Here is a 288,358-nt window from a genome sequence, read left to right as displayed (position 1 = left end):
TATGAGGTATCTCAACACTAAAGTCATTAACTCAGACTAAGTGATAGACACACCCCTTAGAAACTAACTTCCTTTCCTTAAGGTACGAAATGAAACGACCCTTAAGCACTGTTGAACTACTTTTCCACTCTAAGATTGGCTGATTTGGAAACTGGAACTTGACAACTCGAGTTCTACAATCAAGTGAGGCATAATAGGCATGAAGCCAGTCTATACCAAGAATGATATATAAATCTACCATGTCTAACTCAACTAAATCAGCCATGGTACTCTTGTGATGGAAGGAAATGGGACAATCACGATAAACTCGTTCTACTAGAATAGACTCACCAACAAGTGTAGTAACACTGAAGGGCTCACTAAGTTGCTCAGGAAGAACATCAAAATTCATCGCAACATACGGAGTTACAAAGGATAAACTCGCTCCTGCATTTAGCAAAGCATAAACATTAAAGTAAATGACTTGGATCATACCAGTGACAACATCTAGAGAATCATCTTACTCTTGACTAGTAGTGATAGGATATAAACAGTTTGCTCCTCTGCCAGTACCCAAAGTAGCTCCTCCAGGTGAAGCCCTGTTTGGTGGAGCAACTGAAGAAGACTAGGCTCTATTTCCCCCGTTACCATTGCCCTGCTTGTTCTTTGGACACTCTCGCATGAAATGACCGTTCTGGCCATAATTGAAGCAACCAGTGGAGCCATCACAACACGTCCCTGAGTGGTTCCTACCACACTTAGCACATACATGAGGATTACTACCCCTTTGAGCCATACTACCCTGAGAATAGGCAGGTTTGGTTCTGAAATTCTGAATATTGTACTCACATTTATTCTTTGGTGCAGACGCACTAGCAGATGATGAAGCAGGTACCTTCTGTTTTTGTTGGAAAGATAGCCGGTTGGCATTACTCTTCTGTTGCCCGAACTCATTCCCTATCTTTGCTCTCAGATTCTTAAACTCTTCTCTATCCCTTAGTTTGTCCTCATCAACTTGTTGCACATTGATCATCAGCCTTGTTATGTTCATATCCCCTATCAGCATAGCTGCCTTGTCTTCCTTACGTGACAGACAAGGCAATACAACAATGAATAAACTTATCCTTCTTCTCATGTCGGCAACCATCTCTTTGCTTCTCTTAGCTCACGGGGAAAGAAACACACCATGAAAGCACTCTCAAAACAGTCCAACTCACAATCGATTACACACAAGCACGATTTAGAAAGAAACTTTTTAGAGATAAAACTCTGACGCAGAAAATGAGTATGAAAGAAGTGAAGGAATTTCCTAAATGTTGCAGCCTCCTAATTATAGATGTGCCGCACTTCACACCGATAACTAGGACTCTACAGACACAACTTCATAGACTCCCTAGGAATTTTTAAGTATGTTCTCTGATACCAAGTTTGTAACGCCCCTAGCCTACACCTTGGGAGGGACTGGCACTCGAGAACTATTGCTGGCCCCAAGCAAACTCTGGCCTGGCTTACTTACTCAGCGGAAGACTTAACTTAACAAGATAAACCCAAACAAAACTTAGAATGTCATAAAGAAAACATTTAACAAGCCAATAAGGCAAACTCAAGTCTCAAAATAAGATAATGAAAATGAGAAGACTAAAAAACTAATATCTGACTGTCCATGAAGCCTCTAAAATGACCGAGATGGATGCTGGGACAAGACCCACAACATCCGAATGAACTATAACTACTGAAAGCAATAAAAGGATCCTCCGGAAGCAAAGAGGCTCACCAACAAGTCTGGAGCTCAACTAGAATAAACGATGCACTGGATGTTGATCCTGGTTACCTGTATCTGCATCATTAAAAGATGCATGTCAAATGGCATAAGTACATTAAATGTATGAGTATGCTAGGGGAATTCTAAAACAATACATAAGCTTGAAAGGAACTGAAAGAATTTACCTGGCTTAACTCAACTCAACTTAATTGAACTCATTTCAATATAAAGCAATAATGTAAATGCAATATAAAGAAAAGCTTTTAAAACATGGATATCAACTCTGTGTATTTAGAAATACAATAGTAACTCAGATGTGTAAGCAAAGGTACAATAAAACTCTGAGATTTATATAAAAATACAAATTAATATTACTGTGGGAGTTTCTCTAACTGACAACCATCACTTAAGAACTATTGTGATGATACATCATTTTGCCTCACGCTGCCACAGTCGTCCAATACCTTGCCGAGGGTATAGAACATGAACTACTAAGTGGATCCACTAGTATATGCTACAAAGCACTAAAGGAATCATCTAGAAAGTATGATACTTTTCTACCCATGATGGCTACATAGTTTATGGGGGCTATGAGTTGTCTGAGCTCTCCCCTATAACGGTGCTCAATACTACTCCCAAAATATGATACTAGCTCCTATGTTTAAAAACATACTTCTTTCTGTGATTTGAGATAATTGCTCAAAAACTTAGCTTAAAGGCTATCCTGGAAATCAAAGTTTCGTCTCTTGCTTAATTGTGAATGCATTTACTCTTTTCTAAAAACTAGCTCAAAGTCTCTTTTGAAATCACGGTTTTCTTACCTGTCTAAATGTGAAAACATTTTAAAATCTTTGGGAATACATAGTCCCTATTTACTCTTGAAGAAATGAACTTCAATCTTTATTCCTTACTCTTTACTCAACTTGAACTTTAAGTCTTAAAACAAAGTTAAAATATTTGGAAAAGACTTTTGGAAAACTATAAGAACTTTTCTTGACTTGACTCTTACTTCTCTTGACTTTGATCTTAACTTTCCTTGAATATGATTATGGATTCAAAGTTCATGATCTCATATTGATGGATGATTTCATGATGTTTAGACGTACCTTAGAGTTTTAAAATCAACTAGAAAACATAGGTGCGTTGCTAAGGATCTAGTACGGAAAGAAGGGGATAAATAGGAAGAACTGGCGTCCCTGGCGCTTTGAGAGGCGCGGGGCGCCAGCCCTTAAACTTCTGGGACTGGGTTGGGGCACACTGGCTGGCGCGGTGCCTCGGGGCCTAAAAAATTGAGGCCCCTTCTTGGTGCTCTGAGAGGGGCGGCACCCCAGGCCCCTGCACAGGTGCACTCCGACATTTCTTCTTCATTTTCAATTCTAAACCCCCTATTTTAACTTAGTTCTTTCCCCAAACACTTAGAATTGATTATACCCTCAATATATACAAGATTCAAATCGAAATTCATACCCAAATACATGAATAACTCTCAAGAAATTTCAACAACACAAACCCACAAGAATTCAAATGAATTTCACCAAGAACTCGTAGGATTTACTTTCAAATCAAATATACTTCGCTAAATTGAATCATGATTGGGGCGTGGGTGAACTAACTCTATGCTATTTGATCTCACATACCTCGTAGGATTGAATCCTTGGTGAAATCCACAACCAAATTGTACGATCTTGACGAATCTTGCCTTTCCTTCTTCTTTCTCCTCTTTTCTCCTTTCTCCTTTTTCCAAGCCCTAGCATAAATTTCCAATTTTCTAAACTGACCAAATTCTGATTTCACCCCAATTAAACTCCTAAAAACGGATTAAAATAATTGGGAAAGGAAAAGACTAAAATACCCTTCCAAAATCTAGTTTAGACTTTCCTTAATTGAGCAACGCAACTTCAAATGGGCATATCTCACTCATACAAACTTGGAATTGAGTAAACTTTGAGGCGTTGGAAATCTAATTCTAAGATCTTTCCTACGATATCTGAAAGCACACCTAACTCATTCTGAGCTAGTAGTTATGGTCATCTAAAGTTGACCAAAAACTCAAACTTAGCATAACTTAACAAAATTTCTAGATTTTCATTCTTTCCTAAAACAACTCTTTGTAATTCTAGCTCTTTCTATTTCTTTCAAATTGCGAGGTGTTACAACATTACACAGTTTGTTGCTAAGTGTCTGAATTGTCAGTAAGTTAAAGTAGAGCACCAAAGATCCGCTGGTATGTCTCAGAATATAGAACTTTCAGAATGGAAGTGTGAAGTGATCAATATGGATTTCATTATTGGGTTGCCACGGTTTCACTAACAGTATGATTCTATTTGGGTGATTATTGATAGAATGACAAAAATCAGCCCACTTTTTACCGGTAAAGACTACCCATATAGCAGAAGACTATGCCAAGTTGTATCTTCGAAAGGTACTTAGACTTCATGGGGTGCCAATTTTGATTATTTCATATAGTGGAGCACAATTTACTGCATAGTTCTGGAAATCTTTTCAGAAAGGCTTGTGTTCAAAGGTGAACTTAAGTACTACTTTTCATCCTCAGACAAATGGTCAACCAGAGCGCACTATTCAGACGTTAGAAGATATGTTGAGGGCCTGCGTGATCGATTTCAAGGGTAGTTGGGATGATCACCTACCCCTCATCGAGTTTACTTACAACGATAGTTACCATTCTAGCATCCAGATGGCTCCGTCTGAAGTTATTTATGGGAGGAGATGCAGATCTCCTATTGGATGATTTGAAGTTGGTGAAGATGGGTTGATAGGACCAGACTTAGTTCATCAAGCTATGGAGAAAGTGAAAGTCATTCAAGAGAGGTTGAAAACAGCACAGAGTCGTCAAAAATCCTACACTTATGTAGGAGAAGGGAGTTAGAGTTTGAATTAGATGATCGGGTATACTTGAAAGTTTCACCCATGAAGGGTGTTATGAGATTTGGTAAGAAGGGGAAACTTAGTCCTCGGTATATTGTCCCTTACAGAAGATATTAGTATCAAGAATAGTTTGTCTTATAAGGAGGTCCCGGTTCAAATTCTAGATCGCCAAGTTCTCAAATTGAGGACTAAAGTGGTAGCATCAATCAAAGTTCTTCGGAGAAACTAGTTTGTTGAGGGAGCTACTTGAGAAGCGGAGGAGGATATGAAGAAGATATATCCACATCTCTTTGAGCATGGAGAAATTCCAGACCAAGGTACCAATTTTCTTCTTTGTACTCTTTGATTTATATACTTGATGTGTTAGATTTGCTTGTTGGGTGTTTGAGCTGAATGTTAGATATTACACCCTTAGCCTACTAAGAATAATCTCATTCAAGGATGAATGTTCCTAAGGGGGAGATATAGTAACACCTCTCAATTTGAAAGAAATAGCAAAAACTAGAATTAGAAATAGTCATATTTTTGGAAACAATGAAAATCTAGAAAATTGGTTAAGTTATGTTTAATTTGAGTTTTTGGTCAACTTCAACCAACCATAACTCCTAGCTCAAGATGATTTACGTGAGCTACAAGATACCGTAGGAAAGATATTTGTATTAACTTTCTAACGCCGCCAAGTTTTCTCAATTCCGAATTCGTATGAAAGAGATATGTCCATTTTAAGTTGGGCCATCTAGATAAGGAAAGTCAAAACCGATTTTAGAAGGGAATTATGGTCTTTTCCATACCCAATTAATTAATTTCGTTTTTGCTAATTAAGATGGGGTCTAAACTGATTGGAATCAATTTACTCTTTTGAAATTTGAGTTAGGGTTTAGAGAGAAGAGAAAAGAAGCTAAGAAAGAGGAGTAGAAACAAGGAATCATCAAGTTCTTGAAGCTAAGATCCTAGATTTCGTAAACGGGTGATCCCTATGAGGTATGTGAGATCACATAGCATTGTGTTAGTTTACCCACGCACCAATCATGAATCAATTCGGCGTAATTGTGTTCTTGAAAGAAAAAATTATGAGATCGTGAGTTTGTTTATGTTCTTGTGGGTTCTAGTTTTTGGAATTGTTGAGAAGTTTCTTGAGTTTGATTCATGAAATTAGGTGTGATTTTGAGTAGATTCTTACATATATTGGTGATATAATTGAATCTAAGTATTTGGAAAAAGAACTAATCGAATCTAGAAGATTTAGAGTTGAAAAACGAGCAAGAAAATTCATCAAAAACCTAGGGAGGGGGCTGGGTGACGTGCCAGCCAAAGCAACCCAAGGTACCTAAGTTTTCTAGTTGATTTCTACACTCTAAGGTACGTCTAAACATCATGAAGTCATCCATAAACATGAGATCATGAGCCTTGAATCCATAATTCAATTCAAGGAAAGTTAAGAGTCAAGTCAAGAGAAGTTCACGAGTCTTCCAAAAGTCTTTTACAAATGTTTTAGCTTTGTTTTAAGGCTTGAGTTTTGAGTTGAGTAAAGAGTAAGAGTAAAGTTAATTTCTTCAAAAGATTATACGGGAACTAAGTATTCCCAAGAGTTGAAATGTTTAAACATTTAAAAAAGAAGGGAAACACCGATTTCCAAGAGAACTTTTAAGCTAGTTTTTGAGTAATTACCTCAAATCACAAAAAGAGTTTTATTTTTAAAACAAATGAGCTGAGTATATTTTGGGAGTAGTATTGAGAACCGATATGGGGATGAGTTCATAATAACTCAAGTCTCCATAAACCATGTAGCCATCGTGGGTAGAAAGGGTCATACTTTTTAGATGACACCTTAGTGCTTTTTAGCATAGACTAGCAGATCCACTTAGTTGAGGCGTTCTATATCACAACAAGGTATAGGAGAGTTCTGGCAGCATGGGTGAGATGTTGTAGCATCACTTTAGCTCATAGTGATTTTTGTCGATTAGAGAAATTCCCACAATATTATAATACTTTATATGTAAACTGAGTTGTTATTGTATTTCTTTAATACATAGAGTTGTCATCTATTGTTTTAAATGCTCTGTATAAACTGAACCTTTATTGTTATTTTGACTTTGCATTTGAGTTGAGTATTCATGAGTTGAGTAAAGCTAAGGTTAATGTGCTTTCAGATTCCTTTGAAGCATGTCATGTTAGTTTTCCCCTCGCATGCTCGTACATTCAATATATTGATGTCATTTGTCCTATATCATTTTATGATGCAGATACAGGTAACCAGGATCTAACGCCACGTTGATCCAGTTGAGCACTCAGAGTTAGTTAGTGAGCCTCCTTGCTTTCGGAGGATTTTCTTTTTATTTCGTTGTTACTCAATTGTTAGGATGATCGGGGATCCTGTCCCGATATCCCTTTTAATATTTATAGACTTCATAGACAGTTAGATATGAGTTCTTTAGTCTTGAATTTCAGATGTTTTGTTATGACTCTTAAGTTGCGATTTCGGCTAGTCTAATATTTCTTTAAGACTGTTTTCTTGTTATTTAACTCTTCCGCTATAAGTTAAGCCAGTCCAAGGGTTCTTTTGGGGCCAACAATGGTTCTCGAGTGCCAGTATCACCCAGGGTGTAGGCTTGGGGTATATTCATTCTCTTACTATAAAGACGTCAAACTCAATAGAGCGATGATTTTATAGTGACAACTTACCTTGTGATAGAGGTCTGAGAACTGCTATAGCAAGAGGTCATCTGCTATAGTGAGATCGATGAAAGTTTAGCAGCTCCACATTCAAAAATACACCATTTTTACAACACAAATAATTTCCTAAATATCTTGGATATAAGTATACATCAATTATATCTCCACAAAATACCTCACCCTTTACCATATGGACCTAGACCTCACAAATCCCAGATCCTATAGGGTGTATTTGTAGTTTAAAGGGACAAACTGGTTCTTCTTTCATAAAATCACGTGTTGCTGCTTGTACAGTTGTCTTCCCAATACTTAACTCATTCCCACCTTCTCCATATCACAATCTAGACTATTCTTTATGAAGTGTCTAATGAAGATCTTGAAATTGTAGAGAAACTACCATCAAAATTGTGTTTTATCATTCTTAATTTCCTTGGTGTTTTATTTTTTTTGTTTCTTTATTTATAGAAAATTGATAAATTTATTCTTTGCCATTGTTGCAATTTTCCGTCATAATTTAAAATTTTACAACATGGAGAAAGAGTAAATACAATTTACTTAACAATCTCTTTTCGATGTTCAAATTTTAGTTGTATCATGTATTTGTGATTATTTCTCTGTTTTATCGTTTCCTTGGGTTGTATCATACGTGTGTGATTGTGTGTTGTTTTCTTCTTCTTTTTCTTGAATCCTTTCTAATTTGTTTTATTCATTCTTAGTTATCATCTTATTTTTAGTAATTTGGTTCACAAAAGATTTATAAGTTGCTAAATCGGATGAATTTTATTAGAAGCTCACTGATATGATTAAGCAATTAAGTATCTTTTGTAATCAATATGTTTTGGTCCAATATGATATAAACTGAAAGTTCATGAAATTAGTTATCTGGATTATCAACTTATGTGATTGTGACAGACATGAATAGTGAAATTGTTTATCTCCATTATGATTGTGATAGACATGAATAGAAAAATATTTTAAAATAATTCACATATAACTGGTCCTTTTCCACAAATTGAATGATATGTCATTTCCATCATAGTTTGGTATGTGCACAGACATCAACATTTTGTGCAGAATGGTTTCTTGATTGTCCTATGTTGAATCAAATATAAATTGGATTAGTAATCCTACCGTGAACAACTATTACCTTCTAATTTTATCCATTATCCGATGCTTCAAATACGTTTGGTGTGAGAGATAGAAATAAACAGTCATGAGATAAAAAAGAATAATCTAGGGATAAACTTAACTTATCCCACCATTTATACTATAGTGATAGGTTAAATCATCCCATTTATATGGAGAAATAACTAATCCCGACATAATTTGTTCTCAATCAAACGGCCCATTACTGTATGCCTTGATGCAGGATACAAAGACATTTTACAGTAGCAATGATCATTCTTTAAGAAGTAAGGTGGTAGTCATGTGGATTTTGGATGTTTTTGATCGCCTCAATATTCTAGATTTACACGTAATAAAGCAATGTGTCATTTTTCTTTTAAGTTGTTTCAAATAATTTTTTCAGTTTTACCATATGATCAATTATTAAGTATGACACAACTCTAGAGATCAATCCAGAAAAAGTACTATCTAACTATGAGAACAATTCATTGAAACTCAACATGTTGGACCCGTGCTCAAGCATTGGTCATCACCCATCTAGTGTATATATATATATATATATATATATACATTAGCAACATGAACTCCCTATAGTAAATTACTATAATACCCCAAATAAAATTACTCAATTTAGTATATTTTCTATATATATATATATATATATATATATAGAAAGAGAGAGAGAGAGAGAGAACCAATAAATAATATACTAATTTTGATACATGTGTCTTGCACATGAATATCAAATCATGTAGTACACTATTTTTAAAAATATTTTAAATATTATTAAACAAACAATTTAAGTACATGATTATAAATTAAATAATAAAGTATAAGTTTGTATTAATAATGAATGGCAACATTCTTACGATTACTAACTGTGTGCATATTGAAAGCTATGAAATTAATATTCCAAAACATTTATATTTATTTGTAATACAAAGCTTAGATATTTATTTTTATGCAGTCATTTCTTGTCAGCTATATTACTTACTCGTACATTCAATGTACTAATGTTATTCTACTTACATCTTTTTATGATGAAGATATAGGTGTTTAGGATCATCAATAGGTGCTTCGTTGAGATTACTTTGCACTTCCCATTTGAGAGTCTTGGTGATTCCTCCTTGCATTTCGGTGGGCCCTATTTTTCATTTTAGTATTTACTTTGGGCCTTCGACGGTCTTATCCCATTGTCCATATTGAACTTAAGGGATTTATAGATAGCTATAGTTGAATTGTTTCAGAAATTCTTAGCGAATATTATATTTTGCTAAAATGAGCATTTGAGACAGTTGAGTTGTATTTATTTCTTTCAAGCATTTAATTTGATTGAGTCAAATCTCCCGCTAAGTAGTCAGTTTGACCGATGATTCTCTTGAGAGCCAGCAATGGGTCTCAAATTTTGGTCACGTCTAGGGTGTAGTCTATGTGCATGATAGTAACATTTGATCCACTAGTACAAACTCACCCACAGTGGTTGAAACACGCAACGGCACTGCCAAGGGCTCCTAACTCATACGCAATCGAGAAGCAAAATGCATATATACAGATGAAAAAAATAGAGCCTGGATCAAATAAAGTCCAGGCAAGCTAATGGCATAAATAATCGTACCTATTATATAACACCCCGGATTCGAGAAAGACCAAAATGAAGAATTTATTTTCTGAACTTACTGGTGCCACCGACAGAAGCCAAACCACAGCCCATGGTTTGTGCCACGGACCATAGGTATGGTCTGTGGTTGGCTACCCAGAACCCTAGGAAAAATGATGGCCCACGATAGGACCTACAGATCGTAGGTGGGACCACGGTCCATGGATCGTGATCCCCATCACCAAGTCTCAAATGCCAACCGACGCCTTACCAGGAGGGACCGTCGGTCAGTCCATGGGTCATGGGCCGTCGATGGTCTTGTCAGTTGTTAAGTCGGGGTCGTTTTTTCATTTTTCCCTATGCATTGGACATTTAAACTACATCATTTTACACCTAAACTACGTCGTTTTACTCAATTTAAGCCTAATAATCTAGTCAGAACCTAAACCAAAACCTTTATTCAGCTAAATTCATCAAAATTAGAGCCAAAAAGAAGAGGAGAGTCGACCAGACTCTCAAGAACAAGCAAAAGGTTTTCTTGAAGTTTCTGCCCCAAAATCGAAGGATTTCTCCGTAGATTTCATCACCAAGTATATAGTATTTCACTAGTGGGTTCCTTTCATCCACTAGGTCTCTAGAATTCAGTTAGTTCCTTGATTCTCCTTATATTGTTTAGACCTAGGGTTTCTAAATGCTTAAATATTTGTTGTGATTTAACTATTGTAGAATCCTAAACCGAAATAGTATGTTTTCTTGGGACTTTGTATAATTCCTTGTATAAAACTCAAAACCCTATTTTGTGTAGACTCTCTTAGTTCATGAATTACAATTTCTAGGTCAGTTAAACAGATAATCATTCTTCAGATTTTGAACGTTACATTATCAATATATAAATGTTGCTTTTCCAGTTAGCAAGTCAGTATTTTGAGCTATTGAGTATTTCAGTTACATTTCAGTCATATACATATTTAGATGAGAGTGAACTAGGGTTCAGTGTACCGTCATAGTCCCAGGACTACGTGCCCCCGTAGGATTATAAGTCCCCTTGTTGGGGATCAAATTTAGGGATCACGCCAGTCATGCCTTTATACCCTTGGCAAGGTATATTGGGTCCTCTCGATGGGGAGTATACATCGGACTCCACGTTTAGTTCATGTGGTTTTATGTCGGTTAATAATAGCTCCCACAGTCAGACTATTAGTGCATTTGACCAGATTTTCAGTACATACTTCAGTATTAAGTTCAACATGTTATTTTCATGATTAGCATTTGGTCAGTTTAGCTTTTCAGTTATGTCATTGCTCAATTATGCTTTGTTCAGCTTTTGTATATAGATTTGTTCATCTTAGTATCTATATCCTACATGCTTAGTACATTCTATGTACTGACGCATACTCTGCGCTACATCCTTCCATGATATAGGTTTAGGTACTCAGCTTTCAGACCGTGCTCAGTGGTGAGTCCTCATATTCTGAGGACAATAGACATGCTTTCATTTTAGTCTTTACATTTCAGTTTCAGTTTTGTGAGAGTTAGCTAAGGGTATGTCCAACAACTCAGCTCACTTAGAGGCTTTTTAGACATAGCAGTAGAATCAACTTCAATTGTGAGTTTAATCTTTCAGTTGTTATTAAACTCTTAGTATGGTTTATACATTCAGACTAGTTGGGTATTCCTTATTTTTCCAGCTACTTAAAAGTTTTAGCTTCCGCATAGTATTGTTTTATCTTTATCCTCAGTATGCTTATGATATGCCAGACACACGAATATCGTGGGGTCACTCGTGATCCTAGGTCCCGTGTTACGTCAAGGGGGTAACCTCAGGGTGTGACAAACTTTGTATCAGAGCCTTCGGCTCAAGGGTCTTAGGATGTCTGAAAGTCGAACTAAGTAGAATTTTTTTCATGGGTGTGAAGTGCACCACATCGATGAGAGGGAGGCTATAAAGTGTTTTAAGAAAAACATCACTTTCTTTGTTATTCCTCGTAGAGTTAACGCACAAAATACTAATGCACGCAATGCTAACATAGTTCCTCCAGTCCTAAATCATGAGGTTACATATGCAAAATTTCGGAGTGCGGTTCATTTCTTGGCTCAGAGTGTAGCAGACAATCAGCAGGCCACAGTTCCTACTAACAGTAATGGTGGATCAGCTGCAGCTAGGGTTTGTGATTTTGTTCGGATGAATCCGCCTGAGTTTCTAGGGTTGAAGGTTGGTGAGGAACCACAGAACTTCATTGATGAGGTTAAGAAAATTCTTGGAGTAATGCAAGTGATTGGAACTGAGAGTGTTGAGTTGGTATCCTACCAACTTAAGGATGTGGCTCATATCTGGTTCACTCAGTGGAAAGAAAACATGGGTGTAGATGCAGCTCCCGTGACTTAGGATTGTTTTACTTGAGATTTCCTAGATAGGTTCTTCCCAAGAGTGTTGAGAGAAGCTAAGGCACAAGAGTTTATGAACTTGAAGTAGGGTTCAATATTGATCCAAGATTACGGCCTTAACTTTACCCAACTCTCCAGGTATGTTCCACACATGGTTGCCGATTCAAGGGCTCAAATGAGTAAGTTCTTAGTTGGGGTATCTGATTTGGTGAAGAGTGAGTGCATGAATGTTATGCTTCTAGGGGATATGGATATCTCCATACTAATTACTTTTGCTCAACAGGTTAATGGAGATAAGCTTAGGGAATCGGCTAAGGATAATAAAAAGACTAGAGAAGGAAACTATGAATACTCACAACAAAAGTCAGACAGTGGGAATTTCTCATAGTTTCAACAAAGTTCTACAACCCCAGCACCTTCATCATCCAGTGCCCCATCTCCCAGGTTTCTACAGGATAAAAAAGGTAGGGCATCAGGTTGTAAGTCTCAAATGAGTGCTTTCTGTAATAGGACTTACTTAACTTGTCCAAAGTGTGGTAAGAACCATCCATGCGAGTGTCTTGTAGGAAAGGAAAGGTGCTTTGGGTGTGGTCAGTCTGGCAATAGGTTGAAGGATTGCCCTTCTACCAGGTAGAGGCAAGGAGATAACAACAATAGGGCTCAGTCTATAGCTCCAGCAGCACCAATAGATCGCCCAACTCTGCAAGGTACTTCATCTGGTATAAGTGGTGGTCAACGCCATGACATGTTGTATGCTCTCCAGGCTCGCCAGGACCATGAAGATTCTCTTGATGTGGTAACTGGTATGTTAGGAGTCTTTCATTTAAATGTTTATACATTGTAAGATCCAGGGGCTGCATTGTCTTTTGTAACTCCCTATATAGCCGTAAACTTGGGTATCAATCCAGAAACACTTTCAGAACCCTTCTCAGTCTCTACTCTAGTTGGTGACCCAGTTATAGCTAGACAGGTATACAAAAATTGCCCTATCACGATTTCTCAGAAAGTCACCTCAGCAGATCTTGTAGAGTTAGAAATGGTACATTTTGATATCATTCTAGGCATGGATTGGCTACATTCCTGTTATGCCTCAGTCGATTATAGAACTACGATAATTTGGTTTCAGTTTCCAAACGAGTCAGTCTTAGAGTGGAAGGGTAGTAGCTCAGTGCTTATGGGTCGATTCAACTCTTACCTTAAGGCTAGAAAAATGATTTCCAAAGGGTATGTCTATCATCTTATTCGGGTTAAGGAGTCAAACTCTAAAACCCCAACTCTTGAGTCAGTCCCGGTAGTGAATGAGTTTCCAGAAGTGTACCTAGAAGATCTTCCAAGAATTCCTCCCAGAAGGGAAATCAACTTCCGAATAAATCTCCTCCTAAATACCCAGCCCATTTCTATTTCTCCTTACATAATGGCTCTTGCCAAGCTTAAGGATTTGAAAGAGAAATTGAAAGACCTTCCAGATAAGGGCTTTATCAGACCTAGTATCTCTCGATGGGGTGCTCCAGTGTTGTGCATGAAAAAGAAAGATGGTTCTCTCAAAATCTGCATTAACTATCAGCAGTTGAACAAAGTCACAATCAAGAATAAGTATCCCATTCCTGGGATTGATGACTTGTTCGACCAACTGCAGTGTGCTAGTTACTTTTCTAAGATGGATCTCAGATCCGGCTATCATCATCTCAGAATCAGAGATAGTAACATTCCGAAGACAACTTTCAGAACTCGGTATGATCATTATGAATTTGTAGTTATGTCTTTTGGACTAACAAATTCTCCTGTAGCTTTAATGGACTTAATGAATAGGGTGTTTAAACAATATTTGGACTTGTTCGTCATCGTCTTTATTGATGATATCATCATTTATTCTTGAGTAAGGAGGAGCATGCGACTGATCTGAGAATTGTCCTGCAAACTCTCAAAGATCACCAGTTATTCGCTAAGTTCACAAATATGAATTCTAGTTACAGTATGTTGCTTTCCTTGGTCATGTAGTATCCAGCGAAAGGATCCGAGTGGATTCTCATAAAATTGAGGCAGTACAGCACTGGCTCAGACCCACCTCCCTAATAGACATCAGAAGTTTCTTGGGTTTAGTTGGTTAATACAGGATATTTGTTGAAGGATTTTCATCCATAGCTTCCCCATTGACCAAGTTGACTCACAAGATGGTCAAATTTCAATGGTCAGATGAGTGTGAGAAAAGTTTCTCAGAACTGAAGATTAGGTTAACTACAGCTCCGGTCTTGACTCTAGCAGATGGTACAGACGGTTATGTGATTTATTATGATTCATCTTGTCACGCCCCAAGACTATACCCCGGACATGCCTAGCACTCAAGTACCATTTCTAGTCCCAAGCGAACCCTTGGTCTAGCTTACTTACTTAACAAAAGACTTAAAAGCATAAATATATGGATTCAATACATCTCTACTCAATTGTTTAATAAAATACTTAGAACGTTCAAAGGTCAAAATTTCAACTTAGCAAAAATGGCAACTCAAGTCTTCACATATGAAATAATAATGTAAAGACAACTGAATGTTAACTGTCTATGAAGCCTCTAAAACAAAGAGGGATGTCGCGACAGGACCCCCGATCATCCTAATAACTGAAAAGCTAAACAATTATGAAAAGGACCCTCCGAAAAGCAAGGAGGCTCACCAATTGACTCTGAGTGCTCAACCTGATCAACGAGGCACATGACGCTGATCCTGGTTACCTGCGTCTTCATCATAAGACGATGCATGCACACTAGCATCAGTACATTAAATGTATGAGTATGAGATTTAGAATTCTAAACATAACATAGGCTTGAAAAGAATCTGAAAGGAACACTTACCTTTTCTTTACTCAATTCAAGAACAACTTAACTCAGTATAAAGCAATAAAACACATGCAATATATAGAAAGCTTTTAAAATAGTAGAAAGAAACTTAGTTTGTTAAATAAATGTCCTATACTTGAGCCTTATACAACGTCTTGCCCAAGTTGCCAAAATTGTCCTATACTTTGCCGTCATATAGAATGCCTTAACTAAGTGGATCCACTAGTCTATGCTAAAAAGCACTTAAGGAGTCATCTAAAAAGTATGATCATTTACTACCCATGATGGATACATGGTTTATGGAGACTTAATTTAATATGAACTCGCATCCCCATATCGGTGCTCAACACTACTCCCAAAATATACTTAGCTCATATGTTTTAAAACAAAACTTGTTTCTTTGGTCTGAGATAATTACTCAAAACTTTAGTTTAAAAGCTCTCTTGGAGATTGGTGTTTCCCTATCTTGTTCAAATGTGAACATATTTTCAACTCTTGGGAATACTTAGTTCCCTTAGAGCTTTTGGAGAAACAAACTCAACTCTTTTACTCTTTGCTTAACTCAAAAATTAAGTCTTAAAACAAAGTTAAAACGTTTGTGAAAGACTTTTGAAAACTTTACAAACTTTTCTTGACTTGCTTCTTAACTTCTAGACTTGACTCTTAACTTTCCTTCAATTTAATTATGGATTCAAGGTTCATGATCTCATGTTTATGGATGGTTTCATGATGTTTAAACGTACCTTAGAGTGTTGGAATCAACTAGAAAACATAGGTATGTTGCTAAGGAACTAGTACAGAAAGATGGGGGAAGAATGGGAAGAATTAGCGTCCCTGGCGCTCTGAGAGGCGCGGGGCGCCAGCCCTTGAAATTCAGAGACCAAGTTGGAGCTCTCTGGCTGGTGTGGTGCCCTAGATCCCGACATTCAGAGACTTTTTTCGGGAGCGCTGAGAGGCGCGGCGCCCCATCCCCTTCCCTAGAAAATCTCAAACTTACTTCTTCATTTTTCAACTCTAAAACCTCTAATTTTATTTGGTTCTTTCCCCAAACACTTAGAATCAACTAAAACCTCAATACATGAAAGATTCAACTTGAATTCACACCTAAATACATGAATCAATCTCAAGAAACTTCAACAACAAGAACCCAGAAGATTTCAAATAATTTCATCAAGAACTCATAGGATTTACTTACAAATCAGTATAACTTTACAAAATTGAATCATTATTGGTGCGTGGGTGAACTAACACAATGTTATGTGATCTCATATACCTTGTAGGATTGAATCCTTGGGGAAATCCACAATTAAACTCTAATGTACTTGACAATTCTTGATTTTCCTTCTCCTTTCTCCTATTTTCTCTTTTCTCCAAGCCCTAGCGTGAACTTCAACTTTTCTAAACTGACTAAAATCTGATTTTACCCCAATTAAACTCATAAAAACAAATTAAAACAATTGGGTAAAGAAAAGACTAAAATACCCTTCCAAAATTCGGATTAGACTTTCCTTATTTAAACAACCCAAGTTCCAAAGGGTGTATCCCACTCATACAAACTCAGGATCGCACAAATTTGGCGGCGTTGGAAAGATAACTCAATAATCTTTCCTACGGTATCTGGAAACACACCTAATTCATCTTGAGCTAGGAGTTATAGTCGTTTGAAGTTGACCAAAACTCAACTTATCTTAACTTAACAAAATTTTCCATATTTTCATTCTTTCCAAAAACGACTATTTCCAATTCTTAACTTCTTCCTAGTTATTTCAATTTGCGAGATGTTACAATATCTCCCCCTTGGGAATATTTGTCCTCAAATGAGATTACTCTTAGTAGACTAAGGGTTTAACACTCAAAATTCAGCTCAAACACCCAACAAGCAATGCAAATACAACATGCCAACTCATAAATTAAAGAGTACTAAGAAGAGATGTGTATATATCTTCTTCATATCTTCCTCAGCTTCCCAAGTAGCTCCCTCAACAAATTGGTTCCTCCAAAGAACTTTGACTGATGCTACCTCTTTTGTTCTCAACTTGCGAATTTGGCGATCTAGAATTTGAACAGGAATCTCCTCATAAGACAAGCTATCCTTGATCCCAATATATTTAGTGGGTATGATCAATGAAGGATCTCCTATGCACTTCTTCAACATGGAGATGTGAAATACCGGATGAACTGCGGCTAACTCTTGTGGTAGCTCTAACTCATAAGCTACATTATCTACCCTTTTCGATATTTTGTAAGGGCCAATATACCGAGAACTAAGTTTCCCCTTCTTACTAAATCTCATAACACCTTTCATGGGTAAAACTTTCAAGTACACCCAATCATCTGCTTCAAACTATAACTCCCTTCTCCTAACATCAGTGTAGGATTTCTAACGACTCTGCGTTGTTTTCAACCTCTCTTGAATTACTTTCACCATCTCCATAGCTTGGTGAACTAAATTTGGTCCTATCAACCCAGCTTCACCAACTTCAAATTATCCAACAGGAGATTTGCATCTTCTCCCAAAAAGAGCTTCATAAGGATCCATTTGGATGCTAGAGTGGTAATTATTTTTGTAAGCAAATTCAATAAGGGGTAGGTGATCATCCCAATTACCTTTGAAATCAATCACACAGGCCGTCAACATGTCTTCTAAGGTTTGAATAGTGCCCTCTGCTTGCCCATCTGTCTGAGGATGAAATGCAGTACTTAGGTTCACCTTTGAACGCAAGACTTTTTGGAATGACTTCCAAAACTGTGCACTAAATTGCTCACCTCTGTCTGAAATAATGGAGACCGGAACTCCATGAAGTATAACCAATTCTTAAAGATACAGTTTGGCATAATCCTCTGCTATGTGGGTAGTCTTTACAGGTAAAAAGTGGTCTAATTTTGTCATTGTATCGACAATCACCTAAATAGAATTGTGTTGCATACGAGACATTGGTAAACTTGTGATGAAGTCCATATTAATCATCTCCCACCTCCATTCCGGAAATTCTATATTTTGAGCTAAACCACCAGGCCTTTGATGTTCTACTTTAACTTGTAGGCAATTCGGACACTTAGCAACAAACTCTGCATTGCCCTTCTTCATACTACTCCACCAATAAACCTCTCTCTAATCGCGATAAATCTTTGTATAACCTGAATGAATGGAATATGTGGAGCTATGAGCTTCCTCCATGATCCTCTCTTGGAATTCATCCACCCTTGGTACACACAATCTGTCTTGATACCTCAATACACCATCTCCCTCTTGTTCAAAAGCCATAACTTTCAGCTTATGAACATTTTCCTTTAATTCCAGCAAAATTGGGTCTTGGTTTTGTTTCTCTTTAACTTCAGACATTAAAGACGATGTAGCCCCATTCATCACCACTACTCCTCCTTCTGTGGAATCCATTAGTCGAACTCCTAAGCGTGCAAGTGTATGCACATCTTTCGCTAACTCTCTCCTTTCTTCCTAAACATGGGCGGTACTACCATAGACAACCTGCTTAAAGCATCAACAACAACATTAGCCTTACCTGGGTGATAAAGAATACTCATGTCATAATCCTTGAGTAATGCTAACCACCACCTTTGTCTGAGATTAAGCTCTTTCTAATAAACACATACTAAAGACTCTTGTGATCACTGAATACATCAACATGAACACCATACATATAATGACGCCATATCTTCAAAGCAAATACTACGACAGCTAACTCTAAGTCATGGGTTGGGTAGTTCTTCTCATGAACTTTCAACTATCTAGAGGCATAAGCTATAACTTTGTCATTCTGCATTAACACACAACCCAAACCCACTCTAGACGCATCAAAATACACCACAAAGCCTTGTGTACCTTTTGGTAACGTCAAAACTGGGACAGTACTCAACCTCTTTTTCAATTCCTGAAAGTTTTTCTCACAAGCTTCATACCATTGAAACTTCACTGCTTTCTGAGTTAACTTGGCAAAGGGGATGAAATAGATGAGAACCCCTCTACAAACCTTTTATAATATCCAGGCAAACCTAATAAACTCCAAATATCAATTGGAGATGTGGGTCTAGGCCAATTATGCACTGCCTCTATCTTTTTGGTCAACTTTAATTCCCTCTCCAGACACAATGTGGCCTAAGAATGCCACAGACTCAAGCCAAAACTCACATTTAAAGAACTTAGCATATCACTTCTTATCTTTCAAAGTCTGAAGAACTATTCTAAGATGGCTAGCAAGATCTTCCTCATTCCTCGAATAGATTAGAATGTAATGAATGAAAACGATAACAAACATATCTAAATAAGGCTTGAATACTATATTCATAAGGTCTATGAACGATGCGGGTGCATTGGTTAAACCAAACGACATGACCAGAAACTCATAATGACCATAACGGGTCCTGAATGTTGTCTTGGGAATATCACACTCCCTTACTTTCAACTGATGGTAGCCAGATCTAAGGTCAATATTAGAAAAATAAGAAGCACCCTGAAGCTAATAAAAAAGATCATCAATTCTCGGAAGAGGATACTTGTTCTTGATGGTAACCTTGTTCAACTGACGGTAATCAATACACATCCTAAGGGAACCATCTTTCTTTCTCACAAATAATATCGGAGCTCCCCAAGGTGAGACACTTGGTCGAATGAAACTCTTATCAAGGAGATCTTTCAAGTGTTCTTTAAGCTCTTTCAACTCTGCTGGTGCCATTCTATATGGCAGAATAGATATAGGATGAGTATAGGGAAGAATATCTATGTCGAAGTCTATTTCTCTCTTAAGAGGGACTCCGGGTAGATCATCTGGAAAGACTTCTGGAAACCCTTTTACTATTGGAACTGAATAAATGGGAGGAATCTCAACACTAGAGTCATTAAGTTGGACTAAGTGATAGATACAACCATTAGAAACTAACTTTCTCTCCTTAAGGTATGAAATAAAACGACCCTTAGGCACTGCTGAACTACTACTCCACTCTATGACTGGCTCATTATGAATTTGGAACTTGACAACTCGAGTTCTACAATCTATTGACGCATAACAGGCATGAAGCCAGACCATGCCTAGAATGACATAAAAATCTACCATGTCTAACCCAATTAAATTAGTCATGGTGTCCTTGTGATTGATGGAAATAACACAATCATGATATACTAGCTCCACTAGAATAGACTCCTCAACAGGTGCAGAAACACAAAAAGGTTCACAAATCTTCTCAGGAAGAACATCAAAATTATTTGCAACATAAGGGGTTAAAAAAGATAAACTTGCGCCTGTGTCTAGCAAAGCATAAACATCAAGAGTAAAGACTTTGATCATACCAGTGACAACATCTGGAGAGTTCTCTTGCTCTTGACGATTAGTGATTGCATAAAGACGGTTTGCTCCTCCACTAGTACCGGGAGTAGCTCCTCTAGGTGCAGCCCTGTTTGGTGGAGCAACTGATGAAGATTGGGCCCTATTGCCCTGATTTCCACTGCCTTTTTGATTCATAGGGCACTCTTTCATGAAGTGTCCCTATTGTCCACACTTGAAGCAACATGTGGAACTATCACAACACTTACCTAGGTATGTTCTACCACACTTAGCATATGCAGGAGCCTAGTTACCTCATTGTGCCACACTACCCTCAGATTGGGCAGGTCTAGCCCTGAAGTGTTGGGAATTTTGACTATTATACTCACATTTGTCTCTAGGTGCTGGTGCACTAGCAGATGATGGAGAATGCTTCTTTTGCTTTTGCTTTTTCTGAAAGGACGAACGGTTCACATTACTGTTTTGTTGCTCGTACTCATTCCATGTCTTAGCCTTTTTATTTCTAAACTCCTTTCTATCCCTCAACTTCTCTTCCTCAATCTGCTGCACATATACCATTAACCTCGATATATCCATGTCCCCAATTAGCATCGTTACCCTTCCCTCTTTTCTTGATAGACGGGACAACCCAGCAACAAACAGACTTATTCTACTCCTCATATCCACAACCATCTCCGGAGCATAACGGGATAATTGGGTGAACTTCAACCCATACTCATGAACACTCAGTGACTCTTGCTTAAGGATAAGAAACTCTCGTACCTTAGCCTCTTTCAGTTCTTGGGGAAAGAAACACCCCAAGAAAGCTTCCTCAAAACAAGCCCAACTCGCAGGTGGTGCTCCCTCAGCTCTACCCTTCTTCCACTAGTTAAACCAAGTCCTAGCAACATCCTTCAATTGATATGCAGCTAGTTCTACTCACTCAACATCCACAACGTGCATAACATCAAAATCTGTTTGGTTCTTTTAACAAACTTCATCATTGGTTCCGTATTAGTTATCACATATTTGTTGTTGTGTTCTATCAAATATAGCACAACACACAAGCAATTTTCCCAAAAAGTATATCAAAAAACCTGTAGTAAGGGACAAAAGAGAAGATAAATTTTCAATCATCCTCACTAGAATTTTTAACAGAGTTAAAAAAAAGTCACCAAAATAGCAATTAGAAATTAAAATAGATACATGAATCACTATGACTTACGGTAAAAGATTAAGCTTCATGAAAATATAGGAAGAACACTTTGAGAAATGAAACACACTTCATAAGTAGTTTAATTAATGTATTTGAATTTGACTCCCCTATACCAAAAAAATGTACAAATAATAGTGGCAGAAATAAAAGTTTGTTTACTAAAGAACCAAATGTAATGAATTTAACCATTCAACAACGTTATGAGTTGTGGAATGAGAGGTCCAAGAGTGGTAATGTCGCATTCCAATCAAAAAAACAAATTTCTTTGTTTATATGAAGAAACCTGTAAAAATGGACAAAAGAAGCTTAAACTTTTAACAGAGTAAAAGAAAAGTCACAAAAAATAGCAAAAAGAAATTGTCATAATTACATGAATCACTATGACTTATAGTAAAGATTAAGCTCCATGAAATAAGAGGAAGAAAACTTTGAGGAATGAAACAAACTTCATAAGAAACTTAATTAATGTATTTGAATTCAACTACCCTACAACGAAAAATCACCTACAAATAATAGTGGCAGAGAATCCCTCTATTTATAGAAAACAAAGGGTAGTGTGAACAAATGCTTATTGTGCCTTATCGGAATGGTCACAACTATTTGGAAAAGTTACAACCTTCGCAAAGGTCACAACCTTTATTAAAAGTCACAATATTTCATAAAAGTCGCAACTCTTCATAAAAGTCACAACTTTTCATAGAAGTTACAACTTTTGATATAAAAGTCACAATTATTCATAAAAGTCACAACTTATCATAAAAGTTACAGCTTTTCATAAAAGTCACAACTTTTCATGAAAGGGGAAGGATAGTTTTGGAAATAAATAAATTAACAGGAAATTCTAATTTCTGGTGGCGCCACGTAGGCGGGCCTAGGGTTCTCTTATATATATATATATATATATGATATATGATATTATGGTCCATGGACAAAAAAATCATTATAAAAAAGGTGTGCGGCCTTGAATTTTTGTCTACGTGATTTTTTTTAGTTTGCACTTCTTTATTATTTTATATATTCAATTAATTTATAAAAGCCTAAACTCCTCCCTTCTTCTTTGTCATTTTTCTTCACCTCTATTGCATATTTTTTCCAACCTTCTTTCTCTTCCTCTTCCTCTTCCTCTTGCTTTGTCTTCTACTTCTTGTATATTTTTCATAATCCTTTTCATTTTATTCTTTTATAGGCTAATTTTATTTGTTATTCATTTTAATTTTTAACTTTTTTCTATGGTAGAATTATTTTCCACATGACAATTTTTGTTTTAAACTTTACTTTAAATAAAAGGATAAACCGTTTGAACGACCAAGGATTCTCCTTTTTTTATCCTCTCACCTTATTATGCAATAATGAGACTACTATAATTTACCAACAATTTAGCAATTTAATGGTTAGAAATTCAATAGATTTGTCAAAAATTGAGAGAGCCTTCTCAAAATTATGGAGTACATACATGATATTGTGGTAATGCATGAAAGCAAATGTGTTATATACAAATATTTATTCTAGTATCTTTTGGTTAATGTAGATTCACCATCCACGACCTCTACAGTTAAGATCTCAATTGGGAAATCACAGTCCGGAGTTGAAGGATTATTTGTGGTGATGGTTGCTCCTAGTAAGTTGCATATCCTTTGATCTTGATTACTCATTTGGTATAACATATTATATCCATAAGAGACCTTCTCTATGAAACTATGGTTATCACATGTTGCCCCAGTGCCAAAGGCAATGCAGTCTGATTCACCACATGCATAATCGTAATCTTGCAATACTAGGGTCTCGTTGTGATCCGTTTTACCATCAAACACACACCATATGTTTGCCATTCGCACTGTACCTTTTCAACACATATATAGCTAATAATTACAATTCATGATGTGGTTAAATGAAAGAGAATTAGAATACACGCACAAAGAAGAATTCCAGCACTCAAGTGCGACACATAGCTAATGTTAAATATAGGCACATACTTTGTATCAAATAGTTGTTTTTCATTTCTACTTTTGATGATTAATGAAAAGGTAAAATTTCCCCTGAAAAAGGTTACATTATAGACGTGGCGCGCTTCAAACTGATAAATAGGACTCTACAAAAACGGCTTCATAGACTCCCTAGGACTCTTGAACTCTATGTTCTGATACCAAGTTTGTCACGCTCCGAGCCTACACCTCAGACGTGGCTGGCACTTGAGAACCATTTATGGTCCCAAGCGAACCATTGGCCTGGCTTACTTACTCATTGGAAGACTTAAAAGCATAAATACAAGGATTCAATGCATCTATACTCAATGGTTTAATAAAATACTTAGAACGTTCAAAGGTCAAACATTCAACTTGGCCAAAATGGCAACTCAAGTCTTAACATATGAAAGAATAATGTAACGACAACTGACTGCTAACTGTCTATAAAGCCTCTAAAACAAAGAGGTATGTCGGGACAGGACCCCAGATCATCTTAATAACTTAAAAGCTAAAAGATTATGAAAAGAACTCTCTGGAAAGCAAGGAGGCTCACAAACTGACTCTGAGTGCTCAAACTGATCAACGAGGCACTGGATGTTAATCCTAGTTGCCTGCGTCTACATCATAAGATGATGTAGGCGAACTGGCATCAGTACATTGAATGTACGAGTATGCGAGTTGGAATGATAGACATAACATAGGCTTGAAAAGAACCTTGACTTTACTCAATTCAAGAACAATGTAACTCAATATAAAGCAATAAAACACATGCAATATATAGAAAGATTTTAAAATAGTAGAGAGTAACTCAGCTCGTTAAAGAAATGCAATAACAAACTCAGCTTTACTCATGTAATACAGTAATATAGTTTATGTGGGAGTTTCTCTAACCGACAACCAGCACTGTGAGCCTAAGTGGTGATACACCGACTTGCCCACGCTTCCAGAACTTTCCTATACTTTGCCTTCATATAGAATTCCTTAACTAAGTGTAACATCTCGCAACTAGAAAGAACTAGAAAGAAGTTTAAAATCTAGAAATAGTCGATTTTGGAAAGTATATGGAAATCTGGAAAATTTTAAGTAAGCTCGGGATGAGTTAGGAGTAGTTCCAGATATGGTTGTAAAGCTCATGGAATGATCTTTCCAACGCCGCCAAAATTGCGCAATTCTGAGTTCGTACGAGTAAGTTATGTTCTTTGGAAGTTGGGATGTTGGATTAAGGAAAGTCTAATCTGGGTTTTGGAAGGGTAAATTAGTCTTTTGCTTACCTAATTATTCTAATTCATTTTTAGGAGTTAATTGAGGTAAAACAAGATTTTTGGTGAGTTTAGAAATGTTAGAGTTCATGCTAGGGCTTGGAGAAAAGAGAAAGGAGGAGAAAAGACGAGAAATTAAGAATCGCCAAGAAACGTTTGAGCTTTTCGTGTGGATTTCGTCGGGGGTGATTCCTACAGGGTATGTGAGACTACATAGTGTTGGGTTAGTTCACCCACGCGCCAAACATGATTCAATTCAGCGAATTTAAGTCTTTGAATGATTAGAAATTGAGTTCTTGATGAACATTGTTGAAAGTTTCGTTGAATTCTTGGGGGTTGTGTTGTTGAGGTTTCTTGATGATTTGATTCATGTTTCCGGGTGAAATTTCGTGTTGAATCTGTTGTATATTGAGGGTACTAATGATTCTAAGTGTTTGCGGGAAATAACCATTGAAGTTTAGAGGGTTTAGAGATGAAAAACGAAGGAGAAAAATTGGAGATTTTCTGGGAAAGGGTTTTGGGGGCCGCGCCTGCCAGAGCGGCACAAAAGTTCCTATGAACTTTGGCCTCTAGCACGTCATGCCAGCCAGAGCACCACAGAAAGTTCTCTGAACTTTGAGGGCTGGCGCCCCGCACCTCTCAGAGCGCTAGGGACGCCAGTTCTCTCCATTCGTTCCCCACCTTTTCGCACTTGTTCCCTGGCAAAGTACCTATGTTTCTAAGTTGATTCCATAATCCAATTCAAGGAAAGTTAGGATCAAAGTCAAGAGAGGTTAAGAGTCAAGTCTAAAAGTTAAGAGCAAGTCAAAGCAAAGTTTTTAAAGTTTTCAAAAGTCTTTAACAAACGTTTTAACTTTGTTTTAAGACTTAAGTTTCAAGTTAAGCAAAGAGTAAAGAGTTGAGTTCATTTCTCAAAAAGCTATAAGGGAACTAAGTATTCCCAAAGAGTTTATAAATGTTTTCATATTTGAGCAAGAAAAGGGAACATCGATTCCAAGAGAGCTTTTAAGCTAAGTTTTGAGTAATTATCTCAAACCAAAGAAAGAAGTTTTTTTAAAACATATGAGTTAAGTATATTTTTGGGAGTAGTATTGAGCACCGATATGGGGATGTGAGTTCGTATTAACTCAAGTCTCCATAAACCATGTAGCCATCATGGGTGTTAATGGGTCATACTTTTTTGATGATCACATAAGTTAAGCTAGTGGATCCACTAAGTTAATCGTTCTATATGACGACAAAGTATAGGACAGTTCTGGCAGCGTGGGCAAGACGTTGTATCACTACTTAGGATCATAGTGGTAGTTGTCAGTTAGAGAATCTCCCACAGAAACTATCTTATTTAATTATATGAGTAAAGTTGAGTTTGTTACTGCATTTCCTTTAACGAACTAAGTTATTTTCACTGTTTTATGAAGCTTTTCATATCTTGTATGTGTTCATTGCTTTATTTTGAGTTAAGTTATTCAGAAGTTGAGAAGACCCAAGGTAAGTGTTTCTTTCAGAATCTTTTCAAGCCTATGTATTGTTTAGCATTCCATCTCGCATACGCGTACATTCAATGTACTGATGCCAGTTGGCCTGCATCTTATTATGATGCAGACGCAGGTAACCAGGATCAGCATCCAGCACCTTATTGATCCAACTTGAGCATTCAGAGTCTGTTGGTGAGCCTCCTTGCATTCCGGAGTACTCCTTTATTTACATTCTAGTCTTTTAGATGTTAGGATGATCAGAGGTCATGTCCCGACATCCCTCTTTGTTTTAGGGGCTTCATAGACAGTTAGTAGTAAGGTGTCTTTACATTGTCATTTCATATGTTAAGACATGAGTTGCCAGTTTGGCCAAGTTGAATGTTGACTTTTAAACATTCTAAGCTATTTGACTAAGTTATTTGAGTAAGTTCATTTCATCGTTGTATTCATGTTTTGAGTCTTCCGCTGAGTCAGTAAGCCAGGCCAAGGGTTCGCTGGAGGCCAACAATGGTCTTCGAGTGCCTGCCACGTCTAGGGTGTAGGCTTTAGGAGTGACACTAAGTGGATCCACTAGTCTATGCTAAAATTCACTTAAGGAGTCAACTAAAAAGTATGATCCTTTATTACCCATGATGACTACATGGTTTATGGAAACTTAAGTTAATATGAACTCGCATCCCCATATCGGTGCTCAATACTACTCCCAAAATATACTTAGATCATATGTTTTAAAACAAAACTTCTTTCTTTGGTTTGAGATAACTACTCAAAATTTTAGCTTAAAAGCTCTGTTGGAAATTGGTGTTTCCCTGTCTTGTTCAAATGTGAAAACACTTTAAACTCTTGGGAATACTTAGTTCCCTTATAGATTTTGGATAAATAAACTCAACTCTCTTACTCTTTGCTTAACTCGAAACTTAAGTCTTAAAACAAAGTTAAAACGTTTGTGAAAGACTTTTGAAAACTTTATAAACTTCTCTTGACTTGTTTCTTAACTTCTAGACTCGACTCTTAACTTTACTTGAATTGAATTATGGATTGAAGGTTCATGATCTCATGTTAATGGATGATTTCATGATGTTTATACGTACCTTAGAGTGTTGGAATCAACTAGAAAACATAGGTACGTTGCTAAGGAACTAGTGCTGAAAGATGGGGGAAGAATGGGAAGACCTAGCATCCCTGGAGCTCTGAGAGGCGCGGGGCACCAGGCCTTGAAATTCAGAGACCAAATTGGGGTGCTCTAGCTGGCGCGGCGCCCTTGAGCCCAACATTCAGAGACTATTTTGGGGGGCGCTGAGAGTTGCGGCGCCCCAGCCGCTTCCCTAGAAAATCCCAAATTTTCTTATTTACTTTGCAACTCTAAACCCTCTAAGTTCACTTGGTTCTTTCCCCCAAAAACATAGAATCGACTAAACCCTCAATATATGAAAGATTCAACTCAAATTCACACCTAAATACATGAATCAATCTCAAGAAACTTCAACAACAAGAACCCACAAGATTTCGAACGAATTTCATCATGAACTCATAGGATTTACTTTCAAATCAATATAACTTTACTTAATTGAATTATGATTGTGTGTGGGTGAACTAACCCAATGCTATGTGATCTCACATACCTCGTAGGATTGAATCCTTGGCGAAATCCACAATCAAACTCGAACGTTCTTGACAATTCTTGATTTTCCTTCTTCTTTCTCCTCTTTTCTCTTTTCTCCAATCCCTAGCGTGAACTTCAACTTTTATAAACTGATTAAAATCTGATTTTACCCCAATTAAACTCCTAAAAACGAATTAAAACAATTGGCTAAGGAAAAGACTAAAATACCCTTCCAAAATCCGGATTAGACTTTCCTTATCCAAATAGCCCAACTTCCAAAGAGTGTATCTCACTCATACAAACTCGGAATTGTGCAAACTTGGCGGCGTTGGAAAGATAACTCAACGATATTTCCTAAGGTATCTTGAAATACACCTAAATCATCCTGAGCTAGGAGTTATGGTCGTTTGAAGTTGACCAAAACTCAATTTAACCTAACTTAACAAAATTTTCCAGATTTTCATTCTTTCCAAGAATGACTATTTCCAATTCTTAACTTCTCCCTAGTTATTTCAACTTGCGATATGCTACACATCCAGGGTCGGCCAAGGCTGTGTGCTGATGCAGCGAGGTAAGGTCATAGCTTATGCTTCTAGATAGATTAAGGTCTATGAGTAGAACTACCCAACTCATGACCTCGAACTTGCAGCCGTAGTATTTCCCTAAAGATTTTGTAACACCCCGGAAATATAATGACCTAAGCTAGAGCCTAACGTGTAGTCTAGTAGCCTAATGGAGTTAAAATGTAAGGTTAGAGTCCTAAAATAACTTCCCTAATAGAGTACTAGGGTTATAGTACCTAAACGTCAAGGCACGACCTCCTAGGACCCTCCCAAGGGTCCATGAGGAAGACCCAAGGGAAGGTCCAAAAGCTGTAAAAAAAATAGCATGGAACCACGATTGGGTACCCACACCACGTGGGTGGACCCACGCCACGTGGGTAGACCCACGATTCGTGGTTTGGAGTCGTGGGTTGAGATTTAGTCTCCCCAAGATTTTCCTCCAAACTTCCCTCTCTGAGCCAAGCGATGCCCATGCAGGATGGGCCATGGTCCCATCCACGATCCGTGGATGAGGTTCGTGGATCCTAACCTACAAAAGTTGGTTTGGGGTTCCGCCATCGGGGCTGTTTTCGTAAATTACTAATTAAATTAATTAAGTAGTAGGGAAGGTTGTTATTAGTTATTTTAATTATATTAAAGTATTTTTAACTATTAAACAACCCTTTTAACTCTCATAACTCACAAACTCAAAACTCAACCAACTTCCCTCCCAAAAATATTCTCTCTCTAAACTCCATTGAAGAACAAAGAAAAAGGTCAAGATTAGGGTACAAGCTCCAAGATTTTCACTCCAATTTCTTGGGAAAACATCAATTAAGGTATGGGAACCTTGATTCATGGAACACTTTTCTCCATGAAGCCCTTCAACTCTTGATTTCGAAATTGGTAACTTGTTCAAAAACTAGGGTTTTCATTCTAGCCATGGGTTCTTCCTAAAATCGATTTTATTATGTTAATTGCATTATATTATGGATGATTTGATGTTTAATGGTGATTTTCATTGTAAAATTCCCCATGAACACCCCCATGACCCCAATTTCATGAATTGTGATGGGTGTATTGATGCAAGATGATTACTATGAATTGTATCAATATTAATATAGTTATCGAATCTTGTTTTATTCATGCCTATTGTAGTATATTTAGGTGTAATTGTGAGACATGATTTATGACCTTGAAAGGGGTAAATTTCTAAGGTTTGTACATATTGATGAAAGTTGAGTATAACCTATTGATTCACCTACAAAGTAAATCTCCTATGACTAATGTGTAAAATATGGTATTGTTGAAAGGTTGTTCTTCCCTTACCCTTACACTTGATGATGCATGAATAGTCTAGGATAATGATGATGTTATTGTGTTGATTGAAAGTCTATTCTCATGAAAACACTATGAATGTAATGTGAAAGTTCTACTCACATACTAATGTTGATTCTACGGTTGAAAGTACATTCTCACCTTTAATGAATCTATGAGCTATTTTGATGAATTGTATTGAATGAGGGATAGAGCATTCCTTCACACATGTAAATTTAATTCAAGACTAATTATGTATAAATTGGTAAATAATGCATAGTACCGAGTGGATATGGACAATGAGGTAAAGGCCCTTCTGTCAATGCAATAGGTCGGGTCATCTAAAGTAAGCTCATGAGATGGAAGCTCCTCCGACAATGCAAGAGGTAGGGTTTTCTAGATGCAATCTCCCTATCCCATAACTATGTGCCAACATAGGACCTTAGCTAGTGAATCCACCTTATAGCTATACATTTAGTTCTACCTTAGGCAAGTAGGACACCTTCTTTTGGTGTGGGGTTACATGACACCGGATTCCATGTAGCTCACATGGTCTATGTCGGTTATGGCTACTTTTCCTATATAATGAAGATAATGAATGAGACATGAACTATACTATGACTTCTTGGTAAGTTTACTTAGTAGGAGTGGGGGTATGGGACTTCACTTCCACATTGCACAAGTGGACTTAGTAGGATGTTGTGGGATGGTTCCTTTATATTATGATGAGATACAAATGTATGCATGTGTGTTGAATGGATAGTTGTTATGAATGACTTTCCTTATAGTCAAGTAATGTACATGACTATTTCCTTATTTGTGACTAATGATTATAATGAGATCTAAAGATGATATGCATGACCAAGGTAGCTTCAAGGGGGTGCTTAGTAGGGTTGGTATTATGGGATGCCAACCATACATTGCACAAGTGTTCCTTAGGGGTTGCTAAGGTGTTGATATTACTATGTAATGAGTATAAATGTGATTATGGCTTGTGTTGTACATTGTAAATGCATGTTGGTTTCTAAACTTCACAAAGGCATACTTTTCAAATAAAATGTCCTTTTTATCATACTTAAAGGATTTTATGCATGTTTCCATACTTAGTACATATTTGTGCTAACCTCTTCTTCTTCTACATTTTTATAAGTGTAGGTTCCGGCTAGGTGACATACACTCTCCTTTGTTGAAGAAGACATGGATTGCTTATCTCCAAGTTGTAGTGAGTCCTCAAGTTTGAGGACGGATTATCCATTTCTTAGTTTCTATTGCACTTCTCATGTTAAGACTTTTATTGATGTAAAGGGATAAGTCCCAAACTTTGTATTCATATGTCCTAGATGGTGTATGAGACAAAGTCTAGATTCCTATGATTTTCCTTTATTAAAAAAATGAAGTTTGACTTCTATTGTAAAAGTTTTAAATGTTTCCGCATTATTCCTATGTCTTATGTAATAATGATACTAGAGGCATGTATGAGACCTCTTCGGGGTCAAATACGTCGTGTTACGTCTAGGAGGTACTCCCGCGTCGTGACAGATTTGGAGACACTACTTGTATGGAGTTCATGTTGATGTATTCACATATCATAAGATCTCCAGTATGTTTCACCTAGAAAGAGTTGATTCCTAGTTGGAGGAGATGGCTTGAATTCATCAAGGACTATGACATGAATGTGCTTTACCATCCGCGTAAGGCCAATGTAAAGGTTGATGCTCTCAGCAGGCTATCAATGGGCAGTGTAGCACATGTTAAGGAAGAAAGGAAAGAGCCCGCCAAAAATGTTCACCGACTTGCTCGCTTAGGAGTTTGCCTTACAGACACATCAAATAGTGGGGTGATAGGTCAGAATGGATCAGAATCTTCATTGATAGCAGAGGTTAAAGAAAAATAGGATAGTGATCTTATATTACTTCAGTTGAAAGGCGTAGTTCATCAACAAAAAGTTGAGGTTTTCTCCCAAGGGGAAGATGGTGTACTTCGTTACCAGGGTCGCTTATGTGTTCCTAATGTAGGTGAGTTGAGGCAGCAAATCCTTACAGAAGCTCATAGCTCCAGATATTCCATTAATCTAGGTGCCACTAACATGTACCGTGATCTAAGGGACGTCTTTTAGTGGAACGGCTTAAAGAGGGACATAGCAGACTGTGGCTAGGTGTCCTAATTGTCAACAGGTGAATGTGGAACATCAAAAACCAAGAGGTATGACTTAGGAGATTAACATTCCTACATGGAAGTGGGAAGTGATAAATATGGATTTCATTATGGGTTTACCTCGTACTCGCAGACATCATGACTCCATTTGGGTGATAGTGGACAGAGTTACTAAGTCCTCTCACTTCTTGGCTGTCAAGACTACAGATTCAGCGGAGGACTACTCCAAACTCTACATCCATGAGATAGTCAAGTTACATGGGGTTCCCTTTTCTATCATATCAGATAGAGGTCCTCAATTTACCTCTCATTTCTAGAAATCATTTCAGAAAGGTCTTGGTACCCAAGTAAATCTCAGTACAACATTTTATCCACAGATGGATGGTCAGGCAGAGCGTACCATTCAGACCTTAGAGGATATATTGAGATCTTGCGTGATCAATTCCAAGGGTTATTAGGATGACCACCTACCTTTCATAGAGTTCACCTATAATAATAGCTTTCATTCCAGCATTCAGATGGCCCCGTATGAGGCACTATAGGGGCGTAGATGTAGGTCCCCGATTGGTTGGCTTGAAGTAGGTGAAGCAGCCTTTATAGGGCCAGATTCAGTTTATGAAGCTATAGAAAAGGTTCAGCACATTAGGGATAGACTTAAGGTAGCTCAAAGTCGTCAGAAGGCCTATGCAGATGTGAGGAGAAGGGACTTAGGGTTTGAAATCGATGATTGGGTTTTTGTGAAGGTGTCACATATGAAGGGGGCGATGAGATTTGGCAAGAAAGTAAAGCTCAGTCCTAGGTATGTAGGTCCTTACAAAATCCTGAAAAGGGTTGGTAATGTGGCTTACGAGTTAGAATTTCCAACAGAACTAGCAGCGGTTTATCCAGTCTTTCACATTTCCTTGTTGAAGAAGTGTGTGGGTGATCCAACATTACTAGTACCATTAGAGAGTGTGGTTGTGAAAGATAGTCTCACTTATAAAGAGGTGCAAGTAGATATTCTTGACCGTAAGGTTCGTAAATTGAGAAATAAAGAAGTCACTTCAGTAAAGGTTTTGTGGAGGAGTCAATCTGTAAAGGAAGCTACTTGGAAAGCAGAATCAGTCATAAAGGCCAAGTATCATCACATCTTTCCTTCTAATTCTGTTTCAGCTTGAGGTAATAGTCAGTCTTTCAGTTTACTCTTGCGTAAATTCAGTCTCAGCATCTTGTTCACTCAGTTACTCTTGCATTTCAGCATATTTGCATGTTCTTGGAACTCAGTTTAATTAGATATCAATTTCTAGTACTTAGTGGTAGGGATTGCAGCTCCTTCCCTCCATACTCAGCTAGTTTAGACTTCATTCAAGGATGAATTTTTCCAAGGGGAAGATAATGTAACACCTTAGATTCGAGAAAGACCAAAATGCAGAATTGTTTTTCAGAACTTGCATGTGCCACTGATGGAGGCCAAACCATGGCATGTGGTTTAGGCCACGGACCGTAGGTATGGTCCGTGGTTGGCCACCCTGAACCCTAGGAAAAATCTTGACCAACGGTAGGACCTCCAAACCATAGGTGGGACCACGATCTGTGGTTTATGGTCCATGGATCGTGATCACCATCACCAAGTCTCAGACGCCAACCGACGCCCTGCCAGGACGGACCGTCAGTCAGTCCACGGTCCATCAGTCAGGGGCCATCGATGGTCTCGTCAGCGTTAGGTCAAGGTTATTTTTGTCTTTTCCCCTATGCATTGGACATTTAAATAACGTCATTTTAAACCTAAATTACATTGCTTTTACTCAGTTTAAGCCTAATAATCAAGTCAGAACCTAACCAAAACCTTTATTCACCTAAATTCATCAAAATTAGAGCAAAAAAGAAGAGGAAAGTCGACCAGTCTCTCAAGAACAAGAAAAAGGTTTTCTTCAAGTTTAATCCCCGAAATCGAAGGATTTCTCTGTAGATTTCGTCACTAGGTATGTGGGATTTCACTAGTGAGTGCATTTGACCAGGTTTTTAGTACATACTTCAGTATTCAGTTCATTATGTTATTTTCATGATTAGCACTTGGTCATTGCATCCAGTTTAGTTTTTCAGTTATGTTTCAGTACTTACATTCATACTCAGTTAAGTCATTGCTCAATTATGCATTGTTCAAATTTTGTCTATTGATTTGTTTAGCTTAGTATCTATATCATGCATGCTCGGTACATTCCAAGTACTGACACATACTCTGCGCTACATCCTTTCATGATGTAGGTTCAGGTACTCAGCATTCAGACCGTGCTTAGATTGATTCTCAGTCAGCATTCACCAGCGTCAGCGGTGAGTCCTCATATTTTGAGGACAATAGACATGCTTTCATTTTAGTCTTTACATTTCAGTTTCAGTTTTGTAAGAATTACTTAGGGTCCATGTCCTAGTAACTCAACTCAGTTACAGGCTTTTCACACATAGTAGTAGAATCAACTTCAATTGTAAGTTTTTAGTTGTTATTACACTCTTAGTATGGTTTACACATTCAGACTAGTTGGGTATTCCCCATTTTCCATTCACTTATTGTTTTAGCTTCCGCATAGTATTTTTTTATCAGTTATCTTCAGTATGCTTATGATATGCCAGACATGAGGTTAGCTTGGGGTCACTCGTGATCCTAGGTCCCGTGTTACGTCAAGGGGTAGCCTCGAGGAGTGACATATTATAATAACCTTTGATGCCTCAGGATTCCCCCCTCCCTAGAGTTGCATACAGATAGGCCTTTCCGCCTCTACCTTGAGCATCAATCCTATCTCTAGACCTGCCTCCCTAGCGTCCACCCTATGTTTCCTGATAACCGTCTCATTGTTCCTGACCCTGGGCACCGCCTGTCATGCCCCGAGCATACCTCCTCAACATGACTGGCATTCGAGAACCATTATTGCCCCCAAGTGAACCCTTGGCCTGGATAAATACTCAGCAGAAGACTTACTCAACAATAGAAATCTCAAAACAAGCTTAACTCATAAGATATCATAAAAAAAATAGTTTACTCAGTACTCAAATAAGCATAAGTGTTCACCTCACAGTCTTTAAAATATTAACAAGGGAATGAGAAAAAAAGACTCCTCAACTACTATAGTCTATCTATGAAGCCTCTAAATGACAAAGATGGAAGTCGGGATAAGACCTACGACATCCTAACAAAACTTAAAGTAAATGGAATCCTCCGGAATCAAGGAGGCTCACCAAAGCTAACTCAAACTTCAAGTGGTATCAACGAAGCGCCTATTGATGATCCCGGTTACCTGTATCTGCATTATGAAATATGCAGGCCAAATGGTGTTAGTACATGGCTTGAACTAATAAAAGGAAGAACATACTCAGCTTATCTTAACTCAACTCAAGGATACTCAAAGGTATACAAAAATACTCAAAGATACTCAAACTCAGAATTACTCAACTCAGTTTAATATAAAAGCAATAATAAATATGCATTATAAAGAAAGTTTTTAAAATAGTAGATAATAACTCAATGTATTTAAAAATACAATAATAAACTCTTTTACTATTATTTTGGAGATTCTCTAACCGACAACCATCACTATGAGCTATATGATGATACAGTGTCTCGTCCACGCTGCCAGAACTGTCCTATACCTTATCGGAGTATAAGAAATCCACAACTAAGTGGATCCACTAAGATATTCTAAAAAATCAATAAGGAATCATCTAAAAAGTATGATCATTTACCTATGTTGTCATGCGTGGTTTATGAGGACTTTGAGTTGTCTAAACTCATCCCCATATCGGTGCTCAATACTACTCCCAATAATATAACTCATGATCATATGTTTAAAAACATTTACTCATCCTCAAACTTTGAGATTATTACTCAAAAGGGTTCTCTTAAAAGAGATAGTGCTCAAAACTCCTCGTAAACTCATTTGGAAAATAAAGCCTCCTCTTAGTTTAAATGTAAACATTTACTCTTGGGAATACTTAGTTCCCATATATTCATTTTGAAAAATTAAACTCAACTATCCTCATCATCATACTCAAGTACTCAAATCTTAAAACAAGTTTTAAAAGCTTTGCAAAAAGACTTCTCAAATGACTCAAAGAACTTTCTCGAACTTTACTCTTAACTCTATATTGAATTTAAATTATGAAATCAAGAGTTATGACTTGGATATTCATTATCTCTCAAGAATTAATGAAGAATTTTATGTGTGGCTATCAAGTAGAGAACATAGGTACGATTCGAAGGAACTCACACAGAAAGAAGATCGGGAGGGTAGGGGACCTACGACCCTGGCGTACTGAGTGGCGCAGGGCGCCAGCCCCTAAACTACAGAAGGTGGCTTGAGGTGCACTGAGTGGTACAGCTCCCCACCCCTATACTCAGATTTTTGATGAATTTTCTCGCTTCAATTTCATGTCTAACTCTCGTAGACTTGAACGATTTTCCTCAAACTCTTTTGAATTCTTAGATCCAATATAATTACAACGAAATCCACTCTAAATTACTCAAGAACAATACTCAAGCACAAGATCCTCATCGCAAAAACTCAACGAAACCTCATGTTAAAGAATGAAACACAAACTTCAAGAACTCAATATACCCAATCCTATGGATAAAATTCGTGAAAGAAACTCATGATTGACATGTGGGGAACCCATTACTATGAAAACTTACATACCTAAGTAGGATAGAACTGTTGGCGAAATCCCTCGACGATTGCAAGAAAATCTTTAACGCTTGAATCTTTTCTCCCTTTTTCTCTTCTTGAACTTCTCTCTAAAACCATAAGCGTGTTTTAAAATTGAGAAAACTGATCTTAGTCAGTTTGGACCCCTAAAAATATTAATAAAAATGAGTTAGGCTAGTGGGGTAAGGAAAAAACCAAAATACCCCTCCTTAATTCGGATGAATTTCCTTAATCAGACAAGTTGAACTCAAATGGGCATATATCCTCTCATCCGAACACAAAATTTAGCAAACTCGGTGGCGTCGGAAAGAGGATTCAACGATCTTTAATTTGATACCTTAGGATGTTAAGCATTGGTTCCCTTATAAATGTATTATTGTGGGTGGTATTCATAGTGGTTTGGATTGTAACAACATCAGTTTAGCACATTATTATTATTATTATTATTATTAGCTTTCACATTATTTAGTGTTTAGTTTTATAGTATGTTAGACAAAGAGTTTTTTGGATCATAAATGATTTTGATTGTCGGCCACATCTACGATGTAGATCAAAGGTACAACATATTTAGTATATTAAGATTTGTAACACGAATTTAGAGGTGAACCTAGAAATATAAAGTTTATGATTTCCATTGATATGCTAATATAAGTCTTCATGATAATAATTGTATTCATAGACAAATAAAATATTCACAAATAATTAGTGGATTTCTTAAATTCACATATGTTCATACCTATCACAATAGATTTATTCTAGTATGAATTGGAGGAAGGAAGTGAAAATATCAAATTGGCAGACTATGCTTTTATCAAAATAAGATAAAACATTCTCTAAGCTTTCATTATAATAAGATAAATATTCTCTTAACCTCAAACATGTCTTAGTTTTTGCTTTCAACAACAAGGACATGTGCAAAATCCTAGGACACAATGTGGTTTACATCCACAAGAACATTTACCCAAATAAATATTGTCTTTCTTAAAAGAAACACTCCTTCTTATTCCCTCAATACATCCACAAATTCTGTCAGAACAAGACGGAATTCCAAGTTGACAAGAAGGAGCACAATCTTGTGCTCTTTGACACTTTTGATCTTTTCCGAGTACTATAAATGATTGTGAACCTATATCAAATATAAAAATAAATATTAATGTCATTATTTCAAGTAAATTCATTGACAATACATAGAAATCAAACATATATAATTTTTTCAAGTTACTACCACTATTTTAATAATGAAGGACAATCAATTAATATCGATATGATCTCTTGATCATAGTTTATTTTGCAAACTTCAAATGAATAGAAAATGAAGAAATATATATTTCTTATATTATGCTTTGTACGTTAGAATTTAGTTAGGAACTAAGTTTAACGAAAAAAAGTTTTAAAATATTTCATAATATTTGTATGATTATACTATGTTTGGCTACGATAATTGCCTCAGTGAAGCCATATAGTCAATTAAAATATCTAAGTTTACCTTAAACTATCAAATTATTATTTATGTATTGTCTGTAATAATTTGATGCGTACCCTATTGAGGAATCAAATAGATCTAAATATACCTTTAGATAATTAATAAATATCCAAAAATACTTTTACTTGGGTTCCACCAAATCAATCAAATTAGACTCATTCTTTTATGATTAAAAAAATTGTTATAGGGAGAAAATATATTTGAAACAGACGATAATAATATGGGTCAATAAGTAAACATATAAAATATATAATACAAATCCCAAATGTTAATCTTTATATATATGTGTGTGTGTGTTTGTGTAAAGAAGAAAAATTATTGACATACCATATAAGAAGAGATGATGAGAGGGATAGAGGGAGAGGGAGAAGGAGAGAGAAGAGGAGGGGAAAAGAAGAAGAAACTTTACCGAGAAAAATGAACACCCAAAGAAGAGTGAATACAATGGTTGATTTCTTCTTCATCTTTTATACAAAGTCACTATATCTCAAATATCAATGATGATCTTTTTATTTTTGTATATTGATTCAAAGTAAATGTCTTCATATTTATAAGACATAAGTGGTACACCAACTTGCCAAGTGAATTCAATCATTAAATTTTAAATCTAAAAGAAGTGGGTAAATTAAAAATTCAATGGAACTAGTCAACTATTCTTTGAAAGTTGGAAAGGAATATTAATTAGTTTTTGCACTTATATTTAGAGTTTAAATAAAAATTATATTTATGTAATCTATATTGTTGACACTCAATTTTGACCGACTTATATCTCATTTTGATAACTATTTGGTTAAATAAATATTTTTAAAACTAATTTCCTTTATTTATATATGTAAACTATTATATAATTTTTATCTAATCTATTTGTACCTGTCACAACCCCGACTGTTATGAGTGGCACTAACACTAAACAAATTGGTGGGAGAACCAGCTAAACCTAAAACCAACCCAACACCATTTAATCAAAACCAAGTATATTATATAAAATAAGATAATAGTGTAGACATAAATGAATTGAGTCCCCATAAACGCAACTCAATCGTCTAAAAACAACCAATGCGGAAATACCCCTAAGAACTGAAAGTCACCATACAGAAACTCTAAAACAATCCAACTAGGATACACCCCTAAAGCTAAACATAACTAAAGTCAATAGTCCATGTATGAACAAATGGACAAGAAAATGTAGATAAATCCATGGAGGCCTGAAATACAAAGCTCACCCTTAAACTTGAAATCAGATATCTCTCAATTGAGGTCTCAGATCGGCCGCTTGAAGATTTGTTGTACTCAACAATACAAGAAATAAATGCAATATCAGTACACAACCACCATGTACATGTAAGATCATGTGACCGATCCAAGCAATACAATATATAGAAATAGTTACCAACCACCTTAGACTATCAATCACATGACATGAAACAACAACACAAGAACAAACCAATGCATAAATAGGTCCTACATGATCATAATACAAATATTGATCCTCTCATGGAACCTCAATCTTATACCAGGTCCTCTTACAAAACTTAAACCCAACTCTAGTATCATATCAGTCGTAGTATTCAAGCCAACTGTATATAATCATACCAGGCCTAGTATCTGAGCCAACCAACAAGCACATCAAGAATGTATAATCACATAAAGCAAGAAACATGCATAATCAAATAGTACAATGAATAAGGCCACTTAAACTCACAAATTACAATAATAAATTCATTGCATATGCTTGCTAGGATACATTGGAAAATATGACACTACAAGCAATAAACATTCATATATACATAATCTGGGAGCATACAACCATCACTTACCTCAAATCAATCCCCTTGCAAACTATAAATAGCCCGAGTTTTCCCCTTGCGAAGGGCTTTGGCTTGTTCTTGGTTTAGAATAAACAATGAATCGGAAATGTCCTATTAATTTACCCAGATTACTAACGAATCCCAACTTCGACCAACATGTGATCACCTTCCCCAACTTAAGGTCCTTCCCACCATGAAATCATGGTCAAAACCTTTCCCCAATATTAACCACCTAGTTTTTAAGGCTTAAGAAATAATTAACAAGGTCAATGAGTTAAATTGTGACCTTTACCCAAGATTTTGGTGGAAAAACTTATGTAAGCTGCCCAAATTACACTTATTTGTGTGTCAAGAACATAAGTACAGTAAATAGAAATTTTGGGTAGGTTTTTGGGTAAAATATTCATTTCCTTGCTATAGAGACGTCAAAATCACTATAGCGTTGAGGCTATAGTGACAACTTACCTTGCAATAGAGGTCTGAGAACTACTATAGCGAGAGGTCATCTGCTTTAGCGAGATCTATGAAAGTTTAGCATCTCAACATTCAAAAATAGGCCATTTTTACAACACAAATCATTTCCTTAATATCTTGGATATAAGTATACACCAGTTATATCTCCATAAAATACCTCACCCTTTACCATATGGATCTAGACCTCACATATCCCGGATCCTATAGGGTGCATTTGTAGTTTGAAGGGACAAACTGATTCTTTTTTCATAAAATCACATGATTTTACTTGTATAGTTGTCTGCCCAATAGTTAACTCATTCCCACCTTCTCCATATCACAATCTAGACCATTCTTTATGAAGTTATCTAATGAAGATCTTGAAATTGTAGAGAAACTACCATCAAAATTGTGTTTTGTCATTCTTAATTTGAGTCTCTACTTAATTTCCTTGTTGTTTTCTTTATTTTGTTTCTTTATTTATAGAAAAATTAAAAATTTACTCTTTGCCATTGTTGCAATTTCCCGCCATAATTTAAAAACTTACAACACAGAGAAAGAGTAAATACAATTCACTTAACAATCTCTTTTTGAAGTTCAAATTTTAGTTGTATCATACATGTGTGATTGTGTGTTGCTTTCTTCTTCTTTTACTTGAATCCTTTCTAATTTGTTTTACCCATTCTTAGTTGTCATCTTATTTTTAGTATTTTGGTTCACAAAAGATTTATAATTTGCTAAATTGGATGAATTTTATTAGAAGCTCATTGATATGATTAAGCAATTAAGTATCTTTTGTAATTACTATGTTTTGGTCCAAATATGATATAAACTGAAAGTTCATTGTAACGACCGGGTTTCGTCATTATAGAAAAGCCAACGGAGAAAATTTTGGGTCGAAAACTTTCTCGTAGTAACTTGGAATTTCTCAACCTAGTCCAGATTTGGATGGAATTGAAGTCATTAAAGTCTAGAGAAATTTGGTAGCAATTGGGTGATCTAATTATGATTTTGATCACATGAGTAGATACATAAGTCGTTAAGGAATCCGTATAACTTTACGGAATTGAATTCAGGTGAGTAGAACTCCCGAAATTGACCTTAGCATGAATGGGTAGTTTCTGAGTACGGTTGGTTAAAGGTGTGTTGTAAAATGGGGGTGTTGGAATTATTAAAATAGCTTACTGTTTCGTGCAAGCCACTTTGACGGTTATTTCGGTTGTCAGGGCGGGGCTGCTATAGCGGGGTGAGGACCGTCATAGAGGGCCAGAGGTGAATTAAAGTCGTAAATAAACCCCAAAAATGTTATATTCTGCAATTTTCAAATTTGAGACCAAAGGAACGAATCCATGTCTTTTCTTGAGGGTTTTCCACCATTCTTAAGGCTAAAGGTAAGATTTTAACTCCCCGAATCCATTTTTCGATTCGTAGAACGTAATCTAATGAGTAATTATCAATGATGGAGGGTTTTGATCTGGAATCTATGGTGGAAACAACCCTAATTTGGGTACTAGGGATCATGGGTATGATCTAGGTTTGATAGAATTGTTAGTAATCTAGGTAATTTGTGATTGTTTATTGATTCTTGTATTATATTGATAGTTTGAAGACCAAGAACAAGCGAAATGAATTCGAAAATGCAAGGATAAAGTTTCTTAGGGCATTCAAGCTTGTTTTGAGGTAGGTGATGGTTGTGATTCTATGATTGTGTGATGTATGTTTGTTCTTGCTTTATTATGATACATGTATGTATATGAATGTTGCATTATTGATCACATTAATTGTAAAGGAGGATATATGAAAGATAAATGCCATGAATCATGACTTGATTGTGTGATTATGAGAATGTACTTGGTGATTGTGATTTTGGCTTGTTGAATGGATGGGGCATTGCATTTCGACACTCTAACTTGGATCGGTTGCCACATTCCGACATAATTATAGGATCGGTTGCCACGTTCCGCCATAAACATTGGATCGGGTACCACTTTTTGGTATGCTAACTGTTTGGGTTTGGGTTTCATGAGAGGACCAATGAGTTGACATTATTGTGTATTTGAGAATTGTGAAATTGTTTGTTGTTAGTAAATGTTGATGATATTGTATATATTCGATATATGCATGTGATTTTATAGTTGTATTGACTTATGTATGTTACACTTAGTGGGATAGCCGTGTGATCCTACCAGTATATAGTGGTTGTGTACTGATATTGGACTTGCTCTTTATTTGTTGAGTACAGGGCATCTTCAGGCGGCTATTGACAGACCTCGCTTAGAAGATCAATGAGCGCCGAATAAACTCAAGGGTGAGCTAGTTTCCAAGATGCCATGAGTTCTCCTTTCGTCTATGTCCACATTTCCGACTTAGACTTTTCTAGTTAGTTGTTAGTTCATTAGTTGAGGTTGTAACCCTCCAAGTTTAGACTTTGGTTCATTGTTAGATGTTTTGGTACATTGACTTTCAGGCTCTAGGTGTATTTTTCCTCTTTGTTTAGTTGTTAGATCTTTTGGAAGTTTATAGGAACTTCAGTTTTAGCTATTTAACTTGCTTCTGTAACTTAAATGTTTTAGTTTTTGGTTTAGTTGCTTGGTTTAGGGTTGTAGTAGTAGTTCTCCCACCGGAGGGTTAGTGTGGGTGCAAATCACGACTGTCTGTGTCGTGACAAATTTCATATCAGAGACTAGGTTTGTTGATCTCAATGTACCAAGACGAGTCTAGTAGAGTCTTGTGGAACGATACGGAGATGTCTGTACTTTTCTTCGAGAGGCTATATGACTTTAGGAAATCTCTCTGTCTTCTCTTGTCTCCTTTCGTGCTATAACTTGATTCCAATTGGTATCTTGCGATTCAAATTGGTATCTAACCTCCTTCACTCTTCTGTCCACACATGATTAACACTAGATTCAACGATGCCAGGCCCGTAGCTCCCGTCAATGCTCTAACTGAGGAATCTGCAGAGAGAGGTCACGGTTGAGGCAAGGGTAGAGAAAGAGCTAGGGGTAGAGGCCACAGAAGAGTGGCGCCTACTAGAGATGGGGTACCGGTCGAAAATGCTCCCTAAAATGAGGCCCCTCCCGTACATCGTAATGAGATAGAGGAGAATGTTGAGGTTTAAAATGTTGAGGAGGTTGGACAAGAGGAAGAGGTGCAGGCTGAGACTACTGGTGTTCCTTCCATAGACCTAGTGTTAGCTCAACAGATCATGTCATTCTTAAAAGGGTTGGTTGGTCTTAGAGTGCTTCCTTCTGTTCAAGCGACTCAAGCCCCGGCCAATCCTCCTATTGCTATCACTGTCCCCAAGATGGGAGGGAATGTAGGTATTGATGCTTTCTTCCGTCCTTTGTTGGGTTCTATTATGACTGGTAATGATCATGAAATGTTGATTAAGTTTTTGAAGCTAAAGCCTCATGTATTTCTTGGTTCTGAGAGTGAGGCTGGTTATGAGTTTATCTTAAACTGCTATGAGAGGCTGCATAAGTTGGGAATTATCCATCAGCATAGGATTGAGTTCGTGACTTTTCAACCTCAAGGTGAGGCTAAGCAGTGATGGAGAGCTTATATGGAATGCAGATCTTCAGTTTTACCTCCACTTACTTGGACCTAGTTTCATGCTCTGTTTTTGGAGAAATATGCGTCTAGGACTTTGAGGGACCGTAAGAAGGATAAGTTTATGGCTTTGGAACAAGGTGGTATGACTGTGGCTGCTTATGAGGCCAAGTTCCATGATTTGTCTAGATATGCTACTCAATTGGTGACTACTAAGGAGGAGAGGATCCGCTTATTTATTAGACGGCTAAACTGTGAGTTGCAGGTATTATCTGTTCACACGACCTCTACAGGGAGGAGCTTTAATGAGGTAGCAGACTTTGTTAAGAAAGTGAAGGAGGTGAGGCGAGACGGTCAGGGTAAGGCATTGGCAAAAAGGGCCAAGAACTCGGGTAACTTTCAAGGTTCTTATTCCAGGGGTCCAGAAGGCCAACGCTTACAGCCAAGCCAATTCAGTTCACTATGCCCACCTCTACAGGTATTTACTCAGGAACACCACCTCACAATTTGATTCAGGATAGCCAGGGATTCGCACCTTCAGCGAGCAGCATGCCATCTTTTGATCATACATGTACAACTGTGGGGAACCTAGGCATATGAGGAGAGATTGTCCCCACCCGCGCATGATGGATTCCGTGCAGCAGAGTAGTGCTACCCGCAGGAAATGGTAATATGGTCGAGGGCATCCACAAAGTGGGTGAGGAAGTAATCAACAAGGTCGTGGAGGTAGAGGAAACAGTAGCGTAAGCAAGGGTAACATGCGACCAGGCAGGGAAGTATCTCGTCAAGATGATAGGGCTCAATTTTATGCCTTTTCAGGCAAGAATGAGGCAGAGGCGTCTGACGCAGTGATCACTGGTACTATTCTTGTCTGTGACCGGATGGGTAATGTGATATTGATCCGAGTTCTACTTATTCATATGTATCTGTGAGATTTGCCTCAGAATTTTCAATGATTTGTGACATACTTGATGCCCCCCATCTATTCTTCTTCCCCAGTTGGAGAGTCTATCATAGTCACCGATATCTATCGTACTTGTCCTATTTTGTTTATGGATTTTCAGACTTGGGTTGATTTGGTGATTTTGGATATGACTGATTTTGATATAATCTTAGGCATGACTTGGTTGTCCCCCATATTATGTTGTGCTTAATTGTAATACTAAGTCTGTAACTCTAGAAATCCCAGGAAGGGAAAAATTAAAGTGGGAAGGGGTGTACAAGCCTAAGCAAGCTAAGATCATATCCTCCATTTGGGCTAGAAAATTGGTAGGGCAAGGCTTTTTGGCTTATTTGGCTCATATTATGGATGTTGAGGTTGAGACTCCATCTACTGAGTTTATTCATATGGTGTCAGAATTTAGAAAAGTCTTTCGTAATGACTTGCCTGGTATGCCTCCGGATAGAGATATAGACTTCTGCATTGATTTAGAACCTGGTACTTATCCCATTTCTATCCCTTCATATCGCATGGCTCCAGCAGAATTAAGAGAGCCTAAGGCTTAAATCCAAGAGCTTCTTGATAAGGGATTTATTCGTCCTAGTGCTTCCCCATGGGGTGCTCCATTTTTGTTTGTTAATAAAAAGGATGGTAGTATGAGAATGTGTATAGATTATCAGTAATTGAATAGGGTCACTATTCAAAACAAGTATCATTTGCCTCGAATAGATGATCTTTTTGATCAATTGCAAGGTGCATCAGTTTTCTCCAAGATTGATCTAAGGTCTGGCTACCACTAGTTGAAAATTAGGCTTGAGGATGTGCCCAAGACGGCGTTTAGAACCCTCTATGGGCACTACGAGTTTCTAGTTATGTCATTTGGTTTGACTAATGCGCCTGCAGCTTTTATGAGTTTGATGAATGGGGTGTTCAAGCCATTTCTTGATTCATTCGTCATAGGCTTTATTCATTATATTTTGGTCTATTCAAAAAGTGAGGAAGAGCATGCCGACCATCTTCATATAGTTCCGGGTGTTCTTGGGAAACAAAGGTTGTATGCTAAATTCTCTAAGTGTGAATTTTGGTTGACTTCGATTGCATTTTTAGGACATGTAGTTTCAAAAGAAGGGGTAATGGTAGATCCTCAAAAGATTGAGGCGGCGAAGAATTAGGTTCGGCCTAGCTCTGTGACTGAAGTTAGAAGTTTTGTGGGGCTCGCTAGCTATTATCGTTGATTAGTGAAGAACTTTGCTTTTATTGCCACTCACTTGACTAATTTGACCAAAAAGGAGATACCATTTGAATGGACTAAAAAATGTGAGGAGAGCTTCCAAAAGCTCAAGACTCTTTTGACCACCGAACCCATCTGAGCATTACCACTTGAAGGTAAAGATTTTATTGTTTATTGTGATGCTTCACATTCTGGCTTGGGTGCTATGTTGATGCAGGATAAGAATGTTATAGATTATGCCTCGCGTCAATTGAAGGTGCGTGAGAGGAAATATCCAACACATGATTTGGAGTTGGCAGCGGTAGTGTTTGCTCTTAAGATCTGGTGGCATTACCTCTATGGGGTGAAGTGTGAAGTGTTTATTGATCATCATAGTTTGCAGCATGTGTTCACTCAAAAGGATCTCAATTTGAGACAGTGAAGGTGGACGGATTTACTTAAAGATTATGATGTCACCATTCAATACCATCAGGGTAAGGCTAATGTAGTAGCAGACACTTTGAGTCAAAAAGTGTTGAGTATGGGTCGTTTAGCTTGTTTAAATGTAACCAAGCGACCTTTGGCTAAGGAAATTCAGACCTCAGAGTCTAAGTTCATATAGTTGGGAATCTCAGAGAGAGGTAGGGTATTAGTTAGCATTGAAGTGAAGGCCACATTCATTGAGGAGATCAAGGCCAAGCAATTTAAGGATGAAAATTTGAATGAACTTAAGAAGACTACTATTATTGGTAAGGCACAAGAGACCACTCTTGATGCAGAAGGTGTGCTCAGTTTTTAAGGAAGAATTTACGTTCCTCGAGTTGATGACTTGATTCAGAAATTATTGGCATAATCACATAGCTCGCAATATTCCATTCATCTGGGAGTGACCAAGATGTACTGAGATTTGAAGCAAATTTATTGGTGGCCGGGCATGAAGAAGGATATAGCGGAGTTTGTGTCTAAGTGTTAAAATTGTCAGCAAGTGAAGTATGAACACCGAAGTATGAACACCAAAGGCCCATAGGTTTGCTTCAAAGAATGCCAATTTCTGAATGGAAATGGGAAAGGATAGCCATGGGATAGCCATGGATTTCATGGTTGGTCTTCCCAAGACTTTAGGGAAGTTTGATTCCATTTGGGTAGTGGTTGATAGATTGACTAAGTCAACCCATTTCATTCCGGTAAGAATAGATTATAATGTTGAGCAATTGGCTAAAGTTATGTAAAAGAGATAGTACGGTTGCATGGGGTTCCCCTCTCTATCATCTCAGACTGTGGTACCCAATTCACATCCAAGTTTTGGAGGAAATTACATGATGAATTGGGCACACAACTCAGTTTTAGTACAGCCTTCCATCCACAGACAGAGCAGTCAGAGAGGACTATTCAAGTGTTAGAAGACATGTTAAGGGCATGTGATTGATTTTTGAGTGCAATGGGATAAGTTCCTACCTTTGCGTGAGTTCTCCTATAATAATAGTTATCACTCCAGCATAGATATGGCACCATTTGAGGCACTCTATGGGAGGGGATGTATATCACCCATAGGATGGTTTGAGGCTAGAAATGTGAAACCTTTGGGGGTTGATTTGGTGAAGGATGCTCAAGATTAGGTTAGTATTCAAACTAAGCTTCTAGCACCCTAGAGTAGACAGAAGAAGTATGTGTATCATAAGGTAAGAGACATGGTGTTTCAAATCGGTGAGAATGTTCTTCTTAAGGTATCACCCATGAAAGGGGTGATGAGATTTGGCAAGAAGGATAAGCTAAGTCTGTGATACATTGGTCCCTTTGAGGTTCTTGAATGTGTATGACCAGTAGCGTATAGATTGGCTTTACCTCCTAATATATCGAGTGTTCATCAGTATTTCATATGTCCATGTTCAAGAGATATCATGGTGATGGGGATTACATCATTGAATGGGACTCAATTGTGTTAGACAAAGACCTCCAATATGACGAGGAACCGATTGCGATTCTTGATCGTGATGTTTGTAAGATGAGGACCAAGGACATTAAGTCCGTGAAAATTTAATGGAAGCATCGTCCAGTTGAGGAAGCTACTTGGGAAACCGAGAGGGACATGCGAGACAAGTATCCCCAATTGTTCATCGATTCAGGTACTACTTCATTCCTTCTTTAGCTTATTTTTCCTAAGTTTGTCACTCGGGGACAGGTGATGGGTAAATTGGTATCTATTGTAACGACCGGGTTCTGTCGTTATAGAAAAGCCAATGGAAAAAAAATTTGGGTCGGAAAACCTCTTTGTAGTAACTTGAAATTTCTAAACCTAGTCTAGATTTGGACAAAATCGGAGTCACTAAAGTCTAGAGAAATCTGGTAGCAATTGGTTGATATAATTATGATTTTGATGACATGAGTAGATAGATAAGTCGTTAAGGAATCCGTACGACTTTACGAAATTGAATTCGGATGAGTAGAACTCTCAAAATTGACCTTAGCGTGAATGGGTAGTTTCGGAGTGTCGTTGGTTAAAGGTGTCTTGTGAAATGGAGGTGTTAGAATTATTAAAATAGCTCATAAAGTCGTAAATAAACCCCAAAAATGGTGATTTCGGTCGCTAGGGCGGGGCCGTTATAGCGGGGTGAGAACCGTTGTGGTGGGCCAAACGTGACTTAAAGTCATAAATAAACCCCAAAAATATTTTATTCTGTAATTTTCGTATTTGAGAGCTAAGGAACGAACCCAGTATTTTGTTGATGGTTTTCTACCATTCTTGAGGCTAAAGATAAGATTTTAACTCCCCAAATCCATTTTTCGATTCTTAGAATGTAATCTAATGAGTAATTATCGATGAGGGAGGGTTTTGATCTGGAATCTATGGTGGAAACAACCCTAATTTGGGTACTTGGGATTATGGGTATGATCTAGGGTTGATAGAATTGTTAGTAATTCGGGTTATTAGTGATTGTTTATTGATTCCCGTATTATATTAATTGTTTGTAGACCAAGAACAAGCAGAACGAATCCGTAAAGGGAAGGATCAAGTTTCTTAGGGCATTCAAGCTTGTTTCAAGGTAGGTGATGGTTGTGAATCTATGATTGTGTGATGTATATTTGTTCTTGCTTCATTATGATATATGTATGTATGTGAATGTTGTATTATTGATCCCATTAATTGTAAATGAGGATATATGAATGATGAATGCCATGAATCAATGACTTGATTGTATGGTTATGAGAATGTTGCACAATGGTTTCTTCATTTTCCTATGTTGAATCATTTATTTATTGGATATGTAATCCTACAATGAACAACTATTACCTTCTAATTTTATCCATTATCTGATGCTTCAAATACTTAGGGGTCATTTGGTGTGAGAGATAGAAATAAATATTCCTGAGATAAAAAAGAATAGTCTAGGGATAAACTTAACGTATCTCACCATTTATACTATAGTGATAGGATAACTCATAGCTTGTATATGGAGTTATAACTAATTCTAGGATAATTAATCCCGGCATAATTTGTTCTCAATGAAACGGCCCATTATTGTATGCCTTGATGCATGATACAAAGACATTTTACAGTAGCAGCGATCATTCTTTAAGAAGTAAGGTGGCTAGTCATGCCGATTTTGGATATTTTTTATCGCCTCAATATTCTAGATTCACAAGTAATAAAGCAATGTGTCATTTTTCTTTTAAGTTGTTTCAAATAATTTTTTTAGTTTTACCACAAGATCAATTATTAAGTATGACACAGCTCTAGAGATCAACGCAGAAAAAATACTATCTAAAAGTAACTATGAAAATAATTCATTGAAACTCAACATGTCGATCTCATGCTCAAGCACGGGCCATCACCCATCTAGTGTATATATATATATATATATATATATATATATATATATACATACATACATACATATACACACTACTTGTAGAACACAGTCTTTCTACGTATATCTCAAATTAATTATTATTAATGTTTTCAACCTATATAAATAATATTAAAGTATTTATGTAATGAAAATCGTAAAAGGTAAATAAAAGTGTGAATTGATGAATGATTACTCAATTGGATTGATACTTATTATCAACGCAAAGCACTATCAATTAAAAATTAATTTCAAATTATGAATGTTAAAATTATTTTCAAATATAAATTGGGGGAGGAGAAGGATTTCGTTTTGTACCTTCTTCTAATATTGTTGGATCAAGATATTGAGTGGATGAATAAGCATAAGCTACAGTTTGAGTTTAGCTCATGAATAGTTCAAACAAAAAGTAAATCAAAATATTACAAGGATAGCAATAAATAAAGAAGATAAAGAAAATAAAATTAACTTATGTGAAAAATATAGTTGGGGAAAAATCATTATCATTCTCTTAAAAATATATTAAAAATTACAGACAAAATTAACTAAATTATGATTTGCAACTTTCGAATACATGAAAATATATAACACCTCATCATATTCACATTTGGTAATCTTTTTAACCATGCTTGCATCCTAGTGTGCTTAGATAAAAAAATGATAGCTACGATTTGTTCACTAACTCTTGGTTGTGTGATACCAATGGTTGTAAATCACACTTGAGGTTCTTTATGAAGAAAGAGGGTAGAAAGCTTAAATTATTCATAGTTTAAAAATAAAAGAAAATCTCTCTACTTATATTCATCAAATTTTAATGAATAGGTGCAAATTGTAGCTTATCAGAAAAGTCACAACCGTTGAAAAAATTCACAACTCTTCAGAAAAGCTACAAACCTTTGGAAAGGTGGAAAAGTCACAACTCATCAAAAAAGTAACGACCCTTCAGAAAAGTAACAACTCATTAGAAAAGTCATAACCTTTCGATATGAACATGTGTACTTTTAATATAATATAGAAAATAAACTAAATTGAGTAATTTTAGTTGGGGTATTATAGTAATTTAATATAGGGAGTTCATGTTGTTCATGTATATATATATATATATATATATATATATATATAAATAGAGAGAGAGAGAGAGAGAGAGAATGAAGAAATAAATCATATACTAATTTTGATACATGTGTCTTGCACGTGAATATCAAATTATGTAGTACACTATTTTTAAAAATATTTTCAATATTATTAAACCAATAATTTAAGTAGATGATTATCTATATATATATATAATAAGTGGAAATATCTACTAGTTAGCACATGACAAGCGTTGGATGATATGTGCTTCATAGTGTTGTACATTCTTCTTTTATGGTTGTATCTTTAAAATTTATATTATTGGACAATTTAACACCATTAATTACCTACTACTTTATTAGCCAAAAAGTTTGACCTCATTTGGGCCCATTTATTATTTATATGTTTTCAATTTTCAATATATGTTGTTTATCTAATTCCTTTTTTCAACTTTGTATTTTAAACTTCTTGAAATTTAATTACTTATTTATTACTCTCTCTATGCACTTTTAATTGTTATGATTTCCTTTAGAGTCAAACTAAAAGAATTTTAACTAATATTTTACAATGTGTTTTTTTATCATATTCATAGGCAAAAAATAACAATTTATAATACCTTTTGTATAGATTTTGCATATTTAATTTTTTTTTAAAATATCGAATTTATACAATCTGATTTAACTTTGAAAATTAGTCAAATGGACTTTCAAAAAGCGCAACATGACAACTACAAGTGAACGGAGAGAGTATATTTTAGCTACAAAATATATTAGAGGTACAACTTTTTTAAAAATTTAAATTTTTATTGCGTTAACTCTTGAAATCTTATCATTGTCATTTGAATTTGAAAAAATTATATATTATTAAAAGTTACATAAAAGATGCTATAAATCACAATAATTAGCAATTAAAAATATTTTTAAATCATATAAGAAATTTGGTTGACTAATTGGAATAGAATAAGTAACATGTACTATTTGAAAATAACGTCAAAATTTCTAGAATTCACAATAAATTAACAACTGAAAATATTTATGATTATTCACGTGAATTGAAACATGAGTAACCTATATTATTCAAAACTAACGCAAAAACACCATAAATCACAATAATTTAATAACTTCAAATATATTTTTAAGAAAACATATAAAAAATCAACTGATCTCTAATTTTCACATTTAAATAATCAACTAATTAAATAGAATTAATTTAATATTTTAATAAAAGAAAAAAAAGTTGCTTTTTTAAAAGAAAAGTTACAGTTTTTTTAGCCAATTAAAATTGTTAGTTTTTTTTTTTAAAGAAAAACGACAGTTTTTTTAGCCAAACAAATGTAGATAATAATAGTAATAGTAATAATAGTAATAATAATAATAGTAATAGTAATAATATTAATAATAATAATAATAATAATAATAATAATATTAATACTATGAATAGTAATAATAGCAATAATAGTAATAATAGTAATAATAATAATAATAATAGTAATAATAGTAATACTAGTAGTAGTAGTAATAATAATAATAATAATAATAATAATAATAATAATAATAATAATAATAATAATAATAATATTAATAATAATAATAATAGTAATAGTAATAATAATAATAATAATAATAATAATAATAAAAGGAAATTGATAATTTATTACAAAAAGGTTTGATAAAGCCTTCCAAATCACCATGGTCGTGTACTGCTTTTTATGTTAATAACGCAGTAAAAAAAGAACGAGGTGTTCCCAGGTTAGTTATAAATTATAAACCTTTAAATAAATTTTTAAAATGGATGAGGTATCCTATTACTCCTTATTTCATCCAAATACTCCTTTATCATTTCTTCTTTATTTCCATCTTGAATGGAAATTCTTCTGGCAATATGTTTGACGGAGTTGTCAGCAATTATTCCTTTGTGAAGAATAGTACCGTAATCTTGGATTCTTTGAGAAATAGAGTCCAATAATTCTTGGCCATATAATGATTTAGTCCTGGGATCCTTCTTCATTAATTTATCCCAGAAATTATTATAATAAATCCGATATAAGCATGGAATTTGTTCTTCAGTAAAACCTACTTTCGGGGTCCATTTATGGATCCATGGAATCGAGAACTCTATGAAGAAATAAATTTGTTCAATTTGTTCTATATAACAAGCATGATCTGAGTGGTATAAATCATTAAGGTCTGGTGAAACCTTAACCCAGTTTTTGTATAACTTTAAAAAAGGATCATGTAAAATCTTTACCGTCGATCCGTGGTATGACCACCAGTTCAAGAACCAGTGAGGAATTGGGTCAACAAATATCTTTGCACACACCTTGATCAACCAAGTATGTTTATTCCTTTCATTGTTATAGTAAAGGACTTTGCTGAAAGCGTTAATGTAATTCCAATAAGTGAAATTGGTAGGGATTTTATTGAGGTTGATCTGCCTTTCTTTCATCGAGGATATACCCCAATTTTCAATTGATATAATCTGTTTTATGATCATTTTGGAGAAGTTATAAACGTTCTCGCTGGTGTTATAACCTGAGAAGTGCTGAAATTCAACACTATTTGTATTCGTTAAAATGGTCTCGTAATATAAGCGGGTTTTGTATGACTCTTTTGGGAAGTATAATCCGTTAAGTAAATATCACTGGAATATCTTCCAGGGTTCTTCTTTTCTCTGTATCTCAGAGTTTTCAATAAGAAATATCATTTCTTTCTTTAGTACCCTTTCAGAGGATCTAATATCCTCAACCTCTTCTTTCGCCACCGATGCAAAAGCATCACTTTGCTTTTGAGATAAATATGCTCTCAGTTGGGCGTATAATGGATTATTTTCTGGAATATCATCCAGATGTATCAAAGAAGTAGCTTCTTTTGAAGAGCTTGTTAGTTTTACCAAGCTCATTCCTTTCCTTTGTATAATTGGAGAGCTGGATGAGGATCTGTATGACGATCCTGTTGTTTTTGAGGAGAAGGATTTTTCCCTTCCCCGAGTATAACTGCCTCTTCCTCTAGCCTTGGTTACCCAAGGAGGATCCATCCTGCAAACATAGCATTTAGTTTTAATCATCTAAAAGGTCATAAACTTCAGAACAATAAAATCTTTCATAAAGTTCTTGTTCAATCATGTAATTAGCGACGATATCCATCACCATTCCGTCTATAATTCTCCATAAAATACGTTCCTGTAAAACTCTATTAAGAGGAACTGCCTTCAAAATTGTAACCAAAGTAATATCAGTAAAGAAGTCAAGAAAACCCATTTTTTTAAGAAGAAAGATATTCTCTAGATAAGAAGTCTGGGAGGGAATTATCACTTCCCTTTTTATAATGAATTTCGAAATCAAAAGGAGCTAATTGTGCCTGCCACCTAGCAAATATTAATTTTGATGCATCATGTTTAAAATCTTTATCAAATATATATTTGACTGATTGAGTATCTGTTTTTATCACAAATTTTTTATTGTAAAGATCATCCGGAAATTTTAAAACACATTTAACGATAGTTAACATTTTGTGAGCTACCGTTGCATATTTTTTCTGAGCATCGCTCCATTTTCCTGAATGAAACCGAATAAGGTATTCATTTTTATCATGCGGGTTAATCTGTTTTAATATTCCACCATAACCTATATTGGACGCATCTGTCTCAACGATCTTTGGCCAAGCAGGATTAGCAAGGGTTAAACAAGGCAAAGAGTGAACTCTTTCTTTAATAGTCTTTACAAGATCTGTGAGACTATTAGTCCAAGGCTTCTTATGATCTTTTTTTAGCCTGTCGTATAATGAAGCTAAATCTCGAGACAATATTTTGTAGAAGGGGGAAATATAATTTAAACTTCCCAGAAACCGCTGCAATTGCGTCCTATCTGTAATAATATCAGGGAATTTTGGTGCGAATTCAATAGATCGCTGAATAGGAGTCATTTTTTCTTGACAAATCAAATGACCCAAAAATCTAACTTCTGTTTGAAAAAGACTCATTTTAGGTTTAGCTATGACCAAACCATTTTGAATAACTATTTTCTTAAAAATGTCTAGATGCTTAATATGCATTTCTAGAGTCTTTGAGTAAACCAAAATATCATCAATATAAACTATGATGAAATCCAAATAAGGATTAAAAATATCATTCATAATCTTTTGAAATTCCGAGGGAGCATTTTTTAAACCAAAGGGCATTACATTCCATTCATATTGTCCAAATGGAACATTAAATGTCGTTCTATAAGAATGGTCTTTAAATATTTGAATTTGCCAATATCCAGATTTTAAATCAAATTTTGAAAAAAGATATTAGCATCATATAATCTTGATAATAAATCCCTTTTGCTTGGAATAGGATACCTAATCCATTTTAAAAATTTATTTAAAGGTTTATAATTTATAACTAACCTGGGAACACCTTGTTCTTTTTCTGCTGCGTTATTGACATAAAAAGCAGTACACGACCAAGGTTATTTGGAAGGCTTTATCAAACCTTTTTGTAATAAATAATAATAATGATAATAATAATAATAATAACAATAAAGACATCTTTGTAGAATCTGAAATATGTGAGAGTCTTGCATCTAAGGTTTTGGAGCTAGGTTCTTATGGTCTCGCTATTATCTGACCATCTTCCTGAGAAATATTCTATAATATTAAAAATAAGGGCATAGACAACATTTTGGGTAAAATCCTGTTTTCCTTCTTGTTTAACTGCCTAGAGGATTTTATCCCTTTGGTCTTGGTTGAGATAGTTATCCCACCAGCCTTTTAATAGGTATAAGCATCATAGTTAATACTATGGCTTTCTCCTCTAAGAGTTTTCCCAACTCTTTCTGCAAAAAGAGATGGTAATCCATCTATAAATTTGGATTTCCAATGGGTGCTATTATAAGTACTGGAGAAGTTACGAAATTTGTTTTTCCTCTTTTACAGTGCTTTCAAATTCAAAAAGATGATAAGATTGTTCATTTTAATGCTTTTTCAAAATTATTTGAAGATAATATTGCTTTAGTGACTACCCAGCATATTAATGTTATGATTAAGCAGCAAAATTATGCTAACATTTTTATGAGTATTTTGGGAGAACAGATTAGTTCTCTTCATGATAATATTGACAAACTACTTTCTAAACTCAATTCCAATAATAAAGGAAAAGAGAAAGTAGCCAACACCAGTATTAAACTTCACCCAAAAATCGAGGATTTCAATATTAAAGACTTTTCATATCTTGATAAGTTCTTAGAAAAGAGGTTTAAAGGAGGAAATTTAAACCCTTTAAAGGTTAATAACCTTTTCAATGTAGAAAGCAGTAATAAACAAGAATTTTCTGACAGGATTAGTAAAATCTAAGAAAAATATGCAAGTAAACCGGTCCAAAGGATGTACTACTATCCTAGACCTACTTCTCAGGATGTGCTCTTGGAAGAGAATGAACATATTATAACTAATAGTTATAATGGGAGAGATTTCTTTATGCAATGAAATCAAGTTGAATCAACAGATTAAAAGACACCGTCTTAATGAAAGACAACCTTTGGGAGAATTCTATGAACAATTCTCTTTGGATATACCTGAAGCAAGTTCCAAAGATAAGAAGCATTACTCCAAGAAAAAGATTATAAGGAATGGAAGAAAAGGAGAATTGAAAAGAAAGAAAGAAAGAAGAGCTAAGACTCATAAGGAAAAGAAAAGATTTTATAAATCTAAACGAAAATTTGACAAGTATGATACTTGCCACAAGTGTGGAAGATTTGGTCATTATTCTAAGGATTGCAGAGTCAAGGAAAATATCAAAACCCTTGATATTGATGATAATATCAAAGAATCTCTCTGCAAAATAATGCTAAATTCTGATTCTGGAAAATTAGAAACTGATGATAGTAGTCATGAGGAGTCCTCTACTAGTGAAGATCTTAAAGCTATTCACCAAGAAGATTACCTGACTTCGGATGATCATTGTCTACTTGCCAACAAGGATTAAAATGTGAAAAGGATAAGGAGGAAGATGCTCTTTATAAGATCTATTCGTAGTTCAAAGAATTTAGCATTAATATCATTGATAATGACAAAATCATAGAGCTCTTACAAATTGTAAAAGATCAGGAAATAAGAGCTCAGATTATCGATAAAATCAGTAGTACCTCCACATCTAAGAATCATATCACGAAAGAGGTACCTACCAAAGATGGTTCATACACCATGGCAGAAGTGAAGAATCTTTTGTTAGAAAGAAGGAAACTTATAAGTTCTCCTACTACTATCAGTGATCTAAAACAAGAGATTAATAATTTCAAAAAAGACATTCAATGGTTAAAAGAAAAGAATGTCACTATGGAGATTAGAATTGATAATATCGAAAGTCTAAAAGAGTCGGGTAATAGCTCTGAATCATCTTCTTATGAAGAAGATAGTAATGATCTTGATTTTTTAAAAACTCTTAATTTTGGTAATAAAAAAGAAGATTTTTTACAAAGCCTGAAAGCTTTTTCTTCCCAAAAATTTTATACAAAAATTACTCTTCTCATAGATTATAATTACAAAAAAGAATTTACTGCTCTTATAGACAATGCTGCTGATTTAAATTGCATTCAGGAAGGGCTTATTCCTTCCAGGTATTTTCATAAAACTACTCATAGCCTCAGATCTGCAAATGGTAGCAAAATGGGAATTGAATATAAATTGCCCAAAGCTTTTATATGTAAAGAAAAAAATTGTATTCCTCAAAGTTTTGTTATAGTAAAAGATATTACTAACCAAATCATTTTGGGAGTACCTTTTATAAATGAGATTTTTTCCCTTACTTATTGGGATAATAAAAAAATTATTGGTACTTGTAATGAAAAATCTTTTATATTAGAATTCATTACAAGACCTTTTACAAGAATGATAAATGAACTTTCATCAAATTTGATTTTAAAAAATAATCAAGTCAGTTTTATCAAAGGCGAAATTAATAGTATTGAGATTGATAATATTCTTCAAAATCCTAAATTACAGGATAACATTGCTATCTTAAAGAATAAGTTCTCCCTTAATATATGTGGAGATCATCCTAATGCTTTCTGGAACAGGAAAAAACATGTTGTTAGATTCCCATATGAGGAACACTTTAGTGAGGATAATATTCATACGAAGGCTAGACCATGCCAGATGAATTCCAATTATCTGGAATTATGCAAAAAGAAAATTGACCCCTTACTTTAGAAAGGCCTTATAAGGCATTCTAAGTCTCCATGGTCTTGTACAACCTTTTATGTTAATAAGCATGCTGAATAAGAAAGAGGTGCGCCCAGGTTGGTAATTAATTATAAACCTCTTAACAAAGCTTTAAAATGGATCAGATACCCTATCCCTAATAAAAAGGATCTCTTGGATAGAGTATATGATGCGATTATATTTTTAAAATTTGATTTGAAATAAGGTTATTGGCATATTCAGATAGCCGAGTCAGACAAGTTTAAAACTGCTTTTAATGTCCCAATGGGTCAATATGAATGGAACGTTATGCCTTTTGGTTTAAAAAACGCTCCATCAGAATTTCAAAAGATTATGAATGATATTTTCCTGCTTTACAACAATTTCATAATCATTTACATAGATGATATCCTTGAATTTTCCATGAATGTGGAAACTCATTTTAAACATCTTGGTTTGTTTAAAAAGATTATTATCCAAAATGGCTTGGTAATATCCAGCTCCAAAATGGCTTTGTTCCAAACAAATGTTAGATTCTTGGGTCATAATATTGAAAGAGGTAATATTAGCCCTATTAGTAGAAGTATTGAATTTGCATCCAAATACCCTGATATTATGACTAATAAGACTCAGCTACAAAGATTTCTTGGAACTCTTAACTATGTTGCTCCTTTTATAAAGGATTTAGCCAACGATACAACTATATTGTATGACAAGCTAAAGAATAATCCTAAAGCCAGGTCTGATGATCATACAGAAGTTGTTAAGCGAATTAAGACAAAGGTTAAAACCTTCCTTGTCTCACTCTTGCCAATCCAAATTGGGAGAAGACGGTAGAGACAAATGCCTCAGATATAGGATATGGTGGTATATCTACACAATATTTTCCTGATAATAAACAACATTATATTATTCAATTTTATTCAGGTAAATGGAATGATGCTCAGAAAAATGTTTCCACTGTTGCAAAAGAAATTTTAGCCATAGTCAAAATTGTTTTAAAGTTCAAGGTGATCTTTATAAAAAAAAAGTTTTTAATAAAAACAGATTGTCCAGTGGCTAAATTTATGTTTAATAAGGATTCTAAGCATGATGTTTCTAAGCAGATGTTTTCTAGATGGCAAGCTTTATTAACGCCACTTGATTTCGGCATTCATTATAAAAAAGGTTTAGATAATACTCTTCCTGATTTTCTTACAAGAGAATACTAGGACTAATCTTTTATTTTCTTTCAGGATGAGACCTTCATGGCCTCCGCCCTCAAGGAGGGGAAGAGGAAGGACATGAGCTGGACGAGGTCATATCTTCACTCAAATAGGAAACCAAAGATTGGTGGCAAAAAATATTGCTTCTACAAGTGGTCTTAATATAGACCATCCAATGTACAAGAAATTCTTGGATTTTATGCAATCCAAGCAAGAAAAGGATAATATTCCTCCATCATATTTCACAATTCTCACAGATGAAGAGAGCACATAAATATTCGATCAAAATGATAAAAAGAAGTCATACTTCTTCTAGAACCTAGTGACTTGCGATGGAAAAATGACCCATGGCAATTAATGTCCAGGTATCTGAATTCAATTTATTATACTACACCTACTTATAAATACAAGATGCATTATGAGATGATTCTCTCAGCAACTGGGTCTGGTGAATTCCAGCACTTTTACCCAGCTAATACAAGAAAAGCTTATAACGTTTCCAAGATCATTATAAAAAAAGTTATGGCTCCAGAAGAATGGGGAATGAGCCCGTTAAAGGAAAGAGATTATATCCATCCAAAACAAAAGATATCAGTAAAATATAATTACTGGGATTGTGTGAATAGCTTTAATAAAGCTTTATTAGATGAAAATGCTAATAAAAAGCATTCTTGGTTCATAAAAATATGCTGTCATGTTTTCAACCAACCTATTCCAAATTGGTTTTGTAAATGGTAGACTTTATATGGTCCCTCAGTGAAAAATTTACAAGAACCTTACAAAAGATTATATTCTGAATGAGTGGACATTTCCCCTAAACTTATAAGTTTAGAACAAGTTAATATATTCTTTGAAGGTATGTCCTTGATGCATTTTTTTTTATAGAATTCTCAATCCCGTGGATTATGAAATGGTCTATAGAGGTTGATAATACCTCTGAAGGATTTTCATGTTTACAGAGAAATTTTTACACAAAGTTTTGGAACAAACTAATACAAAAAGACCCTAAAGGAAAAATTCATGGTCAAGAAATCATTGATTTAATAAATGAAACAATGGACAAATACCAAAATACAAACAGATCAAAACCACAGGTGAATAATCTCAGTCCATTCAAGCAAATTACAAGGAATCTTCATATGAAGAAAGGGCTAATATCCAAATCGAAAGCAATAGCCATATATATGGAAGAAGTAAAAAGAGATTTAATGAAAAATCTCAATATAGATATAAGAGATGATATATCCATAGCATCAGCAAGCCACACCAACGATGATGATGAATCATGCATCGCAGGAGAGGCCCAGAGTGCTAATAGAAACAAAGAGATTGACATCGATGCTCTTCTCAAAAGAATCCAAGAACAAGTGGAAGAATCCTCCTGCAACACCGCTTGCAAACTAAAAGGAAAGGTGTAAAGCAAGAAGGCCCCACAAATTAAATAATTGGGGTAATAAGCCAAAATATTTTAATAAAGTAGGCCAGGATAATATGTCAGCCATATTTCGTAGTGGAAAGACCATGTTTGTTTGTCAGTCTTATCCTTTTCTTATTGGCCATTGTAAATTATGTGGGCCACCTGATCTTATCGTTTTAGATTTCTCGACCTTTATATAAAGAGGCGAAACTTTCTTTAGTGAGGCAAGTCTTAGAACCCCCCCCCCCCATCTCTCTCTAGTGTTGTAATATTTTCTTCTGGAAATCTTTGAGTTTGAATAATAAAAAGCCTTCAGTTTGGTTAGTACATCATCTCGTGAGGAATTCTAATCCAGGTACTTTTAATCTTAATTTTTTCTTTATGTGCTTAGCCTAAATGATACGCTAAACTATTTGTGTTGAACTATAACATACTAATTTACTATAAGAAATGGCGATTATGTCAATTGTTGAGACATATTGAACAGTAATACTAAGGTCAAGTCTAAGTGGTCCAGGCAGGTTCTTGGAAGGCTGTCGAAGGAATCCATTGGATTACCCGCTAGCCAAGTGGGCGTGTAGGGTGGACCCGAATAGTAGAAGCTTTCATTAACTATTGCCAGCATTGTTTATACTTGTAAAGACACCTTGAATAAAACTGGATGATCTATTGAAACTTTGGTATCAAAGCCATGGACTTGTAGTAGTTGTAGGTGGTATAGTGCAACACAACTTTACTTATGAATATCCAAAGAAAAGATATATTGTTAAGAACAGTAGAAAAGAAGAATATCATATACCACAACATCTAGATATACTTAATAAGTGGACTATTCCTAAATTCATCCCAGGATTATATTCCAGATGGGAACTTTTGAGAAACTCAGTCTCAAACAAGTGGTTAAAACCACTGAAGAAACTATCACTATTGATAGTGATCATCAAACTTTTAGATTATTATCTGAAAATGATCTGCCCCTTATAGGGAAATTTACAGATTCATGCATATTGATTTGGTTCAAGTGGCATTTAGATCCCTTCACCAGGAAGATTATATGTCTTCAGATGATGATTGTTTGCCTTGTTAACAAGGGCTAAATTGCGAAAATGAAGGGGAAGAGGATGATCTTTATAAGATCTATTCCAAGTTCAAGGAATTGAGTATCAATGTCATTGATAATGACAAAGTTATAGAGCTCTTACAAATTGTAAAAGATTCGGAAAAAAGAGCTCAGATTATTTATAAAATCAGTAATACTTCCACCTCTAAGAATCATATTACAGAGGATATCCCTACCAAAGAAGATTCATACACAATGGAGGAAGTCAAGAATCTCCTGTTAGAATGAAGGAAACTTATAAGTTCTCCAACTACTATCAGTGATCTAAAGCAAGAGATTAATAATCTCAAATAAGACATTCATCATTTAAATGAAAAGAATGTCACTACAACAATTAGACTTGATATATCGAAAGTCTAAAAGAGTTGGGTAATAACTCAGAATCATCTTCTTATGAAGAGCATAGTAAAGATCTTGATTTTCTAAAAACCCTTAATTTTGGTAATAATAAAGAAGATTTTTGACAAAGCTTAAAAGCTTTCACTTCCCAAAAATTTTATACTAAGATTACTCTTCTTATAGATTATAACTACGCAAAAGAATTTACTTCTCTTATAGACAGTGCTTCTGATTTAAATTGCATTCAAAAAGGACATAGTCTTTCAAGATATTTTCATAAAACTACTCATAGTCTCAGATCAACAAACGGTAGCAAAGTGGGAATTGAATATAAACTGCCCAAGGAGGGGAAGAGGAAGAACATGAGCTGGACGAGGTAATATCCTCGCTCAAATAGGAAACCAAAGATTGGTGGCAACAAATATTGCTTCTACAAGTGGCCCAAAATGATGTGTATACCCTTGTTCTTAATATTATGGAACATTTCTCAGGAAGATGGTCAAATAATAGTGAGACCATAAGAACTTTGCTCCATAATCTTAGGTGCAAAACTCTCACATCTTTTAGATTCTATAAAGATGTTTTCCTTAGCAGAGTTATGGAGTTGCCAGAGTGTAATAACACTCATTGGAAATCCGAGTATATAGATGGATTACCTAAACCAAACCAATATGCATGAATCTGTAAATTTCCCTATAAGGGGTCAGATCATTTTCAGATAATAATCTAAAATGTTGATGATCACTATCAATAGTGATAGTTTCTTCTATCGTTTTAACCGCATGTTTGAGATCGAATTTCTCAAAAGTTCCCATCTGGTATATAATCCTGGGAGGAATTTTAGGAATAGTCCACTTATTAAGTAGATCTAGATGTTATGGTATATCATATTCTTTTTTTCTATTGTTTTTAACAGTAGATCTTTTCTTTATTATGCAACATATAGCTACTACAAGTCCATGACTCTGATACCAAAGTTTTAACGGATCGTCCAGTTTTACTCATGGTGTCTTTACAAGTATAACCAATCCTGGCAATAGTTAATGAAAGCTTCTACTATCCGGGTCCGCCCTACACGCTCACATGGCTAACGGGTAATCCAACAGATTCCTTCAACAACCTTTCAAGAACCTGCCTGGATCAATTAGACTTGACCTTAGTATTACTGTTCAATATGTCTCAACAATTGATATAATCGGCATTTCTTATAGTAACTTGGTATGTTATAGTTCAACACAAATAGTTTAGCCTATCATTTAGGTTAAGCACATAAAGAAAAACTTAAAATTAAAAGTACCTGTGGTAGAACTCCACACGAGATGATGTACCAACCAAAATGAAGGCTTTTTATTTTTCAAAGTCAAAGATTTACAGAAGAAAATATTACAACACTAGAGAGAGATGGGGGGTTCTAAGACATGCCTCACTAAAGAAAGTTTCATCTCTTTATATAGAGGTCGAGAAATCTAAAACGGTAAGAAAAGGTGGCCGACACAATTTACAGTGGCCAATAAGAAAAGGTTAAGAACGACAAACAACCTCTCTCACCCCACCAAGTAGTCATAAAAAAGAGTTTTCTGATGATATTAATAAAATCTTAGAAAAATAGACTAGAAAACCGGTCCAAAGGATGTACTACTATCCTAGACCTACTCCTCAGGATGTTCTCTTGGAAGAGCATGAACATATTCTAACTAATAGTTATAAAGGAAAGGAAATCTATGAATGGGTCCTTCTTGTATGCAATTTAAATCAGCAACACTGTCTATAAGAGAAGTAAATTCATTTTTGTAGTTATAATCTATAAGAAGAGTAATCTTAGTATAAAATTTTAGGAAGTGAAAGCTTTTAAGCTTTGTAAAAAATCTTCTTTATTATTACCAAAATTAAGGGTTTTTATAAAATCAAGATCTTTACTATCCTCTTCATAAGAAGATGATTCTGAGCTATTACCCAACTCTTTTAGACTTTCGACATTATCAAGTCTAATTTTTATAGTGACATCTTTTCTTTTAAATGATGAATGTCTTCTTTGAGATTATTAATCTCTTGCTTCAGATCACTGATAGTAGTAGGAGAACTTATATGTTTCCTTCTTTCTAACAGGAGATTCTTGACTTCGGCAATGGTGTATAAACCTTCACGATAGAAGTTTCACTTTCTTCATTAATCTTGTGTCGTGCCATAGAGCTTAAATCCCTATGATCTCTCTCTCTTATTTTCCCTTGTCCGATGGTCTTCTAGATGTGATTACTTGGAAGGGGTGATGTTGCAAGGATCGAGGGAAGAAAAGGTGAGTTTTAATGCTTATTATGATGTGGTGACTATATGAGTATATATATGAAGATAGATTTGGAAATCATATTGTGATGCCTATCATGGCTATATGTGACCTATGAGGTTGTTGGCATTACATTGAAAATGTTGTATGGTGGTGTACTTCTCGTATGGTAAGAGTCGTTATGGTAAGAATGAAATCTTTTTTAGCATGATGAGTTACTTTATGGTGATGGGTAATGATAGTAGAAAGTCATGGTGAAGATTTGAGGAGTTTTGAAGGAATGTGGTAACTAGTGTGAGTTGAAAGTTGCCTTTTTCTTATGAGTGATGCTTCATGGTTGTCCTTGTGTGAATCAGAGTTCTTGTGTAGGCTTTCCCTAAGAGTTGAAAAGGGGGCTTTGTTCCATGAGTTGGGATAGTGTTTTGCTGTAAGGTTAACTTGGAGAGTTGCATGTACCCCTTAGTTCATAGGAAGGACAAGAGAATAGATGTTGACCAACTCTAAAGAGGATAGTTGTCTTGTAAGGGTGATCTTAAGTATGGTCATTCAAAGAGGGTGTTTAGATAATACCTAGGCATGGTTGAGCGGAAAGTTACACCAAAGGTGATGATAGGGATATGATGTGATAAAGAGTTGGTTAAGCTCACCTCAAGTAAGGGATAATGTGCCTAGATGGGAAGGTTTTGAGTGCCCTTAATATTTCTACATTGATCTTCCTTGAGTTCTCCATGTTGAGAACCACTTTGGGTGATAGATATGAAGCGGAGTGGTATAGATACTCATTTTGTTTGGATTCTTGAAATCCTCACCTAAGGGAGTATTGTGAAGATTTAGTGGAGAATGGTTCCTACCTTAGAGATGAAGGAGGTAATGATTAAAGGAGTTATCATAACTTGATCCAAGAGGGGGACATTGTGCTTAATTTGTAAGCAATAGTTCTCTTGGTTACTTTAATGTGCTCTTAGATGGATTTACCCTAAGTGGGGGATGATGAGTGAGTAGTAAGGTTGTTGATATCCTTATTTTTTCCTTCTATTCTTATTCAAGCTTGAGACCAAAGAGTTCCTAGTAGTTTGTTCATGTTTTGAAGTCTTGCATATGATTATGAGTTGTATGATCTCTATATGTTATGCATGTCTTAGAAGGCACTATGTTATGCATGTTTTGAAGGATTCTTACTACATAAAAAAATGGAATTTTAGTAATAAAATTCATGTTTCTCATGTCAATATGCATCTTTCTATGGTGAATGCACTCTTGACTTCATGAGGAAGAGAGTATGAGCATGCTTAGGTTAGAAGTTGGAATTTATCCTTAAAGGAATTGACCTTTGTGTAATGCTTGCTTATGAGTTTTATGATGCCATGTGTGTATGTTGTGACTAGGAGAAGGTAGTCCCTTCTTGAACATAACTAAACATGGTAATGTCATGCATGTTCTTGATAATATGATGATTAAATGATAAGACTAGTAGATGATCTATAATCCTCATGTTAGGGTGCAACTAGTATGAGTTTCTTAATTGCCTCATGAGTGGAAATGTTGATCATGTCTATGTGTGCACTTGAAAGCCATTGCATAATGGACCCTATGATGATATAAAAGGGGTAAATATCATGTCATGCTTAGGAGAAGGTAGTTCCTCCTATGAACATGAGAAAGGCCAATGTGGTTGATGCATTATGAGTTGGTGGATAAAGTTTCAACTTGCTGGCAGTGCATGAGTTGATTTGGAGTGCATTCTTAAATGATTTCTTATGATAAAGTTGCATAACGTGCTTTAATAAGATAGTTGCATATTGTGTTTCTTTTGTGTTTGAAATGAGAATGATGATTATGACATGATTTCCTTGTATGTGCATATTTTTGTGAAAATTCATGCTTAAGTTGTATTTTGAGTTTTCACGAACTTTATTTCTCATGGTTGAAATTGCACCCATAGATGTTGTGTGATCTTGACTTCATGAGAGTTGTAATGAGCATGCTTGATGTTGTCTTGTTAAAGAAATGTCTTGTTGATTGCTTAATATATATGTTGATGCTCATTGAATATCGAGAAGGTAGTTCCTCCTATACTTATGAGAAGTAAAGAGTTTTAAGCATAGTGATGATTTGGAGAAGGAAGTTTCTCTAATGAAATAGGAAGTAATAAAGTTGATGCATAAGGAGTTGGTAGATGTGTTGCTACTTTCTTGAATTGCACAAAGTTGTTTTGAGCCTTTTATGTGGAGTTGATGTTCCTCCTTGATGTGTGCACTTATGTTAATGTTGTATGTTCTGTATTGTGAGCTGCTAGTTGGGTCATTGAGTCCTCAGAAGTGTTTTAAGTGTCATTCGAGGACGAATGTTCCTAATTGGGGGATATTGTAACAACCCTCAAAATAAAGTAAGATAAAGTAGAGCCTCACATGGGTTTTATGCATTTATAACTTGTTAAAATAATGAAGAATAGCCTTTTTAGTCAGCTTTAAAGAGTTTGGAAGTCCAACGTCAAGGGATGACCAAGACGTTCGAAAACTAGTATTTTACGTATTGGTGTGTTCTAGTATGTTGTTGATGTTTTTATGTGTTGTTTGGAGTCTAAAATCAGTGGAGGTGACCCTAGTGTCTTAATAAATGTTTTTAGGGTCAAAACGTTCGGATACGACACCCCGGGTGCCACCCTAAGGGTCCCTGAGGAGGACCCCAACCTTGGCCAAGCAAGCTGCCAAGGCAGCTTGAAGTTGTGCTTAGAGGGAGCATGTCCGTGTCGCGGACTAGCTCCACCAAGGGCCAAAAGTTTGGTCTGCGTCGCGGACATGTCGCGGACTCAACTGTCTCGAATTTAATTTCCAAAAAATATAAGGGAACACATCCGCATCGCGAACTTGTTTCCCGACGAAATCTGCGAAAATAAAACTCGAGTTTGACTTATTTAAAAGGTCCAACTAAGTGAGGGTTGTTTGGGTACTTTGGGGAATTATTATAAACGGTTATTCTACCTATTTTAGGATATTTTAAGTTGGTTAAAACCCAAAACCTAAAATTAGACCCCATTCTTAAAATTGACCCCTCCCTCTCAAAATATATTCTCTCAAAAACTCCATTGAAGACCTTGATGAAGCTCAAGCTAGAAGATGGGTTTTCAACGGATTTCTTCTTCAGTTTCATGGGCCTTCAATAATTAAGGTATGGTGACTCTTGATTCTTGAATAACCTCTCATTCAAGGAGTTCTATCAAAGATTTTCAAAAGTGATTCAAAGACCAAAATTCCCAATTTTCAATCTCAACATGGGTTCCTTGTCAAACGATTTTCTAAATCATTCTATTGACGAATTAATGTCGAATTAATGTTTCGACGACAACTTTCAAGGGAATTCTTGAAGAACCCATGATCTCCAAATTCTCAAAATTGGCCTATGATGTGGGTCTTTGTGAATATGATCTCTATTGGTGAAATTATGTTTAGATTAGATTGTATTGATGTTTCCTATGATTATCTATACTTATTCCTATTGAATTGTTGGTATATTGATGAGTTGAGAATTATGGCCTTATGGGCAAAGTTATGGGTTGATCCCTTTGTTTATAGAATTTTACTAGATTGTGTTTATGTTATTGAATTACATTATTGGTTCCTATTACTATCTATGTCAATTGATTATGAATTGTACAGGATTGATCCATGGTGATCATGGATTGGAGAATTGGTTAGTTGACCTAACTTCTAGTCTATAGTATGAGAATTGATATTGTGTGGTTTGATCCACTTATAGTGGAGGTGTTCACTTCTTGTCTATCTATGCATGTTGAGAGCATGGCCTTGAAGGCAATAGATGTGAAATGAATTAATGATTATGATGCGTATGTTTATAAAGTTATGCTATGAAGGTTATGTATGAAATCCTCAATGCTAGCATGGTGTTTAAAGTGTGTTGATGATGAGGAGTATAATGTGAATGATAATGTTAGGGATAAGGTGTGGTCTACATGATTGATTATGTTAGGTACTATTGTGGAATGACCCCTACCTATATGACCCCTATATGAATGTTTGATCATATACATGTTAGGAGTACATATTCAATATTGAATGTGTCCTTGTCTCCTATTATGGAGTATGGGTGTGTGGTCTAGAATCCCAAAGGGTTTTATATGTGAATTGCTCGTGAATTGGGGACATTGTGAATGTGTTGTGATCCCTTTAAGGGAAGAACACTCAATATCAATGTTGTTGCTAATATGTCACTATGAGGACCAATATGCGCGCGCACACACTCTACATGTATAGCTATGAATATGATGTGTTATGATATCTATTGAAAAGTGAACTCTTATATGCACCCTTACATCTTATTATGCATGCAAAGTGTATGATTAGCAAGGTATGAATATAGGTTGTATAAAGGTGTTTATGTGAAAGGCTTTCTCACATATGTACACACACATGAATGAATGAATATGGTTTATGATTATATAGTGAAAGTGAGTCTCTTGAAAGGTTTCCTCAATTGTACTCTAAACTAGACTATGTTATGAATATGGTATGATTATGTGAAAGGTCATTCTCACATAATGTAGGTTCTATGATGAAAGGTCATTCTCATCTTAAAAACCTTTGAACTATATTATATGAGGGATTAAGTCCATAAAGCCTACTTTATGAACTAATGTTAAATAAAGGCTTAAAGATGTTTAAAAAGGGAGTTGGAGCTTAGCACCGAGTGAACATGAAAAATGAGAGTGGGGGCTTCACGTTTAGCAAGTCCGGCTTCCCACAAGAGAACCTTCACGTTTAGCAAGTTCGGGTTCCCAACATAGATGTTGTCTCATGAGATGGAAACCTCCACGTCTAGTAAGTCAAGGTTTTCTAGTAGCAATCTCCTTGTTCCATAACTACGTACCCCCGTAGGTATTAGCTTAATGGATCCACTAGATAGCTATTATGTATGTAGGTCCTACTTTGGCAAGTAGTACCCTCTCTTTTCGGTGTGGGAGTAGAACACCGGATTCCATGTAGCTCGCATGGTCTATGTGGGGTATGGCAATGTCTCCCGAAAGTTAAGAAATGAACTAAGATAAGAATATGAACTCTAGTCATTATTTCTTCAAGAGTTACTTAGTATAGGTAGGACTATGGACCCTACTTATGCATTGCACAAGTGTACTCTAAGGGAGGTTATGATTAGGCTCTTTATGTAATGAAGACTGTGGTCTATGTATGTTAATAAGAAAGCATGTTAAGGTTGACTTTACTTATGTCAAGACATGAAGTATGCTCATGCATGTGAATTACACTTATGACTTCTTAATGGGTTTGCTTAGTATATGTGGGGGTATGGGACTCCATGTGTACATTGCACAAGTGAGCTTGTGAAGGGGTTGTGAGGGTGGTTTACCTATGATATGAACTAAATGGGTTATGACTAATGATGTAGTAAAGGAATGAGTCCTTACATGATGTTATGAAGTATGTTGTTCTTATGTCTAATGCTAAATGAAGATGTTATGACTTGTTGAATATGATGTGCCTAGTCTATGGTGGCTTCCTAGAAACACTAAGTGTGAGTAGTACTATGGGATGCTACTTGCACATTGCACTAGTGTGAGTTGGGAGATGTCTTAGGTGATGGTTCCTATGTGAAGACTATGTCTTATGGTGTACTTATGACTCTATGAATATATGTGGTTGGATTGATGAAGGCTATATGTAAGTTCACCTTTGGTAACCTTAAGGCAATACATTGCACCGAGTATTCCTTAAGGGTTGCTTGAGGAAAGGAGTTAAGATAAAGAAGAAGGTAATGTATTGTATGCATTCAATGTGCCTAAAATGTTATAAGTGGCTCTATGAGCTATAATGAATGGTTTCCGTGTGTATGATGATGTATGTGGTTTATATTGTCCCTATGTACTAAATGTTCTTGAAGTTTCTCTAAAAAGGCATGATGCATAGTTTCCAACTAAATGTCCTTTTAAAAACATGTTTTGCATGGTTATCATACTTAGTGCATTCTTGTACATACTTAGTGCATTCTTGTACTAACACCATTCTTCTTCATCTTTTACACCAAGTGTAGGTGGTGGTGGCTAAAGGTTCTTTCCTAGAAGTGATAAGCTTGGCTTACTATTTCCAAGTTCGGGTGTGTCCTTAAAGATTCAAGGACCTTTATGTTAAAGAGTTTCCTTAAGTTCTATGTACTAGATAGTAGTTTCTTTTGTATTGTAAGGGTTGTGTCCCTCTTGTGTTGTAGTCACGTTTTAAGATGGCTACCTTGAGACGTAGTACTCCAGTTTTTGTATTAAAGGTTTAATGAGGTGACTTTTATGTCTTGTGTTATATTATGAAAAAGTTTTAAATTTTTCGCTATTTTTCTATAATAAATGCTATGACGAATGCTAAGGGCTTGTATAAGACCTCCGAGAGGTCGAATACGCCGGTAACGTCTAGGGGGTGATCTCGGGTAGTTACAACAAACTACTTTCTAGACTAAATTCCAATTCTAAAGGAAAAGAGAAAGTAGCCAATATCAGTATCCAACCTCCCTCAGAGATCGGTGATTTCAAGATTAAAGACTTTTCAGATCTCCTAGAAAAGAAATTTAAAAGTTGCAGTTTGAAGCCTTTGGGGGTTGACAATCTTTCAGGAGGAGAAAGTAGTCATAAAAAAGAGTTTTCTGATGATATTAATAAAATCTCAGAAAAATTTGCTAGAAAACTGGTCCAAAGGATGTACTACTATCCTGGACCTACTCCTCAGAATGTGCTCTTGGAAGAGCATGAACATATTATAACTAATAGTTATAATGGAAAGGAAATATATGAATGGAACATAGATTGTTATACAGATAGACAGATTTATACAACTGTACATAGAATGCTCATGTACAACATTATCTGTAAGGCTAACAAAAATAGTGATAAAACTATTGTTGATATGATAACAGCAGGTTTCACTGGCCAACTAAAAGGCTGGTGGGATAACTATTTAAACCAAGAGCAGTGGGGTAAGATCCTCCAAGCTGTAAAACAAGAAGGAGAACAGCAGCTGGGCGAGGATATTACCTCATCCAGCTCATGTTCTTCCTCTTCCCCTCTTTGAGGGCGGAGGCCATGAAGGTCTCATCCTGAAAGAAAGACAAAGATTAGTTTAAGTATTCTTTCGTAAGGAAATCAGCCAAACTATTATCTGAACCTTTTTTATAATAAATATTGAAATCGAATGGTGCTAATAAAGTTTTCCATCTTGCAAACATTTGTTTAGAAATATCATGCTTACAATCTTTATTAAACATGAATTTATCCGCTTGGCAATCAGTTTTTATCAAAAACTTTTGGTTGTAAAGATCAACTTGGAACTTTAAAGCACCCTTAACGATTGCCAAAATTTCTTTTGCTATAGTGGCGTAATTTTTCTGGGCATCGTTCCATTTGCCAGAATAAAACTAAATAATATAATGACGTTTATTATCCGGACAATATTGTGTCAGGATAGCACCATATCCTATGTCTGAAGCGTCTGTCTCCACCATCTTTTCCCAATTTGGGTTGACCAAAGTAAGACAAGGAAGGTTTTCAAACTTTATCTAAACCCTTTTAACTACTTTAGTATGATTATCGGACCAGGGTTTAGGATTATTTTTTAGCTTGTCATATAGAATAGCAGTATCCTTGGCTAAATCCTTTATAAAAGGAGAAACATAGTTAAGACTTCCAAGAAATCTCTGTAACTGAGTTTTATTAGTCATAATATCAGGGAATTTGGATGCAAATTCAATACTTCTATTAATGGGGCTGATGTTACCCCTTTCAATACTATGACCTAAAAATCTAACCTTTGTTTGAAACAAAGCCATTTTGGGGCTGGATATTATCAAGCCGTTTTGGATAATAATTATTTTAAACATATCAAGGTGTTTAAAATGAGTTTCCACATTTTTAGAAAATACCAGAATATCATCTATATAAACTATTATGAAATTACTGTAAGGCATGAAATTATCATTTATAATCTTTTAAAATTCAGAGGGAGCATTTTTTAAACCAAATGGCATAACGTTCTACTCATATTGACCCATAGAGACATTAAAAGTTATTTTTAATTTATCTGACTCAGCTATCTGAATCTTCCAATAACCTGATTTTAAATCAAATTTTGAAAATATAATTGCATCATAGACTCTATCCAATAAATCTTTTTTATTGGGGATAGGGTACCTAATCCATTTTAAGGATATATTAAGAGGTTTATAATTAATTACCAACCTGGGCGCACCTCTTTCTTGTTCAGCATGTTTATTAACATAAAAAGTTGTACAAGACCATGGATATTTAGAATGCCTTATAAGGCCTTTTTGAAGCAAGGAATCAATCTCTTTCATGCATAATTTCAGATAATCTGAGTTCATCTGGCAAGGTCTTGGTTTTGTAGGAATATTATCTTCAATGAAGTTATCCTCATGTGGAAGACTAACAACATGCTTTTCTCTATTCGGAAAAGCATTTGGGTGATTTCCACAAATATTAAAGGGAGAACTGATTTTTTAAAATGGCAATCTTATCATGTAATTTAGGATTTTGAAAAATATTATCAATCTCAATGCTATTAAGTTCTCCTTTTATAAAACTAACTTGATTATTTTTTAAAATCAATTTTGAAAATAATTCATTTATCATTCTTGTAAAAGGTTTTCTAATAAACTCTAATATAAAAGGTTTTTCAATCCATGTACCAATGATTTTTTTATTATCCCAATAAGTAAGGGGAAAAATATCATTTATAAAAGGAACTCCCAAAATAATTTGGTTGGTAATATCTTTTACCAAGACAAAACTCTGAGGAATACAATTTTTTCCTTTACATATAAAAGCTTTAGGCAGTTTATATTCAATTCCTATTTTGCTACCATTATTTGATCTGAGACTATGAGTAGTTTTATGAAAATATCTTGAAGGAATAAGTCCTTCTTGAATGCAATTTAAATCAACAGCAATGTCTATAAGAGCAGTAGATTATTTTTTGTAGTTATAATCTATAAGAAGAGTAATCTTAGTATAAAATTTTTGGGAAGTGAAAGTTTTTAAGATTTATAAAAAATCTTCTTTATTATTACCAAAATAAAGGGTTTTTAGAAAATCAAGATCTTTACTATTCTTCATAAAAAGATGATTCTGAGCTATCACCCAACTCTTTTAGACTTTCGATATTATCAAGCCTAATTTCTATAGTGACATTCTTTTCTATTAAACGATGAATGTCTTCTTTGAGATTATTAATCTCTTGCTTCAGATTACTGATAGTAGTAGGAGAACTTATAAGTTTCCTTCTTTCTAACAGGACATTCTTGACTTCCGCCATGGTGTATAGACCTTCTTTGGTAGGGATATCCTCTGTAATATGATTCTTAGAGGTGAAAGTATTACTAATTTATCAATAATCTGAGCTCTTATTTTCGGATCTTTTATAATTTCTAAGAGCTTTATAACTTTGTCATTATCAATGACATTAATACTCAATTCCTTGAACTGGAATAGATCTTATAAAGATCATCCTCTTCCCCTTAATTTTTGCAATTTAGCCCTTGTTGACAAGGCAAACAATCATCATCTAAAGATATATAATCTTCCTGGTGAAGGGCTTTAAGATCTTCACTTGTAGAGGATTTCTCATGACTGCTATATCGTGTTTCTGATTTTCCTGAATTAGAATTAAGCATGATTTTGCAAAGAGATTCTTTGATATTATCATCAATATCAAAGTTTTTGATTTTTTCCTTGAGTCTGCAATATTTAGAATAATGACCAAATTTACCACATTTGTGGCAAGTATCAGACTTGTCAAATTTTCGTTTAGATTTATAAAATCTTTTCTTCTCCTTATAAGGTTTAGCTCTTCTTTCTTTCTTTTCAATTCTCCTTTTCTTCCATTTTTTATAATCCTTTATACAAAATTTGTTCTTGGAAGAATGCTTCTTATCTTTGGAATTTGCTTTAGGGATGTCTAAAGCGAATTGTTCACAAAATTCTCCCAATTGTTGTCTTTCATTGAGACGATGCCTTTTAATCTGTTGATTCGACTTGATTTCATTGAATAAAGAAAGTCTTTCTTGTACGCAGGCACTTATGAGTTTTCCATAGGTATAATCATCATAGTTAATACTATGACCCTCTCCTCTAAGAGTTTTCCTAACTCCCTTGGAAAATAGAGCTAGTAATTCATCTATAAACTTGGATTTCCAATGAGTGTTATTACACTTTGGCAACTCCATAACTCTATTAAGGAAAACATCTTTATAGAATCTAAAGATGTGAGAGTTTTGCACCTAAGATTTTGGAGCAAAGATCTTATGGTCTCGCTATTATCCGATCATCTTCGTGAGAAATGTTCTATAATATTAAGAACAAGGGTATACATAACATTTTAGGTGAAATCCTGTTCTCATTCCTGTTTTACAGCTTGGAGGATCTTATTCAGTTGCTCCTGGTTTAAATAGTTATCCCAACAACCTTTTAGTTGGCCAGTGAAACCTGCTGTTATCATATCAACAATAGTTTTATCACTATTCTTGTTAGCCTTACAGATAGTGATGTACATGAGCACTCTATGTACAGTTGTATAAATCTGTCTATCTGTATAACCATTTATGTTCCATTCATAGATTTCCTTTCCATTATACCTATTAGTTATAATATGTCCATACTCTTCCAAGAGCACATTCTAAGGAGTAGGTCTAGGATAGTATTACATCCTTTGGACCGGTTTTCTAGCATATTTTTCTGAGATTTTATTAATATCATCAGAAAACTCTTTTTTATGACAACTTTCTCCTCCAGAGAGATTATCAAGCCCCAATGGCTTCAAACTCAACCTTTAAAACTCTCATATCTTTTAGTGATACCATACACAATCATCCTATGGGGGAAAATAGGTATGGGATAAGGAGATTCTACTAAAAACCCGACCTCAAGCTACGGGAGAGCTTCCATCTCAATATCCTCTTGGTGCTAAGCATAAATCCCACGGAATAGTCATTATCTTAAGTTTTCTCATTATCCATTGAAAGGCACATCAAATAGCCAATTCAAGCTAAAGTCATATTATCACACATGGAAAGGTACAGTTAAGCAACCAATCCAAGCTAGAGACATCATTAGAATAGCTCCTAAATCTTGATTCAAAGTTTAGTTGAGAAATCCTTTCAACTCTAAAAATACTTTATGTGAGAGACCTCTTTCAAAATCATGTTTTCATGTGTATGTGAGAAATCCTTTCACAACAACAACAACGTGGATACTTTACTCTCAAAGCAACTTAAATTCTTTTTCATAAAGAACGTGCATATCTTCATAAACTCATCTTTTAGGATTCAAAAGCTTTATCATATGATCAATTCTAGAAAACATCAATTTTACATGGGTTCATGGGAATTCAACTTAGAAACATGCAATTTCTTCAATTCATGCATAAAAATACATAAAACAATCAATTTGATAAACATTGAAAGGAACACATGTCAATTGAATAAAACCCTAACTCAGTTGGGGAATCTAACTTTACAAAATTGGAGAATTTAGGAACCCTATGGAGGAAAGGACTGCATAGGTGAATACAATCATACCTTGATGCCAAAATCTTGAAATCAAAGGTGAAATTGGAGGCTTGACTTGAAACCCTAGCCTTCTTCTTAAAACTTTATAGAGAGAAATATTTGAGAGGACGAGTTGATTTTTTTTGGAATTCGAGAGAATGAATTGATTTGGATTATTTTGGGGGTAAAAATCATTATATAGGCCATAGGATAGAAGGCAAAAGGACATAGTATTGAGTTAAAATAATTATGAAAAGACCCAAAAGCCCGTAACTGAAAAGCTAGCAAAACTATTCAAGGAGGCCTAAATAGACCATCTAAGACCACCACAGTCCGTTTAACGGGTCGTGAAGAAACTTTGCCTGATAGGGCTTCACTATTTTGGGCATAAATTTGTACTCTAAGCTTGGAATTAAGCAAATTAGGTGGCGTTGGAAACAAGACTCATTGGGTTCTGATTTAGTAGATGTTGTGGAGCAGATGCAGGGTGATGAGTCTGCCCCTCCAGCCCACACAGATAATGCCCCGGCCTCCTCCTCTCAAGCCGCTAGTCAAGCCCCCATCGCATCTAGAGCCACCCCGCCTTTTAGAACCTCTTTTGTGCCGTTAGCTCGATTTTAGAAATTGGAGGCACAGATGGCCACACTGCTTCACCATGTGAAGCCATGGATGCAGAAGTCCATTGCAAAGTCCTAGGCTAGGATGGAGAAGAGGATGGAAACCATAGTGGATCAGAAGGTTCAGGCCATTCATAAGCACATGGATGCCTTCGAGTTGAGAGTACTCGCACTGCCAGCCCCCTTCACAGAATTTTCCTCCATCTAGTCTGAGTTGGACAGTCTCCGGGCCGACATTGATTCCATCCTTGCTATGCCCACAGATGAGCCAGAGTCTGCACCCACTGCATTGGAGGATGATACCATACTCGATGCTCTATTCAGAGAGGATACAAATGCACATCCCGAGCCTACCTGTGCTCGTGGGAAGAGAAGCCGCTCCAGCCACAATCCTGACACTACTGAAGAGGCCCGAGCAAAGAATCGAGAGTGCCAACAGACTGAACAGGTTCGCAAAGCCTCCATTACAGATGAGGAGATGCGCCAGCAAAGGGTTCGTGAGAATGCGCTTGGGGCATCAAGTTCTGTGCCTATTTCGGAGGCAGTTGCTATGGTGGGAGATGATGTGAGCACCACTGATGGTGCGGTGAGAGTGATTGATAGCACTACTGAGACTGTTAGGCTAGTTGATGTGGGCACTATTGAGGGTGACCCAAGTGTTGTTCTAGCGGGCTCCGGGAAATCGGACCCACCCGCTTATTGATAGTTCATTGGCGCTACGCACTACAGTTTTGCTTCACCAAATCCGTTACTTTTTACTATTTTTGTGTTCATTGGGGACAATTGAACCTATTTTTTGTTGGGGGTGGGGTAAATGGATTGTGAGTGATAGGGTGAAGTCTGAGTAGCCAAATTCATAATCCTCTCTTAGGGTTTTCTTGCCTATGTTCTTTTCCCCCAAGAGACTTCTTAATTTCCGTTGAATCGGCATGTGTTAGGATTGTATGTGTAGAAGCATGAGAAAGAATGAAGCATGATGGCAAAAGCTTTTTGAAAAAAATGATACCCGTCCAAAATTTGTGATATGTGCTAAAATCTGTAGACTAGAATAAGTTGAATATGTTGGCTCTGAGTATGACATGATAATGAACCAACTTGGTAGCATGACTTAAGCTAAAACTTGAACTAGGTAATCTGATAATCTGATAATGAAACTATGTTCCAAGAGTGTGAGAATAGTGATTGTTCAAACAGTCTTTGTGCTAATATAGAACTTGCTCGGTTAATCCTGCTAAGATAATCTACTCTAGAGGCTAGGAAATGATCATAGGCTCTTGTTCTGATAAGTCCACAAATTGCCTAAAAAGAATCTAACCAAATGAAAATTAATGCTCCCTTTGATCCAAATGCTTTGAGCCTAAAGTAGACCATTTCTTTCTAAACCCCTAACTTACCTTCCCATAATCTACTGTATTGGCCCTGTTGACACTCAATTTTGATCCTCCCCGATAATAATTAGTTTTGAACCTCTTAATTTTCAAACGATTTAAAATAATTAGCTTTACAAAATTCAAATAGTTTCAAAGTTATTTTAAGTATTTTCAATCTGTTTTATAGTATTTCGAATAATAAATATATATATTTCATATAATTATATAAGTAATTAGTATATTTTATAAATGTTTGAAAATTATGGCGAAGATTTTTACTTCGTTGAAATAAATATCTTCTAGTTTGAATTACGACTTTAATATTCGGATTAATAAGTTTATATGTAAATCAAATAGTTTATGGTTAAGTTAAATATCTTACATGAACTCTAGTTGAATCTTCTAAAATTATTTCTTTCGGCTACTTCTTAATTTGTTGGCCAAATTCTTAATTTATTTTACTACTAATTTTTGGCCAAAATCTAACGTTTCCTTTAACCTTTTAGGACACCCTAGTATTGGACCTTTTTTTTAGATTTCTCAAACCCAATTCTTATTCAATTAACCCCGGCCCAATTAGCTGATAAACAGCAAGACCCATCAGCATACAACCCATTCCCAACAATACTACCATCTCAAACATTCCAAACCCACAAAATCAACATACCCGACCGACCCCACCACGTTTCTTCTTCTTCTCCAAATGTTAACAGTGATACACGGCATCCAACTCCTTCTCCCCAATGTTCACAATCCTAGGCAGCAACAACTAAATGGAAAGCAATGCCAATACACACCGTCTTCACGGAAAGCAAATAGTTTTTCCGCGCCTTCCACCTCCGCCAGAGAAGACGAACAGCAGTCCTGTTCCTATCCTGAGCCTCTGCGATTTTCATCCTTGTGGCCTTGAGATGGAGCAGCGTTGACGTCCAAGGACAAGCCTTCGATCCCAAGCGTCGAATTTCCCTTTCCTCTTACGGAATGAGGCGAAAATTTCAGAAAAGGATGTTTGTCCAAAATGGTGAAAGATTTTAATTTTTGAATTTGGAATTGGGCCTTGGCTTGCCGGGTTTTTTGTCCATTCCCTCTCCTTTCCCGAGCCCTAATCTCATTTTTATATATACTCGCTCGATGTTCACTTTAAGGGGGGGATTTTTTTGGGAGTTAAATTTTTTCTTTTGAACTAAGGCAGAGAGTTGAAAAAGGGGAAGATTTTTGTGAAATTTTTTGGAGTGAAAAATACCAAGATAGCTTGAGCAAAAATATTTCAAAGAGGTACTAAAACACATTTCGAAAGAGAGGATGTATATGTTTCGATGTTGGGTTTAAGTTTCTGCCCAGGTTTCTAGTTGGCAGTTTGAGTTTTGAATCCGGGTGTTGGAAGAGTTGTTGCTCGCCTGCTCGTTTTGTCTTAGTGTCGCTGCCCAGAAAGAGGTAACAATGCCTTCCTCCCTTCTTTTTTTTTTTCACAGCTCTCATTCTAATGCTATAGAAGTTTTGGTTTATGACAGCTAGTTTTTTGTTTGAAGCATGATTATGTCAAGTTGGAAAATCTCTCTATGTGTCGATTTATTTTTTTTTCATTAGCTTTAAATTTGGCATGTTTTAATAGATTATATAATTTTCTTGTCATTCAAGTTTGGTTGAATAGATATGGCTTAGTTCTTGCTTCACGTTTGAATTATGTGGCAGATTCATGTATTGTTTTTTGATCGCACAAACTTGGTCATTCAAATCTTACCCTATGCTTGTACGATTTGCATCAGATTCTGTCCAGTTTGAGTTTTTGTTTAAACTTTCATGCTTTGAAATTTGCGATTTTCGGTTAAATTGTCTCATTTATTGGTAGTATGGTCTAAACTTGTCCTATATTAGGTTTAAATCATCGAATCGAGATTCACGTCAAGTTAAAGGATGCTTGTGTTTCCCAATTACTCACTTGAGCTTCGATTTATCCTTTTCGTGATAGTGGCATGTTTTTCTTTTCTGGTTTTAGTTTGAATCCTCTTAACATGGCAACTCGGGTTTCCAATAAATTTCTTGTTGTTTTGGTTGTCATATTTGAGCCATTTTTATGCCTTTGTTCGGCTTATTCCAAGTGAAAATAATTGCTTACCCCTTGTAGTTTGAACTTATAAAATGTCCACTTCTAGTTCTTGTTTCTTTCCAAATTGCTAGCATTATCTTTATGTCTTGTTACGTCTATATTTGTAACTTGTTGTGTGCTAAAGAAAAAAAATTTGTTCATCAATATTATTCTGTTCTGCACCATAGTGGCATGTCTCAGATTTTTAGTCACCTGATTATTGAAGATGCTTAGTCGGTCAATGGTTGTTTCTTTTAACGTTTCATTATTCCTTTCTCTCCTCTTTTGAAAGTTAGAATTTATTAATTCTTAAGTTTGCACGACCTTCATATTTTTTGAGTGCTATGATAGGACTATGCCAATCAGTGAATTAGATTTTCATTTGTTTACTGTCTCCGGGGAATTTTGAGGCATAATTTAATGGTGGTCATGGTTCCGTTTACTTTATGAATTTGATTACCAATATACGCAGCTTCTTACTATTTGTGCTCCTCGTTTTGCATGAAGCCCGTGCTAGTTCTTTCACTATCAAGAATGCATAGCCATATTTCTTTCATTATTTGCGGTCACAAGACAGTAGAAAAAGAAATGCTAATACTTTCATTATATTATTTCATTCCCTCTTTTTATGATAAAATAATTATCTAACTACACAAGATTTTAATATATTAACTCGGTGTGATTCTTTTCTATGTTTGGGTTTACTTATTTGATTGAGTTGGTGTTAAAATTCTTTAAATATGCTCTTTTCTCAAGTCATTGTAAAAATTAAATTCGCTAATATGTTTTCCCTTTCTTTTTCTTGTCGGATGTGAACCCCTCTTGAGTCCATGGGGACTCCACTTCCTATCCTTGCATTTCGGGAATTGTGCTTCTCTTTATCGAGTCAGCCGGCTATAAAAATCGACGAACAGGTCCCGGAGCCTGAAAATATGCATTGACTCAGAGAGTTGAAGAAATTGGGCCAACAAGCCCACTTTTATTTTAAAAGTTGTATTTTGTTACTTTTGATCCTAAGCCCTTTGCATTTTAATTATCATTATTTGATAGTTGTTAGGACAGGTACCAAGAGAGAAATTGGGTCACAAACCCAATATTATTAGTCTAGGACAGGTGTGAAAATGGGTGTAAGGCCCAAACTAAAAATTAGGCCCAAATACTAGCCCGGACGGACAAGAAAACCAAATTTGGGCCCAAATCTCTTTCCCTCTTTGTTTTATTACGTTTATTTACTTGTTAATATTTGTCATTAATCTTAAGATCAACAATTCAAATCTCCGAAAGACGTCCATTTCGATTTAAAAAATTAACTAAGCCAGTATGTTATTAACAAGACTTAAAGAAATAAATTTTGCAAGATAGCTCACTTAGATAACATTTAAATATTCCCCCTTTTTTCTCTTTAAAATAGTTCTAACTATAAAATAGTTAAATTCTGCAATTCCAGTTAAATTAAATTATTTTAGCCGAATAATTTATTATCGGATAACCGCGTATTAGCGGGTGTTTCGGGTGCTTTCAAACCCTTCCCGAAATGCTAATATGAACCTCGAACCCCCTTAATTATATTTCATTAGATTTTCTGTTTTTAATCTTTTGAAAAAAATCAGTTTTCTTAATTTCCCTTTAAGAAATTAAGTGGCAACTCTTAAATCAGTCTGAAATATTTTTTTAAATAAAACAGAATGGCGACTCTACTGGAAAATTGAATGGTTCTAACATTAAGATTAATTTGTTTGGCTACATGTTTTGGCTGTCTACTTGTTTTATTTATCGCATATATTGAACTGTGGCATTCATGGCACCCGATTCCGCCAAACGACAAATAGATTGCATTAGGAAAAAGGCGGTTACGTGGCTTACCACGGCTATCCTTCAGAAAAAAAAACAAGTTGAATTCTTTGGAAGTAATAAATGAATAGTTAGTTTGCGGTCATCCAATGTCGTTTATTAATCTTCACCCCGTTGTTCGTCCGACTCGGGTAACCGTCATTTCTAAACCAATTCTAGTCAGCCTACAGTAGAGGGAAACCAAATCCAAATTTAATCATTAGCCTAAGACAGCTTAATACCCAAGGTATATTAAGTCCATTAGTAAAACCGCCAAAAATCATGTCCAAGGTCCATGACTTAACGACATATCATATTATTTGACATTTGAAAGATGTATGTGTGGAAACCTAATTGTTGCCTATTTGGGGGAGGGAATCTTAACCATGCTTTAGTTTGTAGGTATGGATCGATTTCCCAAATTCGACATGGTAGTGGAAGCCCCAGTTCTGCTCAAGATGTGGTACAACGACCTCAATGCATTTCACAAAAGGAACCTAGGGGCCTTAACAGAACTCATTAATATAGTTGGGTGGCCCGAACTGATTGAAGTCCTCACGGGTTATTGGGACAACAAGAAAATGGTGTTCTGATTTGGAACCATGGAAATCACTCCGACAATTGAGCAAATTAGGGATGGAATAGACACAGTCGGTACAGGGCTTGAAAGAAGAGTGAGAAAACAAGAACACAACTTAATCCCTAACAAGCCTACTCTCGAGGATATTACAAATTGGCTTGGATTAAGAAAGGATTACGCCTTCTAGGCCGAAGGTTCTAGCGTTCCTTTTATGGATCTCTATGCTAGATTTGGGAATGCAAGCTTTTATGCGAATTGCAACCAAGAGTTCAGGGTTACCTTCAGAGAATGAGACGAGATCAGATCTTTGGCATTCACTATCGCGCTATTAGGTACTATGGTTTTGCCCTAAGGCCCGAGCCTCATCATCAACACCCAAATAATAATGCTTGCACACAGTCTATTCCACGGACATATGAACCAAGGGCAAGTAAAGTATTATCCTATCGCACCTGCCATCCTTTCTGACATGTACCGTGCTTTGGGAAAATGCAAGGAAGGGCATCGTTGCTTTCAGGGTTGCAACCTTTTCCTCCAATGGTGAATAATGAGTCACTTGGTGAAGAAACACGAAACTCAAGAACTCCATACCCTCGATGAGCATAATGCTCTTAAGAGTTTGAATGACATGTTGTTTAGGGCAGACTTAGAAAAAAAGAGAACCAGAGAAAGATGGGCTCAAATTTTCTCTGAGTTGAGAGAAGAAAATATCTGGTGGATGTTCGACCGTTTCATCTCAAAAGATGCCATAGTACGGGGCGACAGAAAACTTGTGCTTTCTCTACTAGGTATTCGAGGTATCCGCCCGTATACGCCCATCTGGGTCTAGAGGCAGTTCAGAAGAAGACAAACTACACCCCAATAAGCATACTACCGTATATATGTATTCGACATAAGGGATGATAGAGTGCATGAGGCTTCAGAGATGCTAAGAGAATCGAAAAGAGCAGTGCGAATGAACAAGGACACTATTGCCATAGATTGATTTAATGCGGGGTACGATGAAACTTACAAAGCTTGGTTGAAACGCAATATACAGGATATCTCCTTCTCAATTCTAAACATTTATCGCAGTGTATAGGACAAAGAGTCCAAAGCTTTGATAGAACTAAGAAAGGTAAGAAGAGAAGCCCAGGAAATGCACGAGAAATTTCTCCAAGAGAAAGAGGAGGATAAGTATGCCCTCGAGAGCGTAACTCAAGAATTAAAAAGCTTGAGAAGAGATTTGGGAGAACTTAACTTATGGATTGGAGATAAGAAAAGCGGAATGTGTCTCGAGGACTGGGAAGAGCAAGGCCGCCGGAGTGAAGGATACTTGCTAATGATTCAATATATGTTTCAACATCTCATGGCACAGAATAAGAGGAGCAGATCAGAGGCGGGTCCATCGGGAGCATCTTAGCGGATTTCGCCCCTGCGTGGGTTTTTTCTAGATGTACCTATTGTTATTTGTCTCTGCGTGGGCTTGCCTTTCTTGTATTTTGGTACTCTTTTCAAATGACCTCTGTGTGGGCCTTTCCTTTGTGTTTTTTCGTTTATTCCCTACTTCCCCTGCTTATTTTTGCTTCTTGAACATCATTTTATATGCGAAATTTGTTTTGGGGTAACAAAATGGTTCAATTCTACACATACATCTTTCAAATACGCTAGGCCTACCCTTGGCGCAAAAGGGCCCCCCTACTTGTTTAGGACACCCGATATATGTTTGTGTGCTTTATACTGTTTATGTGGTATTGTTGTTTTGAATGAGGACATTTTTAGTCCATTCCTTTTCAAAAAAAATTTGAAAATTTCCCCAATACCAAATACAAGTCACTACAAAAATTCCGACCAAAATTCCATGAGTCTTGAGTTTCTCAGCCAAAAAATAAAATCCTACCACCAAATCCTAAAATATTACTCTATCATCTCATGAAAGGTGAAATTGCCGCTAAGATGGAAAAATGCAAAGGTATCGACATAGAGCTAACCAAGAAGGATTTGAGGATGGAATTGCAGCGGCTCAGGCAAGAGATCCAAGAAACCAGAGAAAGGAGAATAAAAGTGGAGTTTGCCACCGCAGTCATATGAGCAGCAAATGCGGCACTAGATGCGGAATTGACAGCAAATATGACCAAATGCGATGTTATAAGTAAAATGAAAGTTGCTATGCGGAAGGAACATGACGTCTTCAAGAATGATATAACTATGAGACTTCAGAAGATACGTGGTAAATGCTCTTTTTTCAATCAAGAAGCCAATAGTGGTCCCGAAGACACTCACCCTGGAGCTACTGAAGAAGATGCCGATGAGGAAATCATCTATATACCTCCCTTCCTGGGACGTCTTAAAGGAGGAGATAAAAAGATCACTCTCCCGTCTTATGAGTGGACACATAGCGTGGGGGAAAGAGTCGTGTCGTGTGCTCTTTTTACGAGTACCTTAAGGCGTCAGGTACGCTGAAGCCTCTCGAAGGAACCACTTTTGGGTTTGGGCATGAAATCTCTCAAAAGACATGTGTCTACCACCTGAACCAAAGAGGACACACTATAGAGGAATGTGTGGAGCTTAAGGCAGCAATCCGCAACCTGATCAACATTGGGGAGATCCTGTATATGTGGGGTGAGAACATAGTCCTTACCTGTGACCAACCGGAGCCCAGTATGCCGGTCACTAAGCACAGTTTGTTTTATACTACTTCACGCCTTTCAAGAAAACGTTGTTGAATATCTACAGTCTGTTAGTTCGAAAAGGAGTCTTGGCCCTTATCAAAAAGGATGACGAAGCAATCGACCCCGTTGGAATTGAGATCTAGAAACCCTGCCCTTATCATGATGCCATAGATCACAACATTGGAAGGTGCCTCAGGAATGGGTCATAACAACGAAGAAACCAGCCTTACTGATGTCGTGGTGGCTCAGCCCGCCCTTGTCGATCAGAATGAATTGATCCTACAGTTGATGCAACAAATTGTTGAGATGAGGGTCGAGATACAGAAAAAACAAGATTTGCCTCCTCCGATTTTTACTGTCAACACTCAACCAGATGGAAGACCTCCAGCTCAAATTCCCCCTCCTAATGTGGAACAAGCTCAAAACCCATCTTCAAGTCCTGCTCGTAATCCCTTCATCATTCACCTTACCACCCAAAACCCTTATTACACCTCAGCCTCTTATCAAACACCACCCCCTCCTCAAAATACCAACCTTCAAGCACCACTCTCTCCCCCTAATGCAAACCACCAAACTGGCCTACCCCCTCACAGCCAAAATGCTAATAACACACGCACTTCCCAACTTCACCAAAACCAGTATACCAGCCCCCAGAATTTTCCTCAAAACTATCGCGCCCCTTTAAATGGCAAGAGTCCCTCTATTGCTCCACCACTAACACAAAAAGCCACTTTCCAAATATCAATCCCCAACGAGCATGACGCCCATGGTTCGGAGCTCGACCACTATGAGGAGAGGGAGAGAGAGTGGAGCTCAAAGGAAGAGACCGCCAAGATAGATATGAAAGAGTAAATTAGAAAAGTCATAAAAGAGTTGAACTGCATTCCTGAGGTCGCCGGGTTGAGTTACGAAGACTTGTGCATTCATTCAAATTTGGACCTCCCGAAAGGGTTCAAGGTGCCAAAATTTGACATCGTCGGAGGAACCGGGAACCTCTTAGCACACCTGAGGGACTACTGTGACCAACTCGTGGGAGTTGGGAGAGATGAAACCTTGTTAATGCAGCTTTTTAGCCGAAGTCTGAGTGGAGAGGCTCTAGAATGGTTTACGTCACATGAAACGACACAGTGGTCTAGCTGGAACTTTTTGGCTAAGGACTTCATCGAACGATATGCCTATAATGTGGAGATCGTTCCTGATCGTTACTCCTTGGAGAAGATGAAGCAGAAGTCAACCAAAAGTTCCAGAGAATTCGCATATAGATGGCGAAAGGAGGCAGCTAGAGTTAGACCTCCTATGTCAGAAAAGGAAATTGTTGAAGTGTTTATGCCGGTGCAAAAGCCCGAATATTATGACAGAATCATGTTGCTCGGTGGAGCAAAATTTGTTGAGATAGTCAAGGTAGGTGAGACTATCGAAGATGGATTGAGAACCAGGAAGATTGCCCGTGTTGCTGCCTCGCCCGAATATTCGGGCTTGTTGAAGAGAAAAGAGAGAATGTGTCCTCTATCTCTTGTGAGGGAAAGAAGACCCCAAGGAAATCCTTATCATACCAAGGTCGTTTTCAACCTTCACAGAGATCATACCCGGCTTGTTATCCGCAGGCTGATTACCAAAGTACCCCTCCCCCCAGTTATCAAAATACTCCCCCTTCTAGCTACCAAACTCCCCCTACTATCTACCAAACTCCCCCTTTAGTTTACCAGACTCTATCTCATCACTACCAAAACGTCGCCCCCAACTGTGCTAACGTTCAAGCAAATTACCAAACTCCTCCCCCAATGTACCAAACCACAGCTCCACTTTTCCAAAATACCCCCCTCGAACCACCAAGCTCCACAGCCAAATTATCAAACCAACTCATATCCCAGATAACAAGCCCCCGTCCAAATGCTCCAAATTATCGCCAAACGCCTCCCCTTCAACAAGGAAATTACGATCCCTCATGTCCTAGATTTGAGAAGAAGCCTGCTAGAATTTTCACTCCACTTATTGAAAGCCAGATAAAGTTGTTTGAGCGATTAACTGCGACAGGATATATTCATCCAATGGGTCCCAAGCCGATTGACACTAGCTCAAAGTTTTACAGACCTGATCAGAGGTGCGCGTATCACTCCAACAGTGTTGGACATGATACCGAGGACTGCATCAACCTGAAGCATAAGATCCAACACCTGATTGACCAGAATGTGGTCTCTCTTAAGACAGTAGCACCCAATGTCAATAGTAATCCTTTGCCAAATCATGGAGGCGTCACTATCAATATGATAGAGACAAATGATGATTGGTGCGTGATAAAGGCAATAGTTTTGATTGCTCCTGATGAACTGGAAAGGGCTATAGCTTCGTTGAGCATCAAAGAGAAGAAAGAGTTTGTGATTCTGACACCCGAGAAGGTTGTTGCCTTGGTGCCGAGAGAAACTCCTACCCGACCAAAATTTGTGATTGAAACAGTTGTTACTCAAGGCATGATCAGATCTGGCAGGTGCTACACACCGGAAAAATTGGCCCAAGGGGGCCAGAAAAGGATCAGACTAAAAGGCCGATTAGTGAAGCTAAAGCCGAAGATTTCTGGAGGAAAATGTAGTAGAAAGATTATTCAATTGTGAAGCATTTGGAGAAGACACCAGCTCAGATTTCTGTATGGGCTTTGTTAATTAGTTCACAACTGCATAGGCAAGCTCTGATGAGGGCTTTGAATGATACTTATGTGCCTGTGGGTACTAACAGTGTCAATTTAGCAGCAATGATAAATCAGGTCATCCGAGGACACGGAATCAGTTTTTGCGACGAAGAGTTGCCTTTTTAAGGGAAGATGCACAACAAAGCTTTGCACGTCTCCATCAAATACCGAAACAAAGTTATAAATCATGTTTTGGTCGACGATGGGTCCGGTCTCAACACATGTCTGCTTTCGATTCTCAAGCAGCTAAAATTTGACTTGGTAAAGGTTCAACAAAACCAGGTCAATGTGAGAGCTTTCGATGGAGTGTAAAGAGACACGATAAGGGCAGTAAATTTGGATGTTCAGATGGGGCCTGTAGAATTCAATGTGGAGTTTCAAGTGTTGGACATCAATACCAGCTACAATTTGCTTGTGGGAAGATCGTTTATCCACATGGCTGGGGCTGTGTCGTCTACCCTTCACCAACTAATGAAGTTTGTTTGGAAGGACCAGGAATTGGTCATTTATGGTGAAGGGAGCCATTCCAATGGGTATGCACCGATCGTTGATGATGTCTCTCGAGGTTGTGATTTCTACACGGTGGAGCTAGTAAATGCCACCGGTGATGACTTGGCTCCACAGCCTCCTATGCCCTTCGTGTACATGATAATTATTATTGTCATGCTCCAGAGCGGTTTCGAACCAGGTTTCGGAATGGGGAAGCACTTTCAAGGAATTGTCGAGCCTATTCAGATCCCAACCAAAGGAGCAAAGTTTGGTTTCGGGTATGTCCCCACAGATGCTGACGAAGCAGAGATGAAGAACAAGGGTATTGATCAAGCATTGACCAGGCTAATTCCTCATATGTACCAGTCATTTCTGGTACGAGAAAATGTCAACGATGGTGGTCTCGGGGAAGGAATCTGGGGCCTTTTTTAGGAGATTGATGCGATCATCGAGGAAGAGGCTGGGACATCAGACATCCGTGATACAGAACCTGATGAGCAATTGCAGAACTGGACCTTCACACCACTCCTGATTTCCCGCTCATCTGGGTAGAAAGGACATGTATTTTGTTTGTTTTAAAATTGGTGGTAGTTCGGAAGAGGCCTGAGACCCACCTTTTATGCAATTGTTATTTGTTTGAAGCTTTTAAATTCACTTGTGATGTTTAAAAAGGCAAAATGGCCCTCGACATTGCCAAAGTTTTTGCTTGTCTTTCAATTTAAATGAAAAGCCTTTTTTTATCGAAATTTGTTTGTTTAATTATCAGTTTATATTTTACTTTCCTAACTTTGTTTGTTTATGATTTCAGTAATATTAATTTAAAACCTGTCAATGTCATGTCATGTCATGAACCGAGTGAACGAACTTAGGCAGGTGATAATGAATGCGAGGAATATGAAGAAGAAAATGAGGTACCTGAACATGTTGCTGAGGAGTTTCGACAATTCGAGAATCAACACAAGCCAAATTGGAAGAAACCAAAACTGTGAATCTCGGAGATAAGAAATGTGTTAAGGAAGTAAGAATTAGTGTCCATCTCACTGAAGCTCAAAGGAGAGACCTGATCCGTTTGCTCAGAGAGTACATTAACGTGATTGCCTGGTCTTACAGAGATATGCCAAGATTGACTACGAATATGGTGTCTCACAAGTTGCAGATTAACCCAGATTTCAGTCCAGTAAAACAAAAGATTCGGAACTTCAAGCCTGAGTTGAGTTTGAAGATCAAAGAGGAGATTACAAAGAAAATCGAGTCCCAAGTAATGGAAGTGACGCAGTATTCGACTTTGTTAGTTAATGTTGTTCCGATTGCCAAGAAAGACGGAAAAATCAGAATTTGTGTTGACTACAGAGATCTCAACCAACCTAGCCCGAAAGATAATTTTCCATTGTCATACATTCACATCCTCATTGATAACTATGCTAAGAATGAGATGCAGTCATTTGTGGATTGTTATGCGGGTTACCACCAGATCCAGATGGACGAAGAAGATGCAGAAAAGACAGCTTTCAATACGCCTTGGGGCGTGTATCATTATCGGGTGATGCTGTTTGGTCTATAAAAAGTCAGTGCTACTTACATGAGGGCTATGATGACCATGTTTCACGATATGATTCACAAGGAGATCGAGGTGTATGTAGATGATGTCATAATCAAGTCCCACGAGAGTTCAGATCACTTAACTCACTTAAGGAAATTCTTTGATCGCTTGCGTCGATACAATTTGAAGTTAAATTCTGCCAAGTGCGCTTTGGAGTGCCAGCTGGCAAGTTGTTGGGATTTATAGTCAGCAGGAGGGGCATTGAGCTTGACCCTTCAAAGATCAAGGCGATCCAGGAATTACCTCCTCCGAACACCAAGAAAGAGGTGATGAGTTTTTTAGGAAGGTTGAACTACATCAGCCGGTTCATAACTCAATCCACCGTGGTGTGTGAGCCCATTTTTAAGTTATTGAAAAAAGATGGCTTGACCAAGTGGACCGGGGAATGTCAAACTACTTTTGACGCCATCAAGAACTATTTGTCCAATCCACCAGTGTTGGTCCCTTCGCGAGAAGGGAGTCCGTTATTGCTATATTTGTCTGTCTCAGATAATGCATTGGGATGCGTGCTTGGTCAACATGACAAAACTAGGAAGAAAGAGCGAGCCATTTATTACTTGAGCAAAAGTTCACTCCCTATGAGGCTCGTTACACTCTTTTGGAGAGAACATGTTGTGCTTTGACTTGGATCACTCAAAAGTTGAGACATTATTTGTCTTCTTATACCATATACCTTATTTCCAGAATGGACCCGTTGAAGTATATTTTCCAGAAAGCAATGCCGACCGGGAAGTTGGCTAAATGGCAAATGTTTTTGAGTGAGTTTGACATTGTGTATGTGACTTAGAAGGCGATAAAGGCATAAGCCTTGGCTGATCATCTTGCAGAGAATCCAATTGATGAAGAGTATGAATTGCTCAAGACTTATTTTCCCGATGAAGAAATAGCATTTGTGGGTGAGGATATTTCTGAAGCGTACCCTGGTTGGNGTGACTTAGAAGGCGATAAAGGCATAAGCCTTGGCTGATCATCTTGCAGAGAATCCAATTGATGAAGAGTATGAATTGCTCAAGACTTATTTTCCCGATGAAGAAATAGCATGTGTGGGTGAGGATATTTCTGAAGCGTACCCTGGTTGGAAAGTGTTCTTTGATGGAGCGGCGAATCATCAAGGGAAAGGAATCAGAGCGGTCTTAGTGTCAAAAACCGGTCACCACTATCCTATGGCGTCTAAACTCCAATTTGAATGCACGAACAACATTGCTGAGTATGAAGCTTGCATCCTCGATCTGAAGATGGCAATTGATCTGAATGTTCACGAGTTGTTGGTTATTGGAGATTCAGATTTGCTGATTCATCAGGTTCAAGGAGAATGGGTCGTAAAGAACCCAAAGATCACACCGTACGTGCAGTATATACAGAAGTTGTGCAAAAGATTTCTCAAGATTGAGTTCAGACACACTCCTAGGACACAGAATGATTTGGCTGATGCTCTTGCCACTATCGCCTCAATGATAAAACATCCAGATACAAGTTATATTGATCCAGTGGATATAGAGGTAAAAGAGCAGTATGTCCATTGTTCGCATGTTGAAGCGGAACCAGATGGCCTGCCTTGGTATTTTGACATCAAGAAATATTTAGAGGACAAGACTTATCCTGAGAATACAACGTTCAACCAGAAGAAGTTGATATGTAGCATGGCCCTCAATTTCTTTGCAAGTGGGGAAATCCTTTACAGAAGGACTCCAGATTTAGGCCTTCTCAGATGCGTTGATGCTAATGAAGCTGCAAAGCTTCTGGACCAAATACATGTTGGAATTTGTGGTACTCACATGAATGAGCTCAATTTGGCGAGGAAGATCTTTCGCACCAGTTATTTTTTGATGACTATGGAGCATGACTGTTGCAAGTTTGTGCAGAAGTGTCATAAATGTCAAGTGCATGGAGATTTGATTCGTGTCCCACCCTATGAACTCAATGCTATGAGTTCACCTTGGCAATTTGTAGCTTGGGCATGGATGTCATTAGTCCGATAGAGCAAGCCGCCTCTAACGGACACAGATTTATTTTGGTTACCATTGACTACTTTACCAAGTGGGTGGAAGCAGCTTCGTATAAGTCGGTGACCAAAAAGGTTATAGCTGATTTTGTTCGCAACAATTTGATATGTAGGTTTGGAGTGCCAGAATCCTTTATTACTGATAATGGAGTGAATCTCAATAGTCACTTGATGAGAGAGATATGTGAAGAATTCAGGATAACTCATCGGAACATCGTCCCCAAATGAATGGAGCCGTAGAAGCTGCCAACAAGAACATAAAGAAGATTTTGAGGAAAATGATTGATAATCGCAGAGGTTGGCACGAAATGCTGTCATATGCTTTGTTGGGTTACCGAACGACTGTTAGAACATCAGTTGGAGCTACTCCGTATCTGTTGGTATATGGAACAGAAGCAGTTATACATGCAGAAGTTGAAATACCTTCATTGAGAATCATTCAAGAAGCTGAATTGAACGATACCGAGTGGGTCCACAAACGGATTGATCAGTTAACGTTGATTGATGAGAAGAGAATGGTTGTTGTTTGTCATGGACAAATGTATCGACAGAGAATGATCTGTGCTTTCCACAAGAAAGTAAAAGCTAGAATGTTTGAGATTGGTCAGTTGGTTCGCAAACGCATTTTCCCTCATCAGGATGAGTACAAAGGGAAATTCACAACAAATTAGCAAGGACCCTACATGGTTCGCAAAGTGTTATCCGGAGGTGCCTTGATCCTGTCGGAGATGGATAGCACCGAATGGCCAAAACTGATCAACTCAGATGCTGTCAAGAGATATTATGTGTGAAGCTTCAGTTTGTACTTCGGTTATTTCCTTGTAATCGCTCTATTTGCTTGTAATTGCTTTGTTTAAAATTTATCCCTATGTAATGAACTACGTCTGACCTGAATTCTCAGAAATGAGATACGTAGGCGGTCTATGTCGGCCTCGGTCACCCCTTATCCCCTTTTAATATTTTTCCTTATATTTGAACTTCATTCGACCTGAATTCTCAAGAATGAGATACGTAGGCGGCATATGTCGGCCTCGATCAGTTTTTATGAACTTTTCTTATTTTTGTTAATCCTCGAGAGGGGGAACTACTTTTGACCTGATTCCTGCCTCAATGGATACATAGGTGCCATAACGGCTCGGTCATATCTCTAGTAAGATTTCTTTTTCCTTTACAATAGAAATTGGGACAGAATTTTTGAGAGGGAATCAAAAATTCTCAAGAAGAAGATCTCTCCAACAAAGTCGAGACTGAAGCTACTTTGAAATTTGCAACTGGGATAGAATTTTTGAGGGGATCTCAAAAATTCCGTGATTTGATCACCAACGATTAAAGATACACGAAGACAGTTAACTGGGACATAAATTTTTGATAATGACCTCAAAAATTTCAACTGGGTTTATCGGCAGTTTAAAACAACTTTGAATACTTCCCAACAAGTAATTAGATAGACCTCGAGGCACCAACGTCAAAAATATTCATTAAGCTTGCCGTGGCATGACACTTGGCAGTGACCTTTTCCAAACATTATTTTTCAAAATCTTTTTTTAAAAAAATAAAATTCCCTCACCTTTCAATTATTCTTGCAAAAAAATGTTGTCTTATCTATCAAGAAGCGGGAGATCGGAGAAATCAACCGGAGATAGCAAGAGAAGGAGCAGACAACCGAAGAGATCGACACAGATCAGTTCATTCTTTAAACTAACAATTTTTCTATGGGTGCAGGAAATATCTTATGTTGCATATATCAAAGATTTTGGAATATGAATAACATTATTCCATTCAATTCCCAATAAGGCGGAGTCCATAATGAACGTACAACTATGTTCAGAGATGGAACGAACGAAAGCCGCAAAGAGATCAGTATTATTATTATTTTCCAGCGACTAAAGATACCTGAAAGACGTGTATCTGCATTATATTATCAAATATGATAATATTCTTACCCGAAGAGTCATTTATATCGTATTGTCAAAGGAGATGATACCACTACTCCGAGGGTCATTTTTATTTACATTGTCGGTTGAGACGATACCTCCATCCAAAGGATAATCAGAAGATCACCTAAGTTGCTCGATGAAGCATTATCTTCGTTCGGTATCAGGGAGGCATCATCAAAACACTCATGCATCGCGAGAAAAGATTCACGCATCGCGAAAAAAGAGATTCATGCACTGCAAGAGAAGATTCATGCATCGCGAAAAAAAAAATCATGCATTGCCAGAAAAGAAATCCATGTCTTGCAAGAGAAGAGTTATGCATAGCGAGAGAAAGAAATCATGCATAGTAAGAAGAAAACCATGCATAGCAAGAGAAAAAATCATGCATAGCGGGAAAGAGATTCATGTATCGCGAAAAAAAATTCATGCATCGCGAGAAAAGAAATTCATGCGTTGCAAGAGAAGAGTCATGCATAGCGAGAGAAAGAAATCATGCATAGCAAGAAGAAAACCATGCATAGCAAGAGAAAAAGTCATGCATAGCAGGAAAGAGATTCATGCATTGCAAGAGAAAAAGTCATGCATCGCAGGAAAGAGATTCATGCATGGCAAGAGAAGGATTCATGCATCGCGGAAAAGAAGTCATGCATCGCGGGAAAGAGATTTATGCATAGAAAGAATAAGAAACCATGCATAGCAAGATAAAAAGTCATGCATAGCGGGAAAGAGATCTATGCATAGCAAGAGAAGGATTTATGCATCACGGAAAAGAAGTCATGTATCGCAGGAAGAGATTTATTCATAGCAAGAAGAAGAAACCATGCATAGCAAGGGAAAAAGTCATGCATTGCAAGAGAAAGATTTACCCATCACAAGAGAAATGAACGTCGACTACATAATTTTTTTTCTTTACAAAAATGACATCAAAAGAATCATCAACAACGACATCAAGAAAACTGTCAATATATTACATCAACCTATTTTATTACTTTGACATCAAAGGAAGAGTACATTGAAGATTATATTGTAAACATGAGACACAAGTTTTATTTTCTTTACGTCAAACCTGATGGAGTTGACGTCAAACGTTCAAGGAGAGAAATTAAGTGTCAACACGGTAAAAGGCATTATCTCTCCATTTGAATTGCATTTTTTATGCTAATGAGTTTTATCTCAGTCTTTGTCGAGGGTATCAGAAAGGATGAATTCTCCAAAACAAACCACATGTGGGGACGTCATCATAAAGGATGCAGCACAATGTGAACTTTTTCTTAGTAGCAAACTGGGACATAGTCCAAAGAGGAGTGACAAACTCTTAGGGCGCAAGCAGAAGAGTGACTTCCACCGTAATCAAACCATATCCTTGTTAAAAGGCAGGTGGGTTTTTCATTGGGTTTGTCGATTTCGGCTTCGCATCCGGAAATTTTTTGGTCTCTACCAGAAGCAACTTTCCATTCTGAGTGACAATGCACCAAGAGCTTTGGAAATCATGTTCGTGTAAGTTCTTAATTATGGGTGTGAAGCGCGCCACATTCATAAATAAGAAGTTTCAAGCCTCTTTTTCATACTCGACTTACTTTGTCATTTTCCAGAACCAAAGGTTATCTTGCAAAATAGACTTCCTTTTCAACCGATTGAGTCGAACTACAGGAAGCCTGATTTCCTAAGTTGAGGGATATGTAGGCAGCATCAGTGTTGAAACTCGACTGTATTCCATCATTCTCTCTTAAATCCCATTTTCTAGCATTCTGATACCTCCATAATTTAATATCGAGATGACTTATGAATTCTTTCAAATCGTGCGTCAATCAAGCGTATCGAACTACAAGTGGCCTAAATCCTCATATAGCCTGAGATATGTAGGAAACCCAGTTCCAGGGTTCGGCCATAACTCCTAGAGTCTGTACCAAATCCCTTTTCCAAAAGATGAAGGTGTGGTTGGTCAAAATTGGATTAGTCAACTTCATTTTCCTCAAATTTCTTGCATCAATCCGAGTAAAACGAGGGACAATTGTCGACACTCAATTTTGATCCTCCCCAATAATAATTAGTTTTGAGCCTCTTAATTTTCAAACGATTTAAAATACTTAGCTTTACAAAATTCAAATAGTTTCAAGGTTATTTTAAGTATTTTCAGTCGGTTTTATAGTATTTCAAATAATAAATATATATATTTCATATATTTATTTACGTAATTAGTATATTTTATAAATGTTTGAAAACTATGGCGAAGATTTTTACTTTGTTGAAATAAATATCTTCTAGTTTGAATTACGGCTTTAATTTTCGGATTAATAAGTTTATATGTAAATCGAATAGTTTATGGTTAAGTTAATTATTTTATTTCGTTAGGATTAAAGAGCTCACAAATTAGTTATATCAATTTGTCTTACATGAACTCTTGCCGAATCTTCTAAAATTAATTCTTTCGGCTACTTCTTAATTTGTTGGCCAAATTGTTAATTGATTTTACTACTAATTTTGGCCAAAATCTAACGTTTTCTTTAACCTTTTAGGACACCCTAGTATTGGGCCTTTTTTCAGATATCTCAGGCCCAATTCTTATTCAATTAACCCCAGCCCAATTAGTAGATAAACAACAAGACCCATAAGCAAACAACCCATTCCCAACAATACTACCATCTCAAACATTCCAAACCTACAAAATCAACATACCCGACCGACCGCACCACGTTTCTTCTTCTTCTCCAAACGTTAACAGCGATACACGACAGCCAACTCCTTCTCCCCAACTTTCACAATCCAAGGCATCAGCAACCAAATGGAAAGCAACGCCAATACACGTCGTCTTCACAGAAAGCAAATAGCTTTTACACGTCTTCCGCCTCCGCCAGAGCAGACGAACAACAGTCATGTTCCTGTCCTAAGCCTTTGTGATTTTCGTCCTTGTGGCCTTGAGATGGAGCCACGTTGACATCCAAGGACAAGCCTTCGATCCCAAGCGTCGAATTCCCCTTTCCTCTTTCGGAATAAGGCAAAACTTTCAGAAAAGGATGTTTGTCCAAAATGGAGAAAGATTTTAATTTTTAGAATTTGGAATTGGGCCTTGGTTTTTTGGGTTTTTCGTCCATTCCCTCTCCTTTCCTGAGCCCTAATCTCATTTCTATATATACTAGCTTGTTGTTCACTGTAAGGGGGGGATATTTTCGGGAGTTAAATTTTTTCTTTTGAACTAAGGCAGAGAGTTGAAAAAGGGGAAGATTTTTGTGAAATTTTTTGGAGTGAAAAATACCAAGATAGCTTGAGCAGAAATATTTCAATGAGGTACTAAAACACTTTTCGAAAGAGAGGAGGTATATGTTTCGGTGTTGGGTTTAAGTTTCTGCACAGGTTTCTAGTTGGTTGTTCGAGTTTCAAATCCGGGTGTTGGAAGAGTCGTTGCTCGCCTGCTCGTTTTGTCTTAGTGTCGCTGCCCAGAAAGAGGTAACAATGCCTTCCTCCCTTCTTCTTTTTTTTTAAAGCTCTCATTCTAATGCTATAGAAGTTTTGGTTTATGACAGCTAATTTTTTGTTTGAAGCATGATTATGTCAAGTTGGAAAATCTCTCTATGTGTCGATTTATTTTTTTCATTAGCTTTAAATTTGGCATGTTTTAATAGATTATATAATTTTCTTGTCATTCAAGTTTGGTTGAATAGATATGGCTTAGTTCTTGCTTCACGTTTGAATTATGTGGCAGATTCATGTATTGTTTTTTGATCTCACAAACTTGGTCATTCAAGTCTTACCCTATGCTTGTACGATTTGCATCAGATTCTGTCCAGTTTGAGTTTTTGTTTAAACTTTCATGCTTTGAAATTTGCGATTTTCGGTTAAATTGTCTCATTTATTGGTAGTATGGTCTAAACTTGTCCTATATGAGATTTAAATCATCGAATCGAAATTCACGTCAAGTTAAAGGATGCTTGTGTTTCCCAATTACTCACTTGAGCTTCGATTTAGCCTTTTCGTAATAGTGACATATTTTTCATTTCTGGTTTTAGTTTGAATCCTCTTAACATGGCAACTCGGGTTTTCAATAAATTTCTTGTTGTTTTGGTTGTCATATTTGAGCCATTTTTATGCCTTTGTTCGGCTTATTCCAAGTGAAAATAATTGCTTACCCCTTGTAGTTTGAACTTATAAAATGTCCACTTCTAGTTCTTGTTTCATTCCAAATTGCTAGCATTATCTTTATGTCTTGTTACATCTATATTTGTAACCCGTTGTGTGCTAAAAAAAAAATTGTTCATCAATATTGTTCTGTTCTGCACCATAGTGGCATGTCTCAGATTTTTAGTCACCTGATTATTGAAGATGCTTAGTCGGTCAATGGTTGTTTCTTTTAACGTTTCATTGTTCCTTTCTCTCCTCTTTTGAAAGTTAGAATTTATTAATTCTTAAGTTTGCACGACCTTCATATTTTTTGAGTGCTATGATAGGACTATGCCAATCAGTGAATTAGGATCTCATTCGTTTACTGTCTCCGGAGAATTTTGAGGCATAATTTAATGGTGGTCATGGTTCTGTTTACTTCATGAATTTGATTACCAGTATACGCTGCTTCTTACTATTTGTGCTCTTCTCGTTTTGCATGAAGCCCGTGCTTGTTCTTTCACTATCAAGAATGCATATCCATATTTCCTTCATTATTTGTGGTCACCAGGCAGTAGAAAAAGGAATGCTAATACTTTCATTATATTATTTCATTCCCTCTTTTTATGATAAAATAATTATTTGACTACACAAGATTTTAATATATTAACTCGGTATGATTCTTTTCTATGCTTGGGTTTACTTATTTGATTGAGTTGGTGTTAAAGTTCTTTAAATATGCTCTTTTCTCAAGTCATTGAAAAAATTAAATTCGCTAATATGTTTTCCCTTTCTTTTTCTTGTCGGATGTGAACCCCTCTTGAGTCCATGGGGACTCCACTTCCTATCCTTGCATTTCGGGGATTGTGCTTCTCTTTATTGAGTCAGCCGGCTATAAAAATCGATGAACAGGTCCTGGAGCCTGAAAATATGCATCGAATCAGAGAGTTGAAAAAATTGGGCCAACAAGCCCACTTTTATTTTAAAAGTTATATTTTGTTACTTTTGGGCCTAAGCCCTTTGCATTTTAATTATCATTATTTGATAATTGTTAGGACAGGTACCAAGAGAGAAATTGGGCCACAAACACAATATTATTAGTCTAGGACAGGTGTGGAAATGGGTGTAAGGCCCAAAGTAGAAATTAGGCCCAAATACTGGCCCAGACGGACAGGAAAACCAAATTTGGGCCCAAATCTCTTTCCCTCTTTGTTTTATTACATTTATTTACCTGTTAATATTTGTCATTAATCTTAAGATCAACAATTCAAATCCCCGAAAGACGTCCATTTTGATTTTAAAAATTAACTAAGCCAGTCTGCTATTAACAAGACTTAAAGAAATAAATTTTGCAAGATAGCTCATTTAGATAACATTTAAATATTCCCTCTTTTTCCCTTTAAAATAGTTTTAACTATAAAATAGTTAAATTCTGCAATTCTAGTCAAATTAAATTATTTTAGCCATATAATTAATTATCGGATAACTGCGTATTAGCGGGTGTTTCGGGTGCTTTCAAACTCTTCCCGAAATGCTAATATGAACCTCGAAACCCCTTAATTATTTTTCATTAGATTTTCTGTTTCAATCTTTTGAAAAAATCAGTTTTCATAATTTCCCTTTAAAAAATTAAGTGGCGACTCTTAAACCAGTCTGAAATATCTTTTTAAATAAAACAGGCCCCGATCCGTCCCTCGACATGTGTACCTCAACTTAGGCCAAAAGCCTGTGTTTAGGGAGGCTAATGTAAAAAGTGACCTCATTCTTGGCCCTGGTCTGATATCGGGTATTGTGCACCTCAACCAATGGAAAACCCTTAAGTTGAGGGTGTCTATGAAAGAGGAAACCGAAATAAAAATGGATATGAAAAGAGTTTGGTGTTGAAGAAGAGAATACAATGCAAGAAAAAGAAGAAAGGGAAAAGGAAAGAGCTAAAAAAAATTGAAAGCCACATCCATGATTGAAAAGAATCGAGGGAAAGAAGAAAAAATGGTAGGGTTTCAAAAATAGGGAAAAAATAGGTAAAAAGCCTAATGTAGTGTCAAGGAGGGGAGAAAGTTACTAAAAAGCACCCAAATGTACCACACCTGACCCTGAGCCTACGTTACAAGCCAAGAAAGTCCTATAGCGATCCTACAACCTAGTTTGGAGAGTTTAAGCAGTGAAAATAAGGGCAAGTCTATGGTATTGAGCACTGACTGTACTGGAAATTACTTCTGAGCGTGAGTGTTGAATGAATCCTTGTACTTGAATCATATTCATTGTGTGAAAAAAAAGGGATTTCGTTTGAAATAAGGGTACTAGTTACATTGTCGGAAAGTAGGTACCTTGGTGATAGTAAAACAGTGTATGTTGTGTGTTTAGTTGTCGATCTTTGTCATGTTTTGAACCGCATGAGTTAGCTTGTTGAGTCTGAGAGAAAAGATTTGCACTCAAGAAGAAAGTCGGGGTAGAGAGCCATGTGATTGTTTGTGCTTGAAATGCTTGATTCTATACAAGTGTCGTTTAGAGTCTTAGTGCGTTGCTTGAGGACAAACAACGAATTTAAGTTGAGGGTGTTGATATACTGTGTTTTTACGATATTTTTAATACATTTCACTTAAGAGTTGTGTGTGTCTAGGGCTATTTTGTATTGGTTTTTATGTATTCTTATCATGTTTGCAGGAAATATGTTTAGACGTGGATACTGAGAGACACATCTGAAGGATGTGCAGAAAAGGGAATCTATGGAGATGATCTACAGACTGTAGGTCCATTCACGCTCCGTAAATGGGTGTTGTAGATGGGCAGGCAAGGCATTAAAGGAGATCAAGGAATTCTTGACCAAGTGTGGAACCACGATTGTAATCGAAGGACCATAGATTGATCTACGGACCGTACTATCGCTTTGTCAAATGCTTCAGAGAAGGGGTTCCAGTACCTGATTTGGAAGATTCTAAGTGTGAAGCTACGAAGGAGGATCTACGAACCGTGGATTAAACCACGGTCCGTACTGTTGATCTGTGGTTTTGTCCAGAGATGACGATGTTTTGGAAGCTAAAAATCTACCTAAGTCCTGAGTCACGGAAGGGACCTATGGACCGTAGGTCAATCAACGGTCCATAGGTCAGTGTCGTAGATCGAAGACGCGTCCTGAAACATTATTTCCTTATTTCATTTCCTTTTTAGTTAGGATTTATTTTTCTATATATAGGGCATGTAAACCTCATTTTTGGGGGTTAGACTTTATTACTTTTATTTTAGTTCTTGACTTTGGAGATTAACTTGCAACTTTAGCAATTCTTAATTTACTAAGTTCGTTTCGAAGATTTTGACTTTCCAATTCAAGTTGAAATTCTAGGTTTCTTCTACTTATTACGTAAGTTCATGATTTCTTCATCTAAAAATATGAATTGTGTTCTTGCTATTATGGGTAACTAAATCTACAACTAGGGTTATGGGAACCATGAGCGATTAACAACGTATGAATAGTAACTAAGTAATTATTGAATAGTGTTATTGCAAGCATTGATAATTCTTTCACCTAGAAATCTTTTTAATGGTGGCCAACGATAGAACTTGCCTCTTTACTACTTGCCTGATACTTATCGTGACCAACGACACTAACCTACGATATGAGTGTCTACGATCGTCAATCGTATAGTAACCCAACTAAAGGTTGGGGTCGTGTCCCAAGGGAGTGGTTTTGAGAATTGATAGAAAAATAAAATTTAGCTCTAACTAGTCGTAGCTAAAGACATTAATGAACAAAAACATAGTAAATTAAAGGGGGTGACACAAAAGTGTCAAATATCAAATGGGGGTTTTGACACAAGTAGTAAAAATAGATAAAATTAACAAGAAAATCAAGTATGATGAGAAGTTCTTGGGGTGTGACCACAATACAAGCTGAGATAAATCGTTGGGTACATGCTTTCGATAGGAAATTTGCAAAATAATAGTGACTAATAAGTTCCCTCTCAAGCAACTTACCCCATTTCAAATGGTTTCCTCTCGGACACCCATTTGTCGCATGAAGACCAGCCTACGCCTTACCCCACTCACTCTCTCGAGCTGAGTGTTAGGATATGGGACTAGGGCTCACCCTTTCGGGCTAAACCTCATGTCGACCCACTCCTTAGGCCATCAGTCTAGTGGTCTTGGTTTCGCGACCTCCCTCTCGGGCAAGCCGAAAACACATGAGTGTCTTTGTATTTGCAACTACAAACCCTTTAGATTAAACCACAACCACTACCACTAGGTGAAATCACCATTAAAATAAATCTAGCCTATCAGCAAGCAAGACCCAACAACAATATCAACATATATTTGCTAAATCACACCCCAAGAATGGGGTTTTTAGCCATACATCAAGAAATACCAAAATACACCTAAAATAATAGTAAAATCAAATGGGTATAAGAAATTAAACCTTAATTTAAGCAAAGGAAGAAGAATAGAGAAGACCCACTTCCAAATTGGGGAAGATGAACTCCTTTCTTCAAGTTCCCAAAATCCCTTTCCAAACTTGAGAGAAAATATCTAAAAAGTACTATTCTATTCTGGAAATTAAAATAAAAATTTGACACTTAAAAATAATAATAAGTTCAATATTTATAGACTTTAGAAAATAGCGCTGGCGGATCTTTCGGCGAAGTTAGTCGATGTCGCCGAATGGCTTTGGGGACTCGCCTTTCTTCTGTCTCATCGCCGTTTCGTGCTTGCCTTTAGAACCTTCATGGTTTGGACCATTGGGCGGTATAATACTGTTTCGCGAAACTATTCGGCAAAGCGCCGACTACTCCTTTCATCGCTTTTTTGATCTTTCTCCTCCAGGGCTTCGAATATAATTGTGAGTTAAGTTTAAGTCTTAACCATATTCCTCGTGGGATCGACCCCAATCTACAAGTTGGGTTCGTTATTTGACAACAATCGTTTATACTTCTTTAGGGAGGTGTAATTTGAGTGTATCAATGGTCTACAATCAAGGCCCTGAACCTTGCATTCACGAAGAAGTAAGAGGTCTGGCCTGTAAAAGGACAATGTACGATCATCTTTTTCATCAAAGTTTAGAATTTCATATCTTGAACTACAAATCTCCACATCGAGTGATTTCAAATCGTAAGTGTCCAGAAATCTCTTGGGTATGCGTTGGGGGTGATTGGGGATTGTCTGGGACCTCTATTTTGAGGTAAATTATATCCCGAAGGGGCTTCCCAACCTTTAATAGTAAACTTAATTTTAGATTTACATGCATGTGGTTGATTCACTACTTTCTTAGCCCCAAATTATGTTCAATCTTCGGACACTAGTTTGAGGAGCTTAAATGGACCATTTGACAGAGTCAAATCTAAGAATTGAAGTGTGGATACTACATTCCTAATTTATCTTGAATTTTGTTTCATCTCTGATTAATGTGTTTTTGGTGTCTAAATGATCGTGTTGATGTAGTGATCCCATTTTTGATAGTATAGCAGCATTCAGAGGCCATATAGAAGGGGAAAACTATAAAAATATGAATTAGAAGCTTGCATAGTCTACTTTGAGAAAGGTTGCGGCTTTCTGATTTTTATATTGAGCTTGAGAATATAAATACATGTTGATTTGTGTAATAGAGTTAGGTACATGGTGGATCATGCTTAATTACATGGAAATCATGTTTTGAGTTTATTTCAGGACATGTTGGGAAGTTGGTTTCCTTTATTTTGATCATTCTTACCTTGTGGTATGTGTTGAGCTTGTTTTGGATATTGTTGGAAACATGTTTGGCCTTAGTCTAGGTATTGACCATTGCTTGCGTTAGACTTGCTGAGTTTAGATTTGATAGGCCTTTGTGTTGCTCTGACATCATTTTGGATAACTTATCTCCTTTTAGATTGATGTACCAGACTTGGGTCTGGTAGAATGGACTTTAGATTAGATGATAACTCAGGTCCAATGTCCTTTGATCGATTACTCCCTTTTCTACTGCCCTAGTGATACACAGTTGAGACATCACGCTTTGTTCGATAGTTTCAGATTCGATTCGATTTAATTCAAGCTGCGAGTATGGTATTGGTTACCTTGGTATGGACGTCATTCCACAATGGTGTCGTGATGATGATTAGGCATGGTATTTTTCAACACCTTATTATAGTCATAGATTGAAGGTCTAGTCCATGATCTACTGCCATAGTCCATGATTCAGGCTCTGTCACCTCTACGTAGTTGATGCCTATCGGCTTGATAATATTTGCTACTTTTAAAAGCCTGTCCATGATAGTCATGGGGTTGGCTACCCACTATTTGGTTCTTTTGGAGTCCAATCTATGGTCTGAGGTTTGGGCTACATACTCTTTGGCTTTTGATGAACTTATTGGTTACTTTCAGAGGTTATCTATGGTTCAAGGTCCGGGATACACACTCTCCGACTCTTGACTCAGCGGGTTCAGTTCTTAGTAGTTATTGCTATTTTATGTACCTATCGGGCTTTTGGGGGTCTATTCAAATTCTTATTTAAACTTGCACATGTGTGTGCCTTTTGGGCTTATGGGTCTAGTAAGGTTTTAGTTCTCTAGTTACTTACTTCATATCAGTTCTTTAAAACACTCGTGTGCATTTATATTAGAGTTCTAATTTTTATCTCTTTTTGTGTTTAATTCCTACTTTTCATATAGTCTTTACTTTTCTTGCTTAGTTGGGCTATGATGCCTACTGATTATATATTGTTTTGGTACTCATGTTACACTATGCATCTATTTCGTGATGCAGGTCTGGACACCAGCTATCAACCTTGAGTTTGAGCCAGTAATTGTTGTATGTGGAGGCCAGGGTGAGCACATGGAATTCTGGATCTTACTTGTCTCCATAAGTATTTTTTAACTAGTCTTTTGTATTTTGGGATAAGTCTATTGTTTTCGTCCACTTTTGGGACTTGTAATCTTCTTATTTAGTAGCTTTGTACTCGTGACTTCCAAGTTCTTGGAGGGATCATTTAGATTTTTGTATATTTATGTTTTGGTTCCTCTTATTTCTCTTGTTAATTATGTTAAATTGCTTACTCTTATTTCGTTTCTACCCTTATACCCATTATTTGACGTTCTGAGTTATAGGGTTGCTATTGCTCTAGTGAGATTTATCGTTGGTCTAGCGATTATCCCTGATGTGGGATGATTGCACCTAATCCACATCTAGCTAGGCTAGTGGCAGTGGTAGCAACCCCAGCTACAGGTGGTGCCCAGGGTCAGTAATGGTGAGGCAGTTATCAGTAAACACGGGGTGGACCCTAGGGAGCCAGGTCTAGTAATAGGAATGATGCTCAAGGTAGATGCAGAAAGGCCTATCTGTATGCAGCTCTAGGGAGGGCGGAGCCTGAGGCATCAAAGGTTGTTATAATAAGTACCATTATTTTATGCCATTAGCTTGCCTGGACTTTATTTGATCCAGGCTCTATTTTTTTATATGTATATGTGCATTCTGCTTCTCGGTTGAGTATGAGTTCGGATCCCTTGGCAGTGTTGTTGCGTGTTTCAACAACCGTGGGTGAGTTTGTACTAGTGGATCAGGTGTTGCTATCATGCCCCGAGACTACATCCTAGACGTGGCCGACATTTGAGAATCATTGCTAGCTCTCAAGAGAATCATCGGTCTGACTACTTGGTGGAAGATTTGACTCAAGCAATTTAAAAGCTTTAAAGAGAAAAATACAATTCAACTATCTCAAATGCTCATTTTAGCAAAATATAATATTCGCTAAACATTTAAAGAAAGAATTTCTGAAATAACTCAACTCTAGCTATCTATGAAGCCTCTAAGTTCAACATGGACGTTAGGATAAGACCCTCAATGCCCCAAATAAAATACTAAATGAAAAATGGGGTCCATCGAAATTCAAGGATGAATCACCAAGACTCTCAAATGGGAAGTGCAAAGTGATCTCAACGAAGCGCATATTGATGATCCTGAATATGTGTATCTTCATCATAAAAAGATGCAAGTAGAATAACATTAGTACATTGAATGTACGAGTATGTAATATAGCAAACACGAAATGACTGAATAAAAATAAGCTTTATATTACAAATAAATATAATTGTTTTGGGATATTTATTTCACAACTTTCAATATGCACACAATTAGTAATCGTAAGAATGTTGACATCCATTATTGATACAAACTTATACTTTATTATTTAATTTAGGGAAAAGGGTCTGAAAAATACTCCAACTTTGGCTGAAATTGTTGTTATGATACAAAACTTTATGGAGGACCTTTTACCCCCTGCACTATTTAATAGTGTATTTTAAAGGTATATATGTGCCCACGTGGACACATTACTTTTATAATGATGCAATATTTATGATGTCCACGTGGTCACATATATACCTTTAAAATACACTATTAAATAGTGCATGGGGTAAAAGGTCCTTTCCAAAGTTTGGTAGTGTTACAACAATTTTGGTCAAAGTTTAGATATATTTCAGACCTTTTTCCCTTTAATCTATAATCGTTTACTTAAATTTTTGGTTTAATAATGTTGAATATATTTTTTAAAATAGTGTACTACATGATTTGATATCCACATGCAAGGCACATCTATCAAAATTAGTATATTATTAATTTCTTCTCTCTCTCTCTTTATATATATACACACACATTAAAAACATGAACTCCCTATATTAAATTACTATAATACCCCAACTAAAATCACTCAATTTAGTATATTTCTATATTATACTAAAAGTAGACACATTTTCATATTGAAATGTTGTGACTTTTCTAATGAGTTGTTACTTTTCCGAAGGGTTGTTACTTTTTTGATGAGTTGTAACTTTTCCACCTTTTCAAAGAGTTCTGACTTTTCTGAAGAGTTGTGACTTTTTTGAATGGTTGTGACTTTTCTGATAAATCACAATTAGCACCTATTCGCACTAACATTTGTTGAATATAAGTAGACAAATATTCTCTCATTTTTAAACTACAAATAATTTAAGCTTGCTACGCTCTTTCTTCGTAAAGAACCTCAAGTGTGATTTACAACCATTGGTATCACACAACCAAGGGTTAGTGAACAAATTGTAGCAATCCTTTTTTTCTCTAAGAACAGTAGGCTGCAAGCATGGTTAAAAAGATTATCAAATGTGAAGATGATGAGGTGTTATATATTTTCATGTATTGGAAAGTTTCAAATCATAGTTGAGTTAATTTTGTCTGCAATTTTTAGTATATTTTCAAGAGAATGCTAATGATTTTTCCCCAACTGTATTTTTCACGTAAGTTAATTTTATTTGTTTTTCTTCTTTATTAATTGCTATCCTTGTAATATTTTGATTTACTTTTTTTAGAAGTTGTTTATGCTTATTCATCCACTCACTATCTTGATCCATTGATATTAGAAGAAGGTACAAAACAAAATCTTTCTTCTCCCCAAATTTATATTTGAAAATAATTTTAACATTCATAATTTGAAAATAATTTTTAATTGATAGTGCTTTGCGTTAATAATAAATATCAATCCAATTGAGTGGTCATTCATCAATTCACACTTGTAATTACCTTTTACAATTTTCATCACATAAATACTTTAATATTGTATATATAATTTTAAAACATTAATTTGAGATATACGTACAAAGCCTGTGTTCTACAACTAACTAGTCGCGCACACACACACGCACACACAAACACACCCACACACAGATATACAACTATGAATTGTTTTCATAGTTACTTTTAGATAGTATTTTTTATGCATTCATCTCTAGAGCTATGTCATACTCAATAATTGATCATGTGATAAAACTATAAAAAAATATTTGAAACAACTTAAAAGAAAAATGACCCATTGCTTTATTACTTGAGAATCTAGAATATTGAGGCGATCAAAAACATCCAAAATCGGCATGACTACCCACCTTACTTCTTAAAGACTGATCACTGCTACTGTAAAATGTCTTTGTATCCTGTATCAAGACATATGATAAGGGGCCATTTGATTGAGAGCAAATTATGTTGGTATTAATTATCTTGTGATTAGTTACCCCTCCATTTATAAGGGATGATTTATCCTATCACTATACTATAAATGGTGGGATAAGATAAGTTTATCCCTAGACTATTATTTTAATCTCAGGACTATTTATTTCTATCTCTCACACCAATCGACGCCTAAGTATTCTATGCATCGGATAATGGATTAAATTAGAAGGTAATAGTTGTTCACCGTAGGATTACATTTCCAATTTATAGATGATTCAACATAGGACAATGAAGAAACCATTCTGCACAAAATGTTGATGTTTGTGCACATACCAAACTATGATGGAAATGCCATATCATTCAATTTGTGGAAAAGGACTAGTTATATGTGAATAATTTTTAAATATTTTTCTATTCATGTCTATCACAATCATAATGGAGATAACCAATTTCACTATTCATGTCTATCACAATCACATAAGTAGGTAATTGAGATAGCCAATTTCATAAACTTTCAGTTTATATCATATTTGGACCAAAACGTATTAATTGCAAAAGATACTTAATTGCTTAGTCATATCAATGAGCTTTTAATAAAATTCATTCTATTTAGCATATTATAAATCTTTTGTGAACCAAAATACTAAAAATAAGAAGATAACCAAGAATGGGTATGATAAATTAGAAAGTATTCAAGAGAAAGAAGAAGAAAACAACACACAATCACACATGTATGATACAACCCAAGGAAAAGTTAAAACAAAGAAATAATCAAACATACATGATACAACTAAAAGTTGAACTTCAAAAAGATATTGTTACTTGAATTGTATTTACTCATTCTCCGTATTGTAAAATTTTAAATTATGGTAGGAAATTGGAACAATGACAAAGAGTAAATTTATTAATTTTCTATAAATAAAGAAATAAAATAAAGAAAACACCAAGGAAAATAAGAAGAGACTCAAATTAAGAACGACAAAACACAATTTTGATGGTAGTTTCTCTATAATTTCAAGAGCTTCATTAGACAACTTCATAAGGAATCGTCTACATTGTGATATGGAGAAGGTGGGAATGATTTAAGTATTGGGAAGACAACTATACTAAGTAGCATCACGCGATTTAATTAAAAAAGAATCAGTTTGTCCCTTGAAACTACAAATACACCCTATAGGATTCGGGATATGTTAGGTCTAGGTCCATATGGTAAAGGGTGAGATATTTTATAGAGATATAGCTGATGTATAGTTATATCCAAGATATTAAGGAAATAATTTGTGTTGTAAAAATTGCCTATTTTAAATGTTGAGCTGCTGAACTTTCCTCGATCTCGCTATAGCAGTTCTCAGGCCTCTATAGCAAGGTTAGTTGTCACTATAGCATTGTCACCATAGCGAGGTTGATGTCTCTATAGTAAGGGAATGCATAGTTTACACAAAAAACTACCCAAAATTCTATTTTCTATATTTATGTTCTTGAGACACAAATAAGTGTGATTTTGGGCAGCTTGCATTAGTTTTTCCCACGAAAGTCACGGGTAAAGGTCACAATTAACTCCTCAATCTAGTTAATTATTTCTTAAGCTTTAAAAACTAGGTGGTTAACATTGGGTAAAGGGTTTGAGCATTATTTCATGATCGGAAGGACCTTAGTTTGGGAAAGGTGATCACATGTTGGTCGAAGTTGGGATTCATTAGTAATTTGGGTAAATTAATAGGCCATTTCTGATTCGTTGTTTATTCTAGACCAAGAACAAGCCAAGGCCCTTCGCAAGGGGAAAACTCAAGCTATTTACAGTTTTCAAGGTGCTTGATTCGAGGTAAGTGATGGTTATATGCTCCAGGATTATGTATGTATGAATGTTTATTGCTTGTAGTGTCATATTGTCCAATGTATGCTAGCAAGCATATGAAATGAACTTGTTATTGTAATTTGGGAGTTTAAGTGGCCTTGTTCATTGTACTATTTGATTATTCACGTTTGTTGTGTTATGTCATTATACATTTTTGATGTGCTTGTTGGTTGGCTCAGGTACCGCGTCGGTAGAAGATATTGTTGATTGTCTCGGATACCATGCCTGGTATGATTATATATGATTGGCTCAGATACTACGACTAGTATGATACTAGAGTTAAGTTTAAGTTTTGTGAGAGGACCAGGTATGAGATTGAGGTTCCATGAGAGGACCGGTATTTGTATTATGATCATGTGGGACATTCTTATTCATTGGTTTGTTCTTGTATTGTTTCTTCATGTCATGTGATTGATAGTCTAAGTGGGGTTGGTAATTGTTTCTATATAGTGCATTGCCTGTGATTACTATTTGGTAATTAACTGCTTATACACATATGTTGGACCGGTCGCGTGATCCTACATGTACATGGTGGTTGTGTACTGATATTGCACTTGTTTCTTATATTATTGAGTGCAACAAGTCTTCTAGTGGCCGATCCGAGACCTCAGTTGAGAGACATCTGATTTCGAGTCTAAGGGTGAGCTTTGTCTTTCAGGCTTCCATGGATTTATCTAGATTTTCTTGTCCATTTGTTCGGACATGGACTATTGACCTTATTTAAGTTTATCTTTAGGGGTGTATCTCAATTGGATTGATTTAGAGTTTTTTTATGGTGACTTTTAGTTCTTAGGAGTATTTTCGCATTGGTTGTTTTTAGACGATTGAGTTGCATTTGACGGGACTCAATTCATTTATGTCTAAACTATTCTCTTACTTAATATAATATACTTGGTTTTGATTAAATGGTGTTGGGTTGGTTTCAGCTTTAGCTGGTTCTCCCACCAATTTGTTTAGTATTAGTGCCACTCATAACAGTTGAGGTTGTGACGAGTACAAATAATTTAGACAAAAATTATCTAATAGTTTACATATATAAATAAAGGAAATTAATTTAAAAAATATTTATTTAACCAAATATTTATCAAAATGAGATATAAGTCGGTCAAAATTGAGTGTCAACAATATGGATTACATAAATCTAATTTTTATTTAAACTCTAAACAAAAGTGCAAAAATTAATTAATATTCTTTTCCAACTTTCAAAGAATAGTTGACTAGTTGCATTGAATTTTTAATTTACCCACTTCTTTTAGATTTAAATTTTAATGATTGAATTCACTTGGCAAGTTGGTATACCACTTATGTCTTATAAATATGAAGACTTTTACTTTGAATCAATATACAAAAATAAAAAGATATTCATTGAGATTTGAGATAGAGTAACTTTGTATAAAAGATGAAGAAGGAATCAACCATTGTATTCACTCTTCTTTGGGTGTTCATTTTTCTCGGTAAAGTTTCTTCTCCTTTTCCCCTCCTCTTCTCTCTCCTTCTCCCTCTCCCTCTATCCCTCTCATTACCTCTTCTTATATGGTTGTCAATAAACTTTCTTCATTATACACACACAGACACACACACATATTAGAGTTTTTATATGTTATCCTATTGACCCATATTATTATCGTCTATTTCAAATATATTTTCTCCCAATAAAAAAGAACTTGTTATAGAAGAATGAGTCTGATTTGATTGATTTTGAGGAACCCAAGTAAGAATATATTTGGATATTTATTAATTATCTAAGGGTATATTTAGATCTATTTAATTCCTCAATCGGGTATGCATCAAATTATTATAGAGAATACATAAATAATAATTTGATAGTTTAAGGTAAGCTTAGATATTTTAATTGATTATATGGATTCACTAAGGCAATTATCATACCCAAACATAGTATAATCATAGAAATATTATGAAATATTTTAAAACTTTTTTTTCCTTAAACTTAGTTCCTAACTAAATTCTAACGTACAAAGCATAATATAGGAAATATATATTTCTTCATTTGCTATTCATTTGAAGTTTGCAAAATAAACTATGATCAAGAGATCATATCAATATTAATTGATTTTCCTTCATTATTAAAATAGTGGTAGTAACTTGAAGAAATTATATATGTTTGATTTCTTATTATCAATGAATTTACTTGAAATAATGACATTAACTATATAGGTTCACAATCATGTATAGTACTCAGAAAAGATTAAAAGTGTCAAAGAGCACAAGATTGTGCTCCTTCTTGTCAACTTGGAATTTCGACTTGTTCTGACGGAATTTGTGGATGTATTGAGAGAATAAGGAGTGTTTCTTTTAAGAAAGACAATATTAATTTGGGTAAATGTTCTTGTGGATGTAAACCACATTGTGTCCTAGGATTATGCACATGTCCTTGTTGTTGAAAACAAAAGTTAAGACATGTTTGAGGTTAAGAGAATACTTATCTTATTATAATGAAAACTTGGATAATATTTTATCTTATTTTAATAAAAGCATAGTCTATCAATTTGATGTTTTCACTTCCTTCCTCCAATTCATACTAGGATAAATCTATTGTGATAGTTATGAGCATATGTGAATTTAAGAAATCCACTAATTATTTGTGAATATTTATTTGACTATGAATACATTTATTATCATGAAGAATTATATTAGCATATCAGTGGGAATCATAAACTTTATATATCTAGGTTCACCTCTAAATTCGTGTTACAAATCTTAATATACTAAAAGTGTTGTGACTTTGATCTACAACGTAGGTGTGGCCGACAATCAAAAGCACTTATGATCCAAGAAACCCTTGGTCAACATACTATAAAACTGAACCCTAAATAATGTGAAAGCTAATATTAATAATAATAATAATAATAATTTGTTCGGATCGACCCAGTATACTTTGGAGCCTTTACAAATGTAAGTAATCCTGGCAATGGTTATAGGAAGCTTCTATTATCCTGGTCCGCCCAGGTCCGCCCACATCCACGGGGTAATTTAACGGATCTCTTCGACTGCCTTCTATTAACCTGCTTGGGTTACTTACACTAGACCTCAGTACTACTGTTTCACAACGTCCTTAAAATAGACACAAATGTCATTTACTAATAGTAACTTAGTATGATACAGTTCAACACAAGGAGTTTAGCCTATCATTTAGGCTAAATACATAAAAGGTAAATTAAGGGAATAGTACCTGAAGACAAGCTCCAAACCAGCCGAAGTACAATGTACACACCAAATTCAACTTTTATTCAAACTTATCAAAACTTTAAAAAGAAATATTACAAGGGAGAGAAAAATCTAGAGAGAGAGAGAGAGAGAGGGGTTTCTAAAAGCTCCCTCTTCTATAAAACTTACATCCTCTTGCATAGAGGTTCCAAAATAAAAAAAAATGGCCGACACTTTTACATTGGCCAATAATAAAAATGATAAGGCCGACAAACAGGAGTGGCCTTCTTTATTTAACACATGGCCGACATTAGTTTCGGTACCCACTTATCTTTATTAAAGATGATTCTTTTATTAAAGTAGTTTGGCATATTACCCCTATTATTGAATTTTGTGGGGTCTTCATTCACGTTTTCCCCTTGCCTTTGCACATGGCTTTGTCAGAAGATTCCTCCACTTGCTCTTGGAATTTTTTGAAAAGAGCATGAATATCAATTTCTTCTATGTTATTATCACTTTGTGCTTCTCCAGCCATACACGCCTCATCATCTTGGTTGGTGTGACTTGCTGAGGTCATGAAAATATCATCTCCGATGTCTATATCAAGATTCTTTAGTAAATCTTTCTTAACTTCTTCCATGTACAAGGCCAATAGCCTCTGATCTGGATATTACTCCTTTCTTCATGTGAAGTTTCCTTGCAATTTGTTTAAACGGACTAAGGATATCTTCTTGTGGTTTTGATAGCTCCTGGACATGATATTTATTAATTGAATCATTTATTAAATCCAGAATTCCTTGGCCATGAACCTTGCCTTCAAGATATTTGTTAATCAACTTGCTCCAAAACTTTGTATAAAAAGTCTGTTGTAGGCATGGGAATCCTTCAGAAGTATTATGAACTTCTACATTCCATTTCATAATCCATGGAATAGAAAATTCTATAAAAAAAAAGTACATTACAGACATTCCCTCTAAAAAGATATTATCTTGCTCCATGCTTATAAGCTTGGGGGATATGTCTATCCATTCTAAATATAGATTCTTGTATTGTTCAGGTAGAATCTTTATGGACGGACCATATAAAGTCCACCATTTACAAAACCAATTTGGGATTGGCTATGTAAAAACATTAGAACAAATCTTTATAAACCATGAATGCTTTCTATTAGCATTCTCATATAACAATGCTTTATTAAAGCTGTCAACGTAGTCCCAATAATTATATTTTACAGCGACCTTTTGTTCAGGGTGGATATAATCCCTTTCTTTTAGGGGGCTCATTCCCCATTCTTTTGGAGTAAAAACTCTCTTTATAATAAACTTTGAAAAGTTATAAACTTTTCTAGTATTAGTAGGGTAAAAATGTTGGAATTCTCCCGACCCTATTGCTGAGAGTATTATCTCATAGTGCATTATGTATTTATACACAGTTGTAGTATAACAAACTGAATCTAAATACCTTGTCATTAATTGCCATGGCTCATGTTTCCATCGTAAATCATTATTTTCTAAAAGAAGTATAACTTCCTTTTTATCATTTTGATCAAACACTTCTGTTGACTCTTCATCCACTAGAATGGTGGAATAAGTTGGAGGAGTATTATCCTTACTTTGTTTGGATTGCATGAAATCCATAAATTCCTTATACATCGGATGATATGTTTTAAGACCTGCTCCACTTGTAGAAGCAATATTTGCCGCTACTAACTGTTTATTTCCTAGTTGAGCGAGGATATGACCCCTTCTTCCTCCTCCTGTTGTGCCACATCCTCTTCCCCTGCGTGAAGGGCGCCATGAAGGTCTCATCCTGAAAAGAGAAACAATTATTAGTCAAGATATTCTCTAGTAAGAAAATCAGCCAGATTATTATCTTCTCCTTTTTTATAATGAATATCAAAATCAAATGGAGCTAATAAAGCTTGCCACCTTGCAAACATCCTTTTAGAAACGTCATGTTTACAATCTTTATTAAACATAAATTTTGCCGCTTGGCAATCAGTTTTTATGAGAAACTTTTGATTATAGAGATCTCCTTGGAATTTAAGAACACTATTTACTATAGCCAAGATTTCTTTAGCTACAGTAGCGTAGTTTTTTTGAGCTTCATTCCATTTCCCATAATAGAATTGAACAATATAATATCTCTTATTATCCAGACAATATTGTGTAAGGATACCACCATATTCTAAGTCTGAGGCATTTGTTTCGACCGTCTTCTCCCAATTTGGGTTTGCTAAAGTAAGACATGGAAGGTTTTTAACCTTTGTCTTAATTCTCTTAACAACTTATGTATGATCATTCGACCAGGCTTTGGGATTGTTCATATGCCTGTCATATAAAATGGTTGTATCAATGGCTAAGTCCTTTATAAACGGAGCAACATAGTTCAAGCTTCCAAGAAACCTCTACAGTTGCATGTTATTAGTAATAACATCAGGAAATTTGGAGGCAAATTCAATACTCCTATTAATAGGACTAATACTTTATTGTTCATTATTATGACCCAAAAATTTGACCTTTGTTTCAAATAAAGCCATTTTTGGAGCAGATAAAACCAACCCATTTTGGATAATAATTTTCTTAAATAAATCAAGATCTTTAAAATGAGTTTCTATATTTTTTGAAAATACTAGAATATCATATATGTATACAATGATGAAATTACTGAATGGCATGAAAATATCATTCATGATTTTTTGAAATTCTGATGGAGCGTTCTTTAAACCAAAAGGCATAACGTTCCATTCAAATTGACCCATAGGGACATTGAAAGTTGTTTTAAACCTGTCAGACTCATTTATTTGAATCTGCCAATAACTTGATTTTAAATAAAATTTAAAAAATATGATGGCATCATAAACTCTGTCTAATAAATCTTTCTTATTAGGAATAGGATACATGATCCAACGTAATGCTTTATTAAGTGGTTTATAATTGATGACCAACCTAAGGGCACCCCTTTCTTGCTCAGCATGTTTATTAACATAGAAAGTTGTACAAGACCATGGACACTTGGAATGTCTTATAAGACCTTTCTGAAGCAAAGACTCAATTTCCTTTTTGCAAAGTTCCAGATAATCCGAGTTCATCTGGCAAGGTCTTGCTTTTGTAGGAATATTATCCTCGATGAAGTTGTCCTCATATGGAAGGATGACCACATGTTTCTTTCTATTCCAAAATGCATTTAGATGATCTCCACATATATCAAGGGAAAATTGATTTTGTAGAATAGCAATCTTATCCTGTAATTTAGGATTTTGAAGGATATTATCAACCTCAATACAATTAATCTCACCTTTTAAAAAACTCATCTAGTTATTGTTAAAAATTATTTTCGAGGTTAATTCATTAATCATCCTCGTAAAAAGTTTTGTAATAAACTCTAACTTAAAAGGTTTATTATTCCAAGTACTAATAATTTTTTCATTATCCCAATAAGTAAGTGGGAAAATATCATTTATAAAAGGTACACCTAAAACAATTTGATTAGTAATATCTTTTACTAAAACAAAGCTTTGAGGAACATAATGGTTTCCCTTGCAAATAAAACCATTAGGCAATTTAAATTCAATATACATTTTACTACCATTCGCTGAACAAAGACTATGGGTAGTTTTAAGAAAATACCTTGAAGGGATAAGTCCTTCTTAGATGCAATTTAAATCTGTTGCACTATCAATAAGAGCAATGAATTCTTTCTTATAATTATAATCTATCAAAAGAGTGATTTTCGTATAAAACTTTTGAGAATTAAATGCTTTCAAACTTTGCAAAACATCACCTTTGGTATTACAAAAATTCAGATTTTTAAGAAAATCAAGGTTATTACTTTCTCATTCATAAGAAGATGAGGAAGCTGAGTTATTACTCAAATTCTTCCGAGTCTCGAAACTATCAAGTCGAACCTCTATGATGACATTCTTTTCCTTGAGATGTCTAATGTCTTCCTTGGGATTATCAATCTCTTGTTTTAGATCATTGATCGTAGTAGGAGAACTTATAAGTTTTCTCCTTTTTAGAAGAAGATTCTTCACTTCCGCCATGGTATATGAACCATCTTTGGTTGGAATTTCCTCAATAATATGATTCTTAGAGGTAGATGTCGTATTACTAATCTTATCAATAATCTGGGATCTTATTTTCGGATCATTTACCGTTTATAAGAGTTCTATGATCTTGTCATTATCAATGACATTGATACTCAGTTCTTTAAACTGGGTATAGATCTTATAAAGATCATCTTCTACTTCTCCTTCCTTGTCACATTCTAATCCTTGTTGGCAAGGTAAGCAATCTTCTTCTGAAGACATATAATCTTCTTGGTGAAGAGCTTTGAGATCTTCACTTGTAGAGGATTCTTCCTGGCTGCTATATCCTAAATCTGATTTCCTTGAATCAGAGTTAAGCATTATCTTATAAAGAGAATTTTTAAGATTATCCTCTATATCAAGGCTTTTTATTTTTTCCTTGACTCTGCAATCCCTTGCATAATGGCCAAATCTTCCACATTTGTGGTAAGTATCTGACTTGTCATATTTGCATTTAGATTTATAAAACCTTTTCTCGATCTTCCTTCCTTCAACCCTTCTTTCTTTTCTTTCAATTTTCTTCCTTTTCCATTCTTTATAATCTTTCTTGGAAGAATGCTTTTCTTTCTGATTCTCTTTTCTATCTTTGGAAGCAGGTTTGGGAATATCAAGAGTAAATTGTTCACAAAATTCTCCCAATGGTTGTCTTTCATTAAGACGATGTCTTTTAATCTGTTGATTCAACTTGATTTCATTGCCTAAGAAAAGTCATTCTTGTACGCACGCACTTATTAGTTTCCCATATGTATAGTCATCATAATTGATGTTATGTCCATCTCCTCTTAGGATTTTTCTAACTCTTTCAGCAAAAAGAGTCGGCAATCCATCAATAAATTTGGATTTTCAATGAGTGCTATTACACTCTGGAAGTTCCATTACTCTACAAAGAAAGACATCCTTGTAGAACCTGAATGACGTAAGAGTCTTACATCTGAGATTCTGGAGTAAGGTCCTAATGGTTTCGCTATTATCAGACCATCTTCCAAAAAAATATTCTATAATATTAAGAACCAAAGTATAACCAGCATTTTGAGTCAATCCTTGATCTTCTTGTTTGACTACTAAGAGAATTTTATCTCTTTTCTCCTGATTGAGATAATTATCCCACCAACCCTTTAATTGGCCGGTAAATCATGTTGTTATCATGTCAGCAATAGTTTTATCACTATTTGTGTTCGTCTTACATATAGTATTGTACATAAGCATTCTATGTACAGTTGTATAGATCTATCGATCTATATACCCATCTATGTTTCATTCATAGATTTCTTTCCCATTATAACTAGTAGTTATAATATGTTCATGCTCTTCTAGCAAGACATCTTGGGGAGTAGGTCTAGGATAGTAGTACATCCTTTGAACCGATTTTCTTGCATACTTTTCTGAGATCTTATTAATCTCATCAGAAAACTCCATATTACGACTACTTTCTCCTCCTGACAGGTTATTAACCTTTAGAGGTTTCAGGTTATTACCTTTGAAAGTCTTCTCCAAGAAATTCTCCAAATCTGAGAAATCTTTTAACTTGATATCCCCAATATCTGGGGGAGGCTGGATGCTGGGTTGAGAAAATTTACCTTTGCCTTTAGAATCGGTACTAAGCTGAGAAAGAAGTTTATCAACTTTATCATGAAGCGAAATAATATGTTCTCCTAGCATACTCGTATAAATGTTTGCATAATTATGCTGCTTAATCATAACATTGATATGTTGGGTAGTAACTAAAGCAGTATTATCTTAAAATAATTTAGAAAAGGCATTAAAATGCACAGTATTATCATCTCTATTAATCTGAAAAGATTGTAATGGGGAAAAACTGATTTAGTGATTTCTCCATTACTCAAAGTGAAATCTCTTTCAATCATAGAACTATAATTATAAACATGCTTATTCATACACCAAGGAACAAAAGCAATTAAAACATTTTGTCTTGATTCAATAAGGTCTTTATAAAATTCTTCTTGGAAACTAATTTGTTCTTTTTCATTAAAACTCATGAAGAACCATTTTCGGAAAGGTTTCCATCTGGATTTCTGAAATTCTTTAGAAATCTTTTCTCTTGCTGGTGATCTCGGACTAAAGTCAATAGGTTTGTCAGACATCATAAAAGCATTTTATGTTGTTAACCCATCTAGAAAATTCATTTCAGATCCAGTTATATCTAAATCTAAGTTGGGTCTAGGAATAGGTCTAGCAATATTATCTCCATCAATTTTTATATTATCACATCTAGGGGTGTTCACGGTTTGGATAAAAACTGATACAAACCGAAAAACTGAACCAAACCGATAAAATAAAATCGATTTTATTTGGATTTTGTTTGGTTTGGTTTGGTTTTAGATTTTTAAAAATCGATAGTATTTGGTTTGGTTATGGTTTTATTAAAAAAAAACCGAAGAAATAACCGAACCAAACCGATGAATTATATACATATATTTTATTAATACACATACTTAATAGATTGTTTTTATAAACAATTTTAAAGATCTTATACATATTTTCATTAAAAATTCTTTATAATTTACTTATTGAAAACAAAAATGCCTAAGATGAAATATTTATCTTATTGATTTCATGTATATGAGTGTCTATGACAATTCTTGTGGTACTGAAAATGTTATTGTCTCTTCCTTCTAGGCTAATATATTGAATTTTAAAGCTTTATTGATAGTAAATTTAGTGATTGAAAGTTCAGTAATAATTTAAGTCATTCTAACTATTTTTCATTTTAAATGGATTGTTGTCACTTTTTTCACATTTTGAATGAATTGTTTCTTTATTTTTGTGTATGGTTAATAACCGAATAACCGAACCAAACCAAACCGAAACTGATAATCACCAAACTGATAAATGTATATTATATTTGGTTTGGTTTTGATAATTTAAAAACCGATTAAGTTTGGTTTGGTTTTGGTTTTAACCAATAACCGATCCAAACCAACCCATGAACACCCCTAATCACATATATAATTTTCTCTAATTTGAGAAGTAGACGCTCTAGAAGGAACCTGTACGATATAATCAACAGGAGATATATAAGAAGAGTTGGATTTGGTAATTCTAGAAGACATTCTTTGGTTATCAACACTGTTAGGATCAAAACATCTGATTTTAACAGTTCCATCATTCAACTATTCAATTTCTGAAATTTATTCATTAGTATTATTCTTAGGTTGGGTAGCACCTTCAATAACCCACTCTTGTGGGAAATCAATCTCTTCCCACCTAATAGGTCTTCGCGTAACAACCTTGGATTTACCAAAATTAGTTTATATAAGAATAGTCTCATTTTTTAAATCAATGACTTTGCACATAGGATTTAAAGTATGCAAAAGCTTATAAATTCTATAGTAATTACAGACACCTTCAGTGCCAGGCATATAATCATAACCGTGAAGTTTAACATTTAACATAAGAGAACTTAATGAATTCTCATCTTGCAAAGATATCTGCAAATTAGGATAAGCATTAAAGTAAATTGGTCCATAAGCTAGACTAGTTTGAATAGTCCCTATAAGGGACTTCTTCCAATTATGACTTCTACCATCTCGCAAAGCTGCTATAAAACTTTCAGGTAGACCCCGTAAGGTGAGGGGATTAAATACCACTTGTACTAAACCAATATGCATAAAGCGATAGATATCCATATAAGGGGCGAAATCATTTTCAGATAATAATCTAAAAGTCTGATGATCACTATCAATAGTAATGGTTTCTTCTGATAATAGTGAAACCATCAGGACCTTACTCCAGAATCTCAGATGTAAGACTCTTACGTTATTTAGGTTTTACAAGGATGTCTTTCTTTGTAGAGTAATGGAACTGCTAGAGTGTAATAGCACTCATTGGAAATCCAAATTTATTGGTGGACTGCCGACTCTTTTTGCTGAAAGAGTTAGAAAAATCCTAAAAGGAGATGGACATAGCATCAATTATGATGACTATACATATGGGAAACTAATAAGTGTGTGCGTATAGGAAGGACTTTCCTTATGCAATGAAATCAAGTTGAATCAATAGATTAAGAGACATCGTCTTAATGAAATACAACAATTGGGAGAATTTTGTGAACAATTTGCTCTTGATATTCCCAAACCTGCTTCCAAAGATAGAAAAGAGAAGCAGAAAGAAAAGCATTCTTCCAAGAATAGATCTTCCAAGAAAGATTATAAAGAATGGAAAAGGAAGAAATTTGAAAGAAAAGAAAGAAGGGCTGAAGAAAGGAAAAGCGAGAAAAGGTTTTATAAATCTAAACACAAATATGACATGTCAGATACTTGCCACAAATGTGGAAGATTTGGCCATTATGCAAGTGATTGTAGAGTCAAGGAAAAAATAAAAAGCCTTGATATAGAGGATAATCTTAAAAATTCTCTTTATAAGATAATGCTTAACACTGATTCAGGGAAATCAGATTCAGGATATAGCAGCCAGGAAAAATCCTCTATAAGTTAAGATGTCAAAGCTCTTCACCAAGAAGATTATATGTCTTCAGAAGAAGATTGCTTACTTTGCCAACAAAGATTAGAATGTGACAAGGAAGGTGAAGAAGATGATGATCTTTATAAGATCTATTCCCAGTTTAAAGAACGGAGTATCAATGTCATTGATAATGACAAGATCATAGAACTCTTACAAACAGTAAAAGATCCAAAAATAAGAGCCCAGATTATTGATAAGATCAGTAATACGACATCTACCTCTAAGAATCTTATTATTGAGGAAATTCCAACCAAAGATGGTTCATACACCATGGAGAAAGTGAAGAATCTTCTTCTAGAAAGGAGAAAACTTCTAAGTTCTCCTACTACCATCAATGATCTAAAACAAGAGATTGATAATCTCAAGGAAGACATTAGACATCTCAAGGAAAAGAATGTCTTCATAGAGGTTCAACTTGATATTTTCGAGACTCGGAAGAATTTGATTAATAACTCAGCTTCCTCATCTTCTTATGAAGGAGAAAGTAATAACCTTGATTTTCTTAAAAATATGAATTTTGGTAATACCAAAGGTGATTTTTTGTAAAGTTTGAAAGCATTTACTTCTCAAAAGTTTTATACGAAATCACTCTTTTGATAGATTACAATTATAAGAAAGAATTCATTGCTCTTATTGATAGTGCATCAGATTTAAATTGCATCAAAGAAGGACTTATCCCTTCAAGGTATTTTCATAAAACTACCCATAGTCTTCGTTCAGCGAATGGTAGTAAAATTAATATTGAATTTAAATTGCCTAAGCTTTTATTTGCAAGGGAAAAAATTGTGTTTCTCAAAGCTTTGTTTTAGTAAAAGATATTACTAATCAAATTATTATAGGTGTACCTTTTATAAATGATATTTTCCCACTTATTTATTGGGATAATGAAAAAATTATTGGTACTTGGAATAATAAACCTTTAATATTTGAGTTTATTACTAAACCTTTTACGAGGATGATTAATGAATTAACCTCGAAAATGATTTTAAAAAATAACCAAATGAGTTTTTTAAAAGGTGAGATTAGTAGTACTGAGGTCTAGTGCAAGTAACCCAAGCAGGTTAATAGAAGGCAGTCGAAGAGATCCATTGGATTACCCCGTGGATGAGGGCGGACCCGGATAGTACATGCTTCCTATAACCATTGTCAAGATTACTTACATTTGTAAAGGCTCCAAAGTATACTGGGTCAATCCGAACTAAATTGGTATCAGAGCCATGGACTTTTAGTAGTTATAGGTGATATAGTTCAACACATTATTTAAATATGAATATCATAAGAGGAAGAGCTATTGTTAAAAACAGTAGAAAAGAGGAATATGATATACCGCAGCATCTAGATCTACTTAATTAAGTAAACTATTCCTAAGGTACCTCCCAGGTTCATTTATTAGATGGGAACTTTTGAGAAACTTGGTCTCAAACAGGTGGTTAAAACCACAAAAGAAACCGTTACTATTGATAGTGATCATCAGACTTTTAGATTATTATCTGAAAATGATTTGGTCCCTTATAGGGATATCTATCGCTTTATGCATATTGGTTTAGTACAGGTGGCATTTAAGCCCCTTACCTTACAGGGTCTACCTGAAAGTTTTATAAAAGTTTTGAGAAATCATGATTTCTAAGTAAGTAAATAGAGAACTAAAACCTTACTAGACCCATAAGCCCAAAAGGCACACACATGTGCAAGTTTAAATAAGAATCTGAATGGACCCCCAAAAGCCCGATAGGTACATAAAATAGCTATAACTACTAAGAACTAAACCCGCTGAGTCAAGAGTCGGAGAGTGTGTATCCCGGACCTTGAACCATAGATAACCTCTGAAAGTAACCAATAAGTTCATCAAAAGCCAAAGAGTATGTAGGCCAAACCTCAGACCATAGATTGGACTCCAAAAGAACCAAAGAGTGGGTAGCCAACCCCACGACCATCATGGATAGGCTTTTAAAAGTAACAAATATTATCAAGCCGATAGGCATCAACTACGTAGAGGTGACAGAGCCTGAATCATGGACTATGGCAGTAGATCATGGACTAGACCTTGAATTTATGACTATAATAAGGTGTTGAAAAATACCATGCCTAATCATCATCACGACACCATTGTGGAATGACGTCCATACCAAGGTAACTAATACCATACTCCCAGCTTGAATTGAATCGAATCTGAAACTGTCGAACAAAGCCTGATGTCTCAACAGTGTATCACTAGGGCAGTAGAAAAGGGAGTAATGGATCAAGGGACATTGGAGCTGAGTTATCACCTAATCTAAAGTCTATTCCACCAGACCCAAGTCTGGTACATCAATCTAAAAGGAGATAAGTTATCCAAAATGACATCAGAGCAACATAAAGGCCTATCAAATCTAAAATCAGCAAGTCTAAGGCAAGCAATTGTCAATACCTAGACTAAGGCCAAACATGTTTCCAACAATATCCGAAACAAGCTCAACATATACCACAAGGTAAGAATGATCAAAATAAAGGAAACCAACTTCCCAACATGTCCTGAAATAAACTCGAAACATGATTTCTAAGTAATTAAACATGATCCACTATGTACCCAACTCTATCACACAAATCAACATGAATTTATATTTCAAGCTCAATATAAAAATCAGAAAGCCGCAGCCTTTCTCAAAGTAGACTATGCAAGCTTCTAATTCATATTTTTAGAGTTTTCCTCTTCTATATAGCCTCTGAACGCTGCTATATTATCAAAAATAGGATCACTACATCAACACGATCATTTAGACACCAAAAACACATTAATCAGAGATGAAACAAAATTCCAGTGAAATTAGGAATGTAGTATCCACACTTCAATTCTTAGATTTGACTCTGTCAAATGGTCCATTCAAGCTCCTCAAACTAGTGTCCGAAGATTGAACATAATTTGGGGCTAAGAAAGTATTGAATCAACCACATGAATGTAAATCTAAAATTAAGTTTAATATAAAAGGTTGGGAAGCCCCTTCGGGATATAATTTACCTCAAAATAGAGGTCCTCGACTATCCCCAATGCATACCCAAGAGCTTTCTGGACACTCACGATTTTAAATCACCCGATGTGGAGATTTGTAGTTCAAGATATGAAATTCTAAACTTTGATGAAAAAGATGATCGTAGATTGGCCTTTTAAAGGCCAGACCTCTTACTTCTTCGCGCATGCAAGGTACGAGGCCTTGATTGTAGACCACTGATACGCTCAAATTACACCTCCCTAAAGAAGTATAAGCGATCGTTGTCAAATAAAGAACCCAACTTGTAGGTTGGGGTCGATCCCACGAGGAATATGATTGAGACTTAAACTTAACTCACGATTATATTCGAAGCCCTGAAGGAAAAGGATCAAAAAGGGGATGGAAGGAATAGTCGATGCTTCGCCGAATAGTTCCGCAAAAGTAGTATTATACCGCCCAATGGTCCAAAACATGAAGGTGCTGAAAGCAAGCATGAAACGGCGATGAGACAGACGAAGGGCGAGTCCCCAAAGTCATTCGGCGACATCGACTAACTTCGCCGAAAGATCCGCCAGCGCTTTGTTATGAAATCTATAAATACTGAACTTATTATTATTTTTAAGTGTCGAACTTTTATTTTAATTTCCAGAATAGAATAGTACTTTTTAGATATTTTCTCTCAAGTTTGGAGAAGATTTTTGGGAACTTGAAGAAAGGAGTTCATCTTCCCCAAGTTGGAAGTAGGTCTTCTCTATTCTTCTTCCTTTGCTTAAATTAATGTTTAATTTCTTATACCCATTTGATTTTACTATCATTTTAGGTGTATCTTGTTATCTCTTGATGTGTGGCTAAAAACCCCCCATTCTTGGGGTGTGATTTAACAAATATGTGTTGATATTGTTGTTGGGTCTTGCTTGCTGATAGGCTAGATGTATCTTAATGGGGATTTCACCTAGTTGTTGTGGTTTTATATAAAGGGTTTGTAGTTGCAAATACAAAGCCACTCATGTGTTTTCGGCTTGCTCGAGAGAGAGGTCGCGAAACCAAGACCACTAGACTAATGGCCTAAGGAGTGGGTCGACATGAGCTTCTGCCTGAGAGAGTGAGTGGGGTAAGGCGTAGGCTGGTCTTCATGCGGCAAATGGGTATCCGAGAGGAACCCATTTGAAATGGGGTAAGTTGCCCGAAAGCATGTACTCAACGATTTATCTCAGCTTGTATTGCGGTCACACCCCAAGAACTTTTCCTCATACATAATTTTCTTGTTAATTTTAGCTATTTTTACTACTTGTGACAAAACCCCCATTTGATATTTGGCACTTTTGTGTCACCCCCTTTAATTTACTATGTTTTTGTTCATTAATGTCTTTAGCTACGACTAGTTAGAGCTAAATTTTATTTTTCTATCAATTCTCAAAACCACTCCCTTGGGACACGACCCCAACCTTTAGTTGGGTTACTATACTATTGACGATTGTAGACACTCATACCGTAGGTTAGTCTCGTTGGTCACGATAAGCATCAAAATGGTGCCGCTGCCGGGAGTAGTGATATTTGAGAATTATTAGATTAGTAGAATTTTTGTTCTTCTTAGTTGTTGTCAACTTACCTAATTTTCAGTTTTGCTTCAATTATTTGTGTGCCACAACAGGACATATGAGTGCAAACAGGGAGAATAGTTGCCAAGCGGGCCACTCAAGGGTTGGTGTTTTTCATCGAGATGACATCGATGATGCTAATAGTGTTTATAACTCTACTGACATGGGCAAGATGGGTGAAAATTGCATACCACAAGCTGACGAAAAAGTAATGTTCAAAGTTACCAGTGCAACACTTCAACTCATACAGTCTAGAGGTTTATTTGGAAAGTTAGAGCATGAAGATCCGCACGACCATGTACGAAGCTTTGTGGAAGTGTGCACCCCTTTATCATTCAAGAACCTATCTCAAGAATCCATACGGTTTCGCCTATTTCCATTATCATTGTCTGGGGAAGCTACTAAATGGTTGGTTGAGCATCCCAACAACTCCATTCAATTATGGGAGGAGCTAGTTAAGGCATTTCACGAAAGATTCTTTCCCCCATCAAGAATGATGAAGCGAGACGATATTCAAAATTTCAAGCAAGAGGAGGGCGAACCTGCTCACGAGTCACAGATAAGGTTCAAGAGATGATTGCGTAAATGCCCAACGCATGGACTGCCAGGTGAATTGTTGCTTCAACATTTTTACCGTAGTCTGGACTCGATTAATAAATGGATAGCTAATCAATTGGTGGAAGGAGGAATAATGCTACAACCATTTGAAGTGTCCTCATTTCTCCTAGACGGTATGACTAGAGTAAACTAGGCATGGTATACCAAAGATGATCAAGTTTCCCCACTATGCTTTCGGTTAACGCAAGAGTAGATCGAAAAAGAAAGGGAGAGGGACGAAAACATCAAGAAGATGTTATCTCAAATGGAAATACTACAAGAACATATGAATGGGACACGTGGAGTATTTCGAATTGAGGAGGGTTCTTCTTCTGGTTACTTAAGAGCGGGAGAGACTCAAGGTTGGAACTCCAAGAGATACGAGGAGGGTTTCTACCCACACAATCAACCGCGGGGTGGGAACCAAGGTTGGAATTATTATAGTGGCGAAGAATCGAGGAGATGTTGGCAGGATGGGGCTGAGTGGTATGATCAAGAGTAAGACCACACTTGTTTGAGTGAAAGCCCGAAATCTAAATTACTTAATTACTTAATATGGGTCAATAGGTAAACATATAAAAACTCTAATATGTGTGTGTGTAAGTGTGTGTATAATGAAGAAAATTTATTGACAACCATATAAGAAGAGGTAATGAGAGGGATAGAGAGAGAGGGAGAAGGAGAGAGAAGAGGAGGGGAAAAGGAGAAGAAACTTTACCGAGAAAAATGAACACCCAAAAAAGAGTGAATACAATGGTTGATTCCTTCTTCATCTTTTATACAAAGTTACTATATCTCAAATCTCAATGAATATCTTTTTATTTTTGTATATTGATTCAAAGTAAAAGTCTTCATATTTATAAGACATAAGTGGTATACCAACTTGCCAAGTGAATTCAATCATTAAAATTTAAATCTAAAAGAAGTGGGTAAATTAAAAATTCAATGCAACTAGTCAACTATTCTTTGAAAGCTGGAAAAGAATATTAATTAATTTTTGCACTTTTGTTTAGAGTTTAAATAAAAATTAGATTTATGTAATCCATATTGTTGACACTCAATTTTGACCGACTTATATCTCATTTTGATAACTATTTGGTTAAATAAATAATTTTTAAATTAATTTCCTTTATTTATATATGTAAACTATTATATAATTTTTGTCTAAATTATTTGTACTCGTCACAACCTCAACTGTTATGAGTGGCACTAATACTAAACAAATTGGTGGGAGAACCAGCTAAAGCTGAAACCAACCCAACACCATTTAATCAAAACCAAGTATATTATATTAAATAAGAGAATAGTTTAGACATAAATGAATTGAGTCCCGTCAAATGCAACTCAATCGTCTAAAAACAACCAATGCAAAAATACCCCTAAGAACTAAAAGTCTCTATAAAAAAACTCTAAATCAATCCAACTGAGATACACCCCTAAAGGTAAACTTAACTAAGGTCAATAGTCCATGTCCGAACAAATGGACAAGAAAATCTAGATAAATCCATGGAAGCCCGAAAGACAAAGCTCACCCTTAGACTCGAAATCAGATGTCTCTCAACTGAGGTCTCGGATCGGCCGCTAGAAGACTTGTTGCACTCAATAATACAAGAAACAAGAGCAATATCAGTACACAACCACCATGTACATGTAGGATCACGCGACTGGTCCAACATATGTGTATAAGCAATTAATTACCAAATAGTAATCACAAGCAATGCACTATATAGAAACAACTACCAACCACACTTAGACTATCAATCACATGACATGAAGAAACAATACAAGAACAAACCAATGAATAAGAATGTCCCACATGATCATAATACAAATACCGGTCCTCTCATGGAACCTCAATCTCATACTTGGTCCTCTCACAAAACTTAAACTTAACTCTAGTATCATACCAGTCGTAGTATCCGAGACAACCAACAATATCTTCTACCAACGCGGTACCTGAGCCAATCAATAAGCACATAAAAAATGTATAATCACATAACACAACAAGCGTGCATAATCAAATAATACAATGAACAAGGCCACTTAAACTCCCAAATTACAATAACAAGTTCATTCATATGCTTGCTAGCATACATTGGACAATATGACACTACAAGAAATAAACATTCATATATACATAACCCTGGAGCATACAACCATCACTTACCTCGAATCAAGCACCTTTAAAACTGTAAATAGCTTGAGTTTTCCCCTTGCGAAGGGCCTTGGCTTGTTCTTGGTCTAGAATAAACAACGAATCAGAAATGGCCTATTAATTACCCAGATTACTAATGAATCCCAATTTCGACCAACATGTGATCACCTTTCCCAAACTAAGGTCCTTCTGATCATGAAATAATCTTCAAACCCTTTCCCCAACATTAACCACCTAGTTTTTAAGGCTTAAGAAATAATTAACATGATTGAGGAGTTAATTGTGACCTTTACCCGTGAATTTCGTGGGAAAAACTTATGCAAGCTGCCCAAAATCACACTTATTTGTGTCTCAAGAACCTAAATATAGAAAATAGAAATTTTGGGTAGTTTTTTGTGTAAACTATGCATTCCCTTACTATAGAGACATCAACCTCGCTATGGTGACAATGCTATAGTGACAACTAACCTTGCTATAGAGGTCTGAGAATTGCTATAGCGAGATCGAGGAAAGTTCAGCAGCTCAACATTTAAACTAGGCGATTTTTACAACACAAATTATTTCCTTAATATCTTGGATATGAGTATACATCAGCTATATCTCCATAAAATATCTCACCCTTTACCATATGGACTTAGACCTAACATATCCCGAATCCTATAGGGTGTATTTGTAGTTTAAAGGGACAAACTAATTCTTTTTTCATTAAATTGCATGATGTTACTTAGTACAGTTGTCTTCCCAATACTTAAATCATTCCCACCTTCTCCATATCACAATCTAGACGATTCCTTATGAAGTTGTCTAATGAAGCTCTTGAAATTGTAGAGAAACTACTATCAAAATTGTGTTTTGTCGTTCTTAATTTGAGTCTCTTCTTATTTTCCTTGGTGTTTTATTTATTTTATTTCTTTATTTATAGAAAATTAATAAATTTACTCTTTGTCATTGTTGCAATTTCCTACCATAATTTAAAATTTTACAATACAGAGAATGAGTAAATACAATTCAAGTAACAATCTCTTTTTGAAGTTCAAATTTCAGTTGTATTAATATGTGTGATTATTTCTTTGTTTTAACTTTTCCTTGGGTTGTATCATACATGTGTGATTGTGTGTTGTTTTCTTCTTCTTTCTCTTGAATACTTTCTAATTTAGCATACCCATTCTTGGTTATCATCTTATTTTTAGTATTTTAGTTCACAAAAGATTTATAATTTGCTAAATCGGATGAATTTTATTAAAAGCTCATTGATATGATTAAGCAATTAAGTATCTTTTGCAATTAATACGTTTTGGTCCAAATATGATATAAACTGAAAGTTCATGAAATTGAGCTATCTCAATTACCTACTTATGTGATTGTGATAGACATGAATAGTGAAATTGGTTATCTCCATTATGATTGTGATAGACATGAATAGAAAAATATTTAAAAATTATTCACATATAACTAGTCCTTTTCCACAAATTGAATGATATGGCATTTCCATCATAGTTTGGTATGTGCACAAACATCAACATTTTGTGCAAAATGGCTTCTTCATTGTCCTATGTTGAATCATCTATAAATTGGAAAAGTAATCCTATGGTGAACAGCTATTACCTTCTAATTTAATCCATTATCCGATGCATAAAATACCTAGGGGTCGATTGGTGTAAGAGATAGAAATAAATAGTCATGAGATTAAAAAAATAGTCTAGGGATAAACTTATCTTATCCCACCATTTATAGTATAGTGATAGGATAAATCATCCCTTATAAATGGAGGGATAACTAATCCCAAGATAATTAATCCCAACATAATTTGTTCTCAATCAAACGGCCCCTTATCGTATGTCTTGATGCAGGATACAAAGACACTTTACAGTAGCAGTGATCAGTCTTTAAGAAGTAAGGTGGGTAGTCATGCCGATTTTGGACGTTTTTGATCGCCTCAATATTCTAGATTCTCAAGTAACAAATCAATGGGTCATTTATCTTTTAAGTTGTTTCAAATATTTTTTATAGTTTTATCACATGATCAATTATTGAGTATGACACAACTCTAGAGATGAATGCATAAAAAATACTATCTAAACGTAACTATGAAAATAATTCGTTGAAACTCAACATGTTGGGCCCGTGCTTAAGCACGGGCTATCACCCATCTAGTGTGTGTGTATATATATATATATGTGTGTGTGTGTGTGTTTTATGGAGGCGTCAGTCGGTAGAGGGAGCAACTTACCCTCATCTCTTTCCTTTCGATTCCGTTTCATCTTGAGGTAATAGTTCCTCCCCAGCCTCTCAGTTTACTCTTGCATAAATTCAGTCTTAGCATCTTGTTTCTTCAGTTTTGCTTGCATTTCAGCAAATTTGCATGTTCTTGGAACTCAGCTTAGTTAGATATCATTTTCTAGTACTTATTGGTAGGGATTGCAGCTTCATACCTCCATACTCAGTTAAGTTTAGACTTTATTCGAGGACGAATCTTCCCATGGGGAAGATATTGTAACGCCTCAGAACTTAACAAACCTGAACAATAGCAATGTTGGTGAACCACGACAGAGTTCACGGACCGTGAAAGGATCCACGGTCCGTCGACCTGCTTGTGGCTCACACCCAGGGAGCCTTTCACGGATCATGGACCACCAGAAGAGCCGTGGGAAGGCTCGTGGAAGCCAGGAAAAACCAACCAAGCTTAGGCATCAAACCACAGAGCCCACCACGGGCCATGCTCTCGAGAACGGGTCGTGGATGGGTCCATCGTCTTGAGCCAGCAGACCCCTAGCCCAAGTGAAGAACCACGTTGGCCTTCATGGTACGTAGTCCTTCACACGGTCCGTGAAGTGGACCGTAGGAGGGGTACCAGGAACCAGTGAGCTCTGGATAGCAACCACGACCAACTTGACAGGCTGTGGTCCTTTTGATAGTCCGTCAGTGTCTCTGTGATCGCCCCCCGTAACCTTTTAAGTCAGTGTCGTTTTGTTCTATTACCCTATTCATTGGGCATTTAAAATACGTCATTTTACACCTAAACTACATCATTTTACTCAATTTAAGCCTAATAATCTAGTCAGAACCTATCAAAAACCTTTATTCTCAGAAAATTCATCGAAATTAGAGCCAAGAAGAAGAGGAAAGTTGACCAGCGTCTTAAGTTAGGGCTTCTTCCAATATTGTTGGTATTGATGTATTGATGATCCAATTGAGTGGATAATAATTGTTTATGATTGAATTAGTAGTAAATCATATTTTTAAGATGAAATTTCATCTTTCCATGCCTAATTCCTATCTAGAAAAATGAAATTGAAGTAAGTGGGTTTTGTGCCTTGAAGAGGAAAATTGAGGATTTAGAGATAATCTTCTAGGATTAATGGTATGTATAGTATATTTCTTGATATTAGGGCATATATATATGAATTGAATAAGGTTATATTATACATGTTGAATTATGATTAGTAATGCTTGAGTTTATGCTTATATGATGATATATGATTGGAATTGTTTAAGAATGAAGAATGCGAGTACAATGTCTTGAGACTTAGGCATATGAGATACTTATGAGAAGTATTGCTTGATATTAGAGCTTGTAGTTTTGAATGATGATTCCTAGGGCTTTGAGAGTAAAGCTAATGTGTTGAATTATTAGTGTTAAGGCTTTAAGAGTGAAGCTTATATGACAATGGTAGACTACTAGATAGAATTGTTGTGGAAGGACTTTACCCACCTAATCTACCTTATGAATGATTGAATATATGAAGTGATAGAATCACATGAGTTATGATGATATCCATGTCCAATCCTAGAATTCTAGATGTGATGATTGAAGGAAAGACTTGAACCTCATGGAGGTGAAGTAAGAGATTTTGCATGTTCTATGAAGTCTATATGTATGATTTAAGAACTCATTGAGAGTGAAGTGTCTATGATTATTATGTTGTTGTTGTGTTGTTGAAAGGATATTCCAATATAGACACATATGCATGAATATGATATTATATGGAATGTTCTCTCACATAGAATGATTCTAGGTTGAAAGGCTTGCTCAACTAAAATGAATCTAAATCCAAGGACTATGAAATGTGATGAGGCTTGAGGTGATTCCCCAAAGACCTTCATATGAGAGGGATGTGAGTTTATTTCCTATATTCCTAAATAACTAAACATGAGGTGATTACCCATGGCATAAGATGAGAAGCGTGAGGTGACTACCCTTAATATATGACTTCTAAATCAAGGCAACAGGTAAGTACCCATTAGTCTTTAAAGTGATATGGAGGCGAATACCTATATCATAATATGATGGTCATGGAGGCGAATACTTATGACCCTTATAAAATGATGTGGAGGCGAATACCTATATCATGCCATATTAGGACATGAAGGCAAATACCTATGATCCTTATAAAGTAATGTGGAGGCCAATACCTACATTATACTATATTAGTACATGGAGGCGAATACCTATGATTCCTTAAATAAGGCAAGCGGTGAATACCTATTAGCCTTCGTAGTGGGCATAGAGGTCAATCCCCTTTGTCTTGTAAAGAAACGTAAGAATAGTATGAATTATGCATTGTGTGGATTGTAGCTTGAAAGGACTTCCATGAGATGGGTGACTAGAGGTGATATCCCTTGTCCATTAAAGATAAGATAAGGATGAGATCAAAAGATGATAAATACGTATGATGGCCTAATGTGGTACTTAGCATGGGTGAGATTATGGGGTCTTATACATGCATTGCACAAGTATACTTTAAGGTTACTTAAGAAGTGGTCCTCTTATGTTATAAAGATCTAAGTATTGACTATGTTTATGAATATGATGTATCTCTTATGCTTATAGCTTATGTCTTATGTTGACTAATGTTTATATTATGTCTATGTTGGTGATTATGCCTATGACTATGTTTTTATGCTCTTGATGATGTTATGGTAGCTATCATATTTAGTACATTTTGTACTAACGCATACTTTTTCCTACATAATTATCAAATGTAGGGTTCGGTGATATTGAGTTCCATCCCTATGGCTAGGTTCCTAGTAGAGCAAAGAGTGAAGACTTGGTGAGTCCTCATAGCATCGAGGATTTGATCACCTTTCCTTTATGGCTTTTATTTTTTATGTTAGAACTATTGTATGGGCTGCATCCCAAAGATTTTCATGTATTAGATGATTTGAGACAAAAGTGTAATAGACTTCCGCTCGTTTTTAAAAGACTTTGATATTATGGAAAAATGTTTTAAATTTCTGCATCATTTCTATTGCTTTATGTTATGATATTCTAAGGGGTTTGTATGAGGCCTCTCGGGGTCTTGTACGCCTTGTTACATCTAGGGGGTACCCATGGGTCGTGACATTATTAAACTCTTAGTATGTTTTATTCATTCAGACTAGTTGGGTATTCCCCACTTTCAGTTATCCATGTTTTAGATTCCGCATAGTAGATGTTTTATTCAGTGATTCTCAGAATGCTTGATATATGTCAGACACAGGGTTAGCTTGGGGTCACTCGTGATCCTAGGTCCTGTGTTACATCAAGGGGGTAGCCTCGGGGCGTGATAGTATGAAATAAGTGAGATAGTTCCTAAATATCGTAGCCTCCTAATTATAGATGTGGCGCGCTTCACACCGATAACTATGACTCTAAAGACACGGCTTCATAGACACCCTAGGACTCTTGAAATATGTGCTCTGAAACCAAGTTTGTCACCCCCAATCCTACACCGTGGATGTGACCGACACTCGCGAACCATTGTTGGCCCCAAGGGAACCCTTAGCCTGGCTCAACACTCAGTGGAAGACTTACTCAACATTAAAAGAACTCAAAAGTAACTTTACTCAACTGTCTCAAAAAGGTAAACTCAGAATATTTTGGAAATAAAACATTTACTAGCCAAAGAGGCAACTCAAGTCTAGAACATTGACATCTGAAAATGAAAAGATTCATGAACTACTGTCTATCTATCTATGAAGCCTCTAATATTATGAGGTATGTCGGGAAAAGACCCCTGATCATCCTAACAAAACTGAAATAAATGAAAACAAATAAGGGATCCTTCGAAAGAAAGGAGGCTCACCAAACAACTATGGAACTGCAATTGGTATCAACGAATCGCCTGTTGATGACCTTGATCTCATGTATCTGCATCATGAAACGATGCAGGCAAAATGGCATTAGTACATTAAATGTACGATCATGTAAGGGGAATACTGAACATAATATAACAACTTGAACTTATAAAGAAGGAAACTTACTTACCTCGACTCTACTCAATTGAACCTCAACTCAAAGCAGTATAAAAACAGCAATAAAGATGCAGTTTATATAAAGCCCTTAAAACAGTAGATAACAATATAGAACTCCTCAACTAAGTGGATCCACTAAGCTATGCTTTAAAATCAATAAGGAATCATCTAAAAAGTACGGCTCTCTCTACCCACATTGGCTATATGGTTTATGAGGATTTTGAGTTATCTGAACTCGTCCCTATATCGATTCTCAATAATACTCCCAAAATATAACTCAGCTCATATGTTTAGAAAACAGTTCCTCATCCTCAACTTTGAGATTATTACTCAAAAGACTTCTCTTAAAAGAGCTAGCACTTAAAACTCCACATGAACTCCTCTGGAAATCGGTGTTTCCCTCATTTTAAATGTAAAAACATTTACTCATGTGAATACTTAGTTCCCATATATTCATTTTGAAAAAAATGAAACTCAACTCTACTCATCCTCAAGTACTCAAGTCTTAAAACAAGTTTTAAAAGATTGTAAAAGACTTCTCAAAAAGACTCGAAAGAACTCTCAAGACTTTACTCTCAACTCTACCTTGAAATTGAATTATGGATTCAAGGGTTATGATCCATGTTATGAATGATCTCTCGATGTTTAGATGTAGTTTAGAGTAGTTAGAATCAATAAGGAGTAAAGGTACACTTTAAAAGGACTTAGACGGAACTAACGAAAGAAAAAGAGTGGGGGTAGGTGACCCTGGAGCTCTGCTGGCGCGGGGCACCAGCCCCTGAACTTCAGAGGCTCCTTTTTGACACACTGCTGGGGCACGTTGCCCCAGCCCTATGGCAAAACATTCTGATAAATTTTTCTTCTCATTTTCTGACCCTAATTCGTCTAGAATCGATTGTTTTCCTCAAATTTTCCTTAGATTCAATTATCCAATACAAGTGCATGAGAATATACTCAAAAACAACCCTCAAACTCATAATATTTATCTCAAGAACTCATCAAACTCATCCTAATTCAAGAACGAAAATAACACTTCAAGAACACTCATCAAGAACTTAAATCTTTCAAACTTTATGGATGAATTCGAATATGTAAATCATGATTGGCATGTGGGTGAATGAACCCAACAATATGAAAACTTACATACCTCGATTTGGCAAAACAAGTCCTCGATTCGCAAGAACCTTGATCGTTCTTCCTTTTCTCCTCTTTTCCTCTTCTTGAACTCCTGTCAAAATTCTAAGCGTATTTGGGATAATGAAAACTGACCCAAATCAACTTTGACCCCAAAAGTATTACTAAATTTGTTTAAAGCTGATGAGGTAAGGAAAAGACCAAAATACCCTGTCATTAATTCGGATAACTTTCCTTAACTGGACAAGTTAACTTCAAACGGACATATCTCCTTCATCCGAACTCAAAACTTAGCAAACTCGGTGGAGTTAGAAAGAGGATTAAAAGACATTTCATTTAACATATTATGGGCCACCTAACTCTTCATGTATTGAAAGTTATGGTCGTTTGAAGTTGACCCAAAACCCATAACTTAAGCATAACTTGTAAAATTCTCAATTTAGCTATTACCAATTTAGCGCTTTCTAAAATTAACTCTTTCTAAGGCGGGATGTTACAATATTTATGTTTTGGTTCCTCTTATTTCTCCTGTTAATTCTGTTAAATTGTTTATTCTTGTTTAGTTTCTATCCTTATACCTACTATATAACGTTCTGAGTCACAGGGTTGCTATGGCTCTGGTGAGCTTTATCATTGATCTAGAGATTGTCCCAGACGTGGGATAATTGCATCTGATCTCCACCTAGCTAGGCTAGTGAGAGTGATAGCAACCCCAACTAGAGGCGGTGCCCAGGGTCAAGAATAGTGAGGCGGTTATTAGGAAACACAGGGTGGACCCTAGGGAGGCAGGTCTAGTGATAGGACTAATGCTCAAGGAAGAGGCAGAAAAGTCTATCTGTTTGCAGCTGTAGAAAGGGCGGAGCCTAAGGCATCAAAGGTTATTATAATAGGTACAATTATTTTATTCCATTAGCTCGCATGTACTTTATCTGATCCAACTCTATTTTTTTCATATGTATATGTGCTTTCTGCTTCTCGGTTGAGTATGAGTTTTGAGCCCTTGGCAGTGTCATTGCATGTTCGACCCCCTGGGTGAGTTTATACTAGTAGATTCCATGTTACTATCAGTCCCCGAGACTACACCCTAGACGTGGCCGACAATCGAGAACCATTGCTGGCTCCTAAGAAAATCATCGGTCTAGCTGACTACTTAGCGGAAGATTTGACTCAAGCAAGTTAAAAGCTTTAAAGAGAAAAATATAACTCAACTGTCTCAAATGCTCATTTTAGCAAAATATAATATTCGCTAAACATATAAAGAAAGAATTTTTGAAACAATTCAACTCTATTCATCTATGAAGCCTCTAAGTTCAACATGGACGTTGGGATAAGACCCTCGATGGTCCAAAGTAAATACTAAAATGAAAAATGGGGCCCTCCGAAATGTAAGGAGGACTCACCAAAAATCTCAAATGGGAAGTGCAAAATGATCTCAACGAAGCGCCTGTTGATGATCCTAAACACTTGTATCTTCATCATAAAAAGATGCAAGTCAAATAACATTAGTACATTGAATGTATAAGTATGTAATATTAGCTGACACGAAATGAATGAATGAAAAAACTGCAATAGATATAAATCTATACTCAACTGAATGTAAAGAAATAAAAGAGTGAAGTTATTTAAACTTTACAAAACACTTACTTATCTCTAAACTCAACATATTATGTGATATGATAAAAATACGCTTTTAACTCTTTTGAGAGATTCTCTAATCGACAACCATAACTATGAGCAACGTGATGATACAACATCTTGTCCCCGCTTCTAGAACTGTCTTATACCTTGCCACGTTATAGAACATCTCAACTAAGTGGATCCATTAAAGCTCTGCTCAAAAGCAATAAAGAGTCATCTAAAAAGTACAATCCTTTACCCATATTGGCTACATGGTTTATGAGAAATGTGAGTTGTCCGAACTCATCCACATACCAGGGCTCAATACTACTCCCAGTAAATACACACTCATTAATTTCTTAAAATATCCTCTTAAAAGAGGTAACTGCTCTGAAATATCTTTGAATTACTAATTTAGAAATCAAAATTTCTCTTTCCTCAATGTAAAAAGTGATACATTTGGGAATACTTAATTCCCTTATACTCTTACTCAAATCATGTTTAAAACCCTTTCTCAAAACTCATCTCTACTTTCTCGGAGAATCAGTTTAAGACAAAAAAAAATTCTTTAAAAGATTCTCAAAATAGGTTTCATGCTGAAATATAGACATAAACAAATAAGCTTAAGGATCTCAATAACAATATGAAAAACTCAATACTCAAATATCAAGAACTCAACACTCAACGATACTACTCATATCAACAATACTCAAAATCCAAGATAAAACCCTAGATTTCTCTTTTATTAATTTAGATATAGGTAGGGTGTGAGGATGAACTCAGTCCATCACTATGATAGCCTTACATACATGAGAAGATGAGGTTGACTTCAAACCTTGAACTGAAGCTTGAAGTTGGAGAACCCTAGCTTCTTCTTTGAGAGAATTTAGAACGTGTGAATTTGATTTGTCTTGAGGGATAGCCATGAATGGGGAGGTTATTAGGCCATGATATAGACTTAGGGAACTTAATTGAGGGTAAAAGGTCAAGAATACCCTTTCTAGGAATGTAAGAGGACCATAAAATAAAAATAAATGACTTTTTAATGAAATTCGTCAGCCAAATATGCGATTTAGAGGATCTGATCATCAGCTTAGTGTAGTACCAATGACATGGGGACAGTTTATACAATGGAGTATTCAACATGGGAAGGGGAAGACTAAAACAACTCAAATTTTCAAGATTATATTGGCTGAAGGAGTCTATGGGTTGTGGACGGAGAGGAACAACAGAATTTTCGAGAAAAAGAGCAAACTGGAGGAAAATGTAGCCAAAGAGATAGCCTATGTGACTATTGCTCAAGCTCCAGCTAGTATTAAAAAGGATGTAAATGAATTTAAATTCTGAGTAATAGAATGTAGTGTTAGAGGGCAGTTTGATGTTTTAATTTTGAGAACAAAGCATGCTGTGATAGCTGCTTGATTGCAATGTTTTGTCTCTGGTAATTAATAAAATGTTAGTTACCAAAAAAAAAAAATGATTTCGCAAATACAGAGACATGACATTGTATGAATAGAAAATTAAGATCAAAAGATGAGTCGCTCAACTTACAACGACTTATTTAAGAAAATAAAAAATAATAATGATTAGTTGCTCAAACTCCAGCGACTTGCTAAATTTTTTTTTAGAAATAATAATAAGTCGGTCAAAGCCAAACAACTTACTAAAAACAATAATGGTAAGTTGTGACTTACTAAAAATAATATTTTTTTAAAAATTATTAAAATGGATAAATGGATATCTAGGTGGCCGTTATTAATTTGGACAAGTTGCTAGTAACTCATCCATATTTGTTTATATAGTTAAACAAGTGTCACTTTACACATTTTTGTTTGAAAAATTGGCCCCTTTAGCTTCATTTCTAATTAGTAACCCCAGCAGCTTGAGATAGAAAAAGATTCGATTATAGGGGAAAGGTATTTTTATTCCACAAAGTTCAAAATTTGTATTAATCATAAAAACAATTATTCAGTTATTAATATTATTCAAATAGAATCACTCCCCCATCACATCCCCCAACCAAATAGATAAAGATTTAATAATAATAAAATAACATAAAAGAAGAAACCATCCAGATGGATTTGACAAAATGTTACAATGATATCTCAGTTGTCAATAAAATTGGCTAGTTATCTTTTGACTTTTCAGAATTGGAGAAATCAATAAACAAAGTGTACAACATCAAATTGGAATTAGTTGAAGACGCGTTGAATTGCTCTTCACCATAAAGGTACTTAATTTCAATCAATTCAGACGTGATTACCTGACATTTTGCTTCGACCAATTTAGACGTATCATTAACCACATGAATGTTCCTTTGAATTTTTTTTTTGAGAAAGTCCGATTAGTTCCCTACCACGTAATTTGGATTGTGTATGTTTACACAAAATTAAATCACATAACGTTCTAATAAAATGGTTATCAAATACAAGGTCATGTCTAGTACGAATCATAGTGGAACTTCTTTTTTGCATAATTTGTTTAAATTAATCTAATCCTTGCATGGTGTAATTACCAGTTGATTACTTTTTAATTTTTTTTTTAATTTCTTTTTTTTCATTTTATTTTTTTACTTCTATTATTTGAAGTTCTTTTTTTATTTTTATTATTCTAAAAGTTTATTTTTTATTTTTTATTATTATATTTTATTTTCTTGTCGTTCTCAACCTTACTTAATGTGATTCTATGCAATTTTTTCGTATTATCTATTTCTTTATGTCATGCTTATTTTCTTATTAGCATAATTCTATTAGTATTTTCATTTTTTAATTAAAATAGAATTGATTGTTAAGTAAGGTTATAGAGTTACGTTTTTTTTTTAAAAAAATAATAATCATATTTATGTATGCTATGTTGAAATTTGCGATAAGAGTATTATGTTAAATTTTTTATTTTGAATTTATAACTTATGTTATAGTTTCAGTTTCATTTGTTTTATTAATATTGAATGCACATTGCAAGTCATTTTTTAATTAGACCTGATCGATTATCTTTTTGTCAAATATTTTAATAATTTATGACATTTTATTTATATATTAATTTTTTTTTATCAAATATGCATTTCACGATTTTAGTAGAACTTCATACTTTTAGTTTTTATGATCAATTCAATTGAAATATATTAATTTGAAAAAATATAAATCAATTATTTTTTCATAATATTAGTTAAGAACATATGTTTATTAATTAATATATTTTCAAAAAATAATATATATCTTAAATCTTTAATTTAATATCATTTATATAGTTTCTTATTTGTCTAGTATAAATTTTAAATAATTAATTTTTATTTTTAAATTTAATATAATATTATGATTGCTATTGTGCATCCAAACAGAATATGTGTAATTACACTGTGGCATTCAAACAGGACATCTGTAATTACAGTGTAATTACACTATGACAACCAAACAGGTTAGTGTAATTACTAGGCTGGTAATTATTACCCTAGTAATTACACTAATTTCAATTATCAGGTGGCTTTCCAAACAGAACCTAAAGCACCCTGCAACTGTTCAAAGAGATCGTCTATGAGAGATAAAGGGTACTTATCCCGGATAGTGACCTTAATCAATTGTCGATAGTCTATGCACCACCTCATATTATCATCCTTCTTTTTCACAAGTAACACTGGAGCATCCCCAAGGTGATGCACTAGGACGAACAAACCTTTTATCTAGAAACTCTTGAAGTTGAGTCTTAAGTTCCCTCAACTTTGTTAGTCATGTGGTAAGGAGGAATATAAATTGGACGAGTACGTGACTCTAAGTCGATGCAGAAATCAATGACCCTATCTGGAGGCATCCCAGACAGATCCATAGGAAATACATCTGGAAACTCAGAAACCGCTAAGATTGACTCGATATAAGGGATTCCGGAGACAACCAAGTCATATCAAAAATCACATCAAAATTCAATATATCCAGTGTAACCATATCTACCCAAGTATAAAGACCCTCAAACATTACAGAACAAAAGCGATAACCATGGGTCACCACTATAGAATATCCAACCAAGGTGGAAACATGAATAGGGTTATCAAGAGTATCACAAATCATATTAAAACCCAAGGCAAATTTAACAAATACATAAAAAATATGTGGAGCCTGAATCAAACAAAACAGAAGCTATTTGATTATAGACGAGAATAGTACATGTGAATACTACATCAGTCATCCTTAGACCTGTCTAGGAAGGCGTAAAATTGAACTTTATTGTCAGTCCCTCATTTATAAAAGTGGGCCCTCACAATCATAAATAAGATTCTACTTACACAACTTCATAGACACTTGAACCTTTTGTTTTGATACCAGTTTTTCACAGTCCATTCCACTTGTGATATTGTCTGCTCTGGACCTAGTTCGCACGACTTTAGAACACGTATGTAGTTGATAAGGACTACTTACTTATATACCCAACATCTCTCTTGTGTTTTATTGATGTGAGACTTCTTATCTTAAGCTAGGGTGTCACATACTCATATCTATGGACCCAATGTCCTCGCTGAGGTTTACCCCAGTGCATGAGATTTGCCTAGACTCAACACTGATGTTTGGTCTCTCTTATCAAGAGTTGCCTAAACTTAGTTAAACTCTGGCCCACCCACATCAATAAGAATAACTTGATACTAAATTTGTCATGACTCGAGTCTACACCCTGGATGTAACACAACACTTGACACCATGTGTGGCCCAAGCTAACCCTTGGCCAAACATGAAACATACAACTCAAACTGAAAGGAAATATGGAAGCTAATACATGTAATTAACTCATAGAGCATAAACAAATATTAAAAATCTAATGTGACTAAAATATACATTATTTGAAAACTAAAGAGAAAGGACGTAAAGTCGCCACTGAAGTTGTCCCGAATTTTCAAAAACACACCTTAACTTTGCAATAGTCGTATTATCCCACTAAACAATTTTGAACAAATATTATTATATCATTTTTCGATCTGCCCCAGATTTTAAGAAGCAAGTGTGTTCACACACCAATCATTACATGACACGTGTTAATTTAATTAGGAGTTTTTTTTATTGTATAGGACAATGCTTTGACATCGTATCTTGCTTGCATTAAAGGAATCACGGTAGAAAATAAATTTATAAGGTGACTTTGGAATCTTAATTACAATTTCATTCTACATATAATATTCCAAAAAAAATATTTTTTAAACCAAAAAATTGACCAAACATCTCACTTTATTTAAAATAAGCATTTTTTAGAAAAAAAAATAAGCACTACTAATTTTTCATAAACTTTGTCAAAACGTACAATAAAATCCAACAACCCCACATGAGAAACATCACGTACACCTAGTTAATTAAGTAGTTAGTACGGATTATGAAAAAAAGCAATTAATTATGCTTCAGCTTTTTCCATTCAACGCCCTACTTTATTACATATATTTTCATTTATTTGAATTTGTAAAGTTGTAGTTGTGTTTGGTTAGTACTTTTTATAATATATTTTTTTATCATAATTTTTTATATATCTTATAAATATTTGAATTGTTAAATATTGTGATTTTTTAAAAATAATTTTTATGCAGTTTTTATATATAAATATATATATATATATATATTATATTAAATTTTAAAATTAGTCAAGTTGGATGATTTTGCTAATTTTTAGAAGTTAAGAGTATAAATCATATCTAAAGAAATATCTCCTAACTCAAAATATTTTTTACAAAATATATGGTCAAACACAAGTTTAACTTTAATTCAAACTTTAAAAAAAATAAAATTATTACTATAAAAATATAGAAGAAAAAAGTCATAAATTTTGAAAAAATTAATTAATAAAAAAACATAGAAGTAAAATGCCACAAGCTAGAAATAAATCTAAAATGACAAGATTAACCTCAAGCTTAAATCTATTTTCGAGAAGCACATACGTTAACAATGACGTGTGTTCTTATTCCCATTTCTTAGATAGTAAGTTGAAATTTATGTGACACGCTTTAATTATTGAGATTCAAATTATATAAATTTTAATTGACATTTAATAATATATATTTTATGATATTGACATGAGAAATATCGTAATTTATAATATTTTTAACATATATATTTTTTCAAATATCTATATTTTAAAATATTAAATTGATCTGAGTAAATATAATTTCAAAAATTTAATAAATAAATTATTGAAAAGTGAAGAGTATCACAAAAATGAAAATAAAACACAAAAGGATCATGTAATAACAATACAAAAAATAAAAATAAAATACAACGCAGAAGTCTCCCTAGCAAAAATACAAAAAAGAACTTCGGCATGCGATAGTGGTGTTTCAGATTTTGATAGGTCTATCAAAATTTGGAAATAAATCTTGATTATTATCAAGATAAAAAAAGTTTTGCTTATCAATTTAAAATTATGACAATTTATCAAAAAAAATTTATGTTATTATAGCAGTGATGAATTTGTTTGTAGCAAAACTTTTTTTAAACGGAATTAAAATATTAAATAGTGAAGTCAAAGATCTTATTTGTGTAAAATCTTCAAATAATTAAATTATTGGATTGTGCTGGTAGAAAATTTTAATATATCAATTGATTGATTACTTGAATTTTTTGAAAATTTAGATTTCATCTTATACTTCCTTTGTTTTCATTTATATGTCATCATTTTATATTTCATGTTTGTTAAGAAACTAAGTAAATTTAACAGTGTATCATTACTTAGTGTTTTCTTGATTTCAATAAATGAACATAAATTAATTTATTTTGATTAGTTAAATTAATTAAGCATAAATTAATCGTTTAATTTTCATATGTTGATCAATTTCATACTTTCAAGGCTAATAAATAATATAGAAAAATTAGTGTTATTTATGTATGATTTTATGAAATGACAAATATTAAGGATATCTAATTTTAATGAGAATGACATATACAGTAAAACCTCACTAAATTAATATAGGTGGATCATGAAATATTATTATTTTGTAAAGGTATTATTTAATTAATAAATTAATATTTATTAATTTAAAGAGAGTTTCAACATCGCAAAATTCGTTCGAGCATAAAATCTCAAAGAATTTATTAAATGAACCACTTGTGAAAACGTCATTATTGTAAATATAAATCGAGGAGAGACATTTCTTTTTCCTTTATTTTCTACTATATACACTCTTATTTAGTGAAATTGGGGAGTTAAGAATTTAGAGGGCCACTGATTTCTGCCTCCGTACAACAGTGACCCCATTCAAACCGGCAATGTTTGCTCCATAAATTTACTTACTTCACCGCCTAACAAAATTCATAGCGGCTATCTGATTCACCGGCAGTGACACCGTCATACCTAGCCTTGAATTGCCGACTTAACTCCGCCATAACTCATACACCCAAACTGCTTCTAAAAAATTAATTCCTTCGATCGTTCACCCGCGGGCTCCTGTTCGAGTCCAGTTCCTCTAATCAGCTATGAAGGTTCGTATTCGTCAGCTCTTTCAGATTTGATTGTTCAGTTTTGAATTAGCTTAATGGAAATTGAAATTTTCTCAGTTCAACAATAGTTATCCATTATTAAATCTTGAGTTCGAGCCCTCTTGGGTACGTAATCGCCTTTGTTAGGAAGCACTTTAGCCCCAATGTGAGACTTTTCAGCGCGAATTTGAATTTAATTGGGCTCCAATGTGAGTACCGGACACCAGGTGGGAACCAAAAAAAGTATTGTTTGACCGAGGGAGGATCATTTCGTTCTCTGTTTGGGTTGATGAGATTATTTGTTCATAAAATTCAGGAAAGTTGAGATTATCGGAACGGGTGTTTTGGGGGATGGAAATTGTTGTTGGAAATCTTCATTTTTTTCAACAATTTTGAGTTCTGGAATTTTCAAAATTCAACTTGAAAGTCAATTTTGGAATGTTCAAAAAAATTATGGTCAAGCACTTCTTAATTTGGACCATTAACTAAACAATTATTGTAGCCCATTTTCTTTTTCCATCTCATTCGAGGTGGAATTGATCTTTTATGTCAGTTGTATAAATTAAAAAAATAGAAAAAAGACTGATTTTTTGAAAACTTTTTTAGGTGTAAATATATAATCTCTTATACAAAGGACTTTTGACTAAAAAATAAATTCTATATATTCTTGACTCCTTATACATAGTTATGGGTTTGTATTTCTAAACATAATCACTTTTTTCTTACATAATTCATTTTTAAAATTTGATTTTCTCCATTAATAGTAATGGATTTATTTTACTAACTCTAAGAATGATATGATAAACGAAAGAAAATTCAATTCTCTTTTAGTACATCTTTTGTTAAAAAAATGGGATAGAGAAAGGAGATGGACATAAATATCAAAAAATCGAAATACTCATCCAAATCGAATAGATTTGGTTTCTCGGCCTTCATTTTGGTATCAGTTCATATTTTTTTGAACTTGGGTATTACTGTTTGGTTTTCGGTAACATGATTTATGTAGTTCGGTATTTTGATTTAACCAAAATTTATACATTAGTATTAGTTAAACCAAAATCGAGAGTCAAATAATTTAAGTTTCACCAAAAATTTGCGCATGGAGTCTTTAATTTTCTTGAAATGAAATTTGTATATTTGTAAACTATGTAAAAAGTACTATAAGCCACAATAATTGACAATTCAAAATAATTAAAAGATATACGAAAAATTGATAGTCAAGATAGACTTATTTGAATCTCGAAATTCAAAATGTACAACATATATTAGGACGGATGGAGTATTAGTTTTATACTATTTATCCAATGTCGATATATTATATATACATGTGTCCATTTTATTGAAATATTTTTTCACATCTAGACAATTGTGTATATATAATTTATAGCTATATATAAAAAATGTATACACATAAGAAGCACAATCCCATCCCCGCCAAAAAAAAAAAAAGGAAAAAGAAAAAGGAATTGTCAATTTTATATTCTCATGTATTTAAATTCAGTAGGTATGCTATCAATCAATGACTCTTCTTAATTTTATTATTCATTTTGAGTTGGAATATTTTTTCTAGTAGTTGTTACGATAATCATCGGTTATCATAATTATTTATTTTTTGTTTCTTGTTCCTAATTTTCTGCAGGGTCAGGCATTCATCTTTCTGGTTTGTATTACTTCATTTCTTATTGAAAGAAGTCTTGCTGGTATTTTTGATGTAACACGTTATGGCGCTTCTGGAGATGGAGTGCACGATGACACTCAAGTAATACAAATAATTTCAATTCCTCATATGTTGGAAAAATACTATTACGTGTGTGCAAACATAAATAAATTAAAATGAGTTTAACTTCTATACTTTGATAGCGTTCATCAAAATTTTATTACTTGTGATTCCCTGTTTATAGGCATTCAAACAAGTTTGGAGAGCTGCGTGTAGTGATGAAAATCCATCAATACTTATACCAAGTGAAAGGTCATTTCTAGTAGGGCCTATTACATTTCAAGGGCCTTGTAAGTCAACCAATATTCATATACAAGTAAGTAATTAAGAATAAGATGCTTCAACATTGTTTTGTGCGTATTTATTGCTGCTAAAAACTGTTTTTGTGGAAGTGTCCTAATTATATGAATGAAAGTTTTTTTATTAGTTTAAGGTTATGCTTTGCAGTTATCAGGATCTATTGTAGCACCCAAGGACCCAGAGGCATGGACAGGTTGTGAAAATGTATGTTGGATTTATTTTACAGGAGTTGCTGGTCTTTTTATCAATGGTTCTGGTACTATCAATGGCAATGGCCAACGATGGTGGGATACTCCCAGCCGTACCAGGGTGCGTGACACAATCTAAAACATTTTTGAACCGTGTTTAATTGCTTTCATAAATATTACTTACATGTAAGGTTATTCGTTTCAGGTGAACGGGACTTGCACTAAGCCAACGGTATGTAGTACATATAATGCATGCAATCACTTTCTATTCAATTTAATAAAATGGTTATCAAATTTACTTCTAGAAACAGGACATTAACTATGAAATTTTATCAGTAATTGTAATTCCTAGGTTATTCGTCGCTAAATAGCTCCTAACTCATTGATATTTCATATAATTCATCACTAAATGAGATTAGTACGAAATTTTTGTTATTTAACCACGAAATTTTGTCCATAGCTAATTTCTTATTTTCTTATAGTGAAATACAGGGCTGCGTCTAGTACAAATCACTACTTGAACTTCTTTTTCTCTTTTCTTTCAAATTTGATAAAATCAATCTAATGTATGTCTTATCTATCCTTTAACATACTATAATATAATTTAATTTAATACTTGGTTTTGCACATATATTCCTTTACAAGATTACAAAGATTTTTTTTTTGTAGGTGGTTCAATTTAATTACTGTAATGGACTTAGATTGAATGGAATAAAGCTAGTGAATAGTTCAAGGGACCATATAATTCTTACTTATAACAAGGGAGTAACGATCTCAAATATTCATATAAGTGCACCAAATTATAGTCGCAATACTGATGGTATCGATATCTTTTTCTCTAGCCAAGTTCAAATTCGAGACTCCATTATTCAAACAGGTAAACTAGCTTCCATATAATGTTTAATTTTTCTCTATTCGAAATAACTGTTTTATATTAATTGCATATAATGTTTGATTTCTTACGCAAAAATTAATTTATCTTACAAAGCAGGTGATGACTGCATTGGCATCAATACTGGATGCTCTGATATCAATATTACTGGTATTAGGTGTGGACCAGGTCATGGTATAAGGTAGAACATGAACATTTTCTTATTTTATTCTAAATAGAAAACTCAGTTTATTAGACATAGATTAACTAATACAATTTTGTAATTTGTATGCAGTATTGGAAGTTTAGGTCCAAATAATACATTTGCTAATGTGGAAAACGTTTATATAACAAATTGCCACTTAGAGGATACCCAAAATGGTGTTAGAATTAAGTCATGGCAGGTAACCAAAAGTATCACATTTCATTTTACATATGTTAGTGTGGTATTTTTTTTAAAAAATAATTGTATGCATATATTGTTTTTTTCTAAAATATCTGTTTTTTATGTGTTCATAGGGTGGTTCAGGATATGCTAGGTCTATACATTTTGAGAATATTAACCTCAAAAATGTAGAAAACCCAATCATTATTGATCAAAATTATTGCAATGGTGGTCATTCATGTCAACCTCAGGTGAAAATAAAAAAAAATATATCATTTTTTTTTTATTTTCTAGAGAAGATAGAAATTTGAAAGTTATTTTTTGTTTAAAAAAATGTCTGAACAGGTAAGTGCAGTTAAAGTGAGCAATGTAACATACAAGAAAATATATGGAACTACAAGCAGCAAGCTAGCAATAAATATGAATTGTAGTAATAGCACAGCTTGCACCAATGTTGAGTTGGAGAATATCTACATAACTTCAGTTGAGCCTGGAAAAAAGATTTTTGCTACTTGCAATAATGTTAAAGGAAAAGCCTCTTCAAACTCACCTCATGTATCTTGCTTGTCACAAGGATAATTATATAGAAAAATATTTCATTTATATTATAGTATAGCCGTTTTTGAAGATTAGTAATTGAATTTGACAAAAAAACTTAACTAGTGATCCATTAAGGTTTGAAGTTAAGTGAGTATTATTAGACAAGCATGTTTTAGTGTATCATCTGTGTATAAATATATGAAAGATACAAATTGATTTTTAATGGAGTTTTGACAAAATAAATGAGAAAAATAAGGGTACGTATAATAGTATTTATGAATTTTAAAAGGACAGATTATGCGGATGCAAAATATAGGAGAAATTTACGGAATGAATACCAACTAATTAGGAGAAAATTTAAAGATTATATCCTATTAGTTTTAAACCTCCTTTTTATGGAAAACAAAATTGACATATAGTTTAAAAATTTATCAAATATGTTTTTTGTTACTTATAATTGATTTATTATTTTGTTAGGTTTTCATAAAACTCTACTCCCTTTGTCTAACAATAGTTGTGTATTACTGACTTGACACACCCCTTAAGAAACTATAAATAGAAGAGTAATATTACTATATCACCCTTTGAATATAATAAATAGAATGTTTGATAAATGCAATAAGGAAATTCCTATAATTAATGATAAGGGTAAATTAGGAACTAAGTGTAAAATTATCCATTGATTTCATAAAGTGGACAAGTATTGTTGGACATCCTAAAATAGTATAGTGGATAAGTATTGTTGGACGGAAGGAGTACTATATGTATTGAAAACTATATAGTAATTACATCTCTTACATGTGTTATTTATTAAATTTTATCTTTGCTTTTTGGGCATTGAGACAAAATCGAGCTTAGTGGCCCAAAGTTATTTTTAAATGGGGAAACTAAACAAATTCTTCATAAAAGCAAAATAATCACAAATATATATCACTTTACATTCATACCCCACTAAGTAATTACACTATATACCTCCCTCCCCCCCCCTCCCCAAACTAATTTTATTTAACAGATATTAAATAAGTATCATATACAATATTGGTATCATTAAAACTGATAATTTCGCATAATTGATACTAAATGAGTATATATATACACATACTATATTGGTATCATTAAGGTATTTGTTCAGAAATTATTTATTATGCAATGATATTATAAGAGTATATGTATATTGTTGTTATATCATTAAGGTTTCTTGTTTAGAAATTACTCATTAGGCAATGCTATTATAAGAGTATATGTATATTGTTGTTGTTTCATTAAAATGAATATGAGTTGTAATTATTTATGAGAGAATGAATATTTCTTGAATTACTTTGGGTTTGGGTATGAACCTGTAATTATTTTAGGCTTTATGACAATTTATGTAGTTTTTCCTTTTTAAAAGGGAAAAGGGTTTGATATACCCCTTAACTTTGTGATTTGGAGTTAATATATCATTCGTTACAAAATAGTTCATATATACCCCTACTATTACACAAATGACTCAGATATACCCTTTCAATGTAATGAGAGTGAAAATATTTTATTTATTTATTTATATAAAATATTAAATTTATTCTTTTAATGATCAAATATATTTTTTCACTCATTTCTTATAAAATTTATCATAGATATTTCAATTATGACCAAGACGACATTGGGAACCTCAATGATTTTAATGACTCAAACGTCAATGACCCAATCCAAGTGGGTGGTGTTGGTATCATTCGTCTACCTCCGGCTGAAGGAAACGTTGTTTTCCACATCACAAGCACAGTGCTTTAGCTCCTACAATTGAAAGGATTATTTGAGGGACTGGCTCATGAGGATCCCCATGAGCATATCAGGAACTTTGTGGATGTCTGTGAGCCGTTCTCATTTAAGAACATATCACAAGAATCGGTCTGTCTCAGGTTGTTTCCGTTCTCTTTGATGGGTGAAGCTACTAAATGGTTGGCCGAGTTACTGAGGGACTCCATCACCTCTTGGGATGAGCTGACCACAACATTTCAAGTAAGATTATTCCCCAAATCGAAGATGATGACGCTAAGGGATGGCATCCAAGGGTGCAAACTCTTGGAAGGCGAGCCAATCTATGAGACATGTCTGAGATTTAAGAAGTTGGTGCTTCAGTGCCCAACTTATGGACTTCCAAAAAATGTGCTGCTGCAACACTTCTATAGGAGTCTCGATTCGGTCAACAAAAGAGTAGGTGATCAACTCTCACCTGGTGGTATAATGCAACAACCCTATGAAGTAGCGTCCCAACTCCTTTATTGCATGACCAAGATCAATAAGGCGTGGTACACTCGTGAAGACCAAGTCTCTACTCTCACTTATAAAATGACAAAAGAGAAGATCGAAAAGGATCAAGAGAGAGACCAAAACATGGCCAAAATGATGACCCAGTTGGATATATTGGCTAAAAATGTCATGGGTGTTGGTACAAAGAGTGTTAATGCCGTGGGTGTTGGTGGAGCAAACCCCGATGAAGCAAAATTTGAAGTGTTGTACAATGAGGAAGTGAACTTCCTAGCCAATCAAATATGAGGTTATTGTTCAAACTACCCAAGACTGGGTGGAAATCAAGGATGGAATAGAGTTGGAGAGACCGTGACAGAGATTGGCGTGATCGTAATGCCACCTGAAGGAGAGAGAAGGGGACAAGGATAGGTACGTCCCTCCTCATGAGCGTCAAAAGCCTAAGGAATCTGAAGGTGGCCGTACAGAAAATATGCTCTCACACATTCTCAACAAAGTTGAGGGGTCAGACAAAGTGTCGAAAGAGATGAAAGAAGATGTTTCAACTCTAAGCCAGATGGTGACCTCACACTCAGTCTCTATTAAGCAATTGGATACCCAAATGGGTCAAATTTGTTCTCATTTGAATCCGAGACAAAAAGGGGGTTTGCCTAGTGACATATTGGCAAACCCTAAAAATGAAGTTTGATTTGGTATCCTCGTCATGACACAATGTTAACTAAGGCGTTTCTTGGGAGACAACCCAATTTTTTAATGCTTTAGTTTTTTATTTTGAATAACGGGTGTTGATTGTGCAGGTTGAGAAGTGAAGAGTGTTGAAAAATGGGTAGTTTGGCGAGCCCAAAGTCCAATCGGTGGCACACCGAATAGGTCGGCGATCCCCGACTTGGACCGCCGTTGGAACCACTAAGCTTGAAGGGGAACTCTGTAAAGCTCGGTGGGCCAAAGGCTTAATCAGTGGCTCACCGAACAGGTCGGCCAACTCGATTCTGCCTGCTGTTTGAACCCCCAAAATTTGCTGGAAGTCCTGTAAAACTCGATAAGAGAAATTCCACTCGGCGCATCGCCGAGTGGGTCGGTGAGCACGACTTACTTTGCTGAAAGGGCCACGAACTGAAAGGTTTTTAGGGCCAAACAGTTTAAAATTTCAAAATCCTTCATTTTCTCTCATTTCAAACTCTCGTACCCTCTCACCAAATTGTTGATCTTCATTATTTTGTTGCTTTTACCCGCATTTTGTGTGTGAGTTTGTGCTCGGAGTTGGGGAACTTTGCTGCCTAGTGATATAAATTCTAATTTCAGCACTAAGGTTGGTTTTTCGAATCCCGCACTTTAATTTTATGGCTGAACTCAAATGCAATAGCTAATTAGGTGTTGTTTGATGTTGGGTAATTGCTTTAACTGTGTTTTATGTGTTGGATTGCCCATTGTTTGTTGAAATGTGTGCCTAAAGGTCTAAAATTGATCGATTCCCATGTTTTGTATGTTAAAAGTGAGTTTAAATTGTTGGGTTGCGGTTTATTTGTGTTGGGTCTAGTGGGTGAAGTCTAAGTAACCCCGAATTATGTTTAATGACGTAATTTACCTAATGATGGAGCATTTGACGTCAGTCTTAAGGGTAAAAGTCGTCAAATGACCAATTTTGGCCAAATCGGGGGAAGTCTGAGTACCCCGAGGGCATGGATCGTATGGGTCTACCTTTAATTGTATAGTGTTTGTGTTTGATTTTGAAATCGGGGGCTGCGGGCTTGATTTTGAAACTTAGGGTTGAAAACTGGCACGTTGGGCCATTTGGCGAGCTACGTCGAGCTCGCCGAGTGGTTCGGCAGTTTGCCGATGTCCCCCTCAGATCGCCCTTAATTTCAAATTATAGTTGAGTTTGTTTTGTAACTTTCGGCGAGATGCCTGAGCTCACCGAGTTCACTCGGTGACTCGCCGACTCGCCGAAAAGTTTTCTTGATAGCCCTTTCTGCGCCCCTAACCCTTAAAATGCACTGTAACTTTTGGCAGGCTACTTTTAGCTCGCTGATTGGTGTCAGTGATTCGCTGAATGGCCCTGAACATCACCGAACTGTCTTGATTCTAGGAATATTTTGCGCCAGTAATTTCAGCGAGCCTGATCTAGCTCGCCTAAGTGACTCGGTGACTCGCCAACTAGTTCGGTGAGTCTTTCTGGAACTTAATATAAGAAATTTTCTTGGACTGTTTCTAACACTTTTCTATGTGTTTTGCAGAAATGGCTAGACCCAAAGTGTCAGGAAGAGACATGCCGCCCCGCAAGCAGGCAAATAGAGTCGTGATAAATGAGGATGCAGATGCATCCAAGGCAAAGGCATCGAAGCTTCATACTAAGGGAGAAAAAGGCAAACGAAAGGGAAGGCACCCGTTGTAGAGTCACCGGAGGTCAGCTCCGACAATGAGGGGGTCTACGAGACTCACCTCACCTCATTAGACAATGAGGGAGATTTCCAGTATTTAAGGCTTCCATCTCTGAGCCTAAGGATGACCAGCTTCTACATTCCCAGAGATCAGAGCTTCGCTCCAAGGGTATGCATGATCCGTCTAGGATCCAGGTGCCTCTGACTTCTCTTTCTCCCTAGCTTCAGCTCAGACTATGGTCCCAGCGCCACTTGTACAAGATCCTCCTCCCCGGCCTCTCAACAGACTAAAGACTGAAGGACTGCGGACTATCACTGAAGAAAAGAGGTTGTCCACAGATAGTGTGGTGGACAAGTATCCGAAGATATGAAGCACCCTCAAGCTCCAAAAATTCCATATTTTCACTAAACCCCGAGGTCCCTATATTTCTAATTGGGTCTAGGAGTTCTACTCGGCTTACGGAGACTTGGTACCACAAGGGAAGATGAAGGTTAGTACCTTCAAATCAGTGGATTATGTGGTTGTCGGGGGAAGAAGGTGAAATGTGATAGTGATGACATAAATGCCGTCTTGGGATGTACTTATGACTTCACGGATGACTACTAGAGTATGATCAAGATAATGGTGTTGGAAGAATTAAAAAGTTGGTTGGCCCTTCTTCTTTCTGACAGTACCCCTTGGTGGATTGAGGCTGGAGTGCCAATAGAGAAGAAGGACCTCAATTTAGCAATAAGGTATTGGTTTGGGTTTATTAGTAGTACAATTATGCCATCCCAGAATGAGTCTATCCTCCGCCACACAAATGCGGCCTGTCTGGGATCCATTATTGCTCGAAAGCACCTCAATTTAGGTGAAATCATTGCATAAGAGATCGCCATAAGAGCCAAGCAACGACAGACATCTCTCCCCTTTCCAGTGCTGATTATCAAGCTGTGTAGACGAGCCCATGTTCCACGAGATGAGAAGACGGACGTTGAAGTAACTCCCACATCCTCTACTGACATCCGACGTATTGAGGCCGAGTACCAGAGTGATGAGGCTGGGAGAAGGAGGGCAACCCCAGTGGATACATCCCCGACGGTTGATATTGAGACATTACCTGTAGAGGCAGTATTTCCTACTTCGGCCACTGTGCCTTTAGGTACTTCTAGCACTGCTCCCTTTGTGACTCTGAGTTCTTCTGCTGCTCCTCCACCTCTTAGATCTGCTGCTAGCACTACTACATTTGGACCCCCGCTCACCCAGGCCATGCTGCAAAGGATGGGGCACCTAGCCCATTCTGCTGATGTTCACGCCTCCAGGCTAGAAGTCGTGGTTCCTAGAATGATTGAGAGAGCTCTCAGTATTGCATTGACACATCTCAAGAAGTCTATTGATGCCTTCACATCGAGGATAGAAGTGTGTGTGAGAAAGATCAAGGAGCTACTCATGAGGTGACGACCTTAAAGGTCGCGATTGCAGAGTTGAGGAAAGATGTGGAACAACTGAAGTCCACTGATATGTCTCTGATTTTTGGGATTGTGGAGATCCTTGATGACCTGAGCACAGACATTCCAACTTGTTTTTATGTGCCGCCGGCTACCACCAGAGATAAGGTTAGAGCAGACGTTGCTGTTGATGATTTTGAGGCTGAGATTGATGATGAGCAGGTTGCTGAGCGTGAATAGGTTGTTTTTAAGGGCCTGACTGACTTAGAGGAGGCCATGGTAGATTCATCTGTGCAGGCCTCCTTGAGCGACACTTCTATGGCAGGCTCCAGTGGATCCACTGCTGATGAGGCACCAGGCACTTATGCCCAACCTGAGAGTGTGACCTCGAGCATTGATGCTTCGACAGATGGAGCGGCTGAGATGCAGACGTCACCGTAGGCTTAGCCTGGTAGGATGATTTTTTTCCCTCCCTCTCTGTTATTTTGTGATACTTTGATTGTTGTTTTAGTTGCATTTGTGGACAACTGCTTATTTTTGTTAGGTGGGGTAAGGTATTCCTATACCTACTTCATGTCTTGTGATTGTTTTGTGAATATTGGTTATGTGTTGATGATATTTTTGTGAATATTGGGCTGTGAACATTGTGGTTCATTTATATATATCTTGATTTTGCGGATGTTTTAGCTTGTAGCCCATTATTTTGAAATGAAATTGGTTTTGACCCTAATTTAAAAATTTTGCCACCTCTTTTGTGTGTGATTGTGGCTGTTCTTGTGCAACTTTGAGTGTCAGTTGTGGTCAATACCGATGACTTGAATAGTGCTCCTAATTGAACGAAATGAATGTATAGCTACGATGAGGCAAACAAAGTTACATAGGCAATATGTGAACTTTTAGCATCTCGTTGTGACTAGCCGGTTGTCGAATGAGTCTCTTGTAATAAACATTGTACAGTAGCTAGAAAGTTTGGAGTCTTGTTTGATATTGGTACCAATGCCTTGAGTGATGAGAATACTTTGAACATTGTGTGTGATGACACCTAGAATTTTCCCCATTGGTCTGTTTGATTGAGTAATGCAAGCACTTGAAATGATCTTAGGCAACAATTTTAAAGAGTGAAAACAATTTGACTATATACCTCTTTTATGGCCAACCCTGTGAAATGAGTGAACCTTGGTTGACACATTTTGAGCCTTACCCATTTCTTGAAAGAAACTTGAGAAATTGTGACCTCTCTTTGTCCATTCACCCATAACTTACATGAAGTATGGTTTGTTTGAATAGCCAACTTAGGACAAAAGCCTAAGTTGAGGGTGTGGTGAAAAGAGAAGGAAAGTCAGGAAGTGTGAAAAATCCCCCTTTGTGTAATTGTTTTGAAAAAGATGGAACCCTCCTCCCCCCCCCCTTAAAAAAAGAGAAAATAAAATGAAAAAGAAGAAAGAAAAGAAAAAGAACGAAAAAGTTGTGAAATAAAGTAGTGAAAATTGCAAGCAAAATGGGGTATCCGGTAGTTCATATGAAGTTGAATAATTGGGTGGATTGTGAGCATGTTTGAAATGGTAAAGAAAAGGAGAAAAGTGATGTTCAGTTCATACTTCATGAAGGTAAACGTCACTAAGCCTAAATGATCGTACCTTTGCACTTAGCCCCGTTACAAGCCTTGAAAATACCTTTGTGATCTTGAATGAGATGAAGCAAATGTTGATTGGAAAATAAGGGCAAATCTATGGGTGAAGTCGTGCATGTGTTCATCATTGTGAGTGTGAGAGTTGTATGTGTTTCCGGAACTTTAAATTGTTGAGTAACTTTGTGTGAATGGGGAATCATCTTTATGTGATGGCATTTGAGTACCTTTGTTGAGCTTGAACTTGCATTTGAAGCAAGTATTGTGAACTTGAGAATCATTGATAATGGTGAGTCACAATTTGAATATTTGAGTGCATAATTGATCATTGTTTAAATAATTTGAACTTTGTTATGTGCATTTATGTTGAGTCTTATGCAACACTATTTGTAGACATCCTTATTGAACTGCAGAACTTGAGTTTTACTTGAGGACAAACAAAAGTTTAAGTTGGGGGTATTGATGAGTCCTAAATTTGGACTCATTTAGGGCTTTGTTTTGATAGTTTTAGTGTCCTCAAATGCCAAATTTGTGCTATAAACTGATGTTAAAGACTTGTTTTTCAGGTATGTTGGTTAAGGAGCAAAGCAAGGACACTAATAGGCAAAAACAACAAAACAAGTTGAAGAAGTGGAAAAAGGCGAGCCTGGTGATCGCCAAGACCACTTGGCAACTTGCCTAGTGGTTCTTCAGTCTGCCTAAAGTTCCAGTGTGACAACCTTGAGGGAAGAAATCAAGTCGGTGACAAGAAGGGGGCAGTTGGCGAATCGCCAATCAGTTCCACGATGACAAGATTGATCACCCAAAGTTACAGGACTTGAGGATGCTGAGAGCCAATGCATGAAGGCGATAAAAGAGAGCAAATGGCGGTTCGACGAACCACTCGGCGAACCCGACTTACCTCGCCTAATGGCCTTTTGTGGCTAATTTTTGATGACTATAAATAGGATTTTGAAATGTAAATTGAGGAGGTTGCTACCATTTAGAATAGTTTTCTTTAAAAGTTCAACAGTTTCCTAGTAGACTTGAAGGCTTTTTGAGACTAAATTCAGAGATTTTGCAAGTGGATTATTGATTTTCTTCACTTTGGACCATTGTAAAAGCTTGAATACTCTTACCCAGATCTTGGCTAATGCATTTGGTAATTGTTTTTCTGTTTGTATGATGTGTGGCTAAAACCCAATTCTTGGAGTGTGATTATGGGTTGAATTAGCTTATGGGTATTGCTTATTACTAATTTAAATGCTATATTTAAGTGATTTTAATCATTAGCTGTGTTTTTATTTATGAATTGTAGTTGCAAATGCAGTTCTAATTTTGTGTTCTTAGCTCGCTCGTGAGAGAGGTTTTATAAACAAAGCTTTTGATTAATGGTTTGTGGGTATTGAGTTGATTTGAATTCAGCTCGAGAGAGTGAATCCTAAACCCAATACCATCCATCTTGCTCGAGAGAGAAGATGTATTAAGTTAGTGGGCTATTCTTATTTGTTAAGCTTGTTGATGTTCGAGAGAAATCACTTGAATCGAAATAGTTGTTCGAGAGAAAGCTATTTAACTCATAGTCCTGCCTACCCACTGATGTTTAGCTATTCGTTAGTAGTTGCAATTACCCATATAGGGAAATTTACCTATAATCAATCACATCCCGAGAATTCCTCTCTATATTGAAATCAATTTTGTGTATTTGCATTGTAGTTGATAATAGCAAACCGAAACCCCCAATCTGACATTTGTCGTCACCCCATTCCAACTTGTTTATGTTTTTTTCGATAATTTCTATTTCTATAGCTGATTAGACCACATTTGTACTTCCTGAGTGAATTTGAACATGCAGCACTCTCTGTGGGTTCGACCCTAACTCTTCATTGGGTTTTATACTGCTTAACGATCGTTTGCACCTAGAATTGGATGATGTGTGCTTGAAACGTTAATCAATGACGGTGTCACGACCCAGGGGTACCCTCTAGATTTAACAAGGCGTACAATACCCCGAGAGGCCTCGTACAAGCCAATTAGCATATCATAATATAAAGTAATAGAAAAGGTACGGACTTCACATTTAGCTCACGTGGTTTTATGTCGGTTAATAGTAGCTCCCACAGTCAGAATCTTAGTGCATTTGACCAGGTTTTCAGTTTAAATTTCAACATTTAGTTCAGCATGTTATTTTCACGATTAGTACTGGGTCATTGCATTCAGCTTAGCTTTTCAGTTATGTTTCAGTATCTACATTCTTACCAGTTTATGTCATTTCTCAGTTATGCGTTGTTCGGCTTATATATATTTGTTCAACTTAGTATCTATATCCTGCATGCTTAGTACATTTCAAGTACCCACACATACTCTGTGCTACATCTTTTCATGATGTAGGTTCAGGTACTCAACATCTAGATTGCGCTTAGGTCGATTCTCGGTCTACATTCAACATCTTCAGTGGTGAGTCCTCATATTCCGAGGACAATAGACATGCTTTCATTTTAGTCTTTTTATTCAATTTTCAGTTTTGTTAGAGTTAGCTTGGGGGCATATTCCAGCAATTCAGCTCAGTTAGAGGCTTTTCAGACATAGTAGTAGAATCAGCTTGAATTGTTAAGTTTGATCTTTCAGTTGTTATTAAACTCTTAGTATGCTTTATACATTCAGACTAGTTGGGTACTCCCCACTTTCAGTTATCCATGGTTTAAGCTTCTGCATAGTACATGTTTTATTCAGTAATTCTCAGTATGCTTGATATATGTCTGACACAGGATTAGCTTGGAGTCACTCGTGATCCTAGGTCCCGTGTTACGTCAATGGGATAGCCTCGGAACGTGATATTAATTATTATGATTTATAGTACTTCTTATACAATTTTTAAATAATATATGTTACTTCTTTTGTCTTAATATACATAATACTGATAGAATATTAAGAGTCGAATACATTGTTTATATTATTTTAAAATGTTTAGTAATGAACAACACAATGAAATAATAGGTATTAAAGAAAATATTCTTAGAATCACACAATTGTCTAAGTGAACTGTATAAATAATACAAACATAATAAAAAGTAGAATTATATAGTAAACAACTAAATTGTCCTTATATGAAATGTTAATGGCTAGAAGCACACGTGCCATATAATAGGTGTGTGCTTCTAGCCACTTAACTATAGTAGAAATTTTGAGTGTCAATTAAATATATATACTTGATTTTTAAATATTTTAAATTGTTAATTATTATGATTTATAGTACTTTTTACGTAATTTTTAAATAATATATGTTACTTTTTTTGTCTTAATGTACGTAATATTGATAGAATATTAAGAGTCAATACATTGTTTATATTATTTTTAAATATTTAGAAATGAACAACACAATGAAACAATTGGTATTAAAGAAAATATTCTTAGAATCACACAATTGTCTAAGTGAACTGTATAAATAATACAAACATAATAAAAAGTAGAATTATATAGTAAACAACTAAATTGTCCTTATATGAAATGTTAATGGCTAGAAGCACACATGTCATCCAATAGGTGTGTGCTTCTAGCCACTTAACTATAGTAGAAATTTTGAGAGTCAATTAAATATATATACTTGATTTTTAAATATTTTAAATTGTTAATTATTATGATTTATAGTACTTTTTACGTAATTTTAAAATAATATATTTTACTTCTTTTGTCTTAATATACGTAATATTGATAGAATATTAAGAGTCAATACATTGTTTATATTATTTTTAAATATTTAGAAATGAACAACACAATGAAATAATAGGTATTAAAGAAAATATTCTTAGAATCACACAATTGTCTAAGTGAACTGTATAAATAATACAAACATAATAAAAAGTAGAATTATATAGTAAACAACTAAATTGTCCTTATATGAAATGTTAATGGCTAGAAGCACACGTGCCATCTAATAGGTGTGTGCTTCTAGCCACTTATATATAGTAGAAGTAGAAATACCTCATAAATGTGATATATATATCGACTAACTAGCTAATTCCATAGTTGTAAGATATTCAATTTTGTTCTAACAATCAATATTAAAGCTTTTAATGAGTTGAATCAGTTAAAAAATCGTGTACTGATACTTTGATGACTATATTTACCGTATAAAGTATGCTGTCAATAAATTTTCTTTCAACTTTCAAGTGAAAATTCATTATTAGTTGTTTAAGGTGCTTCTAACGACACAGTTTCAACCAAGAAACATTTTTTGGGATTTTGGAAATTGGAGAAGGCCTCCTTCTCTATAGCGAAGGGATGCTTCACCATTGCGAAGACAACGAAGTCGTGTGTCTTCGTTATAGCAAAGGAATTGTTCGCTATAGCTATCTTCGCAATAAAGAAGATCCTCGCCGTAACAAAGATCGAGAAAATAGTAATCTCATTTTAAGTTAGTTTTTCTTCCAATATTAGTCATAAATTAAAATATTCGATTAGAAAATTATAAGGGTGACTTTTCAAGACTTCGGGCTTTTATTTCTTGAGGTAAGTAAGTGACTTCTATTCATCTTTTCATTCTGCAATTCATTTTCTTTCTGAATCGAAGGGTGAGTTCTTCATGTGACTTCATTAGTTAAATTCTAGGGTTATTTATTGGCTGGGACAGAATTTAAAGGAAGGATAATTATACATAATTTAAATTCTAGTCCGTTAAATTTCACCTTCTAGTATGAAATTATGAACCTAACCTTTAATTGCGCTATCGGGAAACCTAAGAACACCATAAAAATAAGTTCTTTGAGCATACGAACTTTTCAAGAGAGATTCATGAGACTAAAACTTCATGAATGAGATTTGTATGATCATGAAAACCTCTGATTTGATGAAATAATTTTTTAGGCCTTCCGAGAGAATAGAGTTAGGTGAGTTTGAATACCCAAGACCTTCATTTGAAGAAGTAGTTGAATAAAGTGTTGATATTTTGTTTTTTCTTAGACTTCGAGCATTTTGAGGCTTTGAGAAAAGAGAAGACTCCAACAAGTTAGCTTGTTCGCTTTCAGTTGAACTTTGCTAAGTTTCTGGTATATAATGTGAGTTGTTTTGCGTGTTGATTGATCTTTATACATTGTTGGTGGTTGTTATGAGTGTATTACAATGTTGTTTGTATGGATAAGCATGCAACCCGTTGAACTATCTATTTCAATGATATTATGAAATATGAACTTGTGATTATTCTATACTTATTGTGTTATCCTAAGAAGTAACTAGAGAGGTTGTCATATTGCAATATGCAGAAACTATAAGAGTGTATTTACTATTCTTATCATAAGTGGCTCGATTAAGATGTTAGCTTTTATGCGAGTGGTTATGTGTGTGATTGGATCTAGTACCACGCCAATAAAGACACCTAGGATCCCCTATAGGTCATGACTAAGTGGGAAATATGAAGACCCTTTAACATGTGTGTACGAATGAGAGTGTGACTTATGATTGCGAGAGATATGTTAGTAAATTCTAGTAGATGCATTAATTATAAAACTACAAGACCAGGATGGATATGATTTCCATGGTCGTATTAACTTGTTTGTATTTTGATAAGTGTGTTGGTGGTTTATATCGATCGGTGATTATTTGCTTAGTGTTTTATGATTTGACATGCTAGTTGAGGTCTAAGGAAGGGTACATACTTATATTGTCAGGTCCAAAATTGAGCCATGATGACGCCTGTCATAAACCCTCTAGTAGGTCAGCTAAAACTCAACTACAAGCTATAAATATGATAAAAGATAAACTAAGCGGAAGCAATAAAGAGAAGGATAGGGACCCATACAATAAATATGTATAAAATGATACAAAATATATAAAACTCACCGGTATAAGAGAGTCTAAGAACAAAAAGGACAATACACATCAAATCTGTCTGATAAAAATACAACATATAGAAAGTATAAAAAAAGGGAAAACAACAATCTCCGGAAGCAAAGAGCTCACCACAATCCAAATCAACGATGACCGTGGGAGATCCAAACTCAGCGAGGGTGGCTCCTACCTAGAGTTGCATCAGAAAAATATGCAGAAGTGTAGTATGAATATCAAAATATGGGGTACTTAGTAGACAATATATGTTAATCGAGCTCAAATAGGAACTATATAAGTAAGAGAGACACAATACTACTAACATTACGATATAACAACTAAAGAGATATATACAAGCAGCTAATGATATTGAAGATAATAATAATAATAAGCACATGAAAACCAATACAAGACAATCACAACCAAATCGATAAAACACAGGATGATGTACTACGAATCTGGCTAATACATAAAAGTAAAAGTCCGACAAAGTTCCTCGAGCCTCCTTGAATAATTCATGGGACTTAAAAACTGATGAAATGCAATAAATATAACCCTGAATAGCGCCCCAGGCTGCCTGGAGTGTCTCCTTAAGCTTATCACTAAAAGTAAACCGATGAGTTAAAATAAATACCACTTTGGAACAAAAGCCTCAGAAAATGGTGCGTTTCCTTTCAAAATATCAAGTTTCTTTAAATAAAAATCAGTAAAACACTCCCTTGGAGTCCAAAACAATTAAAAATTGTGATAAAGCCATTTAAGTGTCTTAGTTAAACCTTTCTTTTATTTTCATTCAAGACATGCCAAACGTAGATATTGTTCACATGAATGCATATCAAACATAACAAATCTATTATCAATTCAATCATACCACAAAAATAACCAGGTAGACACCCCTTATACTACATTCGTACTAACCTGGAACTCTAGCTAGTCCAAGGCCTCAGGCCCACAAATCGATGATAATGAAGTAAAAGCTCAAAGATAACAAAAAAGGCACACAATTATACCAAACCGTTCAACGAATATAAGCCTAAATTTTAAGCCACTTAGAAGCATTGTTAGGATCCTATAACGTCAATCAAGACTAAGGCTAATCCTAATATGAGGTTTCAAGGCTAAAAAGCTAAGCTAATAACCCGAAAATGGCCAAAATACAACTACGGACCATACAAACCTTGAATATCATCCTAAAAAACCTTCATAATGATCAATACTACTAAATTTATATATAATATAACTAAGCCCGGTCTAAAAGGTAGAAACTGTAACCTACCTCAAGGCAGAAACCGCACCCAAATCTTAATTTTAGAGCTTTTCCCTTTCCTAGAAGCCTCCGAACACTGCCACACTATTGAATTTTAAATATAAAAGTATTATGAGTAAATTGATACCCAATTTTCTATACTAAGATTTTGACGCTAAAGTCGGGTCAAAATAGGACTATGGAATACACACGCAAAATCACAAAATTGACTCTTTCACAAGGTCCAAACTAGTTTATTATGACTCGAGACTACTCCCTAGTTGTAATACAGAGCTTAGAGCCAGGAGTGAGACTCTAAGATTCAAACAAATAATAACTACAGATAATTGACGTGAAAGCTAAACTGAAATAAATCCAAAACAACTAAATAGTGAAAATATTATTCATTTGAACAAACCATAAAGCTGAAACTATTGTGTGACTTTTTGAAAGCCTCTACTAAGATGAGTTTTTGGGAAAAATTTCCAACTAACTCTAACTATATGAAACTAAGGGATTAACATAAAGAAATAACAATAGTTCTTATCCTCGAAAGATGAGGAATTACAAAGCTCTGATGCTAAGATGATACAAAAATTGTACTAACGTGAGTTGGATACCGAGTGTTTTTTTAACCTATATTATAAAATAATATAGCACAAAAGAGTATGAGATTGGTACTTTGAATGTACTGAATATGTGATATAAACACAATAATCTAACAAGCTGAACATAATAAATCTATGATGCTAAAATAAATATAAAACTAAAATAAATGAGCTGATGTATCGACCAAGTAAGAAGCATTAACTGATCAACACTATACTGAGTGAATTGAAATAAAAGGCTATCAAATATATGAGACTGAACTGTTGGAGATACTATTAGCAGACATACTAAATAGAGTCCAGCCTATGCCCCAGTTGGAAGAGTGCTATGTACTTTGCCAGGGTACAAAAACTATCTAACATGGATCTACTAAGCTGATGTCACGCCTCAAGTCCCATTGAAATGGACATACACCCGATGTCCTAAAGGCTCGAGAGAACAAGATTATGACTTGTATTATCATACATATAACTATGATAATTATAAATATTTGGTGAGTATATGTAAAATACCCTGATAAAAGACCAACATATATAGATGGCTAGAAATAAATGTACATGCTTGGCCATTGAGGCCTTAATTACTGAAGATAAGACATAGCCGCGCTTTACTTTGACATTAGTCTACAAAGCCTCTAAAATATAGACACTTAACTTAAGTCAGGACAGGATTCCGCCATACCCATAACTAAAATACAATATCAAATATATGTTAGATACTCAACAAACCCCGAATCAACATGGAGCTCATCAAAGGCTATTGAGTATCCTGTGCTTATATTAGACAAATTCTATTAGCTTGATTACTTGTACCTGCGACATGAAACACAACGTCTCCATGAGGGACGTTAGTATGAAAGAATGTACTGAATATGTAAGGCATAAAGTAACCCTATGCAATACAAGAGATCAAGTGAAACTATGTATCAATTTAGAAATGTATAGATAAGGATGAAAGACCACCTTTGCTTACTTTTGTAGAATATTGAGTACATTACATTCTTTACTATACCTTACTCTTTTTTTCTTAATAAACTTTGTAGAATGTAATACAATGACCAACTGATCAGTGGTAGAAGAGGATGACCCATGCTAGACATTTTAAGCCCCGTGATGCTGTCCTCATACATATAAAATTAGTATTGGACTATGCTAGGTATTATAACCCTTGAGCTGCCACCCGTGAATACATGAATTGGGATTGGTCCATGCTAGGTATTTTAACCCTTAAGCTACCACCCATAAGTATACAACTTTGCTTTCAGGATCGACCATGCTAGGCTCTCAGCCCCTTGGCTGCCACCCATAATTATACATATTTACTTTCTGTCTTTTCTTAAATCTTTGAGATTTTTCATAACTCTTTTGAGCTTTGGGACTATAGACCAGTGATGGAGACATGTAAATAATAGACTTGAGGCAACAACAATGACATAAGAAAAAAATGTAACATCAATGTGGTAATACTTTAGAATTTACATGACATAATGAATCTTATTGGGCTAAAACATATTCAGAAATGATCTATGAAGAAATGTGACAAGTGAGAACATGAGGAAATGTAGAAAATTAGTCAATAAGTGGTATAACAAGTGAGAAAGTGATTCTACTAGCACATGGTTCATTTAAGACACATTTGGACATCTTAAATGGAGGCATACATGCATTTCAAATAGAAACTATAACTCCTCAAATGGAGAGGCGAGGAGTATGCAAGATGATACAATAGCTAAACACTTAGTTATGATATCAAATGAAAGGGTTCATAAACATGTGAACTAATGAAGCATAGGACAGATCAGAAATAAGGGTTGTACATTCCACATAAGGACATATATAATGAATAATGGACATAATGTGTATCGGCCATACAAATACTTGTAACATGTATAATGCAGGATCTTATTAACTCAATGAACCTTATTTCACTTGGTGGATAACTGATAAAATTTACTGTTTAGAGTACCTTTGTTATAATAAAACTTGGAAGTGTAAACACACAAATATTAGATAATGAACACGTATAGAAGTAGTTTGACACATTTTGAAACCATGGACAGTATGAGAAAGATCATTAGCTACATTTGAGATTGTACACCCTCATATTATATCTTTTACCATAAGTGTCACTTATAGATCTCACTTGGTTGGTAGAAAGAATATAGGACCTCATGCCATAAAATATATAGTCAAATAGCCTTCCATACCTCAATTCCCAATTTCTATAGCTTATGAAGGGCAAACCTGTTCTTTAATGTGATAATCTTCATCTACAACAAATATAGAGTAATAAGACTAATATTAGCAACTAAGAGTGTAACTCGAGATATTTCAACTGATCAAAGTAGTAGTCGGGCACCAAAGAGACCAAATAGAGAAAATGCATACTCACAAGTCTTCCACAGGTACGATGGCACCAAAGAGAGCAAATGCATACCAATGAAAGTCAAAGTTTAAGTATGTTGCACTTGAGGCCCGTCGTCAACTTGTTGATGAAGAGACAAAATCAAGCAAGTCTGAGTGTAATGCCGGAAACACTTAGAGCTCTCCTTCAGCACCTCAGACTACGTGGCAACAATCTAGACAACTTGAGATAGTTTCAGTATTATAGGGGGAGAAGTCCCCTGGACATGATGGTGCCCCCTGGTGTGAGAAGGGGGCACTGAGTGCGAGAGAAGACAGTAGGAAGTCCTAATCTAGATCTGGCTTAAACTCAGTTGCTGCATCAACTTCTGACACTAATGAGATTGGAGAAGTACAAGGTCAACCTCACGCAAGAGTTGAGCCTATACATCTTTCTAGTGAGATGAATAAATAGTGCATTCGGGGGATGTTCTAGATATTCATAGATAGTCTACACATGAATGACCAACAAAATCTAGCCTAGACCATTATTGAGGAGAACTAAGTTCTCACGAGATGTATTCACACAGTGCCGACGATACATGAGCTATTAAAGTATCACTAGTGTGAGTAGATGGTAGAGACTCCAGGAAAGTATAGTCCAGAGATAGTTAGGGAGTTCTATGCTTACTATATAGCTACTGTGAAAACCACTCTTTCTTCACGGGCTAAGGCATTGAACTAGCCTCCCCAATTGACTACTCTGGTGCGAGGCATCCCCGTCAGCCTATGTAAGGCCATGATATGCCATTTTATTTACGGCCTTTCATATTCTCAACTAATTAATATAGCTGAGTTTGACTATCGGATGAGGGTGGTGAAGCGTAGAGCCTCCATGAGAGATACTGAGCAGAGAGAGACCTTGCTGTACTGGGTAGCGGGGTATATGACTGATGATGGTGTGAATATGGAGTGGGTCCGAGATTTGTCGTTGTCTATAAAAAAGGCAACTATGAATTTTGTAGCCAAATTCTGGTGGTTCACTGTCTGGGCTAGATTGTCTCCCACGAAAGCAGACAACATAGCAACATAGAATAAAGCAGTGATGATTTTGTGTTTGACGACAGGGCACGAGATAGATTTTTCACCAATTCTGATAGCCGAGTGGCATGAGAGGGATTTCCGAAAGAATACAACACTTTCATTTTCATGCCTAATCTTTTGCCTAAGTAGATAGGCTACTATTCTGATTTGGGGTTGTGATCGGTTGATTGAGGTGACTAAGAAGGTCGATGTAGGGTTAATCCTAGATGAGGTGAACCCCGCAGCTCCATACAGGGGTTTATAGTTTGACTTTCCCTCTATGGGCGAGGACCTAGCCTCCGAGCAGTCTAAAAAGGGCAATATTCCAACTCCACCTATGGAGACCGATATGGCACCTCCATGTTCTTCTTCATCCGGCCTAGATGGGATCACACCACATGATCCTACTCCGATAGGCCATGCTTTGATGCCATTAGCCAGAGTCCAAAAGTTGGAAACTCAAATGGAAACACTTATGCAACACAATTGGCCTTGGATGAAGAAGATTGTTAAAGAATCTGAGAAGAGGGTAAAACATGATATGGAGGTGAAGATATAGATAGTGCATCAGAGGATAGATGATTTTGAGCTACGGATGCCGGAGAGGCATCAGACAGGGCTTACTGTTGATCTAGTTGCCTTACAAACGGAGTTGACCAAGTTTCGAGCTGATATTGATGCTTGGCTTCTATTGACTCTATTATACCAGAGGCCTCCACCCCCCTAGGATGATGGTGGAGATGTGGTGTTAAATGCACTATTCAGTGAGGATGAGCCTACCCTTGACCCTCCTCGTGTAGCTGGAAATCCCACACGGGCATCAGAGCGTACTACTAACACACAAGAAGAGCGGAGACCTAAAAAGAAGCAGGTTGAGGCGGCACAACGATAGTCACGACTTAATGAGGAGATGTACCATCTAAGAGAGAGGGAGTTGGCTGTTGGAGCAACTGGTTCGAGGGGAACTACTGATGGTGCTCCTTCAGTTATAGTTGAGGGCGTCACTGAGGGTGTGACATATGTTGATCTTGCGGGTTCAAAGCAACCGGATCCACCAACCCTTGATTAATCTTCGGCGCTTACGCACCACATATTTGTCTAACCCTTTGATTTACTTTATTATGTGCATTGAGGGAATTGCTCTGCTTTTCATAAGGGGGTGGGGTGAATGGATTGTGAGTGAGAGGGTGAAGTCTGAACAACCCAATGCACAATCCTTCCTTGGGGTTTACTTATCTGGTTTTTTTCCCCAAGGAACTATTTAATTTTTGTTGAGCCGACATGTTTAGGTCAGTATAAGTGTAGAAGTAGCTAGATTGAAAAGCATGATGTCAAAAGATCAAGAAAATGGAAACCCCTCCAAAATTTTGATATGTGTTTTGTGTAATTGATAAGCTGAATATGTTGGATTTTTCTATGACATATGTTTGTGTAATTGATAAGCTGAATATGTAGGATCTTTTTATGACATGATAGTAATTGATTAGACAACATGAATTAAGCTATAAAATGAACCAGTTATTTTGATGATTTGACAGTGCAACAAGGTGCCATGTTTGTGTGAGGATGTTTTCATAGTCATAGGTGCGTGCCAATCTAGAACTTGCCCCATTTGTCTTTGTAAGATGATTTACATTGTGAATTAGGAAAGGATCATAGGCCATTGTTGATAATGAGTCCACTTAAGCCTTAAAAAAACCAACCAAATGAATAAATTGCTCTCTTTGATCCAAATGTTTGAGCCTAAAGAAGACTATTTCTTTCAATTCACTCAAATCACCTTCCCCGAATAAAGTCAGAAACTTTGCTTTGGCCTTGGTCCTTCCTTGGACATTGTGTACCTTAACTCAGGCTAAAAGCCTAAGTTGAGGGTGATTACTTCAGAATTGTTCACCTTTATTTTGGCCCTGGTATCTCCCGGGACATCGTGCACTTAAACTCACACTAAAAGGTTATGAAGGAGAACAAAAAAGAATTGGGGTATGAAAAGAGTTGTGTGTGGATAAGAAGAAGAAAATTGTGTAAAAATGTTTGTAAATGGCGTGAATGAATATAAAAGCAAAAGAATGAGAGTATTAAATGAAAGAGATGAAGAAAAAAAAAAGATATCAAGTCAAAGTCATATCCGAGCTTAAATAAATAACATGGAGAAAAGCAGAAGCAAGGTGATGCCAGGATGGGTTGTAAAAGAGGAAAATAGCCAATCTAAAGTTAAGAAGGGCAGTAAAGTCACTTAATATCAAAATATACCATACCTGACCCTGACCCTACATTTCAAGTTAAGAAAGTCCTATAGTGATCCTAGTTTAAAGGCTTAGAAAATCAAATTAGAGCAAATAATGGCAAACCTATGGTATTGTGCACAAACTCTAATTAATTCAATTATGAGTGTGAGTGTCTACTAAGTTCCTAGCTAAAGCTCCTATTCTGTGTGAACAAAGGGATTTCTTTGCGGTAAGGGCGCACGTTACATTATTGAAAAACCTGGTATCTTGGTGATTATTGTCTGTGTATGTGAATGTGTCTATTGGCATGTCTATGTCATGTATTGATCCGCATGTGTTTGTTTGTTGAGTTTAAAAAAGATTGCACTTGGGTGAGAAAAAATAAGGAGTGGTGATTAGTAAGAAAATACCATGTGATTGCTTGAATTTTGAATTACTTCTGCATAAGTGTCGTTTAGAGTCTATAACCTCAAGTAACGATATTGAGTTGAAGGTGTTGATGTCCCGTGAACTTTTAAGTGTAATTTTTAGCTTGAAAATTGCAGTTTTAATAAGAGATACAATCTGGAGTTTTAACAGCTTTGTTCAACAGATTTTCTAAGTGTAAAAATGTGCAAATTTCTTTAGTTTTAAACCTAATTCTTTTAGGGCCTAAAGGTGCAGATTTTGGTGCAAACAATGTATGTTTTTGGAGCGAAAAGAAAAAAGGCTATGTTATGAGAGTTTTATGAGGCTATATTTTGGATACAAAATGATGTATTTTCAATTTTAAAAAGGGTGCAGATTTAAAAGTTAAAAACATCACTTTAAGGGCTTTAAAGAGTAGCAATTTGAGAATTAAAAAATGTAGATTTTGAGAGTAAGAACACCCTTTTCCTTAGAACTCATAAATAAGAATGTATTAGTACAAAATTTTGACTTGTTTAGAGTAAAAAATGCATCTCTTTGGAGGACTTTAAACCGGTCGAGTTAAGAGATAACAATGTATTTTTTAAATTAAATATATACCCTACTTTTTTAAGGTCAATAATGTATATATATCCTGAAATTTAATCCCCTTACCCTTAAAGAACTTTTGTTACATTAATTTTTTCATGAAGTGTCTTTAAAATTATAATAGACATTATTCCACTTTCGAGATTTTTTTTATATGTATAGTTAGAATGTTATGAAATCTTATACATTAACATTTTCTTAATGCTAATTTATATCTAGTTATAACAAATATTACTTTTTTTTTAACCCTTTTGATAGAAGTTCTCTTTCAATTAATCTAATCTTGGTCGTTTAATTTTTTGACAAATCTTTACGAGAAAGTTTTTTCATTTCTCTCCTTTAGGATAACTAAAATTTCTTACCTAGAATTATATATGTTTTAGTAGACCATTGATAAGAGTTAACCTTAACATTATTTAGTTCAATATTTAGATGTCCTAATTCTTCATCTTTGAAATAATTATGCGATTTTTCGACCCTTTAAAACTAAAGGTAGAAGAGTGATGATTTGGGGGTGGGTAACCAACAACTAGGCCTATTTTATATTCTTTACATTACCCTTTTATGAAAATACATTTACTATTATCATTATTGCTATTTGTTTTTTCAAATATTGCTAAGATATTTTAATCTCTTAACATGCTATTTCAAAATTTTAGATATGCCAATAAGTTCAAAATACAAGGTACATACATATATATGTCATGCAAATAAATTTATAAATTCTATATATTTTGTTTTCTCTATACATGACCTATTATTTTGTTATATTTTATATGATTTTTCTCATATCTACTATCTCTTTTACGAATTATATTTATTCAATTATAAATCCCTACACTTTCATATACATATTATTTGACTACATATAGTCTACTTGTCCCTACATGTAAATAAAATAATAAATATTCATATATTTTAAACAACCTATATGTACATACTATACTTCATAATAAATATATTTAAGATCACAAACTTTATATAATATTTTAACATTTAGTATCATTATTATTTATTTTGTTTTATTTATTTTAGAAAAATCTAATTTATGTATTTTCATTCAAAAATATATATTACATATACTACTATATATTTACACCCAACTATTATCTCATTTTATTTTATTTTCCTTTACATCTTAATTCTATATATAAATAAAATGACAAATTTTTATATCCTTTAAATTCAATATTTATATATTTAGGATGAGTTTATATAAGATACATCTATGTTTTCAACATGTGAAATTGTCATACATTTTAGTACATTTATTTATTTCTTACGGTATGATAAATGTACTACTATTAAATTTATTTTTTGATGTATATATGTTATACCTTGTATTTTAATTACTCTTTTTCTTAAACTAACGAAATTTACTTAACATTGATTTTAAAGCAAATAAATTTCCGTAATTATTTTTGAGAAAAGGGTCTGAAAAATACTCCAACTTTGGTCGAAATTGCTATTACGATACCAAACTTCGGAAAGAACCTTTTACCCCCTGTACTATTTAATAGTGTATTTTAAAAGTATATATATATATGCCTACGTGGACATCATAAATATTGCATCATTTTAAATAATAATGTGTCCACGTGGGCACATATATAGCTTTAAAGTACACTATTAAATNGGGGGGGGGGGGGGGGGGGGCGGTAAAAGGTCCTCCATAAAGTTTGGTATTGTAACAACAATTTCGGCCAAAGTTGAAGTATTTTTCAGACCCTTTTCCCATTATTTTTCCTAAATTGAGTTTAAGGACTATCTTCGGATATGCTCTGAGGGATGCTTAATACCATCCCCTCGAGTAACCAAAACCCTTACTCAGAATTTCACTAGTTTCGCAAATTAAACAGAGTTCACATTTATATATTTAAAAAATAGTTTTCATAATATTTTCCTTAAAATTAGGTGGCGACTCTAAAACAAAAAAATATTTTTTTTCTAAACCAGAGTGGTAGTGTAATGAAAACTAATGACCCATTTAGTCGTTTTGAGTACTAGAACTTTTTATTTCATAAAAGACTCTTATGATAGATTCAAAATGGGTATTTTGGACTATTCGGAACTACAATTAAGAAATTAGTTGGATAGTTTTAATGAAGAGAAAAATGGTGATAATAAATGACAAATTAATAATAGTATTGAATCGGGTGTCACGTTCCGACACGGTATTATTGGATCGGGTGTCACGTTTCGACACGATATTATTGGATCGGGTGTCACGTTCTGGTACGATATTTTGGATCGGATGTGACGTTCCAACACAATATATTGGATAGAGTGTCACACTCCGAGATGGTAACATTAAAGAGGAAAACATATTGAATTAACTAAATGTACTCAATCTCAAAGAACCCATTTCCCAAATGAGCGCGGTGTGGAGGCATGAGTCCTCGTGTGTGTGCTTGATATTGTGATTGATTACATACTTGCTTCAGTTGTCACTTGTTCATCTTGTTTATTGCTTAACACCTGCTAAGTGTTATAGTTGATTTTAGACTATTACTTTATGCATATCAGTTACTATTTTGAGTCAGCCGATGATATCTACTCAATACATGTTGCCCTATACTGAGCCCTACTTGTGTTTTTCTTTTATGGAGTGCATCGAGTGTACTATCGACTTCGAATCGCCCTCAACTCTAGATAGTTTCCGGCACATCAAGTTTCAGGGTGAACTATTTATTTCTAGCTCGTGTTGGATTCTCTCGGTCATGATATGATGTCCTTAGTTTTCGGACACAAACTATTCTATTTATTTATTTTGGTGTCTTTGATATTCTTAGACATAGTATTTGGGGTTTAGATGTCCTTGATGTAATGGCTTTCAGGTTTTGGGAAATGATATTTAATATATATCAGTGGATTTGTGTTTCTTACATTAATAAGATTTGAGCTTCCGCATTATGGCTAGTATTTCATAAGTTGAACGATAAATATAAGTTGGGTTGAATTTGTTGGTTCGCCCACCTAAGAGGTTAAGTGTGGGTGCCACTCATGACTCATTTTGAGTCGTGGCTAACTTGATATCAGAGCTTTAGATTTGGTGATCTCATCACACAAGGACAAGTCTAGTAGAGTCTTGCCGAATGGTACGGGAATGCCATTACTTTTCTTCGAGAGGCTATAGTTTTTTACGAAAACTCATTTGTTTCTTTCTTTCGTGCTATAACTTGAATCCAATTGGTAGCTACGTGATACAAAATGATATATGACCTTCTTCACTGTATTTCACATATGGTCAGTACTAGAGCAATAAAAGTAGCAACATCAGTACTAGCAAGAGAGGATGCATCCTTGGAAATAAGCATGTTTTCTCGATTCACTGTGGGCATGAAATGACTAGTGACTAACATGATCTCTTTATTAAGTTCTTAAAGTTGAAACTCCATTTTTCAAGGGTACTGAATATGAAGATGATTATAATTTTCTTGTTGATTGTCATGAGTTGCTTCATAAGATGAATATAAGAGAGAGGTTTCGTGTTGAGTTTGTGACATACCAATTTTGGGGAGATGCTAAAATGTGGTGGCGGTCTCATATTGAATGTCGACCAGTAACAACACTACATATGACGTGAGAATTTTTATTTTTTATTTTTCATGGATAAGTATATTCCCAGAACTTTGAGGGATATGAGGAGATATGAATTCCTAAACACAGAGCAACGAAAGATATCTTTTGCAGCCGATGAGGCTAATTTTCGTATTTTATCCGGATATGCGACTCAACTTTGCTTTAGTATGGAAGAGAGAATTCGCTGCTTTGTGAAGGAATTGGGGTCAGATTTGCAGGTTCAAGCTTTATAGATGGTTGCTTCAGTAAAATCTTTTCAGGAAGTGATTGATTTTGTGATGTAGGTAGAGGGGATGAAACTAGATGACTTTCCCAATGTAACAACATTAAAGAAGTTTCGTAAGGGACGACTAGATCATGAACTTCATTACTTTGGAAACTATAGTTAGTAAAGTTGTCATAACATGTATGGGTTTCGTAGCGAAATTATGTTGTGCCAAATTAAGGTTAGAATCTCTACCACGATTTCATAGATTGAGTGTATATCAAAGAGGGTCATGATACGACTACTAGAACAATACCGATGCTTACTTGGTTAGAGTTATGAAGTGTGTTACTTTTGTTATCGACCTGATCTAAGAAAGAATGCAAATTGCTTGGGCTAAAGGCAGAACACATTTGGTAATGTTTTGGAGCTATTCAATGGGTAGAAATGTGTGAGCTATTTGGGTACGATCTTATCGATAGGTATGATGTGTTCTAGTGGGGTATCTAACAAACTTTAATGGTGTGGTAGTACTAGTGTTATGTGGAAATAAATACATCGATTGTCAAATGTGAATATGAACTATTTAAGGATTTATCAGTTGTATGATATGTTCAGATAAGGAGATTCCGTGATGAATTCATATTTGAGAAATCAACTAGTTTGTTACTATAGACGCTTGGGTTAAGCATTATTTTTAAGGAAGAATTTAGTGATGGATCTTTTGTACGGTATTAATATATTTAGGTTGTAAAGTGTATCTTGTGGTTTCTAAATGAGGACTGGTGATTTTATCTTAAGCTCCAAAGGAGTAGATTGATACCGAAATGATAAGCTTATAGATAAAGAAAGTCCCAGTGAGTATACTTGGGTGAAGGCAATTGTAGATTTTAGAAAGAAAGTGCGTATAAAATTGGGCTAGCTCTTTGAATTTGATTGGTCTAACTAGATTTGAGGCGTCATGTCAATCAAAAGGTTGACTTCGTCGTGATGACAAGGGCTAACTAAGCATGATGGTAATAATAGTTCGTGATGAATTCTAATTAGGATGCAACTATATAGTAAGTATTGTTGGTTAAGTGAATTTTATATGGTAATAATGAGTTGTGAGTATCTACGGCTGTGATTTTCTATTGTTTTGTGAGTAGCGTGGTTGTATGAAAAGTTTTAAGAGATGGTGGGACACCACTTGAATAGAATTTAAAAGAGCTAGAGTCCTAATGAAGAAAATTAGTGGGATGTAGTGTAGCCTTTAGAGAGAGGCGAGAGCAAGAATATTTTATTTTATTGCAAACGCTAAAGGGGTATCTTTAGAAGGGTAGATAATTGGGTTCAGAGACACATGATTTCGTTTGTTTTGCTGTGGTAATAGTATCACAGGTTCATCAGATCGGTTAAAAACGATTGAAAATGACTTGAGAAAGGAGTGTACATACGTTCAGCTCGAGTGTTATGATGAGTTATTATTTTTCTTTTGAATTTAGTAATGAGTACAATTGAACTATTAGTGAAGGGTATTGTAAGATCGATGAAGAGACGATCAATGATAAGCGAAGATACATGAATTCGTAAAATTCTTCAAGGCATAAGCAAATGCAGATAGATAAAGGGATTGGGTTACATAGTTGAATTACAATTCAAAGTTTTGATTATAAGTCTACATTCGTGGTGATAAGTTTTGTCAAGGTATGAATTTGTAAGGTAATAAATGATCAATTACATCAGGTATTGAGCATTTGGAAGGATATACATGGTTTGAGTCATAAAGTTTATTGCTTTTGATTGTTAAAGTACCTAAGGAAGGGTTCCACTTAAAAGTGTTGGTTTAGAGTAAGGTAAGTGGTCAGAGTGTTTATGATGATTGTTAGTATTGAGAGTATGGGCATCACTGGAATGATGTGAAAAGTATGCGGAGTCAACAAAATGGAAATGGTTGGTATGTGCTCTTAGAGAAAGCATTTAGTGTTATTCAACCATTATTTCGTACATTCTTATGTGACAACCGTTTTTGTTATGTACATGGTTTGGAGCATGATTCACTAGCTATGTCGACGCATGTTTCACTTTTGTGGGTGGATCCCGAGTGATGGATCAGGTGTACCGATCCCGCGATGTCCTCTTGCTTGGGTAGTATGTTTGGGAAAAAATGGTTATCTCAGATGACATATTTGGTGTTGTCTTGGAGCTATGAAAGTATTCTAGTGGTTCTACATATACCACCTTGCTTATGAGAATGTATAGAAGAGCTACCATGGGTATTTACAATTGTCCGACAATCTTAATATTTCTCTAGTTATCGAGGTCATGTTCTAATTATGTGTGGTTTAATATTAGGAACATGTGGTCTAGTTCTACCATTCTAAAGGTTATCTATAGTAACAACTACTAATCTAGAATTTTGACAGTGTTGTTAGAGATTTTGTATGCTTGGGTGTATCGTTCGATGGATGGTTACTTGATCTTGCCTTCATTGGGTTAAATAAGTTTGATTCTCCCCTGATGAGTACCTGATGTCTAAAGATCAATTTTTTTTATAACTTAAGCTCGTGGAAAGTTTATGTTCTAAGAAAGAAGTATTGATATAGGATTTTATCAAGGTTATTGAGAAAAGATTCATCCTAATGGTTGTGTCAAGGTCCTTCAGAACATGTTGTGGATGCGTATATGATGAACTTTGGTGGTTATTGGGAATAGTTTTTGTCACACCCCGAAGCTACCCCCAGACGCGGACACGGGACCTAGGATCATGAGTGACCCTAAGATAACCCTGCTGGCATATCATAAGCATAGTTAAAAATAAACTGAAACAAGAAACACTATGCGAAAGCTTAATCATAATAAAACTAAAATGATGGGGAATACCCATACTAAGTATGAATATATATATATATAAAGCTGAGAAGAGTTTAAGATACTTAAATAAACTCAAGTACTAAAATTGAATATAACTATGTCTGAAAATAGCCTCTAACTGACTAAAAGTGCTGGGACATCCCCAGCTAAATCTAGAAAAACTGAAACTAAAACTAAAAGCAAATGAGGATAATCATGTCACTCGTCCTCAAAGAATAAGGACTCACCACTGATGCTGCTGAACTGAAGATCGGGAACCGATCTATGCATGATCTTGAAGCTGAGAACCTGAACCTACATCACGAGAAGATGTGGCGTAGAGTATGCTTCAGTACTTGAAAGGTACCAAGCATGCAGGATAGAATATAACTGAACAATAATCATAACTGAACCAAGGCATATATCTGAGCAATGATAAGATATAAGCTTGATATTAAACTGAGAACACTGGACATGAAATAACTGAATGCAATGATCAGGTTTATAACATGCTGAGACTGAATACTGAACTCTACTGATAACATTGTCAATGCAATAGAATCTGATTGAACTGTGAGAGACCTACTAATAACTGACATAAAACCACATGAGCTAAATATGGAGTCCGATGTATATGCCCCATCAAGAGGACCCAATATACCCTGCCAGAGGTATAGAGGCATGCTGACGTGATCACTAAAATGTAATGCCCAACATAGGGGACTTATTCTACGAGGCACATAGTTCTGGGACTTGAGGGTGACTGACCCTACTTCACTCGGTATTAAGCCTCTCCCAATTGATTACGTAGTTAACACTTTATGACTGAAATGCTGTAACACTGGATAGCTCAAATACTGACATGCAATATTGATATACTGATAATAATGCATTCAAAAACTGAGGCATGTTTACATATATAACTGAATTAACTAGCCTAGCATATGTAATTCATGAACTAAAAGAACTACATTGCTAGGTTTCTGAGTTTATGCATGAATCTGGGAAGAACAATACTACAACATGGTGATATGATTTGGAATCATTCTAACAGCTAACACCCAACAATTCTAACATTAAAAAAGCCCTAGGTCTGGATAGCATTGAGGGAATCAAGATTCTGACTGAAATCTAGAGACCTAATGGGTGATAGGAACCCACTAGTGAAATCCCACATACCTGGTGACAAATTCCATGGAAAAATCTTTTGATTTCAGGGTTGAAACTGGTGAAACCTTCCTGCGTTCTTGAACCAGGGTTCTTGACCTCTTTCTCCTCTTACGCTCTAATTTTTCTAAGTTTTGATGAATGATCTGACTTGGTTAAGTTCTAGTTATGTTTTTAGGCTAAAACTGACCAAAACTACGAGTTTAGGGTTTAAAAGACATAGTTTAGGGGTCCAATGCAAAAGGAAAAGACCAAAAGACCCACCCTTGACTTAACTGCTATCGGATCATCTATCGACTGACGGTCCGTGCTGGTCAACCGTCAATCGTGACTGAGAGCTGAAATTGGGGGTCTGAACCACAGACACAAACCATTGTCCATACCCTGACCTACGATCGGTGGGTTCGGCAGTGGGTCGACACTTAGAATATTTTCTGGGGCTGAGTCTGGGGAGGGTTGCAAATGCGAGCCACATACCACCAGCACGGGGCGTGGGTCACCCTACGGTCTGTGGATGGCAACCGTGGGTTGCACCTGCAACTTCTGGAAATCTGTATTGAGGTCTATATTTTTATATAAGGTGTTATATTATCTCCCCCTTGGGAACATTCGTCCTCGAATGAAGACTAAACTAGCTGAAATGGAGGGAGAGAGATGCAACCCCTACCACTAAATACTGGAAACTGATTTCTGACTAAACTAAGTTCCAAGAACATGCAAATACACTGAAAATGCAAGTACAACCTGAAGGAACATGAGTTGCATTTTCTCCATATCTGCATAGGACTTCTGGCGACTCTCTAATGAGTTGCATTTTCTCCATAGCATCATGAACTGAATCTGGCCCTATGAAGGCTACTTCAATTACTTCAAACCAACCAAATGGAGATCTACATTTACGACCATACAATGCCTCATAAGGGGCCATCTGAATGCTGGAATGATAAATATTATTGTAGGTGAACTGTATAAGAGGAAAGTGATCATCCCAACTACCCTTGAAATCAATCACGCAATCTCTCAACATATCCTCTAAGGTCTGAATGGTACGCTCTGCCTGACCATCCGTCTGCGGATGAAATATTGTGCTAAGATTAAGTTGAGTACTAAGACCCTTCTAAAATGACTTCCAGAAATGAGAGGTAAACTGAGGACCTCTATCTGAGATGATAGACAAAGGAACCCCATGCAACCTGACTATCACATTAATGTAAAGCTTGGCGTAGTTCTCCACCGAATCTGTAGTCTTGACTGCCAAAAAGCGTGCAGACTTAGTAACTCTATCAACTATCACCCAAATGGAGTCATGTTGTCTGTGAGTACGAGGTAGTCCTGTGATGAAGTCTATGTTGATCACTTCCCATTTCCAAGTAGGAATGTCGATCTCTTGAGTCATACCTCCTGGTTTCTAGTGTTCTACCTTGACTTGCTGACAATTGGGGCACTTAGCCACAAAATCCACTAAATCCCTTTTCATAGCATTCCACCAAAAGACTTCCCGTGGATCACGGTACATCTTAGTGGCGCCTGGATGAATAGAATATCTGGAATTATGGGCTTCTGCGAGAATTTGCTATCTCAACTCACCCACCTTATGAACACATAATCGACCCTGATAGCGAAGCACACCATCTCCTCCCTAGGACAAAACCTCAACTCTCTGTTAATGGACTGCATCCTTAAGTTGAACTAATATTGGATCACTGTCTTGTTTTTCCTTAAACTCCGCTACCAATGACGATTCTGACCCATTATTGACTGTTACATCACCATATGATATGCTCTTGAGATGAGCTGCAAAGCGAGCAAGTCTGTGAACATCTTTTGCTAGTTCCTTTCTTTCTTCCTCAACATGCGCTACACTACCCATAGATAGTCTGCTAAGAGCATCTGCTACTACATTGGCCTTACTAGGATGGTAATGCACACTCATATCATAATCCTTGAGGAGCTCAAGACATCTTCTCTGGCAAAGATTCAACTCTTTCTGGGTGAACATATACTGAAGGCTCTTATGGTCTGAGAACATATCTACGTGAACACCATACAAGTAATGCCTCTAGATCATAAGTGTAAACACTACAGCTGCAAGCTCGAGGTCATGATTTGGATAATTCTTCTCATGCACCTTAGGCTGTCTAGAAGCATTAGCTATAACCTTACTTTGCTGCATCAACACACAACCTAGGCCGACTCTGGATGCATCACAATAGATAACATAACCATCTAAACCCTCTGGTAGAGTCAAAACGGGAGTTGTGGTCAATCTAGTTTTCAGTTCTGCAAAGCTTTTCTCACAATCATCTAACCACTGAAACTTAACCTTTTTCTGAGTTAACTTAGTTAATGGAGAGACTATGGATATAAATCCTTCCACGAACCTTTTGTAATAACCAGCCAAACCCAAGAAACTTCTGATATCTATAGGAGAGGTATGTCTGGGCCATTGTTTCACTGCTTCTATTTTTTGAGAATCCACTCGAATACCTTCTCTAGACACAATATGACTAACGAAAGCAATTGATTGCAACCAAAACTCACATTTGCTAAACTTAGCGAATAATTGGCGATCTTTGAGAGTTTGCAGGACAACCCTCAAATGACTCGCATGTTCTTCCTCATTCTTAGAGTAAATAAGGATATCATCAATAAAGATGATAACGAACAAGTTCAAGTACTGCTTGAACACCCAGTTCATCAAATCCATAAAAACTTCATGAACATTGGTTAGTCCAATTGACATAACTATAAATTCATAATGACCATATCGAGTTCTGAAGGCTCTCATTGGAATGTCACTATCTCTGACTTTGAGCTGATGATAATCAGATCTGAGGTCCATCTTTTGAGAAATGACTAGCACCCTCAAGTTGATCTTGGGGATGGGATACTTATTCTTGATTGTGACTCTGTTCGACTGCCGATAGTCAATGCACATTCTGAGGGAACATTCTTCTTCATAAATAACACTGGTGCACCCCATGGGGAAATACTAGGTCTGATGAAGCCCTTATCTAGAAAGGCTTTCAACTACTCTTTAAATTCCTTAAGCTTAGATGGAGCCATTATGTAAGGAGGAATAGAGACGGGATGGGTATCTAGAAGGAGATCAATTCCAAAGTCGATTTCCCTTTCAGGAGAAACTCCGGGAAGATATTCTGGAAACACTTTTGAGAACTCATTAACTACAGGAACTGACTCAAGAGTTGGGGTCTCGGAGCTTGAATCCTTAAGCTGAACTAGATGGTAAAGATAACCCTTAGAGATCATCTTTATGGCCTTAAGGTAAGAAATGAATCGACCCATAGGCTCTAAGCTACTACCCTTCCATTCTAATATTGGTTCATCTAGAAACTAAAAATGAACAATCCTAGTTCTACAATGGACTGAGGCATAACAAGAATGTAACCAATCCATGCCTAGAATGACATCAAAGTCTACCATTTCTAACTCTATAAGATCTACTGAGGTGAATTTCTAGGAGACTGTGACAGGGTAATTTTTGTATACCTGTCTAGCTATAATTGGGTCACTGACTGGAGTAGAGACTGAGAAGGGTTCTGGAAGAGTTTCGGGACTAACATTAAGTTGACTGCTATATAAGAGAAAAGAGTAGCCACTGATGTCTTTCCACTGAGTGTACCATATGTGAGCCACATCCTTAAGCTAGTAGGATGCCAACTCAACCCTACCATTAGCATTTGTCGGAACAGGAACCTGCTGATTGTTCTGGTTTGTCACACTCTAACACAACAACTGGCATTCCAAAATTCAGCAATAGAAACTTCCTGATCTAGGACTGGAGGAGTTACGTTAGCATTCCATGCATTCACACCCATTCCATAAGCTCTACGAGGAGGCATGATCAGAAACGCAAGACGATGAGTCAGAACGAGAAATTAGATCATACCTTACGCACAATAAGAGTAACAAAGAGAGTGAAGTTCTTCCTAAAACACTTTGCAGCCTCCTTCTTATTAGATATGGTGCACTTCACACCCATGAAAAGGACTCTACTCAGTGTGGCTTTTCAGACATCCTAGGACACTTAAACCCATGAAAAGGACTCTACTCAGTGTGGCTTTTCAGACATCCTAGGACACTTAAACCTAAGGATCTGCTACTAAGTTTGTCACGCCCCGAAGCTACCCCCAGGATGCAGATACGAGACCTAGGATCACAAGTGACCCCAAGCTAACCCTGCTGACATATCATAAGCATACTTAAAGATAAACTGAAACAAGAAACACTATGCGGAAGCTTAATCATAATAAAACTGAAATGATGGGGAATACCCATACTAAGTCTGAATATAGATATACATATATATATATATATATATATATATATATATATATATATATAAATTTGAGAAGAGTTTAAGATACTGAAATAAACTCAAGTACTAAAACTGAATCTAATAATGTCTGAAAATAGCCTCTAATTGACTAGAAGTGCTGGGACATGCCCCAACTAAATCTAGCAAAACTGAAACTAAAACTAAAAGTAAAGGAGGATAGTTTTGTCACTCGTCCTCGATGAATGAGGACTCACCACTAATGCTGCTGAACTGAAGATCGGGAATCGATCTATGCGTGATCTGGAAGCTGAGAAGATGAACCTACATCACGAGAAGATGTAGCGCAGAGTATGCATCAGTACTTGAAAGCTACTAAGCATGCAGGATAGAATAAAGAAGAACAATAATCATAACTTAACCAAAGCATATATCTGAGCAATGATAAGAGATAAGCATGATAGTAAACTGATAATACTTGACATGAAATAACTGAATGTAATGAACAGGTTTATAACATATTGAGACTGAATACTGAACTATACCGATAACATGGTCAATCCAATAGAATCTGACTGAACTATGAGAGAGCTACTAATAACCGTCATAAAACCACATGAGCTAAATGTGGAGTCCAATGTATACGCCTCATCGAGAGGACCCAATATACCCTACCAGAGGTATAGAGGCATGCTGGCGTGATCACTAAACTGTAATTCCCAATAGAGGGGACTTATCCTATGAGGCACGTGTTCTAGGACCTGAGGGTGACTGACCCTAGTTCACTCGGTATTAAGCTTCTCCCAGTTGATTAAGTAGTTAATACTTTATGACTGAAATGCTGTAACACTAGACAGCTCAAATACTGACATGCAAACTGGGAATGCAACATTAATATACTTATAATAATCCATTCAAAAACTTTGGCATGTTTACATGTATAACTGAATTAACTGACCTAGCATGTGTAATTCATGAACTAAAAGAACTACATAGCTAGAGTTCTGAGTTTATGCATAAATCTGGGCAGAACAATACTACAACATGATGATATGATTTAGAATCATTCTAACAGCTAACAACCAATAATTCTAACATTCAAGAAATCCTAGGTCTGGATAACATTAAGGGAATCAAAATTATGACTGAAATCTAGGGACCTAATGGGTGAAAGGAACCCACTAGTGAAATCCCACATACATGGTGACAAATTCCACAGAGAAGATTTCGATTTTTGGGCTGAAACTGGTGAAACCTTGCTGCGTTCTTGAACTAGGGTTCTTGACCTCTTTCTCCTCTTACGCTCTAATTTTTCTAAGTTTTGATGAATGATCTGACTTAGGTAAGTTTTAGTTATGTTTCTAGGTTAAAAATGACCAAAACTACGTAGTTTAGTTGTAACATCTCGCACCTAGAAACGACTATAAAGAGTCTAAAATATGAAAATATTGATTTTTGGAAAGAATAAGGAAATCTAGAAAATTTGTCTAAGTTAAGAAAGTGAGTTTTGGCCATTTTCAAACGGCTATAACTCCTAGCTCAGGAAGAGTTAGGAGAAGCTCTTCATATGGTTGGAAATCCCTTGGAGAGATCTTTCCAACTCCATCGAGATTGCACGATTTTGACATCATATGAGTGAGATATGTCATTCGGAAGTTGGGCTGTAGGATTGAGGAAAGTCACAATCCGGTTTTAGGTAAGGGCAAAGTAGTCTTTTCTCTAATTAATTTCCTAATTTGATTTTAGGGATCTATTGGGGGTAAAAACATGACTTAGTCATTTTGGAGAATTGAGAAATACGCTTAGGGCTTGGAGAAGAGAGAAAATAAGAAAGAAAGGGAGAAAAAGGCAAGAATTCGTCAAGATCATCCAAGCTTGCGAGTGGAATTTGTCGGGGGTGATCTCTATTAAGGTATGTGAGATCTTTTCGTGTTGGGTTAGTTCACCCACACACCAACTTGTTTCAATCCATTGATTTTGAGTTGTGTACATGTTGAAGAAGTGAGGTTCTTGAAGAACAAATTGTAGAATTCTTGTTGGTTGAGTTGTTGATGATTGGGGGTGAATTGATTCATGTTTCTGGGTTGTTTTTCAAGTTAGATTGGTTGTATATTGAGAGTCCAATTGATCCTAAGTGTTTGGGGAAAGAATTATGGAAGGTAGGGGAGTTTAGAGATTAAAAACGGAAGAGAAAAGTCGAAAGTCGCTGAGCGTCGCACCTGCCAGAGCGCCACAAAAACTTCTCTGAAGTTTGGCCTCTGGCGTGTCGCGCCAGCTAGGCTTTTCTGAAGTTTGGGGGCTGGCGCCTCACGCCTCTCAGAGCGCCAAGGACGCCAATTCTCCCCATTCGTTCCCCACATTTTCGTACTTGTTCCTAAGCGATGTACCTATGTTTTCTACTTGTTTCCAACACTCTAAGGTACATATAAACATCATGAAATTATCCATAAACAAGAGATCATGAACCTTGAATCCATAATCCAATTCAAGGAAAATTTAAGATCAAAGTCAAAGAAGTTAAGAGTCAAATTCTAGAAGTTAAGAAGCAAGTCAAAGCCAAGTTTCTTAAAGTTTTCAAGAGTCTTTAACAAACGTTTTAACTTCGTTTGTAGGCTCAAGTGTCAAGTTAAGCAAAGAGTAAATAGTTGAGTTCATTTCTCAAAAATCTATAAGGGGACTAAGTATTCCCAAAGAGTTTATAAATGTTTTCACATTTGAGCAAGAAAGGGAACATCGATTCCAAGAGAGCTTATAAGCTAAGTTTTGAGTAATTATATCAATTCAAAGAAAGAGTTTTGTTATTACAAACATATGAGCTAAGTATATTTTGGGAGTAGTATTGAGCACCGATATGGGGTTGCGAATTCATATTAACTCAAGTCTCCATAAACCATGTAGCCATCATGGGTAGTAAAGGATCATACTTTTTAGATGACTCCTTAAGATTCTTTTAGCATAGACTAGTGGATCCACTAAGTTAAGCGTTCTATATGACGACAAAGTATATGACAGTTCTGGCAGCGTGGGCAAGACGCTGTATCACCAATTAGGCTCATAGTGGTGGTTGTCGGTTAAAGAATCTCCCACAAAAGTTATATTACTTTTATATTTAAACAAAGTTGAGTTTTTTATTGCTTTATCTTTAACAAACTACGTTGTTTACACTGTTTTACAAGCTTTATATATATTGCATGTGTCTTATTGCTTTATATTGAGTTCAGTCATTCATGAGTTAAACAGAGCCAAGGTAAGTGTTCCTTTGTACTCCTTTCAAGCTTAAGTTGTTTTTTAGCTTTCCAACTCGTATACTCATACATTCAATGTACTAATGCCAGTTGGCCTGCATCTTATTATGATGCAGACACAGGTAACTAGGATCAGCATCCAGCACGCCGTTGATCTAGTTGAGCACTCCAGAGTCAGTGGTGAGCCTCCTTGCATTCTAGAGGACTCTGTTATTTTGCTTTCCTAGCTTTGCGTTATTAGGATGTTGTGGGGTCTGTCCCAACATCCATCTCAGTATTATAGAGGCTTCATAGACAGTCAGACAGTTTGTATTGAGTCTCTCATTTATGTATTTGCAGATACTTTGTTTTGAGACTCTCATTTATGTATTTGCAGATACTTTGTTTTGAGACATAAGTTGCCATTTTGGCTAAGATGTTATCATTTAAACTATTGCATTGAGTTTATTCTGTTGAGTTAAGTCTTCCACTGAGTTAAGTAAGCCAGGACAAGGGTCCTCTTGGGGCCAACAATGGCCTTCGAGTGTTGGCCACGTCTAGGGTATAGGCTTGGGGCGTGACATTAGTGTTTAAACGACATAGTTTAGGGGTCAAACGCATAATGAAAAGATGAAATGACCCCTAACTTAATTGTTGTCGGGGTCACCGACAGCCTGGACCGACGGACCGTCGATTGACTGACGGTTCGTGCTGGTCAACTGTGAATCATGATTAAGAGCTGAAATTGGGGGTCTAATCCACTGACACAAACCATGGTCCGTGACCTGACCTAAGGTTCGTGGGTCCGGCCGTGGATCGACACTTAGAATATTTTCTGGGTTGAGTCTGGGTAAGGTTGCAGATTCGAACCACGGACCACCAACACTGGTCATGGGTCACCTTACGGTCCATGGGTGGCAACAGTGGGTTGCACCTACAACTTTTAGAAATTTGCATTGAGGTCTGTTTTCGGATATGGGGTGTTATAATTTTTGTTGTTAGTCGAGTTTACATACAACAATAGTGAGCATTCGAGTATTGAGGTGGCCTCATTTAATGTATTGTATGGCAGAAGGTATAGGTCTTCAATAGGTTTGTTTGATGCATTTGAAGTGAGACCTTGGGGTACTGATCTTTTGAGGGAATCGTTAGAGAAAGTGAAATTCATTTAGAAGATGCTTCTAGCAGCTCAGAGCAGACATAAAGAGTATAAAGATCGGAAGGTCATAGACTTGGAGTTTAAAGAGAGAGAGTAAGTGTTGTTGAAAGTTTCACCCATGAAGGGTGTGATGAGGTTTGGTAAGTGAGGTAACCTTAGTCCGAGGTATATTGGGTCATTTGAAATACTTAAGCTCATGGGAAAGGTTGCCTATGAATTGGATTTGCCTCTCCAAGATTATTAGGAGCGCACCCGGTGTTTTATGTGTTTATGTGGAAGGAATATCATGGTGATGGAAACTACTTTATTCATTGGGATTCTGCCCTTCTTGATGATAATCTATTTTATGAGGAGGAGTAGATAATTGTTGTAGATAGGGAGGACCACAAGTTGAGATCAAAAGAGATTGCATCTATCAAGGTTCATTGGAAGAATCGGTAGGTTGAAGAGTCCAGTTGGGAGAGTGAGGCTGATATGCATGAAAGATATCCACACCTTTTTATTGATTCAGGTACCCTTTCTTACCCTCTCCTTCTTTTGATCATTTGAGGACAAACGATGAGTAAATTCATATCTAATGTAACGACCCATTTGATTGTTTTGAGTACTAGAGCTTTTTATTTTATAAAAGACTCTTCCAATAGATTCAAAATGGGTATTTTGGACTATTCGTAACTACAATTATGAAATTAGTGGGACAGTTTTAATAATTAATTTAGTTGGTGGTTAAAGAAAATAACATTAAAATTATTAGTGGGCCACTTTTACCTTTTTTATAATTAGTCATATAATAAGTAGGGTTAATATTATTTGGTTATACCACAAACCGCTCGCGACTTTTATTCTTGGTTCTCAGTGCCATCTACAAGTACGACGGAGGGCTAGAGGTAAAAACTTCATCTAACTCTCAATTTTATTGGAGAAAAATGGATAGATTGATGATATCTAATCCTTGTTATTATTAGGGATAAGGGTCTGAAAAATACCCTAACTTTGGTTGAATTTGCTGTTGCGATACTAAACTTTCATAAGGACCTATTACCTCCCTAGACTATTTAATACCGTATTTTAAACATATATATTTGCCCACGTGGACATAAAAAATAATGCAAAATTATAAATAGTAATGTGTCCAGCACATATATACCTTTAAAATACACTATTAAATAGTTCTGGGGGTAAAAAATACGATATTAAATAGTCTAGGGAGCTAATAGGTCCTCATGAAAGTTTAGTATCGACAACAAATCTGACCAAAGTTGGAATATTTCTCAGACCCTTATCCCTTATTATTATTTTATTATAATGGAAAGTGGAAGAGAATTGAAACGTGATGAAGTTGTAAGCGTGAAACGTGTTCCAACTTGGGTAAAAATACAAATAGTTTCTCATGCCTAATCTTTGTCCAATGATTAGGCAATCATTGTGCAATGATTATGGCTAATGATTGGGTGGATTTATACTTGTAATTGCAACCATTAGGAGTAGGCTAGTTTGCCATTGTTCCGTAGTACGCATTGGTTTTGGTTCAAAATTTATTAATTTTTTAGGTTTATTATATCATAAATTAAATTTTAATATATTGAGATAAGTAATTATATATTAGGTGTATTGAATTATATGAATTCTATTAAAGTTATATTATTTAGAGGAATTATGACTTAACCCTAGACTTGAAATTTAAGAAATATAGGATTTGACCTATTAAATTGAGATGACGGTTGAAACTTGATTATACATTTAGGTGAGTTTTTGGGTCTAGGATTGACATAGAATAATATGAGTGTTTATAGGCTCGTTAACTTACAAATGATGCATATATATTTGATAGATTAGAAAGGTTCAGAGGTATTGAGGAAACGAAAAGCATTGGAGAAGTAGCTTGCTTGACTTTGATTATACGGTGGAGGTAGGTTATGGTTTATTCTATGTGATAGATAGACTCTTAATAGTGATTGATAGTCATTGAGTGATATTGTGAATTTCTCTATGTACTTGGTGGTGTGGTTTGGATAATCGCTGTATTGTTTGTGATTGGTCTGAAATCCTGAGACTGTGAAATTTACAATCTTGAACCTTCTCTATCGAAGTGATGCCTTGAATAAAGAAGTCTTTATGAAATATTGTTAATGAAGTGAACAGTGGTGATAATAAATGACAAATTAACAATATTATTGGATCGGGTGTCACGTTCCAACACGGTATTATTGGATCGGGTGTCGTATTCCGACATGATATTATTGGATCAGGTGTCACATTCCGGCACGATATTTTGGATCGAATATCACGTTTTGACATGATATATTGGATCGGATGTCACGCTCCGACACGGTAACATGAAAGAGGAAAACATATTGAATTAAGTGAATATAATCAATCTCAAAGAACCCATTTCCCAAATGAGCGCGGTGTGGAGGCATGAGTCCTCGTGTGTGTGCTTGATATTGTGATTAATTACGTACTTGCTTCAGTTGTCACTTGTTCATCTTGTTTGTTGCATAACACCTGCTAAGTGCTATAGTTGATTTTATACTATTACTTTATGAATATTAGTTACTATTTTGAGTCGACCGATGATATCTACTCAATACATGTTACCCTGTACTTAGCCCTACTCGTGTTTTTCTTTGTTTTTCTTTTGTGGAGTGCATCGAGTGTACCATCGACTTTGAATCGCCCTCAATTCTAGAAAGTTTCCAACAAATCAAGTTTCAGGGTGAACTATTTATTTCTAGCTTGTGTTGGATTCTCTCGGTCATGACATGATGTACTTAGTTTTCGGACACAAACTACTCTATTTATTTATTTTGGTGTCTTTGATATTTTTAGACTTAGTATTTGGAGTTTAGATGTCCTTGATGTGATGACTTTCAGGTTTTGGGAAATGATATTTAATAGATATTAGTGGATTTGTGTTTCTAACATTAATAAGATTTGAGCATCCGCATTATGGTTAGTATTTCATAAGTTGAATGATAAATATAAGTTGGGTTGAATTCGTTGGTTCACCCACCTAGGAGGTTAAGTATGGGTGCTACTCATGACTCATTTTGAGTCGTGACAGGCAACCACATTATGTTGTGAACTGTTTCGGCTAGCTCGAAATAGAGTGGGACAGTCATCGCGTAGTTACACTATTTGGTCAAATTTGCCAAACATAGCAAATCATTAAAAATTTAATCTTTATTGACTCATTAACAAGCCTAATGTTTTAAACTTATTCCTGAACATTGCATTCATCATGAGAATTGATTGAGTTGATTGACAATATCGAACCGTCAATCACAACTTTGTTTTCTCCTTGAACTTAGCTTTAGGGATCTCCAGACTGCTAGGTTGAGTTACCTCCATGATGACTTGCCCTAATTCATAAACACATTCCCTTAGATGATTTTTCAACTACCTCTCTCACTACACCTTTTGTTAGTGGATTTGACACATTATCTCTTGACTTCACATAGTCAATTGTAATAAATCCACTAGAGAACAGTTGTCTTACGGTATAATGTCTCGGTCATATATGATGAGATTTCCCATTGTACATGACTCTCCCTACCCTATCTATTGATGCTTGACTATCACAATATATACATATAGGTACCACATGTTTGGGCCAAAGTGGAATGTCCTCTAAGAAATTCCGGAGTCATTTAGATTCCATTGTAGAGCGAGCGATTTATGTTTGTTTGGAAGATTTTCAAGAGACTGCTGCTCCACCAAGTGTAAACACATAACCACTTGTGGATTTTACTTCATTTGACCCGGTTATCCAATTTTCATCACTATATCCTTCAATCACGGCATGATATTTATTATAGTGCAAGGCATAGTGTTGTGTATATTTCAGATACCCTAACACATGTTTCATTTCCATCAGTAGGTTTAATTAGGAATATTAGTGAACCGACTCAGCTTTCTAATAGCACAAGCTATATCTAGTCGCGTACAATTCATAATATACATCAAACTTCCCAACACTCTGGCATAGTCCAATTGAGAGTCACTTTCACCTTCATTCTTTTGAAATTTAAAACTTATATCAATTGGAGTTTTGACATCGTTGAAATTCAAGTACTTTAACTTGTCCAATACTCTTTAAATATAATGAGATTGAGATAATTCTAGTCCTTGAGGAGTTTTGAGAATCCTAATCCTTAAAATTAAATCAGCAACTCCCATGTCCTTCGTTATGAACTTGCTGGACAAAATGCGCTTAGTAACATTTATATCATCAATATCTTTACTCATTATTAATATGTCATCAACTAAACAAACATTGACTTCATGATTCAGAATGTTTTTAATGTAGACACATTTATCACACTCGTTAATCTTGAATCCATTTGCCAACATTATTTGGTCAAATTTAGCATGCCATTGTTTAGGTGTTTGTTTTAGCCTATAATGTGACTTAACAAGTCTGCACACTTTCTCTTAATTACCAAGAACTACAAACCCTTCATGTTGTTCCATGTAAGTTTCTTTCTCCAACTCTCCACTTAAGAAGGTTGTCTTAACATCCATTTGATGGATTTTACGATCATGCATGGCCGCTAGTGCTATTAACATCCTAATAGATGTTATCCTTGGTACTGGAGAGTATGTATTAAGATAATCTAGACATTCCTTTTGTCTGTATCCTTTGACTACAAGTCTAGCCTTATATTTGACAATAGTCCCACTAGCTTTCATTTTTCCTTTTAAATATCCATTTTAATCATGAAGGTTTATTTTCGGGAGGAAGATCAAGACAATTCCCAAGTATGATTATTCAAAATTGATTTAACTTCACAACTAAGTGCTTCTTTCTAAAATATTGACTCAGAAGAAGACATTGGTGCTTTAAATGTTTGAGACTCATTTTCAAGCAGGAATGCCACAAAGTCTATTCTGAAAGAAATGGATCTTTGTTAACAATTAATACGCTTTGGATCCTCGTTAGGTGGTGTATTTTCCATTGATTCTTCTCGTGGTCGTTGAGATCTTTCACTTGTCGACTCATTTAGTTTTGTATGGATAAATGTGTTCAAAGAACTTTGACTCAATTACTGTATTAACATGAATTTCAAGATTGCCATATTTGTGAACCAAAAACCAACAATCCTTACTTTTTGCATCATATCCAATAAATTCACAATCCACTATTTTAGGTCCAATTTTAACCCTCTTGGGTAAATAAACTTGTACTTTGGCTAAATACCTCCACAATTCTGAAATATTTTAAGTTGGATTTCCTTCCTTTCCATAGCTCATATGGAATAGATTGTGTTTCTCTATGGAGTACCCTATTGAGTATTTGGTTACTCGTAAGGATAACTTCTCCACATAAGCTTTGCAGTGAACCAGAACTGATTAACAAGGCATTCATCATTTTCTTTAATGTTTTATTCTTCCGTTCCACTATCCCATTTGATAGTGATGTGTAGGTTTGAGTAGTTTGATGAATAATACAATATTCCAAACATATCTCTGCAAAAGGAGATTCGTATTCTCCACCCCTATCACTCTGAATCATTTTTATCTTTCAATTTAATTGATTCATCACTTCATTGTTGTATTTAAATGAATCAATTGCTTTATCCTTCTAATTAATCAAATATACTTAGCAATATTGAGTGAAATCATCAATAAAAGTTACAAAGTACTTTTTCCCACCGTGAAATGGTATTGACTTCATATCGCACATATCTGTATGAATTAAGTCTAGAGGATTTGAATTACTGTCAACAGATTTATAAGAATGTTTAACAAACTTCGATTGAACACAAATTTCACATTTTAATTTATCACACTAGAAGTCAGGAAATACTTCTAAAGTAATCAATTTTCGCAATATTTTGTAATTGACAGGTCTCAAACGGGCATGCCATAAATCATTTGACTCCAATAGGAAACAAAAGCAAAATTTTTATTAGTTCTGTCATAAACTATTACATTTAGTTTGAGAAGGCCCTCAGTGAGGTATCCCTTTCCTAAGAACATCTCATTCCTAGTTATTACAACTTTGTCACTAAATAAGACACATTTAAACCAATTTTTAATGAGCAGTGCAGCAAGAACTAGATTCTTCCTAAGGGTAGGAATGTGCATAATGTTGTTTAGAATCAACACCTTGCCGGATGTCATTTTTCAATATTAGTTTCCTTGTTCCTGCAATCATCGCGGTGGTTGTGTTCCCCATGAACAAATCTTCATTGAACTCAACATGAGTACACATTGCAAAAGCTTCTCTTACATCGCAAACATTTCGAGTGCCACCTGAGTTGAGAAACCACTCCTTGGGATTTCCAACTAAGTTGAACTCCAAGATCATTGCATAGAGGTCATCTGTATCTTCCATCTTCTTCACTATGTTCATTTACATTTTTTGTTTGTCCTTGTCCTTTCTTGGAGCACAATAATCAGAAGACTTATGACCAGCCTTACCACAATTGTAACAGTTGCCCTTGAATTCCTTCTTGGCTTGCTTTGACTTATGTCAGTTGGACTTCTTTCTTTTTTGCCTTTGGTGGGAGCTTCTTCAACAATACTAACTCCCGTTATTTCTAGCTCCCACGAGACTTCTTTTCGAAGGACTTGTTGTCTTCCTCAATCTAGAGCTGAATCACAAGATCTTCAAACTTCATTTCTTGCGTTTGTATAGCAAATAATTCTTGAAGTCATTCCACGAAGAAGGTAACTTCTCAATCAGTGCAGCCACTTGAAAAACTTTATTCACTATCATATCCTCAACAATAAGAACATGGAAAATAAGTTGAAACTCTTGTTCTTGTGATCCAACAGTTTTGCTATATATCATCGTATAGTCAAAACACTTTGCGACCACAAACTTCTACAAGCATGCATCTTTTGTCTTATATTTTTTTTCAAGTGCATTCCACAATTCTTTCAAAGTTGTCAATATGCTGAAAACATTATATAAGTCATCCTCTAAAGCACTTAAAACGTAGCCCTTACATAACAAGTCTACCTGTTTCCATTCTTCAATAATCATGATTTTTTCTCTATTTGACATATCAACAACACGCATTGGAGTTTCTTTATTGGTAAATTTCTGTAGACCAAGAGTGTTAAGCAAGAAAAATACTCGTTGTCACCATCCTTTGAAGTTCACACCAGAAAATTTTCCCGATTTTTCTGCTTGTGGTACATAAGTTCAGGTTTGTGCAGCAACAACCACCGAAGTCGTAGCACTATCAATTGTCATTTATGATAAACAAAAATCAATACAATTGATTCAGTAAGCAATAAATTTAATTTCAAACTTAATAGGAGTATAAAACAACGAAGGTCTTTGTCAACACCCACAAATACATATTTACAAACAAACCATTAATTTTCTTAAAATTGTTATGCAATTTTTCTTTTAAATCAATAATAAAGATTAAAAAATCTTTGCAGAAACAGTAAATTCTAAAGTTTAAACCATGTACTGAAGAAAAGAAATCAATTAACAGAAACTAGTGATTGTAATACATACATGAATTTGTAACAATTGTATGAAATAGAACGGAAAGAAAATCAAGCCAACTGAATGAACAATGTCTGCTTAAGGAAATTATTTCCCTATAGTATCCAAGGTTTGAATTGAAATATATCCTTCTAGGATAGAACGATTCTATTCATCGGTATACTGATACCCAAAAAATAGTGTTAGCAATCCACTCAACGGTAGTAAAGTACATAAATAATGAATTTGTGCAAAAGAAGAAGAAGAAGTTCAGAAATTTCGTAAGTGAAAAGTCCAAGGTATTTATAGCCAAGAAGCACTGGTTCCGAAAGCTTGAAACCTTTAAAAAACCACACGACCCTTCATGAATGTTTGCAACCCTTCAGAATGTCCATGGGTATTCCTGAAAGTTACAAACTTTCAGAACCATCATTTCCAATGGTGGGAAATTCAAATAAAATGAGAAATGTGTTTTAAACACGGGTCACGTAGATGTGAGTCGGGTTGGGTCTTTTTGGCTAATTTAAATAATTAAGAAGGTTTTGGCCATTTAATTTAATTAAATAAATAAATAATTTAAAAAATCTTTGTCCAAAAATAAACTCTCAATCTATCATTTTCCAAAGCCAAAGCCAAAGTCGAGCCAAGCAAGTGACGATGACGACAACGTGAGTGGGATCCCTCTTTCCAACCCTTTTAACAATTTGTAAGAGTGCTTCTTTATTTAAACACTTGAACTTTCCTTTCCACTACCTATGAGTGAAAACTTTCTTTTTTCTTACTGAAGCTTTCATGCCCCGAGCCTACACCCTGGACGTGACCGGTACTCAAGAACCATTCCTGGCCCCAAGTGAACCCTTAGCCTGACTTACTTACTCAGCGGAAGACTTTACACAAGATTAATACTTTTCAAACAAGTAAACTGAACTGCTCAAAATATAACTTAGAATGTATTATAATAACATTCACTGCCAAAGTGGCAACTCAAGTCTCAACATAACTGAAAAGTAAAAGTAAAGACTTATGAACTAACATCACTAACTCTGTCTACGTAGCCTCTAAACAACTAAGATGGACGTCAGGACAAGACCACGACATCCTAATAAAATAAAATATTTAAAGTAATAAAAGGATCCTTTGGAAAGCTAGGAGGCTTACCAACTGACTCTAAGTGCTCAACTGGATCAACGAGGCACTGGGTGCTGATCCTCGTTACCTGCGTCTGCATCATAATAAGATGCAGGCCAATTGGCATCAGTACATTGAATGTACGAGTATGCGAGTTGGAATACTAAACATAACTTAAGCTTGAAAAGAATATGAAAGAAACACTTACCTTGGCTTTATTCAACTCCTGAATAACTAAACTCAACATAAAGTAATAAAACATTTGCAATATATAGAAAGCCTTTAAAAAAGTAGAAAACAACTTAGTTCGTTAAAGAAAATGCAATAACAAACTCAACTTTACTCAATAATAAAGTAATATAGTTTCTGTGGGAGATTCTCTAACCGACAACAACCACTAGAGCCTAAGTGGTAATACATCGTCTTGCCCACACTGCAAGAACTGTCCTATACTTTGTCGTCATATAGAATGCCTTAACTAAGTGGATCCACTAGTCTATGCTAAAAGAATATGAATGAGTCATCTAAAATGTATGATCCTTTACTACCCCTGATGGCTACATGGTTTATGGAGACGTGATTTATTTGAACTCAAGCTCGTCCCCATATCGGTGCTCAATACTACTCCCAAAATATACTTTAGCTCATATGTTTGTAAAAACAAAACTATTTCTTTGGTTTGAGATAATTACTCAAAAACTTAGCTTAAAAGCTCTCTTGGAAATCTCAGTTTCATTTCTTGCTCAAATGTGAAAACATTTTAACTCTTGGGAATACTTTGTTCCCATATAATCTTTGAAGAATGAACTTTACTCTTACTCTTTACTGAAAACTAGCTCAAAGGCTCTTTTGGAAATCTCAGTTTCCTTTCTTGTTTAAATGTGAAAACATTTACTCTTTGGGAATACATAGTCCCGATATACTCTTTTGAAGAAATGCACTTCAAACTGTACTCTTTACTCAACTCAAAACTTAAATCTTAAAACAAAGTTAAAACATTTGTAAATGACTTTTGGAAAAGTTTATGAACTTCTCTTACTTGAATCTTGACTTTTCTTGACTTGACTCTTAACTTCTCTTGACTTGACTCTTAACTCCTCTTGACTTGACTCTTAACTTTCCTTGAATTGAATTGTGGATTTAAGGATAGTCATTAGTGATAGAAAAGATCTGATGATGTTTACGAATGATTTTAGATAGCTAAACATGAGAAAAGATAAAAAAAATCACTGCCTAGAAACTAGTCCGCGACGCGGAGGTGTATTTAAATTTTGGTTGTGAAAATAATTTTTGAGGCAGAGAGGTCTGTGACCTCTCTGTGACGCGAAGAGAAAGTTACACTTTTGAGGAACAGGTCCGCATCTTTGGTTCTGCCCCACTTGTTTCTTCTTCGTTTCCTAACCATAATTCGCCTAAACTAGGTTCTTTTTCTCAAATTCCCTTTAGATTCAGATACCCAATATGTTTACACAAGAATCTAACTCAAGCAACTCAAGGAAACAACATTATAACCTCAAGGAAATCCTCAATCTCAACCTAACTGAAGAACGAAGGCAAATTTCAAGAACACCATTCAAGATTCATCAACTTTCAACTTTCTAGAAAAAACTTCGCTGAAATAAATATGATTGGCGCGTGGGTGAATGAACCCAACGCTATGAAAGACTCACATACCTCTTTAGGGTTCAACCCTTGTTGAAATCCACAAGCTAAACCTTAAAGAACGATGAACTTTGCTCTTTTCTCCTCTAGCGTTCTTTCTTCAAAAACCCTAACGTAAATTTCCAATCGTCTAAATTGAACCAATTCAGTTTAGACCTCAATTTAGTTGCTAAAAATGAATTAACTTAATTGGGTGGTGAAAAGAGCATAATGCCCTTCAAAAATCCGGATTGGGCTTTCCTTATTTGTACAACCCAACTTCCAATGGGCATAATTCACTCATATGAACTCAATCGCGCAAACTTCACGGCGTTGTAAAGATTATTCCAGGATTCTTTCCTACGATATCTCAAAACATACCTATCTCATCCTGATCTAGGAGTTATGGTCATTTGAATTTGACCCAAAACTCAAACTTAACCAATTTTCCAGATTTTTATTATTTCCAAAAATCACTCTTTCTAATTATGTTCTTTCTAGTTTCTTTCAATTTGCGAGATGTTACAATATCTTCCCCTTGGGAACATTCGTCCTCGAATGAGATTACTCTTAGTAGGCTAAGGGTGTAATATTTAATATTCAGCTCAAACACCTAACAAGCAATGCAATTATAACATGCTAATCTTATAAATAAAAGCCAAGAAAAGGATTAGTACCTTAATTTGGAACTTCTCTGAATTCGAAGAGATGTGGATATCTCTTCTTCATATCTCCCTCAGATTCCCAAGTAGCTTCCAGAACAAACTGATTCTTCCAAAGAAGTTTGACTAATGATACCTCTTTTGTTCTCAACTTGCGAACTTGGCGATCTAGAATCTGAATAGGATCTCTTCATAAGACAAGTTTTCCTTGATCCCAATAACTTCAGTTGGTATAATAAATGAAGGATTACCTATGCACTTTTTAAACATGGAGATGTGAAGTACCAGATGGACCGCTGCTAATTCTTGTGGTAGTTCTAACTCAGAAGCTATATTGCCAATCCTCTTGGATATTCTGTAAGAACCAATATACCAGGGACTAAAATTCCCCTTCTTAGCAAATCTCATAACACCCTTCATAGGTGAAACTTTCAAGTAAACTCAATCATCTACTTCAAACTCGCATTCCCTTCTCCTAACATAAGTGTATGATTTCTGGCGAGTTTGCGCCATTTACAACCTCTCTTGAATCACTTTTTCTTTCTCCATAGCTTGATGAACTAAGCCTGGTCCTATCAACCCAGCTTCAACAACTTCAAACCATCCAATAAAAGATCTGCATCTTATCCCAAAAAGAGCTTCGTAAGGAACTATCTGGATGCTAGAATGGCAACTATTGTTGTAACCAACTCAATGAGAGGTAGGTGATCATCCCAATTACCCTTGAAATCAATCACCCAATCCATATTGATATCTCAAAACACTATCTCTCCCTGAAGAGGTGAATATGTCGAGCAGTATTCGCGAGCAAATGCAATTTCCTACATTAGAAGTAATGATGTTCAGGGATCGCATTCTAATATTCAAACAATTGAAAGGTGAACGGATTCATGAGGAATGGGTAAGGTTTAAATAACTATTAGTTCGATGCCCAACTCATGAAATTCCCAATATAGCCATCCTGGATTGCTTTTACAGAAGTCTTGGTCCCGAAAATAAGGCAATGGATGACCAACTCATTTCGGGTGGTACTACACAACAACCCTATGAGAAAACAGCCCACCTGCTTGATCACATGGCTGAAACAAACCAAGAACTAGAGAAGGACTTCATGTTGGCCGCACTGATGACTCAGATAGATGAGTTTGCCAAAAAGATAGTGGAGATTGAAGTCCAATGCAAAAGGAAGGATAGATACGTCCCTTCTCATGAGCAAAGAATACCGAAGGACAATGAGGGTAAACGTGTCGAAGAATTGCTCTCAATCCTTCTCCACAAGGTAAATGAGCATGATAGAGTGCTGGAAGAGATGAAGGAGAACATCGAAGTGATGAAACAGATGATTGGTTCTCATTCCAGATCCATTCAGCTGTTCGAGAACATTACGGGTCATATGATGCCTCATCTCCACCCACCGCAAAACAGGGGGTTGCCAAGTAATGTTATGGATAACCCCAAGAATGAAGTATGAGTGTTCACTTGCGTTGTGCCATGACATTAACTAAGGCGCTTCTTGGGAGGCAACCCAAGGTTTTATTATTTTTATTTGTTATTCTAGAATAAAGGTGTGTTGATTGTGCAGGTTAAGGTGTGGGAATTGTTCAAAAAGTATAGGTCGGCAAACCAAAAGACCAGGAGGAGCATTACCAACCAGGTCGGCGACTCTGGCCTAAACCACCGTAAAACTCAAGAAAAATTCAAATGAGAGTTTGTAAAACTCAGTGAGACAGTGAAATTATTGGTGAGTCACCGAATAGGTCAGCGATGTCGATTTAGTCCGCGATTTGGACCCTCAATATGATTGAAGGCCCTATGCAATTCGGCGAGGCAAGGAATCATTTTGCAAGTCACCGAATGGGTCAGCGATCACGACTAATATCACCAAATGGGTACGAACTGGACGATCTTTAAAAAGGGTTAATGGTTTAAACTTCCAACTCTTTCACTTTCCCACGCTTTTATTCTTCCAAATCTCGCACCTATTTAGTATTTTGAATATTTTTGCATTTTCTAAGTGTTGTATTCGTTGACTTGTGCTCAGAGTTGGAAACCCTTACCGCCTAGCATTTCAAATTTTGTATTGTTCAGCATAAGAGGTTGCTTTTTCGAACCCTATGTTCATTTTAATCACATTTTGTACTCATTTGTAGATGATCTTATCTTAGTGATGTGTGCTAGGCCTCTCTGATAGGATTAGAATGTTTGATTGCCGATTATAGTTTGATAATCTTGTCAGTGTTGTTTTGATCATCGAATGCCCATAAATTTGTGCCTTAAAATGAGTTAAATTTTGTGGGGTTGTGCTTGCATATTGGTTAGATTGGTTGGGTAATGTCTGAGTAGCCCGTATTTGTGCTAAATAGTGGAAATTGCATAATGATAGATTGGGTAAAACCATTCTTAAGGGCAAAAGTCGTCAAATTGCCAAATTTTGCAAAATTGGGAGAAATCTGAGTATCCCAGGGTGATGGGTGTATGGTTTTGAACTTAATATAACTAGTGCATGATTTGATTTTGTTTTCGGGGGTAGCAGGGTTAAATTCGAGAATTTGGGTTGAAAATAGGCTTGTTGGTCCGTTTGGCAATCTGGGTCGAGCTCGCCGAACCACTCTGCAGAACATCCCCATCTTGCCTTTAATTTCATGCTTTGTTTGATGATTGACTCTATCACTTTCGGCGAGAAGCTCGAGGTCACCGAAAGAACTCGGTGACTCGCCAAAAGTCTTCTTTATCGCCCTTTGTCTGCACCCCTTAGCCCTTTGGCACTAGACCTTTTGGCGGGTTAGCCCTTGCTCGCCAAAAGCAAATGGCGATTCACCGAAAAGGACTTCCCATCACCAACTTGCTGAGAATTTTAAGCCAATCCTTTCGGCGAGCCTGATTTAGCTCGCCAAAAAGATTCAGCGACTCGCCAAATTGATCGGCGAGTATGTCTGTAGTTAAGTTTATATGCTTTGATGTGAATATTTACTAACTTTTGTCCAATATTTTGGAGATATGGTGTGAACAAATCTAGATAGGCCACCCCATAAGAAAGCACGGGGCATTACTACAAATGAAGGGGGATCAAATCCTCCAAAGAAGAGAAGGCAAGAACTCCTACCAGGAGACAAAGGCAAAAGAAAGAAGCATACATCTGAGAGAGTAACTGTTGACACCCGGGCGGATTTTTCTGAGCCTGAAGATGAGCAGCCTTTGATTTCTCGAAGGGATGAGCTCCAGGTTAGATCTCAACCCACATCCACTAGAGTTCCCTCATATGTCACTCTTCCTACACCAGAATTAGTGCCAGATCAGGCACCCCTTGTCACCCCTGTGCTCCCTGTCAATCCTTCTCCCAAGCTTCTGAACATATTGAAAGGAGATGGTTTACGAACTATCCTCGAGGAGAAGTTACTTTCTACAGAAGGCTTGGAGGGGAAGTATCCAGATGTGAGGGAGACCCTTCACTTCCACATATTCGAGCAGTTCACCCGGCCTCGAGGCCCCTATGTTCCCTTCTGGGTCTGCGAGTTTTACACATATTATGGTGATCTGGTTCCTAAGAGTAAGAAGAAATCTAGTGAGTTTAGACCATTTAAAGCGGTCGTGGTCCGAGGCAAGGAGGTCGGGTGCAGCAGTGACTACATTAACACTGTAATAGGTAGAGGTCTGCACTAGACACACCCTTATTATTGATTGCATGTTGCTTAATCCTTGGATGATTTGAAGGGGTGGCTGGCACCCCTCATTTCAGACACCACCCCGAGGTGGATTGAGGCGGGAGTCCCTATTGAGAAAAGGGACTTAAGTGTCGCTGCGCGTCATTGGTTTTGATTTATCAGCAGCTCCATCATGCTCTCCCAAAATGAGTTTGTTCTCCGTCTTCCTAAGAGAGCCTGTCTAGTATCGATTATTTCTAGGAAGAGCATGAATATGGAGCTTATTATTGAGCAAGAGATGGCAATGAGGGCCAAGCATAGTCAGACCTCACCCCCGTTCCCAGTACGATCACAAAACTATGCCGGCGAGCAGGAGTTCCCCGGGATGATATGAGGGATATTGAGATTACCCCTTCCTCCTCCACTGATATTTGGCGTATTGATGCCGAGTACACTTGAGATGAGACTGACATGAAGAGAGAAGCTCCGACTGATACTTCTCCAGAGGTGGATGTCGATTCTACACCTGCAGAGGCGTCTTTGCCTACTCCGGCCTTCGGGCCTTCAAGTACTTTTGCTCCTTCTTCCTCCTCACAGGCCACAAGTACATCCTCTTCCTCCTAACAGATCAAGATCACTCATGCAATGATCGTGAAGATGGGGCATCTTACTTACTAAGTTGACGTGAGAGCTACCAAATTGGAGAGAGATATCCCATTAATGATTGAGGTTGCGATTCTAGATATACTAAGACCTCTGCAGACTTCTATTGACACTCTCACTACGAGAGTTGGGGATTGTGAGAGCAGACAGGGGGCGACCTCCAAGGTTCCGGCTTTGAAAGCTGAGGTAGCAGATTTGAGAAAGAACGTAGACTATTTGAAGTCTACCAACTTCACTTTATTGATCTAGGCTGCAGATGATGTGGATACTCCTAAGACCTCAGGGATTCCTCCGGATACTACCGGCGATACACATCGAGATGATCATGCAGTTGGGGAGTCAGATGCTGAAACCGACGAGGAGCAGATTGGGGTTAAGGAGAAGAACATATTCAGAGATTTTCCAGATTTTGTAGGGACGATTGTGCAGACATCACCGGTAGAGAACTCCATGGCTGTCTCTAGTGGAGTTATTGCTTATGAGGTGATTCCGAGCACTGATGCCCAAGTCTAGACTGCTGCATCGGGCACTAAGGCCCAGACAGATGGAGAGACTGCATAGACATGATCCCTTCTTTACCTCACTCTCTGTCTTACTTTCTTTCACTTTTTGGATACTTTACTTCATTTGCATTTCAGGACACTTTTTTTTTTGACGTGAGGTGAGGCCCACCTTTGGTGTGAATATTGATGTTTGATGTTTTGTTTATATATTTGGGTCGTTATGCTTACAATTGTGTTTTGCACTGCTTTTAGTAAATGTTTGAGCTTGTGGCTGCTTGTGCTTTAATTATAATTGATTTTAAACCCTTCCAAAATTTTTGCCCACTCTTGTATATACCTGAATGTGGCCGTTCTTTAGCAAATTTGAGTCTCAGTTTTGATCAATATCGATGAAAAATAGTTCTCATAATCGAACGAACATGAATGTGTGGCTACGATGAGACCAAGTGAAGTTACATAGACAATATGTGAACTCTTTGCATCTCATTGTGACTAGCCAATTATCGAATCGAGTATTTTGGATGAACATTGCACAATAGCAAAAGTGTGGAGTCTCATTTGAGTTTGGTGTCAATGCATTGTGTGATGAGCTTACCGTAAACCATGCATGATGACACCTAGAATTTACCCCATTGGTCCGGTCGACTAAGTAAGGCTGTCTCTTGATATGATCTTAGGAAACTTCAAAGAGTATAAGCCAATTTGACATATACATCTTTTGTGGCCTACCTTGTGAGTGTGTGAACCTCTATTGAACACCCCTTGAGCCTTACCTTTCTTTGAAAGAAACTTGATGAAAACATGACCCTTCTTATATCCACTACCTATAATCCTCTTGATTTGTGGTTGATTGAATAAATAACTTAGGCCAAAAGCCTAAGTTGGGGGAAAAGAGAAGGCAAGTCAAGAAGTGCAAGAAAAGTCTCCTTTAATCCATGGTGTTGAGAAAAATGGAACCCTCCATACAAAAAAAGGAGAAGAGAAACAAAAAGAATAAAAAAGAAGAAGTCATGGAATAAATTTATGAAAATACAAAAGAAATACAATCCATGGAAAGTGAATAATGGAATGACTTATGAGCACTAAAAAGAATGATGAAAGAAGAGGAAAGGAAGTGTTGTGAGCACCACATTTCATGAGGATGAAAGTCACTAAGCCTAAATGACCATACCTTTGCACCCAGCCCCATTACAAGGCTTGAAAAGACCTTTTTGATCTTGAATGAGCTGAAGCAATTGTCAATTGGAAAATACGGGCAAATCTATGGGTGAAAGCATGCATTGTATTCTTCTTTGTGAGTGTGAGCGTTGATCTAGATTCCAGAGCATTAAATGATTGAACCATTGTGTGTGAATATGGAATCATTCTTTGTGTGAGGGCATTTGAATACCTTAGTTGAGCTTTAACTTGCATTTGAAGCAAGTATTGTGAGCTTGAGAATCTTTGTTAATGGTGTGTCATAACTTGAGTCTTTGAGTACACAATTGATCCTTGCATGAGTAAGTTGAGTCTTGTGTGTACATTCATGATTGAGTCTTCTGTATCACTGTTTGAGACATCCCTTTTGAAATGCCAAACTTGAGTTTTACTTGAGGACAAGCAAAAGATTAAGTTGGGGGTGTTGATGAGTCCACGATTTGGACTCATTTAGGGCTTTATTTTGATAGATTTAGTGTCCTCAAATGCATATTTTGTCTCAATAATTGATGTAAATCCTTAAGTTTCAAGTATTTGGAGTTTCAGGCAAAGCATGGACACTACTTGGCAAAAAGGAACAAAGCGACTGAAAGAAGGAAGAAAAGACGGCCTGAAGATCGCCTAATCTGTTAGGTGAATTGCCAAAAGGCCTCAAATCTCACCTAACGTTCCAGTGTGCTGAGCCCTAAAGGAAAAGATCAAGTCTGCGAGGAAAGGGAGCAATCAACGCATCGCCGAGTAATTCCCTGTCACCCAATGAATCAAAACGTGAAGATTTTGAAGGCAAAAGCTAAAAGGTGATGAACCAGACCGAAGGGCCGATCGTCGAGTTTATCGGCGATCCTGACTAACTGCATCGAGTGGTCCTTCGCAGCATAAATTTTCAAAAACTATAAATACCTATTTAATGTTTAGCTTAGTATCAAGTTGTAGCGAATTATTACTAATTTTTAGAATATTTTCCGTTATAGTTCTTAGAGTTTTTGGGAGACATTATTCTTGAGCTTGAAGGTTTTGAAGCTTTTCAACTCCAAGAAATTGGAAGTGGGTCTGAAAGATTCTTCATCCTTGACGTGTTTAAAGACATTATTTATCATACCCATTTGATGGAAACACTTTTTGCTATCGATTTCTATCTCTTTTTCATGTCTAGCTAAAACCTCAATTCTTGGGGTGTGATTATGTGAATATGGGTTAAATTTATTATTGGGTATTGCTCATTGTTAGTCTATTTTGCTGTTTCAGTGTGATTTCGTTTAGTAGTTGTGTTTGAACTTAATGGGATTGTAGTTGCAAATACAATTTCATCTTTGTGTTTTTGGCTTGCTCAAGAGAGAGGTTTTAAAACAATGACTACTAAATCGATAGCCTATGGTTATTGGGTCATTGTGGGTTCAGCTCGAGATAATGAATCCTAGACCTTCTCCCACACATTCAGCTTGAGAGAGTGAATGAGTTAAGACAAAGGCTATGCTTAATTGTTGCAACTCGGTGTTCGAGAGAAACTGAGTTGATTCGGGGTAAGTTGTTCGAGAGAAAATTTACCCCCACTAAAGTCTAGCTTAGTTACATATGTTCAGCAATTTACTATCAATAACATTTACCTGATTATTTATTTTATCCCATATTCCTATTACATCCCAAGAATCCCATCTCCCTATTTCACATCTTTATATTTTTGTTGTTTTTGTTTATTAGTTGCATACAAACACCCCATTGATAATTCACATTTGTTTCACCTTTAGATTTAGTATGTTTTTATTCGTAAATATTTATAGCTATGCTTGATTATAACTAAATTTTACTTTTCTATTTGATTCTCGACTACTAACCGCTCCCTGTGGGAACGATCCCAACCCTTGGTTGGGTTATATTACTACCCGTGATCGTTGGCACTTGAAATGGAATTAGTTTCCTGATACGTGAAGTCATCTATCAAGCATGAATTGAGATAATTATATGATTTTATGATGAATCCCGATGAACCGATGTCTAACCCATGTTTTCTAGATATTGATGATTGAAAGTAGGTTTTGAACTAGGAGAGGTGAATTATGGAATTATGCATGTTGTTATGAAATTGATGAGATATGATGTAGCTTGCTTTAAGAGTAAAAGAATATATGTTGTTATTGTGGTTAACTGTTGTGAAAGGGTTGCTCACATAATTATGCATGAATGTGAAAGATTTTCTCACTTAAAGGATTCTAAGGTTGAAAGGTATTCTTACCTAAAAGGAATCAAGAATAATGAGCTATTATAAGAATGAGGCAAGCGACAATTACCCATGACCTCTAATGAAAGACAAGAGGCGATTACCCATGTCACATAATGTAAGGAAAATAGACGATTACCCAAGTCCCTTAAGAATAATAGATATGCCGTGGGAGTTATGCTTTGCACCGAGTGGCCCAGTGGTGATTACCCAAGTCACATAAACTATGTGCAAACATAGGATTATCTTGATAGACATTAGCTAGTGGATCCTCGTAAGCTAGAAAGTCATGGTCTTACCTTGGCAAGTAGGCCACCCCTTTTTGGTGTGGCAGATACCGGGTTCTATTTTAATAGCTCACATGGTCTTACATGGCAATTAAAGGTAATTCTCCCACATTAGGTTACTTCGAGAAGTATGTCACATATGTTTATGATGACGTTTATTTGCATTGACCATGTTTTCAGACTTATGTTCTCTAAACCATTTTTATATATAATATTTTAGCTTAGTCATTGCATCTCATGAAGATATCTCTTCGTAAGAACGTGTTGAAATGTTTTATGCATGTCTATCATACCTGGTACATGTGTGTTCTAACGCATATTCTTGCCTACATTTTCCCAAATATAGGATCCGACCTTACAGATTCACACTTCTGTGTCTAGGGATCTCATATAGAAAATTGAAAATTGTTAAGTCTTCATCACCTAAGGACCGAGCTTGATTTCATTTTATGCTTACTTTTAGTATTTAAACTTGATGTAGGGATACACCTCGATCAATCATATGTACTAGATGGATTTTGAGACGATGTTTAGACTTCCGTTTTTCTCTATAAAACTTTTATATGTTGAAACTATCTTTTAAATCTTTGATATTCTACTATCTTGTATGATGAATGCTAAGTGGCTTGTATGGGGTCTTTTAGGGTCCTATACGCCAAGTTACACCTAGGGGCAATCTTGGGTCATGACACCGAGGATACCTCCTACATGTAACATGGGACCTAGGGTCATGAGTGACCCCAAGATAACCCATAGTCTGGCATATATCACAAGCATACTAAATAGATAACAAAGATAACCGAAAGCATTACTAATAAAGGAGTCCAAAACTAAGGACTCCAAACCTTTAATAATTTTTAACATGTCAACGTGAAGCAAGCCTAAACAATTGTGTACTGACTCTATATTTGAAAGGCTCTGCTACTGGTGAGCTTCTGGGACAAGTTCCCAGCAAACTCTAAAAATATTGAAAATAAACTAACCAAACCTAGCATAAAAAAACATCCTTGAACTATGAGAACTGACCACTGAGGTTTCTGAGTATAGGCTGCAAATAGAACTAAGCGTGAGTTGGACGCTGAGTGCCTGGACATACATCACAAAATGATGTAACACAAAGTATGCGTCAGTACTTGCAATGTATTGAGCATGTAGGATATAGATACTAAGCTAAAAAATTATATAAGTTAGCAATATAATATTGAGCATGGAAATAGACTGTACAGAAGTGTAACTCAAAAGCTAAGCTAAATGCAATGACCAAGTACTAATCATGTAGCTAATATGCTAAACTGAATATTGATAACATGGTCAATCCAATGCAAGTATGACTGTGGGAGCTACTATTAACTAACATAAACCCCGTGAGCTAAATGTGAAGTCCGATGTATATGCTCAATCGAGAGGACCCAATATACCTTGCCAGAGGTATAGAGGCATGATTGTGGCGTGATCACTAAAACTGGTGCCCAACAGAGGGACTTTTGAACCTATGCTGGCATGTAGTTTTGGGACTATGAGGGTACGTTGAACCCTAGTCCAACTCCATGCTAATCTACTCCTAACTGAATGAAAATCTAAAATGCACTAAAGTACTGAGTAGGTCAAAATACTGACATGCTATCTAGGAATCCACATAAATATACTAAAAAGTATGGGATTCAAATTCTAAAACATGATCATATGACTGATATGTGTAGCAAGTATAATTCATGAGAACTGATGATTAATGAATTATATACATGGAACTATGCAAACTTTCCAAGAAACATGATATTTTGATTATGTAAACTATAGCAGCTAAAACACAATGAATCTCTAATGTTTTAGAAACCCCAAGTCTAAACAAGATATAGAATATCGAAGAACTAACTGAACTCTAGGGACCTAATGGGTGAAAGGAACCCAAAGTGAAATCCCATATACCTAGTGACGAAATCTACGGAGAAATCCTTTGTATTTCGGGGCTGAAATTGAAGAAGACTTCTACTTGTTCCTATGAGAAACTGTCAACTTTTACTCTTCTTTTCATTCTAATCTTGATGATTTTAGGAGAATGAGGGTTCTAGGTAAGTTTTGACTAGATTATCAGGCTTAGACTGAGAAAAATGATGCAGTTTAAGCATTAATCAGTGCACTTTAAGTACCAAGCACATAGGGAAAAAGACCAATGCGACCTTGACTTAAAAGCTGACGAAGTGGCTTCAAAATAGGCTTCACGGGACGTCTAGAGCACCACAGCCCATCAAGTGGATTGTGAATATTCTCTACCTGACAGGGCTTCACTATTTTAAGCATAACGCTTTACTCCAAGCTTAGAATTAGGCAAACTCATGGGCGTTGGAATCAAGATTTAGAGATCTTTAATTTGATAGGTCATGGGATACCAAATTCAATTTGTGTTGAAAGATATGATAGTTTGAAGTTGAGCCTAAACTCAAAGTATGACAAGTCTCCCTGACAATCGACTTCACGGTCTGTGTGGAGCTTCACAAACCATTTAGACGTCCGTGGTCCTTAACCAGTGTCTTCGAAGGTGCAATCTCACTTAAAAGCTAATGAAGTGACTACAAGACAAGCTTCACAGGCCGTCTAGGGTACTATGGCTCGTCAAGTGGGTCTTAAAGATGCTCTACCTTATAGGGCTTCACTAAAACGAGCACAACTTTTTACTTCGATCTTTGAATTAGGCAAACTTGGTGGCATTAGAAAGAGGACTCAAATATCTTTAATTTGATAGGTCTTGGGCCACTATATTCATTTTGTGCTAAAATATGTGATCGTTTATTGTTTCCCCAATACACAAGACCTTACTTGGGTACAACCTTTTTGACTGGGTGACTTGTACGAACCTTTAGACGGGCCATCCAAGTCACCACGGGCTGTCTAGGGCGCCATCTAGGTGAGCCCTCCCAAGGCAATCTTGGATGGTCACTCATGACATCCTTAATGTACCACGGTCCCCTACACAGATTGTCTAGGATGTCGCGATGGGTCCATGGTTCATTTTGGATTCCCTGACACCTAAATTTCCCCTTTTAGCCCTTTTTCAAAGTCCGAGGTGTTTCAATATCTCCCCCTTGGGATCATCTATCGTCAAATGAAGACTAAAAAAGTAGAGTATGGAGGGAAGGAGCTTCAATCCCTACCACTGAGTAATAGAAATTGATATCTAACAGAATTGAGTTTCATGAACATGTAAATATGTTGAAATGCAAGGATAATTGAGGGAAAAAGATACCGATACTGAATTAATTATACAAGAGTAAACTGAGAGACTAGAGAGGAACTATTACCTCATGCTGAAATAAAATCGAAGGAAAGAGATAATACTTAACCATCATGGTTGCTTCTTCTTCCCAAGTAGCTCCCTCTATAGACTGACTCCTCCACAAAACCTTTACTGAAGTGACCTCCTTATATCTCAACCTACGAACCTGAAGTTCCACAATCTCAACTGGAACCTCTTCATATGTGAGACTATCTTTCAAAGCCACACTCCCTAAAGGTATTATTGATACCAGATCACCCACACACTTTTTCAACAAAGAAATGTGAAAAACTGGATGAACCGCTCCTAGTTCTACTAGCAACTGTAAGTCATAAGCCACATTACCAACCCTTTTCAGGATTCTGTAAAGACCTACATATTTGGGACTAAGCTTCTCTTTCTTGCCAGATCTCACCACCCCATTCACCGGTGACACCTTTAGGAAAATCCAATCATCAATTTAAAATTGTAAGTCCCTTTTCCTAATATCTGTATATGACTTCTTATAACTCTGAGTTGTCTTTAGTCTATCTCTGATAAACTAAACTTTCTATAGCCTCATGAAACGAATCTAACCCAATCATGGGTGCTTCACCTAATTCAAACCAACCAACCAAAGACCTGCATCTATGCCAATACAATGCCTTGTAAGGGGCCATCTGAATACTAGAAATAAAGTTGATATTATAGAAGAACTCTATGAGAGGTAGGTGATCATCCCAACTACCCTTGAAATCGATCATACGAGATCTCAACATGTCTTCTAAGGTGTGAATGCTATGCTCTGACTGACCATCCATCTGTTGAAGAAATGTTGTACTGAGATTTTACTTGAGTACCAAGACCTTTCTGAAACGATATCCAAAAATAAGAGGTAAACTGAGGACCCCTATCTGAGATGATAGACAAGGGAACCCCATACAACTTGACTATGTCGCTGATGTAAAGTTTGGTGTAATCCTCCACTGAATCTTTAGTCTTGACAGCCAAGAAGTGAATTGACTTAGTGACTATGTCCACTCTCACCCAAATAGAGTCATGTTGTCTGTGAGTACGAGGTAAACCTGTAATGAAACCCATGTTTATCACTTCCCACTTCCACATAGGAATGCTAATCTCTTGAGTCACACATTTCAGTTTCTAAAGTTCTACTTTGACCTATTGACAATTAGGATACTTAGCCACAAAATCTATGATGTCTCTCTTCATGCCGTTCCATCACAAGACTTACCGTAGATAACAGTACTTCATAGTGGTACCCGAATGAATAGAATATCTTGAATTATAGGCTTCTGTAAGAATCTGCTTCCTCAACTCACCCACATTCGGAACACATAAGCGACTCTGGCAACAAAGCACGCCGTCTCCCCCTTGGGAGAAAACCTCTACTCTCTGCTGATGAACTGCACCTTTACACTGAACTAATATAGGATCACTATCTCGTTTTTCCTCAACCTCTACTACCAATGAAGATTCTGACCCATTCTGAACTATCACACCACGATCTGATGTGTCCATAAGGCAAACTCCTAAGCGATCAAGACGGTGAACATCTTTGGATAATTCTTTCTTCTCTTCCTCAACATGTGCTAGCCTACACATGGATAGTCTTCTGAGGGCATCAACTACTACATTGGCCTTGCCTGGATGGTGAAGCACATTCATGTCATAGCCTTTGAGGAATTCAACCAATCTCCTCTGACGAAGATTTAACTCTTTCTGGTGAACACATCTACTAGAGGGTCTTATGTTTTCTAGAGGCATAAGCTATAACATTACCTTGCTGCATCAACACATAACTTAAGCCGACCCTGGATGCATCACAATAAACTACATAACCGTTTGAACAATCTAGTCACGTCAAGACAACAACTATAGTAAACCTAGACTTCAGTTCTAAGAAGCTTTTTTCACACTCATTTAACCACTAAAATTTGACCTTTCTCTAAGTCAACTTAGTAAATAGGGAAGCTATGGATAAAAATCCTTCAACAAACCTCCTGTAGTAACTATCGAATCCCAAGAAACTTCTGATATCAGTTAGAGAGGTGGTTCTGGGACAATGTTGTACTGCCTCTATTTTATGAGAATCCACACAGATCCCTTCACTGGATACCACATGGCCAAGGAAAGCAACTGAATGTAACCATAATTCATATTTGCTGAGCTTAGCGAATAGTTGGTGATCTTTGAGGGTTTGCAGAACAACTCTCACATGAGTCGTATGCTCTTCCTCACTCCAACAATAAACGAGGATATCATCAATAAAGACAATGATAAACAAGTTCAAATACTGTTTGAACACCCTGTTCATTAAGTCCATGATAGTTGCATGAGCATTTGTTAGTACAAAAGACATAACTACAAATTCATAATGACCATACCGAGTCTGGAAAACTTTCTTTGAGATGTCACGATCCCTGACTCTGAGCTAATGATAGCCTGATCAAAGGTCTATCTTAGAAAAGTAACTAGAATCCTGAAGTTGGCCTAACAATTCATCAATCCTGGGGATGGGATATTTATTTTTGATTGTGACTTTTTTCAATTGCTGGTAGTCAATGCATATTCTAAGAGAATGGTCTTTCTTCTTCAAGAACAACATGGAGCACCCTATAGAGAGATACATGGTTTAATGAAGCCCTTATCTAGAAGGTTTTTCAACTGTTCTTTCAATTCCTTTAGCTCGGTAGGATCCATTCTATAAGGATGAATCTAAATAAGTTGGGTATTTGGAAAGACACCTATTCTGAAGTTGATTTCTCTTTCTGGAGGAACTCCTAGAAGATCTTATGGTAACACTTTTAAAAACTCATTTATGATTAGGACTGACACAAGAATTGAGGTTTTGGAGTTTGAATCCTTAACCCAAATAAGATGATAGATATACCTTTAGAAATAATTTTCTTTACCTTAAGGTAAGATATAAGTCGACCAATAGGCACTGAGTTACTACCCTTTCACTGTAAGACTGACTCATTTGGAAGCTGAAATTGAATGATCCTAGTTCTACAATCGACTGAGGCATGACAGGAATGAAAACAATCCATGCCTAAAATGATATTAAAATTTACCATTTCTAATTCTACAAGGTCTCCTCAGGTGACTTTCTAAGAAACTGCGATAGGCACTTATGATACACCCATGTAGCTATAACTAGTCACCAACTGTAGTAGAGACTGTGAAGGGTTCAAAGAGAGTTTCTGTAACACCCTTTATTCGAAATACGAAATTATTACTGACTTCAGAATGTTATAGGTGGCAACCACGTAGACCACCCACGAAAAGTAGGTGTGGTGCGTGGGTGGCCCTTACTAATAAAGGTTAAAGGCTCAAGACCATGGCCTGACGTATAATGGACAGTAGGCCAGACCACAGTTCATGGTCGGGGTTCGTGGTTCCCTGTCCAAGAATTGACTTTCTGACCATGAATGACGAACGTGCAAGACGGCCCGTCATCCTGACCCCGGTTCGTCATCAGTGGTCTGTGTATGGCTGGTCGGTGGTTAAGTGCAGGGGTAGTTGGGTCTTTTCCTAATTATTTTATGTTAATACTACATCAATTTGCCTATGTCTAAGACCCCTATATAAGTATTTTAACCCCAAAATTTCCCAATAGAAATTATTCTCTCAAATTCACCAAAAGAAATTGGGTTCTTCCTCTTCAAAATATTTCTCTCTCTAGAACTTAAAGAAGAAGAAATGGTTCAAGCTAGGATCAAGGTCAAGCCTCCATTCCTCAAGAAATTGTGGGATTTGATAATTGAGGTATGATAGTTTTCATCCATGGATTCCTTCCATTCATGGAGTTTCCAAATTCCTCTATTTCAAAGTTAGAATTCCCCAATGGAGTTAGTGTTTCCTTCAATTATCATGGGTTTTTCAATGTTGAATTAAATAATTTAATTATGATCTCTTATGAATGAATGAATTAATTACCATGATTTTATGATGATTTTCCCATGAACCTATGTAATCCCCATGTTTTCAAGTTACGATCATGTGATGTGGGATTTTTTATTATGAGAATAGAGTTTTATGAAATCAAGCATGTATTTACAAGAATTACATAAATTTATGATGTAATCCATATCTAACCCATGTTTTTTAAATGTTAACGATTTAAAGTGGGTTTTGAACCTTGAAAGGGTGAATTATGTAATTATGCATATTCTTATGAAATCTATGCAAATGTTTTAAGGATGCTTTGAGAGTAAAGTATCAATGATGATGTTATGTTGTTGAATGGATTTCTCATAAACACATAAAAGCATGATGTTAAAGATTATCTCACATAATAAGGATTCTAAGGTTGAAAGGTTTTCTCACCTAATTGAATCAAAGATTTAAGGAGATATCCTAATGAAACTTAGCTTGGATTGGTTGAAAGATACCTTTCCATGGATGATGACTTAGCTTGGATTGACAAGATGACGTGTCTTTCCATGGATAATAAGAAGAACAAGAAATGACTATTCCGTGAGATTTATTCTTAGCACTGAGAGGCTATTGAGATGGAAGCTCTCCCATTAGTAGGGGTTGGGTTTCTAGAAGCAGTCTATTATCCCTTACTTATGTGCCCCCATAGGATGATTTTCTGGATAGACATTAGCTAGTGGATCCACCTAAGCTAGAATTTCATGGTCCTTACCTTGGAAAGTAGGACAACCCTTTTTAGTGTGGGAGACACCGATGGATCATGTTATATCTCAAATGGTCTCTATGTCGGTTAAGGCTAATTCCAACATTAATAATGAACTAAGGTTACTTCAAGAATTATCTCACATGTGTTCAAAGGTTTCAAATGATGTTTTCTTGCATTGACCATGGTTTTATGGATTATGTTTTCTAACCCTTTTATATCATATATTAGCTTGATCAATTGCATGTCATCAATTGTCCTCTTTTAGCCAGATTTAAATGTTTTATGCATAACTATCAAACTATGTACATTCTTTTGTACCAACACATACTCCTGCCTACAATTCCCTAAATGTCGAGTCTGACAGTCAGGTTTCTCAGTTTCGTGGCTAGTGATTGATTTCAAGATTCCTGAGTTTTGGTAAGTCCTCATGATTCGAGGACAGATGTTCATTTTTTTCACTTTCTTTCATGTATTTTCGCTTTTGAACATGATGTATGCGTTAGGCCCAATTTCATTATATTGTATTAGATGGCTATTGAGAAAAGTGTTTTAGACTTCCGCTTTTCTTTATAAAAATATTGGACTTTGACTATTGTTTTACTTTTATTATTCGATTTCTTAATGTGATGAAAGCTAAGTAGCTTGTACGGGGTCCTTCGGGGTTCTATATACCATGTTACATTTAGGGGGTACCCCTGGGTCATGAGAAACATGGTAATCAGAGAACAAGGTTTAGAATGGTCCTATGATGTCTTGTAATCCATATCGAGTAGAGTCTTTTCAATGAGTGTGAATCACACCACATTTATGAATGAGAGGCTATAAGGTGTTTAGAAAACTCCATCTCTTTCATTACTCTAAAGTAGTGCGATAAATTTTAACTCTATAAGGTCTCTCTACTAATCCTTATATGATGCTCTACAAGACATGGCTACTTGAAAAGCTTATACTAGAAGGAATGGGAGGGAGAATACGGAACAAGAGGATCCTCCTCAAGCTCTTCAAGTTCCGGTTGATCCTTTGGATGAACAAGTTACTAATGCAGAGTTTAGGGAAGCTTTCAAGTTTTGGCCCAAGCCATGACGACCTAAGCCAATAGGGAGGTTGTGGTTTCCATGAACCGAAATATGAGTACGGCGGCATCTAGAGTGAGGGAGTTCACTAGGATGAATCCTCCATATTTTCATGGTTCTAAAGTTGAAGAAGATCCTTAAGAGTTCATTGATGAGGTCTACAAGGTCTTGATAATTATTGGAGTGACCCCGATAGAAAAGGCAGAGTTGGCCGCTTATCAACTAAAAGGTGTTTCTCAAACTTGGTTTAGCCAATGGAAAGAAGGGAGACCGCAAGATGTGGGTCCTCTTGATTGGGAGAAGTTTAAGGCTGCTTTTCTTGATAGGTTCTTTCCCCTTGAGATAAGGGAAGAAAAGGTGCTTGAGTTCATCAACCTTCGACAAGGGAGTATGAGTGTAAAGGAATATGCTCAAAAGTTCACACAATTGTCTAAGTATGATGCAACAATGGTTACCGATTCATGGGAAAGGATGAGTAAGTTCATTTTGGGTATGTCCGAAATAGTTGTTAAAGAGTGTCTTATCGCCATGCTCATTAATGACACAGACATATATCATCTCATGGTTCATGCTCAACAGATTGAAGAGGAGAAACTTAAACAAAAGTCTAGGGAAACAAAGAAGGCTAAGACCACTGATGGTAATTTCTCTCATGCAAGGTCTGATAGACATGGTCGTCCTAGATTTCGACAAAGGTTTTCCAATCAAGGTTCCTCCAATGCTCCTCCAAAGATCAACAAGGATAGGGTGTCTAACCCTAAGCCTCAAGGAGGTAAATGTTGTGGATCTTCATTGCCTAAGTGTACTTGTACTAAATGTGGAAAAAAGCACGAGGGTAAGTGTCTCGCCGGCATAGATGGTTGCTTCGGCTGTGGTAAGAGTGGTCATAAAATGAAGGTTTGCAAAATGTTTTTGGCTAAATAAAGAGAGGGCAAGAAAGCTCCTCCTAGTGGTTCGGGTTCCAATGTTCCCAAGCAAAACTGATTCTATGCACTTCAAAATCGTGGTAAGCAAGAGTCTTCTCCGGATGTGGTCACCGGTCTGTTAAAAGTCTTCCGCCTTGATGTTTTTGTATTACTTGATTCCGGTGCTACCTTGTGTTTTGTGAAACCATATGTGTCTATGAGGTTTGATGTTCTTCCGAATGTGTTGTTAGAACCTTTTCTTCTTGTACTCTTGTTGATGACTCTATTTTGGCTAAGAGGGTCTATAGAAAGTGTCCCGCTTCCTTGTCTCATAGAGTTACTCTTGTTGACTTGGTAGAGCTTGATATGCTAGATTTTGATGTTATCCTTGGGATGGATTGGCTGCACTCATGCTATGCTTCTATTAATTATAAAACTCATGTAGTCAAGTTTCAATTTCCGAATGAGCCTATCCTAGAGTGGAGGGGGGGGGATTCTATTCCTAAGGGTTTGTTTGTATCTTGTCTTAAAGCTAGAAAGATGATTTTTAAGTGTTGCATTTACCATCTAGTTAGGGTGAGGGATGTAGATTCTGAAACCCCTACTCTTGAGTCAGTTCCTGTTGTTAGTGAGTTTCCGAAAGTGTTCCTAGATGACTTACCCCGTATTCCTCTCTTGAGGGAAATAAACTTCGGTATTGACTTTCTCCCAAATACACACCCTATTTCTATTCCTCCTTACCGTATGACTTCGGCAGAACTTAAGTTGGTGAAAGGATAGTTTAAAGACTTGTTGGATAAGGGTTTCATTCGACTGAGTATCTCTCCTGGGGTGCTCTTATTTTGTTTGTTAGAAAGAAAGATGGTTCTCTTTGCATGTGTATTGACTATCGCCAGTTGAATAAAGTGACCATTAAGAATAAGTATCCTCTTCCAAGGATAGATAATTTATTTGACAAACTTCAAGGATCAAGTTATTTTTCTGAGATTGACCTTCGGTCGGGTTCTCACCAATTGAGGGTTAAAGATGATGACATTCCGAAGATGGATTTTTGAACTCGGTATGGTCATTATGAGCTTTTAGTAATATCTTTTGGGTTGACTAATACTCCAACGGAATTTATGGAGTTGATGAATATGGTGTTCAGACAATACTTTGACATGTTCATAATTATGTTCATTGATGATATATTGATCTATTTGAGCAGTGAGAATGAGCATATTGGTCATTTGAGAATCGTGTTGAAAATTCTTAAGGACTAACAACTCTTTGAAAAGTTTAGCAAATGCAAATTTTTGCTATGGTCTATAGCTTTTCTTAGCCATATAAGGGTATTGAGGTAGATCCTAAGAAGATGGATGGGGTCAAGAGTTGGCCTAGACCTCTATCTCCTTCGGATATTAGATGTTTCTTGGGTTTAACGAGTTATTACAGAAGGTTTGTTGAGGGGTTCTCTTCAATTGCCTCTCCTTTGACAACTTTTAACTCAAAAGAAGGCTAAGTTCATATGGTCCTAAACATGTGAGAAGAGTTTCCAAGATTTGAAGGATAGACTTACTTCCGCTCCGGTGTTGACATTAGCGGAAGGGATAAGTGGCTTTGTGGTTTATTGTGATGCCTCTAGAGTTGGGTTAGGATATGTGTTTATGCAAAATGGAAAAGTGATTGACTATGCCTCAACGAAACTTAAGATTCATGAGAAGAATTATCTTATCCATGACCTTGAACTAGTGGCGGTTATGTTTACCTTAAAGATTTGGAGGCATTATTTGTATGGCGTGCATGTAGATGTGATTACCGACCACAAGAGTTTGCAATATGTGTTTAATCAGAAGAATCTAAATCTCCGCCAAAGAAGGTGGCTTGAGATATTGAAAGATTATGACATAAGTGTTCTTTATCACCCCGACAAGGCAAATATGGCGGCGGATGCTCTTAGTCGATTATCCATGGGCCGTGTTGCTCATATTGACAAAAAAGAAAGAGTTGGTTTGAGATGTTCATAGATTGGCCCGATTGGGTTTTTGGTTAATGAACTCTAGCAAGGGTGGTGTTATGGTGCACAATGGCTCGGAATCGTCTTTAGTGGTGGATGTGAAAGCCAAGCAAGGTCTTGATCCAATTTTGGTCGACTTAAAAGAAGCGATGCTTAAGAAAACCGTTGAGGCTTTCTCTCAAGAGGGAGATGGTGTGCCTAGATATCAAGGTCGTTTATGTGTTCCAAATGTTGATAACTTAAGGGAACAGATCTTGTTAGAAGCCCATAGTTTGCGGTATTCCATTCAACCAGCAGCCACCAAGATGTACCATGATTTACGAGAGGTTTATTGGTGGAATGGGATAAAGAATGATATTTTGAAATTCGTGACTAAGTGTCCTAATTTCCAACAAGTTAAAGTTGAGCATCAGAAACCAAGAGTTTTATCCCAAGACATTAGTATCTCTACTTGGAAGTGGGAAGATGTCAATATAGACTTTATTATTGGTTTACCTCGCACCCAATGACAACATGATTTAATTTGGGTGACAGTAGATCGGATGACGAAATTGGCTCATTTTCTTCCTGTCAAGGTTTCCTATTCGTCAAAGAACTATGCCAAGTTGTACTTGAGGGAAATAGTAAGGTTGCATGGAGTGCCCTTGTCTATTATCTCTGATCTTGTTACCCATTTCACTTCTCAGTTTTGAAAGTCTTTCCAAAAGGGTCTTGTCACTCGTACTAAGTTTAACCTTTCACCCCTAAACCGATGGGCAAGCGAAGCAAACTATCCAAACAGTGGAAGATATTTTAAGGGCTTGTTTGATTGATTTTAGGGGCAATCAGGATGACCATTTGCCGTTGATTGAGTTTTCTTATAACAATAGCTATCACTTGAGTATTGGTATGGCTCCATTTGAGGCACTATATGGTAGGAGGTGTAGATCTCTTATAGGATAGTTTAGGGTGGGTGAAGTATCCCTAATGGGTCCCGAGTTGGTACATGAGGCCATAGAAAAAGTCTGACTTATTAGAAAAAGGTTGAAAATGGCTCAAAGTTGGCAAAAGTCATATGTCGATGTGCGAAGAAGAGATCTTGAGTTTGATGTTCATGATTTGGTTTACTTGAAAATTATATCCATGAAAGGTGTAATGAGGTTTGGTAAGGAAAAGAAGCTTAGTCCCCGTTATGTAGGACCATATCAGATTTTAAAGAGTGTTGGTAAGTTTGCTTATGAGTTAGATTTGCCTAATGAGTTGGCATCGGTGCATCCTATTTTCCATGTTTCTATGTTGAAGAAATGTGTTAGTGATCCAACATCCATAGTTTTCTTAGAAGGTCCGGGAGTTAAGGAGAGTCTTTCTTATGAGGAAGTTTCGGTTGAGATTTTGTACCGGCAAGTCAAGAGATTGAGAAATAAAGAAGTAGCTTCCATGAAAGTGTTGTTGAGGAATTAGTTAGTTGAGGGTGCTACTTGGATGGCCGAGGCCGAGGCCGATATGATGTCACAATATCCTCATATCTCTTATTCTACTCCTACTCTAGCTTGAGGTGATGAGTCTGTCATGGTTTGTCTTATGTTTTGGATTCATGTGTCTTATATGCTTCTATGATTTCCCTACCACGCATAATTTATGAAAAGTTCAAGTTTTGAGAAAATGAGTTTGTTGATTCACTCTTACATGTTTATGTGCACATGAGTTTTAATTGCATCTAGACTACATGATATGATGTTGTGAGAATGTCTTTAGCTTGGAGTTGAAGTTTCCTCCTTGGGTATATGCATTTGAGTATGTTATTAGCTTGTAGTTGATGTTTCCTCCTCAGATGTTAGCTTGGAGTTGATGTTTCCTCCTCGGTTATGTGCATTGCATATATGATGGGATGTTAGATTTAGTTTCACCACTCTTATGATGTTTTGATTATGTCTTAGCTTGGAGATGATAGTTCCTCCTTGGTTTCATGCATTTAGATGAAGTTGCATTGTAGGTTGTGTTGTTCGTTCCTCTCCTACTCTTTTCGTAGTAGCTCAATTCTTATTCGAGGATGAATGATCCTAAGGGGGAGATATTGTAACACCCCGTATTCGAAATAAGGAATTATGACTAACTTCAGAATGTTGCAGGTGAAAACCACGTGGACCACCCACGGCCCATGGATGAGACCACATACCGTAGGTGTGGTCCGTCGATAGCCCTTCCTAATGAAAGTCGAAGGCTCAGGAGCACAGCCTGACCTATGGACCGTAGGCCAAACCACGGTCCGTGGTCGGGGTTCATGGTTCACTGGCCAGGAATCGACTTTCTGACCACAAATGAAGGATGTGCAGGATGGTCCGTTGTCTTGACCGTGGTCGTCATCAGTTGTCCATGGATGGTAGGTCGGTGGTTAAGTTTAGGGGTAGTTGGGTCTTTTCCTAATTATTTTATATTAATACTAAGTCGTTTTGTATAGGTCTAAGACCCCTATATAAGTATTTTAACCCCCAAATTTCCTGATAGAATCATTCTCTCAAATTCACCGAAAGAATATTTCTCTCTCTAAAATATTTCTCTCTCTAGAACTTAAAGAAAAAGAAAGGGTCCAAGCTATGATCAAGGTCAAGCCTCAATTTCTCAAGCAATTGGGGGCTTTGATAAGTGAGGTATGATAGTTTTCATCCATGGATTCCTTCCATTCATGGAGTTCCCAAATTCCTCTATGTCAAAGTAAGAATTCCCCAATTGAGTTAGGGTTCTCTTCAATTATCATGGGTTCCTTGCATTGTTGAATTAAATGATTGAATTATGATCACTTATTCATGAATTGATGAATAACTATGATTTTATGATGATTTTCCCATGAACCCATATAATCCCCATGTTTTCAAGTTATGATCATGTGATGTGGAATTATGAAAAGAGAGTTTTATGAAATCAAGCATGCATTTACAAGACTTACATGAATATGGACAATAAACTAACCAAACTAAGAATAAAGAAACATACTCAAACTATGAGGACTCACCACTGAAGTTGTTGAGTATAGGTTGGAAATAGAACTAAGCGTGAGCTAGATGCTAAGTACCTGAACCTACATCATAAAACAATGTAGCGCAAAGTATGTGTCAGTACTTAGAATGTATTGAGCATGCATGATATAGATACTAAGTTGAACAATGATATAACTGAGCAATATAATAATGAGAATGGAAATAAACTTTATTGAAGTGTAACTAGAAAGTTAAGATAAATGCAATGAGAAAGTACTAATCATATATCTAATATACTGAATGGAATACTGAAACGAATAATAATAATATGGTCAATGCAATTCAAGTATGGTTGTGGGAGCTACTAGTAACCTACATAAACCACGTGAGCTAAACGTGGAGTCTAATGTATACGCCCCCATCGACAAGACCAAATATACATTGCCAAGGGTATTCACCGACTCATAATGCATTAACCACATAGTCCTTTCTCATGTTCATAGGAAGAACTACCTTCTCCTAATCATGACATGATATCATGATATTTACCCCTTTTATATCATCATAGGGTCCAATATGCAATGGCTTTCAAATGCACACATAGACATGATCAACATTTCCACTCATGAGGCAATTAAGCAATTCATACTAGTTGCACCCTAACATGAGGATTGTAGATAATCTACTAGTCTTATCATTTAATCAACATACCATCAAGAACATACATGTCATTACCATGTTTAGTTATGTTCAAGGAGGGACTACCTTCTCCTAGTGACAACATACACACATGGCATCATAAAACTCATAAGCAAGCATTAAACAAAGGTCAATTCATTTAAGGAGAAATTCTCAACTTCTAACCTAAGCATGTTCATACTCTCTTCCTCATGAAGTCAAGAGTGCATTCACCATATAAAGATGCATATTGACATGAGAAACATGAATTTTATTACTAAAATTCCGTTTTTATTACTAAAATTCCGTTTTTATGTAATAAGAATCCTTCAAAATATGCATAACATAGTGTCTTCTAAGACATGCTTAACATACGGAGATCATGGAACTCATAATCATATGCCAAACTCCAAAACATGAAACAAGCTACTAGGAACTCTTTGGTCTCAAGCTTGATAAGAATATAAGGAAAACACAAGGATATCAACAACCTTACTACTCACTCATCATCCCCCACTTAGGGTAAACCCATCTAAGAGCACATTAAAGTAACCAAGAGAACTATCACTTATTAATTAAGCACAATGTCCCCCTCTTGGGATCAAGTTATGCAAACTCCTTTAATCATTACCTCCTTCATCTTTAAGGTAGGAACCATTCTCCACTAAATCTTTACTATACTCCCTTAGGTGAGGATTTCAAGAATCCAAGAAAAAAATGAGTATCTATACCACTCCACTTCATATCCATTACCCTAAGTGGTTCTCAACATGGAGAACTCAAGGAAGTTCAATGTAGAAATATTAAGGGCACTCAAAACCTTACCATCTAGGCACATTATCCCGCACTTAGGGTGAGCTTAACCAACCCTTTATCACATCATACCCTTATCATCACCTTTGGTGTAACTTTCCGCTCAACCATGCCTAGGTATTATCTAAACGCCTTCTTTGAATGACCATACTTAAGATCAACCTTACAAGACAACTATCCTCTTTAGAGTTGGTCAACATCTATTCTCTTGTCCTTCCCATGAACTAAGGGGTACATGCAACTCTCCAAGTTAACCTTAAAGCAAAGCACTATCCCAACTCATGGAACAAAGCCCCTTTTTCCGCTCTTAGGGAAAGCCTGCACAAGGACAACCATGAAGCATCACTCATAAAAAAAAGGGTAACTTTCAACTCACACTAGTTACCACATTCCTTCGAAACTCCTCAAATCTACACCATGACTTTCTACTATCATTACCCATCACCATAAAGCAACTCATCATCCTAAAAAGGATTTCATTCTTACCATAACGACTCTTATCATATGAGAACTACACCACCATACAACATTTTCAATGTAATGCTCCCAACCTCACAGGTCCCACATAGCCATAATTGGCATCACAATACGATTTTCAAATCTACCTTCATATATGCTCATATAGTCACCACATCATAATAAGCATTAAAACTCACCTTTTCTTCCCTCGATCCTTGCAACATCACCCCTTCCAAGTAATCACATCTATAAGACCACCGGACAAGGGAAAATAAGAGAGACAGATCATATGGAGTTAAACTCTATGACACGACATAAGAGTAATAAAGAAAGTGAAATTTATATTGTTCTATAGCCTCTCGCTCATAGAAGTGTCGCGACTCACACCGATGAACTCTACTAGACGTGGCTCATGAGACGTTGAATCCTAAGACCATTTTCATAACCTTATGCTCTGATACCAAGTTTGTAACGACCAGAGAGCACCCTCTAGTCGTTACCGGCGTATTCGATCTCTTAGAGGTCTTATACAAGCCCTTACCATTCGTCATAGCATTTATCATAGAAAAATAGCAAAAAATTTAAAACTTTTTCATAATATAACACAAGACTTAAAAGTCACCTCATTTAAACCTTTACTACAAAATCGGAGTACTACGTCTCAAGGTAGCCATCTTAAAATGCGACTACAATACAAGAGGGACACAACCCTTACAATACAAAAGAAACTACTATCTAGTACATTGAACTTAAGTAAACTCTTTAACATAAAGGTCCTTGAATCTTTAAGGACACACCCGAACATGGAAATAGTAAGCCAAACTCATCACTTCTAGGAAAGGCGTTTTAGCCACCATCACCTACACTTGGTGTAAAAAGATGAAGAAGAATGGTGTTAGTACAAGAATGAACTAAGTATGATAACCATGCAAAAACATGCTTTTAAAAGGGACATTTAGTTGGAAACCATGCATCATGCCTTTTTAGAGAAACTTCAAGAACATTTAGTACAATAGGAACAATAAAAACCACATACATCATCATACACATGGAAATCATTCATAATAGCACATAGAGCCACTTATAACATTTTAGGCACATTTAATGCATACAATACATTACCTTCCTCTTTATCTTAACTCTTTTCCTCAAGCAACCCTTAGGGAATACTTGGTGCAATGTATCACCTTAATGTTACCAAGGGTGAACTTACATATAGCCTTCATCAATCCAACCTCATATATTCATAGAGTCATAAGCACACCATAAGACATAGTCTTCACATAGGAGCCATCACCTAAGACAACCCCGAAGTCACACTAGTGCAATGTGCAAGTAGCATCCCATAATACTACTCACACCAAGTGTTCATAGGAAACCATCATTGACTAGGCACATCATATTCAACAAGTCATTACATATTGATTTAACATTAAACATAAGACTAACATACGTCATAACATCATATAAGGACTCATTCATTTACTACATCATTAGTCATAACCCATTTAGTTCATATCATGGGTAAACCACCCTCACAACCCCTTCACAAGTTCACTTGTGCAATGTACACATGGAGTCCCATACCCCCACATATATTAAGCAAAAAGAAGTCATAAGTGTAATTCACATGCATAATCATACTTCATGTATTGACATTAGTAAAGTGAACCTTAACATTATTTCATATTAACATACATAGACCATAGTTTTCATTACATAAAGAGCTTAATCATAACCTCCCTTAGAGTCCACTTGTGCAATGCATAAGTAGGGTCCATAGTCCTACCTACACTAAGTAACTCTTCAAGAAATCATGACTAGAATTCATATTCTTATCTTAGTTCATTTTCTAACCTTCAGGAGACATTGCCATAACCGACATAGACCATGTGAGCTACATGGAATCAGGTGTTCTACTCCCACACCGAAAAGAGAGGGTACTACTTGCCAAAGTAAGACCTACATACATAATAGCTCTCTAGTGGATCCACTATGCTAAGACCTACAGGGGAACGTAGTTATGGATCAAGGAGATTACTACTAGAAACCTTGACTTGCTAGGCGTGGAGGTTTCCATCTCATGAGACAACATCTATGTTGGGAACCCGGACTTGCTAAACGTGAAGGTTTTTTTGTGGGAAGCCGAACTTGCTAAACGTGAAGCTCCCACTCTCATTTTTCATGTTCACTCAGTGCTAAGCTCCAACTCCCTTTTTAAACATCTTTCAGCCTTTATTTAACATTAGTTCATAAAATAGGCTTTAGGGACTTAATTCCTCATATCATTTAGCTCAAAGGTTTCTAAGATGAGAATGACCTTTCATCATAGAACCTATATTATGTCAGAATGACCTTTCACATAGTCATACCATATTCATAACATAATCTAGTTTAGAGTACAATTGAGGAAACCTTTCAAGAGACTCACTTTCACTATATTATCATAAACCTTATTCATTCATTCATGTGTGTATACATATGTGAGAAAGCCTTTCACATAAATACCTTTATGCAAAACATATTCTTACCTTTCTAATCATACACTTTGCATGCATAATATGATGTAAGGGTGCATATAAGAGTTAACCTTTCAATAGACACCATAACACATCATATTCATAGCTATACGTGTAGAGTGTGTGTACATATGGTCCTCATAGTGACATAATAGAAACAACATTGATATTGAGTGCACTTCCCTTCAAGGGATCACAACACATTCACAATGTCTCGAAATCATGAGCAATTCACATATAAAGCCTTTAGGGATTGTAGACCACATTCAACATTGAACAGGTGCTCCTAACATGTATATGATCACACATTCATATAGGGGTCATATAGGTAGGGGTCATTCCACAATGGTACTTAACATAATCAAGCATGTAGACCACTCCTTATCCCTAACATTAGCATTCGCATTATACTCCTCACCATCAACACACTTTAAACATCATGCTAGCATTGAGTATTTCATACATAACCTTCATAGCACAACTTCATAAACATATGCATCATAATCATCAATTCACTTCACATCTATTGTCTTCAAGGCCATGATCTCAACATGCATAGATAGACAAGATAGCAATAGGAATCAACAATGTAATTCTATAACTTAAACATAATCTAAGTACAATTTTATAAACAAAGGGATCAACCCATAACTTTGCCCATAAGGCCATAATTCTCAACTCATCAAAATACCAACAATTCAACATGAATAAGTATAGATAATCATAGGAAACATCAATACAATCTAATCTCAACATAATTTCACCAATAGAGATCATATTCACTAAGACCCACATCGTAGGCCAATTTTCAAGAATTTGGGGATCATGGGTTCTTCAAAAATTCCTTTGAAAATTATCTTTAAAACCTTAATTCCACATCCATTCATCAATGGAATGACTTAGAAAACCGTTTGACAAGGGACCCATGTTTAGATTGAAAATTGGGAATTTTGATCTTTGAATTACTTTTGAAAATCTTTGATAGAACTCCTTGAATAAGAGGTTATTAAAGAATCAAGAGTTACCATACCTTAATTATTGAAAACCCATGAAATTGATAAAAAAATCAGTTGAAAACCCATCTTCTAGCTTGAGCTTCATCAAGGTCTTCAATGGAGTTTTTGAGAGAATTTATTTTTGAGAGGGAAGGGTCAATTTGAAGAATGGGGTCTAATTTTAGGTTTTGGTGTTTTAACCAACTTAAATGCCCTAAAATAGGTAGAATAACCGTTTATAATAATTCCCTAAAGTACTCAAACCACCCCTCACTTAGTTGGACCTTTTAAACAAGTCAAACTTGAGTTTTACTTTTGCTGATTTTGTCGGGAAACAAGTCCGCGACGCAGAGGTATTCCATGGAGTTTCTGGAGATTTAAATCTGAGATAGTAGAGTCCGCGGTGTCTCTGCGATACAGAGCCACTTTTTGGCCATTGGTGGAGCAGGTTCGCGATGCAGAGCCACTCCCTCCATGAGCAACTTCAAGCTGCCTTGGCAGCTTGTTTGGACAAGGGTTGGGGTCCTTCTCAGGAACCCTTAGGGTGGTCCTGAAGAGTCGTACCCGAATGTTTTGACCCTAAAAACATTTATTAAGGCACTAGGGTCACCTCGACTGATTTTAGACTCCAAACAACACATAAAAACATGAACAACATACTAGAACACACCAACACGTAAAAGACTAGTTTCCGAACGTCTTGGTCGTTCCTTGACGTTTGATTTCCAAACTCTTTAAAACTGACTAAAAAGGCTATTGCTCATTATTTTAACAAGTTATTAATGCATAAAACCCATGTGAGGCTCTAGTTTATCGTACTTTATTTTGAGGGTTGTTACAAATACTTTCCATAGACAATTGACTAAGACCATCCTCTACCACATTTGCTTTGTCGGAGTGATAAAGAACACTCATGTCATAATCTTTCAATAATTCAAGCCACCTCCTTTGCGAAGATTAAAATCCTTTTGACTAAACACGTATTTTAAACTCTTGTTATCTGTAAACACATCAACATTGAACCCATATAGATAATGCCTCCAAATGTTTAAGGCAAAAACGACCGCTGCTAACTCAAGGTTGTGGGTAGGATAATTCTTCTCATGGACTTTAAGTTGCCTTGAGGCATAGGCAATCACCTTACCATTTTGCATAAGCACACATCACAACCCAACTTTAGAGGAATCACAATACACCACAAAGCCATTTGTACCTTCCGGTAATGTCAACATCGGAGTAGAAGTAAGTCTATCTTTCAACTCTTGGAAACTCTTCTCACAAGCTTCCGACCAAATGAACTTAGCCTATTTTTGAGTCAAAGCCATCATCGGAGAGACAACGGATGAAAATCCCTCAACAAACCTTCTATAATTACTGGCCAAACCCAAAAAGCTTCTAATGTCTGAAGGTGTTAGAGGTCTTGGCTGATTCTTGACCGCATCCATCTTCTTAGGATCCACCTCAATACCCCTACTTGACACAATATTACCAAGGAGAGCCACATACCTTAAAGAAAATTCATACTTACTAAACTTTGCCAAAAGTTGATGGTCCTTAAGAACATGCAATACAATTCTCAAATGGTCAACATGCTCGTTCTCACTTCTTGAATAGACCAAAATTTCATCAATGAATATAATCACAAACATATCAAAGTATTATCTAAACACCCTATTCATCAAGTCCATAAACACCGTTGGAGAATTAGTCAACCCAAATGACATAACGAAAAACTCATAATGAATGTATCGGGTTCTAAAATCCATCTTTGGAATGTACTCACCTCTCACCCTCTATTGGTGATAACCCGAACGAAGATCGATCTTAGAGAAATAACTATCCCCTTGTAATTGATCAAACAAATCATCTACCCTTGGGAGAGGATACTTGTTCTTAATGGTCACTTTGTTTAACTAACGATAATCAATTCACATATGAAGAGACCCATATTTCTTTCTAACGAACAACATGGGAGCACCCCACAGTGAGATGCTCGGTCGAATGAAGCCCTTATCCAACAAGTCTTTCAACTATTCTTTCAACTCGTTTAACTCAGCTGGGGCCATTCTATAAGGAGGAACTGAGATAGGTTGTGTATCAGGGAGAAGGTCAATACCAAAGTCCATTTCCCACTCGCGGGTATACAGGGTAAATCATCTGGGAACACTTCCAAAAACTCTTTTACAATGGGGACCGACTCAAGAGTAGGGGTTTCGGAATCTACATCCCTCGCCCTGACAAGATGGAAAATGCAACCCTCGGAGATCATCTTCCTAGCCTTAAGACATGAGACGAACTGACCCTTAGGCATATATGCTCGGTCGAATGAAACCCTTATCCAACAAGTCTTTCAACTATTCTTTCAACTCCTTTAACTCGGTTGGGGTCATTCTATAAGGAGGAGTTGAGATAGGTTGCGTATCAGGGAGAAGGTCAATACCAAAGTCTATTTCCCACTCACGGGAATACCGATATATCATCGGGGAACACTTCCGGAAACTGTTTTACAATGGGGACCGACTCAAGAGTAGGGGTTTCAGAATCATCTTCCTAGCCTTAAAACATGAGACAAATTGACCCTTAGGCATAGAATTTTCCCCCTTCCACTCAAGGATAGGCTCATTCGGGAACTAAAACTTGACAACCTAAGTCCTACAATCAATCGATGCACAACAAGAGTGCAACCAATCCATACCAAGTATCACATCGAATCTAACATGTCAAGCTGTACTAAATCAACAAGAGTAACTCTATAGGATAGGGAAACGTGGCATCTTCTCAGAATCACCAACAGAAGTAGAGACAGAAAAAGGTTCTAACAACAAATCAGGGAGCATATCAAATCTCATTGCTACATATGGCATCACAAAAGACAAAGTGGCACCGGGGTCTAAAAAATCATACACATCTATATGGAAAAATTTTAACATAATGGTCACCACGTACGGAGAATCTCTTTGTTCATTTTGGTTTTGGAGAGCATAGAAGCAGTTTTGCATAGAAGCATTGGCTCTTGACCCATTAGGAGGAGCTTGCTTGCCCTCTCTTCCCTTAGCCATAAGCACCGGACAATCCCTCATTTTTTTCTCACTCTTTCCACAACCAAAGCAACCATTTGTGCCGGCTAGGCACTTACCATGATGCTTCTTACCACACTTCACACAAGTAGACCTAGCCACATCAGAACCACTACCATAACCTCCTTGAGATTTAGGGTTGGACACCATATCATTGTTAACCCTTGGAGGAGAGTTAGAGGAACCTTGGTTGGAAAACCTTTGTCTAAACCTTGGTGGACCTTGTCCATTGGACCTAGCATTGGAGAAGTTCCCATCACCGGTCTTAACTCTTTTTACCTCTCTATTCTTTTCCTTAAGTTTTGATTCTTAAATTTATTTGTCATACACCATAAGACGTGAGATATCCATGTCATGGATGAGCATTACCGTACGACATTCTTTTAATACCATGTCGGACACCCCCATCACAAACTTATTCATCTTAGCCCTCGAATCCACCACTATAGTTGGAGTGTATTTGGATAGTTGAGTGAACTTTAGGGCAGATTCCTTCACACTTATACTTTCTTGATGAAGGTTAATGAACTCTTCCATCTTAGCTTCCCTCAATTCAAGGGTAAAGAACCTATCAAGAAACACCGATTTAAAAACATCCCACTCAACGGGACTTGCTCCTATCGGCCTTTCTTCCTTCCATTATTCATACAATACTTGAGCAATATCTTTCAATTGGTAAGAACTAACTCCACCTTCTCTACCGGAGTCACCCCCATAATAGCAAGTACTTTATAGACCGTGTCGATAAACCCTTAAGGATCCTCCTCCACTTTGGAGCCATAAAACTCCAAAGGGTTCATCCTATGCAAACTCCCTCACTCTTGAAGCCGCAAAATTCACATTGGGGTTCATGGGAGCAATTACCTCTCTATTGTCTTGAGCCATCACGGCTTGAGCACAAACTTCAAAAGCCACCATAAACACCACATTTGTTACATTCTCAGCCAAAAGATAAACTAGAGCTTGAGGAGGAGCTCCTTGATTCACATTGCCTTCCTCATTCCTTTTAGCGAAAGCCCTTTGGGTAGTCATTTCACGAAGACCAACGGAGAAGGGTTAGGAGAAAGACCTTATAGAGTTAAACTCTATCGCACAACTTAAGAGTAATGAAAGAAGTGGAGTTTCCTAATCATCTTGTAGCCTCTTATTCATAAGTGTTGCGCGCTTCACACTCATAAGCAAGACTCTACTGGACGTGGCTTATAAGACATAATCATAGGATCATTCAAAACCTTGTGCTCTTATTACAAAGTTTTTCATGAACCAGGGGTACCCCTTATATGTAACATGGCGTATAGAACCCCTAGGGGCTCCATACAAGCCTCTTAGTTCTCACAACATAAGCAATAGAACAATAAGAGTAAATCCATATTTCAAGTCCAAAAATTTCATATAGGAAAGCGGAAGTCTAGAAACTTAGTCTCAACATAGTCATCTATTATAATCATTCAATGAAATAGGGTCTAGCCCATACAATATGTCCGAATAGGGAAAGTACATGAAAGGAAACTAAAACATAAGAATCGTCCTAGAACCATGAGGACTCACCAAGCTGGGAAGATACTCAAGTCCAAGCTCTTGCCACAAGAATGATCACCTAGAGAACCAGACCCTACACTTGGGGAAAAAGTAGGAAAAGTAGGCGTTAGTACAAAAAATGCACTAAGTATAATAGACATGCATAAAAACATTGAAAACATGCTAAAAGGGACATTTCATTTTAAAGCATTTAATTCATCAACTTAAACATGATATAATGGTTTAGAAATCATAAGTCATAGAACATAGCCAACATAGTCGTCATCATCATCTTTAATGGTTTAGAAATCATAAGTCATTGAACATAGCCAACATAGTCGTCATCATCATCTTTAAAATCTTTGAAAACTCATAAATAAAGCTTCTTCAGTAACCATAGTTCATCATTCATATTCTTATTCTTGTTGTGGGAATAAGCCTTAACCGACATGAGACCATGTGAGCTTATCATAGAATTTGGTGACTCACTCACCAAAAAGGGTTGTTCTACTTGCCTAAGGTGGAACCATACTTTTAGCTTAGGTGGATCCATTAGCTAAATAACCTATGGGGGCACATAGTTTATGTGATAAGGAGATTGCTACTAAAACCCCTGCCTCTACTAACGTGAGGGCTTTCATCCCAAGATATTGCTTCTAGAAATCGGGGCTCAACTAACGTGATGGCTTCCATCTCATATCAATATCCACTTGGTGCTAAGCATTAATTCTGATGGAGTACTTATTAAGTCTTGACTTAACTCATATTCATGGAAGGATATCCTTGACAATCAATCCAACTTAATTCATACGATACCTCTTAGATCATGTGTGAAAATAACCTTTCAACGTCCTTAGAATATCCATATTTTGAGAAAACCTTTCAACCGTAGAATCTTCAAATTGTGAGAAAACCTTTCACATCATGTTAATACATAGTTGTGTATATGAGAATGTCCTTTCAATAACACAACAACAACATCATAAACATTAGCACCTCACTCTGAAAGTGTTCTTAAAGCATTTACATATATCTCATAAACATGCATAAATCTCATACTTTGCCCTTTCAAGGTTCAAAGCTCACTTTCAATCAACACATTTAGAATTCAAACATTAGACATGGATATCATCATAGTTCAAATAACCCAATCACTACATGCATAATTTCATAACATTCTTCTTTCATCAACAAAGACCCACATCACAAGATCACAATTGAGAAATATGGGAATTTCACGGGTTCTTGGGATTCATCATAAAAACTAGAGGAAATCATCAATTTATGTGTAATATAACATAATTCATCAATTAGATTCAATTTTGAAAGGAACCCATGACTTTGGAAAAAAACCCTAACATTTGGGGATTTCTAGCTTTGAAATTGGGATTATGAAGGAACTCCATGGATCAAATCTAACAATGGATGAAAGCTACCATTCCTTAAAAACAAAGCGTAATGAATTTAATGTGAAGAACCTTGCTTCTTGAATCCTAGTTTGATCCTCCTTGTTCAAGTTCTAGAGAGAGAATATTTTGGGAGAGGATGAACTTTGGGAATATATTTGGGTTTTGGAAATAATGAGTTGAATGGTGAGTTTAAAGGGTTAAAAAAACTTATATATTAACCCTAAGTTAAGGAAAAATGACCTCACTTAATACCCACTTAAAAAGGAATTTCCCAAAAATGACCCCCACTTTAAGTGGGGTGCCCAGGCCTCACGGCCATCTTCACAAGCTGTAAAGGGTTCCACGGCCCTTTATGGTTCCCTTGGTCCATTGAAAAGTAGCTAGGCCACCTTAAATTGACCCCACAAAGTGAAGATAACCGCACGAGCCTTCCTATAGGCCGGGGTCTTTATCACGGGCCGTGAAGTGGCTCATGAAGGTGAGCCAACATGGGCCATCCCTTGGGAGATCACTGCCTCACCACCACAGGGTGTGGTGGCCCTACGAGCTGTGAAGGAAGGTGTGAAGGTGGGCAGTGCCCTGGAAAGCTTGGGCAGTCTTGGCCCCTTGCCTTGGCCCTTGCCCATTTTCTTTGGCTCTTTCCCTTCTTCCTTGACATTAACCCTCACGTTTAACTCTAGTTTAGCCTACTAATTTCTGGGTTTTTACAGTATGTGTGAAAATATCCATAGAATAAGTGTCTAGCCGATTCAAATGCATGTTTTGGTTGTGGAAACATAGATCATAAGATAAGGGATTATCCTTCAGTTGGTAGGAATGAGAAAGATAATCGTTCACGATCTCAACCTTACCCTTCTTCAAGTTATAGGGGTGGTTAGAAAGAAAATATTTTCTATGCTCTTCAGACTCGATAAGATCACAAAGGTTCGTTGGATGCAATGATTGATAAGATATGGTTTTTTATCTTGTGTTTAGGAATTGCTTACTATTCGGTGTTTTGTTAGCTATGGTAAGACTCCAGGTATGGTTTTTTTTTTTAAGTCAACCTTGAAATATTTGTGAAAATTCCTTAAGTGTTTACTTATATCAATGGTTCTGTGGTTGTTTAGACTTTGGTGTTCTGCTTTGGTTGACGGAGATGGATTCGAAAAGACTAGAGAGGTTATCTCCCTAGGGGGAGATAGTGTGCTTCATGGTGAGTGTGTGTGGAACTATTTAAGTTGTTGGAAGGGTTCCTTGCTATGGTTTGGTATGTGAAAAGTTTGAGGCAATGTGATGTCTTAGTATCCCTATCTCTTTCTGTTATCTTCGGGTCTAGCTCCAGGCATTATCCCCTCATATACACTCTTTACGATTCTTGTTTTAGTCATTCCCATGTTTCCTCATGCATAAATGCTCATGAAAAAATTAACTTTTGAATATATGATTTATCTTGATTGATTTCTTCATGACTATGTGCATTTTAGTATGATTTGCATGTATGCCTTATGAAATGATGTTTTGAATATGTTTTATCCTGGAGTGGATGTTCCTCCTTGGTTATGTGCATTTGGAAGAATATCATTCATGTTGAATTGTTAGTTATTATCCTACCCTTTTCATGCAAGCTCTAGTTCCATTTGAGGATGAATTTTTCCAAAGGTGAGATATTGTAACACATCAGGCTTTGAAAAATGTTAAAGTGAGCTAACGGGCAAGTCCATGAACCCTTCATAGAACCCTAAATGGTCTGTTTAGGGTATCATGTGCCGTTTAGGATAGTAGTTTGCCATTTACGGCAACATGATAATTGGCCTCCTCTGTACGATTCCTTATACGGACCATGTTGACCTATATGACCCGTTTCGGGGTCCATATAGGTTACCTGTAAGCTTTTAAGTCAGGGCTATTTTAGGTCATTCCTTATGTGTTTGGCACTTAAGCTATGTCTTTTTTACTCCTCTTTCAAGACCTATATAAGTGATTTAAGTCCTAAATTCATCCCCAAAATTTTGTATCTAAAGCTATGGAAGAAGAAGAAGGGCTTCACTTCAAGATCTTCAATTCACTATAGCTATTAGGCATTGATAACTAAGGTATGTTAGTATTCACCAATGAAGTTATTTTCTCCATAGGGTTCCTCAAAGATATTCCAATTTTTCAAGTTATATTCTCAATTCAAAATTAGGATTTTATTCAATCTTCATGGGTTCTTTTCAATTATGATTCAATTGATTGTTTGATATTTTCTAATGCATGAATTGAAAGTATTTACATGATTTTGAGTTTAATTCATTTGAACCCATGCATGATCCATGATTTTTCACTATGGACACATGATAAAGTTTATGAAATATGAGTTTATGAAGATATGCATGTTTTAATGAAAGCAATGTTTATGACTAAAGTAAGCTTATCGATGAAGGTATCTATATGTTATATGAAGCTTGGCCGCTTGACATGAATGAAATCTAAATTTCATATCAATTTTTTTTTCCTATATTAGGTCTCTATTAGTATGGTATCCCAATATTACATCAATGATCATGAACCAAGTTTCAAATTAGTAGTATTGAACTTTTAGTATATAGTTAATGACTATGGGTCTTATAAAGCTATTATGAAAAGATCATGGATGGTGAAAGATTTTCTCACGCATGGTCTAAGGAGCTACTATAAGATGTTTCAAGCTTGGATTTGTAACTTAATTATACTTCTCCATGGACGATAATATGAATGTGATTAATGACGATTTTATTGGATTTTACTTAGCACCAAGAGGATATTGAGATGGAGGCTCTTTCGTTCATATAGGTCAGGTCTTTGGTAAAATTCTTTTTGTCGTTAAATATGTCCCACCATAGGATGTTGTCTATGATAGACATTAGCTAGTGGATTTACCTGAGCTTAGACTCATGGTCCTACCATGGAAAGTAGGACACTCTTTTTTCGGTGTGGGAGTAGTACACTAGATATATGTTATAGCTCACATGTTCTATGTCGGTTAATGGTAATCTTCCCACAATAATGAAATAAGGTTACTTTAAAAGTTTCTCACAAGTGTTTTAAAGATGTTAAGCTTGAATTTACCAAGATTATGACATAATTTTTCTACCATTTTATCTTATGATTATGCTTGGTCATTGCATATCATGCAAAGTCTTTTTAGGATGATTTCATAGCTCTTATGTATTGGTATCATACTTAGTACATTACATGTACTAATATATACGTGTGCCTACATTGTATCATAATGTAGGGTCTGATGCTTCTACCTCACATGCTTGTGCCTAGTTGATCTCTCTCTTAGATTCGAAGATTTGTGAGTCCTCATGTTTAGAGGACTAAGAAACTTTTATAGATTGTATGTCATTTCAGTTTTCAGAAATTTATACTTAGTGTATGGGTTACGTCCCAACTACTTCTTTTGATTAGTAGATTGCTTATGAGGCTTATGTTAGACTTCAGCTTGGTCAAACTCATTTATGATATAAGACAGTTTCTTTGAAATCCTTTATTTTATTATCTTGAATGATGTATGCTAAGTAGCTTGTGTAGAACCTCTCAGGGCTCTTTACACCATGTTATGACTAGGGTACACTTCGGGTCATGAATAACTGTGTATTTAGAGCACAAGGTTATAAAGGTCCTAGGATGTCTGACAAGACAAATCAAGTATTGTCTTGTTCATGCGTGTGCAACGCGTCACATTTATGAATAGCAGGCTATAAGATTCTTAGGAAACACCACTTTTTTCATCACTCTAAAGTCATGTGATAGAGTGTAACTCTATATGTCTCTCTCTTAATACTTATCCAATGTTTTTCAGGATATCTTCTCAAAGAGCATACGTTAGAAAGAATGCGGGTGAGAATGTGGATCAATAAGATCCTCAAGATTAGTCCAACCCTTTGGCTATGGAAGTGACTCATGCCGAATTCTGAGTAACTTTTAAAGTTTTGGCTCAAGCTATGGTGGCTGAAGCTAATAGGGATGTTGTCCCATGAACACAAGGTTAGGTACAAGGGCAATAAGGGTGAGGGACTTTACTAGGATGAATCCTCCAAAATTTAATAGGTCTAAAGTTGATGAAGATCCTCAAGAGTTCATTGATGAGGTTTACAACATAGTGGGAATTATGGGTATAACTTTGGTAGAAAAGGTCGAATAGGCCGCTTACGAACTCAAAGGTGTGACTCAAGTTTGGTTTAACCAATGGAGAGAAGAAAGGGAAATCGATGTGGGTCCTCATGATTGGGAGAAATTTAAGGTTGTCTTTCTTGATACGCTATTTTCCCTTAAGATGAGGAAGCCAAAGGTGCTTGAGTTCATTAACCTTCATCAAGGAAATATGAGGGTGAAATAATATGCTATAAAATTTACACAATTGTCCAAATATTCTCCATCTATGGTTGCCGATCCAAGGGCAAGGATGACTAAGTTTGTGTCGGCTGCTTCCGACTTGGTTCTCAAAGAATGCATAACCTCCATAATTGTTATGGTGATAGATGTCTGCCATTTAATGGTTCATGCTCAATAAATCGAAGAAGAAAACTTAAGGAGAAGACTAGGGCATTCAAAGAGGGCAAGAACGAATATTGGTGTTTTCTCACTTTCAAGGTCCGGCGGAGGTAATAGTTCTCAAGGTAATGGTTCTAGTGAGAAAATGGTGTCCAAGTGTCGGAGGTATGGAAAAATCCATAGAAGTGAGTGTCTAGTCAGTTCAAATTCATATTTTGATTGTGAAAAAATAGTTCATAAAATAAGTGATCGTCCTTCAGTTGATAGGAAATAAGGAGATAATAATCAACAAGCTCAACCTTAACCTTCTTCAAGTTCTAGTGGCGGTCTGAAACATAATAGGTTATATGATCTTTAGACAAATCAAGATCACGAGAGTTCCTTGGATGCCACAATTGATAAGTTATGGTCTTTTATTTTGTGGTTATGCATTGCTTGATATTAGATGTTTCATTGGCTATGGTAGAATTCCATGTATGGTTATTGTGTTTGAAGTCAACCTTCAAAATCTTTGTGGAAATTCCTTAAGTGTTAACTTGTATCAATAGTTTCGTGGTTTTTAAGACTTTGGTTTTCTGCTTCGGTTGAGAAAGATGGATTCAAAAAGACTGGAGAGCTTTTCTCTTAAGGGGGAGATAGTGTGCTTCATGATGGTTGTGTGTGGAACTATTTAAGTTGTTGGAAGGGTTCCTTGCTATGGTTTGGTATGTGAAATGCTAGAGGCAATGTGATGTCTTAGTATTTCTATCTCTTTCCATTATCTTTGTGTCTAGTTGGAGGCATTTGCCCCTCATGTTCACTCATTAGGATTCTTGAGTTCTAGTCTTTCCCTTGTTTCCTCATGCATACATGCTCATGAAAAATTTAATTTTTGAAGATATGATTTAGCTTAGTTGATTGATTCATCATTATGTGCATTTGAGTATAATTTGCATATATACCTTATGAAATGATTTTTTTGAATATGGTTTAGCTTGGAATCGATGTTCCTCTTTGGGTATGTATATTTGGAAGAATTGCATTTATGTTAGGTTTTTAGTTTCTGTCCTCCTCTTTTCATGCTAGCTTATGTTCCATTCGAGGATGAATGTTCCCATGGAGGAGATATTGTAACAACTTGGGCTTTTAAAAAGATTAACGTGAGTTAACTGGCAAGTCCACGAACCCAATACGGTCTGTTTTGGGGTCCATCTAGGTCACCCGTCAGCTTTTAGGTCTGGGATATTTTACGTCTTTCCCTATGTGTTTGGTACCTATTCTATGTTGTTTTAACCCCTATTTGAAGACCTATATAATTTATTTAAGTCCTAAAATTAAACTAACCATTCTAAATTTGTCACGACCCGAGTCTAGAACCCGGATGCGACACGACGTACTCAACCCCGAAGGGGTCTTATACAAGCCTCATAGCATTCATAACATTCGATATAAGGAAAATAGTACGGAATTAAAGCTTAATTAAATCCAACCTATCAAAAATACTCATTTAAAATCTTTTGAAAGACACAGCGGAAGTCTAAGTCTCACATTGTCATCTTCACAATGTACTTGAAACTAAAGTAGGGACACGGCCCTTTACAATCCAAAAGACTAGAATTGTCCATTACATGAACAAAAGGAAACATAAAAGGTTCTTGTCCTCGAATCCATGAGGACATACCAAATCTTGAGGGAAACTCAATCCAAGCACTTCAATTCTAGCTAGAAGCAATTCACTTGCCAGAACCTACACTTGTAGTAAAAATAAGAGAAATGTAGGTTAGCACACAAGAATGTACTAAGTATGATGACCATGCAAAAACATGTTTTAAAAGGTACATTTTGTTTAGAAACCATGCATTATGCCACTTTTAAAAATATCATGTACAATAGCATAAGAGACATGCAATACAAGTATAATCATTATACAAATCATACTATCACATTTAGACAATATCAACCTTTAAGCCATTACCTTCACATTAGACATTCACCTCGAGTAACCCTCATGCTATACCTTGTGCAATGCATGGATAGCGTCCCATACCACCATCCACACCAAGGCACCACATTAAGGTCGCCAAAAGTGAACTTACCATTCATTCCTATTCACCTTTACACCATATCCATAGATAAGAGACATAACATTTCATAAGGCATGACAAAGGAAAATAACTCATAATATAACCCAAGTATAGCATACATATCACATTAAGCATTTAGGAGTCAACATTCTTCAATTACTTCATTTTGAGGACTTTCATACGTTAGTCATTATGACTTAGATAACTAACTATGACCCTATCAAAGCCTATTCGTGAAATGTGGAGATGGCATCCCATACTACCACATACACTTCGTAGAACCTCTCAAGAAACCATAATGCACATCTCACATGATGGGAATAAGCGTTTAACCGACATAGACCATGCAAGCTAGACATGGAATCCGGTGTCATATTGCCCCACATCATAAAGAGGTTTTCTACTTGCCTAAGGTAGAACGGTAACATTAGCTCAGATGGAATCCTCTAGATAATATTCTATGTGAGCACATAGTTATGGGATAGGAAGATCTTCCTTGGAACTCTAACCTAACATGGGAGAGTTTCCATCTAACCATATCCACTCGGTGCTTAGCCTACATTCCAATAGATTATTTCATTCACATTACATTACACACTACGGAGGAATGCCATAGGCCTATCGACCCATGATACATCATTACCCAAGGAAGGAATGCTATAAGCCTATCGATCCATGGTACATTTAAGGACAACTCTAGAGTCCTCATGAAAAGAATGCTGTAAGATTATCGATTCATGGTTCCTCATTACATTCTTATATTCATGAAAGGAATGCCATAGGCCTATCAATTCATGGTACATTGACTCATTACGAAAGGAATGCCATTAGCCTATCAATTCTAGAGTCTTCATTACATTAGATCATTTATGAAAAGAATGCCTTAAGACTATCAATTCATATCCATCAAGTCAAGACACATTCATTACTCATATATGAAAGGAATGTCATAGCCTATCGATTCATATTCGTCAAGTCAAGACACATTCATTACTCATGTATGAAAGGAATGTCCTAGCCTATCGATTCATATTCATCAAGTTAAGACACATTCATTATACAAGAAAGGATGCCTAAGCCTACCAATTCAAGTTAGAGCATTACATCATAGAAACCCTTCACATTCTATCATCATCATTCATGAGTGTCAATTGAGAATATACTATCAACAATAACACAATTACCTTGTATACAAGATCATCATTCTATCATTGAAATCACATGCATATCCTTCACATCATAATCATAGATAGTAATTAAACACCTCCACCTTTCAAGTGGATCAACATCTCTAGCACAATTCTACTTCAACATATAATTTAGTCATAACTTGCCTTCAAGGCCATGAATCTCATATCAACAACACACCAACAATTTACCATAATTAAGGCATAGATAATCATACAATTCAATAACCCCAAAGCAATTTAGACGTATTCCAATCATAACCAACAAACCCACTTCATAAATGCACAATTTAGGAATTGAGAGAAATCATGGGTTCATAGAGAATTTTCATCATAATTCATCAATTAAATAGCAGTACAATAAATATATGAAATCGTTTGAAGAAAGAACCCATGAGATTGAGTAAAACCCTAGGTTTTTCATGAACTTGAAAACATTGAAAACTCCTTTGGAATTGACTCTAGGGTGAAAGCTAACCCTATATGAAGGATCACCATACCTTTACTAAGATTCCCCAAGAAATTTGACGAAGAACCACCTTGGAATCGCCAAAGCCTAGCTTCAATGGCACCCTTCTTCTTCTCTAATAGAGGATTTCTAGTTAGAGAAATATTTGAGAGGAGGTGGGTTTTATTTTAATTCAATTTGAAGAGACTTAATTGAAAGAATTCAAGTCTAAAAAGGTCTTATAGTTGCTAGGAAAGTAATAGAATAATGAGGACTCAACTTTGGAAAAGAACAAAGGACCCTTAAAGTTTCAACTTAAAATTTCACCCCTTGCCCGACTTACCTCGCCCTTTTACCCCTCTTGCCCCTCCAAGGGAACTAGGCGACTCGCCAAGTGCACCCTTGGCTCGCCCAAGTTTCCAGTGAGCTCATAAATTGTTCAGTCCACTAGGCGATCTAGACGGGTCAATGGGCTACACGCCAAGCTGGTTAGCGAGCTAGGTCTTAGCTTGCCCTTTGGTCCAGCATCTAGGCCAATGGGGAAGTCCACTACGCGATCACAAGGGCCCAAGGGAGACTCGCCTAACCCTTTGGGAAATCAAGCACCCCCATCTCCAAACAGTCCCCCAAAGAACAAGGTTTCTTTCACTCTAACTTGCTAGTCTAGGCCCTTGTTTGCACCCTAGGCTTCTACCTTGCTCCATTCAAGTTCTAAAACAGCCTAGACATCAACTTAAGATTACACTAACCCACACAATGAGGATCTAGTTCAACCTATCATTTTGCGAGTCGTTACAAAATCATTCACCTAAATTATAATTTCCCTCCAAGTTCATCCCCAAACTTTTCTATCTAACGCTATTGAAGAAGAAGAAGGGTTTCACTACAAGATCTTCAATTCACCATAGCTATTGGACCTTGATCACTAAGTTATGTTAGTACTCACCTATGGAGTCCTTTCTTCCATAGGGCTCCTCAAAGATCTTCCAATTTTACAAGTTAAATTTTCAATTCAAAGTTATTATTTTTATTCAATCTTCATGGGTTCGTTTCAATTATGATTCAATTGATTGTTTCTCATATTCTAATGCATGAACTGAAAGTATTTAGATAAATTCAAGTTGAATTCATATGAACCCATACATAGTCAATGAATTCTTACTATGAACACATGATGAAGCTTATTAACTATGAAATGTGAATCTATGAATATATGCATGTTTTTTTATGAAAGTATTGTTTATGACTCAAGTAAGCTTAAAGATGAATGTATCCATATGTTTTATAAAGCATGGCCACATGAAATAAATGAAATCTAAATTTCCCATCAATGTTTTTGATTATTTTCCTATATTAGGTCTCTATTAGTATGGTATCTCGATGTACACCATGGAAATTTGAACTTGGAATGGAAAATGAAGAAAAGCAGTCCACAGAGGGGTTCACGGGCCATAAAGAGGTCCACGGCCCGTCACCCCGCCTGTGATATTACACCCAGCGACCATAAAGGATCCTAGGCACTTAGACAGCCCATGAAACTCCACACGGACCGTGAAGTCGTCAGTGAAGCACCTAGCGACCATGAAGGATCACGACCACTTAGACAGCCTATGAAGTTTCACATGGACCATGAAATCGTATATGAAAGGGACTTATCCCTCAGATCAGAGAACCCCCAAGACTCCTGAGCTGAACCATGACTCAGTTGAAGGTCTTTCATATACAGTACGGTCCGTCAACCAAGTCGTGATCAGTGAGTTGCGATTTTCAATAAAAATCTTTAAAATTTCCCAAGGGTATTCCAAAATTTTCCATACTCTTGAAAGTCCTAAGCTGCATCATTTTATGTTGTCTACGCCTAATTAATTAGTCAAAACTACCTAAAAAATTCAATCTCCTAAAAATCATCAGACTTAAAAAGAAAAGAAGAGAAAGAGGCGACAATTTTCTCTCCAAAACAAGCAAAGCTCTCCTTCATGTTCAACCCCAAAATCCAAAGGATTAATCCTTAGTTTTCTTCACCATGTATGTGGAATTTCACAAGTGGGTTCCTTTCACCCATTAGGTCCTTAGAATTCAGTTAGTTCTTCATCTTCTCCATGAATTGTTCAAACCTAGGGATCCTAAATCTTAGGGATTCATTCTAATTTAGCTGCTATAGTTTCTATGATATTAATTACATATTTCTTGGAGAATTAGTATAGTCATAAAATTCAGAAACCATAATTTGTGTTAATCATTCGTATTTCATGAATTATACTTTCTCGACAGATTAGTCAGACAATCATGCTTCAGAATTTTAATGTCATATCATTCAGTTTATGTATGATGCATTCTCATAACTTGTTTGGCTTTTTGTTGGGATCCCAGAAGCATTATTTTGAGAAAAAAAATATTTTTTTGAAAAATAGGTGTTTGGCAAACCTATAAAACTGCTTTTAAATAAAAGCAGAAGTAATTTTTCTGCTATTGCGAAGAAACTAAAAATTTACGCCTTTTTAAAAAAGTAGAAGTAGAAGCAAATAATGATTTTTTTCAATACTGAAATGTCCCTTCTATATACATATATTTACTTATGTATGTCTTATTGATTAATATATCTCATATGTTTGGTTAAGTTCTATTTAACAATTTTCTTTTTACATAATAAATTTTTTATTTTATTTTACGTTTACGTATTATTAATTTATCTCTTATTTTACGTATTATTTACAGAATTAGAAAACAAGAAGAAGGTAACAACAATATTTTTGTAAGATTAGAAAAAAAAACAATTAAAGATTTCAACCATTCAAAAATGTATAATATTGATAGAATTCTGAACATCTTAATTTGATAAAAATAAAAGTTTAATTTATTTTTTTGTAATAAATGTTAAACTAGTTTCTCTCTATAAAATAATCTTAATATTTAAAGTACATTAATACTTGCCCTTAATCGTAATTTGATTCTCAAAATCCCTTTTTAAAAAAAGATTAGGCAAACACAATTTTCTTATAAAATCACTTTTCAAATGAATTAGCTAAACACAAATTATTTTTTTTCAAAAGCACTTTTATGATAAGATATTTTTAAAAAGTGCTTATGAAAATAAGCAGTTTTAAGCAGCAATGCCAAACAAGCTATCAGATAATTTTCAGTATTTTGATCTATCTAGTATTACAGATGCATTTTTAGCTTTATATTCAGTTAGGAGTACACTCAGCACTGAGTAGAAAAGGGGATGAAGGCTCACCCGTCATTTTAGGATGAGACCTTTAGTAGAAAATCCCTAAGTCATAGAACTACAGTGCCACCGTAGGTTCTAAAGGGGTCACCCGTCAGATTAGGCTTGACACCCTTTTTCCTTGTGGACATCAGTTAGTGCATCCACGTCAGACTTGGTCGTACCCTTGGCAAGGTATGAACTCCCCTCTATCCAAGGTTACAGGTTGGCCCCATAGTTCACTCAGATTGGGGTATGTTGGTTATTAGTATCTCTCACATTTAAATTCATGTTGCATTGACCATGCATTCAATATTTATTTAGTATTCAGTTCAACATGCTACATCATCATGATTAGTACTTGGTCATTGTATTCAACTCAGCTTTCAATATTTATACCTCAGTATATATAGTTCCATGCTCAGTTCTATATTGTTCATTCCCGTATGCTTAGTTCATTCAAAGTACTAATGCAAGCTTTTGTGCTACATCATTGTATGATGTAGGTTCAGGCGCTCTGCATCCAAACCGTGCTTAGCTCAACTTCTAATTCGTACTCAGCAACTTTGGTGGTGAGTCCTCATAGTTTGAGGATGATAGAGATGTTTTACTTTTTATTATTTAGTTTTAAGTTCTAGACTTGTTAGAGTTAGCTAGGGGAATGTCCCAGCAACTCAAATCAGTTAAAGGCTTCTAGAGTTAGATTAGATGCAACTTGAATTGTTAGTGTTATTTGCAGACATCATTATACTCTTCATATATTTAGATATTTTGGACTTTTCCCCACTTTAGATATTAGACTGTTTTTAGCTTCTGCACAGTGCATGTTTTGATTAATTTTTTATAGATATTACATGCCATGTGTTAGCTAGGGGTCACTTTTGACATAAAGCACCCTATCATGTCTAAGGGGTAGCCTTGGGCGTGAAAAATATGGTATCAAAGAATCAGGTTTAAGTGTCCTAGGTTGTCTAAAAGTCGCGTTAAGTAGGGTTTTCTACATTAGGAAAAAATTCCCTTCTTACTTTTCCAGCTTGTGAAGTTGAGTCTAAACTCCATTTAATCTCGTTCTAACTCATGCGCTTCGCATTTCATAAAATGCCTCCCAAAAGAGCTAACACTAAGAATCAACAAGCAACTCTAGCAGACCTATTGAATGAGCAAGTCATGCATGCTGAGTTCATGGTTACTTTCCAAGTGCTTCCTTAGGCCATGGCCGCCTAGTTCAATCAACATGCCATAGCCCCAACTCCGCGGTAAACTGACACTGCTACAGCAAAAATCCAGGACTTCACTCTGATGAACACGTCGGAGTTTCATGGTGAAACCGATAATTTTAGCCTTCAAGGCTGTCACATCCGCAGAGCTATGGTCTGACGTCTCACACACCTCCACCCGAATAGTAAGAGCATCCAAAGATACCTTGGGGGCCATGATCATCTCTCTATGTGCTCTCGGATCATCCCAAATAGGAGCCAAATAGAAGGAACATCGGCCACAACCCTTGTAGCCCTCACATCATCTCAATAGGCAAGGTTGCACATCTTACAGATCATAGCTTATGCTAAGGGGAATGGGAAGTAGTAGAAGGGAAAGGTGAAGTAGAGGTAGAAGAGTTAGGTATACCTATTGGTTCAATCGTCGGTGTAGACTAAGGGGAATCGGCCTCCATGGCCTCAACATTAACCACTGGAGAGGTGTCCACCAGAGCCTTCTTTCTTCTCTATGCTTCATCCTTTGTGTACTCAGCCTCAACTCTTCCAATGTTGGTCGATGATGCCAAATTCAACTTTGTATATGTCTTTTCCACTTATGGCACATCAGCTTGACAACATGTAACACCCCAGAAACTAGTAGGCTTAACTAGAGCTTGTCGTAATTGTTAGAGTCGTAAAATTTGTTTCGCGTACTTAGAATGAAGGGTTTAGGGGTTAAACATCAAGGTACGACTCCCCAAGGACCAACCAAGGGCCCTTGAGGAGGACCCTAAAAGTCTACCCCAAACCTGCCCAAAATAGTGACCCACGGAGGGACTTACGCCTCGTAGGGTGGTCCATGCTCCATGGGAAAGACTCGTGGGTCAAGGGCCAAGTCCAGTAGCTATAGACCCCCAACATACGCCCCACCAGTACGGTCTGTGGGTCAGTCCATGCCCCGTAGGTGGGGGTCATGGATGGGACCTGTAGGCTATCTTAAGTGGGTTAGGGCTAGGGGTTTTTAAGTAATTTCCTTTTTAGTTAGTTTGATGTGGGGTCATTTGTTATTGTTTTAATTCACCTATTTAGGTGCTTTTAAGTCATTAACCAACTGATTCACTTCATAAAATCCAAAACTCAAATCCATAACCAACAATCCCCTAGAATCCTCTCTCTAGAATTCCAAGGAAGAATAAGAAGAAAGGTGAAGCTAGGGTTGAAGAATCAAGATTTTCTCCACAAATTCATGGTAAATCTTCAATAACATATGGTATATTTTTATCTATGGGTAGCCGTCACCCATAGAGCCCCTTCAAAACCCCCAATTTCAAATCTAAAAATCCCAAAAGTTAGGGTTTGACTTCAATCCCATAAATTCCTTTCAAATTCATTATAAATGATTGAATTATGTTTTTTATGGATATATTGATGATTTTATATGATTTTAAGTTGAATTCCTCAAGAATCCATGAATTACCCTATTTTCTCAAATTGGATCTTAAAGTGAGGGTATTGATAGATGCTAGTATGTTATAGAATTATGAATGTTATGAATTGATTACTTGAATCGTGTTATTATCAATGCCTAATGTAGTCATTCTAGTTGTGTTGATTAAATGTGATCTATGGTCCTTGAAGGGTAAATTATGAGATTTATGTATGACCATGATACTTATATACATGCTTTATGAATAATTTGAGAATAATTTTAGTATGACTATGATGTAATTGTGGTGTTGTTGAAAGTTTATTCTCACATATACAGTCTTATGAATGAAGTAAGAATGAAGTTTCTATGATTATGATAATGATGATGTGTTGATTGAAAGACTATTCTCAATTATACACTTATGAATGATGTTGACATGATGTGAAAGGCTTTTCTAACCTAAATGAATCGGTAGGCTAAGGGCACCTTTTCATGTGTAATTAAAGAACTATCCTAATGATAGACCTTGAATCGGTAGGCCAATGTCATCTCTTTCATGAGTAACTAATGAAGTATTCTTATGATGAACTTTATATCAGTAGGCCAATAGCACCCCTTTCATGAGTGACTAATGACGTATTTTAAGGGTTGTCTTGAATCGGTAGGCCAATGGTACCCCTTTCATGAGAAGTCAATGAACTATTATACTGATGAACCTCGAATCGGTAGACCAGTGGTACCCTTCTCATGAGGATTCAATGAGCTATTCTAATGATGTACCTTGAACCGGAAGGCCCATGGCATCCCTTACATGTGTAATGATGTTTAAAGAGAATTAACTACTCCGTGGGAATGTAATGTTGAGCACCGAGTGGATATTGTGAGGTGGAAGCTCTCCCTATGTATTGTCGGGTTTCTAGTAACAACCTCATTGTCCCATAAATATGTACCCACATAAGTTATTAGTTAGTGGATCCACCTAAGCTAAATTGTTACCAGTTATACATTAGGCAAGAAGACCAACTATTTTTGGTGTGGGGCATCACACCGGATTCCATGTTAAGCTCACATGGTCTATGTCGGTTAAGGCTTATTCCCACTATGAACAAGAATAGGAGTTATGAACTATGGTTACTCAAGAATCTCTATTTAGTGTGGGTGAGGGTATGGGACTTCATCCATGCATTGAACAAGTAGACTTTGAGAGTAGTTATGGTGTGTCCCTTTTATGTTGTGATGGTTTATCAAATGAAGTATGCTTAATGTGGATTGTTTCTATGAGTTGCTTTCCTTGATATGACTTATTAAATGTGAAGGTTTCCTTGTCTATGAGTATTAACTAAGGATGATATCAAAGAATGGTAAGTATTATTATGGTGGCCTAAAAGTGGTACTTAGTATAAATGGGATTATGGGATCTTATCTATGCATTGCACAAGTATAACTTAGGGTTACTTATGAGATGGTTCTAGTATCCTATGGTGAGTTATATGTTGAATATGCTTGTGACTTATGCTTTTATACTAAAATGCATGATGATTCTCAAAATTGGTAAAGTGCATACTTTTCAACTATAATGTCCTTTTTAGCATGTTTTAAAGATTTTTATGCATGACTATTATACTTGGTGCAATTTTTGTACTAACCCATATTTTCTACATTTTCTATAAGTGTAGGGTCTAGACTTTGAGGTGATCTTCTTTTGGTTCAAGCTTGGATCGACTATTCTCCTAGCTTGTGGTGAGTCCTCAAGATTCGAGGACGTATGAGTCATTAGTAATTTCTTTCTAGTTATTTCATCTAGGACTATATTGTAAGGGTTGTGTCCCTATTTGTTTCAAGGATTGTATTAGATGGCTAATTGAGACAAGTTAGACTTCCGCTTGCTTTTATAAAAGACTTTGATTGTATAGATAAAGTTTTTAAATTCCGCATCATTTATTTTATCATATGTTATGATATGCTAAGTGGCTTGTATGAGAATCTTTCGGGGTCAAGTACGCCATGTTACATCTAGGGTATACCCCTGGGTCGTGATAAACTTGGTATCAGAGCACAAGGTTTAAAATGATTTTAGGATGATATCTCATAAGCCACGTCTAGTAGAGTCTTGTTCATAGTGTGAAGCACGCCACATTTATGAATGAGAGGCTATAAGATGTTTAGGAAATCTCACTTCTTCATTCTCTAAGTCGTGCCATAGAGTTTAACTGTATAAGGTCTCTCTCCTACTCCTTATCGGATGGTCTTAAAGATATGACCACTCGAAGGGCTCATGCTACAAAGATTGAGGGAGAAAATGTTGGTTGTGATGCCAATTATGACTATGTGACTAGATAGGACTTGAGATTCTAGACTTTGATGTTGCCTTTGTTATGAATGAGTTTTGTAGTTGTTTTATGTTAGTGATGATAGAACCCAACTTGGCCATTGTGAGTTTTGGGTAAGTTGGAAGATTTAATGAATAGAATTTCTTAAGGCTAAAGCATGTATGGGAACCTATGAGTAGACTTGTCTTAAGAACTAGGCATGTATGGTGTTTATGAGATGTAGTATTTTGAGGGTTGTGTGTGCCACCTAGTTAGGTGATGGAGCAACCCTCAGATACCATAGACAAGCAAGAGGCAAAGGTATATTGTTCAACAAATATGCCGAACTAATTTCATATATTCCTGAATATCATATATATGATTGAATAAATTTATGTTAGTTATTATGTATTAGAATTATTTGAATCATGATTTCTAGTTTATTAGCACACTGGAAACATGGAGAAAACTTCTCTACTATGCCATCCTAATGTTGAAACCGGTAGGCTAGGAAAGTCGTTTAGGGGAGTAAACAAAGTTGAGGCGCTGATAAGAAGGAAGTATCCGCTAAAGTACGATGCTAGTAGTGACATGAGAACATGATAAACAGATAATCTAGTTCATAATGATCTAATATGAATTCAATCAATTATGGATATGATAGGAATGAATAATTGAAAATAAAAAACCTGCATAACAACGAACATGACTATATACATGCATGATGAAATAATAAAAAACTATGAAACTTTAATCCTATATATACTTAGAGGTATAAAGATAATTGAATTAAGCAGAATCATATGGAAAAAATAATTTAAATCAGAAGCTATATTAGACCAACAATGGTATGAAATAGACCTACATGATTTAGACCTCGAAAGAATAGAATGGTATGATTTAGAAATAAATTCAGATTAAAATGAACTACGAATATTTACAATATTGGAGAGAAGCTATGAAAAACATAAAACTATTAGAAGAATTAATGGAAAATAATTTACATATGTACCTAAGAACCCAAGATATGTTGTATCTAGAATATATCACAAATAATATTAAAGAAATAGTCAGATTAAGACAACTATCAGAAGAATATTACAACAAGTATTATTACATTTTACCACGAATTTTGCACCTCCAAAAAATGGGGTGTTTTGAATAAAGGATTAAATGAAGTGTTAAAAGACTTAAAACTATTTATATTTATAATACAAACCATTTAAAACAAACCCCACATAATAAAACATTAAAACGAAATTACTTAAAAATCCCTAACTTGGGCTACCCCGTCAGGGACCAAATCCACTTCTAGGGTACGTGAAAGGGGACCACGTCCTGTGGTGGTACCCGTGGTCCTCTTAGGCAGTGTCTCCATTGCCTTGCCAATCCCCAAGATGCTAAGGCATCTTGACGGCCACTTCTACGGGTCGTGGTCAAGACCACTGACCGTGGAGTCATCTGTGAAGTTTGGGCAGTAGCTTGGCCAAAGTGCCTTGCCTCCCATGCCACCAAGTGACCTTCACGGCCACTTCTACGGACCATGGTCAAGGCCACTGACCGTGAAGTGGTCCATGGACTTAGGCAGTGCCTGGTCAAGGTTGGGCGGCCTTGGCCTTTGGCTTAGACCCTACCCCCTTGGCTTGGCACTTTCCCTTGCAACCCTTAACCAACATAATAAAAGGTCTTTCAACATTGGACTCTATCGCGTACCTTGACGTTGACTAACTAAACTCCATCAAACAAGGCTCGGGACAACATTACACAACATGAAACCTCATTACAAACTCAACACAAAGTAGATAGGCTCTAGTTTCACTAGTTTTTTTTTAGGGTCGTTACATTATCCCCCACTTAGGAACATTCGTCCTCGAATGACACTTTAAACATATTAAGGGGTAACGACTCAAGACTAGCAACCCACAATCATGACACATCAATATAAATGCATAAACATAGGAGGAAACATCAACATCACATCAAAAAGGCTTAACGCAAACAAGAAGGTAGGAACTACATCTACGAACTCATTATGCACAAAACATCAACAATTCTCATTTCATTAGAGGAACTTCCTTCTCCAACTCACATCATGCTCATTACAACATCATAAGGCAATGTATGCAACTCTTTTCAAGATCACATTTAAACATCTTCATCAAGTCAACTCATAAAGCGTTTAGGCAACTCATCATAGATGCATATTAACATAAGGAACACAATAATGAAAACTCATTTTGTCGTATGAACATAAACTTCATTAAAACATACATAACATAAGGAGAACATGGAAACCCATTTTCACACATGACTCCAAAACATGAAAAAAGTTCCAAGGAACTCTTGGTCTCAAGCTTGAATAGGAATAGAAGAAAGTGAAAAGGGTAACAAAACTCACCACGACCTACTATTCAACATACCATCCCCCACTTAGGAGAAAACCCAACTAAGGCTAACATGAAAACAACATAGGAACCTCAACAAGACATTCATGACCATAAGGAACCATCAACATACCAGAGCTTTTAAACTAGGAAGGTCCTCATTAAGCAACTCTTGCTCACAACAACTTTACCAACACCACTCAAGGTCTCATATGAGTCTACCACACCGGGTCTAAACTCCTCAAACTCACTACACCTCATAAGGTGAGAATCAAGCAAGCCTAACTCATGAACATCAATGACACTCAACCACCTTGGCATCTAAGAACATTATCTCCCCCCCCCCCCTTAGGGGTAAGCCTATGCAAACTCTTTACAACATCACTTCCTTCAATTCTAAGGTCGGAACAAGACATCACTAAACCTTCACAATCATCACACAAGGAGATTCTAAGACAAGGTAAATTACACTTACACCCTCATTTAAAGAGTCTACTCACTCAACACATCAACATATTTCTAAAACACCTCATTCCTCAAATCAACTTAACTCCAAATTCATTATAACTTTGTACCAACAACACACATAACCATAAAGCGACCCATTCATACTAACGACTACATCACAATATAACTTCTCAAATCTACCATAACAAGACTCATCTAGTCACATAACCATAATTAACATCAAAACTCACTTTTTTCTCCCTTGATCCTTGCAACATTAGCCCTTCAAGTAGTCACATCTTCAAGACCACCGGATAAGGAATAAAAGAGAGAACTTATGGAGCTAAGCTTTATGGCATGATTTGAAGAATGAAGAAAAAAGTGTAACTTTCTATCGTCCAATAGCCTCTCGCTCATAGATGTGTCGCAACTCACACCGATGAACAAGACTCTACTAGACGTGGCTTGTGAGACATCAACCCTAAAAACCATTTCCAAAATCTTATGCTCTGATACCATGTTTGTCACGACCCAAGATCACCCCCTAGTCGTAACACGGCATACTCGACCTCGAAGGGTTCTTATACAGGCCTCATAGCATTCATTCATCACATGGGTAACAAAAATAGTACAGAATTAAAACTTTTCATTTAAAACCATACGATTCAAAACATTCATTTAACAATCTTTCAAAAGACACAGCGGAAGTCTAAGTCTCACATGGCCATTTTAGACACAATCTCAAGACATAAGTAGGGACACGGCCCTTTACAATCATAAAGACTACTAAATGTCTATTCAATGAAAAACGAAAGAAACTTCAAAAACACACTTGTCCTCGATCTATGAGGACATACCACTCTAGCCTTGGAAGAAAAATAGCAATGCAAGCACTTAAATGTAGCTAGAAGGAATCACTTAATGAAACCTACACTTGTAGTAAAAATAAGACAAATATGGATTAGCACACAAAAATGTACCAAGTATGATGAACATGCAAAAACATGCTATAAAAGGGACATTTTGGTTGGAAACCATGCATTATGCCACTTTTGGAAATATCATGTACAATAGCATAAAAGACTTACAATACAAGTATAATCGTTATTCAAGTCATAATACCACATTTAGTCAAAATCATAATGTAAACCACTACCTTTACCTTAGACCTTCACTTCAAGTAACCTTCATGATATACCTTGTGCAATGCATGGATAGCGCCCCATACCACCATCCACACCAAGGCACCACATTAAGGTCACCAAAAGTGAACTTACAATTCCTTCCTTTTCACCTTTACACAATATCCACACATAAGAGACATAACATTTCATAAGGCATGACAACAGAGAATAACTCATAATCTAACCCAAGTATAGCATGCATATCACATTAAGCATTTAAGAGTCAACCTTCTTCAATAACCTCCTTTAAAGGACTTTCAAACATTAGTCATTAAGACTTAGAGAACTCACTAAGACCCTATCAAAGCCTACTCGTGCAATGTATAGATGGCATCTCATACTACCACATACACTTCATGAAACCTCTCAAGAAACCATAATGAACATCTCACATGATGGGAATAAGCGTTTAACCGACATAGACCATGCAAGCTAGACATAGAATTTGGTGTCATATAGACCGACACCGTAAAGAGGTGTTCCACTTGCCTAAGGTAAAACGATAGCATTAGCTCGGATGAAATCCGCTAGCCAATATCCTATGTGGGTACGTAGTTATGGGATAGGAAGATGTTCCTTGGAACTCTAACCTAACATTGGGAGAGTTTCCATCTAACCATATCCACTCAGTGCTTTGCCTACATTGCCATAGATTATTTCATTCACATTACATTAGTGTACTAGGGAAGAATGTCAGAGGCCTATCGACCCATGATACATCATTACCCAAGGAAGGAATGCTATAAGCCTATCGATCCATGGTACATTCAAGGATAGTTCTAGAGTTCTTATGAAAAGAATACCATAAGCCTATCGATTCATGGTCCCTCGTTACATTCTTATACTCATGAAAGGAATGCCACTAGCCTATCGATTCATGGTACATTGACTCATTAAGAAAGCAATGCCACTAGCCTATCGATACTAGAGTCTTCATTACATTAGATCATTTATGAAAAGAATGCCTAAAGCCTATCAATTCATTGCCATCAAGTCAAGACACATTAATCACTCATATATGAAAGGAATGTCATAGCCTATCGATCCATATTCATCAAGTCAAGACGCATTCATTATACAAGAAAGGATGCCTAAGCCTACCAATTCAAGATATACTATATATAGAAGACAACACTTCACATTACATCATCCTCATACATGAGTGTCAAATTGAGAATTAGCCTTTCAATAATAACACAAATACCTTTAATACATGATCACCTTAACTTTATTGAATTCACATTCATATACTTAGTAAGTAAACACCTCCATCTTTCAAGTGGATCAACAAAACAAACACATTTTACTATAACATGAACATTTAGTCATAACTTGTCTTCAAGGCCATAATTCTCAAATCATCAACACACCAACAATCTACCATAATTAAGGCATAGATAATGATACAATTAAATAACCCAAAGCAATTTAGACATATTACAATCATAAGATTTCATAATCAACAAACCCACTTCATAAAGGCACAATTTAGGAATTGAGAGAAATCATGGGTCCATGGAGTATTTTCATAATAAATCATCAATTAAACATCAATACAATCATTATATGACATTAGAAACCATTTGAAATCGTTTGAAGAAACAACCCATGAGATTGAGTAAAACCCTAGGTTTTTCATGAACTTGAAAACTTTGAATACTTCTTTGAAATTAACTCTAGGTTTAAAACTAGATGAAGAATCACCATACCTTTTACTAAGATTCCCCAAGAAATTTTTTGAAGAAAGCCTTGAATCCAAACCCTAGCTCCCACTTCTTCTTCTTCTTCCTTGAGTTAGAGAGAGAAATATTGAGAGGAAGAACTTCGGGGTTTTGATTGTGGGTGTTTTGAATAAAGGAGTAATTGAAATGTTAAAACACTTAAAACTATTTATATTTACTATGTAAACCATTTAAAACAAACCCCACATACTAAAACAATAAAATGAAATTACTTTAAAATCCCTAACTTGGGCTGCCCCGTCAGGGATCAAATCCACTTCTACGGTCCTTGAAAGGGGACCACGGCCCATGGTGGTGCCCGTGGTCCTCTTAGACAGTGTCTGCTTTGCCTTGCCAATCCCCAAGATGCTAAGGCATCTTCACGGCAACTTCTACGAGCCATGGTCAAGACCACTGATCGTGGAGTTGTCCGTGAAGTTTGGACAGTAGCTTGGCCAAAGTGCCTTGCCTCCCATGCCACCAAGTGACCTTCACGGCCACTTCTATAGACCATGATCAAGGCCACTGACCGTGAAGTGGTCCGTGGACTTAGGACAGTGCTTGGCCAAGGTTTGGCAGCCTTGGCCTTTGGCTTAGACCCTGCCCCTTTGGCTTGGCACTTTTTGTTGCAACCCTTAACCAACACAATAAAGGGTCTTTCAACAACAGAGTATATCACGTACCTTGACATGGACTCACTAAACTCCTTCTAACAAAGCTCAGGACAACATTACACAACATGAAACTTCATTACAAACTCAACACAAAGTCGATAGGCTCTAGTTTCACTAGTTCATTTTTAAGGTGGTTACACATGAACAAGACTCTACTAGACGTGGTTTATGAGACATCATCCTAGAATCAATCTAAACCTTGTGCTCTGATAACAAGTTTGTCACGACCCAGGGGTACCCTCAAGATGTAACACGGCGTACTCAACCACGAAGGGATTTCATATAAGCCTTTAGCATATCATAAACATATATCCATAGAAATTATGCGGAATTAAAACTTCTTACAATCGAAGTCATTTTATAAAATAAAATGAAAGCCTAGACATTGTCTCAATAAACTATCTAATACAATCGAGTATCAATAAGGGTCACAGCCCTTTCCAACAGTCTCAAAAGGAAAAGTAGAAGAACTAGAAATGAACAACTTTCGTCCTCGAATCTTGAGGATTCACCAAAAGTGTGGAGAGAATTAATTCAACATTTGTACAAAGGGAGAAGTACACCTCAACGACCGGGACCTACACTTATAGAAAAATGGAGAAAATATGGGTTAGCACAAAATTGCACCAAGTATGGTAGCCATGCATAAAATCCTTGAAAACATGCTAAAAAGGGACATTTAGTTGAAACCATACATTTTATCAAGTTTTAGAGTCATCATGCACATTTGTGAAGAAACATAAGTCAGACCATCTCATAAGCAACCCTAAGCTATACTTGTGCAATGCATATATAGGATCCCATAATCCCATCTAATGCTAAGTACCACTTGGATCACCAACATCTTCATAGCATAAGAAAACCACACCATAACCCCTTTCCAAGCCTACTTGTGAAATGCATAAGCGAAGTCACATACCCCCACTCACACTAAGTAGGACTATTTGAGAAGTCATAAGTATAGTTCATTTTCATGTCCTTGTCATATTCATGTTCTTGTCATGTAGGGAAATATAGCCTTAACCGACATTCACCATGTGAGCTACATGGAATCCGGTGTCATACCTAATACCGAAAAGAGGTTTCATACTTTCCTATGGTAGAACTCATGTTTGATAGCCTAGGTGGATCCACTAGCTAAAGACCTATGTGGGCACATAGTTATGGGATAGGGAGATTGCTTCTAGAAACCTGGACTAACTTACGTAAAAGGTTTCCATCTCATGAGATAACTATTTTGGAAAGCCGGACTAACTAACGTAAAAGCTTACATCTCATTTTCATATCCACTCAATGCTAAGCATAATTTCCTTTAAATTCATGTTAAGTTTTTACTTTAATTCATGGTCATGGAAGAATGCCCTAGAACTCAAACTAACATGGTATCATGATAGCTCATGGATTCAATAGGTGAGAATAGCCTTTCAACCTTAGAATCATTACTATGTGAGTAAACCCTTTTACATCATGTTCATAGTGTGTTCATGAGAATAGCCTTTCAATAAACACAACAAGACAATCATGGTCATAAATAATTCATTCATAATAATGTGTATGGATATAAGGGAGAATGGCCTTTCAATCACTACCACAATTACACCATAATCATGAATCTTCATTCTCAATATAAATCTTGAAGCACATGCACAATTCTCACATTCATGTACAATTCTCATAATTCACCCTTCAAGGATCATGAATCACATGCAACTCAACATCTACATATTATACATTATATATGGGTAATAAGAAGATTCAATCAATTCAATTAATCTAAACAAAACCCATTTACATGCTTATAAAGTCAATCAACCCACATTGAGATCACAATATAGAAATTTAGGGAATCCATGGTTTCTTGGGGGAATTTCACCATAAATCAACCATAATTCATCTATTCAATCATAACCCAACCTATTTGAACCATTGAAAACGTTTTTAAAGAGAACCCATGCTATTCGAATAAAACCCAACTTTTTGGGGAAATTGTAAGATTTGAAATCAAGTTTTGAAGGGGATCCATGGGTGAAATCTACCCATTGATGAAAACCATCATACCTTGATGAAGAATATTCAAAGAATTTGATGAAAAACGCTTGATTTCTTCCAGCCCAAGCTTCAATTTACTCTTCTTCTTCTTGAGTTTTTTTTAGAGAGAAATATTGTGAAGAAGATGAACTTTTGATTTTGATGTGGGTGTTTGTGAAAATGATTTAGTTTAGGTGTTTAATGACTTAAAATACCTTATATAGTTATTTAAAAATAATATAAAATAGACCCACTTAAATTGGACTTAAAATTAGAATTACAAAAAATACCCTATTTGCCCAACGTGTGGACAATATACTTAGCCAAATTTTTGGGGGCTACTTTAGGATCCTCCTCAAACACCCTTGGTTTGTCCTTGTGGGGTTGTACCTTGACGTTTAACCCATAAAATCTTATTCTTAGTACGGGGAGCTATTTTACAACTCTAAACCACGCACCAAATTCTAAAACTCTTACGTAAGGCTCTAGTTTCACCTATTAATTTTCGGGTGTTACATCACTGTAGTGGCTAAAGCTTTGATTTGCTTATTCTACTAGCTTGTTTGTGAGTCCTCATGATTCAAGGACGGATGTTATCTTACTGTAGTTTCATTTCTTCTATTTCCTTTTCGGACTATGTTGTATGGGTTGTGTCCCTTTCTCATTTCAAATATTGTAATAGATGGCTATGTTGAGACTTAGAGTCTAGACTTCCGCTTTTGCTTTTATGAAAATTTTAGACTTGAAATACGTCTGTACTCTTATTGTTCTATTGCTTATGTTATGATATGCTAAGTGGACTGTATGGAGTCCTTCGGGGTTCTATACGCCATGTTACATCTAGAAAGTACCCCTGGGTCATGACACATGGTAATGCCATTTGCGATCTCGATCTCTCCAACCATCATCGCGATCTCTATTCCAACCTTGATTTCCTCCCAACCTTGGATAGATCGGACAAGAACCCCCTTCTTGGTTGGACAAGAACTGCACCCCTTCGTTGTACATGGCTTCAAATTGTGTTCATCAAGATTCACACCACCATTAGCACCAACCACATTTACTGCCTTGTAACTACTTCCCATGACATGCTTCGTCAATAGGTCCATTTGGGTCATTATCTTGGTCATGTTCTCATCTCATTCTTGGTTCTTTTCCATTTGTTTCTTTGTCAGCCCAAGATTCAAAGGAGACACCTGATCTTCCCTTGTATACCATGCATGATTAATTTTTGTCATCTAATCAAGCAGGGTCGATGTTATGTCAAATGGTTATCTCATGATTCCACCCCCAATGAGTTGTTAGCGACATCTTTGTTGAACGTGTCAAGACTCCAATAAAAAATATTGTAATAACACATTGTTTGGCAACCAGTGAGTCGGACATTGGAGCAGTAACTTTTTGAACCTCAACCATGTTTCATGGATAGGCTCATAATCATTTCGTTTGAAATTCTGAATATTATTCCTCAACTTACCATCTTCGAGGGAGGGAAAAACCTTTCATAAAACACTTTCGTGAACTCCTCCCAAGAAGTGAATTATTACCTTGGTAGTACGGTCTACCACTTTGTCGCTTCCCCCATTAGAGAAAAGGGAAACAATAGGATTCTGAATGACTCTTGGGTGATCTTCTTGAAGGAAAACAGTCCACACATATCCACGAAATTTTGGATGTGGTCATGAGGGTCCTCATTAGCAAAAACCCCAAAGAGACCATTCATTTGCAATAGCTGCAATATCGTGTTGGTCACACAAAACACCGCAATACCCATATTTGGGGGCAATCAAATAGCACCCGCACTTTGCAGCTGATCATCATTGGCATCGTGCAAGTTCTCGATGTCATCATTGTTCCCGAGTTGACTTGCATTGCTCCCGTTCACACTCATTTTTTCACCTGCGTTGGAACAGTCAACAAGAAAAAAAATAAGATAATTCAACTACAGTAAAATTAGTTCATGAAAATACTTTAATAAGAGAATTCTTAACACCACATCCCCGATAGCGGCGCCATTATTGATAAAGCTCAACTATACTTCATCCAATTCTAAGTGTAGGCGGTCGCTAACAAGTATAAACCCAACTAGGAGTTGGGGTCAATCCTAAAGGGAGTGATACGGTAGAGTTCAATAAGAAAGTAAAGACATGTTCTAATCATTTGTAGAAGTAAAGATTTCGCAGCATGGCATTAAATCACGAAGTTTCAATGATTAATATCAAATGGGGGAGTTAGTAACCAATTTGTGACAAAGAACAACTAACACGGGAATTAAACAATTAGATCAGACCTAGGAATGTGATCAGTCGAATCTAATTTCGCGTAACGGGTAATTACTAATTGCTTAAAGTTGTTTATTCTCAATGGGTAGGCTAGGTTTTGAATACAATAGTCATATCTCAATTAACTATTATGTTTCAAGTGAGTTCTCTCGAACCTCAACAAGCTTAACATTACCAAACAACCGAATTCCTTAATTAAACCATTTTCTCAAGCTGGATTTGTAAAGACGCAATCAAACTCACTTTCTCAATCTAGATTTTAAAGACGCAATCAATACAACTATCAATCAATCATTCTACTCTAATACCTCTTTCTCAAGCAAGCATAGAGAGCTCAGCTAGAACTGAACTTGCAACTTTAGTTCATCAATTAAAACACAAACAAATAATTGGACCCACTTCAAAACATCATTAAAATCGGCAATTAATAACACCCACTAGCTAATTAATGCATTCGACTACATGATCACAACCCTAAGGTAACATAGCAGGAAGTAAGAAATTGTTACCAACAAGGTTTTCCATCTAAATTGGTAACGATCTGCAATACCTAAATGTTGAAATCAAAGCTAAAATCTTACAATATCCAATTCTAGATCCCAAACTTCTCCAAGAATGTTAAACAATGTGAAAAATGTAAAAACTCTCAAAGACTCAGGGATACACAGTGTGGGAACTGCTTATTTTCTTTCAAAAAATGAATTTATACGTTCCCAAAAACTCAACACGGAGTCTAGTTGGCGAGGTAAGTCGAACTCGCAAATCAATGTGCTTCTTCTCGGCTTTTTGCTTGACTTCTCTAGCAAATTGTTCTGGAAATTTAGGCGAGCTGAATCGCGATCGTCGATCCATTTAGCGAGCCGATGAGTCGTCCTTTTGCTCACCAAGTTTGTTTGGAACATGGGCCACTTTGTTGAAACTTTAAGAGAGCTAGAGGCTTATTCGGCAAGTCGCAGAGTGGCTATTGCGAGCTCCAACTTCTCTTTTCTTCAGCTTTTCCAACATTTTATGCTTATTTTCGCATATTAACACATTAACATCGGTGATGAGCACAAAATAGGCATTGAGGACACTAAATCATTGAATAATAAGACCTAAATGATTCAAAATTTCCGACTCATCAACACCCTAAGTATCTTAAAATGTAACAGAATCAAGTCAAAACTCACACTCTAAGCACTTTCCATATAGCTTCTCTTCCCTCAAACTCTGGACTACAATCATCAAATACTGATTGTGATCCTCCTCAGTTTTGGAGTACACCAAGACGTCGTCAATGAACACTATCACAAGGAAATCCAAATTCGGTCTAAACACCCTATTCATAAATTCCATGAACGTTGTAGGGGCGTTAGTTAAACCAAAAAGCATCACAAGAAATTCATAGTTCCCATAACGAGTCCTGAATATTGTCTTAGGGATATCTGATGCCCTAATCTTCAACTGGTGATATAGGGACCTCAAATCAATCGTAGAAACCTAAGATGCCCTCTAAAGTTGATCAAATAAGTCATCAATATGAGAAAGAGGATACATGATCTTCACTGTTACTTTGTTCAACTATCGATAATTAATACACATCCTTATGGTACCATCCTTCTTTCTCACAATCAAAACATTAGCACCCCACGATGAAACACTAGGGAAAATGAACCACTTACTCAGCAAATCCTGCAACTGATTCTATAATTCATTCAACTCAGCTGGAGCCATACGATAAGTAGAAATAGAGACGGGTTTGGTGCCTGGCTCCAGGTTAATAGAAAAATCAATATCTCTATCCGGAGGAACACTTGGAAGATTAAAAGGAAATACATCTACAAGCTTTCGAACCACGGGCACGGAATCAATGGGAGGTGGCTCAGCACTAGTATTTAGAATAAAGGCCCAATAGGATAAACACCCTCTATCGACCAATCTTTGAGCTTGAGTTAATGAGATAACTTTGCTAGGATACGAACCACTAGTACCCATCCACTCAACACTTTGGACACCCAACGTCGCTAAGGTCACAGTCTTAACATAACAATCAAGAATGGCATGATGTACAGAAAGCTAATGCATACTCGAGATAATATCAAAGTTTACCATCCCCAAGATGATCAAGTCTACCCAAGTATCATACCCGACCAAAGAAAAAAGATAGGATCGATACACTTGATCCACTACTAAGGATTCACCCACTGATGTAGAAACATGAATAGGCACAGGAATACTATCAGAAATCATATCAAAACCGGTAGAAAAATAGGTAGACACATACGAGAAAGCAGAACCTAGATCAAATAATATAGATACAAGTCGATGGCACACTAGGATGATACTATAATCACATCATCAAGAGACTCGGACTCAGGTATTTCTGGAAAAGCATAACATTATCCCTCTCAGCCACTTGTAGTCTAAGTAGATCCTCGACATCCACTCTGCGGAGCTATAGCACACCTACTAGAAGCCCAACCACCTCTAACCGACTAACCTCTGCCTCGACCCCTGGTCAAAAGCACTGAATCTCTAGCTGGAGAAGCGAAATAAGATGTTCGGAACTTGAGTGAGTATGAAAAGGAAACTGTTCAAAAAAAACCTGGATTCCCACAACTATAACAAGACCTTGCCATATATAAGTATTGTTGCAAACTAGATGATCTACTATGGACACCTCAGCTAGAACCATAGGATCATCGATATAACTGTCCATTCTTAGTTGTTGGAATAGATGGATGAATAGGTCCACGATGCTGAAAAGAGATGGATGGTACCTCTGTCTGAACCCCTGCCTCCATATGAGACACCAGAAAACTAACCATTTGACCAGGCCCTCTAAGGGTACCCCACTCTTCCCTAACCATCAACTCTACCTCTTTGGCAGTGCTTATAATAGATTGGAAAAAAGCACCCTCTCTCGCTTCTTTGAACACATACGACCTAATGGAGAAAGTTAACTGTCTCGTAAACCTATGGACTTTCTCTGTTTCATCTAGAACAACAGTCATGGTGTTCCTGCATAGCTCATAGAAATGAGCCTCATATTCAGTCACAAACAAACTACCATGTGTCAAGCTCTCCAACCTCAATCAACTTTCATCTCTTACGCTCCAAGGGATGAAACAGTCATGGAAAGCAGCAGAGAACGTATCCCACTCTGTCGGAGGATATCCAACTGTCCTAGACCTCATATAAGTCCTCCACCACTCTCTAGCGGGTCCACAAAGATAATGTACAACAAAACAAACATCAGGAGCATCTACCATACCCACTGCCTCAAGAATCTCATGGAATAAATTCAAGAACTCATTAGCATCCTCGCTCTTACCACCTTGAAACTAGGGTGGTTATATCTTCTGAAACCTCTCATAACACTACTTATTAGCCGCTGACAAAACAACCTCAGGAGGAATCGGTGCACTAGTAACCTGTACAGGAACAGATAGTCATGAATACCTAGAACCTACTGCTGACATGGTGTCTGCGACCCTACCCTCCTCTGAGAAATTTGTGGCGTACCAATCGCACCAACCTAAGAGAAGTTCTCCCACACACCCAGCATCCTCAACAAATTCTCCTGAAACAAAGGAGCTCCAAACTTGGGAGGAACCTGGTCCTTGCAACCTCAACATATAGATCAAGAGAAACATCTCTACCTCTATCTCTAGCTGGTGCCACTCCTCGGACACGTGCTCTAACCTGTGAAACTCCACGAGCACTACCTTTAGCTCGATCCTTACCTCTACCCCTAGCTGAGGCCTCGACAACTGCCTCAGGGACCACCTCTTCTCTACCACAAGAAATAGAAGCTCTGGTCCCCGACATATGTCAAAACAACATGCGGCAACTCAGCACAAGTTAAAGTAACAATGCACGATAAGAAAGAATGAAGAAAAGTAAGTTCTCTAACAATTTTCATAACCTCTTGAAGATAAGTACAGTTTTCTCTGCACCAGTCCTTGAGAAATTACATAGACTTGACTTGTACACACATGAGACCTATAAACATGAGGCTCTGATACCATTTGTCATGACCCAAAAATAGACATGATGGCACTTGACTATTCCCACCAAGTCATGTTTTCCTCAACCCAACCAAACGAAAGGAAACGTGGAAAAGGAACAAGAACAGGATAAAAGTGGAACATATCATCATTTTATTAAAAACCCCTAAACCTGGTTTTCACGTGTATGAAAAGAAAATAAGTACAAGTCTCAATATCTTTATTACTTAAGGAGAACAAAGCATAACATGAAGGAAAAGAGGGCATGTTGGGATGACAAGCAGCTACCTCTCAAGTCCTTCAACGAGCCTTGAAATGGGAAAAGAATAAGAGCAACAATGTGATACCAGAATCAGAACAAACACAAGTGTAAAAGCACGACGTGAGTACCAAATAAAATGGTACTGAGTAAGCAACCTAATAAACAAGGCAAACTAGATAGAAATTGAATACTCTTTTCATTCTAATCGAACCTCCTTAAACTACAACCCGCACAAAATTCAGCCCAACCTAATAGTTTCACAAAACACAGCTCAAAAGGTTATAGTCACCGTTCAATAGTCATGATACCACAACCAACATGTATCAAGTATGTCAATCATAAGTAGCAAGTAAGTCAATCACAAGTAACACGTAGATCAATCACACTTATCAAATGCATCAAATAATAAAAGCCTAATTTTGCCAGAACCATTTCCATATGGCACAATATCACTAGTCTGAACAACTCCCCATCGGCTTTATGTCACATCACGAATCAGATCCATTTCCCATTAGCTTTATATCACATCACTAGCTGGGACCATTTCCCATCGGCTTTATATCATATCACTAGCCAGAACCATTTCCCACCAGCTTTATTTCACATCACCAGCCAGAACCATTTCACATCAGCTTTTTATCACTAGCCGAATCCATTTTCTATTGGCTTTATATCACTAGCCGGAATAATTTCCCATTAGATTTATATCACATTACTTTCTAGAACCATTTCCTTTCTGCACAATATCACTAGCTAAAACCATTTTCCGTCGGCTTTATATCACTAGCCGGAATCATTTTCCATCAATTTTATATCACTTGTCTCAACACGGTATACAATAATCAATGCACATAAGCAATGTTACACACTAAGAAGGAGACAACAATTCCAGTAATTCAAGTCCATGCTCATGCCATCAAACCATTTCATTAATCAATAAAATAGGGTTCACCACCAGGCGATTCACAAGCATTATAATTATCACGTTGCCTTTTCATTAAAGTGGAACAATAAATCCATCACCTTATCCCTATTACTCCCCAACACACACAATGAAGGGGATAAATGATCCTACTAAATTTACAAGGTTTAGGAGATCACTTCCATAAATTCAATCAACTAGTCACTCCAAGACTTGAGTCTTTCCTTTCTAACAAATGTCAAAGGCTACACAACCTATTTCAATCAAGTATTCACAATAAGATTCTGGATTAAACAATACCCAATTCATGCTCTTTGAAGAACGGGTCATTTAGCTTGAAACCAAATTCCAAAAATTAGGTTTGAATCAAGAAAAATTTTACTTGAAAATATTACCAAAGGAATTTGAAATCATTGGTGAAAATCATTTCAAAAAAGAATAAAAAATCAATTCACAATCACAATGTTTGTTTAGAACTCAAGTTATTGAAAACCCTTGTCATTTGCAAATCAAATCCCAAGGTTTGATGTTAGAATCCATAAATAATCAAAGGAAAATAAAATTTTAGGGACAAAAGCCACCCAAATGATTTACGTCAAGAAATCTCTTAAAAATTGCCTCCAAGGGTTTTACTAAGCTCAAATATGGAAATGGGGCTTAAACCCATAAATTTGCATGTCAAAAATCCCCCTCTGATGTCGCAACAGTTACCACGGGTTTGCAAAAGCGAACCCCGAATATAATTTGGCCTTCACTTTCACGAATCAAGCCTTTATTTTTTCAAAAGTCGTAATCACAAACAGGTCCTTTCTGATCGCGAAGGTCAAAGGAAATTGACCCTTTGCGAAAGTGAATCATACCTCGATATCACAAACCTTGCAAAAGTGAGCCCACCCTCGCAATAGCGAGATGCGCCAGAACCCATATCTCAATAAAATCAACCAACACGAAAATCATCAAAAGGACCCTTGAGAATCAATCATAATCCCATACACATGAACCATATATGAAAATCAACCATAATCAACGTTGTTGATTCAATGGAATCGTGAAAACATGAATCTGAGGTCTACTTGACCCGATATCCATGAAAGTCATAAGAAACAAACATAATGCCTACAAATGTCAAAACAAGCTCGGGACCATTGAAAAGTCAACCATGACCTCTCTTAGGCCTAAAATTATCTCTCGAATCCAACAGACTCTCAAAATTCTAATCTGAGCATCTGAACCCCAAATGTTGACCAAAGTCAACCCAAAGGCTAAAATTCCACAAATTTCCAACTTAGGACCTCAAATCCTCAAAAGACTCTGAATCCAAACCCTAGAGGTCTCCTAGTCCAAGTTCCAAGTTTCGGGACTGATGGAATCGATGCAATTCCATTTAAACACTTGAAACTCCAAAAGACACCAAAAACTATTTTTCAACAACTATAACCTTTCAAACTGAAAAGTTACATAAATTCATAACTTTTTACTCAAAGATCAAAACCAACTTTCAAAACTCAATCATAAAAGACTCGGAGTTTATGTTGGGAGGGTAAAATAGTAAATTTAGGGAAATTACCAAAAATGATAAATTGAGTCATTACATAAATGGATCTCTCCAAATCTGTAGGAGATGACACAACCCGCAGACACGTGACTGTCGAAGTTACCAGACCCCACTGGTGTGATTGCCTCTCGAGTCACCTAATTTCGCTAGTGTAGCTGCATCTTTGTAGGAGAAGCTACCTCAAAGAGAGTAAATCTCCACAAGAGAGGTTGCAACAGAAGCTTAGGACAAGAATCCCAAGGTTCGCCAAAAGCAATTTGAACATGCTAACCAACCATAAATGACATTCCAAACTCAATGGAATTGATGAAACAACCAAAAAATTTCATTTTGATGAAATATTAACCAAAGTCAAACCTACCACCAAAACAACTAAAAAGCCAACAAACAACCAAGCACCTTAAAATAAACCTGACCACTACAAGATACAAACCCAAGGTCCTAGAAGACCAAACTCAATGCTATGAATCTAGCAGAGCCAATGTAATTATCTTCCAAGCCAGTTTGCCTAAAATACTAACCAAAGTAAACCCTTTCAACTCAAAAAATCTAAAAGGGGGAAAACTCACCCTAAAATCTCCTCACCATATCAGGAAGTTTCACCCATCCTCACATAATTAAAGCACAATATATAGGATCTATGGAAAGGGGGAAATAGTCAATGCACGCACAAAAATAACCTACTACATAAAGATAAGCCGACAAAATAGGTAAATAGGTATAGAAACAATTAAACAACAACTCAACCAAATTACCTGTCACATAAATAATCTCATTGTGACATATCATTGTCCAACAATCACTTGAATTATAATTCACCAACATAGATATTCTAATCATCACAAGAATTTGAAATTATAAGAAACAAACACATACCGTAACACCTCGAATTCAAAAATACAGGAAATTAAAGCTTTTCCAGGATCTAGTGCCAATACCAACGGATCCACCAATGGCCCGTGGACTGACACACCGTCTGTAGATAGCTTCGTGGATGTCCAGTCTAATATTTCTAAAAATGTCAAGTTCCACTACTTTTATATGACCAACCAGGAAGGTCTGGAATCCTATCCACGAGTTGTAGGTAGGTCTCGTAGATAAGTCTCAGACTTAGTAGGATTTTAAGAGATTTCAGCTAGACCTATAAGGGCCATTTACGGACCGTAGGTTGATCGACGGACCATACATGGGTCTCGTTGTTTGAAGGCCTAGAGAACAAGTTTCTCAATCCATAGACGATAAACTAGATCGGTCCGTAGGTGCACCCATGAAATGTAGGTCTCCACCATCGACGGGGTTGGCAGTTATTTTAAGAAGGTTTTTTGGTCCTTTCCTAATTGTGATAATTCTATACTATGTCACTTTACACTCTATTAGGGACCATATATAAATGTTAAAACCTCCAAAATCTACTAATTCATTCTCTCAAATTCCTAAAAGAAGCACAAGTTCATCCTCCCCAAATTCTCTCTCTAGAAACTTGAAGAAGATGACTAGGGTTTCAAGTCAAGTCTCCAATTCCACCATTGAATCCACGCGTTTGGTATTAAGGTATGAGAGTCTTCATCTATGGAGCTCTTTCCTCCATAAAGTTCCTAAATTCTCCAATTTTGAAGCAATAAATTCCCAATTGAAGTTAGGCTTCTCTTCTATGCCATATGTTCCTTTCAATGTTGATTTATTTGATTGCTTTATGAGCTATTATGCATGAATTGAGATAATTCCACGATTTTAAGATGAATCCTCATGAACCCATGCTTAACCCATGATCTCTAGATTTCATGATTGAAAGTGGATTTTGAACTATGAACGATGTATTATGGAAATGTGCATTTTCTTATGAAATTGATGAAGTATGATCTAAGTTGTTTTGAGAGTAAAGCATATATGATGTTGTCGTTCTTAATTGTTGTGAAAGGATTTCTCACATAATTACTCAATACATGAATGTAAATGGTTTACTCACATAAAGGATTATTATAGTTGAAAGGCTTTCTCAACTTAACTATGAATCAAGTTTAGGAGCTTTTCTAATGGTAAGATAGCAGGCGATTACCCATGTCCCCGTAATGTAGGGCAAGAGGTTATTACCTGTGACCCTTAAAGATAAGACGAATATGATTTATGACTATTCCATGGGAATTAAGCTTAGTATTGAGTGGACAATTGGTGATTACCCGTGTCCCATAAACTATGTGTCAACATAGGTTGTCTACATAGACATTAGCTAATAGATCCACGTAAGCTAGAAGTTCATGGCTCTTACCTTGGCAAGTGAGAACACCCTTTTTTAGTATGGGGTAGACACCGGATTCCATATTATAGCTCACATGCTCTCTAGGTCGGTTAAGGCTAATTTCCCACAAACAAGTATAATGATGAACTAAGGTTACTTCAAGAAGTAACTCACAAGAGTTCAAAGATGAGTTTTACTTGCATTTGATCATGCTTATTAAGATGTTTTATAACTTTCTCTTATGGTTTTAACTTGTTCTTTGCATGACATGACATGTACTTTTTAGCGTAATTTCATATCTTTGTGCATCGCTATCACACTTGGTACATTTTTGTACTAATGCATACTCTTGGCTACATTATTTCTGAAATGTAGGGTCTGACTCTCCAGTTTCTCATCCCCGTGGCTAGAAGTCACTTCATCTTAACTTAGTAGTGGTGAGTCCTCATTTTTTGAGGACCAAACCTTTTATCTCTTTTCGTCTTTACTTTTCAAATATTGTACATGATGACAGGGTTACATCCCGGTCACTCTTTATGTAATTGGTGTATATTGAGATTGTGTAGACTTCAGCTTCATTTTATAAACTTACTATGATATGACTTGTGTTTTTAAAATCTCTTCATTTTCTATAATCTTGTTTATGTAGGCTAAGTGGCTTGTGTAGGGCCTCTCACAGTCCTATACGCCATGTTACTATTAGGGTGTACCTTGGGTTGTGAAAAAGTTGGTATTCAGAGCACAAGGGTTAGAAAGGTCCTAGGATGTGTCATAAGCCACATTGAATATAGTCTTGTTCATAATTGTGAAGCGCAGCACATTTATAAATAAGAAGCTATAAGATGATTAGGAAACTCCACTTCTTTCATTACTCTAAAGTTGTGCGATAGATTTTAACTCTATAATGCCTCTCTCCTAATCCTTATCCGATTCTCTACAGGATATGGCCCCTCGAACAGTATACATTAGGAGAAATGCGAATGAGAATGTGGAACAATAGGCTCTTCCTCAAGCTCCTCAAATTTCGGTCAACTCTTTAGCTAAACAAGTGACTAATGCGGAGTTTAGGGCTGCTTTTCTAGTGTTGGCTCAAGCCATGATGGCTCAAGACAATAGGGAGGTTATGGTCCCCATAGACCCAAATGTGGGTACAGCGGCAACTAGAGTGAGAGATTTCACTAGAATGAATCCTTCGGAGTTTGATAGTTTTAAGGTTGAGGGATATCCTCAAGAGTTTATTGATGAAGTGTATAAGGTGTTGATAATCATGGGAGTGACGCTAGTGGAAAAGCTGGAATTGGTCGCTTTAAAACTTAAGGATGTTGCCCAAGTTTGGTTCAACCAATAAAGGAAGAAAGCGCAGTTAAAACGGGTCCTCTCGATTGGGAAAAGTTTAAGGTCGCTTGCCTTGATAGGTTTATTCCCCTTGAAATAAGGGAGGTAAAGGTGCTTGAATTCATAAACTTTCATTAAGAAAACATGAGTGTGAAGGAAGATGCTTTGAAGTTCAGATAATTGTCTAGTTATGCTCCTACTATGATTGTCGATCCTAGGGCAAGGATGATTAAGTCTGTTTCAGGTATGTCTGAAATGGTGGTTAAGGAGTGTCGTACCACCATGTTTATCAATCAAATGGACATTTCTCGTCTTATGGTTCATGCTCAACAAATAGAAGAAGAGAAACTTAAGGAAAGGTCTAGGGAGGCAAAGAGGGCGAAAACTTGTAATGATGACTTTTCATATTCAAGGTCCGAGAGACATGGTCGTTCTAAGTTTTGACAAAGGTTTTCTAGTCAAGGTTCCTCCAATACTCCTCCTAAGTTCAATAAAAATGCGGTGCCTAACCTTAAGGCTCAAAAAGAAAATGGTTAGGGATCTTCATTGCCTACTTGTGCTAAGTGTGGAAGGAAGCATGAGGGTAGATGTCTAGTCGGTTCTAATGCATGCTTTGTTTGTGGTAAGACTAATCACAAGATAAGGGATTGTCCCCAGTTGCTAAGAATGATGGGGATAATTAACAATGGGTTCCACTTTACCCTTCATCAAGTTCTAGTGGGAGCCAGAAGAAAAATAGATTATATGCTTTTCAGACTCGCGTAAGTAAGAGGGTTCTCCCGATGTGGTTACCGGTATGTTGAAAGTCTTCCAACTTGATGTTTATGCTTTACTTGACTCCATTGCTACCTTGTCTCTTGTGACTCCATATGTGGCTGTGAGGTTTGATATTCTTCCAAATGTATTATTAGATCATTTCTCTGTCTCTACACCTATAGGTTATTCTATTGTGGCTAATAGGGTCTATAAAAAGTGTCACATCTCCTTGGCCCATAGAGTCACTCATGTTGATCTTGTAGAGCTTGATATGATAGATTTTGATGTTATCCTTGGTATGGACCGGTTGCATTCATGTTATGCTTTTATTGATTGTAGAACCCGTGTAGTCAAGTTTCAATTTCCAAATGAGCCTATCCTAGAGTGAGAAGTGGGAAATTTTATGCCAAAAGGTCGGTTTGTTTCTTGTCTTAAAGCTAGAAAGATGATTTCTAAGGGTTGCATATACTATCTAGTTAGGGTGAGGGATATAAATTCTAAAACCCGGACTCTTGAGTTGGTCCCTGTTGTAAATGAGTTTTTGAAAGTGTTCCTAGATGATCTACCTAGTATTCCTCCCAAAAGGGAAATAGGCTTTAGTATTGACCATCTCCCACATATGCAACCTATCTTTCTTCCTCCTTACCGAATGGCTTTGGTAAAACTTAAGGAATTAAAAGAGCAATTGAAAGATTTGTTGGATAAGGGTTTTATCCGATCGAGTATCTCTCCATGGGGTGCTCCAGTTTTGTTTGTTAGAAAGAAAGATGGTTCACTTCGTATGTGTATTGACTACCAGCAATTGAACAAGGTTAATGTTAAGAACAAATAGCCTCTCCCAAGAATACATTATTCATTTGACCAACTTCAAGTGTCAAGTTACTTCTCTAAGATTGACCTTCGTTCGGGTTACCACCAATTGAGGGTAAAGGAGGATGACATTCCGAAGATGGCTTTTCTAACTCGGTATGGTCATTATGAGTTTTTGGTAATGTCACTTAGTTTGACTAATGCTCTGGCCGCATTTATGAATTTGATGAATAGGGTATTTAGACAATACTTTGGTATATTTGTGATTGTGTTCATTGATGATATATTGATCTATTCAAGGAGTAAAGACAAGCACACTAATCATTTGACGATGGTGTTGCAAGTCCTCAAGGACCAACAGCTTTTTGCAAAGTTTAACAAATGTGAGTTTTTACTAAGGTTCGTGGCTTTTCTTAGTCATATTATGTCCCGTAACGGTATTGAGGTAGATCCTAAAAAGATGAATGCGGTTGAGAGTTGGCCTAGACCTCTCTATCCCCTTCGGATATTAGAAGTTTCTTGGGTTTGGTTGGTTACTATAGAAGGTTTATTGAAGGATTTTCTTCTATTACCTTTCCATTAATGGTTTTGACCCAAAAGAAGGCTAAGTTCAAATGGTCGAAAGCATGCGAGAAGAGTTTCCAAGAGTTAAAAGATAGACTCACTTTCGCTCTGGTGTTGACTCTACCAGAAGGAACTGATGGGTTTGTTACTTATTTTGATGCTTCTAGAATTGGGTTAGGATGTGTCCTTACAAAATAGGAAAGTTGTTGCCTATGCTTCAAGGCAACTTAAGATTCATGAAAAGAACTATCCTATGCATGACCTTGAACTAGCTGCAGTTATGTTTGCTCTTAAGATTTGGAAGCATTATTTGTATTGTGTTCATGTATATGTCTTTACCAACCACAAGAGTTTTCAATATGTGTTTAAGTATAAATGTCTAAATCTTCGCCTAAGGAGGTGGCTTGAGTTATTAAAGGATTAGGACATGAGTTTTCTCTATCACCTCGGCAAGTCAAATGTGGTGGCGGATGCTATTAGTCAATTATCGATGTGTAGTGTTTCTCATATTGGGAATGATAGAAAGAGTTGGTTTGACATGTTCATAGATTGGCCCGGTTGGGTGTTCGGTTAGTTGACTCTACCAAAGGTGGTGTTACGATTCACAATGGTCAGAATCGTCTTCAATGGAAGATGTGAAAGCAACGCAAGGTCTTGATCCAACTTTAGTTGAATTGAAGGAAGCGGTGCTTAAAAATTCCATAGAGGCTTTCTCCCAAAGGGGAGATGGTGTGCTTAGGTAACAAGGTCATTTGTAGGATCCTACTGTTGATGATTTGAGAGGGAAAATCTTATCGGAAGCCCATAGTTCTCGATATTCCATTCTCCCAAAAGCCACCTAGATGTATCATGACATGCAGGAGATCTATTGGTGGAATAGGATAAAGAAGGATATTACAAAATTTATGGCTAGGTGTCCTAATTGTCAACAAGAAAAAGTTGAGCATCAAAAGCTGAGAGGTTTATCTCAAGATATTAACTTTCCTACTTGGAAGTGGGAAGATTTGAATATGGACTTCATAGTAGGGTTTCCTCGCACCCGGTGACAACATGATTCGATTTGGGTTATAGTAGAGCGAATGATGAAATCGGCCCATTTTATTCCCGTCAAGGTTTCTTATTCAGCAGAAGACTATGCTTAAGTTGTACTTGAGTGAAATGGTTAGGTTGCATGGAGTGCCCTAGTCAATTATCTTTGATCGTGGTACCCAATTCACTTCTCAATTTTGGGAATCTTTTCAAAAGGGTCTTGGTACTAGTGTTAAGCTTAGTACGGCCTTTCATCCACAAACCGATGGGAACGTGGAGCGTACTATCCAAACCTTGGAAGATATGTTGAGAGCATATGTAATTGACTTCAATGGTAATTGGGATGATCACTTGCCTTTGATTAAGTTTGCATAAAACAATAGATATCAAGTATTCGCATGGCTTCATTTGATGCTCTATATGGTAGGACGTGTAGATCTCATATAGGTTGGTTTGAAGTGGGTGAAGTCGTTTTGATAGGTCCCGACTTGGTCCATGAGGCTATGGAGAATGTACGGCTTATTAAGGAAAGGTTGAAAACAGCTCAAAGTCAACAAAAGTCCTATGTCAATGTTAGAAGAAAAAATCTTGAGTTTGATGTAATTGATCAAGTCTACTTGAAAATTTCACCTATTAAGGGTGTGATGAGATTTGGCAATAAAGAGAAGCTTAGGCCCCGCTATGTGGGCCCATATCAGATTTTGATGTGAATTGGCAAAGTTGCTTATGAGTTAGATTTGCCAAATGAGTTGTCATCGGTATGTCCGGTTTTCCATGTCTCCATGTTGAAGAACTGTGTTGGTGATCCGACATCCATACATTCCTTAGAAAGGTTGGGAGTTGATGAAAATCTTTATTATGAGGAAGTTCCGATTGAGATTTTACACCGACAAGTCAAGAAGTTGAGAAACAAAGAAGTAGGTTCCGTGAAAGTTTTGTGGAGGGATCAGTTAGTTGAGGGTGCTACTTGGGAGGCCGAGGCTGAAGAAGAAGAAGATTCAACCTAGGGTTTCAAGTCAATATATCAATTCCTCCATTGAAGGCAAGCTTTTGGATTCAAGGTATGATAGTTTTCATCCATGGAGTTCCCAAATTCTCTATTTCTAAAGGTAGAATACCCCAATTAAGTTAGGGTTTTCTTCAATAGCCATGATTTCTTTTGATTATTGATAAATATGATTGAATTCCCCAATTAAGGCTAGCCTCGGCCTCCCAAGTAGAACCCTCAACTAACTGATTCCTCTACAAAACTTTCACGGAAGCTACTTATTTGTTTCTCAACTTCTTGACTTGTCGGTCTAAAATCTCAATCGAAACTTCCTCATAATAAAAATTTTCATCAACTCCCAACCCTTCTAAGGAAAGTATGGATGTCGGATCACCAACACATTTCTTCAACATGGAGACATGGAAAACCAGACACACCGATGACAACTCATTTAGCAAATCTAACACATAAGCAACTTTCTCAACACACCTCAAAATCTAATATGGGCCTACATATCGGGGACTAAGCTTCCCTTTCCTACCAAACCTCATCACACCCTTCATGGGTGAAATTTTCAAGTAAACCCAATCATGAACATCAAAATCAAGATCACCTCTTCTTACATCGGCATATGATTTTTGCCGACTTTGAGTCATTTTCAACCTTTATCTAATAAGTCTAACTTTCTCTATGGCCTTATGTACCAATTCGGGACCTATTAGAGCAACTTCACCCACCTCAAACCAACATATAGGAGATCCACACTTCCTACCATAAAGATCCTCAAATGGAGCCATACCAATACTCGGGTGATAGCTATTGTTATATGGAAACTCAATCAATGGAAAATGGTCATCCCAATTACCCTTAAAATCAATCACACAAGCTCTTAACATATCTTCCAAATTTGGATGGTACGCTCCGCTTGCCCATCGGTTTAGAGATGAAGGTCGTGCTAAGCTTAACCTTAGTGTCAAGGCCTTTTTGGAATGACTTCCAAACCTGAGAAGTGAATTAGGTACCACGATCGGAAATAATGGACAAAGGCACTCCATGAAACCTTACCATTTCTCTCAAGTATAACTTGGCATAGTACTCCGCCGAATAAGAAACCTTGGCGGGAAGGAAATGAGCCGATTTCGTCATCCGATCTACTATCACCCAAATAGAGTCATGTTGTCGCCGGGTGCAAGGCAAACCAACAATAAACTCCATATTCAAGTCGTCCCACTTCCAAGTAGGAATGCTAATGTCTTGGGATAAACCTTCCGGTCTCTGATGCTCAACCTTAACTTGTTGGCAATTTGGACACTTAGCCACAAATCTCGCAATATCCTTCTTCATCCCATTCCACCAATAGACTTCCCACAAATCACGGTACATCTCGGTGGCTCCCAAGTGAATGGAATACCGCAAACTATGGGCTTCTGTCAATATTTGTTCCCTCAAGCCATCAATATTTGGAACACACAAACGACCTTGGTACCTAAGTACACCATATCCCCCTTGGGAGAAAGCCTCAACGGATTTCTTAAGCACCGCTTCTTTAAATTCTACTAAAATTGTATCAAAACCTTGTTTGGCTTTCACATCGATCACAAAGATGATTCGGAACTATTGTGAACCATAAAACCACCCTTGGTGGAATCCACCAATTGAACACCTAATCGAGCCAATCTATGAACATCTCGAATCAACTCTTTCTTTTCTTCTTCAATATGGGCCACACTACCCATAGACAACCGACTAAGAGAATCTGCTACCATATTAGCTTTGTCGAGGTGATAAAGAACACTCATGCCATAATCTTTCAATAATTCAAGCCACCTTCTTTGGCAAAGATTCAAATCTTTTTGATTAAACACATATTGAAAACTCTTGTGGTCGGTAAACACATCTACATGCACACCATACAAATAATGCCTCCAACTATTTAAGGCAAAAACAACCGTCACTAATTCAAGTTCATGGGTAGGATAATTCTTTTTATAAACTTTACGTTGCCTTGAGGCATAGGCAATCTCTTCACCATTTTGCATAATCACACACGCTAACCCAATTCTTGAGGCATCATAATAAACCACAAAGCCATTGTCCCTTCCGGTAAGGTCAACACCGGAGCTGAAGTAAGTCTATCTTACAACACTTGAGAACTCTTCTCACACATCTCGATCCATATGAACTTAGCCTTGTTTTGAGTCAAAGTCGTCCAAGAAGAGGCAATTGAAGAAAATCCCTCAACAAACCTTCTATAGTAACCGGCCAAACCCAAGAAACTTTTAATATCTGAAGGAGTTAGAGGTCTTGGCCAACTCTTGACCGCATCCATCTTCATAGGATCTACCTCAATACCCTTACTTGAAACAATATGGCCAAGGAAAGCTACGGACCTTAACCAAAATTCGCATTTGCTAAACTTTGCAAAAAGTTGTTGGTCCTTAAGAATTTGCAATACGATTCTCAAATTATCAATATGCTTATTGTCACTCCTTGAGTAGATCAAAATATCATCAATGAACACAACCACAAACATGTCAAGGTATTATCTAAACACCCTATTCATCAAATCCATGAACGCCGCTAGAGCATTAGTCAATCCAAACGACATTACCAAAAACTCATAATGGCCATACCGAGTTTGAAAAGACGTCTTAGGAACGTCATGTTCTCTCACCCTTAATTGGTGATAACCCGATCGAAGATCAGTTTTAGAGAAATAACTTGCCCCTTGAAGTTGGTCAAACAAATCATCTATCCTTGGAAGAGGATACTTATTCTTAATAGTCACCTTGTTCAACTCACGATAGTCGATACACATACGAAGAGAACCATCCTTCTTCCTAACGAACAAAACTGGAGCACCCCATAGAGAGATACTCAGTCGGATGAAACCCTTATCTAGCAGACCTTTCAATTGTTCTTTCAACTCTTTAAGTTCTGCCAAGACATACAGTAAGGAGGAATAGAAATAGGTTGAGTATCTAGGAGAAGGTCAATAACGAAGTCTAGTTCCCGCTCAGGAGGAATACCGGGTAAGTCATCTGGAAACACTTCCGAAAACTCATTTACAACTGGGACCAACTCAAGAGAAGTGGTTTCGGAATCTACATTTCTCACCCTAACTAGATGGTAAATGCAACCCTTTCAAATAATATTTCTAGCTTTAAGACAAGAGACAAACTGACCCTTAGGCATAGAATTTCCTCCCTTCCACTCTAGGATAGGCTTATTTCGAAACTGAAACTTGAGTACACGAGTTCTATAATCAATAGAAGCATAAAAAAAGTGCAGTCAATCCATACCCAAGATAACATCAAAATCTACCATATCAAGTTGTACAAAGTCAATAAGAGTAACTCTATGGGACAAGGAAATGAGACACTTTCTATAAACCCTCTTAGCCACAATAGAATCACCAACAGGAGTAGACACAGAAAAAGTTTCTAACAACACATCAGGGAGCACATAAAATCTCATTGCCACATATGGCGTCACAAAAGAAAGAGTAGCACCGGGATCAAGCAAAGTATATAAATCAAGTTGAAAGACTTTCAACGTACCGGTAACCACATTGGGAGAACTTTCTCGCTCACCATGAGTCTGAAGTGCATAGAAGTGATTTTGTTTAGAGCATTGGAACCCAAACAATTAGGTGGAGCTTGCTTGCCCTCTCTTCCTTTGGCCATAATCATTGGGCAATCCCTTATTTTGTGACCACTTTTACCACAACCATCCATGTCGGCTAGTGACTTACCATCATGTTTCCTTCAACACTTAGTACAAGTAGACTTAGACAATGAAGATCCACTACCATTACCTCTTTGAGGCTTATGGTTAGACACCCTATCGTTGTTTAACTTTGGAGGAGCATTGGAGGAATCTTGACCGGAATCTACGATGACCTTGTCCATCGGACCTTGCATAAGAGAAATTTATATCACCGGTCTTAACCCTCTTTACCTCTCTAGACTTTTCCTTATGTTTTTCCTCATTAATATATTGTACATGCACCATGAGATGAGAAATGTCCATGTCATGAATGAGCATGACGGTTCAGCACACTTTAACTTCCATTTTGAACACACCCGAAATGAACTTACTCATTCTAGCCCTTGAATCCGCAACCATTGTTGGAGCATATTTCGACAATTGGGTGAACTTTAGAGCATACTCCCTCACACTCATACTCCCTTGCTTGAGGTTAATAAACTCAAGCACCTTGGCTTCCCTCATCTCAAGGAGAAAGAACCTATCAAGAAAAGCGACTATAAACTTCTCCCAATCAAGAGTGCCCGCATCTTTCGGTCTCCCTTCTTTCCATTAGTTATACCATATTTGAGCCACTCATTTTAGTTGATAAGCGACCAACTCCACTTATTTCTACCGGCGTAACTCTCATGATCATCAACACCTTATAGGCCTCATCAATAAACTCTTGAGGGTCTTCCTCAACCTTAGAACCATATATGAAACTCCAGAGGATTCATCCTTGTGAAGTCCCTCACTCTTGAAGCCGTCGTACCCACATTTAGGTTCAAGGGAACCACAACCTCCCTATTTTCTTGGGTCATCACCGTTTGAGACAACACTTGAAAAGAATCCCTAAACTTCACATTCGACACTTGCTCGGCCAAAGTATCAACCGAAACTTGAGGAGCTTGGGGAGGAGCTTCTTTTTCCTTATTTTCCCTCACATTTCATCTAGGATAAGCTTTTCAGGTAGCCATATACTGAAGAACATGGGATAAGGATTAGGAGAGAGACTTTATAGAGTTAAACTCTATTGCACGACTTAAGAGTAATGAAAGAAGTGGAGTTTTCTACTCATCTTATAGCCTCTCAATCATAAATGTGGTGCGCTTCACACTCATGAACCAGGCTCTACTAGATGTGGCTTATGAGACATCCTAGGACCATTCTAGACCTTGTGCTCTAATTACCAAGTTTGTCACGACCCAGGGGAACCCCCTAGATGTAACATGGCATATAGAACCCCGAAGGACTCCATACAGGCCACTTAGTTCTCATAACATATGAAATAGAACAATAAGATTAAAACAATAGTCCAAGTCCAAAACATTTTATAAAAGAAAAGTGGAAGTCTAAACATACTTTGTCTCATCATAGCCATCTAATACAATAGAATGCAATTGGTCCTAGCCCATACATCATGTACAAAAGAGAAATACATGAAAGAAATTGAAAATAATAAACTCCATCCTCGAAGCATGAGAACGCACCAAAGCTCAGAAATCATGAACTCAACTACTAGCCACGAGACTCGGAAACATGTTTGTTGGACCCTACATTTGGGAAAAATGTAGGTAAGAGTATGCGTTAGTAGAAAATAATGTACCAAGTATGATAGCCATGCATAAAATATTCAAAACATGCTAAAGGGACATTTCATTTCATGACATGCAATTGACCAAGCTAAACATGATATAAAAGAGTGATAAAGCATAAGTCATAAAATCATGGTCAATGCAAGCTAACTTCATCTTTAAAACCTTTGAACTCATGTGAGATATTTCCTGAAGTAAACTTAGTTCGTTATTACTTGTGGGGAATTAGCCTTAACCGATATTGAGACCATATGAGCTATAACATGATCCTCGGAGTCTCCCACACCGAAAACGGTTATCCTACTTGCCAAGGTAGAACCATGAACTTCTAGCTTAAGTGGATCCACTAGCTAATCAACCTATGGGGGCACATAGTTTAAGGGATAAGGAGATTGCTACTAGAAACCCGGCCTCTACTACGGGAGAGCTTCCCTCTCATGAGATTTCTTCTAGAAACCCGGCCTCTACTACGGGAGAGCTTCCATCCCATTATCAATATCCACTCGGTGCTAAGCATAAATCCCACGGAATATTCATTTCCACTTGACCTAATTATTTATGAAAAGGTGTCCCTGGACAACCAATCCAAGCTAATTCTTTAGGATAGCTCTTACTCTTTGATTCAATTAGGTTAGAAAGTCTTTCAACCTAAGAATCCTTTTTATGTGAGAAAACCTTTCACATCATACTAGGTGTGTTTATGAGAATGTCATTTCAACAACACAACAATAACATCATCATTGATACTTTACTCTCAAAGCATCCTTAAAACATTTGCATAGATTTCATAAGAAAATGCATAAGTCCATAATTTACCTTTTGAGGCTCAAAATCCACTTTCAATCATCAATTCTTAAAAGACGTGGGTTAAATCTGGATTTCATAATAAATACATGTAAAGCTTGAAATACATGATTAATTTCATAAAACACTTGCTTTATACTAAAAATCCCACATCATATAATTCATAACTTGAAAACATAGGGATTACATGGGTTCATGGAGAAATTATCATAAAATCATCATATTTCATCAATCCATGCATGATAGATCATAATTCAATCATATAAATCAATAATCAAAAGAACCCATGGTGATTGAAGAAAACCCTAACTTAATTTGAGAATTCTACCTTTAGAAATAGAGAATTTAAGAACTTCATGGATGAAAGGAATCCTTGGATGAAAACTATCATACCTTGAACCAAAAGCTAGCCTTCAATGGAGGATTTGAGACCTTGACTTGAAACCCTAGGTTAAATCTTTTTCTTCTTCAAGTTTCTAGAGAGAGAAATATTTGAGAGTTCTCTTTGGTGAATTTGATAGAATAAAGTGAATTGGCTGATTTGGGGGTTAAAATACTTATATAAGGGGTCTTAGTGAAGGGTAAAACGATGTAGTATATGAACTAATTAATTAGAAAAAGACATAACTGGCCCTAAAAATAATTGCTAGCTGACCACCAACGGACCCCAGTCAACGGACCGTGGTCTGACCTACGGTCCGTCATGGTGGACCGGCATTGGTCATCTAGGACTCAATATTTTGGCCATCGAACCACGAACCCCGATCACAGACCGTGGTCCTGAGCCTCAAAACCTCCCTAAGGCAGGGCATCCACAGACCACACCTACGATCCACGATCCCATCAATGAGTCATAGTGGCCCTCGTGGCTGGCACCTGCATTTTCCCAAAATCTGGTTTTACTTCCCTTTTTAGGATACGGGGTGATAGAGTATGAACCTTCCTTTTCCTAAAGCTTTCAAAATGCTCAAATTTAAAACAAGAAAATATAAGAGTATATAATTATCTACTCTTCAAACAATAGCTTTGAGGAATTTCAACCCACTTCATTCTACCCTTTATCAAGGTCAAGTTCTTTACCCAAGGGCTATTTCATCTTACAATAGTTTTCTCGCGATCAGAATATCCTAATTCACGGTCTTTCTACTCTAATAATCCCTCTAGAGAAGTTTTTATGCCAAGGGAAATTATTATATGGGAAAGTAGATCTCCCCAACATCATTTACAAGTGTTAGGATATCAATTCTATACTAAGAAATGTAAATTAACAACTTAGAATAATAAAAAAAGGCTAATTACATGATAGATATGATTTTTAGAATTCTAACCCGTAATCCAATATTAAAGCCATCTCCTTGAAATCTAGGATGTTGAGGTTCATTAGATGAAATAGTTAATAGGAAGTCCTACGTCAAAGAACAAAACAATCCTAGACTTTGAAAAATTTCATCTCTCGATTTCAGGTTGAGTTTTAAAAGTTATGATGAAAGTTAGAATAAAAATGATTTAAATGTGCTTTCTGCATCTTGTCAGAGAGGCCAAATTACTTTGATTTCTTATGTTTGGCAAACAAGATCACACCTAAATCTGAAAATTAAAATTGATTTATCAATATTAGAATATAGATGATTAATATAATTATTCAACATATTTGATTGGTTGATAAGAATTGATTTTCTAGTTTGGTAAGCTGATGAAACAATATCCCGTCCAATGGCTGCTTCAGGCTGCATATTATTATTCCTTTTGTTGTAGTGATAATTTGGTATTTAACCAACTCATCAAACTCTTATTCATGAATTATTGCTAAGTTTTAATGCTAATAGAAGGGATTCCAAGCGTTCTTCTCTTATGTGCATGTATTCCTTTGAACATGAAGAATAAAGAATTTGAAATGAAAAATCACTTAACACACTAGACGGAATCGACATCCAGCAGAAGTGCACCGGCATTTCGCAAGTGCAATGCAGACACAAGATGGAAGAAACTAGAATATACACCAGCATTAAGCAGAAAGCTAAGTGTGTAAACTTTTCTAGGGGTCTCTGTGCACTATGTTTGTGTAAACTTGAAAGGGTGGTGATTAAATAGTTGTAAAATCAATTATTATGCATGGATCTATTGTTGTCTTCAAGGTATGGTTGCAATAATTGACTGAACTCTCTAATGACACTTTTTCTTGAGAAAGAGAAGTGAAGTTGGGTAAGATTTCAATAGTGAGGACTTAAGAAGTAAATCATTTTATTACAGCTAGAGATAGTCTAAATTCGATTGATTTCACATCTAAGGGTTAGAAATCTACTCAAGCAATATTTGATATTTTTTATGGTAAGGTCCTAAGATTCAGAAGAACCAAAGATACACATATCAATTTGGTTGAGAGAACTTTAGATATAGTGTTAGTGAAATGTTATCAATGTATTAATTGGTTGTTCACTAGTTAATATTGCTTATTGCATTGAAGCCCAATCAAAATTGCACACCTTCCTAGTCATTTCCAAACTTGATAGATCTTTTATTATGTTGCTAAAGTTATCTTGATAATCGTAGTCTTGAAGCAAATTATTTGTTACAATTTCACCCCATTCAAATACTTGGTGTGATACAATGTGATTGTTAGATATGAATTGACAAATAAACAAACCTTAATCCTTATTGCCAATTCTTGTATATTCGATCCCGACTAATAAAGTTAGGTATTACTTTTATAGATGACCACATTTACTTTAATTTAAAAGTATAGTTGAGTGTTATAAAAAATGGTATTGTTGTCTTAGGATTGATTAGTGATTTCCTTGATTTGTTTATTGATTCAAACTATTGTGCATTTTTCTTTCTGTGTGTTTGGTGTTGGTAAAACAATTGGAAGGATGAGCCACAAAAATGAAAATTATAGGGTGGATAGTTATGTCAGCATAGATGACGAGCCGATGGGACATGGAATGGCTAGGGCCATTCGCCTACTACCAATCATAGGGAATGTCGTGTTCCATGTCACAAGTACTATGGTCCATCTCCTTTAAATGAGGGGACTCTTTAGCGGGTTAGAAAGTGAGGATGCCTACCGCCACAATTTGTATGCCAACCCTTGAACATAACTAACATCAACCAAAAATCAATATGTTTGAGGCTATTCCCTTTCTTCTTACGTGAGAAGCCACGACATGGCTTGAACCAAAAATCAAGCTATTCCCTTTCTTCTTACGTGAGAAGCCACGACATGGCTTGAGGAGTTTCCACAAGGTTCTATAATAAACTAACAGAAGCATTCCTTGAATATGTCTACCCACCCTCATGTATGCTCCAATTACGAGATAAAATCAACAATTTCCGCCAACTACTAGGTGAACCGATTTATGAAGTTCGACTAAGGTTTAAGAAGAAGCTCATGTTGTGTCCTAACCATGGTCTTTCTAAGGGAGTATTGCTGCAAAATTACAATCTCTCATTGGAATTGATTAACAAGGCAGTGGCAAACAACGTGGTTGCTTTTCTCTCATAGACCAAACTTTTGGTCTTGATTTAGCTTTACTCGACCAAATGACACAGACCAATAAAGCATAGTATACAATAGATACTGAGGTCTCTTTGGGCGTGGCAGCCACAAGCATCACAAATGACAAGTGTGATGCTGAGGTGAGTATCAACTTGATGCCCCTCATAATTTTCAAGAATTTGAGTCTTGGCAATCCCAAGCCCACACCAATAAGATTTCTTATGGCAGACCACTCTATAAATAGGCATGTGGGTATACTATTTGGCATTCTAGTCAAATTAGATAGATTCATTTACCTAGCCAATTTTGTAGTGCTTGATTACGATGTGGATATAGTGTCATGACCTAAGACTACCCCCTAGACGTCACATGATACTTATAATCCCGAGAGACTCTAAGAGAACCACATGGCGTAGCTTGACACTAAGATAGTAACATAACTGAAATAACATGAAGCGGAATATAAGTCTCAAAAGATTATCTCAACATAAATGTGATATTTTAGTACAAGACCATCATACGAAAATACTATGTATGACAACAAGCCTCTACTACATAATAAGTGACTAAGACAAGCCCTATCTCACTTGAACATTCTGAAAATTGAAGTAAGTCTTAATAACATAAAGGAACATATGTGGCATGCACTCGAACCATGAGACTCACAAAGTCTGGAAAAGGCTAATAGGATCCACTACTAACCGGGGCTTGAGTGATGTGCATCACGACCTATTATAAAATAAGATAACCACAAAAGATGTATGGTGTCACTACTTAGATTATACTGAATATGGGAAAAGATGCATAAACATAACATACTAGCATGATAAGTCTAAAAATATGATAATGTGATGACCAAGTAAACATAACATAACGATCATATTATTTCATAAAACATAATACAAGGTCATGCATTCTTCTTTAAATCATAATCATAACATAAGTCTTATGTAGAAATCAGAAACCTTTGTGGGAGATATCGTTAACCGACATAAGCTATGTGAGCTATAACATGGAGTTAAGTACATTGATTCCACACTGAAAAGAAAGTGTCCTACTTGCCAAGGTAAGGACCATAATTATGATCTTAGGTGGATACAATAGCTAATGTCCAAACGGTACATAACCTATGGGACCATGTAGTTCAGGGACCTGGGTAATTTCCACTAGTCCAATTTGGTGCTAAGTAAAATTCCAATGAAAAACATGCTTAATCATAATCAATTCATAATCTTTGAAATGGTAAGAATCTAGTAATACAAAATCATTATTGAACATCTCATAATCATAGGAATAACTACTTTAGAAATCATGATTTCATAACATATTCATAAGAGACACTTTAATAAAAAGTACCTAAATGTAGCACCTCGGAATATAGTGGGATAAGAGAAAAGTCAAGTGGGAGGTCACTAGCCCTCCGCGGAGCCAAGGCACCCTTCATAGATCCCCTCACAGGCCATGAAAGGCACCACGGCTCTTGGTGGTGCTCGTGAAGCTTGACAGTGAGTGGACAAGATGGGCTCTCCTCCCATGAGCCCTTAGATGCCTCATGAAGGGAAACACGGCTCGTGGTGGTGCCTGTGAATGACTAGGCAGTGAGCTCTCCAAGGCATACCCTCCACACGAGCCACTGGACGGCTCGTGAAGGCCTTGGTGGGCCATGGGAAGGGTCATGATAAAGTAGGGCATTTGGGTGGCAAGCCAAGATACTGGTCAAGGACCACGGCTACCACTACGGTCCGTGTTGTCCTTGATGGCTCATAAAGAGCTTCGTGAAGGGGGAATCGACAATTTTAATTAAGGGGAAGTTGGGTCTTTTCCATGTTTCTTTAAAACAAAGCTATGTCATTTTACCCATGCCTAGGACCCCTATATAAGTGATTTTAACCCCAACTTACCCATTCAAGTCAATCTCTTAAATTCATCAAAAGAAATTGGGTTCTTCCTCTCCAAAATATTTCTCTCTCTAGAAACTTGAAGAAGAAGAAGGGTTGATGTAACACCCCGGAATTTAGTAGGTTGAACAAGAGCCTAAACGTGAGGGTTAAGGTCAAGAGTGAGGGGTAAGGGCAAGGGGAATTGGTTGGGGTCCATGGAAAGGAGGCCAAGGCTGCCAAAATGGGCCTAGCCACTGCCCATCATAACCACGAGGTATTTCACGACCCATGGTGGCCATCACAAGTTGTGGTTCAACCCGTGGTTGGTGAGGCAGTGAGCTCACAAGGTTTCCTCAAGAAAGGCTCCCCTATACAAGCCACTTCACAGCTCGTGGTGAAGACCATGGACCGTGGGAAGGCTCTTAGGGTTGTCTTCACCTCATGGGGGTTTGAAAAGGTTAAGGATTCTACTGGTAAGGGGACCACGGGCACCACCACAAGCCGTGGTGCCCTTGACGAGCCATGAGCCTAGTGTGGTACCTGGGAAGGGGATGCCTAGTGAGGGGTTCTTTGGAAAATTCCTAATTAGGTAGTTATAAAATGAGGTTGTTTTCTATTGTTTTTATACACCTATATAAGCACTTTTAAGTAATTAACCAACCCATTCACATCATTATTCCCAAAAACCCAAAAGAGTTCATCTTCTCTAAAATTTCTCTCTCTACAACTCCAAGGAAGAAGAAGAGGAAAGTTGAAGCTAGGGCTTGAAGAAACAAGATTTTTCTCATCAAATTCATGGGAAATCTTCAATAAGGTATGGTAGCTATTCATCTATGGGTAGCCTTCCCCCATAGAGCCCCTTCAAAACCCCCAATTTCAAAGCTAGAAAACCCAAAAGTTAAGGTTTGACTTCAATCTCATGAATTCCTTTCAAATTCATTTTAAATGATTTAATTATGCTTGTTTATGGATATATTGATTATTTTATATGACTTTAAGTTGAATTCCTCAAGAATCCATGAATTACCCTATTTTCTCAAATTGGATCTTAAAGCGTGGGTATTGATTGATGTTAGTAGAATGTTATAGAATTATGAATGTAATGAATTGATTACTTGAATTATGTTATTATTCGTGTCTAATGTAGTAATTCTAGATGTGTTGATGAATCATCATCATGGTCCTTGAAGGGCAATTTATGAGAATTATGCATGATTATGAGATATATGTATATGTTTTATGAACACGTTGAGAGTAATGTGATTATGACTATGATGAAATGGTTGTGTTGTTGAAAGGTTATTCTCAAAAAAAAACACGTATGAATAAAGTATGAATGAAGTTTCTATGATTATGATAATGATGTTTTCTTGATTGAAAGGTTATTCTCAATTATACACTTATGAATGATGATGACATATTGTGAAAGGTTTTCTCACAATATGGGGATTCTTAGGTTGAAAGGCTATTCTCACCTATTGAATCTATGAGTTATCTTATGAATGATGTTGGGTTAAGATGGATGCTCATACGTGAGTTGAGGCGGGGTATCTAGTAGCAATCTCCATATCCCATTTCTCCCATAATAATGAACTCAAGTAATGAAATGTTAAGTACTATGTCGGGAATAATGCTAAGCACCAAGTAAATATTGATAGATATGGAAGCTCATACGTGAGTTGAGGCGGGGTTTCTAATAGCAATCTCTTGAGACGGATGCCCATACGTGAGTTGAGGTGGGGTATCTAGTAGAAATCTCCTTATCCCATAAACTATATGCCCACATAGGTTAT

General features: G+C 36.3%; 2 protein-coding genes across 2 annotated transcripts; one reads left to right on the top strand and one right to left on the bottom strand.

Annotated features, from left to right (window-relative positions):
* The first annotated feature begins 145,107 nt into the window (after positions 1–145,107).
* LOC125841192 (probable polygalacturonase At3g15720) lies at positions 145,108–149,455 on the top strand. Its single transcript, XM_049520266.1, has 10 exons — positions 145,108–145,394; positions 147,031–147,150; positions 147,293–147,424; positions 147,556–147,717; positions 147,802–147,828; positions 148,266–148,473; positions 148,588–148,669; positions 148,763–148,871; positions 148,987–149,103; positions 149,198–149,455. Exons 1-10 carry the CDS (start codon positions 145,389–145,391, stop codon positions 149,429–149,431), a joined length of 1,197 nt encoding a protein of 398 aa, XP_049376223.1. The 5' UTR covers positions 145,108–145,388; the 3' UTR covers positions 149,432–149,455.
* An 80,828-nt stretch (positions 149,456–230,283) lies between these two features.
* On the bottom strand, positions 230,284–231,642 carry LOC125842906 (uncharacterized). Its single transcript, XM_049522186.1, has 3 exons — positions 231,475–231,642; positions 231,001–231,243; positions 230,284–230,904 (listed from the first exon to the last, which is right to left on the bottom strand). Exons 1-3 carry the CDS (start codon positions 231,640–231,642, stop codon positions 230,284–230,286), a joined length of 1,032 nt encoding a protein of 343 aa, XP_049378143.1.
* Positions 231,643–288,358: the final 56,716 nt, after the last annotated feature.

This window comes from Solanum stenotomum, chromosome 10 (genome assembly GCF_019186545.1).
Source record: "Solanum stenotomum isolate F172 chromosome 10, ASM1918654v1, whole genome shotgun sequence".
NCBI lineage: Eukaryota > Viridiplantae > Streptophyta > Magnoliopsida > Solanales > Solanaceae > Solanum > Solanum stenotomum.
The sequence above is the reverse complement of the archived record's forward strand: the minus strand, read 5'-3'. Positions and strand labels throughout refer to the sequence as shown.

Coding starts and splice junctions, on each gene's coding strand:
- LOC125842906 (XM_049522186.1), bottom strand. CDS start 231,642: ATGACTACCCAAAGGGCTTTCGCTAAAAGGAATGAGGAAGGCAATGTG. Junction 231,244..231,474: donor TGGCTCAAGACAATAGAGAG/GTAATTGCTCCC, acceptor GAATAATGGAAG/GAAGAAAGGCCGATAGGAGC. Junction 230,905..231,000: donor TGATGGGGGTGTCCGACATG/GTATTAAAAGAA, acceptor TCAAAACTTAAG/GAAAAGAATAGAGAGGTAAA.
- LOC125841192 (XM_049520266.1), top strand. Junction 147,718..147,801: donor ATACTCCCAGCCGTACCAGG/GTGCGTGACACA, acceptor TATTCGTTTCAG/GTGAACGGGACTTGCACTAA. Junction 147,829..148,265: donor GGACTTGCACTAAGCCAACG/GTATGTAGTACA, acceptor TTTTTTTTGTAG/GTGGTTCAATTTAATTACTG.